The following is a 288,358-nucleotide window of genomic DNA, read 5'->3' on the forward strand; positions in this document are numbered from 1 at the left end:
CGTAACAGAGAATCTGGCTTCATGTCAGCAGAGAATCAGTCTGCATGTCATAGCAGAGAATCAGGCTTTACGTCACCCAACACTGGAACAGTCCATTGTCAGATATTTAGGCCCAGGCACCCAGGCAGAGGAGAGAGGTCCCATAACAGAGAATCTGGCTTCATGTCAGCAGAGAATCAGTCTTCATGTCATAGCAGAGAATCAGGCTTCACGTCACCCACCACTGGAACAGGCCACTGTCAGATATTTTTAGGCCCCGGCACCCAGACAGAGGAGAGAGGTCCCATAACAGAGATTCAGGATTCATGTCAGCAGAGAATCAGTCTTCATGTCATAGCAGAGAATCAGGCTTCACGTCACCCACCACTGGAACAGGCCACTGTCAGATATTTTTAGGCCCTGGCACCCAGACAGAGGAGAGGTTCATTCAACTTTGGGTTGCCCCGCAATATAATGGTAAAATGAAAATAAAAATAGGATTGAATGAGGAAGTGCCCTGGAGTACAATAATATATTGTTAGGGGAGGTAGTTAATGTCTAATCTGCACAAGGGATGGACAGGTCCTGTGGGATCCATGCCTGGTTCATTTTTATGAACGTCAGCTTGTCCACATTGGCTGTAGACAGGCGGCTGCGTTTGTCTGTAATGACGCCCCCTGCCGTGCTGAATACACGTTCAGACAAAACGCTGGCTGCCGGGCAGGCCAGCACCTCCAAGGCATAAAAGGCTAGCTCTGGCCACGTGGACAATTTGGAGACCCAGAAGTTGAATGGGGCCGAACCATCAGTCAGTACGTGGAGGGGTGTGCACAGGTACTGTTCCACCATGTTAGTGAAATGTTGCCTCCTGCTAACACGTTCCGTATCAGGTGGTGGTGCAGTTAACTGTGGCGTGGTGACAAAACTTTTCCACATCTCTGCCATGCTAACCCTGCCCTCAGAGGAGCTGGCCGTGACACAGCTGAGTTGGCGACCTCTTGCTCCTCCTCTGCCTTCGCCTTGGGCTTCCACTGGTTCCCCTGTGACATTTGGGAATGCTCTCAGTAGCGCGTCTACCAACGTGCGCTTGTACTCGCGCATCTTCCTATCACGCTCCAGTGTAGGAAGTAAGGTGGGCACATTGTCTTTGTACCGGGGATCCAGCAGGGTGGCAACCCAGTAGTCCGCACACGTTAAAATGTGGGCAACTCTGCTGTCGTTGCGCAGGCACTGCAGCATGTAGTCGCTCATGTGTGCCAGGCTGCCCAGAGGTAAGGACAAGCTGTCCTCTGTGGGAGGCGTATCGTCATCGTCCTGTGTTTTCCCCCAGCCACGCACCAGTGATGGGCCCGAGCTGCGTTGGGTGCCAGCCCGCTGTGAACCTGCTTCATCCTCATCCTCCTCCACCTCCACCTCTTCCTCATCCTCGTCCTCCAGTAGTGGTCCCTGTCTGGCCACATTTGTACCTGGCCTCTGGTGTTGCAAAAAACCTCCCTCTGAGTCACTTCGAAGAGACTGGCCTGAAAGTGCTAAAAATGACCCCTCTTCCTCCTCGGCCACCTCCTCTTCCATCATCGCCCTAAGTGTTTTCTCAAGGAGACATAGAAGTGGTATTGTAACGCTGATAACGGCGTCATCGCCACTGGCCATGTTGGTGGAGTACTCGAAACAGCGCAACAGGGCACACAGGTCTCGCATGGAGGCCCAGTCATTGGTGGTGAAGTGGTGCTGTTCCGCAGTGCGACTGACCCGTGCGTGCTGCAGCTGAAACTCCACTATGGCCTGCTGCTGCTCGCACAGTCTGTCCAGCATGTGCAAGGTGGAGTTCCACCTGGTGGGCACATCGCATATGAGGCGGTGAGCGGGAAGGCCGAAGTTACGCTGTAGCGCAGACAGGCGAGCAGCGGCAGGGTGTGAACGCCGGAAGCGCGAACAGACGGCCCGCACTTCATGCAGCAGCTCTGACATGTCGGGGTAGTTGCGAATGAACTTCTGCACCACCAAATTCAGCACATGCGCCAGGCAAGGGATGTGCGTCAAACCGGCTAGTCCCAGAGCTGCAACGAGATTTCGCCCATTATCGCACACCACCAGGCCGGGCTTGAGGCTCACCGGCAGCAACCACTCGTCGGTCTGTTGTTCTATACCCCGCCACAACTCCTGTGCGGTGTGGGGCCTGTCCCCCAAACATATGAGTTTCAGAACGGCCTGCTGACGTTTACCCCGGGCTGTGCTGAAGTTGGTGGTAAAGGTGTGTGGCTGACTGGATGAGCAGGTGGAAAAAGAGGAGGAGGAAGCTGAGTAGGAGGAGGAGGAGACAGGAGGCAAAGAATGTTGCCCTGCGATCCTTGGCGGCGGAAGGACGTGCGCCAAACAGCTCTCCGCCTGGGGCTCAGCCGCCACTACATTTACCCAGTGTGCAGTTAGGGAGATATAGTGTCCCTGGCCGTGCTTACTGGTCCACGTATCTGTGGTTAGGTGGACCTTGCCACAGATGGCGTTGCGCAGTGCACACTTGATTTTATCGGACACTTGGTTGTGCAGGGAAGGCACGGCTCTCTTGGAGAAGTAGTGCCGGCTGGGAACAACATACTGTGGGACATCAAGCGACATGAGCTGTTTGAAGCTGTCTGTGTCCACCAGCCTAAATGACGGCGGCGATGATGGGCGGCAGGTGCCAATGTTCCTCCAGAGGCGGAGGAAGAGGCCGAGGCGGCGGCAGCAGCAGAAGAGGCCGAGGCGGCAGCAGCAGAAGAGGTAGCAGGGGGAGCCTGAGTGACTTCCTTGTTTTTAAGGTGTTTACTCCACTGCAGTTCATGCTTTGCATGCAGGTGCCTGGTCATGCAGGTTGTGCTAAGGTTCAGAACGTTAATGCCTCGCTTCAGGCTCTGATGGCACAGCGTGCAAACCACTCGGGTCTTGTCGTCAGCACATTGTTTAAAGAAGTGCCATGCCAGGGAACTCCTTGAAGCTGCCTTTGGGGTGCTCGGTCCCAGATGGCGGCGGTCAGTAGCAGGCGGAGTCTCTTGGCGGCGGGTGTTCTGATTTTGCCCACTGCTCCCTCTTTGTCTTTTGCTACGCTGTTGGCTCGGTCTCACCACTGCCTCTTCCTCCGAACTGTGAAAGTCAGTGGCACGACCTTCATTCCATGTGGGGTCTAGGACTTCATCGTCCCCTGCATCGTCTTCCACCCAGTCTTGATCCCTGACCTCCTGTTCAGTCTGCACACTGCAGAAAGACGCAGCAGTTGGCACCTGTATTTCGTCATCATCAGAGACGTGCTGAGGTGGTATTCCCATATCCTCATCATCAGGAAACATAAGTGATTGTGCGTTAGTGCATTCTATCTCTTCCACCCCTGGGGAAGGGCTAGGTGGATGCCCTTGGGAAACCCTGGCAGCAGAGTCTTCAAACAGCATAAGAGACTACTGCATAACTTGAGGCTCAGACAGTTTCCCTGATATGCATGGGGGTGATGTGACAGACTGATGGGCTTGGTTTTCATGCGCCATCTGTGCGCTTTCTGCAGAAGACTGGGTGGGAGATAATGTGAACGTGCTGGATGCACTGTCGGCCACCCAATTGACTAATGCCTGTACCTGCTCAGGCCTTACCATCCTTAGAACGGCATTGGGCCCCACCAAATATCCCTGTAAATTCTGGCGGCTACTGGGACCTGAGGTAGTTGGTACACTAGGACGTGTGGCTGTGGCAGAACGGCCACGTCCTCTCCCAGCACCAGAGGGTCCACTAACACCACCACGACCATGTCCACGTCCGCGTCCCTTACTAGTTGTTTTCCTCATTGTTACCGTTCACCACAATAAGAAAAATATTATTCGGGCCAATGTATTGAATTAAAATTCAGGCCTTTTTTTACAGACACCTAACACTGTCTGGCTATCTATTTAGGTACCGTATTACACTAATACAGGCACACAAGTAATGACAGATTTGGTTGAATATAAATGTGAGGCCTATTTTTTACGCGCTGTGTGACAGATATACCTTTAATCACAGAATTAGACTTGTATCTGCACTGTAGCGTGTGTGTTAAGTTTTTCAGAATGACACTATCAGCACCTTCAATCTAAGATATCCTTTTTGGGATAGATTTAAAGTAGGCCTGATATAGCAGAAACTACTAATTTTGAGAATGGCAAATTTGGGAATAGTTTTTCAACCCAGAACAAAAACTGTGCTTTTACGGTCACTAAATATAACTTGACCAGCTAAAACTGTACTGATTTGGAGGAATAGAAATGTCAGGCCTATTTTTTACGCGCTGTGTGACAGGCTCAACTTGCCCCTGATGTAGTATATGACCAAAAAATAACCACACTATTGATGGTTAAATGCACTTGGGTGACACAGGCTCAGCCTGCACCTAATGTAGTATATGGCCAAAAAATAACCACACTATTGATGGTTAAATGCACTTGATGAAAGCTTGACCCTGATGTAGGATATAGCAAAAAATAACCACACTATTGATGGTTAAATGCACTTGGGTGACACAGGCTCAGCCTGCACCTGATGTAGTATATGGCCAAAAAATAACCACACTATTGATGGTTAAATGCACTTGATGAAAGTTTGACCCTGATGTAGGATATAGCAAAAAATAACCACACTATTGATGGTTAAATGCACTTGGGTGACACAGGCTCAGCCTGCACCTGATGTAGGATATAGCAAAAAATAACCACACTATTGATGGTTAAATGCACTTGGTGGTAGCTTGTGCTGGCGCACCACAAGCCACAAAATGGCCGCAGATCACCCCAGAAAAAAGTGATCTAAAAACGCTCTGGGCAGCCTAAAAAAAGTGAGCAATTCAATATCAGCACTTCAATGATCCACAGCTGGAGATCGATCACTGAATTAAGTCTTTTGGAGGAGTTAATCTGCCTAATCTCGCCCTAACGTCGCAGCAGCAACCTCTCCCTACGCTTGTATCAGCAGAATGACGTGCAGCGCTACGTGACGCAAGCTTATATAGAGGCTGGGTCACATGCTGCACTGGCCAATCACAGCCATGCCAATAGTAGGCAAGGCTGTGATGGCCTCTTGGGGCAAGTAGTATGACGCTTGTTGATTGGCTGCTTTGCAGCCTTTCAAAAAGCGCCAAGAAAGCGCGGAACACCGAACCCGAACCCAGACTTTTACGAAAATGTACGGGTTCGGGTCCGTGTCACGGACACCCCAAAATTCGGTACGAACCCGAACTATACAGTTCGGGTTCGCTCATCCCTAGCAGAAACCACTAATTTTGAGAATTGCAAAATTGGGAATTGTATTTCAACCCAGAACAAAAACTGTGCTTTGACGGACACTAAATAACTTGACCAGCTAAAGCAGTAATGACAGATTTGGATGAATATAAATGTGAGGCCTATTTTTTAGGCGCTGGGTGGCAGGCTCAACTTGCCCCTGATGTAGTATATGGCCAAAAAATAACCACACTATTGATGGTTAAATGCACTTGATGAAAGCTTGACCCTGATGTAGGATATAGCAAAAAATAACCACACTATTGATTGTTAAATGCACTTGATGAAAGCTTGACCCTGATGTAGGATATAGCAAAAAATAACCACACTATTGATGGTTAAATGCACTTGGGTGACAGGCTCAGCTTGCCCCTGATGTAGTATATGGCCAAAAAATAACCACACTATTGATGGTTAAATGCACTTGATGAAAGCTTGACCCTGTTGTAGGATATAGCAAAAAATAACCACACTATTGATGGTTAAATGTACTTGGTGGCAGCTTGTGCTGGCGCACCACAAGCCACAAAATGGCCGCCGATCACCCCAGAAAAAAGTGACTGAAAAACGCTCTGGGCAGCCTAAAAACACTGAGCAATTGAATAGCAGCAGTTCAATGATCCACAGCTGTAGATCGATCACTGAATGAAGTCTTTTGGAGGAGTTAATCACTGCCTAATCTCGCTCTAACGTCGCAGCTGCAACCTCTCCCTATGCTTGAATCAGCAGAGTGACGTGCAGCGCTACGTGACCCAAGCTTATATAGAGGCTGGGTCACATGCTGCACTGGCCAATCACAGCCATGCCAATAGTAGGCAAGGCTGTGATGGCCTCTTGGGGCAAGTAGTATGACGCTTGTTGATTGGCTGCTTTGCAGCCTTTCAAAAAGCGCCAAGAAAGCGCCGAACACCGAACCCGGACTTTTACGAAAATGTTCGGGTTCGGGTCCGTGTCACGGACACCCCAAAATTCGGTACGAACCCGAACTATACAGTTCGGGTTCGCTCATCCCTAGCAGAAACCACTAATTTTGAGAATTGCAAAATTGGGAATTGTATTTCAACCCAGAACAAAAACTGTGCTTTGACGGACACTAAATAACTTGACCAGCTAAAGCAGTAGTGACAGATTTGGATGAATATAAATGTGAGGCCTATTTTTTAGGCGCTGGGTGACAGGCTCAACTTGCCCCTGATGTAGTATATGGCCAAAAAATAACCACACTATTGATGGTTAAATGCACTTGGGTGACAGGCTCAGCTTGCCCCTGATGTAGTATATGGCCAAAAAATAACCACACTATTGATGGTTAAATGCACTTGATGAAAGCTTGACCCTGATGTAGGATATAGCAAAAAATAACCACACTATTGATGGTTAAATGCACTTGGGTGACAGGCTCAGCTTACCCCTGATGTAGTATATGGCCAAAAAATAACCACACTATTGATGGTTAAATGCACTTGATGAAAGCTTGACCCTGATGTAGGATATAGCAAAAAATAACCACACTACAGTATTGATGGTTAAATGTACTTGGTGGCTGCTTGTACTGGCGCACCACAAGCCACAAAATGGCCGCCGATCTCCCCAGAAAAAAGTGACTGAAAAACGCTCTGGGCAGCCTAAAAACACTGAGCAATTGAATAGCAGCAGTTCAATGATCAATAGCTGTAGATCGATCACTGAATGAAGTCTTTTGGAGGAGTTAATCACTGCCTAATCTCGCCCTAACGTCGCAGCTGCAACCTCTCTCTACACTTGTATCAGCAGAGTGACGTGCAGCGCTACGTGACCCAAGCTTATATAGAGGCTGGGTCACATGCTGCACTGGCCAATCACAGCCATGCCAATAGTAGGCAAGGCTGTGATGGCCTCTTGGGGCAAGTAGTATGACGCTTGTTGATTGGCTGCTTTGCAGCCTTTCAAAAAGCGCCAAGAAAGCGCCGAACACCGAACTCGAACTTTTATGAAAATGTTCGGGTTCGGGTCCGTGTCACGGACACCCCAAAATTCGGTACGAACCCGAACTATACAGTTCGGGTTCGCTCATCCCTAGTGGGAAGCTTGAAAAATTTTAAATGGGATGGAATTGGAAGAAAAAACAAACAAACACGCAATTCCACCATACTTGTATGGGTCTTGTTTTACAGTGTTTCCCTGTTCCCCATTCTCTGGGTCAGTACTAGAGATGAGCGAATTGAAGTTGACGAAGTGGAATTCGATCCTAATTTCAGGAAAAATTTGATTCGCACAGAATCCGAATTTCCTGACTCTTTGTGGTAACGAATCTAATTTTTTCCTAATATGGCTGCTGCACATGTTAGGAGATGGAAAAAAGAACTCTGGGAACGAGGGATCCCCCAAAATGTCATGCATGCAGCCAATTAGCAGACAGCCAGCCCTGTGATGTCACAGCCCTATAAATAGCCTCGGCCATCTTGGATTCAGCCATTTTCCAGTGTACTTAGAGCAGGGAGAGACATTAGCAGGTCCTAGAGACAGTGCTAGGAAAGACTTGAAAACTTTTATTTTACTGTATAGAAGTTCAGGGAAAGGATAGGGAGGAATTATTCCACAGTATTGAAGCAGAACAGGGTTCAGTAGGGGAGTTTATAGCCTGGGTAATAGGAACAATCCTATTACACCTTTTTTTTTTTGTAAAATCTCTTTTTATTATTTCAAGTAGTAATAAGACAATGGCATATAACAATTGAGATACACAGCATGTGAAATGATAAGATATCATTGCAACATGACACAGTATACAGCTGTATATGTATATAAGCACATCTTAATGTACAAAGGATACAAAAAATAAAAATAAAAAGGTGTAAAGAACTAGGCTCTGTAGCAGTAGGAGAGCATTAGACCTTATAAGGGGCATTTTGCTAATGAAGTGGTAAGCAGGTGTATATAACTATGCATAGATAAGTATGTGTAAGACTTTCTCATATATTTTGATAATGATGAAGGGGGTCAGCCTTTAAGTTACGAGAGTACGTGGTGGATCTTGTTTCTTAGATCGAACACACGTTCTCTTGACAGCCCTGTACTTCAACCTGTTCCAAGGTATCTGAATCTCTCACTGCCTGGGCCTCTTTCCAGGGTTGCCACACCTTAAGATATTTGAGTCTGTTACTATGGACCCAACCCAACAATTCCTCCATTCTATGAAGCTGTTGCATTTTATTAAACCACATTTTTATATTTGGGGGTGTGGTATCTCTCCACTTAGTGGGGATGAGTAATTTTGCTGTTGCGATCATATGTGTGGGAAGGTTGTCTTTAGAAGGCCGAAAGTTGGGAGTTGGGATCCAGAGCAATATTAGCTCAGGAGTAAGTTTGATAGAAGTAGAACAGATAGTGTTGATGGAATCTTCTACATCCCTGCAATATTGTGATACCATAGGGCAAGACCACCAAATGTGGAGCATGGAACCCACCTGTGATTGGCATTTCCAGCATTGGTCAGTAGGAGAGACTCCAATAGAGGCTAGGTAAACTGGTGTTTTGTACCACCTAGTGATAATTTTGTAGAAGTTTTCCTGGTAACGGATGCAGTTAGAGAAACCTTTTGCATGGGAAAGGACATAGGTTGATTCAATATCCGAGAAACATCTCCCTAATTCTTTTTCCCAGTGACCTATGTAATACGGTTTGGAGATACTGGTAAGATTCAGTAAGTTATTATAGATAACAGATAGTGATTTTTTCAATGGCGAAGGGAGGGCTGTGAGGTTTTCCAACCACGTGGGATCTTGGAATGTTGGGGTATCAGCTTTTTCGTATTTCTTACATATGTTATTAGAATCCCAAACTTGTATCAAGGTATGTGGGTCTCTTCCCAGTTTAATGTGAATATTTTCCAAGGAGGTTATGTGGTTGGTTTCTGTCATCTCACCTATCTTTGTTCCTCCCAGAGAGTGCCACCAACTCTTGTCCCTCCCCCCCATCTTGTCAAAGAGATATGGTAACACACTAAGTGGGGCCATTTTTGACACTTTACTTCTGTTTTGAGGGGAGGCTGGGGAGTTTCGATAACTATTAAGCATACTCTTTGTTAGGATGCACATCTTAGGGCAGAGAGAGAGCGGGACCTCCCGTAGCCACAATAAAGCGTGTCTATGCACTCCCAGTAAAGTTCTTTCTATGTCTAGGTAAGTTGCCTCTAATTTGTCATTTGCTAGGAGTGCCCATCTGGATAACTGGATAGCCTTGTTATATACTAATATATCAGGCAGCAAGATACCACCTTTACCCTTCTTTTGGGTTAGGAGTGAGAAGGCCATTCTAGGTCTCCTATTCCTCCACAGAAAGGATGTGAATAAGCTCTTAATTTGGGCATAGTAGGATGATGGTAGGTGTATCGGGATAGCCTGCAGGATGTATAGAAATTGAGGTAAAACAAACGTAGACAATAGGTTTTTTCTTCCAAACCATGACATGTATGGCACCTTTAAAGAGGACATAAAGGATCTAACCTTGGATAGTAATGGAGTGTAATTAAGTTTAAACAGTAGGTTCAGGTCAGCTGGGACATGCACACCCAGAAACTTGATGGCCGTTGGGGCCATTTAAAAGGAGAGGAACGTTTGAGTGGGGCTAAAATGGTGGATGAAATATTAATCAGAAGGGCCTCTGATTTGGAAAAATTGATTTTCAAATTAGAGAGCACACCGTACTGGCTAAATATGGACATGATAATGGGGAGGGCCTCCATCGGATTGGATATTATAATTAAGAGGTCATCAGCAAACGCTGCAGATCTATGGTGGTATTGACCAAGGGGGATACCATGTATTTTATCCGATTGTCTGATTTTTAGGAGGAGCATTTCTAGATATAAGATGAATAGGGAAGCGGAGAGGGGACAACCTTGCCTAGTTCCATTTCTGATGGGGAAGGCATCCGACAGGGTACCATTTACCAGCACTTGTGCCGTTGGGCAGGTATATAGTGAGAAAATAGCTGTAACAAACACAGAGGGAAAACCAAATTTCATCAATGTAGCTTTCATAAAGTCCCAGTTGACCCTGTCGAATGCCTTCTCCGCATCAGTACCCAACAGCAACATGGGTGTATTCTTTACATGGGCATTGTGAATTAGGTGTATCAGTCTCCATATGTTGTGCTTCCCCTCCCTTCCAGGGACAGACCCTACTTGTTCCGGATCAGTAAGCTTGTTTAACAGGGGGGATATTCTGTATGGCAGTAATTTAGACCACCATTTCAAGTCACAGTTGAGTAAAGAGATGGGCCTATAGCTCCCACAGTCCTCGGGGTCCTTCCCTTCTTTGTGTAGAATTGTTATATGTGCCCTTAAGGCCTGGGGAGCTAGAGACGATCCACTCAGCAGCGAATTGCAGAGGTCCGTGAAATGAGGAAGTAAATACTTTTTGAATTTCTTATAGTAAATAATCGGGAGTCCATCTGGACCCGGGCTCTTCCCTATAGGGATGGAACTGAGGACTTTTTCTACTTCAGATATGGAAAAGGGTTTAAGGAGTTGCTGTCATTCCTCTCCAGATAATGTGGGGGATTTAATTGAATCCAGGAACTCTGCTAGGAGAGATTCATAGGGTTTACCTTGTAAATTAGGATCCACAACTGATGAAGGGAGGTTATATAGATTCGTATAAAATGTCTGGAAGGCTTTAGCAATGAGAGGGGTGGAGGTGACTCTGTAAGAGGGGCCGGACCTTATTGATGAAACAAAGGTTTTGTCCCTCCTCTTTTTAATTAAGTGAGTCATCATTTTGTTCCCTTTGTCACCGTGTTCGTAAATTCTACTTTTTAGGCGTAAGAGAGATCGAGCCTCCTTAATGTTAGTGTGATCAAAGCCTCCTTATGCACGTCAGAATGCGTTAATTTATGCAGTTTTTCCTGCGTTTGGATCTGGGAGAGCAACGACATCAACTCCTTTGTGGCCTTCTTCTTGACATAAGAACCCAGAGCTATCAGTTCACCTCTTATGTAGGCCTTGTGGGCCTCCCAAAGTATTGGTGTGGAAGTTTCCAGTGAAGTATTAGTTTTGAAGTAGTTTTCTAACTTTTCTCCCAATGCCTTTAAGGGTCCATTCACACGTCCGTTTTTTCTTTCCTGATCTGTTCCGTTTTTTCTGGAACAGATCTGGACCAGATCTGGACCCATTCATTTTCAATAGGTCCTGGAAAAAAACGGACAGCACAATGTGTGCTGTCCGTTTCCATTGTTCCGTTCCGCATGTCCGTTTAAATATAAAACATGTCCTATTCTTTTCCTGAAAAATCGGATCCTGGTACAATACAAAGTCAATGGATCCGCAAAAAACGGAAGACATACGGATGTCATTCCGTATGTCATCCGTTTTATACGGAATCCGTTCCTGGAAATTACATTTTAATTTTTTATTTTTTTTTTCAAGAATTCCAAACAACTTTATTTGCTTATTGAAATTTATACATGCTTCCGTTTTTTGCGGATCCGCAAAAAACGGATGACATACGGATTACATACGGAAACATTTTCAGGAACAACGGATCCGCAAAAAACGGACAGAAAATCGGATTATAGAAAAATACTGACGTGTGAATGTAGCCTAAGTGTGTCTGCGTTTCAAGAAGTGTGGTGTTCAACCTCCACGACCATGTTTTGTGTGGGAGACATTAGAGAGAGAGTGACAACATGACAGGGGCATGATCTGATATCACCAGATTCCCAATATTTGCACTCTTCACCAATGTTATATAGGAGTCAGGCATGAGTAGATAATCAATGCGGCTGTATGAGTTGTGAACGTGTGAGAAAAAAGTGTAATCTCTGTCTGTGGGATGGATTGTCCTCCAGACATCAACCAGACGCATCTCCGCCAGTGCCATCATTAATTTCACCATTTGTTTCCTAGGAATTTTGGAGGAACCTTGAGACGGAGTGTCTAAGGAGATATTAAGGTCACCACCCACTATCAGCATGCCTTTAGTATACTCTCTAATCGTCTTGGGCGTCCTGAGTAGCCAAGAGATTTGGTGTGAATTAGGCGCGTATACATTAGCTATAGTGATTTTTAAATAATAAATCGTGCCCTGTATAATGAGCAGACGGCCACCAGGATCAATGTAAGATTTAACCAGACGAAAAGGGATGGAGGAACTGATGGCTATAGACACTCCTCTAGAAATAGATGAGTGCGTGGCATGAAACCATTGTGAATATTTAGACGTGGTTAGAGAGGGTATGTGGCTATGGCGGAAATGCGTCTCTTGCCACATGACTATGTCTGCTTTCTGTTTAAGTAGTAGGTTGAAAATCTGTTTCATCTTTTGGGGAATATTAAGCCCGTTCACATTATGAGACCATACATTTAAATTAGCCATAAATTAGCCCCCCCCATGCCCCCCTCCGCATGTAGAAGGAGAACATGGGGTCGGCCCGGAGGAACACAACACCCCCGCTGGGAAGGGAGGAAAGCCATTAACAGCAAGACTAGCTGCTTTTGTAGACAGCTGGAATTACACATAACATTGCATAACGGGTTTAAACTAGGAGGTCTCAATAGACCTTAAAAGGTGAAAAAGCAATATAAAAAGGAAACTTTCTCAAAGCTTAAGGAGAAGTGAACTATAGATGTAGCTCTAAGATCACCATCCACTGAAAGAATAATGGACTAGTGACCCAAGAGACATGAACACAATGCAGACCATAACAAGGTGGGTATACGACTTGCAGTAATACATATAACTGATCTGTTGAGAGAATCAGTTAGAGGGCCGCCTGATGACCCTTTAAAGTCGCATCTGGTGTAGAAGGAGAGAGGCAACTTTGGAGATGTCATTAGGGTGGACTCCCGTCAACCTTTAAGTGTTCTTTTTATTCTTTAGGGACTTTGGTTTCTTGACCACTTGCCACCCTGGGATCTCAGGTAAGTCCGGAATATGAAGTTCCTCTGGCACAGGCATCCATGGCTGAACTTCCACTGGTTCAATATCTAGCTTTTCCCAAGCTGCTAAGTCCTGTGGTGTTCTAATCACAAACTGCTGGCCTGCTTTAGAGGTAGCCAGGCCAAAGGGAAACAGCCATCGCACTGCCAGTTTGTGCGCCCGGAGGGCATCTGTGAAAGGCTTTAGGGCTCTGCGTTTCGCTAGCGTACTGGAGGCAAGGTCCTGGAAAAATTGTATTCTCGCCCCATTATAGGTGATGTCCTTAGTATCTCTCGCAGCGCGTAAAAGAGAGGCCGTGTCTAGATAACTTAGTAGGTCACATATTATGTCCCTAGGAGGGCCGTTGTCAGGTGGTTTCGGCCGCAGGGCTCTGTGAGCCCGTTCGATTATGATCTGTGAGGCTTTATCTTCTCCCACAAGGGAGTCAAAGATGGCGGTGACTGCGCTTGTAATCTCTCCAGGGGAAACGTCCTCAGGCACACCTCAGATGCGGACATTTTTCTGCCTGTTCCTGTTTTCCTGATCTTCCAGGTGGAGTATAGCGGAGGTAAGGTATGAATTGTGGTCTTGTAGGACCTTACGCATGGCCTTACTGTGATTAATTAGGGCCGTTTGGGTCTCTTCTAGTGCCAAGACGCATCCCCCTACTTGCTTTACCACCGTTTTGATGTCTATGTCTTTTTGCAGAGGTTGGAGAGCTTTGTATAGCGTCTTTTTGAAGAAGGCTCTTGATAATGGTAAATCGGAGGCTTCTGCTCATTCCGACATGGCGCAGGAGCTTTCTCCATCTGAGTCTTCCGGCTGCTCTGGCTCCCTCCGGCGCCATCTTGTTTCTGCATCCCGGGGAATAACCTCTCTTTTTGAGAAAACGGTCCATTTCAGACTGTGTGTGAGCCTGGGGTATTCTCACTTCTTTCTCTGTTGGTTTTCACCATGTTCGGAGGATAAATTACCCTTTATGCTGGTAAAAGCAGCAGCGTCTGTGAGGAGCTCAGAGATCAGGCGTCCATCTCGGCTCGCGGCTAGCTCCGCCCCAATCCTATTACACCTTGCTGCACTGACTGCGGTTTCAAATTGCCATTATACTGTTGCTTTCAGGTTCAAAATAGAGGATACCTCTGTAATTCCAGCAAACCTTTCTTGTTATTGGGGTGTTGCAGCCATTAACAGGGTTTATTCACAGAAAATATTTCTAAGTCTTATTAGCCCTTGTGCGGTGCAGTTATATGTTCTAAAGACTTTTGTGGCTTGTATTAGTGGGAAAAAAAAGGGCTTATTAGCCGTTGTGTGGTGAAGTGAGAAAATTACAGCCTTTTTTGGGGTGTATTAGTGGAAAACAAAAAGTATTATTTGCCGTTAAACTGTGAAGTTATATGTTCTAAAGCCTTTTTTGTCGTGTATTAGTGGGAAAAAAGGGCTTATTAGCCGTTCAGCGGTGCAGTTATATGTTCTAAAGCCTTTTTTCGGGGTGTATTAGTGGAAAAAAAAGGGGCTTATTAGCCATTGTGTGGTGAAGTGAGAAAATTACAGCCTTTTTTGGCATGTATTAGTGGAAAACAAAAAGTATTATTTGCTGTTCAGCGGTGCAGTTATATGTTCTAAAGGCTTTTTTGGGGTGTATTAGTGGAAAAAAATAAGGGCTTATTAGCCGTTGTGTGAGTGAGAAAATTACAGCCTTTTTTGGGGTGTTTTAATTTCATTTTTATTTATTTATTTGATCTAACAGTATGTCAGACAGAGAAGTGACAGGCCCTGCACAGGGAAGGGGCAGATGCCTAAATGTTTATGGCGCATGCACAGGTCGCAGCAGAGTAAGGGGGCGTGGTAGCAGGAGTCGCAGCGAGAGGGCTGAGCTCCCGGTGTCATCTAGCGGTCGTGTCTTGACTAGCAACCCAGTGGTTCTTGAATGGTTGACTCGGTCATCCACTTCCTCCCAAGTGACATCAGACACCCTGAGTCAAGAGTCGGTGGGTTTGTCAGACTCAACCCTTAGCTACTTTTACACTAGCGTTTTTTGCGGATCCATCATGGATCTGAAAAAACGCTTCTGTTACAATAATACAACCACATGCATCCGGTTGTATTATGTCTTCTATAGCTATGACGGATCCGTCATGAACATCATTGAAAGTCAATCGGGAACGGATCTGTTTTCTATTGTGTCAGAGAAAATTGATCTGTCCCCATTGACTTACATTGTGTGTCAGGACGGATCAGTCTTGCTCGGCACCACATCGCAGACTGAAAAACGCAGCTTACAGCGTTATTCTGTCCATGATAGGGACGCAATCAAACACAACAGAATGCATTTTGGTGCAGTGGTGCAAGGTTTTGGTGCATTGGTGTAGGTCCCCATTGACAATGAATGGGAACAAAACTGAAGCGTTTTCTTCTGGAATTGAGATCCTATGACGTAACTCAATAGCGGAATTGAAAACGCAGATGTGAAAGTAACCTTAGTTTGCATGGCCTTGTGCAGTCACCAGCCCTCAACCTGCCTCTGTCCTTTTCTGTTCCCTCAGCCAGAGAAGTATTATATGCTGTGGGCTCAGCTCCACTATACAGCAAGGATGAGCTACTAGAGGACAGTCAGCAGCTACTGCCCAGCCAAGATCCGGAGGAGACATCCGCCGCTTCTTCCAGTAGGCAGGCAAGTAGCGATGAGGAGAGTGGAGGGGGAGCTGGTGTTGTGAGCGGTCAGGGTCCTGTCTCAGACACCGATAAGGAGGACATCAGTGACGTGCAGACAGTACTCGATGATGATGTAGCCGTTCGCAATTGGGAGTCGGGTGATGAAGGGGCGTCATCATCATCTGGATAAGAGGGTGGCAGGTTGCGCGTGAGGCAGCGGTGGAGCTAGCAAGTCAGTAGCGTGGCCGGAAGTCATCAGGGTGGCAGCAGTGGGAGGTCGGGAGCCAAACGTTCCTGGGGTAGACCACCCGCTTCGCAGGAGCCTACCTGCCCGGAAAGTAGTGGTGCAAGGGTTTATGGAGGCAGAGGCGGTAGCAGTCAGTGCGGAGTGTTCGGATAAAATCACCTAATCGGCGGTGTGGCAATTTTTTGTTAAGCTGTCGGAGGAGGTAAACATGGCCATTTGCCAAATTTGTGGGCAGAAGGTGAATCGTGGCCAGGGTGCCAATGTTGGCACCACGGCCCTGCGTCAACCTATGCAGCATCATCCAGTGGCATGCACCCGATTACAGTCAGTCAAGGCTCCACCACCTCAGCCGAAGGAAGCAGTCTGTCCTTCCCATCATCTAACGGTCCTGATGCTCCTGCTTATCCTCGTCAGTCATTCCGTCAGCAATCGATCACCAAAAGACAACAGTATGCGTGCACTCATCCAAAAGCACAGCAGCTGAACGTGCTCCTGGCCAAGTTGCTGGTGCTGCAGTCCCACCCTTTCCAAGTGGTGGACTCTGCACTTCACAAGCCGTCATTTCTTTGCCAAAAAGGCAGTAACAGCCCTGCACACATATGTAGAACAGAAGGTGGGCCAGTCCTTGAGCCTGTCGGTGTCTGCCAAAGTGCACAGCTGTAACCATAGCTCCTAAACGTCCGGGATCCGGTGGGACAGTCCCGGATTACAGTGACTGTCCCACTGCCCCAGTACAGGGGAGGTATGTCCCGCTTTCTGGCAGCTGTCCCTGCGTCCATAGGAAGCAGAAACATTTGCCATAATGAAGCAGAGAGCCGTAGCCGGCTCCCTGCAACATCATTCGTGCCGACTCTCCACACCTCTGGTCTGTGCGGGGTGCGGGGCCGGCTGGCAGTCAGCCTCGGTTCTGTCTTCTTCACAGACTAGAGCAGCCGATGTCCTGCTGCTGCTACTAGGAACAAGGTAAGGGTGGGTTCACACTAATGTTATGGAGTCCGTTATGGCTTTCCATTATAACAGGGTTATAACGGAACATAATGGAATCCATAAAACGGAAGGACGGATCCGTTTTGCTGCCCATAGACTTGCATTATGACGGAATGCAAAACGGACGCCTTTAACAGGCATTTCGTTTTGCTCTGTCCTAATAGAAGTCTATGGGAATTAAAATGGATCCGTTTGGTTCCCGCTATGCAAGACAGAAAACAAAGTCCTGTCGACAGGACTTTGTTTTCCGTCTTGCATAACGGGACCCAGACGGATCCGTTATGTTTTCCCATAGACTTTTCCTCTTAAAGGCTTCCGTTTTGCATTCCATCCTATGGATTCCATTATGTTCCGTTATAATCCTGTTATAACGGAAATCCATAACGGACTCCATAACGCTAGTGTGAACCCACCCTAAGTATGTGGTGTTTATTTTATTTTTTACTTTCTGTCAGGGGCACAATGTGGGCATATTACTAGGGGGCACAATGTGGACATATTACTGGGGGGCACAATGTGGGCATATAACAGGTGGCACAGCTGGGCATATTACTGGGGGCACAATGTGGGCATACTACTGGGGGCACATAACTGGGCATATTACTGGGGGCATGACTGGGCATAAATCTGTGAAGGAGGCACAATGTAGGCATAAATACTGTGCGGTAGCATGAAAGGGGAATAATTACTATGTGGGGCGTTAAGGGGACTGGGTGGGATTAGGTGTAGAGTTATGTTCTGGGCAGAGAGGCGTGGCCTAGTGCAGAAAAAATTATGCGCGCTACACAGTGTGTCCCTCCTTATTAGTTTGCAAAGTTGGGAGGTATGGTTGTAACTACGGTCAAGGAAAATATATTTCCTTTATGGCCCATATAGGTGATTCTAAATTTTTTTGAATCACCGTATTCTGTCCCCCATATCCTTTTTATTGTTACATTTACAGAGCTGTGTGAGGGCTCATTTTTGCAGTGCGATCTTTTGTTTCCATTGATACCATGAAGTGTGTATGACTTTTTAGCTAAAACAAAGAAAAAAGAAAATTAGCCATTTTGGTTTTCTTACCCACACAACACTGTTCACTGTACAGGATAACTATTGTTTTTATAGTACAGGTGTTTTGGGATGTGGTGATACCCATGATGTTTTTTTAATGATTATTTTTTTATATGGGGAAAGGGGGGTGAATTGAACTTTTATATTTCATTTTTTTTAAAACACTTTTACTTTATTTTAAGTCCCCTTAGACCATCAGATTGCTTCTCCCATAGACTGCAGTGATTTAACATTGCAGCCTATGGGAAAATTGCAATGGGAACATAGCTAAAGTAGGCCTTAGATCCCTCAGAGGGTCCCAGGCAGCCATAGAAACCGAATGACTCCCTCTATCGCCGCATGGGGGAGCAGTTTGAGCCCCCAGGATTGCAGTGCTCCAAGGTAAAGGCCACTCAGATGCCATGGTCGCAACTGATCGGTGTTATCATAGACATTGCCCCTGGGTGTCTGCTGTGTAAAACATCAAGCCCCCGGTGGCTGTGGCGATCACTCGGCTTCAGAGTGGACACCATCTTTAAAGACCCGGCACGTGTTGTACATGTACAGCACATGTTGAAAAGAGGTTGTCCGAAAACAACAATTTACCCTCTAGTCACAGAATTAGGGGATAAGTCTCTGGTGGGGGTCAGACCATCAATCATGAGAATGTCCACTGCTCCATTCAATTCTATGGGATGGCGGGAATATAGCCGAATACAAGCACCTGGCTATCTCCAGCAGTCCGATACAGCTGAATGCAGTGCAACGCGCATGTGTGTATTCTGCTCCATTCAAACAGGGGAACGCAGGCCATGACCGCGATTTCACAATCGGCAGGGGATCCAGCATAAGGACCCCTGCCAATCAGACACTTATCCTCATAATAGAAGAATAGTTGTAATGGTACAGCCCCTTTACAGGTCCTCTTTTAACCAGTCTCTGCTGCCCAGTCTGCTAGAAGTACATGATAGTAGGAGAGAAGCTGTGCTCCATGATATAAAGACAGTGAGACAGAGATTTGGTGCAGGATTTCTTGCTAAATAGAGTAAATCCTGACAAGACTCCTAGGAGAGACAGTAAGAGCCCTCTCTATGCACACACTGATCCAGAGAGAGAGCTGTCAATCATTATTGGGGTAAATCAGGACTCAATGGGTGAGATACAGCTGTGTTCAAAATAATAGCAGTCAGACATCACTAACCTGATCAAACACAGATTTTGGTAGAAATGATATTTCTAAATGGCAAATAATTTACTAGCAGGTGTAGTAGAGTAATAGAAATCCAACAGACCCCTTATTGGTACCTGAGAACTGGATGAAAAGATTTTTGTCTAATCTCCATTGTCTGGTTGCTTCCAGATATTTTAGGACTGCTCTCCGAACGTCTAATGCATGGTAGGAGATTTCTTGTTCATTTTTTGGATTGTTGCAAAATGAGGGAAGTACAATGTTCTGTGACCTACGGAAGGTAGCGACCACCTTTGGGAGAAACGTAGGATCTAATTTAAGTACTAGTTTGTCATGGAACACCGAGAAAAAAGGTTCTTGAATGGACAAGGCCTGCAGCTCACAGACTCTTCTGGCCGATGTTATTGCCACTAAGAAGATAGTTTTGATGGTAAGCCATTTGATGGGGATTGCGTCTATAGGCTCAAATGGACCAGAAGTCAGGCCGACCAGCACCGTATTGAGATTCCAAGGAGCTACCATGTTTTTGATTAGGTCTGATCCTATCCGCTGCCTTGAAAAATCCAGTTACCCAGGGATGTTCTGTGAGGCTGGTGTTATATAAGGCTCCTAGCGCCGATACTTGGACCCTAAGAGTATTAGGGGATAGTCCTAAATCTAGGCCTTCCTGAAGAAATTCCAAGATTAGTGGGATATTGGCCCTGATAGGCCCTGTAGTAGATGGTGTCTTGTGCCTCCCTGGTGTTGGATGAAGGCCACTGCTGTTGCATTGTCTGAATAGACTAGGACGTGACGTCCTACTGATATCAGACTCGTGTGTTTCAATGCCTCCCAAATTGCCCTCAGTTCCCTGAAGTTTGAGGATTGATGTTTTACGTAATTTGGCCATTTTCCCTGGTAGGGGTTCCCTTGGACTAATGCTCCCCAACCCTGGAGGCTCGCGTCCGTTGTAATTACTACGGGTAGTTCTTGGGCCCAAAATACCCAATTTCTTTGAGCCACCAATTCAGGGAATTCTTCACTTTTAGATCTAAAAATATTTGTTTTTCTAGTCGTTTGGGATCTGTTCCACTTGCTTAAAATGAATTTTTGAAGTGGTCTTAGGTGAAATTGTGCCCAGGCCACTGCTGGGATACATGCGGAAAGGCTTCCTAACACCTTAATTGTCTGTCGGATGGAAGAGAATTTTACTTTCTTGAAGTATCTCAGCGTTGTTTGAAGTTTCTTTACTTTTTGAGGTGGAAAAAAGGATTTTTGGGGGACTGTATTTAGAGTTATGCCTAGGAATATCTTTTGCCTGTTCGGGATTAAATCTGACTTTTCCCAGTTGATTATCCAACCTAGGCCTTGGATATGGTTCAAAACTATCCGGAGGTCGACTTCTAGAATAGCTTTGTTGTCTGCAACTACTAACAGGTCGTCCAGATAAGGGATCACGCAAGATTGCTTTTTCTCTTAGACTTGCTATGGACTTTCGCCATTACCTTTGTAAAGGTTCTTGGAGCTGAGGAGATACCAAAAGGGAGACACTTGAATTGAAAATGTTGAATGTGTCCCTTTAACTCTATTGCAAACCTCAGGAATTTTCTTGATGACCTGTGTATCGGGACATGATAATAGGCATCCCTTAAGTCTATTGTGGCCATTACTGCGTCCTTTTTTATAAGCTTTACTGCCGACTTTAGTTTCTATTTTGAATTTTTGGTACTTGACGAATCTGTTTAGGTATTTTAAGTTTATTATCACTCTGGATTTCTCGTTCAGTTTTTTTTTATAATAAAAAGAGACAGGAATAGAATCCTAGTCCTATCTGGTCTTCTGGGACAGGTTCTATTGCGGCCAAGCTTAACAAATCTTTGATGTCGTTTTTTAAAGGTACTAATTTGTCATGTAGGAAGGGTAGTAACACATTTTTGTGGAGGGGGAGAGAGAGTAGCTCTATTCTGTAACCCTCTTCTACAATGTTTAATATCCACGCATTGTTTGTTATGTGCTCCCAAATTTTTGAAAGGAACTGAGCCTTCCCCCTACTGGTATGGCGTCATTGTTTGGTATTGGTGGAGGATGATTCTGCTCGATTCAGGTTGAAAAGGAAATTTCTTCCCCTGCCTCCCTTTGCATAGCTCCACCTTCCGGACTTCCCTTTATCTTTCTTATTTTCGTGGGTTGATAGTGTCGGTCACGAAAAAAATGCCTTTTTTGTTTGTATCTTTCTTCTGGGAATCATTTTTTTCTATTAGTAGCGTTCTCTAAGATTTTGTCAAGGTCTGCTCCAAAGACTTATTGACCGTGGAAGGAGAGCGCGATTAGTTTATTTTTGGAAGTAATATCTCCTGATCTAGCTTTAAGCCATAAAGCCTGTCTCGCCGTGTTGGATAAAACAGCTGTCCGGGCGGACAGTTTGACAGACTCTGCTGCTGCGTCTGCTAAAAAAGAGGTTGCCATCTTCAGTAAGGGCAAGCTCTCCAATATCTGGTCGTGTGGCGTTTTATTGACTAAGTGGATTTCTAGTTGCTCTAGCAATAAGTTTAATGTTCTAGCTTCGCAAGTTGAAGCTACTCCTGGTTTGAGAAGGGCCGCGGTTGTCTCCCATAGCGGATCTTTTAGTTGTGCTGAATCCTCAAAGGGTAGAGCTGTATGTTTAGCCACCTTAGCTACTGGTGCGTCTACTTTAGGGATGGTTTCCCAGTCAGTGCAGTCATCTGGGCTAAACGGGTAACGCCTTTTAATCCCCCTCGGAATAAAGGATCCTTTGTCTGGTTTCTCCCACTCAGAACGTATCAACTTCTGGACACTATCTGGTACTGGAAAGACAGCGTTTTTCCTTTCTCCTAGGCCCCCAAAAATCTCTTCTTGTGTTGACCTAGGTGTCTTTGGCATTTCCATTTGAATAGTAGCTCCGATAGCTTTGATCAGCTCGTCAATGTCGTCCGAATTGAACAAAAACCGTTTGTATTCGCTATCTTCATCTGAGGATGCAAATTGTTTTTGTACTGATCCAGAGTCCGAAACTGCCAGACCTTCGGAGTCTGAGTCAGAAATAAGTAAACGACTACTGCGGATGTCTTGAGGAGGAGTAATTTTTGGGGGTGTTGGTTCCTTAGATGTTAAAGCCAGCTGAACTACTTTTCTAATATCTTCAAGGAAGCTGGAAGATTCTGATTTAACAACATTGGATGTGCATTCCTTACAAAGGGGTTTAGACCCTGTATTGGACAGTCGTTTATAGCAGATACCACATTTTCTGGCTTTCTTAGTGGTAGTAGCTGAATCCTTTTCTCCCTGAAAGGTAAGGAGGGAAGGATGAGCAGACCAACCCAGCATTATATAAACATGTGCCTGAGAGCAGGCTACTCTCAGTCCCTGGATTTGTTACAGGCTCTGTTCCAGAGCCCGGCGTAAAGGGGGTGCTCATTTTGACTCCCAACCGCTTCCAGGGGCGCACTCCTAATAGGAAAAAGCCACGCTGTGCAGGGCACTATTCTGCAGGTCCTGTGGGTTTTTATAGTCTCCTTTGCCTACCAGGACCTGCGGCGCATGTTGATGACGTCAGGAACCTTTGCTCCGCCCCCAGCCTCTGAGGTCACCCGCCTGCCGGGACACATCCTAGTGCCGATCCGCCATAATCTTCTTTCCCCTCTGCATTAAGTCCCCCTGGACCGCCGCAGAGGGGATCTTCGCAGGGGGGCATATCGCAATGCGCCTAACCCGGAGGAGGAGGGAGAGCTGCCCTGCAGATCCGACCTCGGCCTGGAAGAAAAACAGGTGAGCCCAGCTAGAGCTCCATGCACCTCTCCGGCTTCCTATCCTGATGGGACAGGAAAAACACTGGCGATGGCGGGAGGGGGTGGGGTTTTTAACCTCTCAGGACGTGGTGTCATGGAGACGACTGGGGAAATGGGTGTTCCAACAAGAAAACGACCCCAAACACACCAGTAAACGTGCAACATCTTGGTTCCAGACCAACAAGATTGACGTTATGGAGTGGCCAGCCCAATCATCAGACCTTAATCCAATAGAAAACTTGTGGGGCGACATCAAAAATGCAGTTTGAGGCAAAACCAAGAAATAGAGAAGAACTGTGTAACGTCCAATCATCCTGGGCTGGAATGCGTGTTCACAGGGGCCAGAACTTGGTTGACTCCATGCATCACAGATGTACAGCAGTTCTCAAAGCTTTATTCACCTTTTTAAACACACTGCTATTATTTTGAACACAACTGTATATCAAGACTGGCGGATCCATTCACCAGTCTTGATTTTCCTGCGCTGGCATGAGATGTGACAGATTTTTTTGAAGCCTCCTAAATCAGGTGCATCTCTGCCCTGCGCCAGAAACGGAAGTCTACCCCAGCTACAGGCTGGCATAGACTTCAGCAATAGCTTCTGCCACTTTCTGGCAAAAGGTATAGTAAGGGCTCATGTACACGACAGTATGTATTTTGCGGTCCGCAAAATATACGGATGACGTGTGCATTCCGTATTTTGTGGAACGGAACAGCTGGCCACTAATAGAACAGTCCTATCCTTGTCCGTAATGGACATGTTCTATTTTTTTGTGGAACAGAAATACAGACATACGGAATGCACACAGAGTAACTTCCGATTTTTTAGCTGACCCATTGCAATGAATGGTTCCGCATACGGCCCGCAAAAAAAAAAAAAAAAACGGAACAGACAGAAAAAAATAAATTTGTGTGCATAAGCCCTAAATGTGATGGTGGCGCAAAGCTACGCCTTTTTCTCAGGACTTCAGAAAAGTGCCGTGAAGCTGAGAAAGTCACACATTATGGTGCATAGATGCAGTGCGTCATAATGTGCGACTTTTTTTTACTCAACAACTTTGGCGCAAAGCAATTGATAAATGTCCCCCACTGTCTCTCCTAGAAGTCCTGTCAAGTTTCACGATGCTTTTTACTCAGAAATCCTGTGTATGCTGCTCTTAGAGAAGACAACCTAGATCAGGTTACTTTCACACTAGCGGTTTTTGCGGATCTGCAAAAAAGCTTCCGTCATGGACGGATCCGGTTGTATTGGGTCTTCTATAGACATGACGGATCCGTCTTGAACAACATTGAAAGTTAATGGGGGACGGATCAGTTTTCTATTGTGCCAAAAAAAAGATCTGTCCCCAATGACTTACAATGTGTGCCAGGATGGATCCGTTTGGCTCTGCTTCGTCAGGCGGACAGCAAAACGCTGCAGGCAGCGTTTTGGTGTCCGCCTCCAAAGAGGAATGGAGACGGAACGGAGCCAAAACTGATGCATTCTGAGCGGATCCTTTCAGAATGCATTAGGGCAAAACTGATCCGTTTTGGACCGCTTGTGAGAGCCCTGAACGGATCTCACAAACGGAAAGCCAAAACGCTAGTGTGAAAGTAGCCTAACCTGACTCGCTTCAAAGATCTATGTTCTAGCTGCCTAGGTCAATTTAATTCATTGTGTGTCCAGTGTCTTCCTTCTGTTCCGAAACCCTTGACACATGAAGAGGAACAAAAATGCACAACGGCTTCTGCTAAAGTAAAAGGGTTTTTATTTGCCATTTCAGAATGAAACCAGGACCTGATTGAAACAAATCTTGTGCCTTCTGGAAAATCCAGACATGAAATGCTTTAACGTCATGGTATAAATTATAGATTATATTTTGTTCCATTGTTAAATACAAGACTAAAAGATTAATGCACTGTCATAATGCAACAGATACGGCCGGGGCACACAGCTCCAACATTACTAATGTCAAATACTAGGAGCACTTTTCCAAAAAGGATTTACAGCATCTAAGACATTGCTCGTAGACGGTCTCAAAATCTTCATCACTGCCCTGCAATTGGAAAAAAAATATATAGATTTGTTATACGGGACATTTAAAGGGGTTTTCAGAGATATTTTTTATTGATGACCTATCCTCAGGAGAGGTCCTCAATATCACATTGGCGGGGTCTGACAGCTGGCACCCACACCGATCAGCTGGTTGAAAAGGCCATGCGCCGTGTCAGCCAGCCTTCCCTTCATTGTCTAGAAATAGGACCTGCACCTATCTGACATTCTTGTAATTACACCTGCTTGCCACTGCGATGCTGACGGTGAGCAGGTGTAATTACAAGCATGTCAGATAGGTGCAGGTCCTACATCTGTAAATCACTCCCATCTCCGGAATAGAGCCTGCATGCGCGGTGTGCTCTCCATTCACCGCTATAAAAGAGTTCCGATAATAGCTGAGTGAACGAGCCAAGTTATTTTCAGAAGTCCCATATTGGTGAAGGTACAAAGAACCGCACATGCACGGCCACCTCTCCATTTACCGCTATGGGACTTCCAGATGGATGGGGTCAAGTGCATCACTGGAGGCTGGCCTCAGCAATTACGTATCCCCAGTCGGCACGTGACCCAGCAGTGAAGTGCCACTTGGGAACAAGTCACCACCAACACCAGTCATTGGCTGATGCGGTGCATGCGACACTGTCCATCAGGAAGTTTACAAACTGGGACCAGAAGACCAGCAAAGGCAACCGGAACGGAGATGTGGGGAACAGGTGAGCACTGGTACTGCAGGCAGATGTGTAAATTAAAAAAAGTTGGACAATCCCTTTTAATGTTTAAACGAATTCCTGGAAAAACTTACATAGTAAGGATCTTCAATGATGAGTCGCTTTTGTGGGTCGTAGCTTCCAAGCAGTTCGATTTTAGCTTTGAAGTTTTGCACTTGGTTACATTTACGTTTCAAGTCTCTGTAAAAAAAAAAAAAAATTAATCCACAAAGCACGTTACTCAGCCATCTAAATTCATCTCTGCCGGATCCAGCAAAAACGCAAGTGTGAAAGTAGCCTAAGGCTCCATTCACACGTCCGTTATAACACTCAGTTTCCGTTCCGTTTTAAATCGGAACGTTTTTTCGGATCCATTAATTTCAATTGCCTCAGCAAAAATGTGGACACCAATCATAGTGCTTTCCGAATCACTGAATCCGTTCTATTTTCGAGTATGCGGATCCTAAAAAAAAAAAAAAAATGAAGCTTGTCCTACTTTGTCAGTTTTTCTGGTCCGTTGTCCATTCAAGTCAATGGATCCACATAAAAACTGATGACATGCACAAAACCATCCGAATGTCATCAGTTTTTTAACTGATCAGTTGACAGGAAACAAAAAAAAACAAAAAATTAAGTCCAGCCCTCAGTGCCTGTGGGGAGAGAAGTTCAGGTCATCTTCTGCTCTCCTGCAAAATGGCATATGAAGTGGACCGATTGATCACTATGATCCAGGAACGGCCCTCTCTATGGGATACCAGACAAGAGGCCTACCAAAATAGGTCGCTAAAGGACCGGTGTTGGGAGGAAATTGCCCATGAACTTTTGCCATCCTCCTGGGACTCAGGCAACTTAGCCAAGAGGGAAAAAATAAGTGAGTAAATATATTATAAATATGTGTAATTGTACTTTTCCATCTGTCCTAGAGCAGTATACTGTACGTGCTTGTCATTTTTTTGTGCTAATTAGAAAATTGCAGCTTGCAGACATGTGGTTCACTGCATTTATCAGAAATTTAAAACCTGTATACATGCAATTGTAATAAATCTACAACTCCCATCAAGCACTTTTTATTTTTTGGTACCCTAGCAACATCTGTTTCTCCTCCTCTTTTTTCTTTTGGAAAAAAAAACCAAAAACGGAATCACGGAACGGATTCGGAAGCACTTTAGTAAAAAAAAAAATGAAGGTTGTACTGAAAAACGGATCCGCAAAAAAAAAAAAAGGAACATTTATCTGGAAAGGTAAAAATACTGACGTGTGAATGGACACTTAATGGAACGGATCCTTTTAATTCAGGTTTTGAATTCCTCTGCCGGATCTCAAAACCTGAAGTAAAAAACACAGATGTGAAAGTAACCTTAAAAGATAAATACAAAAAGTCCTGAATATCTTTAAACCATAAAACTTGATTTAAACAATAGGACACTTTCTTTATGAACCTTCACTTTAAGTTTCAATTTAGCATGTTACAATGCCTTGCAATTTACTGCCCATAAGAATAGTCCAAACTGTTGGAAATGGAATAAAAAAATACATTGTGCAAGAGCTGTGAGTGCATCAGACGACCCCAACGATGACCCTGAAGAATCCCTCCAACCTCCCAGATGCCGGGGTTACTATGGTAATCTGAGGTCCCAGCTGCTGCAGGCTGTAAACCAATGCAGACAATCTAACTTTTACCTGGAAGAATGGGCAATATCCCCATTGGCTAGATGTGGCAAGCTAAAGACGACATAACCCAAGAGACCTGCAACTGTAATGACAGCAAAGGTCGCACCACAAAGTACTGACTTTCAGGGGGTGATTACTAATGCACATTAAGGGGCAAATTTATAATTCTCCCCATGTCTTTTTATACTGTCATGAAACCACAGCTTAGTGAATTTTTAAAAGCCTTGTGACTTTTATTAGTCATCTGTGCCATTTAGCCACTTACACCGCACTTGCCAGTTTTTTTAAAAGGGGGTGTGGGCGGGGCCATTGGCCCTGGGGCACAGATCACTATTTGCGTCAGAAACCGGTGTAAATAATGACTGAACTCTGCGGCTGCTCTAAGCTTCTGGTTAACGGACTGCCGGACCGATCCCGTGTCTCATCATAAAGGACATGCCTCCTCTGGCAGTGCAGGCCCCATCAAGGCTGGTGCAGCACACGCCAGTCATGGATAAATCAGGGCTTAACACCTTAAAGGACCCTGACATTTTTCACCTTAAAAGGGATTCCGTCACACCTTTTTACCCTATAGAGATGCGGAGATGCACGGCTAGATTGCCGCTAGCATGTCCGCAATATACCTGTCTCATAGCTCTGTGTGGTTTTATTGAGTGTAAAAAATGATATATATATATATATATATATATATATATATATATGATCGACCGATATTGATTTTTTAGGGCCGATACCGATAATTTGTCAACTTTCAGGCCGATAGCCGATAATTTATACCGATATTCTGGGTAGGGTATTTTTATTTTTGAGGAAAAAAAAAAATTCCTACACAAATCTGCTGAAAATTAATGTTTTTTGTTAACGTGTATTATTATTTTATTTTTTTTGTAAATCTTTTTCATTTATACTTAATATTTTTTTATTTTATTTTTTTTTACTAACTTTTAGCCCCCTTAGGGACTAGAACCCTTGTCCCATTCACCCTGATAGATCTCTATCACAGTGAATAGGATCTCGCACTCTCCCTGCTGCCCTGTGCTCTGTGCACACAGCAGCATGGAGCTGACTATGGCAGCCAGGGCTTCAATAGCGTCCTGGCTGCCATGGTAACCGATCGGAGCCCCAGGCTTACACTGCTGGGGCTCCGATCGGAGGAGCAGGGGAGAGGGGATCCTGTGGCCACTGCCACCAATGATTAGAACTGGGGGGGGGGGGGGGGGGGGGGGGGCGCACTGCGCCACCAAGGTTTTTACTATTGGGATGGGGGTGGGGGGCGCACTGCGCCACCAATGACTAATACTAGGGGGCTTGAGGGGGGGGGGGGGGCGCACTGCGCCACCAATGTTTTTACTATTGGGGTGGGGGGCGCACTGCTTGAGGGGGGGGGGGCGCACTGCGCCACCAATGAAGATACCTCTCTTTCACATACAGGAGGCGGGAGCTGGCTGCAGAATCACATAGCCGGCTCCCGACCTCTATGAGCGGTAGCTGCGATCCGCGGCACCTAAGAGGTTAACTACCGCGGACCGCAGCTGCCGTTCATAGAGGTCGGGAGCCGGCTATGTGATTCTGCAGCCAGCTCCCGCCTCCTGTATTTGAATTAATGAAAGACTCATCTTCATTGGTGGCGCAGCGGCCACAGCCCCTCCCCTCCTCTTGTCTTCCGTCCTGTCATTGGAGGCAGCGGCAGCAGCATCACAGGGGGAGGAGACACTGCTTCCTTCTCCCCTGTGCTGCGGAGGGAACACAGAACGCGCTGAGAGCAGCGCGTTCTGTGTTCCCAATACGTTATCGGTATATCGGCAAAATAGATGCCGATACCGATAACGTTCAAAATCCTCAATATCGGCCGATAATATTGACCAAACCGATAATCGGTCGATCCCTAATATATATCTCTATATCTCCGCATCTCTATAGGGTAAAAAGAGGTGACAGAATCCCTTTAAAGGGTTTCTGTCACCAGATTTAACCCTTTTAAGCTGACATTAGCGATGTGCTAATGTCAGCTAAACCTAACTAGCCTATTCCTACTTTTATCCGTGCCCCTGTTACGCCAGAAATCTAACTTTTATAATATGCTAATTATCCTCTAGGAGCAGGGGGGGGCGTTGTTCCTGCTCCTAGAAGCTCCGTTCTCCCACCTTTGTCGCCTCCCTCCAAGTCCTGATTGACAGGGCCAGGCAGCGCTCGCATCTGTCTGCCAGCCCTGTGCTCTGGTGAAAGAAGCTGAACGGCATGAGAACAGCAAAGGGCTGGCAGACAAATGCGAGCGCTGCCTGGCCCTGTCAATCGGGACTTGGAGAGAGGCGACAAAGGTGGGAGAACAGAGCCTTTAGGAGCAGGAACAACACCCCCCTGCTCCTAGAGAATAATTAGCATATTATAAAAGTTAGATTTCTGGCGTAACAGGGGCACGGATAAAAGTAGGAATAGGCTAGTTAGGTTTAGCTGACATTAGCACATCGCACTACTTCTATAATACATAGTAATACCTCTAAAAATAGTTATTACTTTACATTCCCCATATGTCTACTTCATGTTTGGATCATTTTGGGAATGATATATTATTTTTTGGGGATGTTACAAGGCTTAGAAGTTTAGAAGCAAATCTTAAAATTTTTCTGAAATTTTCAAAAACCCAATTTGTAGGGACCAGTACAGGTCTGAAGTCACTTTGCGAGTCTTACATAATAGAAACCACCCAAAAATGACCGCATTCTATAAAACTACACCCCTCAAGGTATTCAAAACTGATTTTACAAACGTCGTTAACCCTTTAGGTGTTCCACAAGAATTAATGGAAAATAGAGATACAATTTCAAAATATCACTTTTTTGGCAGATTTTCCATTTTAATAATTTTTTTTCCAGTTACAAAGCAAGGGTTAACAGCCAAACCAAACTCAATATTTATGGCCCCGATTCTGTAGTTTACAGAAACACCCCATATGTGGTCGTAAACCGCTGTACGGGCACACGGCAGGGCACAGAAGGAAAGGAATGCCATACGGTTTTTGGAAGGCAGATTTTGCTGGACTGTTTTTTTTGACACCATGTCCCATTTGAAGCCCCCCCGATGCACCCCTAGGAGTAGAAACTCCAAAAAAGTGGCCCCATTTTAGAAACTATGGGATAGGGTGGCAGTAATGTTGGTACTAGTTTAGGGTACATATGATTTTTGGTTGCTCTATATTACACTTTTTGTGAGGCAAGATAACAAGAAATAGCTGTTTTGGCACAGTTTTTATTTTTTGTTATTTACAACATTCATCTGACAGGTTAGATCATGTGATATTTTTATAGACCAGGTTGTCACGGATGCGGCGATACATAAATAAAATAAAAAGTATACTTATTAGGCAAGTTTTACACAATGATTTCACATGTTTTAGTGTTTCCATAGTCTGAGAGCCATAATTTTTTCATTTTTTGGGCGATTACCTTGGGTAGGATATAATTTTTGCGGGATGAGAAGACGGTTTTATTGGCACTATTTTGGGGTGCGTGTGACTTTTTGATCGCTTGCTATTACACTTTTTGTGATGTAAGGTGACAAAAAACTGTTTATTTAGCACAGTTTTTATTTTACATTTTTTACGGTGTTCATCTGAGGGGTTAGGTCGTGTGATATTTTTATAGAGCCGGTCGATACGGACGCGGCGATACATAAACAAAATAAAAAGTATACATATTGGGTAAGTTTTACACAATAATATAATTTTTGAAAAAAAATAAAAATTTATATTGTGTTTTAGTGTCTCCATATTCTGAGCCATAGTTTTTTTTATTTTTTGGGCGATTGTCTCAGGTAGGGGCTCATTTTTTGCGGGATGAGGTGATGGTTAGATTGGTACTATTTTGGTGGGCAAGCGCCTTTTTGATCACTTGCCGTTGTACTTTTTGTGATGTAAGGTGACAAAAAAAATGGTTTATTTAGCACAGTTTTTATTTTTTACGGTGTTCATCTGAGGGGTTAGGTCATGTGATATGTTTATAGAGCCGGTCGATACGGACGCAGCGATACCCAATATGTATACTTTTCCCCCCCCCCTATTTTTTACCTTTTTTTTTTTTTTACTTTATTTGGGGAAAATGATGTTTTTGTTTATTTTTACTTGAAGCCAAATTTTTTTGGGGGGAAAACTTTATTTTTTCACTTTATTTTTTGTCCCACTTTGGGAGGTATATTCCTTTACAATGCATTCCAATACTTCTGTATTGGAATGCATTGGCTGTATGAGTAATACTGTGTGTATTACTCATACAGCTTCCGGGGCCTGTGAGATCCAGGGAGCTGTATCTCACAGTCTCTTCACCGGAAGGCAGCGCGATGCCTTCCTTAGACATCGTGCTGCCTTCCATGCCATCGGGTCCCCCCCACAGCCGCATGGGGACCCGATGGCACCGCCGCCGCAACCGAAGGTAAAGCCGCAAACCACAGGTCTGAATTGACCTGCAGTTTGCGGCGATCGCCCGCCCCCCCCCCCCCCCCCCCGGTGTTGTGACAGGATGCCCGCTGAATTATTTTAGCGGGCATCCTGTTCCGATTAATCCCCGCCGCAATCGCGGTTTAAACCTATGACGTACCGGTACGTCATGGGTCCTTAAGGGGTTAAGGACCAGGCTGTTTTTTGGAAACTTGACATAGGTTACTTCATGTGGTGATAACTTCGGAATGCTTTTACTTATCCAAGCCATTCTGAGATTGTTTTCTCGCGACACATTGTACTTCATGATAGAGAAAAATTTTAGTCGATATAATTCACCTTTATTTATAAAAAAAAATCCCAAATTTACAACAAAAATAAAAAAATTCAAATTTGCAATTTAACATTTTTTTATTTCTCTGCTTTTAAGGCAGATAGTGATACATAATAACGAGATTTGTGAACTCATCTGTAAAATCTCTCTCTCTCGCTTGATTTATTGGGAGAAACAGGACCGTGGGTATAGCTTGCTACTGCCACTAGGAGGCGACACTAGGCTCAAAACAGTTAGCTCCTCCCCTGCAGGCTATACCCCCTCCAGCCTGGAGAGCACCTCAGTTTGTGCTCCAGCAGTAGGAGAGACCAGAATAAAGTGAAAATCAACAGAAAACTGAACACAGCCATGAGACCGAACAAACACAAAGGTCCCAACTGGCAAAACAGAGACCCCACGTGCCTTACAACTATATGTGGGTGGGTTCTGTGTCCCCCAATGAATCAAGCGAGAAAGAGATTTTACAGGTGAGTTCACAAAAATCTCGTTTTCTCACTCATATCCTTGGGGGACACAGGACCGTGGGATGTCCTAAAGCAGTCCCCGGGGTGGGAAACAAATGCTCCCAAACCAACTCTCTAAGGAAGTCACTGTACTGCGGCCTGCAGAACCCTGCGGCCGAAAGAAGCATCCGCCAAGGCAAAGGAATGCACCCGTTAAAATTTAGTAAAAGGTGTGTAGAGAGGACCAAGTCACTGCCTTACACAACTGAGATGCCGAAGCGTGGTGGAGGTGTGCCCAAGAAGCCCCGACCGCTCTGGTAGAGTGAGCCGTGATCCCGGGCAGAGGAACCTTGTCCCTGGAACGATAAACCTCGGCAATGGCCAAGCGAATCCACCGAGCAATAGTCACCTTTGAAGCCGCCAAACCTTTACGAGGGCCTTCCGAGATAACTAACAGAGCGTCAGTGCGTCTGAAGGGAGCCACCACAGACCGATAGATCTTCAAGGCTCGTACTACGTCCAGACAATGGAGAGAGACCTCCCGCTGATGTGAAGGCTGAGGGCAAAACAATGTCCTTGTTCACATGAAAGGCAGAAACAACCTTTGGTAAGAAAGATGGCACTGGACGAAGAACCACCTTGTCTTGACCAAAAAGGGTTCCTTGTAGGAGAGAGCTGCCAGCTCCGAAACCCGTTGAATAGAAGTAATGGCCACTAAAAAGGCCACTTTCCAGGAAAGTATACGGACGGAAACTTCACTCAGAGGTTCGAACGGCGCTGCCTGGAGCGAACCGAGAACCAGGTTTAGGTCCCAAGTGTGCAACGGAGGCCGATATGGGGGTACGGTGTGAGCTACTCCTTGCAAGAAAGTCTTGACCGGACCTAGGACGGCTAGAGTACGTTAGAAAAAAAATGGACAGGGCTGAGACCTGCCCTTTGAGGGAACTGAGAGCCATGCCCAGGTCCAACCCTGACTGAAGGAACGCTAGAAAAAAACCTGGGAGGAAGAGCCCGTTCCTCGCAGAATCGTAAGAAGGATTTCCAGGTCTGGTAGTGAATCCAAGAAGAGAAAGGTTTCCTGGCCCTAATCATGGTTTGAATGACCGCTTTAGAAAAACCTCTACATTTCAGCAGAAAGGTTTCAACAGCCACGCCGTTAAACGTAGCGTATCTAAATTCTGATGGAAGACTGGGCCCTGGGAGAGCAGATTGGTTCTGAGTGGCAGAGGCCACGAAGCATCTCCTAGCAGAAGGAGTTCTGAATACCAAGCTAGTCAAGGCCAGTCTGGGCGATCAGGATTGTCTTGATGCCCTCCTTCCTGATTCTGCGTAGGATCCGAGGTAGAATTGGTAACGGTGGGAATACGTAAAGGAACGCGAAGCTGTCCCAAGGTGCCACGAGAGCGTCCACGTCGTGTGCTGTTGGATCCCTTGCGCGAGAGAGGAAGCACGGGAGCTTGTGATTGAACCTGCACGCCATCAGGTCCACTTCCAGACGTCCCCACCTGAGGCAGATGGTCTCGAACACCTCCGGATGGAGGGACCACTCCCCCGGGTCCACTGTTGTCCGGCTGAGAAAGTCTGCCGTCCAGTTGTCCACTCCCGGGATGAAGACTGCCGAAATCATCGGAACATGGGACTCTGCCCACTGTAAAATCTTTGCGGACTCCTGCATCACTGCGAGACTTGAGTCCCTCCTTGGTGGTTGATGTAGGCCATAGCTGTGGCATTGTCAGATTGTATCCTGATCGGACGACCCTGCAGAAGGAGTCCAATGGATAAGGGAGAGATAAATGGCCCGCAGTTCCAATATGTTGATGGGAAGTTTGGACTTAAATGGAGACCAAACGCCCTGGACTGTCCGTGTGGCGAGAACTCTGCCCCAACCGCGAAGACTGGCGTCGGTTGTAATGATCGTCCATATCACTGGAAGGAAGGATTTCCCCGCCAACAGATGCGGACTCTGTCCACCAACTGAGGGCTGTACGAGTGTGGAGGGACAGCCTGATCTGGCGATCCAGAGAATCCGGGGATTTGTCCCAAGATGACAAAATGGCTCGTTGAAAATACCTTGTGTGAAATTGAGCGAAGGGAATGGCTTAGAAGGAGGCCACCATCATGCCCAGCAACCGCATGCAATCGCGGATAGACGGCGTTGGAGTAATATGCGTATAGATCGCCGTACTACGGCTGCACCTGTGTCTAGCATCACTTCCAGAAACCTGATTTGTGTGGTGGGAGACAAGCAGGATTTCCGTTGATTGACTATCCAACCGAAGCGGGACAGAGTGGTCAAAGTGATCTGAAGACTCTCCTCGCATTGGGAGACCGTAGAGGCTTTGATCAAGATGTCGTCTAGATATGGGAGGAGAGTAATGCCCCTGGAGCGCAGGAGACCCAGGAGGATGGCAAGTACCTTTGTGAACACTCTCTGAGCTGTCGCTAGGCCGAATGGCAGGGCGACGAACTGGTAGTGACATTAATGAATAGCAAAACAAAGAAAACGTTGATGAACAGATGCGATGGGAACGTGTAAGTAAGCGTCTTGGATATCCATCAACGCCATGAGCTCCCCCTGCACCAATGAGGCAATCACGGAGCGGACATCGCCTTCCTGTAAGGGGACCGGAATTATCACCCCCCGTATGAGGGACTGAACTGCTTGGAAAAAAGCAGCCGCCCGAACTCGATCCTTGGGATAGATTTGAATTCTATCTTGCATCCTGATGTCACTACCTCTCATGCCCAAGCGTGCGAAATATGAGTCTGCCACATTTCCTGAAAAAGAAGGAGACGACCCCCCACCTGTAAGGGTGGGGCCGCACCTTCATGCTGAGGGCTGTTTCCCGGGAGCGGAACGAGGCTGTTGTGCTCATGGACGCCATGCTGGCTGAGGTTTGAAGGATGGGCCCCTTCGTGGATCCCGATTGGGTGGTCTGGCTGCAGGTGGGGCCGCCGGACGAGTGCCCGCAAACCTACGAAAGGACTGGTAACGCAAAGATGTGACCCTAGGACGAAAGGAACGTAAATGGGTGCTTTTTCCCCCTGTTGCTTCCGAAATAATGTCATCTAGTCGGGTACCAAAGAGTCGAGACCAGGCAAAGGGAAGTCTTGAAAGAGGACGTTTGGAGGATGAATCCGCCGACCAGACTAAGCCATAGCTCTCGGCGGATAGATACCACGAGAGCCGAGGAGCAGGCGACCATCGTCCCCGCGTCCAAAGCCGCTTCGCAGAGCTACTTTCCTGCCTGGGCAATTTGTACCTCCAAGGACTGGAGTTTCGCCGGAGGAAGATTGGTCGCAAGGTCTTGGCTCAAACGGAGGGCCCACTCCGAAACTGCCTTGGCTACCCATGCCGATGAGAAGATCGGGCGTAAGGCTGAACCACTGGCTGCAAAGACAGACTTAGATAGCAAGTCAATGCGTCGATCCACTGGGTCCTGGAGAGAGGAGCCATCTGCCACCGGAATAGTTGTATTTTTTGCGAGACGAGTAACCGGTGGGTCTACCTTCGGAAGCGAGGCCCATTTTTCCACACAATCAGTTGGAAAGGGGTAGAGCAGGTCTAACCGCTTTGGAACAATGAAGCGTAAACCTGGTTGGTCCCAAGCTTTTGCGACGACCACGTAAAAAAAATCGTCATGTACGGGGAAGGACTTAGGGGGTCTGCCTTGCACGCAAAAACGACACCCCCTGGTGGCTGGGAGTTCCTCCTGAACTTGGAAAGTATCCCTGATAGCTGAAATCAGACTATCCACCATAGATGCAATCTGGGAAGACTGCTCCTGGTCCATCTCCGTATCAGAGTCCGCAATCTCACCATCTGATAGTGCGTCACCTAAAATGGAGGACGTCTGAGACCGGGAACCGGTAGGGGGATGCAGAGGCGTCAGAAGAGGAATGGCGACCTGATCTGGGACGCTTGCTAGGAAGCCTAGTCCTGGTTTGTGTGCCTTGCGAAGGCGAGGGCTGCACTGGGGGCGATTTCTCTACCAAACGACCCAGCAACGCAAGGGTGGAATGGGAGACTTTGGAGAGGTCTTCTACTGCCCGGAACAGGGACCTTGCCCAGTCAGGGTCTCCACAGCCAGAGGGGTCTTGCACTCCTGTGGGTTGTGGCAATATGGATGGATGGCTTTGTGGGGCCGCATGACATGCAGAGCATAGTGAGAGTGACTGGCCACGAGGGAATTTTGAGAACATGAGGTGCAGGCATAATAGGTTGTCCTGCAGGGTGCCTGGGAGGGGTTTTGGCCGGGTCAGACATGGTGTGGCCTCTCTATGCTGGAGGGGGTAGCGATCTCCTGCCAGTATAAGTCCTAGGTCCTGTGTCCTTATGGCAACGGAGCGGATTGCTGCGGCGAAAAATAGGCTCGGGCAGTGAATATAGCCAGAAAAGAAGAAGCCACGCCCACCCACCCCGCTCCGGCGCTCACATGTCGGGAGCCGACATGAGTCGGGAGGGTTAATATGGGGACCGGACTGCTGGTCATACTGTGCCGAACTAATACGCCTGAGGAGCGGTGTTGTGAAGGAGGACCCGCAAGAGGGAGAGCCTTGATCGATAAAGCTCTTTCCCCCTTAGCGCCCGCGATGCTGTAGGCATTAACCCCGCAGCGGGGAAGGTATGGATCGCAGGGGAGGTATTCAGTGTACCCAGGAGGGAGGGAGATCGCTACCCCAGAAGACGGGGATGGGGCTTGGGGAGAGGAGCAGAGGGAGGGGGGAGAGGGAGTAATACTCACCTGTCTTCTGTGAACTTCGCCCTTAGATTCCGTCCCAGCAGAGCCACCCAACGACTGCTTGCAGAAGTCATCAGGGGTCCGGGCAGGATAGGGCTGGTGAGAAGGTGGCCCTATTGCTGGTGGGAAGCAGGGGAGCGAGGCTGCCCTGGTCTTCTTGGGGGGGGGGGGGGGGGGCAAAGCGGTGGGACAACCGACACCGGCTAGCCTCCCAGTAAGACAGACGCGTGCGAATCTGTGCCCCTTAACCTAAAAGAAATAAAAATAAAATAAAAACAAAACTGTAAAAAGAGCCACCCTGCTAAGCAGGGAGGTCTGCCTCCTACGACACTAAGCTAAAAACTGAGATGCTCTCTCCAGGCTGGAGGGGGTATAGCCTGCAGGGGAGTAGCTAACAGTTTTCAGCCTATTGTCGCCTCCTAGTGGCAGCAGCAAGCTATACCCACGGTCCTGTGTCCCCCAATAATATGAGCGAGAAAAGTTATTACCTTACATTCCCCATATGTCCATTTTCATGTTTGCATAATTTTGAAAATGTAATTTTATTTTTTAGGATCTTTTTTAGGATCTTATAAGGCTTAGAATTTTGAAGCAAATTTTTAAGAAAATTTCCAAAACCCACTTCAATTCTAAAGTCACTTTGTGGGGCTTACATAGTGGAAAAAACCCATAAATGACCCCATTGTAGAAACTACACTCCTCAAATTATGCAAAACTGATATTACAATTTTTTTGAACCCTTTAGGTGTTTCACAAGAATTAAAGGAAAAGGAGATGACATTTTTTAATTTCACTTTTGGCAGATTCTCCATTTTAATTCATTTTTTCCTATAACACATCAAGGGTTAACAGCCAAATAAGACTCCATATTTATTACCCCGATTCTGCAGTTTACAGAAACACCCCATATGTGGTCGTAAACTGCTGTACGGGAACACGGCACAGCGCAAAATTTTTGAAAGAAAAACAATGTTTTTAAGTCTCCATTTTCAGAAAGCCCAATTTTTTATTTTTTTTTGGGTGATTGTCTAAGGGTACTTTCACACTTGCGCTGTGAGGATCCGACAGGCAGTTCCGACACCGGAACTGCCTGCCTGATTCGGAAATCCGTGTGCAAACGGATAGCATTTATAGACTGATCCGGATGCGGGTCCGTCTAACAAATGCATTGAAACATCAGATCCGTTTGTCAGATGTCATCCGGAAAAACGGATCCGGTATTTATTTTTGCATTTTTAAAAGGTCTGCTCATGCGCAGACCAGAAAACCGGATCTCTTTTGCCAGAACACTTGGTATTAATGCATTTCAATGGAAAATAATGCCGGATCTGGCATGTGTTCCGGAATTTTGGACGGAGAAAATACTGCAGCATGCTGAGGTATTTCCTCCAGCCAAATACCGTAGTGACTGAACTGAAGACATCCTGAACGGATTGCTCTCCATTCAGAATGCATTAGGATAAAACTGATCAGTTTTTTCCCGGTATTGAGCCCCTGTGACGGAACTCAATACCGGAAAACTTTAACGCTAGTGTGAAAGTACCCTTAGTTAGGGTCTCATTTTTTTTGCGGGATGAGATGATGGTTTGATTGTTACTATTTTGGGGTACATACTAATTTTTGATCGTTTGGTATTACACTTTTTGTGATGTATGGTGACAAAATAATTTATTTTTTGGCACGTTTTTATTTTTTTTTTTTTATTTTTTTACAGTGTTCACCAGACAGGTTACCTCATGTGATATTTTTATAGAACAGGTCGTTACGGACACGGCGATACCCAATATGTATTTTATTATTTTTTAAATATATTTTGGTTATAAACAATAAAAGCATTTTTGAAACAAAAAAATATGATGTTTTTATGTCTCCATTTTCTGAAAGCAATATCTATTTTTTGGCCGATTGTAGAGACTCGTTGTTTACGAGATGAGATGACGGTTTGATTGGTATTATTTTTGGGTACATATGACTTTCTGATAGCTTGGTATTACATTTATGATAAGGACAAAAAAAATAAAAAATAAAAGTGTGTTTATTTTATTTTTCTATTTTTTACAATTTTATGTCTCTTTTTATGGAGAAGGGGCTTTTTTTTTCAATTGAAAGTTTAATTATTTTTTTATTGTTAAAAACACTTGTATCACTTTTATTTATTTTTATTTCTGTCCCACTCTGGGACTTCAACATTTCAGGGTCTGATCCCTGTTTCAATACATCTGTATTGAACTGTCAGTGCCTTACACTGTAAGACACTGACAGTTGCCTAGGAGACCCAGCCCTGAATATCTTGGGCTTCCGTAGCTGGCAGCCCCGATGCCTGTACAAGGCATCGGGGCTGCCATAGCAGGCATCGGGGCCCAATCACGGTGGAGATGGACCCGATGGAGATGTACAAGCCACAAACCCCCTGTATGCCGCAGTCAGCGTGACCACGGCATACAGGGAGTTAGTCCGCCGGCATCAGTATTTTCACCGATGCTGGCAGATACTGACATGCTGTATCAGAGGGGCCCATGCTGCTGATTGCGGCAGCGCGTATGGGGCAGCCGGTTAACCCTAGGACGAGAATGCTCGTCCTAAGGCATTAAGTACCAGCCAGTTAGGACGAGCATTCTCGTCCTAGGTCGGCAACCTGTTAAATGGCTTTGCTTGTCTTAACCCTTCGCAAACCAGAGGTTTTTTCGTTTTTGAATTTTTATTTTTCCATTCACATAGCTGGTTGAGGCCTTTTTTTTTGCGGGACAAGTTGTACTTTCTAATGCCTCCATTTAATATGGCATACTGTGTAGTTGGAAGTGGGTGAAAAAATTCCAAATAGGATGGAATTGAAAAAAAAAGTCCTCCACCGTTTTACGGCGTTCCCTCTGCAGCAAAACCAAGTACGATTACGATACCACATATGTATAGTTTTTTTAAATGTCTAAATAGTGTAAAATAAAAAATACGTAAATAACAATATAAAAATCATGGGCATCACGGAGTCTGAATACACCCATACTATTAAAATATAAAAATATTTTTCCAATACGGCGAATGGCGTAACGGAAAAAGGGTCAAAATTGCCAATTTGCTATCTCTTCTCTTACCCAGAAAAAATGTAATAAAATGTGATAAAAAAATAAAATAAAATCACACACACTTCAAAATGGTATCAATAAAAACTACAGATTGGGGGCTCATTTTTTGCGGGACAGACAGCTCAGTAGATAGATGTCAGAATATGATGGTATAAAAAAAAAGTTTTTTTCAAAGTTTAAAATTTATTTAAACTTTGAAAAAAAAAAAACTTTTTTTTACACCATCATATTCTGACATCTATCTACTGAGCTGTCTGGGGGCTCATTTTTTGCGGGACAATCTGTAATTTTTATTGATACCATTTTGGAGTGTGTGTGACTTTTTGATCACATTTTATTACATTTTTCTGGGTAAGAGAAGAGATAGCAAATTGGCAATTTTGACCCTTTTTCCGTTACGCCATTCGCCGTATTGGAAAAATATTTTAAAATTTTAATAGTATGGGTGTATTCAGACTCCATGATTTTTATATTTTTTTGTTAGTTATTTACATATTTATTTTTTCATTCTACAGAAAGGGGGAAGATTTAAAATGTCATATTTTTTTATACTTTAAAAAAAGTAAAAACAAACAAAAAAACACGTTAATGATTTTGAAGCTCGTATTTGAGCCTACAAAATCCAATTTTATTTTTTGTTTTTAAATCTGAACAATCGTGGGTCTTTTAGAACCATTATTTGTACAGAATTGCTCATTTCTTATATTGGTCTGCCATCTGCTGGCCAAAATAAGAATTGCAGCTTCAATACCCTGGGTCTCTTCAGAGAGACAAAGGGTATGAAATTCAATTATCGGCATTCTCATTGGCCACAGAGGATGCCGATAACGCTTCCGGGTTTTTCACCCTTTAGATGCAGTAATTTCACTTGATCATGGCATCCAAAGGCTTTAATGACCACGATCGGCATTACTGCCAGTCGCCGTCATTAGCCACGAGTCTCTGCTGTTTAAAACAGCAGAGACCCACCGGCCATGACGCCCACGAGCCGGAGCCATGTTTGCCCATCGCTCCAGCGCCATACATGTACAGCCATAAAGCATATAGGCACAGACCACACAGTATTCTTTTCCTTAGCATACAGAGGTTTATGCATAGAAGCAGCCGAAGGGAGGGGGAAATCACACGAGTTTTGATGTGGCTTTGCAAACGATAATTAAAGAACACTTTACGAACCTGAGGTTACTTTCATCCATGCAGAGAATATAGTCATAGGAGAGAAAATCCTCTTTTGTGATCTGCATACAAAGCAAACACTGGATTACCAGTTTGTATTGACTACATTTCTTACTCGATAATATAAGCATTGCAAATTTTTTCCCCCCAAACTTTAGATCTATACAAGGGATAAAATAAGAGATATTGTTCCCTTTGTATTGTCTACTCATCCCAAAGCTGTGCCTGGTAAACAATGCACCACCGCTGCGAGTCCATCCTCCACTGATGTAATACTGATGGCCTATCCCAAGAACCAGATAACAGAGTCCACAAGGTGGATTCTACCTGTCAAAATCCGCTAAGAGTTCCTGCCGCAGTTTTCCTTGTGAACTCTCCCTAAGGCCCCTTTCACACGAGCGAGATTTCCGCACGGGCGCAATGCGTGATGCGAACGCATTGCGCCCGCACTGAATCCGGACCCATTCATTGTTGAGCGTTGTTTTTCACGCATCACTTGTGCGTTGCGTGAAAAATCGCAGCATGTTCTATATTCTGCGTTTTTCACGCAGCCCTGGCCCCATAGAAGTGAATGGGGTTGTGTGAAAAACACACCGCATCCGCAATCAAGTGCGGGTGCGATGCGTTTTTCACTGATGGTTGCTAAGATTGTTGTTTGTAAACCTTCAGTTTTTTATCATGCGCGTGAAAAACGCATCAATGCGCATTTCACCCGTGCAAGAAAAAAACAAAAACTGAACCACTAAACGCAATCAACTGACTGAACTTGCTTGCAAAATGGTGCAAATATTCCTGAACGCACTTGGACCTAATCAGCATCGTTCGTGTGCAAGAGGCCTGAGGCCTCAAGCACATGGGGATGCAAAAATTGCAGACAGCACACCATGCTGTCCGCATCCATGTGGCCATTCCAAAAATGATAGAACATGTCCTATTCTTGTCTGTTCCGCGGAGAATAGGCATTTCTATAGGGCCTCATGCACACGACCATATATACAGTCAGGTCCATAAATATTGGGACATCAACACAATTCTAACATTTTGGGCTCTATACACCACCACAATGGATTTGAAATGAAACAAACAAGATGTGCTTTAACTGCAGACTGACAGATTTAATTTGAGGGTATTTACATCCAAATCAGATGAACGGTGTAGGAATTACAACAGTTTGCAAATGTGCCTCCCACTTGTTAAGGGACCAAAAGTAATGGGACAGAATAATAATCATAAATCAAACTTTCACTTTTTAATACTTGGTTGCAAATCCTTTGTAGTCAATTACAGCCTGAAGTCTGGAACGCATAGACATCACCAGACGCTGGGTTTCATCCCTGGTGATGCTCTGCCAGGCCTCTACTGCAACTGTCTTCAGCTCCTGCTTGTTCTTGGGGCATTTTCTCTTCAGTTTTGTCTTCAGCAAGTGAAATGCATGCTCAATCGGATTCAGGTCAGGTGATCGACTTGGCCATTGCATAACATTCCACTTCTTTCCCTTAAAAAACTCTTTGGCTGCTTTTGCAGTATGCTTTGGGTCATTGTCCATCTGCACTGTGAAGCGCCGTCCAATGAGTTCTGAAGCATTTGGCTGAATATGAGCAGATAATATTGCCCGAAATACTTCAGAATTCATCCTGCTGCTTTTTTCGGAAGTCACATCATCAATAAATACAAGAGAACCAGTTCCATTGGCAGCCATACATGCCCACGCCATGACACTACCACCACCATGCTTCACTGATGAGGTGGTATGCTTAGGATTATGAGCAGTTCCTTTTCTTCTCCATACTCTTCTCTTCCCATCACTCTGGTACAAGTTGATCTTGGTCTCATCTGTCCATAGGATGTTGTTCCAGAACTGTGAAGGCTTTTTTAGATGTCGTTTGGCAAACTCTAATCTGGCCTTCCTGTTTTTGAGGCTCACCAATGGTTTACATCTTGTGGTGAACCCTCTGTATTCACTCTGGTGAAGTCTTCTCTTGATTGTTGACTTTGACACACATACGCCTACCTCCTGGAGAGTGTTCTTGATCTGGCCAACTGTTGTGAAGGGCGTTTTCTTCACCAGGGAAAGAATTCTTCGGTCATCCACCACAGTTGTTTTCCGTGGTCTTCCGGGTCTTTTGGTGTTGCTGAGCTCACCGGTGCGTTCCTTAAGAATGTTCCAAAAAGTTGTTTTGGCCACGCCTAATGTTTTTGCTATCTCTCTGATGGGTTTGTTTTGTTTTTTCGGCCTAATGATGGTTTCCTTCACTGACAGTGACAGCTCTTTGGATCTCATCTTGAGAGTTGACAGCAACAGATTCCAAATGCAAATAGCACACTTGAAATTAACTCTGTACCTTTTATCTGCTCATTGTAATTGGGATAGTGAGGGAATAACACAAACCTGGCCATGAAACAGCTGAGAAGCCAATTGTCCCATTACTTTTGGTCCCTTAACAAGTGGGAGGCACATATGCAAACTGTTGTAATTCCTACACCGTTCACCTGATTTGGATGTAAATACCCTCAAATTAAAGCTGACAGTCTGCAGGTAAAGCACATCTTGTTCGTTTCATTTCAAATCCATTGTGGTGGTGTATAGAGCCAAAAATGTTAGAATTGTGTCGATGTCCCAATATTTATGGACCTGACTGTATGTTGCGGTCCATGAACTATGGATACTGGCCTGTGCGCATCCTGCACTTTCCTTGGAATCTATTATAGAAATGCCTATTCTTGTCTGAAAAAAAGGACAAGAATAGAACATTTTCTATAATTTGCTGAGTGGCTGCACAGATGCAGAAGGCACACGGATGATCTGTGTGCAGTCTGCCTTTTTTTTTTGTGGTCCCAAAGAAATGTGTATTGGACGTAAACCAAAATAGCCTAATAGGACCGAGGAAAGTGGGGGATGCACACAGCCGGTATCCATGGTTTGTGCATACGGTCGTGTGCATGTAGCCTTAGGCCCCATGCAAACGACCGGTGTGTGTTTTGTGGTCTGCAAACCGCGGATCCGCAAAACACGGATGGCGTCCGTATACGTTCCGCAATTTGAGGAACGAAACAGACATCCTATAATAAAACTGCCTATTCTTGTCCGCAAAGCGCGAACAAGAATAGGACAGGTTATATTTTTTTTTGCAGGGCTACGGAATGGAGCAACAGATGCGGACAGCACACAGAGTGCTGTTCGCATCTTTTGCGGCCCCATTGAAGTGAATGGGTCCGCATCCGAGCCGCCAAAACTACGGCCGTGTGCATGAGGCCTAATACTGCTGTGCTCGTTCATCGCACAATTCAGATCTTTTGACAGATTTAAAAATTATCGTTTGCAGGCGGCAGATCGTGGTGTCTAATAAAGCTCTGCTGCAGGCAAACAATGATTCAGTATAGGGAAGAGCGATGGTATAATGATCATTCCTCCCTTTACTGAGGAGGAGATCGCTGCATGTAATAGCAGAGGTCTCCTCAACTAACCAGCAGGCGATTGACAGGAAGGAACATTTCCCGACAAACGCCGTCAGAATCAGACTGTCTAATACAGCCATAAAGGCTATATAGACCCGTCTTTGTTTACGATTGCATTTTACTCATTTTTAGCTAAAAAAAAAAAAAAAATATTCAATTGGCCTTTATTAAATATATAGAGCCGTTCTGTCACAAAGTTAACCATTTTCTAGCTGTGTGCATCCTACTTTCACTTTGTACTGGTCATCTAATAGACCTTATCTCTAAACTACTAAGAGGTCATAAACACTTATTTAAGCCACATTGTTACCAGTAAGATAAGAACTTGAGCTACAATGAGTATTTATAATGTCAGAGAGCAGAGATAAGGAGCCCGTCAGCTCCTGAACTGACTGAAAAGAGAAAATCTAGAACATCTTAGCTCTGTACAGAAAAAAGGACTCTGTATTTTTTAGAAAGACCAATTGGAAAAAAAAAAAAAAAAAGATTTTTAGCTCAAAATGAGTACAATGTAATAATAAAAAAACTGCCCCAAAAGAGGCAGTAAAGAGGAACTAATGGACTGTACTCCAGTGTGAACTGGCCTGACTTTGTGGAAACCACATACAAATAGCAAGACAGCCATGCTGGAAGAATAAAGGCTCCAGGTGGCGGCCGAGCAGAAAATAATTTTGTTGGAATCTCAGAAGAAGACGGACTGTCCTATACCTGTCTTGCTTTATGCGATGTTTCGGTATCATGGCTTTTAAGGCACTTTACGGCCCTTGAATCTGGGGAGCAACCCACGTTCCAGTGAGAGGTAGCAGCGCTGTCTATGGACCACTGCAACACAAAACATAATGGATAGGATTCAATGGAGGAAGGAATGGGGATACGTTACCTGCCTGGCAGTGTGACTCATGGCAATGCCGTGCTTCCGCATACAGCTCTGGCCACGATAATCCGGGGGGTTTCCTATTTCATACGAAGAGGTGGCCGCGCTGTCTATGCTCCACTAGAATAGAAAAACACTCCATTGCAAATGAATATTTCCTTCTATCGACCTCAAGTCCCCCCCCCCACACACACACACATATATATATATACACAGTCATGTGAAAAAATTAGGACACCCTTTGAAAGCATGTGGTTTTTTGTAACATTTTTAATAAATGGTTATTTCATCTCCGTTTCAACAATACAGAGAGATTAAAGTAATCCGACTAAACAAAGAAAACTGAAGAAAAGTCTTTTCAAGATCTTCTGTAAATGTCATTCTACAAAAATGCCTATTCTAACTGAGGAAAAAGATAGGACACCCTTGCCCCTAATAGCGAGTGTTACCTCCTTTGGCTGAAATAACTGCAGTGAGACGGTTCTTGTAGCCATCTACCAGTCTTCGACATCGGTCTGAGGAAATTTTACCCCACTCCTCAATGCAGAACTTTTTCAGCTGTGAGATGTTTGAGGGGTTTCTTGCACGTACAGCCCTTTTCAAGTCACCCCACAGCATCTCAATGGGATTCAAATCTGGACTTTGACTTGGCCATTCCAGGACTCTCCATTTCTTCTTTTTCAGCCAATCTTTGGTTGATTTACTAGTATGTTTTGGGTCATTGTCATGTTGCATGGTCCAGTTCCGCTTCAGCTTTAATTTTCTAACTGATGGTCTCACATGTTCTTCAAGCACCTTCTGATACACAGTAGAATTCATCGTGGATTCTATGATGGTGAGCTGACCAGGTCCTGCTGCAGCAAAGCAGCCCCAAACCATGACACTTCCACCTCCATGCTTCACAGTTGGTATGAGGTTCTTTTCTTGGAATGCTGTGTTTGGTTTACGCCAAACATGTCCTCTGCTGTTGTGTCCAAATAATTCAATTTTGGACTCATCTGTCCAAAGAACATTATTCCAGAAGTCCTGGTCTTTGTCAACTTTATCGCTGGCAAATGTCAGTCTGGCCTCGATGTTTCTCTTGGAAAGCAAAGGTTTCCTCCTTGCACACCTCCCATGCAAGTTAAACTTGTACAGTCTCTTTCTGATTGTAGAGGCATGTACTTCTACATCAACAGTAGCCAGAGCCTGCTGTAGTTCTCGAGATGACACTTTAGGGTTTTTGGATACCTCTTTTAGCATCTTGCGGTCTGCTCTTGGGGTGAACTTGCTGGGGCGACCAGTCCTGGGCATGTTGGCAGTTGTTTTGAAAGCCCTCCACTTGTAGACTATCTTCCGGACAGTGGAATGGCTGATTTCAAAATCTTTTGAGATCTTTTTAAATCCCTTCCCAGACTCATAGGCTGCTACAATCTTTTTTCTGAAGTCCTCTGACAGCTCTTTTGCTCTCACCATGGTGCTCACTCTCACTTCAACAGTCAGGAGCACACCAAACTAAATGTCTGAGGTTTAAATAGGGCAAGCCTCATTCAACATGCAGAGTAATGATCTACTAATTATGTGCACCTGGTGTGATATACCTGTGTGAGATCTGAGCCAATTTAAGAGGGAATACATGTGAGGGTGTCCTATCTTTTTCCTCAGTTAGAATAGGCATTTTTGTAGAATGACATTTACAGAAGATCTTGAAAAGACTTTTCTTCAGTTTTCTTTGTTTAGTTGGATTACTTTAATCTCTCTGTATTGTTGAAACGGAGATGAAATAACCATTTCTTAAAAATGTTACAAAAAACCACATGCTTTCAAAGGGTGTCCTAATTTTTTCACATAACTGTATATACACACACACACACACACACACACACACACACACACACATATATATACACACACACACGTAGAGAAATATTTTCATAGAGTAAGACTTTGTGGAGTATATCTGAGGGATGAAACTGCTGTATATTCACAAACGTGTCTGGCTGACAGTTTCCAGTCATATTCAGCTATATTTAGCCATTTCAAGTTGTGATAAAATCAATAGGCTTGATTGATTTTTATTTTCACCAGTTTTTGGCGTTTTATGCGCCTTTTAAAACATAATTTACTACTAATTTGTGCCAAAAAACACACTTAAAAGACATGTGTCATCAGAAAATGACCTGCTGTTTAAGGCTACATGCACACAAACGTTGTTTGTTTCAGTGTCGTTCAGTGTTTTTTTTTTTTGCGGATAGGATGCGGACCCATTCATTTCAATGGGTCCGCAAAAAACACGGACAGCACACCGTGTGCTGTCTGCATCAGTATGTCCGTTCCGTTGCCCCGCAAAAAAAATAGTGCATGTCCTATTTTTTCTAGTTTGCGGACAAGTATAGGCATTATTACAATAGATCCGCCAAAAAAGAAAAGAAAAAAGGAATGCCATACAGACATCTTTTTTTGAACCGGCCAGCACTCACCCTATACACGCTGCACGGGATAGGAGCAATCTCCACTGGTAGTATAGAAGAAATCCCAGCAGTCGTGTCTTGATAGTATGATGTTTTTTTATTGCATCAAATCGATGTGTCCTACACCCAGGACGCGTTTCGGCAAGCATGCCTTCATCAACAGGTGAGAATATGCTCAACAAATACAGGTGTATATATAAGGAAATAATGTGCCGCCTCTCATGACGTCTCGCCCACAAGGGCGGAACTAATTAAACAACCACTTCGTGTAATTAACTCAGCAATATGTAGAAAGACAAAGAAAACAAATAAAATCGGAGTAACCTGAGTAAATATATATCCAAATACCATATTGTCAGGTGTGGGATCCTTCAATGGACCGTAGATGTCTGAAAAAAGTATAAATATAATGAGATCCTAAGTCTTATGAATGAATAAATCACATATCAAATATGCATGATCTCATAGTCCCTATTTAGGCCCCTCGGATACAAAGTGTCCAACGTATGGATCCAGTAGGCCTCTGGACGTCGCAATAGCCTCTTAATGTCTCCACCACTTCCTTGGTCTTTTAATCTGTTCAAGTATCTGGAACCTAAGTAGAGCTATAGTATGTTTGCACTGATCAAAATGGGACGGGATGGGTAACATGAGATTTTTTTGTTCTAATTGTTGATTTATGTTTTCCCAAGCGATCCCTGATCGTTTGTGTCGTCTCCCCAATATATAACAGGCCACATGGACAGTTTATCAAATAGACCACATTAGTGGATTCACAAGTGAAAAAACCTTCTAAGGGGAATGGTCGTCCATTATGAGGATGATAAAAAGTGGGACCCCTAATTATGTGGGAGCACTGAAGGCAGTGCAAACATGGAAAAGTGCCCTTGCGCTGTGTTGTCAGAACTCTTTGTTTTAATGTTACTTTCGTACTCCCTAAATCGGCGTGCACAAGTCTATCTCTATAATTGGGGTTTCTTTTATTGCATATCAGAGATGGATTTTTGAATTCCTCAATCGAGGGGTATGCCTTCCCCAACAAATGCCAATACTTGTGTATGATATTATCAAACCTATAATTATAGGGCTAATCTAGATGGTTTTATGACCACGGTTTTGTCTAATTCTTTACTCGTTTACCTCAAAAATGAGGGAGGGTATCCCCTCTCCTCAAACCTACTAGTCATCTCTTTTATCCTAATTGTTTGTACATTCGGATCAGTAACAATTCGTTGCACTCTCTGAAATTGAGATTTTGGAATTGCCCTCTTTAGGGATGGTGGATGAAAACAGGAGAAGTGAAGAATGCTATTTCTGTCCGTTTCTTTTCTGAATAAATCAGTTGATAAATTGCCAACCTGGTCCTTAATTACTACTGTATCTAGAAAGCTCACCATATGATTATCACAAATTAATGTGAACTGCAACTCATCGTATACATGATTCAAATGGAAGGCCAATAGGGTCTCACGTGGCCCTGCCCATATGCCAAAAATGTCATCAATAAATCTTTTCCATACGAGGCTATTATTTAAATACCATTCGGTATTGTATACATAGGAATCCTCAAAACTTGACATATACGCATTTGCATAGGGCGGGGCCACGTTTGACCCCATCGCGGTCCCACGTCGCTGTAGATAGAGGTTACCTTCGAACATAGAATAGTTCTCATACAACACAAGATGTAAAAGCTGTAGAAAAAATTCTTGTTCATTTTTAGTGTATTGACTTCCATCCAATAAGGATCTCACTGCTTGTATACCCCTGATGTGGTCAATCGAGGTGTACAAGCTAACCACATCAATAGTTACCAGAAGGCTGTCTGGAGGGATGGATTCTAGTCCAGCAATTGTACTGAGAAAGTGTCGTGTGTCAGACAAAAAGGATTTAGTGTCCTTAATCAAGGGCGTTAATACCTTTTGCAGCACAATTGCTAGGGACGATAAAATGGAACTCACAGAGGCCACAATGGGCCGCCCTGGGGGATCAATTAGAGTCTTGTGCACTTTAGGAAGAATATAAAACACAGGGGTAATTGGTGCATGGTTAATCAGAAATGTATACATTTTCCCATCAATTACTCCCAAGGTCAAAAATTGGTGCACTGTTTTCACAATCTTTTCTTTTATCCGAAACACTGGGTCATTTTGGAATTGTTCATATGTATTCTAGTCAGAAAGCTGTGGCATAACCTCAGCCACATATTTATCTCTGTCCATCAGGACGATCGCGCCCCCTTTATCTGCCGGTTTCAGGATTATATTCTTATCCTCCATCAAAGATCTAATAGCCATTGTTTCTTGTAATGTTACATTTAGTGCAATTTTTAAATCACCCCTTTTGACGGAATCAACCTGGTTCTGTATCTCTTTATGCACCAACTGGACATAAGTTTCAATCGGATGGTATACTTCAGTAGGCATATATTGGCTTTTATTTTTAAGCCCCAGATCCACCAGACGTAAGCCACATGTGGATCTAAACCAGTTCTTCCATAAATTAAGATTAACCCCTTAAGGACCGGGCTCATTTTCACCTTAAGGACCAGGCCATTTTTTTTGCAAATCTGACCAGTGTCACTTTAAGTGCTCATAACTTTAAAATGCTTTGACTTACCCAGGCTGTTCTGAGATTGTTTTTTCGTCACATATTGTACTTTATGTCACTGCTAAAATTGGGTCAAAAAAGTTAATTTTTTTGCATTAAAAAAAAAATAAACAATTTACCAAAAAATTTGAAAAATTAGCAAATTTCAAAGTTTCAGTTTCTCTACTTCTGTAATACATAGTAATACCCCCAAAAATTGTGATGACTTTACATTCCCCATATGTCTACTTCATGTTTGTAGCATTTTGGGAATGTTACAAGGCTTAGAAGTTTAGAAGCAAATTTAGAAATTTTCTGACATTTTTATGGACCAGTTCAGGTTTGAAGTCATATTGTGAGGCTTAGATAATAGAAACCTCCCAAAAATGACCCCATTCTAGAAACTACACCCCTCAAGGTATTCAAAACTGTTTTTTCAAACTTTATTAACCCTTTAGGTCTTCCACAAGAGTTAATGGCAGATGGAGAAACAATTTTGAAATTTCTATTTTTTGGAAAGTTTTCCAATATAATCAATTTTTTCCAGGAGTAAAACAAGGGTTAACTGCCAAACAACACTCAAAATGGGTTGCCCTGATTCTGTAGTTTGCAAAAACACCCCATATGTGGTCGTAAACTACTATTTGGCTAAACAGCAGGACATAGAAAAAGGGGAACGCCATACGGTTTTTGGAAGGCAGATTTTGCCGGACTGGTTTATTTACACCATGTACCCTTTCAAGCCCCCTGATGCACCCCTAGAGTAGAAACTCCATAAAAGTGACCCCATCTAGGAAACTACAGGATAAGGTGGTTGTTGTTTTGGGACTATTTTTGGGGTAAATTTGATTTTTGGTTGCTCTATTTTACTCTTTTTTGAGGCAATGTAACAAAAAAATTAAATTCTAAAATTGTTTCTACATTCGCGATTTAGTTTTGTGGAACACCTAAAGGGTTAACATAGTTTGTAAAGTAACTTTTGAATACCTTGAGGGGTGTAGTTTCTTAGATGGGGTCACTTTTTTGGAGTTTCTAGTCTAGGCTACATCAGGGGGGGCTTCTAATGGGACATGGTGTAAAAAAAAAAAACTGTCCATCAAAATCTGCCTTCCAGAAACCGTATGGAGTTCCCTTCGTTCTATGCCCTGCCGTGCGGCTATATAGCCATTTACGACCACATATGGGGTGTTTCTGCAAACTACAGAATCGGGGCAATAAATATTTAGTTTTGTTTGGCTGTTAACCCTTGCTTTATTACCGGCAAAATGGATTCAAATTGAAATTTTGCCCAAAAATGGGTGTTTTGGCACAGTTTTTATTTTATATTTTTAACACCGTTCATCCGAGGCGTTTGGTCAAAAGTTATTTTTATAGCGACTACTTTTACGCACGCGACGATGCCCAATATGTATGGCTCTCAGACTTTGGAAACACTAAGCAGGCATCCTAAAACTGCGGCCCTCCAGATGTTGTAAAACTACAATTCCCACCATGCCCTGCTGATAGCTGTAGGTTGTCTGGGCATGCTGGGAGTTATAGTTTTACAACATCTGGAGGGCCACAGTTTGAGGATGCCTGCACTAAAACTAATATTTTTTGGGGAAAGAAAAATTGTTTCCGTGTCTCCAAAGTCTGAGAGCCATAGTGTTTTATGTTCTCTAGTGGTCTGTTGGGGATTATAAAAATTTAGTACTCCATGGAAGTGTGATACTCCCTGAAGCAATCGATAACGCAGAGGCCCGGATGATCGGGGCAAGTGTCGCACTGAGTGGTGGTGTCCTTCCGTATCCCCCTCCTGCGACACACTCTGCACTTTTTTTGGGTTCGTCCCTTCTTTCCAGTATGGGGGACCACACCTGGAAAGTGTTGGGAAGGGACGATCCGGGCGCCTCCAGTTCCCGATGTACTCTGGCCTGCTCTTGACCGGTCCGAAAAGATCAGGGCCTTGAGGACTGCCTCATAGAACTGGAGGAATGTCCCTCTGCTGCCAGCGCTTCGGCATAGTACAAAAGAGTTGTACATGGCAACCTGTACCAAGTAGACCGCAACTTTTTTGTACCATGCCCGTGTTTTGCGCATGGCGTTATATGGCGTGAGGACTTGATCAGAGAGATCAACTCCTCCCATATACCGATTGTAGTCGACGATACAATCGGGCTTGAGGACCGTTGCCGCGGTACCTCGCACAGGGACAGGGGTGGTGCCGTTACCGTGGATTGCGGACAGCATAAGGACATCCCTCTTGTCCTTATACCTGACCAGCAACAGGTTTCCACTGGTAAGGGCACGGGTCTCACCCCTGGGGATAGGTACCTGGAGGGGGTAGGCTGGGGGGCCGCGTTGATTTTTCCCACACGGTCCCACAAGCGAACATGGATCTGGCGGCAAGGGACCTGAACAAGGGAATGCTGGTAAAAAAGTTATCCACGTACAAGTGGTAACCATTATCCAGCAGTGGGTACATAAGGTCCCACACGAGTTTCCCGCTAACACCCTGAGTGGGGGGACATTCTGGGGGTTGAATACGGGAATCCCGCCCCTCGTACACACGAAATTTGTAAGTGTACCCTGAGGTACTCTCACAAATTTTGTATAGCTTCACGCCATACCTCGCCCGCTTTGTGGGAATGTATTGGCGGAAACTGAGTCTCCCCTTGAACGCAACGAGAGACTCATCAACTGCGACCTAGCTTCCAGGTACGTAGGCCTCCATGAATTTGGCCCCAAAGTGATCGATGACCGGCCGTATCTTATACAGCCGGTCATAGGCAGGATCACCTCGGGGTGGACATGCTGCATTATCGGAATAATGCAGACATTTCCGGATGGCCTCAAACCGTGTACGTGTCATGACCATACTGTACAGTGGGGTCTGGTATAGGACGTCCACACTCCAGTATTGCCTGACACTGGGTTTTTGAACTAGACCCATATGCAGCACGATGCCCCAAAATGTCCTCATTTCGGCTGCATTGACCGGCGTCCAGCCACCGGGTCTAGCCAAAACTGAGCCTGGGTTTTGAGCGACGAACTGTTGGGCGTACAGATTCGTCTGCTCCACCATCAAATTCACCAGTGGGTTACCAAAAAAAAACAACTAAAATAGTCTATTTCAGTAAACCCCACTGTGGGAATCTTGATTCCAGGATTGCCAGCAAAATCCGGAATCTCAGGCTCAAAGTCCACTGGGGGAAACCAACTAAGTTCATCGGCAGGGGGCTCCGGTGGACTTATTTGGTGGGCCGGGAAACCAGTACGAACCCCAGGGCGGCTCGTACTAGGGTGGGCCACAGGATCCCTAGCATGTGGGGCCCCTGGCTCCGCCTGGCGGCGTCTCCGCCGCCTTGGTGGCTCATCGTCATCTGATGATGATGAGGAGGATGCGGATGATGAAAGGAATGTGGGGTCATCCTCACTGGGGCTCTCAGAGTCGGAGGCAATCTGGGCGTATGCCTCCTCAGCCGAGAACATCCGGCGGGCCATGGGTGTGTGTGTAAACCTTTATTGTGTGTGTGTGTGTGTGTGTGTGTGTGTGTGTGTGTGTGTGTGTGTGTGTGTGTGTGTGTGTGTGGGCAACGGGTGTTCGCGTACTAAAAAAGGCAAAAAAAAAAAAAAGGGCAAGTGTTAGGAAAAAAAAAAATAAAAAAAAAAGTTAAAACTTGCTGATCAGCGGTACAACGCTGATCAGCGGTCGGTGGGGTGGTGGGGCGGGTGATGCGCTAACAGTGGACGGACGCTAAAAAGTGCCGGCCAGTCAGCGCACGCAGGGGGGGTCTGGGTTAGGGTTAGATGGAAGTTTGGAATAAAAGTACTTTTTCTTTTTTTCTAACTTACTTTTCCCTTCTTTCCCTGCCTAACGGTGCCTCTCCCTCACTGACCCTAACCTACCTGGGTGGCGATGGGTGCAGGAGGGTGATGTATGCCGATTAGAGTGACGCAGGAGCTGGTGCTGGACGATGCTGCATGGTCAGGGTGCTGGACAGGAAGAAGAGGGGAGAGAGGAGCGCAGGAAGTTTGAATCTCGCGCCTCTCTCCCCTGCACCAATCAGCACCCTGGACAGCAGGCATCAGCACCAGGGCCAGCACCGCCTCTCCAAATCCTCGGACTGCGATAGGTGGTGAATAATTACGCCACCGATCGCAGTCTTTTTCCGGTTCATCGGGTCACAGGACACCCGAATGGACCGGAAACGCAGAAAACCGCAGGTCTGAATTGACCTGCGGTTTTCTGCGATCGCCGATACAGGGGGTCAAATGACCCCCCCCCCCCCCCCCTGCGTTGTTACGGGATGCCGGCTGAATGATTTCAGCCGGCGTCCCGATTAACCCCCGCGGCGCCGGAATTCCGATTTTAAGTCAGGACGTACCGGTACGTCCTTGGTCCTTAAGGGGTTAAAAGGTACATTTTGCTGCATCGGGCGAACATTCGCAAGATGGGGATGTGACAGAGGGGGGCCACTGTGGCTTACGTCTGGATCTGGGGCTTAAAAATAAAAGCAAATATATGCCTCCTGAAGTATACCATCCGATTGAAACTTATGTCCAGTTGGTGCATAAAGAGATACAGAACCAGGTTGATTCCGTCAAATGGGGCGATTAAAAAATTGCACTAAATGGAACATTACAAGATAAAATGGCTATTAGATCTTTGATGGAGGATAAGAATATAATCCTGAAACCGGCAGATAAAGGGGGCGCGATCGTCCTGATGGACAGAGATAAATATGTGGCTGAGGTTATGCCACAGCTTTCTGACTAGAATACATATGAACAATTCCAAAATGACCCAGTGTTTCGGATAAAAGAAAAGATTGTGAAAACAGTGCACCAATTTTTGACCTTGGGAGTAATTGATGGGAAAATGTATACATTTCTGATTAACCATGCACCAATTACCCCTGTGTTTTATATTCTTCCTAAAGTGCACAAGACTCTAATTGATCCCCCAGGGCGGCCCATTGTGGCCTCTGTGAGTTCCATTTTATCGTCCCTAGCAATTGTGCTGCAAAAGGTATTAACGCCCTTGATTAAGGACACTAAATCCTTTTTGTCTGACACACAACACTTTCTCAGTACAATTGCTGGACTAGAATCCATCCCTCCAGACAGCCTTCTGGTAACTATTGATGTGGTTAGCTTGTACACCTCGATTGACCACATCAGGGGTATACAAGCAGTGAGATCCTTATTGGATGGAAGTCAATACACTAAAAATGAACAAGAATTTTTTCTACAGCTTTTACATCTTGTGTTGTATGAGAACTATTCTATGTTCGAAGGTAACCTCTATCTACAGCGACGTGGGACCGCGATGGGGTCAAACGTGGCCCCGCCCTATGCAAATGCGTATATGTCAAGTTTTGAGGATTCCTATGTATACAATACCGAATGGTATCTAAATAATAGCCTCGTATGGAAAAGATTTATTGATGACATTTTTGGCATATGGGCAGGGCCACGTGAGACCCTATTGGCCTTCCTTGACCATTTGAATCATGTATACGATGAGTTGCAGTTCACATTAATTTGTGATAATCATATGGTGAGCTTTCTAGATACAGTAGTAATTAAGGACCAGGTTGGCAATTTATCAACTAATTTATTCAGAAAAGAAACGGACAGAAATAGCATTCTTCACTTCTCCTGTTTTCATCCACCATCCCTAAAGAGGGCAATTCCAAAATCTCAATTTCAGAGAGTGCAACGAATTGTTACTGATCCGAATGTACAAACAATTAAGATAAAAGAGATGACTAGTAGGTTTGAGGAGAGGGGATACCCTCTAGGGATCGACCGATATTGATTTTTTAGGGCCGATACAGATACCGATAATTTGTGAACTTTCAGGCCGATAGCCGATAATTTATACCGATATTCTGGGAATTTTCATTTTTGAAAAAAAATAATAATTCCTACACAAATCTGCTGAAAATTAATATGTTTATTGTTAATGTGTATTTTTTTTGTTTACTGTTAATGTGTATTTTTTTTTTTTCACTAACTTTTAGCCCCCTTAGGGATTAGAACCTTTGTCCTATTCACCCTGATAGAGCTCTATCAGGGTGAATAGGATCTCACACTGTCCCTGCTGCTCTGTGCATAGTGCACACAGCAGCAGGGAGCTGAACATGGCAGCCAGGGCTTCAATAGCGTCCTGGCTGCCATGGTAACCGATCGGAGCCCCAGGCTTACACTGCTGGGGCTCCGATCGGAGGAGCAGGGGAGAGGGGACCCTGTGGCCACTGCCACCAATGAGTAATACTGGGTGGGGGGCGCACTGCGCCACCAATGTTTTTACTATTGGCTGGGATTGGGGTGGGGGGCGCACTGCGCCACCAATGATTAATACTGGGGGGCTTGGGGGGGGGGGCGCACTGCGCCACCAATGAAGATAAGTCTCTCAATCATTCATATACAGGAGGCGGGAGCTGGCTGCAGAATCACATAGCCGGCTCCCGACCTCTATGAGCGGTAGCTGCGATCCGCGGCACCTGAGGAGTTAACTACCGCGGATCGCAGCTACCGCTCATAGAGGTCGGGAGCCGGCTATGTGATTCTGCAGCCAGCTCCCGCCTCCTGTATATGAATGAATGGCTTATCTTCATTGGTGGCGCAGCGGCCACAGCCCCTCCCCTCCTCTTGTCTTCTCTTCTGTCATTGGCGGCAGCAGCAGCACAGGGGGAGGAGACACTGCTTCCTTCTCCCCTGTGCTGCGGAGGGAACACAGAACGCGCTGAGAGCAGCGCGTTCTGTGTTCCCAATACGTTATCGGTATATCGGCAAAATAGATGCCGATACCGATAACGTTCAAAAACCTCAATATCGGCCAAACCGATAATCGGTCGATCCCTAATACCCTCCCTCAATTTTGAGGTAAACGAGTAAAGAATTAGACAAAACCGTGGTCATAAAACCATCTAGATTAGCATTTGTGCACAAGTATCATCCCTATAATTATAGGTTTGATAATATCATACACAAGTATTGGCATTTGTTGGGGAAGGCATACCCCTCGATTGAGGAATTCAAAAATCCATCTCTGATATGCAATAAAAGAAACCCCAATTATAGAGATAGACTTGTGCACGCCGATTTAGGGAGTACGAAAGTAACATTAAAACAAAGAGTTCTGACAACACAGCGCAAGGGCACTTTTCCATGTTTGCACTGCCTTCAGTGCTCCCACATAATTAGGGGTCCCACTTTTTATCACCCTCATAATGGACGACCATTCCCCATAGGTTTTTTCACTTGTGAATCCACTAATGTGGTCTATTTGATAAACTGTCCATGTGGCCTGTTATATATTGGGGAGACGACACAAACGATCAGGGATCGCATTGGAAAACATAAATCAACAATTAGAACAAAAAATCTCATGTTACCCATCCCGTCCAATTTTGATCAGTACAAACATACTATAGCTCTACTTAGGTTCCAGATACTTGAACAGATTAAAAGACCAAGGAAGTGGTGGAGACATTAAGAGGCTATTGCGACGTCCAGAGGCCTACTGGATCCATACGTTGGACACTTTGTATCCGAGGGGCCTAAATAGGGACTATGAGATCATGCATATTTGATATGTGATTTATTTATTCATTCATAAGACTTAGGATCTCATTATATTTATACTTTTTTCAGACATCTACGGTCCATTGAAGGATCCCACACCTGACAATATGGTATTTGGATATATATTTACTCAGGTTACTCCGATTCATTTGTTTTCTTTGTCTTTCTACATATTGCTGAGTTAATTACATGAAGTGGTTGTTTAATTAGTTCCGCCCTTTTGTGGGCGAGACGTCATGAGAGGCGGCACATTATTTCCTTATATATACCTGTATTTGTTGAGCATATTCTCACCTGTTGATGAAGGCATGCTTGCCGAAACGCGTCCTGGGTGTAGGACACATCGATTTGATGCAATAAAAAAACATCATACTATCAAGACACGACTGCTGGGATTTCTTCTATAATATCATCCTTTTTTTGGCGGATCCGCAATTTGCGGACCGCAAAACACATACGGTCGTGTGCATGTAGCCTAACTCACACTTTCATGTTTAAAGAGTAACTAAGCCTTTGCATCAACTTTAAATGATGTCCCTAATGCCCTTAGGGAAAAAAAAAAAAAAAAAAAATTCTCATATACTTTATTTATTAAATTTTTTTATTTTTATTAGACTTTTTCCTCCCTAAAGCGCACCATTCACAGTGTACAGAAAACTGTGCGGAGTGTGAAATTTATGAATGGGCTGCAGCAGCGCTGTGAGTACAGGCATGAGCGTACTTTGCTGCTCCTGCCCATGCTCCCCGGAGGGTTACTAACTCCTGGCATAGCACATGTACTAAGCCAGGATTAGCGGAGTGGGCTCCTGCCTGTGCCTGCTCCGCTAAGCTAAGAGCTGACATGCAGAAGCAGGAGACGAGTGTCTAGCACTTAAGCAAACGAGGGTGCATTCAGGATAGCCGAGAAAGAGGTCATAAAAGGTGATTCGTGTGAGTGCCGCCATCTTGTGCCCCATGAATGAGGTCTATATATGGGCAGTGGGTTTGGGATACATTTAGTAATATTTTTAGAAAGTGGCCATCCCTTTTACATTTAGAAATAGGCACGGGGAAAGTGATGTCCAAGTTAATTTTTGGAGCAGACAAGTGCTGCATTTCATGCCAACACATACTTAGTCTAAACTGAAGCCAAGTTTTGACAACATTCTGGCACAAAGGGGCTGTTGCCCCGGTGCCCTGCGTCAATTGACATCCATGCGCCAAACTAATAAATCAAACATATTTAAAGCGAACCTTTCACCTCATTTTCACCTTATAAACTAGCAACAGTACCTTATAGATTATCTTGTGTGTGTTGTTATCCATGTTAGTGCCGCTTTCCTGGGCTCTTTATACTTCAAAAAATCGTCTTATAAACTTCACATTCTGTGCTCCAACAGTCATGCAACCAGTCAAGGGGGTAGCCCTTCCATCTCCTTTGGCCGTACCGCCCCTGCTCTAACCCCTCCTCTATGCTCCTTAACTGACAGCCGGCTCAGTCGCCGGGACGGCGCTTCTGAAACCTGCGCATGCGCCGTCCTCCTGATTCGCCGCGCGATCCCGTGTTTCTTGCTGACAAAAGCGCGATCATGTAAGAGAATCGCGCATGCGCATTACGCAATGCCGGCCTGTCTCCTCTCCCTCCCTAATGTGCGCGCGCTCCACTATCTTCATGCTCAAAGTGCCCCACGTGATCACTGTAGACTTGCCGCACATTAGGGAGGGAGAGCAGACAGGAGAGCAGACAGGCCGGCATTGCGTAATGCGCATGCGCGATTCTCTTACATGATCGCGCTTTTGTCAGCAAGAAACACGGGATCGCGCGGCGAATCAGGAGGACGGCGCATGCGCAGGTTTCAGAAGCGCCGTCCCGGCGACTGAGCCGGCTGTCAGTTAAGGAGCATAGAGGAGGGGTTAGGGCAGGGGCGGTACGGCCAAAGGAGATGGAGGGGCTACCCCCTTGACTGGTTGCATGACTGTTGGAGCACAGAATGTGAAGTTTATAAGACGATTTTTTGAAGTATAAAGAGCCCAGGAAAGCGGCACTAACATGGATAACAACACACTCAAGATAATCTATAAGGTACTGTTGCTAGTTTATAAGGTGAAAGGTTCGCTTTAAGTCCAGCTTGTCACAAGCAAAGCGAGTGCAGAGTGAGGAAGACACTAGACACAAGGGGTTACATGTTCTTGTAGCAGCTGCGCAGCATGCAGAACGCAGGAGGGTGCAAGAGACGAGATGTCTGCAGTTTCCTGTGCGGCAGGGCGGTGCAGAGACAGCATGCCAGCATCGAGACCCCTTTATCCTGACCGTCGTACCTCACTCACCTGAAACATCCTAACACCCTCCCTATCTAAATCCTTCTAGTCAACTACATCATTTTAAGTTAGGCTACTTTCACACTCGCGTTTTGTGCGGATCCGTCATGGACGGATCTGTTCAGATAATACAACTGTCTGCATCCATTCAGAACGGATCCGTTTGTATTATCTGTAACATAGCCAAGAGGGATCCGCTTTGAACACCATTGAAAGTCAATGAAGGACGGATCCGTTTTCTATTGTGCCAGTGAAAACTGATCCGTCCTGGCACACAATGCAAGTCAATGGGGACGGATCAGTTTGGCTCAGTTTCATCAGGCGGACACCAAAACGCTGCAGGCGGTGTTTTGCTGTCAGTCTCCAAAGCGGAATGGAGACGGAACGGAGGCAAACTGATGCCTTCTGAGCGGATCCTTATCCATTCAGAACGCATTACAATGCAAACTGATCCGTTTTGGAGCGCTTGTCAGAGCCCTGAACGGATCTCAAACGGAAAGCCAAAACGCCAGTGTGAAAGTAGTCTTAGGCCGAGTTCACACGAACGTGTGTGACCCGTGCCTGTGCTGCGGCCCGTAAATAGCGGGCCGCAATGCACGATCGCCGGCCGTAGGTCAGCCATGGGTCCGCGATCCGGCCGTTCCGCAAAAAGATAGGACTTGTTCTATCTTTTAGCGGAACGGAAGTACGGGACGTAACCCCACGGAGGCACTGCGTAGTGCTTCCGAGGGGTCCCGTCCCGTGCGGCCGTTCCGCGATTCCGGATTTGCGGACCCATTGAAGTGAATGGGTCCACATCCGTGATGCGGAATTCACACGGAACTGTGGCCGTGTATTGCGGCCCGCGATTTGCGGGCTGAAATACGGCCACGGATCACACACGTGTGAACTTAGCCTTAAAAGGGGCTTTCCGAGATCGTATACTGAGGACAGGTCATCAGCATTAAGATTGGTGAGGGTCAAACACCCGATACACGCGCAGATCATCTGTTTGAGAAGACACGCAGCCTTCTCTCTGTTTTCCCTAGGCCAGTGACATCACATTCATCAGTCACGTGGCCAAGGAGCAGCTCAACCAGATAGAAGTGAACAGAGCGCGATACCAAGGACAGCTGCTGTACATTGTACAGCAGGGATGCTCAACCTGCGGCCCTCCAAAAAGGCTGCGGCGCTCACAGGAGTGCCAGTACCTTCTCAAACAGCTGATCGGGGGGGTCCCAGGTTACAGACACCCATCAATCAGATACTAGTGACCTATCCAGTTCTAAAGGGCTTATCCAATATCATAAACAACCCCCCCATGTGCCGGGCCCCTCAGAGGGAATATATTCACCCCACGGCGCTCCTGGTCCCTGCACCGCTGCTGCTTCTCCCTGTACAATTGTGGTTACTGAGTTATCAGCACCCTACAGAGGAGTCTTCTAACAAGCAGCGGGGAACACAGCGGCGAGCAGTGCAGACAAGTCTGCGCGGCATTCGAGATTCATGGTGGCTTATTAGGACATCCCAAAAAGTGTCTTAAGTTAGGGAAACTAAAGTGGTTCTAAACTACAGGTTTACATGGATGATGATATTCCATGAGATCGGACCATTGGTGGAACATTTCTGGTCCTTTAGAAAAGTAAACTTTTCAGCAGAGACTTTCTGCAGGATAAGGGTGCCTAGGGGACTGTGCACAGGGCTTTGTCTGCTGGGATAAATTGAGACATCAGAAACAAAAATATAAAAAAATTCAAGAAAACAAATGCATGAATATTAAAGGAGGCGCTGCTCTCATGAATAGAGTCCGCTTTATTATGTGATCGGAGGTTTGTTCTGGAGTCCTGATATTCATGAGCTCCCGACTGACGATTGGCAGTTTTCCTCCTCAAAACTGCTGACAGCACTGCAAAGGCGACGGGGAAACAGTCATGAAGGTGGAATGACTAAGAAGTTCAAATTTGAATCCTCCTAGCATTACGATGTAGATGGTGCCATGGCGCTCAGGGCCCTGGGCTCTCCTGCTGCAGGTATGCTTTCACTGCTCCCATTATCTACAAAGCGCTGTCACCAGTTCTGAGGGGTCCAAACTGCTGAAAGACCCCCTTTAACTGGGATCTGTCAACTCTCCTGAGAATTTTTCCACAATCACATCAATTCTTACCTGGTGCGATACTCCCTCATCCTGTACCAGCTTTCTAAATACGGCTTCCGCTATCGGAGAGCGGCATATGTTTCCTGCAAGAGTCAATTAGCAAATTAAGGGACTGCAACTCAATTTCACAATTTCTAACTTTTTGCTATACAGGCATTATCAAATATGTCTGTCTGTAGGCCGAGACTGAACAGACCACAGATCACTGCCCCCCTTACAGCAGGGGGGCCACACTGTCAGACTGAACCAATCCCAAGGGCCGAAAATACAACTTCAAGGGGTATTACCGAATTAAATACTGTATTTATGGCATATATTGAATATGCAGTATGTACCATAAATGTCTGGTTACACTTCCAGGACTTCCATACGTCGGTTACCGAATCATTTCTGCAACAAGCACCTACCGTATACTTCTGACTGCCCCGTTAGGAGGAATCAGGACAAAGGAAGACATTTCTGCAACAGATCTGCCGCGTGTGAATATACCGTGCGCCAAATCTGCCACAGAGGCCATCTTACTTTTAGGGCAACCTGTTACCTTTTTTTCCCCCTAAGAGTATTCTGATCAAACACATACATAGTATATGTCATGAATGTGAGGGGGGCATAACTCTGGGACCCCATGTATCGGAGTGAAAGGAAGGGGGGGGGGAAACATGGCCGGTAATTTGAAGTCCACGAAAAACATAAGAGACGACGTCAACATCACAATTCAAATCTATTGGGCAGAACACAATCATACAAAAAAGTGGTTAACATTATCCCCTATTCACAGATCGTTGGGGGTCCTACCACTGGGACCACCATCCCGGACACAAGAGCCCCGTATCCACTACGCCCCCCCTGAAATGACCGGAGTGGTCGGTCGCACATTAATTGCTGTGACCATTCTGGAGATAGCACAGTGCTGGGTCGTCTCTGGAAGGCCTCATGAACACAACCGTATGTTTTGCGGTCCGCAAAAAAAAAAAGGATGACGTTCCGTATGGCATCCGTTTTTTTTGCGGATCCATTGTAATAATGCCTATCCTTGTCCGCAAACTAGAAAAAAATAGGACATGCACTATTTTTTTTGCGGGGCTACGGAACAGACAAACTGATGCGGACAGCACATATTGTGCTGTCCGCATTTTTTTGCGGACCCATTGAAGTGAATGGGTCCGCATCCTATCCGCAAAAAAAAAAAAAACAGAACGGACACGGAAACAAACAACGTTCGTGTGCATGAGGCCGAACTCCTATAAAATGAATGGAGCAGCCACACTATTCGTTTCAGGGTAAGGCAGGGGGCACGGGCCCCCGTGTTCGTGATTGGTGGGGGTCCCAGTGGTAGGATCACCATCAATCTGATATTCTGGGGATAGCGCTAACCAACCGGAATACCCATTTAACCACTTTTGTATGATTGTGTTCTGCCCAGTCGACATGAATCGCGATATTGAGGTCATCTTAGGGCTGGGCGATATATTGCGATATTATTTGAATTATGTGTGAGATAGAGATATATATATCTCTGTTTTTAATCAGAGTAAGAATGGAGCTGGACCCTCCGTGTTAGAGTAGGTCCCACCTGATAAGAAGCGACCTTGTCGTCTGGTAGGTGGGCCCGACATATTTTTGATCAATAATATGCGCTAAGAGCTTCTTCACTGCTTTGCAGTAAATTATAGCGTCATGCATTTGACCCCGTTCACATATTCACCTGTTCGCTCAGTCTTAGCGCATTTAGTGGTGTGCTGCTACTTTATTTGCCCAACCGCCGCCCCCCCTACCGGGTAGATACGGGCCCCTGCTAATATACTTGCCTTTCCTGCAGGGTGCGCGTCAGGCCCTGGCCAGTGCAGAGTCGGGAGACCACGGAGCGGTGAGTGAGAAGCTTCTTCAAGCCACTACCGCTCCATGGTCATCTATCGCGATATAGACAATCTATATCACTGCCCACTCCTAGGTCATCTCATGTTTTTCACGGAATTCAAAATAATTCTAAATTATTGCATCATTTTCGCATTTGCTAAAAATTGTCAACAGTTTTTCCTCTACAGCAATCACTGTCAGTCTCTGCACACAGAATCCCCCTGGGCGCTGCTCTGACGGCTCGCTCTGTAACCCTTGTCTCTGTATTCCTGACAGCTCCTAAACGCTCTTCACTAAAGTTTGAAAGTAATTTAGCTATAACGAGGATATATGAGCTGTCAGGAGTTCAGGGATAAGAGCAACAGAGGAGCTCCGTGGCGGATTCAGTGTGAAAAAGAGTGCAACAGTCTGTAGATGCTCTGACCGTGAAAGATCTAGAGGAAAAACTGTCGACAATTTTTAACAAAAGACCAAAAAAAATAATATTAATGCAGTAATAAAAATGTCCCCAAATGTGAATATAGCCTTTAAAGAGAACCTGTCACATTGAACATGGTGATAGACGTGCAGGCAGCATGCTATAGATGCAGCAAAAATGTCCAAAGGGATCCAGCGAGTAAGGCTACTTTCACATTTGCGTTTGGTGTGGATCTGTCATGGATCTGCACAGACGGATCCGTTTGTATTATCTGTAACATAGCCAAGACAGATCCGTCTTGAACACCATTGAAAGTCAATGGGGGACGGATCCGTTTTCGATTCTGCCAGATTGTGTCAGTGAAAACGGATCCGTCCCCATTGACTTACATTGTGTGTCAGGACGGATCCGTTTGGCTCAGTTTCGTCAGACGGACAGCAAAACGCTGCAAGCAGTGTCCGCCTCCAAAGCGGAATGGAGATGGAACGGGGGCAAACTGATGCATTCTGAGTAGGGTTGTTGCGGGTATCGAAATTTCGATACCCAATCGATACTTTTGTCCCGGTATCGATACGATACCGGGATTTCCGTTTTTTTCGATACTGGGCTGCGCTGCTGCGCAGTCTAGTATCTCTGAACATGAGCGCGCTGCTATCGGCGCGCTCATGTTCTCTCTCAGCAGCACGGGGAGAAGGAAGCTGTCCTCCCTCCCCCTGTGCTGCTGCCGCTGCCACCAATGAGAAGAGAGGGGCGGAGGAGGGGCGGCAATGAGAAGAGAGGGGGTGGAGGAGGGGCGGCAATGAGAAGAGAGGGGCGGAGGAGGGGCGGAGGAGGGGCGGGCGCACTGCGCCACCAATGATAGGATTACTATCGGAGCGATGGGAGGAGACATCATCTTCACTAGTGGGCGTTCCTTTTCCCTGCGCTGCGATTGGACAGCGCTACAGCCAGGGAGAAGGAACGCCCACTAGTGAAGCTGATGTCTCCTCCCATCGCTCCGATAGTAATCAGCAGCATGTGGAGCAGGAGAGGAGACAGTAATGGGGCACTGCGGGCGAACGGAGCGGCGCCCAGGACTAAATGGTGAGTGCTGAGACATCGCTGGGCGCCGCTCTGTGTGGCCTAATAGTGAAAGTCTGGACTCATATACAGTAGTCAGTCTTTAACACATACAGGAGGCGGGTGCCGGCAGCAGAATCGCATTGCCGGCACCCTGCCCCTGACAGGGAGCTGCGATCAGCGGCAGTGATCTGCTAGTACCCGCCTCCTGTATAAAAGGGGTAAAATCATTGGTGGTGCAGTGTGCCCCCCCCCTCAATCCCCCCATCCCATTAAAATCATTGGTGGCACAGTGCGCCGGCCCCTCTCAACCCTCCAGTATTAAAATCATTGGTGGCAGTGGCCACAGGGACCTCTCCACTCCCCCTCATTGGTGGTGCAGTGGCAGCTTCTGATCGGAGCCCCAGCTGTGTAAGCCTGGGGCTCCGATCGGTTACCATGGCAGCCAGGACGCTACAGAAGCCCTGGTTGCCATGGTAACATCCCTGATGCTGTGTGCACAAAGCACAGAGCAGCAGGGACAGTGTGGAGTCCTATTCACCCTGATAGAGATCTATCAGGGTGAATAGGAAAAGGGATGAAAGATCCCAGGTTCTAGCCCCTAAGGGGGGAAATAGTTATTAAATAAAAAGTGAAAAAAAAAAAACCACTAAAATATGAAGTATAAATCACCCCCCTTTTCCCAATTTCACATATAAAATATATAAATAAACATATTACATCGCCACGTCAGAAAAGTCCAAACTATTAAAATATAAAAAAAAAATCTAGGTGGTGAATGCCGGAACAGAAAAAATAAAATAAAAACTGCGCGATTCGCCATTTTTAAAAATGAGGAATGCACGTGGCTTTTTTTGTTTATTTTTTTCGCGTGGTATCGAATGGTATCGAGTATCGCAATACTTTTTCATGGTATCGAAACCGAATCAAAAATTTGGTATCGCAACAACTCTAATTCTGAGCGGATCCTTATCCATTCAGAATGCATTAAGGGCAAAACGGATCCGTTTCAGACCGCCTGCGAGAGCCCTGAACGGATCTCACGAACGGAAAGCCAAAACGCCAATGTGAAAGTAGCCTAAAATCAATGATTCTTTATTTCTTCATAAAAAAAATACATTTTTCAAACAAGTACAAAAAAATTATTATTGGAGAGAGAAGCTTTCTGGATTTTTACCTTAAACACAGCTCACCCTCATGGAATGAATTATCATACAGATATTTTATTACATTATTAATATAGGATTGATTCTCATTCCTGCATTATTGTACATCGTGTCATTATATTATTTACTCAGATTTTTTAGTGCAAGTCAGTCTTCAGCCACAGGCATGTACATCAAGAGTTAAAGGGGTTCTGCAGTTTGTTTAAACTGATGATCTATCCTCTGGATAGATCGTCAGCATCTGATAGGTGGGGGTCCGACACCCGGGACCCCCGCCGATCAGCTGTTTGAGAAGGCAGCGGCGCTGGAAGTAGCGCCGCAGCCTTCTCGCTGTTTACCGCTGGCCCAGTGACGTCACGACTAGTATCAACTTGCCTGGGCGCGGCTAAGCTCTGTTCACTTGAATGGAGCTTAGCCCCGCCCTCAAGATACTAGTCGTGACGTCACTGGGCCTGCGGTAAACAGCGAGAAGGCCGCGGCGCTGCTGGTTGCTAATAGGTCTATAACTAAGGGTACTTTCACACTTGCGTTGTTGGATTCCAGCATTCTGTATGCAAACGGATACCATTTGTCAGACGGATCTGGATGCAGATCCGTCTGACAAACGCATTGCAATACCAGATCCGTCTCTCCAGTTGTCATACGGAAAAACGGATCCGGTATTTATCTTTTCCACATTTTTAAAGGTCTGCACATGCGTAGACCGCAAAACCGGATCTGTTTTTCCGGAACACTTGGTACCGGATACAGCATTAATACATTCCAATGGAAATGAATGCCGGTTCCAGCAATTGTTCTGGAATTTTGGCGTGCTGCAGTATTTTCTCCGGGACTGAACTGAAGACATCCTGAACGGATTACTCTCCATTCAGAATGCATTAGGATAAAACTGATCAGTTCTTTTCCGGTATAGAGCTCCTAGGACAGAACTCAATGCCGGAAAAGAATAACGCTAGTGTGAAAGTACCCTAAGACCCCCGGAGATTCACTGTCTGGTTCAGACTCCAATCCCCCTGGCACAATATCTGCCTCCATGCCTGTGATGGCTCACCTCCGGCACTCCACCTGTGGTAAAACTACAACTCCCAAGATGCACACTTGCTTCGCTTGTTCTCAGAACTCTATAGAAATGAATGGAGCATGCTGGGAGTTGTAGTTTCACCATAGCTAGAGTGTCTCTATGGCGTCCGACCCCGTGATGTGGAGAAGATCCTGTCGACTTCGGTCATCAGGGCCTTCGGCATAATCGGTGACTCCCTGACGCGGCGAGAGATTTCACTAAGGAGAACCCCTTTAATATCTTTATAGAAGGACGGGGACTCCACCGCCATCTCATGGAGCAGGGGGAGTAAAAAGCTCCAGAAGAAGGCACATGGATAGAAAGAAAACGAGAAGCCATACTATCCAATCCTATCACTATGTCCACGTGTTTGGCATATCTGTCTCTAGGAAAGCTGGGTGACAATAACCCTGGATCAGCACCCGGCTTAGTGCAGTAAGGGAAGAGCAGAATGACCACCAGATCTGCTAATCTCTGGTCTGGAAAATCGTCAACTAAAGGCAGGCACACTGGTAGTCACCCAGCTTTCCCACAGCCAGATATAATGAAAAAATGATGGAAGGGCAGCTCCAGGATGTGACAGACTCCCATCATCTTCATAGAGAAAGCACTAGAAAAGACAGCAGTACAGCCGCCACAAACTCACCAAGGCACACAAACAGCACGGACTTGCCCCCGGCGGCCGCCATGTCGTTCTCCGCTGTCCCCGGTGCGTTCTACCCGCACTCTCACAGCAGACGAAGTAGAAGACTCACATTACCGGAAGTGCGTCACTTTACGGCACTTAGTCCGCACATAGCGCCTGACTGGGAGCTGACGTCACTCCGCGCTGTCAGGGCTGGCACCACGTGACTTGTCAAAGCTCGCACCATGTAAATCAGGAGCTGGGGGTCACGTGGTGGCGGCAGGTGTATAAGCCCCTCCTCTCCTTGTGCTCACCTGGATGCGGGTGCGGCATAGGAGGAAGCAGCGCGGAGAGGAGCGAGGGCTGCGACCAGTGAGTACAGGCTGCACAGGAGCTCACCCATCCCATGGCATTAGCATAGCAGTCCAGGAGGTCTGGGGGAAGGGGTTTGTGTCACAGTGTCAGGTGCCAACTCCTGCGAGATCTAGGTGGTCACCCAGCTGTCATGTAGATGGATATGAAAAGACTATTCTGTCCTAATGCATACTGAGTGATGGGTCACCTGTAAGACCACGGAGGAAAAACTGGTTTTACCTTTATTTTTATTATGCATTATTGTGTAGAGTCTGTTCTTAAAGGGGTTGTCCAACAGCTAATTAAAAAATCCCATCCTGAGCCCCCTCCATTCTGGTACTCTTTCTTATTACGGAGAGCGCCTAGTATGCGTAGTAGATGTGTGGAGTATGGTAGGACAGGCAATGCTCCTCTGGGCTTCTGAGAAAGATATTAGCTTTTCTAAGCCCATCTGATGCCAGCAGACGTAAGATGTGCTAAGTTTCATATCATTTCCCCAGAAACCTAGAGGAACTCTTTTGATAGGCATATGATACTCTTTTGCTTATTCAGCGCCCTCCATAAGTAGAAACAGCACGGCAACCGAGGCCTCTCAGGCAGCCAAGCTATAACCTCTGTTAAAGGGTATTTACCCAGAAAGAGCTGGCCTCCTGGTCTGGGATCAGATAGGCTAACACGACCGTATACGTGTTTTGCGATCCACAAAACACTGATACCCGCCATATGCATTCTGCGTTTTGCAGAACAGGACGGCCGCCCCCAAATAGAACAGTCCTATCCTTCTCCATAATGCGGAATGGCCATACTGACACGGAATGCACACGAGTCATTTCCGTTTTTTTGCAGCCCCATTGACATCATGGTTCCACATACGGGCAGCAAAGAAAAGAAAAAAAGGAACGGACTCAGGGAAAAACATTTTGGTGTGCATGAGCCCTTTAGTTTAGTTCAGAATGGATTCGCTCATCCTTAGATCAGACTCTGCAGTGCCGACTGCCGATTCCGCTGTGTGTGGGTCAGACAGTACTGGATCTCTGCTCACGAGGCTGTACAGGACTTTTTTTCTGCCGGCAGATGCGCAGTGTTTTACAGTAGCAGCAAGATGGATGAGATTTTAAGAATCGCGCAGGGCAAAGTCTTTTTATGGAGAACCGGTGACGTACTGGGCTCTCCATAGGGTAAGCTAGGCTAAAGCCCACCCATCAGTGCTGTTGACATCACCGGCAACACTGCTAGGCGGAAGATATAAACAAACAAGAAATGCTTCAGTGCTCATGTGAGGGGGCCGGAGGGGTGAAGATGGGGATATGTCCAGGTAACCCCTTTAATGGCCCGTGGTTTTGTGGTTAAAACTGCAGCATTGTCTTTTTGCCCCCCCTCCCCCCACATACACACATGTGGCCTCCACAATTTGAAAACGTCACCTTTAACCACTTCCCGCAACTGTAACGCCGAAAGGCGTCATTGCGGCGGCTCCCCCAGGCTACGCTAACGCCAATAGGCGTCATCTCGCGTGAGCCGAGATTTCCTGTGAACGCGCGCACACAGGCGCGCGCGCTCACAGGAACGGAAGGTAAGAGAGTTGATCTCCAGCCTGCCAGCGGCGATCGTTCGCTGGCAGGCTGGAGATGTGTTTTTTGTAACCCCTAACAGGTATATTAGACGCTGTTTTGATAACAGCGTCTAATATACCTGCTACCTGGTCCTCTGGTGGTCCCCTTTGTTTGGATCGACCACCAGAGGACACAGGTAGCTCAGTAAAGTAGCACCAAGCACCACTACAGTACACTACCCCCCCCCCCCCCCGTCACTTATTAACCCCTTATTAGCCCCTGATCATCCCTGATCACCCCATATAGACTCCCTGATCACCCCCCTGTCATTGATCACCCCCCTGTCATTGATCACCCCCCTGTAAAGCTCCATTCAGACGTCCGCATGATTTTTACGGATCCACTGATAGATGGATCGGATCCGCAAAACGCATCCGGACGTCTGAATGAAGCCTTACAGGGGCATGATCAATGATTGTGGTGATCACCCCATATAGACTCCCTGATCACCCCCCTGTCATTGATTACACCCCTGTCATTGATCACACCCCTGTAAAGCTCCATTCAGATGTCCGCATGATTTTTACGGATGCACTGATAGATGGATCGGATCCGCAAAACGCATACGGACGTCTGAATGAAGCCTTACAGGGGCATGATCAATGACTGTGGTGATCACCCCCCTGTCATTGATTACCCCCCTGTAAAGCTCCATTCAGATGTCCGCATGATTTTTACGGATGCACTGATAGATGGATCGGATCCGCAAAACGCATCCGGACGTCTGAATGAAGCCTTACAGGGGCATGATCAATGACTGTGGTGATCACCCCCCTGTCATTGATTACCCCCCTGTAAAGCTCCATTCAGATGTCCGCATGATTTTTACGGATGCACTGATAGATGGATCGGATCCGCAAAACGCATCCGGACGTCTGAATGAAGCCTTACAGGGGCGTGATCAATGACTGTGGTGATCACCCCATATAGACTCCCTGATCACCCCCCTGTCATTGATTACCCTCCTGTCATTGATTACCCCCCTGTAAAGCTCCATTCAGACGTCCGCATGATTTTTACGGATCCACTGATAGATGGATCGGATCCGCAAAACGCATCCGGACGTCTGAATGAAGCCTTACAGGGGCATGATCAATGACTGTGGTGATCACCCCATATAGACTCCCTGATCACCCCCCTGTCAAGCTCCATTCAGATGTCCGCATGATTTTTACGGATGCACTGATAGATGGATCGGATCCGCAAAACGCATACGGACGTCTGAATGAAGCCTTACACGGGCGTGATCAATGACTGTGGTTATCACCCCATATAGACTCCCTGATCACCCCCCTGTCATTGATTACCCTCCTGTCATTGATTACCCCCCTGTAAAGCTCCATTCAGACGTCCGCATGATTTTTACGGATCCACTGATAGATGGATCGGATCCGCAAAACGCATCCGGACGTCTGAATGAAGCCTTACAGGGGCATGATCAATGACTGTGGTGATCACCCCATATAGACTCCCTGATCACCCCCCTGTCATTGATCACCCCCCCTGTCATTGATCACCCCTCTGTAAGGCTCCATTCAGACATTTTTTTGGCCCAAGTTAGCGGAATTATTATTTTTTTTTCTTACAAAGTCTCATATTCCACTAACTTGTGTCAAAAAATAAAATCTCACATGAACTCACCATACCCCTCACGGAAACCAAATGCGTAAAAATTTTTAGACATTTATATTCCAGACTTCTTCTCACGCTTTAGGGCCCCTAGAATGCCAGGGCAGTATAAATACCCCACATGTGACCCCATTTCGGAAAGAAGACACCCCCAGGTATTCCGTGAGGGGCATATTGAGTCCATGAAAGATTGAAATTTTTGTCCCAAGTTAGCGGAACGGGAGACTTTGTGAGAAAAAAATTAAAAATATCAATTTCCGCTAACTTGTGCCAAAAAAAAAAAATTTCTATGAACTCGCCATGCCCCTCATTGAATACCTTGGGGTGTCTTCTTTCCGAAATGGGGTCACATGTGGGGTATTTATACTGCCCTGGCATTCTAGGGGCCCCAAAGCGTGAGAAGAAGTCTGGTATCCAAATGTCTAAAAATGCCCTCCTAAAAGGAATTTGGGCACCTTTGCGCATCTAGGCTGCAATAAAGTGTCACACATCTGGTATCGCCGTACTCAGGAGAAGTTGGGGAATGTGTTTTGGGGTGTCGTTTTACATATACCCATGCTGGGTGAGATAAATATCTTGGTCAAATGCCAACTTTGTATAAAAAAATGGGAAAAGTTGTCTTTTGCCAAGATATTTCTCTCACCCAGCAAGGGTATATGTAAAATGACACCCCAAAACACATTCCCCAACTTCTCCTGAATACGGCGATACCACATGTGTGACACTTTTTTGCAGCCTAGGTGGGCAAAGGGGCCCATATTCCAAAGAGCACCTTTAGGATTTCACAGGTCATTTACCTACTTACCACACATTAGGGCCCCTGGAAAATGCCAGGGCAGTATAACTACCCCACAAGTGACCCCATTTTGGAAAGAAGACACCCCAAGGTATTCCGTGAGGGGCATGGCAAGTTCCTAGAATTTTTTATTTTTTGTCACAAGTTAGTGGAAAATGCAGATTTTTTTTTTTTTTTTTTTTTTCATACAAAGTCTCATATTCCACTAACTTGTGACAAAAAATAAAAACTTCCATGAACTCACTATGCCCATCAGCGAATACCTTGGGGTCTCCTTTCCAAAATGGGGTCACTTGTGGGGTAGTTATACTGCCCTGGCATTCTAGGGGCCCAAATGTGTGGTAAGGAGTTTGAAATCAAATTCTGTAAAAAATGACGAGTGAAATCCGAAAGGTGCTCTTTGGAATATGGGCCCCTTTGCCCACCTAGGCTGCAAAAAAGTGTCACACATCTGGTATCCCCGTACTCAGGAGAAGGTGGGGAATGTGTTTTGGGGTGTCATTTTACATATACCCATGCTGGGTGAGAGAAATATCTTGGCAAAAGACAACTTTTCCCATTTTTTTATACAAAGTTGGCATTTGACCAAGATATTTATCTCACCCAGCATGGGTATATGTAAAAAGACACCCCAAAACACATTCCTCAACTTCTCCTGAATACAGAGATACCAGATGTGTGACACTTTTTTGCAGCCTAGGTGGGCAAAGGGGCCCATATTCCAAAGAGCACCTTTCGGATTTCACAGGTCATTTTTTACAGAATTTGATTTCAAACTCCTTACCACACATTTGGGCCCCTAGAATGCCAGGGCAGTATAACTACCCCACAAGTGACCCCATTTTGGAAAGAAGAGACCCCAAGGTATTTCGTGATGGGCATAGTGAGTTCATAGAAGTTTTTATTTTTTGTCACAAGTTAGTGGAATATGAGACTTTGTAGGAAAAATAAATAAATAAAAAAAAATCATCATTTTCCGCTAACTTGTGACAAAAAATAAAAAGTTCTATGAACTCACTATGCCCATCAGCGAATACCTTAGGGTGTGTACTTTCCGAAATGGGGTCATTTGTGGGGTGTTTGTACTGTCTGGGCATTGTAGAACCTCAGGAAACATGACAGGTGCTCAGAAAGTCAGAGCTGCTTCAAAAAGCGGAAATTCACATTTTTGTACCATAGTTTGTAAACGCTATAACTTTTACCCAAACCATTTTTTTTTTACCCAAACATTTTTTTTTTATCAAAGACATGTAGAACTATAAATTTAGAGCAAAATTTCTATATGGATCTCGTTTTTTTTGCAAAATTTTACAACTGAAAGTGAAAAATGTCATTTTTTTGCAAAAAAATCGTTAAATTTCGATTAATAACAAAAAAAGTAAAAATGTCAGCAGCAATGAAATACCACCAAATGAAAGCTCTATTAGTGAGAAGAAAAGGAGGTAAAATTCATTTGGGTGGTAAGTTGCATGACCGAGCAATAAACGGTGAAAGTAGTGTAGTGCCGATTTGTAAAAAAGGGCCTGGTCTTTAGGGGGGTATAAACCTGTGGTCCTTAAGTGGTTAAAGGGGTTCTCCAGGAATTAAAAAAATGAAAATACTTAAATATTATTTTATAATAAATATACTCACAAATACCTTTATTAGTTATAATGGCGCGTTGTGTCTAGGGAGCAATTGTTAGGAGAAATAAAATGGCCGCCGTCCTATCAGTACACACAAAACCTGTCCTAATCACACAGCAGGTCAAGTTACTTCACCACAATGAGCCATAGTGCTACCTCATCCTCCTCTCTGCCCTGCTTGTCAGGTATCATAATCCTGAATACAGGTGAATCTCTGGATTGTGGGGTGTGGATAATAAGCAGCAGCACTTGTTTACAGTCTCCATCACCACAGCCTGTCCTGTCTGTACTTCATGTCTCCTCATGAACTAAATTCCCCAGAGATTCAGCTAAAGTTCTTATCATCTGTATTCAGGATCATGATCACTGACAAGTAGAGAGGAGGCTGAGGCCGCTCTTTACCTCAGTGTTGTAAAGTAACTTGTCCTCATGTGTGATTAGGACAGGTTTTGTGTGAACTAATAGGACGGCGGCCATTTTGTTTCCCCTGATTGCTCCCTAGACAAAACAAGCCATTATAAATAATGAAAGGTATTTGAGAAAATATGTATATTAAGTAATATTTAAGTATTTTCATAATTCCCGGAGAACCCCTTTAATGTCGAATATTAGTAACCATGGGGTTGTGCGTCGTTTGGTACTGACTTCGCTGAGGTTCTGTATTCTTCTACATGGTCTTGAATCCTGGAAAGTATCGTCTCTGATCTCCAAAATAATAGGAAGGAGCAGAATTAGATTGATGTGATAGGACGGATGCTGAGGTGACCTTTTCTAAAGTGTCATGGTGTAGACACGGCACACGTGACTTCTGCTCTTGTCCATCCAGAAGCTTGAACGGACATGTTCTAGCGTTCTGTATCTAAGACCACTTGTTAAAGCCAACCTGTCAAATGCTATCTGCGACAGTAAATCATCCCCTCAGGGCTTTCTTGTATCTACAATATAATGAATATTCTGGCTCTCAAAGTGAGGAGAAGTCAAACCTGTCCTCGGAGAACTTGCGGAGGAAATTCTCTGGAAATTCCGATATCAGCTACATCTCAGAAAAACTCCAGCTTTCTGGGGTTGATCTTCAGTGTCTTTATCATCTACAGTTGATTGTCACGTAGACATTCAAACATGTGGAAAAATTATTTTTAAAAAAGTGGGCAGGTTCTCCCACGCCTCGACAGATTGACTATAATTTACGCTAGAGATGGCTCATAGCTGGCGTAGATTTGCTGTACTGGATCACGGACAGCAAGAAGATGCTCCGACCCTGTTTAGAGGCCTGCACCTTCATTTGGTGCATCTTACTGGTGTATGAAACAACACTTTTAAAACATTTCTCCTTTTTTTTTTTTTTTTCGCTAGAGAGTATGACTGCAGGATCAGACTACACAGGGTTTGTTTGTAGTCTGTTACCATGGAGATGCATACATCTCCATAGGCTCTTGGAATTTTGAATCAAGGCGTATTGCAAAGTGGGTTTTAGATGCATTGGACAAATAATAAAGTTATTGGTTGCAAAGGTGGGACTTTATTGATTGCTAAGGTGGACCTAGCTCTTAAATATCATGAAATCCCAAAATGGTGTAGACCTCTTTAATATGCTTCATGCAGTTGTCCGTATTTCCAAATGCTCACTAGTACTTGGTTGTGATGTCTTCATCCACAACGTATCACACCCCTTACAGCTACCATACAGGATGAGCATGTTATTGTGTAGAAGATCGTGTGAACAAAAACCAGTTCACCTTGTCGAACCAAATCCTTGTGAATGTCAAGAATGCACTACACGATTGGGACTAGACTCAGATTGTCTAGACGTTAGCTGCATATCCCTAGTGTATGGAGCTCAGGTTGGTGGAGATTTTAAAGGGGTATTCCGAGAATTAAAAAAAAAAATTATTTCGTGCCCTTCCCCCTCACCCGATGCGACTAACAACTTTTCCATTGATAATTATTAAAAGTTGCTAACCAGGTCAGCGCTGAACTCCTCGGTCAAATGATTTCTGGATCACTTGCCGTACATTGTACACGTGATCCTAGCCCGGCTACAACCCACAATGATTGTCATTCATCATTGACTACATGTTAAAGGCCTGTCCCCTGCGCTCCATCACCACAGCGCATGCGCTAGCACTATCGGGGTATAGAGTACTGTCCCGCCCCCTAAGCAGTCCAATTGTGTTTGCACAGCCAGGCAGCCTCAGGCGCTGACTGCTGATATCATGCATTAGGGGAGGGGATAGTATTCTATGCTCATTCATTGTGACACATTAATTTTGGGTTGTACCCGGGCCAAGATCACATGCACGTGATCCAGGAAGTGTCAGGAGCATCATTTGACCGGGGAGTGCAGCGCTGGCTCGGTAGGCAACTTTTAATAAATATCAATGGAGAAGTTGTTATTCACATCAAGGTGGGGGAGTCGGGGCATGAGATAAAGAAAACTGCTGGTACCAGTTCAGGCTTTTCCTTCAAAACTCCTGAGGACATGTTTGAGCCTTGTTTTCTCTTTGACTCTGTATCAAAGGGCTTGTCCGCCTTTCACTCTGGAGGACCTGTCCTGCATTATGCAGAATGAGCACAGTGTAATGCTTCATTTCTCCCTGCGGGGGAGCTGCAGGGAAATTCAGGGAAATTGAATACAGGTGACAGCTGATTCCTGGGAGTCCCAGGAGGGGGGCACTTTGATCAGCAGAACCCTTCTAAGGGCTCATGCACACGAACGTTGTTGTTTTGCGGTCCACAAATTGCGTATACCGGTCGTGTGCATTCCACATTTTGCGCTACGGAACATTTGGCCCATAATAGAACAGTCCTATTCTTGTCCTGAATGCGGACATCCAGAGTCATTTCCGTTTTTTTTTTTTGCTGCCCCATTGAATTGAATGATTCCGCATACGGGCTGCTAAAAAAAAAAGTAAATGGACATGGGAAAAATACTTTTGTTTGCGTGAGCCCTAACAAGTAGAGATTATAAACAGCAAAGAACTTCTTTAAAGGGGTTCTCCTCACATGTCTGATTTTCATTTTTTACATTAGCTATACCTGTACCTCACATGGATCCAGAGATCTCCCCATTCCCCAGTCGTCTCCATGACACCAAGTCCTGAGATTGACTTCCTTCTGATTGGACAGGAAAAACACAGAGGTTAAAACCCCCACCCCCTCCTCACATCACCAGTGTTTTTCCTGTCCCATCAGGATAGGAAGCAGGAGAGGTGCACGGAGCTCGTTTGGGCTCACCTGGAGTTATTATTCATCTGCAGGCCGAGGTCGGATCTGCAGTGCAGCTCTCCCTCCTCCGTTCGGTTAGGCCTGGGCTCGGGCGCATAGGTAGTGCCCCTGCGAAGATTCCCTCTGCGGCGGTCCCGGAGGAACACGGTGGATCGGCACTGTGATGTGCCCCTTCCGGCCGGCAGGCGAATGACGTCAGACGCCGGGGGCGGAGCTAAGCGCGCTGACGTCATCCACATGCGCCACAGGTCCTGAATCCTGAGAAGCCCATGGAGACGCTATAAAAACGCTCAGGACCTGTGTAACGGCGCCCTGCATAGCGCGGCTCTCACATTTGGTGAAGCATCTCTGGAGCGGTCGGGAGTCAGGATGAGCACCCCCCTCACGCCGGGCTCTGGAACCGAGCCTGCATCAAACCCTGGGACAGTGATTAACCTGTTCTCAGGCACATGCTTTGTATGGTCGGTTCAGTCTGCTCATCCTTTCCTCCCTTACCATTTCAGGGAGAAAAGGATTCGGCTTCTGCAGCTAAAAAAACTAGAAAATGTGGTATTTGCTGCAAAAGATTGTCTAACACTGGATCCAAGCCCCTGTGTAAAGAATGTACCGCCAGTGTCATCAAGGCTGAGTCTTCTGGTTTAATTGAAGACATTAGAAAAGTGGTAAAAGAAGAGGTTCAGCTAGCCTTAACTGCCAGAGAACCTACTCCCCCCAAAGTTCCCCCCACTCAGGACTCCCGTAGTGTTAAATCACTTATCCTGGATTCCGACTCTGAGGGGCTGGCGGTCTCAGACTCCGAATCTGTGCAAAAACACCCGGTGTCTTCAGACGAAGAGGATGAATATAAGCGCTTCCTGTTCAATCCTGAAGATATTGATGAACTTATCAGGGCCACCATTCAGATGGAGATGCCTAAAGCTCCTAAGTCTACCCAGCAAGACATTTTTGGGGGTCTAGGTGAAAGGAAGAAGGCGGTTTTTCCAGTCCCTGATAGTGTCCAAAAATTAATTCGGTCAGAATGGGAAAAACCGGATAAAGGATCCTTTATCCCAAGGGGAATTAAGAGGCGCTACCCCTTTAGCCAAGAGGACTGTACGGATTGGGAGTCCATTCCAAAAGTAGATGCGCCAGTGGCCAAGGTAGCAAAACATACGGCCCTGCCGTTTGAAGACTCAGCACAGTTGAAAGATCCTCTAGACAGGAAAGCGGAGAGTCTCTTGCGAAAGACCTCTGAGACTACGGCGGCCCTTCTTAAACCAGGCGTTGCCTCTACATGTGTGGCCAGAACACTAAACCTTTGGCTAGACCAGCTGGAGATACATCTGGTCAATAAGACACCACGGGATCAAATTCTAGAGAGCTTGCCTCTATTAAAGATGGCAACCTCCTTTCTAGCAGATGCAGCAGCTGAATCAGTTAAACTATCCGCCCGTACAGCTGTTCTCTCAAATACAGCGAGAAGGGCACTATGGCTTAAAGCGTGGTCAGGAGATATCACATCTAAAAATAAATTAATCGCACTCCCCTTCCACGGTCAGTACGTTTTCGGAGAAGATTTAGACAAAATCCTAGACAACGCGACAAATAAAAAAAGGGGGTTTCCAGAGGAAAGATATAAACAAAAAAGGCAGCCCTTTCGTGACCGATTTTTTTCAGCCCGAGAATAAAAAAGATAAAGGGAAGACTGGGAGGTGGAGCTATGCGAAGGGAGGCAGGGGGAGAAGTTTCCTCTTCAACCCAAATCGGGCTGAAGCCTCCTCATCCAACAGCAAACAATGACGCCATACCAGTGGGGGGAAGACTCAGCTCCTTTCTAAGATCTTGGGAGCACGTAACAAACAGCCGGTGGATTTTAAGTATTATACAAGAGGGTTATCTGATAGATCTTCTCTCTTCCCCTCCACAGAAATATGTGATCACTACCCTTCCCCATCTCAAACTACGACATAAAAAACCTGTTAACCTTGGCCGCCATAGAGCCCGTTCCAAAAAATCAGACAGGACTGGGATTCTATTCCCGCCTCTTTATTATAAAGAAACCAAACGGGAAATCCAGGGTAATTATAAATCTGAAACATCTAAACAAATATGTAAGATATCAAAATTCAAAATGGAGACCCTGAAGTCAGCAGTGAAGCTCTTAAAGAAGGATGCAGTGATGGCCACAATAGATTTAAGCGACGCCTATTATCACGTCCCAATTCACAAGTCGTCAAGGGAGTTCCTAAGGTTCGCGATAGAATTGGAGGGAAACATTCAGCATTTCCAGTTCAGGTGTCTCCCCTTCGGGATCTCGTCTGCCCCAAGGGTTTTCACCAAAATAATGGCGGAAGCCTTGACAACCTTGAGAGAAAAGGCAATTTGTGTGATCCCCTATATGGACGACCTACTGGTAGTGGCAGACAACATAGAGACCATGGAAATCCATCTCGGGTTAGTCCTGGATCATCTACAGAACCTAGGTTGGCTCATCAATTGGGAAAAATCAGATTTAATCCCATCCAAACGGAAGGTTTTTCTGGGCATAACTTTAGACACAGTCTCCCAAAGATCCTTTTTGCCACCTCAAAAGATAGTAAAACTTCAAACAGCTTTGAGGAAGTTCAAGAAGGAGAAATTCTGTTCAATAAGACAGGCCATGAAGGTGTTAGGAAGTCGGTTTTCTTGCATTCCAGCAGTAGCCTGGGCACAGTTCCATCTAAGACCACTCCAGAAGCTCGTCTTAGACAAATGGAACAGATCGCAACTAACCCTAGAAAGAAAAATATTCTTGGATGCAGAGACCAAAAAATCACTAACTTGGTGGCTCAGCAAATCCAACCTAGAAAATGGGATTTTCTGGGCACAAGATCTCCCTCTACTCATCACAACAGACGCCAGCCTCCACGGTTGGGGAGCGGTCGTCCAGGGAAACTCCTACCAGGGAACATGGGGGAACTACGTGAGTCAGCAATCCTCAAATTTCAAGGAGCTGAGGGCAGTGTGGGAAGCACTGAAACACACGAGTCAGCTGGCAGAGGGTCGTCACGTCCTAGTCTACTCGGACAACGCTACAGCCGTGGCCTTCTTCCAACACCAGGGAGGCACAAGGCATCGCCTGCTACAGAACCTGGCAAACAAAATCTTTTCCTGGGCAGAAGGCAACATCCAATCTCTTTCAGCGGTTCATCTGAAGGGAGTTTTAAACATTCAGGCCGATTACCTAAGCCGGCACAGACTAGACCCAGGGGAATGGAGGTTAGCTCCAGAAACCTTCCACTTAATCACAAAGAAATGGGGCAGGCCGACAATAGACCTGTTTGCGTCCAGGAGAAATCATCAGCTAAACCAGTTCTTCTCCCTCAACCCCAGGGATCATCCTCGGGCAGTAGACGCCTTCAACCAGAGTTGGACTACAAACTTAGTCTACGCTTTCCCCCCATTTCCGCTTATCCCCAGAGTGTTACAGAAGTTCCTAAAACAAAATTGTACACTAATCCTGATAACCCCCTTCTGGCCCAAGAGAAGTTGGTTCTCCCTCTTGAAAGCCCTCAGCGTGGAAGCTCCTCTCCTTCTACCTCAGAGGCCGGACCTTCTAAGTCAGGGGCCCATCACTCACCCAGACCTGAAAATACTAAAGTTAACAGCCTGGATTCTGAAGAATCAAACTTATTAAACTTTGGTTTATCAAAAAAAGTAGTAAACACCTTACTTCTTAGCAGGAAGCAGAGTACCAACGACAAGTACCAAAAAATATGGAAGAAATTTGCGGACTGGTCCGGAACCTCCTTCAACCAGTTTAGAGCCAACGTCTCACTAATCCTGGATTTTCTTCAAGAAGGGCTAGTTTTAGGTCTATCCCCCAATACCCTTAGGGTCCAGGTATCGGCTTTAGGAGCCCTGTATAATACCAAGCTAACGGAACATCCCTGGATATCCAGATTCCTTAAGGCAGCAGATAGGATCAGACCTACGGTTAGAAACATGGTGCCACCATGGAACCTTAATACGGTACTAGGGGGTCTAACCTCCGATCCATTCGAACCTCTGGACTCTATTCACATCAGATGGCTTACCATTAAAACTATTTTTTTGGTGGCAATAACCTCAGCCAGAAGGGTCTGTGAGCTGCAGGCCTTGTCCATCCAAGAACCATTCCTTGCAATATTTGAGGACAAATTAATTTTCAAATTAGATCCGACTTTCCTCCCCAAGGTAGTCTCGACCTTCCATAGGTCTCAGGACATTGTTCTCCCTTCGTTCTGTGACGATCCGAAAAATGATCAGGAAACCACTTACCACACATTACATGTCCGGAGAGCGGTCTTAAAGTACCTGGAAGCTACCAGTCTTTGGAGAATAGACAAAAAATCTGTTTGTCCAATTTTCAGGTCCTAACAAAGGGAAGAAAGCGGCAAAAAGTTCCATCTCCAGATGGATTAAGATGGCAATTTCTGAAGCATATAAAGCTCAGGGAAAAGACGTCCCTGCTTCCCTAAAGGCACATTCTACGAGAGGCATGGCTGCCTCCTGGGCGGAAAAAGCCTCAGCCTCCTTACAACAGATTTGCAGGGCAGCAACATGGAAAAGAGTTCATACTTTCACTAAACACTACAGACTAGATGTAGCTGCTAATGATGACCTAAGATTTGGACGTAAGGTCCTGTCTGCAGTCGTCCCCCCCCCTAATTGTATCTTTGATATTGTCTCAGGACTTGGTGTCATGGAGACGACTGGGGAAAAGAGTATTACACTCACCGGTAATCCGGTTTCCTGGAAGTCTCCATGACACCACATATATCCCACCCTTTTTTTCTGCTATTAGCTATTATCCTTTCATCCTGGGGTTCTTCGTTAAAATACACTGGTGATGTGAGGAGGGGGGTGGGGGTTTTAACCTCTGTGTTTTTCCTGTCCAATCAGAAGGAAGTCAATCTCAGGACTTGGTGTCATGGAGACTTCCAGGAAACCGGATTACCGGTGAGTGTAATACTCTTTTCTTTGCTCTGCTAGATTTATATCAACCTGACAGCTCAAGGGGAGTGTCTTTCCTGCTGCAGCTCAGGGGGCGTGTCCATGTTCTCCCTATCACAACTCAGGAGGCAGCTGAAGGATGAAACTGAGCATGTGCGGCCATCTGTGTGGTCAAAGAAATAAGAAAAAAACAAACAGCAGGTAGCGCTATGCAGATGCATTTTATTGAATAACTCGGTGGCTATGCAAAATTTTTAATTACATGCAATTACAAAAGTATTAAGATCCAGGTGCTGGTTAGAAAACTGTAGAATATTTTTAGTTGGACAACCCCTTTAACCCCTTAGGGACGCATGACGTACCGGTACGGCATGTTTCCCGAGTCCTTAAGGACCCATGACGTACCAGTACGTCATGTGTTGTTCCGATCACTGCCACCTGGCCGGCTGTGATCGGAACAAGGTGCCTGCTCAAATCATTGAGCAGGCACCTCGGCTAAATGCGTGGGGGGGTCCCGTGACCCCCCCCCATGTTGGCGATCGCAACAAACCGCAGGTCAATTCAGACCTGCGGTTTGCTGCGCTTTCTGTAGTTTCTGATCGGATCAGAGACTTTAATATTCCGAAAATACATATGTTTCACCCCCCTTGAAGCCCTGAATGATTTTATCCCGGTGGGAGGTGCAGGGGGGGTGTTTCAGGTGGTGGGGCAGGCGGGATCGCGATCCCCAGCCCGCCTCCCCCTTGAATAATCGTTGGTGGCTAGTGGGTATACCAGGGTGTCAGCACATTGCTGACACCCTGGTATAAACGGCTGACATCTGTGATGCAATGTCAGCCGTTTAACCCTTTCCATACCGCGGTCCGTACGGACCGCTGTATGGAAAAGGTTAACAGCTCAGGGACCTCCCTCCCTCTCCCATCGGGGGGCTGCTGTGCCTTTGCAGCCCCCCCGATGGAGAGGGAGACAGTCCCCAGACAGCCCCCCTCCTTCCCCGTCTGCGCAGTTCTGGCCACTACTGAGCAGACGGGAAAGGTTCCCATGGCAACAGGATGCCTTCTCAGGCATCCTGCTGTCCATGGTGCTGAACAGATTGTGCTAAAGGCATAGATCTGTTCAGACCAAGTGTAAGAAATACTGTACAAAACACTATATATTGTACTGTATTATACAGACATCAGACCCACTGGATCTTCAAGAACCAAGTGGGTCTGGGTCAAAAAAAAAGTAAAAATCAAAAAACACATTTATCACTGATTAAAAATGAAAAAAATAATTCCCTACACATGTTTGGTAACGCCGCGTCCGTAACGACCTGATCTATAAAATGGTCATGTTACTTTACCCGAATGGTGAACGCCATAAAAATAAAAAATAAAAAACTATGATGAAATTGAAATTTTGCCCACCTTACTTCCCAAAAAAGGTAATAAAAGTGATCAAAAAAGTCGCATGTAGGCCAAAATTGTAACAATCAAACCGTCATCTCATCCCGCAAAAATCATACCCTACCCAAGATAATCGCCCAAAAACTGAAAAAACTATAGCTCTTAGACTATGGAAACACTAAAACATGATTTTTTTTTTTTTTCAAAAATGAAATCATTGTGTAAAACTTACATAAATAAAAAAAATTGTATACATATTAGGTATCTCCGTATCGACCGGCTCTATAAAAATATCACATGACCTAACCCCTCAGGTGACCACCGTAAAAAAAAAAAAAAAAAAAAGCCATTTTTTGTCATCTTGCGTCACAAAAAGTGTAATAGCAAGTGATCAAAAAGTCATATGCACCCCAAAATAGTGCCAATCAAACCGTCATCTCATCCCGCAAAAAATGAGACCCTACTTAAGATAATCGCCCAAAAACTGAAAAAACTATGGCTCTTGTAGACACTAAAACTTTTTGTTTTAAAAATGAAATCATTGTGTAAAACTTACATAAATAAAAAAAATACATATTAGGTATCACTGTCTGTGACAACCTGCTCTATAAAATTACCACATGATCTAACCTGTCAGATGAATGTTGTAAATAACAAAAAAAACGGTGCCAAAAAAGCTATTTCTTGTTACCTTGCTGCACAAAGTGTAATATAGAGCAACCAAAAATCATATGTACCCTAAACTAGTACCAACAATACTGCCACCCTATCCCGTAGTTTCTAAAATGGGGTCACTTTTTTGGAGTTTCTACTCTAGGGGTGCATCAGGGGGGCTTCAAATGGGACATGGTGTCAAAAAACCGGTCCAGCAAAATCTGCCTTCCAAAAACCGTATGGCTTTTCTTTCCTTCTGCGCCCTGCTGTGTGCCCGTACAGCAGTTTACGACCACATATGGGGTGTTTCTGTAAACTACAGAATCAGGGCCATAAATAATGAGTTTTGTTTGGCTGTTAACCCTTGCTTTGTAACTGGAAAAAATATTAAAATGGAAGATCTGCCAAAAAAGTGAAATTATAGCTCTATTTTCCATAAAATTTTGTGCAACACCTAAAGGGTTAACAAAGTTTGTAAAATCAGTTTTGAATACCTTGAGGGGTGTCGTTTCTTAAGTGGGGTCACTTTACTGGTGTTTCTACTCTAGGGGTGCATCAGGGGGGCTTCAAATGGGACATGGTGTAAATAAACCAGTCCAGGAAAATCTGCCTTCCAAAAACCAAACAGCGCACCTTTCACTCTACGCCCCGCTGTGTGGCCGTACAGCAGTTTACGGCCACATATGGGGTGTTTCTGTAAACGGCAGAGTCAGGGCAATAAAGATACAGTCTTGTTTGGCTGTTAACCTTGCTTTGTTAGTGGAAAAAATGGGTTAAAATTGAAAATTAGGCAAAAAAATGAAATTCTTAAATTTCATCCCCATTTGCCAATAACTCTTGTGCAACACCTAAAGGGTTAACAAAGTTTGTAAAATCAGTTTTGAATACCTTGAGGGGTGTAGTTTATTAAATGTGGTCATTTTTGGGTGGTTTCTATTATGTAAGACTCGCAAAGTGACTTCAGAGCTGTAGTGGTCCCTAAAAATTGGGTTTTTGTAAATTTCGGAAACATTTCAAGATTTGCTTCTAAACTTCTAAGCCTTGTAACATCCCCAAAAAATAAAATATCATTCCCAAAATAATTCAAACATGAAGTAGACATATGGGGAATGTAAAGTCATCACAATTTTTGGGGGTATTACTATGTATTACAGAAGTAGAGAAACTGAAACTTTGAAATTTTCCAATTTTTCCAAATTATTGGTAAATTAGGTATTTTTTTATGCAAAAATTTTTTTTTTTTACTTCATTTTACCAGTGTCATGAAGTACAATATGTGACGAAAAAACTATCTCAGAATGGCCTGGATAAGTCAAAGCGTTTTAAAGTTATCAGCACTTAAAGTAACACTGGTCAGATTTGCAAAAAATTGCCAAGTCCTTAAAGGGACACTGACAGGCCCAAAAAGCATATTTAGGTATATATATGACAGTACAGGTCTTATAAAGTGTATGAGAATCATCTAAGTATCCCCCCTGTCCACCTTTATAAATACAGTAAAATGACGTTTTATAACTTGCTTGAATCGTGTTCAATCTGCCCAAGGGGCGGCGTTTCATCTCAACTTGCGCCCAGCCAGCCTCGCCACAACTGCTGTTTGAAGCGCTGCCCAGCTCATCAATATTCACTTCGCTGGGCGGCTACTAGTGTCCCCGGCCATCTTCAGCGCATGCGCCCGGCACCCTCACTGGCCGGGATCGCATCGCGCCTGCGCACAGTCTGATTCTCAGAGGCCGATGCAGCCTCTGCTTTATGCGCATGCGCCGGGCACAGTTCAGAGCAGCGCTTCAGAGTAGCCGCCCAGCGAAGTGAATATTGATGAGCTGGGCGGCGCTTCAAACGGCAGTTGTGGCAGTTGTGTCCATTTTGCGGACCAGAATACGCATGTCTACAATGGGCCGCCCGTTCCGCAAATTGCGGAAGGCACACTGGTGGCTTCCATTTTTTTGCGGATCCGCGGTTTGAGGACCGCAAAAAACGGAACTGTCATGTGCATGAGGCCTTAAACCTAACACTTTTGTCTAGAAAAGCTCCTCCAGTTTTCCTACTCCACTCTACTCCTGGAGTGAGATTGCAACTTTAAAAAAAATGATAAATCTGGAGTGAAACTCGTTAACATAAATAAAAACCACACCAACTTTTCCACTCCTACTTTAAAACTGGAGTGAGTGATGTGCAACTGCAAAAAGTCACAAAATTTGTGCTCAAGCGTTTGCAAAAAGTTGCAAAAGCCCTATTTTGGGTCTTTTTGAAGGTATGGTAAATCTGCCCCTTTGTCTTATAGAAACATAGAATGTGTCGGCAGATAAGAACCATTTGGCCCATCTAGTCTGCCCAATATACTGAATACTATGGATAGCCCCCGGCCCTATCTTATAAGAATATACCATAGAGATATACAGTCAGTGTTAAATGTGCATTCAAGAATCTTTGTGACAACCAAATAATGTAGGGAATGCTAGTGAAATAGTAGAGGAACATTGAGACTGGATTTATGGATGGATGACATTTGAAGCAGGACATTTTTTTTGGGGTTGTAGATTGCTGGAGAAAGCTCCTGGTCACCATCTTTGGTTGGTTTCTTTGGGGGCATTTGTGTTATGTTGTTTTTTTTAACATGCATTTTAAAATGCTGAAAAAGTGTATGTGAATGAACCCTGCGGCCTGGGCGAGATCACTTCATGCAAAAGATGAGTCTGTAAGGCCACGTTCACATCTTTGGCAGCAGATTTCACTGAATCTGGCATTGCTGGATCCCTATTGACTGTACTGAGGTCTGGCAGTGATCCGGCCGCTTTCTGGCATCAAATATCGTCGCATGCAGCAGTTTTTGTCCAGCCAACAGACGGCGTTTATGTCGAATCGGGCAGCTGGGTTATCTCTGATGGGGATCTGAACGTAGCCTACAAATGCTCAGTAGTTTGAAGGTGAAGGGCTCTTTGGTGAACATTGAGGTCTCTTCTTCAGGCCTGTCAAGTTCGTGGATCGCTCACATGGCCTTTCTGCAGCTCAGTCCCATTCAAGTGAGCTACCTATCCACTGTACAGCGCTATGCTTGGTGTACTATGAAGAGGCCTCAGCAATTGGGCAAGCGCTACATCTTCTTCAAGCAGCTGACTGGTGGATAACTAGGGATCGACCTGAGGGGTTAACTACCGCAGATCGCAGCTACCGCTCATAGAGGTCGGGAGCCGGCTATGTGATTCTGCAGCCAGCTCCCGCCTCCTGTATGTGAATTAATGAAAGACTTATCTTCGTTGGTGGAGCGGTGGCCACAGCCCCTCCCCTCCTCTTGTCTCCTCTCCTCTCATTGGTGGCAGCACAGGGGGGAGGGAGACACTGCATCCTTCTCCCCTGTGCTGCTGAGGGAACACGGAGAGCGCTGAGAGCAGTGCAATCTGTGTTCCCAATACGTTATCAGAATATCAGCAAAATAGATGCCGATGCCGATAACGTTCAAAATCCTGAATATCAGCCGATAATATCGGTAAAACCGATAATCGGTCGATCCCTACTGCTAACCTATATTAAAAGGGTTGTTCACCTGGAGGGCCCCCCCCCCCCTCCATATGTGGCCAGACCTCCAGAGAGGAGCATACCTACCCACTCACCTCTGCTGGGTTTCGGCTCCTTTGCTCCCCACTGCATCACTTCAGGCCTGGTGTCTATATCCTGTTTGACATGGGTCATGTGACCATTACAACCAGTCATTACCGCAATCACACAGGATGTAGACCTACAGGAACTGGAGCAAGGCAGCGTTGGTGGGGAATCCAGCGGTTGGGGTGGTTATGTATGCACCCCTCCACAGGTCTGGCTGCCTGAAGTACCTGCAGGTGAACAACCCCTTTAAGGATAGGTCATCCATATTTAAGCCCCAGAAAAAATCCTTTAAGTGCTTGAACAATACATGTCTCATTACCTTTTGAGGTTCCAGATTTGCATGCAGGCATATATAGATACAGATTATTCAAACTTCAGATCTTGGACTGAAGGCCATTTTGTCATACAGTTTATAATTAGTGAAATCTGAAGATGACACCGTACAACAAGTACACTGCATCTATGGAGCCGCACAATAAATGAGGCATTGTTGGGTAATTCCCATTCATGAAGTTTATCTCTGATCACGTCAATATGAGAAGATCATACTGCTGTCATTATTCCTAAACCTTTCATGGACGGTCTAAGACGCGTGTCTCCATATCCTTTTATGTCACAGCAATAGGAGATCACAAGCTGACACCATGGTAATTTAGATTTTTCCTTGTATTATCACAGATATTAATGAGAGGAGTGGACCAGTAGACATAAGAGAACATTGGCTGATCTCCAAAAATGTGTATTAAGACAGTAGGGGAGAATTATCAAAACTGGTGTAAAGGCAAAACAAGATTTTGCACTGAATTGGGCGTATTTGCTGTGATCAAAATGATATTATGTCATTAGTCAGAGACAATTGGGGGAGACTTATCAAAACTGGTGTAAAGGAAAACAGTTTTAGCTGCCCATAGCAACCAATCAGATTCCATCTTTCATTTTCCAAGGGAGCTCTGAAAAATGAAAGGTGGAATCTGATTGGTTGCTATGAGCAGCTAAGACAGTTTTATTTTATTTTTTAGGGTTGTCCATTGTGGACATTTATGGCGTATCGGCAGTGTATGCCATAAATGTCCAATAGGTGCAGTCCCACTTCTGGGACCCCCTGCCATGTCAACTACAAGACCCCTCTGTGAATGGAGAGGATGCTGCTCATGCGCAGCTTTCTCCATTTACTGCTATAAGACATCCAAAAATAGTGCCGGCTCGGTAGGTGAGACCGGCACCCAGAGGTCGCAATAACGCCTGTACAAGCATTTTGGACGCCTGTTTAGGCAATATTACTCCCTGGAAAAAGTCTAAGGCGTAATGACTTTTCCCCCACATTCATCAGCGCTGTGAACGGCACGGACAGCGCAGCGATGCTGCCTGTGCCTGAAATGACCAATAGCAAAGTTCTATACAGTAAGGAGCTTTACTATTGGTTGGTTTGGGCAGCCGCCGGAGCGATACAGCGCCGAGCAGAAGGGGAAGCCGGCAGGAGATGATAGGAGGAGGGGCCGGCTCCCCGGAGTTTCTACTGTAATGAGAGCGGGCGTGTTGGACAAGGCCCCCGTCAAGCATGGAGGCAGAGGAGCTGAAAAGGACTCCTCAGAGGTGACGGCAGTGTGTGATCATCATACACTGCACTACATGCACCACACACTGCACCACACACACTGATGCATGTAGCGTAGTGTGTAGTAAATGCAGGCAGGCTATTATAGCCAAGTGATAAAGTACAGGGTTAATTCCACTATATTGGACTGGACTTATTTAATGATACGTTCAACGTACACAAAAAACATATACAATAATGGACGCCTCAGACAAAAGCCATACTGTGGCATCCGTCACTATGGAGTTCCATGCAGGATGGCAAAGCGTTGTGTGGCACGTTTTTCCATCCTGCAGAGTTGACAGGGAAGAAGCTGGGCAGACTCCGCCGACTATGATGGGGTCCGTTCAGTTTCCGTTCGGGATCTGTCTTTTTACCAGACAAAAAAGTGCTGCATATAAGACTTTTTTTTGTCTGGTCTTTCGACAGAATCTGCACCAGAGGCTCCACCGCAGATGTGAGCGAGTGCAGGCCTATGTATTTGAATTACTGTAACTTTCATACTCCTCCTCGGGTAAAAATACTCTTTTAGGCCTCTTTCCCACAACCGTTTTTTTTTTTTTTTTCCGTTTTGCGGGCCGTTTTTTGCGTTCCGTATACGGAACCATTCATTTCAATGGTTCCGCAAAAAAACGGAATGTGTTTCGTATGATTTCCGTTTTTCCGTTCCGTTGAAAGATAGAACATGTCCTATATTTGGCCGCAAATCACGTTCCGTGGCTCCATTAAAGTCAATGGGTCGGCAAAAAAACGGAATGCATACAGAAATGCATCCGTATGTCTTCCGTATCCGTTCTGTTTTTTGCGGAACCATCTATTGAAAATGTTATGCCCAGCCCAATTTTTTTTTTCTATGAAATTACCAGGGCTGTGGAGTCGGTAGATAAATGTTCCGACTCCGACTCCTCAGTTTTATGTACTTCCGACTCAGACTCCTCTGTATTAATATGCGAATGTATTTTATACATTCCTTGAGGGAAAGAAACGCAACCTACCACAGGACTACTGGCTGGGAAGCCAACAGTCTACTGTATTGCACAGTTTAAGCAAAAGACAAACACAATGAAAACAAAGGAGGATCCAGGAAGGGGCATTTATTCTAAAACATGATTTCCCTAGGAGAATCCCATAGTCATGTTTAAAGTTTAAGCTAACAATCAGAGTTTACAAGTTTTTATAGCCTTAGCTGAATGACAGCAGTTTTTCCAATGGTTTACAGCTTCAGTCTTGAACTATTGGCCCTCCATTCCCTTCACTTATACAAGTGTCTCTAGTCCTGCAAAAAACATATTTATTTAATCCCTTATCAGTGAGAGGCTAGGTTAACCATGGGCGTTGCGTTCCCTGTAAAAGCAGAACACAACACTATGGAAAGTATAAGTATTGCAGCTCCTAATTGTGCGTTGCGTGCCATATAGTGAAGCACATGAAAAGTATGCTTCTTCACGGTCACTTAACGTGTTAGTTTTGCGGTTACGTGAGGCACTGCATGCATTGGTCTTTATTCTTACAGTAGAGAAGTCATTAATTATAACTTTTTGTGAATTGGGACATTTAAACTTGCTTTTTTTTTTTTTTTATTCCAATCTAAATTTAGTCGGAGTCGGTGCATTGTTTGCCGACTCCGACTCCAGGTACCCAAAATTTCCCCCGACTCCGACTCCTCGACTCTGACTCCACAGCCCTGGAAATTACTGTATATGCCATACGGAAAAACGAAACGGAAACACAACTGAAACAAAAAACGGAACAACGGATCCGTTTAAAAGAGACCGCAAAACACTGAAAAAGCCATACGGTCGTGTGAAAGAGGCCTTACTCTTCTGGAAAAAACATAGTCCGACCCCTGCCGGCACCTATCAGACATCTATGGCATATTGTATCAACCTTTTAAGTGGGACAAAAACTGATTTCAAAGATTTTTGATCGGGATTCCAAAATGTTGACTCTTTTGCAAAAGTTTAGATGCCCCCAAAATGAAATGAACGTTTCCGTAGAGATCAGATTGAAGGAGCTTCCGTAATTCTAGCAGTTTTTTATACTACAGATAGTTCCCATTGGCTAATAGGGTATGTAAAACCGGCATATTCTTATGAGGTGACCCCTCTAATGCACCCCGACTGTTCAAGTTCAGAATTTATCATTGTGGAAAAAGTGTGAAAACCATGAAATATAAAATGTGACGAGGGGTACTGAAACATTTAAACAAGGCCTCATGCCCGTTTTGCAGCCTGCAAGCAGCGGGACCGCAATATATGGACACCGGCTGTGTGCACACCGTATCACGAATGCGGGCCCATTCATTTGAATGGGTCCGGAAGAAGCAATGCAGAATGGAGGCACGGAGGCACTACAGAGTGCTTCCGTGGGGTTTCTCTCCGTGCCTCCGCACCTCAAAAAAATAGAACGTGTTCTATTTTTTTTTTTTTTTTTGCGATGCGGATGGATCACAAACCCATTCAAGTTGAATGGGTCTAGATCCGTCTGCAGCAACCGCACAGATGGTGCCTCAAATTGCTGTCCCAAATGTACGGAACGGCCGGCACGCGACCGTTTGCATGAGGCCTAAGACTGTATGGAGAGATCCTGCACATTTAACTGGCATTGTACGGAATAGTGTACATTGTGGTCGAGGACAGTCTTTTGCCCCCTTTTTGGGTGACTAGGGGCCTATGGATACTCTTGTCATATACATGGGGAGCTTTCCCGGTGCAGGTGACCTAAAATATACTGCAATACATCTCATGTCAAATGCAATTTGGGGGGCCCTGGTGTGGCTTTTGTATCCATGTCCCTGGACTTCCGCTTCTCCTGTTACACTGGTGACTGGCTGAAGGATCCTGATTCTCCATGCCAAGTTCTCTTGTGTGAGATATAAGAAAATCATTAAAGATGAGTACTTGTTAGGAACTTTCCATACGACTGGTGAAGTGTTATTATTTAACCTCTGGCTATGGGTTTATAGAATAGAGTGCCGTCTTGCTGATGATTGAGCCAGCAAAATGTGTTAGTCAACATGTTAGTCGTGTTGACGCACTCGCCTTATAAGCCTCCAGATTAAACACTTAGTCAGTCTCTGATGGACCTGTCTGCTGACTCACTCATGCTCAATAGCTTCTTCTCATCAGCAGCCGACCCTGGAAATGAGAGTTGTTTCCCGGCGGAGTAGTCACTAATCACCGCAGCGGATCCTCTCGACAGAAATGAATTGTCCATTGCCTTCTACTTTGCCTCTTTCCTGAGCTTCTGCTGAATGCCTAATGCACAATTATGTATATTCAGGTTACTTTAGTAAATCCTGCTCACAGCAGATGCACGACCAGATGGCGCGCGGCATCCAGTTGTGTACCTCGAGTTGTTGATGAGGGTCTTCTGCCTCCCGTTACAAGTCCCGATCCATTGTCTGGTTTCTCAGGAGTGGGCCACGTGGCACCACGCTGGAGCAGTGTATTTTTATGGTCTATTTAAAAGGCTGTTAGCAGGCGCCACTATGGAGAGTTTGCTATGTTGACTTCAGTGGGAGCTGTAAAATGTATGGGCAGTGATCGCCTCCTTGTGGTGACAGCTGGCGTCCAGAATTTTTATCATTTGATTTTCTTGCTGTGTCTGTACGGAAACACGCCGTTGTTTATGGGGTTTACTTTGCTGACCTGATTTATAAGTTTATTGTTTTAAGGCAGGCATCCTCAAACTGCGGCCCTCCAGCTGTTGCAAAACTACAACTCCCAGCATGCCCGAACAGCCTACAGGTATCAGCCTACAGCAGGACATTGTGGGAGTTGTAGTTTTACAACCGCTGGAGGGCCGCAGTTTGAGGATGCCTGTTTTAAGGGATCATTCAGATGGTGCTGCACTTTGACATCATGGCCTGTTGAATATAAAATGCATACTTAAAGAGGTTGTCCCACAAAAAATATTTTACAGTTTTCAAACCAGCACCTGGATCTGAATACTTTTGTATTTGCATGTAATTAAAAAATTTAGCATGTCCACTAAATTTAGCATGTCCACTGAAGTGTCAGTATAGCGTCACCGTTTTTCTTACTTCTTTGACCACACTGAGATGGCCGCACATGCTCAGTTTCATCTTTCAACTGCCTCCTGAGTTGCGATAGGAAGAACATGGACACGCCCCCTGAGCTGCAGCAGAAAAGACACTCCCCTTGAGCTGTCAGCTTGATATAAATCTATCAGAGCAATGAATGCGGAGATCTCTGGATCCATGTGAGGTACAGGGCTGGTTCTAGCTTTGTTAGAGATTGTCATGTACTATATGAGGTCTGATTATCATTTTTTACATTAGTCATGGCATAACCCCTTTTAAAGGGAATTTGTCAACACTTTTGACCATGCTAAACCACTGACAGCACTGAGTACAAACATACCCTTGGTGAAGCTATTATTAAGAGTAGTGCGAGTATGAAGTTGTATTCTGCCAGGTTGTGTTAGTTAATTGTACTGGACGTGGAGCTTCATTGGGAAGTGCTCTTTGCTCACAGGCCCCCTCCTGCTAGGAGTGGGAGCTGTAATCGTCTCCTGGTTGGATGCTACAGCTGTCACTCAACAGATGAATGCTGGGAGCAATTTACAGTGAAGCTCCACCTCCTGGGCACTTAAAGGGGTTCTGCACTTTCATTTAATTGATGATCTATCCTCTGAATAGATCATCAGCTTCTGACCGGCGGGGGTCCGACACCCGGGACCCCCGCCGATCAGCTGTTTGAGAAGGCAGTGGCGCTCCAGCAGCGCCTCGGCCTTCTCACTGTTTACCGCCGGCCCACTGACGTCACGACTAGTATCAACTAGCGTGGGCGGGCTAAGCTCCATTCAAGTGAACAGAGCTTAGCCCCGCCCACGCTAGTTGATATTAGTCGTGACGTCAGTGGGCCTGCGGTAAACAGTGAGAAGGCTGCGGCGCTGCTGGAGCGCCGCTGCCTTCTCAAACAGCTGCCAGACCCCCGCCGATCAGAAGCTGATGATCTATCCAGAGGATAGATCATCAGTTAAATGAAAGTGCAGAACCCCTTTAAGGAGCAGAATCCAGCAGAATTAATGTTCATATACTCACTACTCCTGATGATAAAAACTTCACATAAGGCATATTTCTAATGTTCTTTCCAGCCCCTCACCAGTGCAGTCAACATTTTAGCCTGGTCAAAACTGCTGACAGATCCCCTTTAAAAGTGGAGTCATAATTTGCTTGTGTGAAGCCAACCGTCCATCTGAAAAATAATCTTTGCAGTGTACATGCACTGTGCTAGGGTTCTGCATTTAATATATGCATCTTTGCTACAGGAATGCTATTGACTCAGATGCCTTATGCGAGCATCCATGTACCTAAAGAGCATCTGTCAGCAGATTTGTTTCTATGAACCTGGCTGACCTGTTACATGTGCGCTTGGCAGCTGAAGGCATCTGTGTTGGTCCCATGTTCATATGTCCCCACTTTGATTGAGAGGCCAGACAGTGTAAATACGATCCTATCTCCCTGGTCCTGTCAGTCAAAGTTCAGAAAGAGAGAGAGCTGAGCCTCTTGGTGTAATGGCAACACCCCCGTTGCTCCTAGAGGGTCATTTGCATATATTAACCACCTCCCGTCCGCCCATAGGATATAAACGTCCGGGAGGTGGATCTCTATTTCTGAATGGACGTTCCAGAACGTCCGTTCAGAAACTGCAGCTGCACGCTAATCGTGCAGCTGCTGATCGGGTTGCCCGCTGTCGGTGACAGCAGGGCAACCCAGAGAAAAGGCAGGGACAGTGCCCAGGTGTCCCTGCCTTCTGGATCGCTGCATACACTGCGCTCACCGAGCAGGAGGTCATGTGACCGCCGGGACCGGAGAGTGCAGGAGCTGTGTGAGGTCTTTCACAGACCTCGATCAGCCCTGCACTGAGGCTGTACAGCGCTGTATTGCCTCTCTGGGGGGTGTATTTTTCCTGTAACTGGGGCTACTATGTCAGCCCCAGTTACAGGAGAAATCAACAGTGAAAAAAAAAAGAAAAAGTGAAGTAAATGTCCCCCAGAGGTCTTGTATGACCTTATGGGGGACGAAAAGTATAAAATAAAAAATAAATAAATAAAGGGTTGAAAAAATAAAATAAAAGTTTCACATGTAAAAAAAAAAAATTCCCGAAGTAAGGAATTAAAAAAATGTTAAAAATAGAAAAAAATAAAATAGACATATTTGACATTGCCGCGTCCGTAAAAACCAGCTCTTTAAAAATATCACATGACCTAACTCCTCGGGCGAACACCGTAAAAAAAAAACTGTCAAAACAAGCAATTTTTGTCACCTTACATCACAAAAAGTGCAACACCAAGTGATCAAAAATGAGTATGTCCCACAAAATGGTACCAATAAAACAGTCACCTCATCCCGCAAAAAATGAGCCCCTACATAAGAATCTCTCAAAAAATAAAAAAACTATAGCCCTCAGAACATGGACACATTAAAACATAATTTTTTTGTTTCAAAAATGCTATTATTGTGTAAAACTTTAATAAATATGAAAAAGTATACATATTGGGTATCGCCACGTCCGTAACAATCTGCTCTATAAAAATGTCACTTGACTGAACCCCTCAGGTGAACGCTGTAAAAATAAATAAATAAAAACTGTGCTAAAACAACCAATTTTTTTGGTCACCTTGCCCCATAAAGTGTTATAATGAATGATCAAAAAATCATATGTACCCAAAAATAGTAGCAATAAAACTGGCACCTTATCCCCTAGTTTCCAAAATGGGATCACTTCTTGAGAGTTTCTACTGTAAGGGTGCATCAGGGGGCTTCAAATGGGACATGGCATCTAAAAACCATGTGGAGTTCCTTTTCTTCTGCGCCCTGCCGTGTGCCCATACAGCAGTTTATGACCACATGTGGGGTGTTTCTGTAAACCGCAGAATCTGGGTAATAAATATTGAGTTTTGTTTGGCTGTTAACCATCGATGTGTTAAAGAAAAAATTTGATGTAAAATGGAAAATCTGCCAAAAAAGTGAAATTTGATCTTAATTTTCCTTTAATTCTTGTGGAACGCCTAAAGGGTTAACAAAGTTTGTAAAATCGGTTTTAAGTAACTTGAGGGGTGTAGTTTCTACAATGGGGTCATTTATGGGGGTATCCACTATGTAGGCCCCACAAAGTGACTTCAGACCTGAACTGGTCCTTAAAAAGTGGGTTTTGGCAATTTTCTTAAAAATTTGAAGAATTGCTTCTAAATTTCTAAGCCTTCTAACGTCCTAAAAAATAAAATGACATTTCCAAAATGATGCCAACATAAAGTAGACATATGGGGAATGTTAAGTAATAAATATTTAATGAGGTATCACTTTCTGTTTTAAAAGCAGAAAAATTGGAATTTAGAAAATTGCAAATTTTTTAATTTTTTTTGGTAAATTTGGGATTTTTTCATAAAGGTGAAATAGTTTGACTCAAATGTATGACTATCATGAAGTACAATGTGTCACGAGAAAACAATCTCTGAAGTAAAGGCGTTCCAAAGTTATTACCACATAAAGTGAGATATCTCAGTTTTGCGAAACATAGAAACATAGAATGTGTCGGCAGATAAGAACCATTTGGCCCATCTAGTCTGCCCAATATATCTGAATCCTATGAATAGTCCCTGGCCCTATCTTGTATGAAGGATAGCCTTATGCCTATCCCATGCATGCTTAAACCCCTTCACTGTATTTGCAGCTACCACTTCTGCAGGAAGGCTATTCCATGCATCCACTACTCTCTCAGTAAAGTAATACTTCCTTATATTACTTTTAAACCTTTGCCCCTCTAATTTAAAACTGTGTCCTCTTGTGGTAGTTTTTCTTCTTTTAAATATGCTCTCCTCCTTTACCGAGTTGATTCCCTTTATGTATTTAAAAGTTTCTATTATATCCCCTCTGTCTCTTCTTTCTTCCAAGCTATACATGTTAAGGTCCTTTAACCTTTCCTGGTAAGTTTTATCCTGCAATCCATGTACTAGTTTAGTAGCTCTTCTCTGAACTCTCTCTAGAGTATCTATATCCTTCTGGAGATATGGCCTCCAGTACTGCGCACAATACTCCAAGTGAGGTCTCACCAGTGTTTTGTACAGCGGCATAAGCACTTCACTCTTTCTACTGCTTATACCTCTCCCTATACATCCAAGCATTCTGCTGGCATTTCGTGCTGCTCTATTACATTGTCTTCCCACCTTTAAGTCTTCTGAAATAATTACTCCTAAATCCCTTTCCTCAGATACTGAGGTCAGGACTGTGTCAAATATTCTATATTCTGCCCTTGGGTTTTTATGCCCCAGGTGCATTATCTTGCACTTATCCACATTAAATTTCAGTTGCCAGAGTTCTGACCATTCTTCTAGTTTTCCTAAATCCTTTTCCATTTGGCGTTTCCCTCCAGGAACATCAACCCTGTTACATATCTTTGTGTCATCAGCAAAAAGACAAACCTTACCATCGAGGCCTTTTGCAATATCACTTATGAAGATATTAAACAAAATTGGTCCCAGTACAGATCCCTGTGGAACCCCACTGGTAACATGACCTTGTTTTGAATGTTCTCCATTGACTACAACCCTCTGTTGTCTGTCACTCAGCCACTGCCTAATCCACTCAACAATATGGGAGTCCATGCTCAATGACTGCAGTTTATTGATAAGTCTTCTATGTGGGACAGTGTCAAAAGCCTTACTAAAATCTAGATATGCGATGTCTACTGCACCTCCACCGTCTATTATTTTAGTCACCCAGTCAAAAAAATCTATAAGATTTGTTTGACATGATCTCCCTGAAGTAAACCCATGTTTTTCATCTTGCAATCCATGGGATTTTAGATGTTCCACAATCCTATCTTTTAATAGGGTTTCCATTAATTTGCCTACTATTGATGTCAGACTCACTGGTCTATAGTTGCTCGATTCCTCCCTACTACCTTTCTTGTGAATGGGTACGACATTTTCCAATTTCCAATCTTCCGGGACGACTCCTGTTTCTAATGATTGGTTAAATAAATCTGTTAGCGGTTTTGCCAGCTCACCACTAAGCTCTTTTAATAATTTTGGGTGTATCTCATCAGGCCCCTGTGACTTATTTGTCTTCACCTTAGACAGCAAACTTAAAACATCTTCCTCTGTAAAGATACATGCATCAAATGATTTATTAGTCATCCTTTCTAGTGGAGGTCCTTCTCCTTTTTCTTTTGTAAAAACTGAACAGAAGTATTCATTAAGGCAGTCGGCTAGCCCTTTATTCTCTTCTACATACCTTCCGTCCTTTTGTTTTTTAATTTAGTTATTCCTTGTTTTAATTTCCTTTTTTTTTTTCATTTATATATCTGAAGAATGTCTTATCCCCTTTTTTCATAGACTGAGCTAGTTTTTCTTCTGCCTGCGCTTTAGAAGTTCCTATAACTTGCTTGGCCTCTCTCTGCCTAATCTTGTAGATTTCCTTATCTTCATTGCTCTGGGTTTTTTTATAATTACAAAATGCTAGCTTTTTATTTTTAATGATTTGGGCCACTTCTGCTGAGTACCACAGTGGTCTCTTCCTTTTTTTGCTTTTACTGACAAGTCTAATGCAATTTTCTGTTGCCTTCAATAATGCACCTTTTAAGTAATCCCATTTCTCCTGGACTCCATGTAATCCGTTCCAGTCTGATAAGGACTCATTTATGACTAATTTCATTTTTGAAAAGTCTGTTTTTCTAAAATCTAAAACTTTTGTTTTTGTGTGGTGGGACTCTTTCACAGTTCTTATATTAAATCACACTGACTGGTGATCACTAGATCCCAAGGTTTCGCCTACAATGACATCATATACCGAATCCCCATTTGTGAATACCAAATCCAAAATGGCCTCCCTCCGGGTTGGCTCCTCAACCACTTGTTGTAGAGATAACCCCAGTAGGGGTCTGGTCAGGAAGGGGGCAAATGGCCCAGATGGCAAGTGGTTAAAACATCATTTTTCTAAGCAATGTGAACACATATGAACATGGGACCAACACAGATGCCTTCAGCTGCTAAGCACACATGTAACAGGTCAGCCAGGTTCATAAGTACAAAACTGCTGACGTATGCCCTTTAAAGGGGTTGGCACTTTGACTAAAATGCCATAAACTTTTGGGCACTAACAGTCATTTTATACAGTCCTTTAGCAGCTGGAGAGGGAGAAATACTGTGATGAATTCGCAGTGCAACCGGGAGACCAGGGGACCTGACTTCATATGCCTTCAATTAAGTATATGGCAGACTTGCGTAAATGAGAATTGCGGAAAAGTGTGTGAAAGTAAAAAGAATATTTGGGGGAAAAAAATGTGAAAACAATTTGAATGTCCTGATAAGATTGCAGGGAAGTGATAGCTGGTTATTTTAGAAGGAAGTCCTCACGATATAAATACTGTAGAATAATGTGAGCTTTCCAAGAATTATGGAAGCCATAAGACTAGGAGAACATTGGGAATTATTTGCTCAGTGACATGTGACTTGTCTGGAAGAGGAAAAACCTTCTGATAAATTGTCCTATTATCTTCTCGGTGCATATCAGACTAATGAATGAGTTTAGTTCTGCTTCATCACGTACCCAGGAACATAGTCCTCCCCTGTGCTAAATCATTGTGTATTATATTCACAGTGAATAACCCAATTCCTTCCAACCTCAAGTCCGAAGCCAAAAAAGCTGCCAAAATTCTACGAGAATTTACCGAAATCAGTTCTAGATCTGGACCAGACAAGATCATTCCAGGTAAGAGCTGTAAGAACAGCAGACTCCATGTGTGTGATAGATTTCCAAAACTTTATGCCAATCCTTGGTGAGAATTTTAGGGATGAGCGAATCAACTTTGGATGGTACATCCGAAGTTGATTCGCTAAAAACGTTGTTCTAATACTGTACGGAGTGAGCACCCCGTACAGTATTAGAATGCATTGGCTCCGATGAGCCAAAGTTATTACTTCGCAAAGTTGCGTGAAACTTTGTGTAATAACTTCGGGAATTTATTATTACTGTAGAAAACCTTGGTACCGAACTCTGGTTCGGTTCCTAGTGGTACCTTGGAACCGAACCCAAGTTCGGTACCAAGGTTTTTTACAGTAATAATTAATTCACGAGGTCGCAGGCGACTTTGCGAAGTAACTTCGGCTCATCTATGCCAATACATTCTAATACTGTACGGAGCTGGATCTTCATACAGTATTAGAACAAAGTTTTTAGCGAATCAACTTCGGATGTACCATCAGAAGTAGATTTGCTCATTCCGAGTGATAATAATGGTTACTCTGTGCAGCTGATAAAGTATATGCCCATACCTGCATGATATTAGAAATCCCTTTTACCCGTCCCCACCCAAAAACACAGTATCCCCTTGTCTGTGTCCTGTGTCTGGTATTGCAGCTCATGGACAAGAATGGCGCTGCTTCTGGCTGACCATGAGCCTTTAAGGCTGGAGTCACACATGCAGTTTTTTTTTTTAAAGAAAATAAATAATGTATAAGGATACATCTCCACAGGACAATTCCTGACGGAAAAATCCATATCAAATCCACAGCAAACTCCATGAGTAACATTTTTTTTTTTTTTTGCTGTGGATTTGTAATCCTGACATGCTGCAGAATTAAAACCCATATTGCAGGATTTTTTCAGCTTTGCTAGTACTACACACGCAGAGGCTTCATACACACGACCATATTCATCTTGCAGTCCGCAAAACAAGGATCCCCGAACTTTCCTGTTTTGCACGTCCCGTACTATTGTGAAAATGCCTATTCTTGTCTGTATTGTGGACAAGAATAGGACATGTTCTATCTTTGTTGCAGAGTCAAGAAAAGAACTTGGGCTACTTTCACACTAGCGTTTTAGTTTTCTGGTATTGAGATCCGTCATAGGGGCTCAGTACCGGGAAAAAAACGCTTCAAATTTGTCCCCCTTCATTGTCAATGGGGACAAAATGTAACTGAACAGAACGGAATGCTCCAAAATGCTTTCCGTCCTGGGATGGGGAGCAAGATGGATCCGTCATGACCCCCAATGCAAGTCAATGGGGACGGATCCGTTTAACTCTTGACACAATAGAAAACAGATCCGTCCCCATTGACTTTCAATGGAGTTCATGACTGATCCGTCTTGGCTATGTTAAGGGTACTTTCACACTTGCAGCAGAGGATTCTGGCAGGCAGTTCGGTCGCTGGAACTCCCTGACGGATCCGTCAAAACATATGCAAACTGAAGGCATTTGTCAGACGGATCAGGATCCTCATCCGTATGACAAATGCATTGAAATGCCGGATCCGTCTCTCCAGTGTCATCCATAAAAACAGATCCAGCATTTATTTATTTTTAACTTTTTGCCGGAACACTAGGGGCCGGATCCGGCATTAATGCATTTCTATGGGAAAAAAGTGTTCCGGAATTTTGGACCGCAGCATAAAACCGCAGCATGCTGACTGAACTGAAGACATCCTGATGCATCCTGAACGGATTGCTCTCCATTCAGAATGCATGGGGATAAAACTGATCAGTTCTTTTCCGGTATTGAGCTCCTAGGATGGAACTCAATGCCGGAAAAGAATAACGCTAGTGTGAAAGTGCCCTAAAGATAATACAACCGAATCTGTTCATAACTAATGCAGCTGGTTGTATGCAGTAACGGAAGCGTTTTTGCTGAACCCTGCAGTCCACATCTTTTGCGGCTCCATAGAAAATGATAGGTCCGCATCTTTGAATCCAGAGGAAAAAAACAGCAGTCTGGTTTGAAGTTGTTTAGGAGCAACACCTATAGAAGCAGACTAAGAACGCGAGTGTCACGACTGTGACTGATCCAGACAGGTCTGGGAGGAGAAGGTCGCAGCGACTTGCTACTCACGATAGCTTGTGAGTTTGCTCCGTGGTTCAGGGTATGTCATCTGGGTTTTGCCTTGTGAACCTTTTTGTCCTGACTGGGAGTTTGTAGGCATCCTTCTCAGGTGAGTCCTGTCTGCCACTCCCAGCTACTATATTAGTTTCAGTTTCACTTGCAGTCATTGCCAGACATAGTCCTTACTTCCAGTGCTATACTGACCTTTGAAGGAGATCGTTTGACGGTGTTGCTGTGGAGCTCTTGTCTGGCGTGGACTGTCGTGTTTGGGATCGCCTTCTCCGCTCGTGACTGGATAAGTCTATCTCTGCTATAGATTGTTTGTTTGTTGCTGTCTTCCCCTGTTGTTCTCCTAGAAGTGAGTGATGGTGACTAGTGCTCCCATCGGCCTTTCCCCAGTCTAGTCTTGTTAGGGTGACTGAGGGTTTAGGCATCCTGCTCGCCGCACGGGTTCACACCCCGTCTAGGGTATCAGGGCAGACAGGTGCCAGCTTAGGGTTAGTCAGGGGTGGCCATTCTATTTCCCATCCGTAGATAAGGGTCCCCCTTCCCCTCCGTCTGGTGCGACACGACTGCTGCTGGGATAGCGGTCGTGACAGTATATCTGGCCTTTTAAAAAAAAAAAAAGTGACATTTCTTTTTTTTTTCTTTGCTTGCTGTTTTGCTTTGTATTTTTTCTGTTTCAGTAGGGATCCGGTTACGGTTTTGGCGAAACAATTACAGGGGTTATCCCTTGAAGTGGCAGGATTAAAAGCAACAGTGCTGCAGCAGCAGCAGCAATCCTTGGGTTCCACCATTGCTACGGGAAACCAAGGTACTCCTGAGCCAAAATTGGCTTTACCTGATAGGTTCTCAGGAGGGAGAGACCAATTTGTAACCTTCAGAGAAGCTTGCAAACTGTTCTTCAGGTTACGCCCTAGATCCTCCGGCGGTGAGGAACAACGGGTGGGCATTGTAATTTCTCTCCTGCAAGGAGATCCGCAGGCTTGGGCTTTCTCCCTACCATCAGACTCTCCGGCCTTACGATCAATGGAGGAGTTTTTTGAAGCCCTGGGTCTCGTATATGATGATCCGGACAGGGTCTAAACCACGTAGACTTCGGCAAGAGAACCGGTCTGCTGAACTATATTGTTCCGAATTCCGTAGGTGGGCTACTGATACAACTCGGCCCTTAGGAGTCAGTTCTGCCAGGGGTTGTCTGAAAAATTAAGACGCGCTGGCGGTATACGAGGTCCCTGGGTCTCTTGAGGCTGCTATGTCTCTGTCCATAAGAATCGACAGACGACTCAGGGAGAGACTATTAAATTTTACGGAGGCCTCTATAGGGCACGGATCGTTTTGTTATGATCCAGTCGAACCAATGCAAATAGGGGCCGCCACTAGACGGGTGAATCCTCCTAAGTTCCGCCGTAGGTCAGAGGTTTGTTTTTGTTGTGGGGGGAGGGGTTATTTTGTAAAGGTTTGTCCCTCAGAACCCAAGAGACCACAAACAAAGGAGCCGCCGGAAAACTAGAGTCCCCAGATTGTGCGGAGGATAACAGTCTGGGCGTATTCGTTTCCTCCATACGCATGTCTCAGTTTTTGTTGTCCGCTACCGTTGAGGCGGGCAATAAGACTGAGAGCTGTTCCGTCTTTTTGGACAGCAGGGCGGGGGTCAACTTGGTAGATTCACGGTTTGCTCAGGCTCTGGGCTTTACTCCGGAACCGGTACGCAGAACTATTCCTGTTTTTGCCATCAACTCCTCCCCTCTTACTCAGAAAGAGTTAACTCAGATCATCCATAATATCCATCTGCAGGTAGGGGACCTCCATAAAGAGCATATCTCTTGTTATGTCCTGGACGGTCTTACGGCTCCTATGGTATTGGGTCTTCCCTGGCTGGTGACTCACAATCCAGTGGTGGATTGGCAGGCCGGGGAGATTGTGGAGTGGAGTGAACATTGTAAGGACAACTGCTTGAGTAGTAGGTGCTCTACACTCTCTGTAACATCTTTACCTGCCTTTCTGTCAGATTTTATGGATGTGTTCTCTGAGAAGGGTTGTCAGGGGTTACCACCTCATCGTCCATATGATTGCCCGATTAATCTATTACCTGGGGCAAAACTACCTAAAACCCGGTTATACAATCTTTCCGGCCCGGCGAGGAAGGCTATGCAAAATTATATTTCGGACAGTTTGGCTAAAGGACACATCAGACCCTCTTCTTCACTCGTGGCTGCAGGGTTCTTTTTCGTTAAAAAGAAAGATGGGGGGCCTGCATCCTTGCCTGGATTTCCGGGAATTAAACCGGATAACTATCCGAGATCCCTATCCTCTTCCTCTCATTCCTGACCTTTTTAATCAGGTTGCTGGTGCTAAATGGTTCTCCAAAATGGATCTCAGAGGAGCCTATAACCTGGTTCGCATCAAAGAGGGGGATGACTGGAAAACTGCTTTTAATACTCCGGAAGGGCATTATGAAAATCTGGTCATGCCATTTGGTCTTACTAATGCGCCTGCGGTGTTCCAACATTTTGTCAACGATATTTTTAGTCACCTTATCAGGAGATTTGTTGTGATATATCTTGATGACATCCTGGTCTATTCCCCGGATCTGGATACTCATAAGATCCATGTGAGACAAGTGCTGCAGATATTAAGGGCCAACAAATTGTTTGCTAAATTAGAGAAATGTGTGTTCGCCGTAAAAGAACTGCCATTTCTGGGGTATGTCAGATTCAGGTTTCCGCATGGATCCAGAGAAAGTCTGGGCGATTATGGACTGGGATCTGCCTGAGAACCTGAAGGCATTGCAACGCTTCCTGGGGTTTGCCAATTTTTATAGAAAGTTTATAAAGAACTATTCCTTGGTGGTCAAACCACTGACTGACATGACCCGAAAGGGATCCGATTTTTCCAAATGGTCACATGCAGCCAAAACTGCCTTTACATCTCTGAAGGAGAGATTCATCTCGGCCCCTATTCTCGTACAGCCAGATGTCTCGCTTCCTTTTATTGTAGAGGTTGACGCATCGGAGGTGGGGGTATGAGCGGTACTATCTCAGGGCCCGTCCCCTGGTGAATGGCGTCAGTGTGCTTTCTTTTTGAAGAAATTGTCTACTGCAGAAAGGAACTATGATATTGGCAACAGGGAACTTTTGGCTATTAAGTTGGCCTTTGAGGAGTGGCGTCATTTTTTGGAGGGGGCGGTTCATCCCGTCACGGTGATTACTGATCACAAAAACTTATTATATCTTGAGTCTGCTAAACTTCTCACCCCTAGACAGGCTCGGTGGTCGTTATTTTTTACTAGGTTTAATTTTTTGTCCCGAAGTTTTCCTGGAGGGGGTGATGTTGATGTACCAGAGCCCATTTTGCAAAAGAGGGTGGTGGTCTCTGCATTACACTCAGGTTTGGAGGGGAGGGTGTTGGAAGCTCAGGGGGACGCCCTGGCCTCCTGCCCCTCGGGTAAACTGTTTGTGCCAGAAAATTTACGCCTGGAGATACTAAAGAACACCATAACTCCACACTGGCAGGACACCCAGGTAGTAGGGCAACCTCTGAGTTAGTGTCTCGTCGGTTATGGTGGCCTAAGTGGCGCCAGGAGGTGTTGAATTTTGTGTCTGCATGTGCTACCTGTGCTCGTTCTAAGGTAGATCATACTCGTCCGGCAGGGCGTCTTTTACCTCTGGCCATCCCCAACAGGCCTTGGACGCACCTATCAATGGATTTCATTACGGATCTACCAGTATCAGCGGGGAAGACTGTTATTCTTGTAGTTGTTGACAGATTCAGTAAAATGGTGCACTTTATTGCTCTTACCGCATTGCCTAATGCTAACACACTGGCTCAGGTTTTTATTGACCACATCGTGAAGCTTCACGGGGTCCCTTCCGATATTGTTTCGGATCGTGGTACCCAATTTGTTTCTAAATTTTGGAAAGCTTTTTGTTCTCGTTTTAGGGGTTCTTCTGTCGTTTTCTTCATCTTTCCATCCACAGTCCAACGGTCAGACTGAACGTACCAATCAAAGCCTAGAGACATATTTGAGATGCTTTGTTTCCGAAAATCAGGAGGAATGGTCATCTTATTTACCGTTAGCCGAGTTTGCCATTAATAATCGTCGTCAAGAATCCACCGATAAGTCACCATTTTTTGGTGCGTATGGTTTCCATCCTCAGTTTTGTACGTTTAGTGAGGGGGGGCCGTCTGGGATTCCCGAGGAGGAACGATTTGCGTCTTCACTTTCTTCAGTGTGGCAGAGTGTGCAAGAAAGTTTGAAGAGAATTTGTGGTAGATACAAACGTGCGGCTGATAAGAAGCGCTCTCAAGGTCCGGACCTTGGGGTGAATGACTTGGTGTGGTTGTCTACCAGAAATATCAAGTTGAAGGTCCCCTCGTGGAAATTAGGTCTGAGATTTATTGGTCCTTATAGGGTAATTAAGATCATTAACCCGGTGGTTTTTCGTCTGGAGCTACCTCAGACTCTAAGGATCCATAATGTCTTCCACAGATCTCTGCTTAAGAGATATGTAGAACCTCCTGAACCATTGCCACTACCGCCTCCACCGGTGGTTGTTGATGGCAGTCTTGAGTTTCAGGTAGAAAAGATTGTTGATTCACGATATGTTCGCCGCTCTCTTCAGTACCTGGTGCACTGGAGAGGTTATGGTTCCGAAGAGAGAATGTGGGTTCCAGCATCAGAGATAAAAGCGGACAGACTCATTCGGGCTTTTCATGGCTCCCATCCGGAGAGGCCTAGTCTTGAGGGTCCGGGGGCCCCTCGTAGAAAGGGGGGTACTGTCACGACTGTGACTGATCCAGACAGGTCTGGGAGGAGAAGGTCGCAGCGACTTGCTACTCACGATAGCTTGTGAGTTTGCTCCGTGGTTCAGGGTATGTCATCTGGGTTTTGCCTTGTGACCCTTTTTGTCCTGACTGGGAGTTTGTAGGCATCCTTCTCAGGTGAGTCCTGTCTGCCACTCCCAGCTACTATATTAGTTTCAGTTTCACTTGCAGTCATTGCCAGATATAGTCCTTACTTCCAGTGCTATACTGACCTTTTGAAGGAGATCGTTTGACGGTGTTGCTGTGGAGCTCTTGTCTGGCGTGGACTGTCCTGTTTGGGATCGCCTTCTCTGCTCGTGACTGGATAAGTCTATCTCTGCTATAGATTGTTTGTTTGTTGCTGTCTTCCCCTGTTCTCCTAGAAGTGAGTGATGGTGACTAGTGCTCCCATCGGCCTTTCCCCAGTCTAGTCTTGTTAGGGTGACTGAGGGTTTAAGCATCCTGCTCGCCGCACGGGTTCACACCCAGTCTAGGGTATCAGGGCAGACAGGTGCCAGCTTGGGGTTAGTCAGGGGTGGCCATTCTATTTCCCATCCGTAGATAAGGGTCCCCCTTCCTCTCCGTCTGGTGCGTCACGACTGCTGCTGGGATAGCGGTCGTGACAGCGAGTTTGTGAGCGTTCGCGTGTTTAATTTCCAGTGTGTGTTTTGTATTAAGTGTGTGACTTTAGATTAAGTGACTTTAGATTCAAGGACTTTAGGAAGGGACTACGTTAAGTCAGTTGCTTTTCATTGCACTGTATTAGTGTATTTTCTTTCTCTTTTCTTGCGTAATTCCCATTAGTATTTGTTCCACTATTGACAGCGCAGTACAGTGCAAATCTTGTCAAATGCATGCAGTCCTGGAACAGTCGTTTAAGGGGGTATATCTTTGTTCAAAATGTGAGCAAATCGCCCATTTGAAATCACACATCGTGTATCTAAATGAGCAAATTTCGGCACTAAGATTTGTTGACAATTTGGAAAAGAGTTTGCTGCTCACTGAGCAGGCACTCTGTAGGGTAGATGAGGGGGAGGGTGATAGCATGGAGGTTCAGGAAAGTGAGGTAGGTACCTGGGTAACAATTAGAAAGCGAGGTAGAGGGAAGAGTGCCAGGGAGGCTAACCCTGATCTGACACACCCCCAACTAGATTGCAATGTTGGCAGATGAGGGGGATGTCAGTCCAGGGAGAGCACTGTTGCAGCCGGACACTTCCTCTGCCAGTCAAGGGAATGTCAGCTTCAGTAAGCAGGGAACCAGGAGAGCAGGGCAGCCAGACAGGTGCTGGTAGTGGGAGACTCAATTATTAGGGGTTCAGGTGAGCGGAATTTGAGCCGAATTTCAGGAGAAATTAGATTTGCACCGAATCTGAATTTCCTCACGCTTCGTGGTAACGAATCGCATTTTTTCCTAAAATGGCTGCTGCACGTGTTAGGACATGGAGCAAAGAACTCTGGGAACGAGGGATCACCCACAATGCCATGCATGCAGCCAATCAGCAGCCAGCCAAGTCCTGTGATGTCACAGCCCTATAAATAGCCTCAGCCATCTTGGATTCTGCCATTTTCCACTGTACTTAGTGCAGGGAGAGACGTCAGCAAGCACTAGGGACAGTGCTGGGAAAGACTTCATTGTGCTGAAAAAACTATTTACAAGTTCAGGGAAAGATTATTCAAGGTGTAAGGAAAGGATAGAGAGGCATCATCTACGCCATAAAAGGAGAAAAGGGTGCATCAGGAGAGTGTACAGCCTGTGTAATAGGAGCGATTACACCTTGCTGCACTAACTGGGGATCCAAATTGGTGTTATACTGCTGCTTTTAGGTTGTTTGCACTCTATAATACATCACTAATTCCAGCAGCCCTTGCTTGTGATTGGGGTGCAAGTTCTGTGTGATGCAGCCATTTAAGGGGTGTATTAGGAAAGATACGTACATCCTATTAGCCATTCTGAGTTGATTTTACATTGGTTTCCTTTTTTTGGGGGTGTATTAATAGGAAAAAAGAGGAAAAAATATGTCATAAGTGCCTTTCGGCAGTGAGGTTACATTGTACTACAGTCATTTACTGTCACGGTGTGGGTGGTAAACTCCACACCAAACACAGGAGGGAAGGGAAGAGATACTAGGCCTGGAAAGGGGAAAGGTCACCACCTAGTGAATCCCTAAACTGAGCCCTGACTATCAGTATGAACATACCTCAATGGTAGGAATGTTCATATGCAGGAACCTAGGGCCTTCTCTGACCCTTAAGGGCCCTAGAAATAGTGTCAGGACAAAATATGACCTGTTCCTTCCCAGCTGAAAGAACAGGAGACTCCCTCAGGCCTCATACCAAAAGATAGGGGAATACAACAAACTAGAAATAGGAAAAGACACTTAACTCCAAAGTACGCAGACGAGAAGGAACTCTGTGGAGAAACAAACACCAGCACTTCCAAAACCAGAAAGGAGCTATCAACCGCATAGCATGATGGATGAGACCAGACTACATAGAGGACTACATAGAGTTGGAATGACCACTATAGCTACACCTGAGACGAAAGGTGTGGTCATAACCAGCAACAACACAGAAACGAGTGAAACCAAAGACTAGCGGCAGCACGGATTCGGCAGGCTGTTAACCCGCCGAAACAGCGTGCCGGAGAAGACTGCCACAAGTGTGAAACTAGCCTTAATTGTATGTATACTAATGCCAGAAGCCTGACTAATAAAACTGGTGAACTGGAATTAGTGATGTGTGAGGAGTACTATGACATAGTGAGAATAACTGAGACATGGCTGGATGATGGCGGCTATGACTGGGCGGTTAGCGTACAAGGTTACAGTCTGTTTAGAAAGGATCGTCAAAACCGGAGAGAGGGAGGGGTCTGCCTTTATTTAAAGCCCACACTCCAAGAAGATATAAGTGAGGGACATGAACATATGGAGTCACTGTGGGTAGAAATACATGGAGCCAAAAACAATAATAAAATACTAATAGGAGTTTATTATAACCCACGTTATATATCAGAGTTCACAGAAAATCTACTTCTAAACGAGATAGATGAGGCGGCAAAATCATGATGTCGTTATTATGGGGGACTTCAACTACCCAGATATAGACTGGGAAACTAAAACCTGTAGATCTCATAAAGGACACAGGTTCTTGGCAATAACCAAAGACCATTACCTCTCCCAACTGGTTCAGGACCTGACTAGAGGGACAGCCATACTGGACTTAGTATTAACCAATAGACCTGACAGAACAACAGATGTGCAGGTTGGGGGACACCTGGGAAATAGTGTCCATAAAATAACCTTCCAATTGTCATTCAAAAGAGTGTTTCTTTAGGGAGACACAAAAAATACCAAACTTCAAAAAAAACTAAATTTGATAGAAGAAGTCATTAGCCTAACTGGGACAAACTCCTCAAAAATAAAAATGCAGCCACCAAATGGGATGTTTTTAAAACCATTCTAAATTCTAATTTTGAGGTACATACATAATGGGAATAAAAGCGTAAGGAACAAGAAAAGAACATTGCAGATAAATAGAAATGTAAAGGAAGCAATAAATGACAAAAAGACAGCATTTAAATCACTGAAACAGGGGGGTAGCCAGGAAGCATTGAAATCTATAAGGAAAAAATATATAATATGTAAAAGACAAATGAAAGCAGCCAAGCTGGAGGCAGAGAGATTCATTGCCAAAGAGAGTAAAACGAATGTCCTTAAATTACATAAATGGTAAAAAGTATAAATCTGAAGGTGTCAGCCCTTTACATAGTGATGAGGGGGGAGTTGCAAAGAGTGATGAGGAGAAAGCAAAGAAATAAAAAAAAAATCTCACTGTATTTACTGAGGAAAATAAACTGTCAGATGAAATGCAGAATGTAAAAGTAAATTTCCCATTAAAAGTGCCCTGTCTGATCCAGGAAGTACAGCAGAGTCTTAAAAAATTTAAAATAAACAATTCTCCGGGACCAGATGGCATACACCCCTGTATTTTAAGAGAATTAAGGATTGTCATAGCCAGACCCCTTTTTTCTGAAATTTAAGGACTCTATAATGACTGGGAGTGTACATCAGGATTGGCTCATAGCAAATGTGGTACCAATATTCAAAAAGGGTCCAGAAACAGAGCCTGGAAACGATAGGCCGGTAATTCTGCCATCTGTCGTGGGTAAACTGTTTGTTTGAAGGTTTTCTAAGAGATGCTATCTTGGAGTATGAAAATAAGCCAATAACGCCATATCAGCATGGCTTCATGAGGAATCGGTCATGTCAAACTAATTTAACAGTTTCTATGAGGAGGTAAGTTCTAGACTTGACTGTGGCAAATCAATGGATGTCATATATCTGGACTTCTCCAAAGCATTTTACACTGTACCGCATAAAAGGTTTAGTATATAAAATGAGAATGCTTGGACTGGGAGAAAATGTCTGTATGTGGGTAAGTAACTGGCTCCGTGATAGAAATAGAGGGTGGTTATTAATGGTACACACTCAGATTGGGTCACTGTCATTAGTGGAGTACCTCAGGGCTCAGTACTGGGCCCTATTCTCTTCAATATATTTATTAATGATCTTGTAGAAGGCTTGCACAGTAAAATATCAATTTTTGCAGATGACACTAAACTGTGTAAAGTAATTAACACTGAAGAGGACAGTATACTGCTACATATGGATAGATTGGAGGCTTGGGTAGAGAAGTGGCAGATGAGGTTTAACACTGACAAATGTAAGGTTATGCACATGGGAATGAATAATGCAAGTCACCAGTACATACTACATGGTAAAACACTGGGTAATACTGACATGGAAAAGGACCTAGGAATTTTAGTGAACAGCAAACTAAGCTGTAGAAACCAGTGTCAGGCAGCTGCTGCCAAGGTGAGTTATTCTGATTGCCTGATTGAAGTCGGGAAGGAATTTTTTTTCCCCTAAAATGAGAAAAATTGGCTTCTACCTCAGTTTTTTTTTTTGCCTTCCTCTGAATAAACTTTGCAGGATAACAAACTGAACTGGATAGACAGATGTCTTTTTTTTTTTTTAGCCTTACAAACTTCTGTTACTGTATGTTACCATGATCCGCACAAAGAATATGGTAGTGTGCATTGAGCCAAATCTGCAGAGTATCCATCCCATGTGGAGATACCCTAACAGAAAGACGTTGTTATGGACTATTGAAACAGTATGGAGACTTGCTTGTTTTATCCACTTGCGTTACACTGCTCAGACACCGCTTAGTAGAAAAATCCTGCTTCCTGGATGTACCACCAGGCATGCACACAGCTTTCCCACTATCTTGAAGATGGGAGGGGGGGAAGGAGCGCATTCCAAAGCCCTATGTACATGTCACGGATGGTGTAGCAGGAAACAATAAGTAACAAATAAAGATCCGACTGACTTGATCCCAAACTAAGGAACAAAAGGGTGAGCCCTATTAATGCCCTAGAGCTCTCCCTCACTGCTCAGCCCATGCAAAGATCTCAATGATAGAAAGTTGCATGTCCACGTACCTTAGACTGAGTGACACCTGCAAACCCTATAATAGTGAGGGGACACGACCACCGGCTCCCTGCACTCAATACGGAGGGAGTCGGGGTCACCTAGAATCAAGCCAACAGGAAGACACAAATACAGAAATAGACTTATCTTGAGGAACCAGCAGTAGCAACTTCAAGCAGTGAAACCAATCCAGGAACTAGTATAAACCGCAAACAGAAGCAGTATGGGAGGAGATATATAGGGAGGCAATCACTGCTAATAGATGACAGCTGGGAGAGGGAGAAGAGATGTCAAAGCAAAACAAAAGAACATCATGCAGGAGGTACTGAAGAACGTCTATCAGAACTTCTCAGAATCTGGCGGTGACAGTACATGTCAGTGAGAGGGGGCTGCGGAGCTGCGCTGTTAGCTAATTTCTTAAGTCAGCCTGATGGAAAGGAAGTGTAAGATTAACCCATTGAATGCTTGCTATTGTTTCTCAGTAACCAATAAAAATGCGCCACATTTAGTCACCTCCCACCGGGAGGGTATATTCTGTGTGAACACTTACAATAAACTAGAGGATTTTTACTTTGACTCCAATGGGTGTGCCAGAGTTTGATTTCTCCGTGCATGTTAAGACAATTTTCTACTAATTTGGAGCAGTACATCAACCTACCTGGTACCCTGACCAGATCCAAAACAACATATGCTTCTTTTTCCTGCTGGATCCAGTTCTAGCTTCAACAAAAAAAAAAAAAAAAAACTGCCTGTATGTTTCCAGGCTAAGGAAAATCAACAGCAGTTTGGGGCAAAACTCACACTAAAATGTCTGGATTTTGCTGCAGATGTTGGTATGTGAATAGTGCAGAGTTGCTAAAGATATCTGCCCCTGCATTGCAAAAGGTAAAGTCTGCAACATTGACATTAAAGGGAATCTCAGTGACCAGGCACCCATGGTCAGGGGGTTGGGCACGATGACAAACAAAAAAAGACAAGTGCTTTGGGTTCAGAGCTTTGGTTCCGTCTCCACCAACTGTGGTCTCCAGTGGACTGGAAAAGCAGCATGCCATCTGCATGCCATCAGTGGCCTCAGCAGTAACCTGTGCGGGAACAGCACACGACTGATGAGGTCACTGACTGGCCACCAGCAGTACGCTGCACGAAGACAGCGCATCACATTTCCAGTCCAGTGGAGACTGTGATCAGCATTGGACCCATGAACATGGATTTATGGTCATTGAAAACCCCTTTAAAATCTGTCAATTTGTGTGTGGATTTCATATATTCTCTGCTGCGTATGGCTGAGTCACTTCGCATCTGCTGTGCACACTACAGATTGTCTGCATAACGGACACCAGACGGATCTGTTATACTTGGCCATAGACTTCTATTATGACGGAATGCTTCTTGAAGGCTTCCATTATACATTCTGTCATATTATTCCATTATGGTCCATGGTAATGGAATCCATCACGGAATTGCCAGAAAACCCAAACGTCAAACTTCAAAACGCGAAGTTCACTCATCTCTAGTTTCTCTGGTAAAAGAGGTTCACCACCATTTGTTCTTGTGATTCTTTGCAGCTCATGTCATTGCCAAAGCACAGGGTCTTGCTATTTTATCCGTGATAAAAGCCGGCTTTTTGGTGACTGCTCGAGGAGGAAGTGGCATAGTAGTGGCCCGTCTTCCAGATGGAAGTAAGTAGTTCTCAAACCTGCTGATAGCGTTTTATTTTATGCTAAAGAATGCCTATGTGGTCAACCATATTATAATTCATTTTGCTATTGGAACCAGTTAAAGGGGTTTTCTTGTGCTCAGATATTGATGCCGGCGCCGGAAACTACCGTATTTTTTGCTCCAAAAGACACACCTAGGATTTAGAGGAAGAAAATAAGAAAAGAAAAACATTTTCATCAGACCTCAGATCAGACCCCCAATCTTCATCAGACCACCGATCCTCATAAGACCTCAAATCCACCCCATTCCACATCAGACTGATGCAGTTTTTTTTAGCCAAACCACTAGCGGATTCAAAAGAAATCAAACCGTGTATAAGGGTACATCTACGTGGGACAATACCTATCAGAAAAATGCACATCAGATCCGCATGAAAAATCCATGTGTGACTTTGCTGTGGATTTGCAATATTTTCACCCTCTTGCATTGCACCCCCATTCCTCATCAGACCTCAGATCAGACGCCCACTGATTCTTAGACCTCAAACCCCCATCAGAGGAAAGTTAATATAAATAAGTTAACTTTCCTCTCCAGCTCTGGACGGCACTGCCACTCTGCAGATCCCGCGGCTCTTCCTACACTCACCATTCCCTGGTCTTCTCTGGGGCCATGCTGCACTGTGACCAGATGTCGCAGAGCATAAGGTCATAGAGTGCACACTTCGTCATGACGCTAGATGCAGTCAGGACAGTGCTGTGCGGCGCCCAGAGAAGACAAGTGAGCGGTGAGTACAGCCAGAACGAGTGGAGCTGTATTTATCACTCCCTGGTCCTACTGTGTACTAGTGAGCTCTTCCATAATAGACATGCTCACTAGTATTCACTCCATAAGTTTCAGGCACCAGCGGCTGTCACAAGCAGCTGATTTGTGTCTGACACCCACCAATCTGATATAGATGACATATGCTAACGATAGGGCATTAATATATATAAGTTCCTTCAAACCACTTTAACAATCTACCATATGAACCTCTGAGGTAAACTCTGTGGGCGGAATATATTAGCAGGCAAGTGGATGAATATTTTCCACAAGGAAATTGACCTGTGGATCAGTTTATTTTGTGGATTTTCACCAGAGATCACCCCTTCCAATGGAGCAGGGTGAAATCCACAGTGGGTAATATTGAATCCTATATAATTACTGAGCTGAAGAAGACGCAGACTTAGTAAATCTTAACTTTTCCTTCCTTAGGATGGTCTGCGCCATCTGCCATTGGTGTTGCTGGACTTGGAGGTGGATTTGAAATTGGAATTGAAGTAAGTGCTGCTGGTGGCTCATGACATTTTTTTATCTGTCATTTTTCTACATAAATGCTTTACTATATGTTTATTTGTGCTCCGCCTTTATGACTTTATGAAGCGGTCAGTTGCTGTTCCATCCAGGTTTCTGTCATTTTGACGGCTGTTTGCTACTCTTGCTGTCAAAAGGGACAAAAACTTAAATTGAACCACCCAGTGGAAAAAATTAGAACAGACCAAGGGTATCAGGCCGCTTCTTCTGTATAGGTAAGAACAGGAGAGCCTGGGTTGATGACTGACAGCTGAACAACATTCATTGGACAGCTGTCAAATGCCAGTGTCCATCTTTAACCACCTCCGGACCGCCTAACGCACGGATGCGTCCGGAAGGTGTTTGATTCATTCCTCCTGGACGCATCCGTGCGTCATCTCGCGAGACGCGAGTTTTCCTGTGAACGCGCGCACACAGGCGCGCGCGTTCACAGGAACGGAAGGTAAGCGAGTAGATCTCCAGCCTGCCAGCGGCGATCGTTCGCTGGCAGGCTGGAGATGTGATTTTTTTTAACTCCTAACAGGTATATTAGACGCTGTTATGATAACAGCGTCTAATATACCTGCTACCTGGTCCTCTGGTGGTCCCTTTTGTTTGGATCGACCACCAGAGGACACAGGCAGCTCAGTAAAGTAGCACCAAACACCACTACACTACACTACACCCCCCCCATCACTTATTAACCCCTTATGAACCACTGATCACCCCATATAGACTCCCTGATCACCCCCCTGTCATTGATCACTCCCCTGTAAGGCTCCATTCAGACGTCCGTATGTTTTTTACGGATCCACGGATACATGGATCGGATCCGCAAAAGACATACGGACATCTGAATGGAGCCTTATAGGAGGTTGATCACCCCATATAGACTCCCTGATCACCCCCCTGTAAGGCTGCATTCAGATGTCCGTATGTTTTTTACGGATACATGGATCGGATCCGCAAAACACATACGGACATCTGAATGGAGCCTTATAGGGCGGTGATCAATGACAGGGGGGTGATCACCCCATATAGACACCCTGATCACCCCCCCTGTCATTGATCACCCCCCTGTAAGGCTCCATTCAGACATTTTTTTCGCCCAAGTTAGCGGAAATTATATATTTTTTCTTACAAAGTCTCATATTCCACTAACTTGTGTCAAAAAATAAAATCTCACATGAACTCACCATACCCCTCACGGAATCCAAATGCGTAAAAAATTTTAGACCTTTATATTCCAGACTTCTTCTCACGCTTTAGGGCCCCTAGAGTGCCAGGGCAGTATAAATACCCCACATGTGACCCCATTTCGGGAAGAAGACACCCCAAGGTATTCGCTGAGGGGCATATTGAGTCCATGAAAGATTGAAATTTTTGTCCCAAGTTAGCGGAAAGGGAGACTTTGTGAGAAAAAATAAATAAATAAAAAAAAAAAAAATTCCGCTAACTTGTGGCAAAAAAATTAAAATTTCTATGAACTCGCCATGCCCCTCATTGAATACCTTGGGGTGCCTTCTTTCCAAAATGGGGTCACATGTGGGGTATTTATACTGCCCTGGCATTTTAGGGGCCCTAAAGCGTGAGAAGAAGTCTGGGATCCAAATGTCTAAAAATGCCCTCATAAAAGGAATGTGGGCCCCTTTGCGCATCTAGGCTGCAAAAAAGTGTCACACATCTGGTATCGCCGTACTCAGGAGAAGTTGGGCAATGTGTTTTGTGGTGTCATTTTACATATACCCATGCTGGGTGAGATAAATATCTTGGTCAAATGCCAACTTTGTATAAAAAATGGGAAAAGTTGTCTTTTGCCAAGATATTTATCTCACCCAGCATGGGTATATGTAAAAAGACACCCCAAAACACATTGCCCAACTTCTCCTGAATACGGCAATACCACATGTGTGACACTTTTTTGCAGCCTAGGTGGGCAAAGGGGCCCACATTCCAAAGAGCACCTTTCGGATTTCACAGGTCATTTACTTACTTACCACACATTAGGGCCCCTAGAATGCCAGGGCAGTATAACTACCCCACAAGTGACCCCATTTTGGAAAGAAGACACCCCAAGGTATTCGCTGATGGGCATAGTGAGTTCATGGAAGTTTTTATTTTTTGTCACAAGTTAGTGGAATAAAATGGTTTTGGTAAAAGTTATAGCGTTTACAAACTATGGTACAAAAATGTGAATTTCCGCTTTTTGAAGCAGCTCTGACTTTCTGAGCACCTGTCATGTTTCCTGAGGTTCTACAATGCCCAGACAGTACAAACACCCCACAAATGACCCCATTTTGGAAAGTAGACACCCTAAGGTATTCGCTGATGGGCATAGTGAGTTCATAGAACTTTTTATTTTTTGTCACAAGTTAGCGGAAAATGATGATTTTTTTTTAAATTTTTTTCTTACAAAGTCTCATATTCCACTAACTTGTGACAAAAAATAAAAACTTCTATGAACTCACTATGCCCATCAGCGAATACCTTGGGGTGTCTTATTTCCAAAATGGGGTCACTTGTGGGGTAGTTATACTGCCCTGGCATTCTAGGGGCCCTAATGTGTGGTAAGTAGTTTGAAATCAAAATCTGTAAAAAAATGGCCGGTGAAATCCTAAAGGTGCTCTTTGGAATGTGGGCCCCACTTGCCCACCTAGGCTGCAAAAAAGTGTCACACATGTGGTATCTCCGGTACTCAGGAGAAGTTGGGCAATGTGTTTTGGGGTGTTATTTTACATATACCCATGCTGGGTGAGAGAAATATCTTGGCAAAAGACAACTTTTCCCATTTTTTTATACAAAGTTGGCATTTGACCAAGATATTTATCTCACCCAGCATGGGTATATGTAAAATGACACCCCAAAACACATTCCCCAACTTCTCCTGAGTACGGCGATACCAGATGTGTGACACTTTTTTGCAGCCTAGATGCGCAAAGGGGCCCACATTCCTTTTAGGAGGGCATTTTTAGACATTTGGATACCAGACTTCTTCTCACGCTTTGGGGCTCCTAAAATGCCAGGGCAGAAAAAATACCCCACATGTGACCCCATTTTGGAAAGAAGGCACCCCAAGGTATTCAATGAGGGGCATGGCGAGTTCATAGAAATTTTAATTTTTTTGCCACAAGTTAGCGGAAATTTTTTATTTTTATTTTTATTTTTTTTTCTCACAAAGTCTCCCTTTCCGCTAACTTGGGACAAAAATTTCAATCTTTCATGGATTCAATATGCCCCTCAGCGAATACCTTGGGGTGTCTTCTTTCTGAAATGGGGTCATTTGTGGGGTGTTTGTACTGCCCTGGCATTTGAGGGTCTCCGCAATCATTACATGTATGGCCAGCATTAGGAGTTTCTGCTATTCTCCTTATATTGAGCATACGGGTAATGAGATTTTATTTTATTTTTTTCGTTTAGCCTCTGGGCTGAAAGAAAAAATGAACGCCACAGATTTCTTCATTCGCATCGATCAATGTGGATGAAAAAATCTCTGCCAAAAAAAAAGAGGGGAAAGGCGTCTGCCAGGACATAGGAGCTCCGCCCAACATCCATACCCACTTACCTCGTATGCCCTGGCAAACCAGATTTCTCCATTCACATCAATCGATGTGGATGAATAAATCATTGCCGGGATTTTTTTTTTTTATATACACAAAGTGTTTGCCAAAGTATATGAACACCGCCACCTCCTCAGCTCATATGCCTCGGCAAACGTATCTTTTACTGCAGAGGAGAAATCTCGTCTTGCAGCGCCGCATACACTGACTTGTGTGTAATCTGACAGCAGCGCAATGCTTCTGTCAGAATGCACATCAGTGCTGCAGCTAGTCGATCGGTTGGTCCACCTGGAAGGTAAAAAAAAACAAAAAAGAAAAAACCAGGCCGCAACGCAATAAATTTATTAACTTTATAATAAAATTTGAACGGAACATATAAACTTTTAACTTTTTCAACTGAACGTTAACTTTTTTACTTACCGGTAATTTTTTTATTTTATTTTTTACCTTTTATAGAACAAACCTCTCCTTCCCCATGGGACAATGTGCAAAGCGCAAATCGCCCAAAGATGTGGCGAAGTACGTTATGCACTTTATCCCAGGTGAAAGGAGAGGTTTGCAGCAGCTGTGAGAGAAAGGGCCCTAATAGCCCTGTGTGCCTGTCCTGTGAGATGCAATCCCTATGCTAAGTGTACCTGTGTGTGGTACTTCCGGAAGCACTCCCCTAAGCATAGGGCAGGGTGGTCAGGGCAGTCAGGACAGAAATAGCGGGTGTCACGCCTTATTCCACTCCTGCTACAGACACAACATCTTTTTCGGGGTGACGGTTGGGTTGAGGTACCAGCAACGACATTGGGGAAATGTCGCTCGTGTAGACGGCTCACTACACTGGTAGATGGGGCCACGGAACCTTCTGGATACAGGAGGTTCTCGATGATCTCTTCCTGAAATTTGAGGAAGGATCCTGTTCTCCCAGCCTTACTGTAGAGAACAAAACTATTATAGGCAGCCAATTGAATCAAATATACAGACACCTTCTTATACCAGCGTCTGGTGCGTCGGGAAACTAAATACGGAGCCAACATCTGGTCATTGAAGTCCACCCCTCCCATGAGCGCATTATAGTCGTGGGCTGAGAGGGGCTTTTCAATGACACGGGTTTCTCGTTCTATTTGTATTGTCGTGTCTGCGTGAATGGAGGAGAGCATGTAAAAGTCACGCTTGTCTCTCCATTTCACCGCGAGCAGTTCTTCGTTACACAAGGCAGCCCTCTCCCCCCTTGCAAGACGGGTGGTAACGAGCTGTTGGGGGAAGCCCCGGCGACTAGGTCGCACGGTGCCACAGCAGCCAATCTGTTCTAGGAACAAATGCCTGAAGAGGGGCACACTTGTGTAAAAATTGTCCACATAAAGATGGTACCCCTTGCCAAATAAGGGTGACGCCAAGTCCCAGACTGTCTTCCCACTGCTCCCCAGGTAGTCAGGGCAACCGACCGGCTCCAGGGTCTGATCTTTTCCCTCATAGATCCGAAATTTGTGGGTATAGCCTGTGGCCCTTTCACAGAGCTTATACAATTTGACCCCATACCGGGCGCGCTTGCTTGGGATGTATTGTTTGAAGCCAAGGCGCCTAGTAAAATGTATAAGGGACTCGTCTATGCAGATGTTTTGCTCAGAGGTGTACAAATCTGCAAATTTCTGGTTGAAGTGGTCTATGAGGGGCCGAATTTTGTGGAGCCGGTCAAAAGCTGGGTGGCCTCTGGGATGAGAGGTGCTGTTGTCGCTAAAGTGCAGGAAACGCAGGATGGTCTCAAAACGTGTCCTGGACGTAGCAGCAGAGAACATGGGCATGTGATGAATCGGGTTCGTGGACCAATATGACCGCAATTCATGCTTTTTAGTTAGACCCATGTTGAGGAGAAAGCCCAGAAAAATTTTAATTTCGGAAACTTGGACTGGTTTCCACCGGAAAGGCTGGGCATAAAAGCTTCCCGGGTTGGCGGCTATAAATTGAGTGGCATACCGATTTGTTTCTGCGACAACTAAGTCCAAGAGCTCCGCAGTCAAGAACAGCTCAAAAAATCGCAGGGCCGAACCGATCTGAGCTGTCTCAACCCGAACTCCAGACTGGGCGGTGAAAGGGGGAAATACAGGTGCGGCTGAAGTTGGTGACTGCTAATCAGGGTTTGCCAGCACCTCAGGGACTCTAGGGGCTCTACGGGCCTCTCTTTGCGGTGGCTGCGACGGGGTAACTACTGCACGTGCCACCGTACCAGCTTCAACTGCCCTTCTGGTGCTCGCCACTTCACCATGTTGTACGGCAGTGCTGGTACTAGGTCCAGGATGGGCTGCGCTGCTGGTGTATGCCTCACCACGTGATCCGACAGCGCCAGCCCCACTCTTCTGCTCTTGACGCGGATCCTGCGCAACCTGTGGTCTAGCGACACGGGGCCGGGTACGCCTGGTGCTATCAGGGACCTCAACCTCCTCGTCCGAACTTTGGGTCAGACTGCCACTGCTTTCTACAGGTTCATATTCTGACCCGCTAGATTCGTCAGATGAGGGTTCCCATTCCTCATCCGACTGGGTCAGAATCCTGTAGGCCTCTTCAGAAGAATACCCCCTGTTTGACATTTTGGACTACTAAATTTAGGGGGTATTCCCTGAGACTACCCAAGAAAAAAAGCAAGCCTGTCTTACAAATGGGAGGCTAGCGAAGTACCGGAGGCCGCTGCGATTGATAAAAAATATCAAAACTGATTTTTTTTTTATCGCCGCAGAGCTTGGAAAGTGATTGTGCAGTGATCCAAAAAAAATAATTTTTTATCACTGCGGTGGGGCGGGCGTGGGTGAACGCACGTGTGGGCGACCGATCAGGCCTGATCGGGCAAACACTGCGTTTTGGGTGGAGGGCGAACTAAGGTAACACTAATACTATTATAGATCTGACTGTGATCAGTTTTGATCACTTACAGATACTATAAAAGTACAAATGCTGATTAGCGATACGCTAATCAGCGAATAAGTGACTGCGGTGCGGTGGGCTGGGCGCTAACTGACGCTAACTACCTAACCAAGGGACCTAAACTATTCTAAACCTAACAGTCAATACCAGTGGGGAAAAAAAAGTGACAGTTTACACTGATTACTTTTTTCTCTTTCACTAGGTGATTGACAGGGGGCGATCAAGGGGTTAATTTGGATGATGGGGGTGATGGAGGGTGATCTGGGGCTAAGTGCAGTGTTTGGTGGGTACTCGCAGTGATGTCTGCTCCTCTGCTGGAACCAACCGACGAAAAGGACCAGCAGAGGAGCAGACAAGCCATTTAACACCTTATATTTATCAATATAAAGTGTTATATGGCTTCTGATTCGATATTTTTTAAAAATCAGCAACCTGCCAGCGACGATCATTGGCTGGCAGGTTGCTGACGAAATACTCCACTAACTTTTGCCGGCCCGCGGTGTGCATGCGCGGGCCGGCTGTGACCGAAATCTTGCGTCTCGCGAGATGACGCACGGATGCGTCCAGGAGGAATGAATCAACCACCTTCCGGACGCATCCGTGCGTTAGGCGGTCGGGAGGTGGTTAAAGTGTTAATTAGGTTCTGAAGGTGCCCAGGGGTGGCGTTCAACCGGCCGGTGCCCAGGCCCCTAATCACTTTTTTCATACGAAACCCCTCCCCTTTCGCCCCTCCGGCCTGCCCTAGGTTCTTCAGAAATCCAGCGCCAGCGCCGTTCACAAGATTTGCCGCGCCTGCGCACTTCATTCCCCATTATGGACAGAGGCACAAGAGCGTTTAATGCGTATGTGCCGGCCCGTACATCTAGCCGGCCTTGTGCCTCTGCCCATAATGGGGAATAAGGTGCGCAGGCGCGGCAAATCCTGTGAACGGCGCTGGCGCTGGATTTCTGAAGAACCTAGGGCAAGCCAGAGGGGTGAAAGGGGAGGGGTTTCATATGAAAAGCGACGAGGGGCCTGGGCACCGGCCGCATGAACACCGCCCTTGGGCACCTTCAGAACCTAATTAACATATTGAATAAAAGTGTTTTTTAGCGAAAATAAGTAGCAGCTATACGGTAAGTAGCATTCAAATATGGGGACTATAATGCAGATCATGGTGTTAGTGTTCTATAATGGTTAGTTTAGGTGAAAAACTCCCTTTTAGGCCTTATTCACACGTCCGTTGTTTCTTTCCTGATCTGTTCCGTTTTTTGCGGAACAGATCTGGACCAGATCTGGACCCATTCATTTTCAATAGGTCCTGAAAAAAAACGGACAGCTCAATGTCTGATTTTTTTTTTCAGGACCCATTGAAAATGAATGGGTCCAGATCTGGTCCAGATCTGTTCCGCAAAAAACGGAACAGATCAGGAAAGAAACAACAGACGTGTGAATAAGGCCTTAAAGGGCTTTTCAAGACTTTATAGTATCTGATTGGTGGGGTCTGACACCCGGGACCCCCACTGATCAGCTGTTTAAGAAGACACTCTTCTCTCTGCTTTCCCTAGGCCAGTGACGACACGTTCATCAGTCACGTGACGACACGTTCATCAGTCACGTGGCCTAGGAACAAAGAGTGAGCTCCAGATCATGAGGGACTAGTAACCCACAATAAGCAGCAACAATATAAGTGGGGCTCATATGGCTAAAGTGCACACAGGATATTGGTTACAATGCATCACAGGCACACAGCGGTGTAAACCTGCGTGCACCCCTACAGAATTGGAACTGCTGAGGGGAAAGAAAATACAATACTGTAGAAGTGCAGTCATTGGCTGAGGTTAAACTAAAGGAGTATATAGGAGGGGACTGTGGGTGTGTGGAGTATGCCCTTAGAGGAAGCGTGAAGCGAAATGATCGTCGGGCGGCTGCTCCAGATCAGGGTCAGTAAGTTAAGTTATGTGATTTATTGTATTGTACACTGCTCAAAAAAATAAAGGGAACACTTAAACAACACAATGTAACTCCAAGTCAATTACACTTCTGTGAAATCAAACTGTCCACTTAGGAAGCAACACTGAGTGACAATCAATTTCACATGCTGTTGTGCAAATGGGATAGACAACAGGTGGAAATTATAGGCAATTAGCAAGACACCCCCAATAAAGGAGTGGTTCTGCAGGTGGTAACCACAGACCACTTCTCAGTTCCTATGCTTCCTGGCTGATGTTTTGGTCACTTTTGAATGCTGGCGGTGCTTTCACTCTAGTGGTAGCATGAGACGGAGTCTACAACCCACACAAGTGGCTCAGGTAGTGCAGCTTATCCAGGATGGCACATCAATGCGAGCTGTGGCAAGAAGGTTTGCTGTGTCTGTCAGCGTAGTGTCCAGAGCATGGAGGCGCTACCAGGAGACAGGCCAGTACATCAGGAGACTTGGAGGAGGCCGTAGGAGGGCAACAACCCAGCAGCAGGACCGCTACCTCCGCCTTTGTGCAAGGAGGAACACTGCCAGAGCCCTGCAAAATGACCTCCAGCAGGCCACAAATGTGCATGTGTCTGCTCAAACGGTCAGAAACAGACTCCATGAGGGTGATATGAGGGCCCGACGTCCACAGGTGGGGTTGGGCTTACAGCCCAACACCGTGCAGGACGTTTGGCATTTGCCAGAGAACACCAAGATTGGCAAATTCGCCACTGGCGCCCTGTGCTCTTCACAGATGAAAGCAGGTTCACGCTGAGCACGTGACAGATGTGACAGAGTCTGGAGACACCGTGGAGAACGTTCTGCTGCCTGCAACATCCTCCAGCATGACCGGTTGGCATTGGGTCAGTAATGGTGTAGGGTGGCATTTCTTTGGAGGGCCGCACAGCCCTCCATGTGCTCGCCAGAGGTAGCCTGACTGCCATTAGGTACCGAGATGAGATCCTCAGACCCCTTGTGAGACCATATGCTGGTGCGGTTGGCCCTGGGTTCCTCCTAATGCAAGGCAATGCTAGACCTCATGTGGCTGGAGTGTGTCAGCAGTTCCTGCAAGACGAAGGCATTGATGCTATGGACTGGCCCGCCCGTTCCCCAGACCTGAATCCAATTGAGCACATCTGGGACATCATGTCTCGCTCTATCCACCAACGTCACGTTGCACCACAGACTGTCCAGGAGTTGGCAGATGCTTTAGTCCAGGTCTGGGAGGAGATCCCTCAGGAGACCGTCCGCCACCTCATCAGGAGCATGCACAGGCGTTGTAGGGACGTCATACAGGCACGTGGAGGCCACACACACTACTGAGCCTCATTTTGACTTGTTTTAACCACCTCCGGACCGCCTAACGCAGGATCGCGTTCCGGAGGTGGCAGCCCTGCGCAGAGTCACGCATATATGCGTCATCTCGCGATGGCCGAGATTTCCTGTGAACGCGCGCACACAGGCGCGCGCGCTCACAGGAACGGAAGGTAAGAGAGTTGATCTCCAGCCTGCCAGCGGCGATCGTTCGCTGGCAGGCTGGAGATGTGTTTTTTTTAACCCTTAACAGGTATATTAGACGCTGTTTTGATAACAGCGTCTAATATACCTGCTACCTGGTCCTCTGGTGGTCCCCTTTGTTTGGATCGACCACCAGAGGACACAGGTAGCTCAGTAAAGTAGCACCAAGCACCACTACACTACACTACACCCCCCCCCCGTCACTTATTAACCCCTTATTAGCCCCTGATCACCCCTGATCACCCCATATAGACTCCCTGATCACCCCCCTGTCATTGATTACCCCCCTGTCATTGATTACCCCCCTGTAAAGCTCCATTCAGATGTCCGCATGATTTTTACGGATGCACTGATAGATGGATCCGATCCGCAAAACGCATCCGGACGTCTGAATGAAGCCTTACAGGGGCATGATCAATGACTGTGGTGATCACCCCATATAGACTCCCTGATCACCCCCCTGTAAAGCTCCATTCAGATGTCCGCATGATTTTTACGGATGCACTGATAGATGGATCCGATCCGCAAAACGCATCCGGACGTCTGAATGAAGCCTTACAGGGGCATGATCAATGACTGTGGTGATTACCCCCCTGTAAAGCTCCATTCAGATGTCCGCATGATTTTTACGGATGCACTGATAGATGGATCCGATCCGCAAAACGCATCCGGACGTCTGAATGAAGCCTTACAGGGGCGTGATCAATGACTGTGGTGATCACCCCATATAGACTCCCTGATCACCCCCCTGTCATTGATCACCCCCCCTGTCATTGATCACCCCCCCCTGTCATTGATCACCCCCCCTGTCATTGATCACCACCCCTGTCATTGATCACCACCCCTGTCATTGATCACCCCCCTGTCATTGATCACCCCCCTGTCATTGATCACCCCTCTGTAAGGCTCCATTCAGACATTTTTTTGGCCCAAGTTAGCGGAATTTTTTTTTTTTTTTCTTACAAAGTCTCATATTCCACTAACTTGTGTCAAAAAATAAAATCTCACATGAACTCACCATACCCCTCAAGGAAAACCAAATGCGTAAAATTTTTTAGACATTTATATTCCAGACTTCTTCTCACGCTTTAGGGCCCCTAGAATGCCAGGGCAGTATAAATACCCCACATGTGACCCCATTTCGGAAAGAAGACACCCCCAGGTATTCCGTGAGGGGCATATTGAGTCCATGAAAGATTGAAATTTTTGTCCCAAGTTAGCGGAACGGGAGACTTTGTGAGAAAAAAATTAAAAATATCAATTTCCGCTAACTTGTGCAAAAAAAAAAAAAATTCTATGAACTCGCCATGCCCCTCATTAAATACCTTGGGGTGTCTTATTTCCAAAATGGGGTCACATGTGGGGTATTTATACTGCCCTGGCATTCTAGGGGCCCCAAAGCGTGAGAAGAAGTCTGGTATCCAAATGTCTAAAAATGCCCTCCTAAAAGGAATTTGGGCACCTTTGCGCATCTAGGCTGCAAAAAAGTGTCACACATCTGGTATCGCCGTACTCAGGAGAAGTTGGGGAATGTGTTTTGGGGTGTCATTTTACATATACCCATGCTGGGTGAGAGAAATATCTTGGTCAAATGCTAACTTTGTATAAAAAAATGGGAAAAGTTGTCTTTTGCCAAGATATTTCTCTCACCCAGCAAGGGTATATGTAAAATGACACCCCAAAACACATTCCCCAACTTCTCCTGAATACGGCGATACCACATGTGTGACACTTTTTTGCAGCCTAGGTGGGCAAAGGGGCCCATATTCCAAAGAGCACCTTTAGGATTTCACAGGTCATTTACCTACTTACCACACATTAGGGCCCCTGGAAAATGCCAGGGCAGTATAACTACCCCACAAGTGACCCCATTTTGGAAAGAAGACACCCCAAGGTATTCCGTGAGGGGCATGGCGAGTTCCTAGAATTTTTTATTTTTTGTCACAAGTTAGTGGAAAATGATGATTTTTTTTTTTTTTTTTTTTTCATACAAAGTCTCATATTCCACTAACTTGTGACAAAAAATAAAAACTTCCATGAACTCACTATGCCCATCAGCGAATACCTTGGGGTCTCTTCTTTCCAAAATGTGGTCACTTGTGGGGTAGTTATACTGCCCTGGCATTCTAGGGGCCCAAATGTGTGGTAAGGAGTTTGAAATCAAATTCTGTAAAAAATGACCTGTGAAATCCGAAAGGTGCTCTTTGGAATATGGGCCCCTTTGCCCACCTAGGCTGCAAAAAAGTGTCACACATCTGGTATCTCCGTACTCAGGAGAAGGTGGTGAATGTGTTTTGGGGTGTCATTTTACATATACCCATGCTGGGTGAGAGAAATATCTTGGCAAAAGACAACTTTTCCCATTTTTTTATACAAAGTTGGCATTTGACCAAGATATTTATCTCACCCAGCATGGGTATATGTAAAAAGACACCCCAAAACACATTCCCCACCTTCTCCTGAGTACGGAGATACCAGATGTGTGACACTTTTTTGCAGCCTAGGTGGGCAAAGGGGCCCATATTCCAAAGAGCACCTTTCGGATTTCACAGGTCATTTTTTACAGAATTTGATTTCAAACTCCTTACCACACATTTGGGCCCCTAGAATGCCAGGGCAGTATAACTACCCCACAAGTGACCCCATTTTGGAAAGAAGAGACCCCAAGGTATTTCGTGATGGGCATAGTGAGTTCATAGAAGTTTTTATTTTTTGTCACAAGTTAGTGGAATATGAGACTTTGTAAGAAAAAAAAATAAAAAATCATCATTTTCCGCTAACTTGTGACAAAAAATAAAAAGTTCTATGAACTCACTATGCCCATCAGCGAATACCTTAGGGTGTGTACTTTCCGAAATGGGGTCATTTGTGGGGTGTTTGTACTGTCTGGCCATTGTAGAACCTCAGGAAACATGACAGGCGCTCAGAAAGTCAGAGCTGCTTCAAAAAGCGGAAATTCACATTTTTGTACCATAGTTTGTAAACGCTATAACTTTTACCCAAACCATTTTTTTTTTACCCAAACATTTTTTTTTTATCAAAGACATGTAGAACTATAAATTTAGAGCAAAATTTCTATATGGATGTCGTTTTTTTTGCAAAATTTTACAACTGAAAGTGAAAAATGTCATTTTTTTGCAAAAAAATCGTTAAATTTCGATTAATAACAAAAAAAGTAAAAATGTCAGCAGCAATGAAATACCACCAAATAAAAGCTCTATTAGTGAGAAGAAAAGGAGGTAAAATTCATTTGGGTGGTAAGTTGCATGACCGAGCAATAAACGGTGAAAGTAGTGTAGGTCAGAAGTGTAAAAAGTGGCCTGGTCTTTCAGGGTGTTTAAGCACTGGGGGCTGAAGTGGTTAAGGACATTACATCAAAGTTGGATCAGCCTGTAGTGTGTTTTTCCACTTTTGAGTGTGACTCCAAATCCAGACCTCCATGGGTTAAAAAATTTGATTTCCATTTTTTAATTTTTGTGTGATTTTGTTGTCCGCACATTCAACTATGTAAAGAACAAAGTATTTCAGAAAAATATTTAATTAATTCAGATCTAGGATGTGTTATTTTTGTGTTCCCTTTATTATTTTGAGCAGTGTATTTTCTTTCCCCTCAGCAGTTCCAATTCTGTAGGGGTGCACGCAGGTTTACACCGCTGTGCACGGACTGTGCCTGTGATGCATTGTAACCAATATCCTGTGTGCACTTTAGCCATATGAGCCCCACTTATATTGTTGCTGCTTATTGTGGGTTACTAGTCCCTCATGATCTGGAGCTCACTCTCTGTTTTTAATTTTCTGTAAACACTTCGGTGTTCCCATGATTGCTGCTTTTTGCAATATTTTATCAGTGTATTGTCAATGGATGTTTAATAAAGAATTGATTGATTTATAACTACTTGTGTGGTAGCTTTTTGAGCATTATAGGTGACATACGAATAACTCCACGCAAGATATTTATGATATTTATTTTTTGGTGTTTTACGTGGCCTAGGAGCAGCTCAGCCCCATTCAAGTGAAGATCAAATAAGGGCAGATCACACAGGCATTAGATAGGGAGGAAAACGCTCACAAGGCAATCTGTGGGGAAAGCAGCATCATCCTAGACACACTGATCCAGTATGTATTGCTGGTAGGGACATGTGCACATGAGAAAAATCTGAAACTAGGAGCTGGTTGTAAATTGATATCAGGGGGTCTGAAAATGAAGGAAGGTATGAAATTTACAGCCTTAAACTTAGTGCCTCAATTTCTATTCAAGGAAAGAACTAAGTAAAAAACATTTTTTACATGTCAGAGGCATCCATAGCCTTTAAATACACTCTCTTGCAGGATCCACTATTGCTTTGTAGCCAGGTGTAGTTGGCTTTTTGACAATCCCTTTATGTTAGAAGAGTCTCCACTGCTAGGAACCCCAACAATCATATCGGACATGTGAACTGCTGCTGCATTCATCCCTGTGGGAGTTCTGGAAGTAGCAGAGTGCTGTACTCGGCTGTTACCGGAACTCCCGTAGAGATGATAGGAGAGGCATTGTGCATGCTCCATTCCTTTTGGGGGGCTCCAAGCGGTATGGGGTCCCCTTTCTTGTTATCAGTGAAGGTCCCAATGGTTGGACCCCCACTGATTTAATAGTTATCCCCTAACCTGTGGCTAGGTGATAACTTGTAACAACCGGAATTCCCCTTTTAATGTTGAAATGTTTCTCGCCCCAGAAATTTGGCAGCGCTTTTTATAACCTTGGCAACCGAATGTCCGTATTGCTTGTAATGATGTAACTACACACCAGTGAACGTAATGGGCCAGAAGAAAAGAAAACGCTTTTGTTCCTTGCTCTCGCAGCGTTCCTGCTTGGACTCGCTGTACATTTTCCTCTAAATGATGGTGAACTGTACTTCAAAATTAGTGGAATCATCTCCGATATTATGACAGGACATAGGACACTGTGCTATGACATTATGTAATATTCAGGACAAACTCCGAGCGCTGACACTGACGTGAAGGCTGTCTGCAGAGCTCTGCAGGAACATCACTCATCATCCATCCGTGAATGGCGTGAAACAAAATGTTCAATGCAAATTTATTTTAAGGGGTTGTCCAGCTTTAAAAAAAATTATAATAATGTAGATAACTGCATATGGGCTGATGTGATGAAAAAAAGTCCATATTCGCCTGTTAACTCCCTAACCACTCCAGCGCAAATGATCCCATGCTCCCTGTCCAGTTTCTGGACAGGGGTTCACCTCGCACTGAATCAACATTGATCTCATGATTGGCTCTTGTCTATGAGTTAATGAAACCAAGTAAAGCTGCAGTATTAAGCAAGGGGGACAGGTCAGCAGTCTAAACTTCCTTTAGGATAAGATTAGGGTTTGTCAGGCCCCCAATAGGCAAGATGGTTTCCTAGACCATAACTGTTATAGGGTATCCAGTTGGTCAATTACTAATACTGATAATAAAAGGAGATCTGGCAAAAAAGCCACAGCATACAACTTTTTAGTATATATTTTTAAAAATTATAGTATTAACTCAATACACTTGTATAGGCATACAGCTGCATAGTTTTAGTGGCACTCTCTTAATACACACACAATCTAAATCCTTATTCACACAACTGTTTCTTAAAGGGAACCTGTCACCGGGATTTTGGGTATAGAGCTGAGGACTTGGGTTGCTAGATGGCCGCTAGCACATGCACAATACCCAGTCCCCATAGCTCTGTGTGCTTTTATTGTGTAAAAAAAAACGATTTGATACATATGCAAATTAACATAAAAGAGTCATATCTTACTTGTGTGACCAGAAAAGAGTAATATTTTCAAGCTCTGACTGATCTCAGGTTAATTTGCATATGTATCAAATCGGTTTTTTTACACAATAAAAGCACACAGAGCTATGGGGACTGGATATTGCGGATGTGCTAGCAGCCATCTAGCAACCCATGTCCTCAGCTCTATACCCAAAATCCTGGTGACAGGTTCCCTTTAAAGTGTAACTGTCATTTTGAAGAAAACCAGAGAGCGGTCAGTACAGCCAGCACCATGAGCCCTGTATTCACCGCTCCCCGGTCCTACTGTGTACTAGTCAGCGCTTCCATAATGAAAGGGCCTATTAGCATTCGCACTATAAAACACACTGCCATTTTCCCACACTTTTGGGGTAAAACAAGTGTGTCTTATGATGCGAGGAATACGATAAGTAGTTTTTCATTGACAGTGGGTAGACTAAAGATGCCCATTGAGGTCTATGGGTCCATGATAAAGGACTGACACGACACTGATAGATAATTCGCTATTTTCAAAATTAAAATTTCTCCGCTTTTAAGACAGATAATAATACTGCATAAAATAGTTATTACTTTACATTCCTCATATGTCTACTTTATGTTTGCATCATTTTGTAAATGTCGTTTATTTTTTCAAGAAGCTCGAATGCTTAGACATTAACCGCCTCAGCTCCCCTAGCTTAAACCACCTTAATGACCAGACCACTTTTTACAATTCTGCACTACACTACTTTCACGGTTTATTGCTCGGTCATACAACTTATCACCCAAATGAATTTTACCTCCTTTTCTTCTCACTAATAGAGCTTTCATTTGGTGGTATTTCATTGCTGCTAAGATTTTTCGTTTTTCCGATATTAATCAAAATAGGCCGCAATTTTTTTTTAAAAAGTGTATTTTTAACTTTCTCTGGTTAAATTGTTCAAATATAATTACATTTCTATACAAGTTTGTGTCAGAATTTATTGTGCTACATGTCTTTGATTAAAAAAAAATCCAATAAGTGTATATTTATTGGTTTGCGCAAAAGTTATAGCATTTACAAACTATGGTACAAAAATGTGAATTTCCGCATTTTGAAGCAGCTCTGACTTTCTGAGCACCTGTCATGTTTCTTGAGGTGCTAGAATGCCAGGATAGTATAAATACCCCCCAAATGACCCCATTTTAGAAAGAAGACACCCCAAAGTATTCGCGGAGGGGCATGGTGAGTTCATGTATGATTTAATTTTTTTTCACAAGTTAGCGGAAAATGACAGTTTCTGAGAAAAAAAATAAAATAAATAAGGTTTCCATTTCTGCTAACTTCTGGCAAAAAAATAAAAAATTCCCACGGACTCACTATGCCCCTCAGTGAAAACCTTTGGGTGTCTACTTTCCGAAATGGGGTCATTTGTGGGGTGTGTTTACTGTTCTGGCATTTTGGGCGGGGCTAAATTGTGAGCAACCCTGTAAAGCCTAAAGGTAATCGTTGGACTTTCGGCCCCTTTACGCACCTAGGCTGCAAAAAAGTGTCACACATGTGGTATCGCCGTACTCAGGAGAGGTAGGGCAATGTGTTTTGGGGTGTATTTTTACATATACCCATGCGGGGTGAGAGAAATATCTCTAAGTTGTCAATTTACAAAGATATTTCTCTCACCCAGCATGGGTATATGTAAAAAGACACCCCAAAACACATTGCCCTACTTCTCCTGAGTACGGCGATACCACATGTGCGACACTTTTTTGCAGCCAAGATGCGCAAAGGGGCCGAAAGTCCAACGAGTACCTTTTAGGAGGGCATTTTTAGGCATTTGGATTCCAGACTTCTTCTCACGCTTTAGGGCCCCTAAAATGCCAGGGCAGTATAAATACCCCACATGTGATCCCATTTTGGAAAGAAGACACCCAAGGTATTCCGTGAGGGGCATGGCAAGTTCATAGATTTTTTTTTTTTGGCACAAGTTAGCGGAAATTGATTTTTTTAAAGTCTCCCTTTCCGCTAACTTGTGACAAAAAGTTCAATCTTTCATGGACTCAATATGCCCCTCAGTGAATACCTTGGGGTGTCTTCTTTCCAAAATGGGGTCATTTGTGGGGTGTTTGTACTGCGGACAAGTCAACACGGGCGCCTTCTGTTTTTTGCGCATCCGCGGTTTGCGGACTGCAAAAAACGGCACGGTCGTGTGCATGAGGCCTTATATTGAGCATACGGGTAATGAGATTTTTTTTTTTTTCGTTCAGCCTCTGGGCTGAAAGAAAAAATGAACGGCACAGATTTCTTCATTCGCATCGATCAATGTGGATGAAAAAATCTCTGCCAAAAAATTTGCAAAAAAAAAAAAAAGCTGTGATCACTGCGGTGGGGCGGACTGAACGCAAGTGTGCTCACAAGATCAGGCCGGATCAGGCGAACACTGCGTTTTTTGTAGAGCCTAAGGTGACCCTAATGTACTGATATAGATCTGATTGCGATCAGTCTTGATCATTTACAGATACTATATAGTACTAGTGCTGATTAGCGACAGCGATGACTCTAATCAGCAACTAATCAGTGACTGCAGTGCGGTGGGCTGGGCGCTAACTACCTAACAAGTAGCTAACTAACTGGCGGTGATAATGGACCCTTAGGCCCCATTCACACGTCCGCAATTCTGTTCCGCATTTTGCGGAACGGAATTGCGGACCCATTCATGTCTATGGAGATAGACTTTGTCCCGCTCGGATCCGGAATTGCGGATCTGCACTTCCGGGTCCGCACTTCCGTTCCGCAAAAATATAAAACATGTCCTATTCTTGTACGCATATGCGGACAAGAAAAGGCATTTTCTATATAGTTCTGCAATGTGCGGATCTGCAAAATCCGCGGATCCGCAAAACACATACGGTCATCTGAATGGAGCCTTACAGGGGGGGGATCAATGACAGGGGGGTGATCAGGGAGTCTATATGGGGTGATCAGGGGTTAATAAGGGGTTAATAAGTGACAGGGGGGGTGTAGTGTAGTGCGGTGCTTGGTGCTACTTACAGAGCTGCCTGTGTCCTCTGGTGGTCGATTTAAGCAAAAGGGACCACCAGAGGACCAGGTAGCATGTATATCAGACGCTGTTAACAAAATGGCGTCTAATATACCTTTCTGATGTTAAAAAAATTGCATCTACAGCCTGCCAGCGAATGATTGCTGCTGGCAGGCTGTAGATCAACTCGTTTACCTCCCGATCCTGGGAAAGCGCGCTCCTGCGTGCGCGCGTTCACAGGAAGTCTCGCAAGATGACGCGCCGATGCGTGAAGGAGGAATAACCCGGCCGCCGGCAAGACTCATCCCTGCGTTAGGCGGTCGGGAGGTGGTTAAGGGTCCATTCACACGTCCGTGTGTGTTTTGCGGATCCACGGACACCAGCACTTTGCGGACCGCAAATCGCCGGCACTTAATAGAAAATGCCTATTCTTGTCCGCAATTGCGGAGAAGAATAACATAGTAACATAGTACATAAGGCCGAAAAAAGACATTTATCCATCCAGTTCGGCCTGTCATCCTGCAAGTTGATCCAGAGGAAGGCAAAAATAAAAACTGAGGTAGAAGCCAATTTTCCCCACTTTAGGGAGAAAAAAAAATTCCTTCCCGACTCCAATCAGGCAATCAGAATAACTCCCTGGATCAACGACCCCTCTCTAGTAGCTATAGCCTGTAATATTATTACGCTCTAGAAATACATCCAGGCCCCTCTTGAATTCCTTTATTGTACTCACCATCACCACCTCCTCAGGCAGAGAGTTCCATAGTCTCACTGCTCTTACCGTAAAGAATCCTTTTCTATGTTTGTGTACAAACCTTCTTTCCTCCAGACGCAGAGGATGTCCCCTCGTCACAGTCACAGTCCTGGGGATAAATAGATGATGGGATAGATCTCTGTACTGACCCCTGATATATTTATACATAGTAATTAGATCTCCCCTCAGTCGTGTTTTTTCTAAAGTGAATAATTTTGATAATCTTTCAGGGTACTGTAGTTTCCCCATTCCAGTTATTACTTTAGTTGCCCTCCTCTGGACCCTCTCCAGCTCTGCTATGTCTGCCTTGTTCACTGGAGCCCAGAACTGTACACAGTACTCCATGTGTGGTCTGACTAATGATTTGTAAAGTAGTAGGAATATGTTCTCATCACGGGCATCTATGCCCCTTTTGATGCAACCCATTATCTTATTGGCCTTGCAGCAGCTGCCTGACACTGGTTTTTGCAGCTTAGTTTGCTGTTTATTATAATTCATAGATCCTTTTCCATGTCAGTGTTACCGAGTGTTTTACCATTTAGTATGTACGGGTGACTTGCATTATTCCTTCCCATGTGCATAACTTTACATTTGTCAGTGTTAAACCTTATCTGCCCAAGACTCTAATCTATCCAGATCCCTCTGTAGTAGTATACTGTCCTCTTCAGTGTTAATTACTTTACACAATTTAGTGTAACATAGTAATATAGTACATAAGGCCGAAAAAAGACATTTGTCCATCCAGTTCGGCCTGTTATCCTGCAAGTTGATCCAGAGGAAGGCAAAAAAAAACCCTGTGAGGTAGAAGCCAATTTTCCCCACTTTAGGGGAATAAAAAATACCTTCCCGACTACAATCAGGCAATCAGAATAACTCCCTGGATCAACGACCCCTCTCTAGTAGCTATAGCCTGTAATATTATTACTCTCCAGAAATACATCCAGGCCCCTCTTGAATTCCTTTATTGTTCTCACCATCACCACCTCCTCAGGCAGAGAGTTCCATAGTCTCACTGCTCTTACCGTAAAGAATCCTTTTCTATGTTTGTGTCATCTGCGAAAATTTCTATTTTACTATGCAAGCCTTCTACAAGACCATTAATAAATATATTGAAGAGAATAGGGCCCAATACTGACCCCTGAGGTACCCCACTAGTGACAGTGACCCAATCTGAGTGTGTACCGTTAATAACCACCCTCTGTTTTCTATCACTCAGCCAGTTACTTACCCACATACAGATGTTTCCCCCCAGTCTGAGCATTCTCATTTTATATACTAACCTTTTATGTAGTACAGTGTCAAATCCTCTGGAGAAGTCCAGATACAGGACATCCGTTGATTCGCCGCTGTCAAGTCTAGAACTTACCTCCTCATAGAAACTGATTAAATTAGTTTGGCATGACCGATCCCTCACGAAGCCATGCTGATATGGCGTTATTTGCTTATTTCCGTTGAGATGCTCGAAGATAGCATCTCTCAGAAAACCTTCAAACAGTTTACCGACAACAGATGTTAAACTTACCGGCCTATAGTTTCCAGGCTCTGTTTTTGGACCCTTTTTGAATATTGGCACACATTTGCTATGCGCCAAACCTGTGGGACATTCCCTGTCAGTATAGAGTCCGCAAATATCAGAAATAAGGGTCTGGCTATGACATTACTTAAAGGGAACCTGTTACCGGGATTTTTGCTATAGAGCTGAGGACATGGGTTGCTAGATGGCCGCTAGCACATCCACAATACCCAGTCCCCATAGCTCTGTGCTTTTATTGTGTAAAAAAAACGATTTGATACACATGCAAATTAACCTGAGATGAGTCCTGTATGTGACTCATCTCAGGGACAGGACTCATCTCAGGTTAATTTGCATATGTATCAAATAGTTTTTTTGACACAATAAAAGCACACAGAGCTATGGGGACTGGGTATTGTGGATGTGCTAGCGGCCATCTAGCAACCCATGTCCTCAGCTCTATGCCCAAAATCCAGGTGACAGGTTCCCTTTAATTCTCTTAGGATACGGGGGTGTATGCCATCTGGTCCTGGTGATTTGTCTATTTTAATCTTTTTAAGTCGCTGTTGTACTTCTTCCTGGGTCAGACTGGACACTTTTAATGGGGAATTTATTTTTACATTCTGCATGTCATTTGACAGTTTATTTTCCTCAGTGAATACAGTGGAGAAAAAAATATTTAACAGCTTTGCTTTCTCCTCGTCGCTCTCTGCGACTCCCCCCTCATTACTCTTTAAAGGGCCGGAAATGTTCTATTTTTTTCGGGATCGGAATTGCGGACCCGAAAGTGTGGGTCCGCATTTCCGGATCCGGGCAGCATATCGTGCGGCCCCATAGAAATGAATGGGTCCGCAATTCCGTTCCTTTTTTAAGGAGCAGTTCAGTCACTTTGTGGGGCTAACATAGTAGAAACCACCCATGAATGACCCCATTTTAGATATTACACCCCTCTAGTTATTCAAAACTGATTTTACAAACTTTGTTAACCCTTTAGGTGTTCCACAAAAATGTAAGCAAAATGGAGGGGAAATTTTTAAATTTCATTTTTTTGGTTCAGATTTTCCATTTTATAAATTTTTTCCTGTAACACAACAAGGGTTAACAGCCAAAGAAACCTCAATATTTATTACCCTGATTCTTCAGTTTACAGGAACACCCCATATGTGGTCGTAACTGCTCCATGACAGGGATGCCCAACCTGCGGCCCTCCAGCTGTTGTAAAACTGCAACTCCCAGCATGTCCGGACTGCCTACAGCAGGGAATGGTGGGAGTTGTAGTTTTACAACAGCTGGAGGGCCGCAGGTGGAGCATCCTTGCTGTATGGGCACACGGCAGGGCGCAGAAGAAAAGGATTGGCATATTGTTAACAGAGGGCAGATTTTGCTGGAATGGTGCCATGTCACATTTGAAGAGACCCTGAGGTACCCTGAGAAATAAAACCCCAAAAAGTGACCTAATTTCGGAAACTACACTCCTCAAGGAATTAATCTAGGAGTGAAGTGAATGCTGTGACCCAACAAGTCTTTTTTAGAATTAAGAAAAGCATGGCTGTGAAAATGAAAAATTAACTTTTATTTCCAATATAATGTTGCTTTAGCCCAACATTTTTTTATTTTCAGAAGGGCTAACAGGAGATAATGCACCCCACAATTTGTTATGCATCTTTTCCGGGATACGGCAACACCATATATGTGGTCCTAAACCGCTGTTTGGGGACATGGCAGCGTTTAGAAGGGAAGGAGCGACATCAGTATTTTCTAACATGTAATTTGCTGAAATAGTTTTTAGGGGCCATAACATTTTTATTTTTTGTGTGGGGGCTTGTTTTTTGCAGGGCGGGCTGTAGTTTTTATTGGTATCATTTTGGGGTACGTCTTTTTGATCACTTTTTATAACATTTTCACAGACCTTTTCAGCCATAAAATGAGAACAGATTTTTTTGCGGATGTCAAGCTGACGTGGCAATGTGAACAAGGCCTAAATGTGATGTGAATAGAGCCTAACAATGTTAAAAAGAAACAAAGCATAAAACGTACATGACCAAGGCGACTCTATGAAATATAGCATACAATGACTATAGATGCATACTGCAGATTCTGTGATTTCCAGCTCGTCATTTCCCAATAACAATGTTTCTAAATTTACCCCATCTCTCTATAAATGCAGAATAATGAAAATGTGTCTGTAATGAAGATAGTTGATCATTTGATATCTATCTCACGAGCCTCCAATCATGTAATAGAAATCCAGGAGGGGTTGATTAGAGAAAATCAGTCTGGTCTCACATAAGACAGGCTTCTGGCTGAGTAACCAGTGACAGACATCTGCTATTGTACACGGCTCCACGTAACATTTTCCAATTTTCCATACGTGACGGTGCACAATTCTAACTTAACATTGGCCTCATTTTCACTTAATATTTGATGTCCTTCTAAGAAAAAAATGGCACCCTACAGCTTCCCATTCATTACCTACTGATCTTAGCCAGCTAGTGGAGGAAATGGTATTGATAAGTCACATTACAGCTTATCACTTTTTTTATTTACAGATTTCCTTTGGTTTAATACTTGTGTACCTCCAGTAAGACTCTTAGCACATGCACCCCAGTGTGGTAATTTGGGTTTACAAATTAAAAAGAAATAGCACTTTAAGTTTACTTCTATTACTTAAAGGCTGCACACTACAATCCTATATGTGGGATACAGTAGGAGGAGACTTGAATTACTGTATCCATTTACTGTCCCCTTGCTCAGAACGAGAGAGTGAGCGATAGCTAAATGTAGTTTCACATTTGCGTTTAACTGATTCGGCAGGCTGTTCCAGCAGAGGAGTAGCCTGCCAGAGTTCACCGTACCCGGCCTCGCCAGATACTGCCATTCACCGCCGTAACCCTTTGACTATAATGGGATCTAGTCAGTTTCTGGCATGTTTGCCACGTTTCGGCTTGACAAAAAAATGGTGCTTTAGTTAAATGTAGATGTGAATCTAGCCTAAAACAACTCGAATACCTTGCCCAAAACAGGAAAGTACACACTGCCTGTGGAGGGAACTACGTAGCTAAAAGTCCTGTGATTACGGCATCATCAGCACTGTACTCTTAGGGTCCATTCACACGTCCGTTGTTTCTTTCAAATCTGTTCCATTTTTTGCGGAACAGATCTGGACCCATTCATTTTCAATGGGTCCTGAAAAAAAAATCAGACATTGAGCTGTCCGATTTTTTTTCAGGACCCATTGAAAATGAATAGGTCCAGATCTGTTCCGCAAAAAACGGAACAGATCAGGAAAGAAACAACGGACGTGTGAATGGACCCTTACCCACATCAGCTGTTCAGCATTGTGAGCTTTGAGAACAGAATAGCAATGACCAGCACACAATAAGAAACTATGGGTCTCATTTATCAAAACTGTCTAACAGGAAAATGGTCTTAGTTGTCCATAGCAACCAATCAGAGCTCACCTTTCATTTTTTTAAAGTGTTTCTGAAATAATGGAAGGTGAGCTCTGATGGGTAGCTATTGACAAAATGCAAGTTTTTCTCTTAGACAATTTTGATAAATGAGATGCTATAGATTTTATTTTACTCCAAGCACACACTTTTTTATGCTTGGCTATATTTCAACATACACTACTCACAAAAAGTCAGGGATATTTGGCTTGTGGGAAAAATTTTAGGATGAACCTAAAATGCACTCTTTACAGGTGAACTTAATGTGACCTTTTCTAAACTTTTGAATGCACATGTCCAACTCTTCAGTGTTTCAGTACTTTTTACACAACTTGTTGTTCTCTAAGGCTACTTTCACACTAGCGTTGTTTGAATCCGGCGTTCAATTCAGTGTCCTGAACTGCCCACCGGATCCGGAAAAACGTGTGAAAACTGATTACATTTGAATCCTGATCAGGATTTTGATCACAATGAAAAAATGCATTGGAAAAAACAGAGCCGCTATTTATGGACGTTAACTTTTTTTTTCACATTTTTTGGGTTTAACATGCAATAGCTGGATCCGGTTTGACAGAACACACGGCGCCGGATCCGGCGTTAATGCAAGTCAATGGGAAAAAGGCCGGATCCGGCGTTCAGTCAAAGTGTTCCGGATTTTTGGCCAGAGGTAAAAATACAGCATGCTACGGTTTTCTGAAAAGCCTGATCAGTCAAAAAGACTGAACTGAAGACCTCCTGATGCATCCTGAACGGATTGCTCTCCATTCAGAATGCATGGGGATAAAACTGATCAGTTCTTTTCCGGATTTGAGCCCCTAGGACGGAACTCGGCGCCGGAAAAGAAAAACGCTAGTGTGAAAGTACCCTAACAAGGAGCTTAACGACACAATTCATAACAGGTGTTTGATCCATAAATAGCCCAATAAATTTCCTAGCTGAATAAGAATTGGTATTTAAACAGTCCTCCTCATCATGCTGTTCACATTTTTAAATCATGAGACCAAGACGACACCTAACAATTGATCAACAATACCTCGCCATTTGCAAAGCTTCAAGCAGGATGTTCTCAGACAGAAGTGGCCACTGAGCTTAGAGTGTCACAGAGTGTCATCAGCAGGTTGCAACAGAGAGACTGGAAGAGTCACAGAAAGGCATAGAAGTGTACGTCCTTTGGCCACATCCCACACTGATGACCGCTTAATTGTGAATAAAGCCCTGCGGAACCGGATGATGAATGCCACGCAACTCCAGGCACATTTAAAGGAGGTGAGAGGCACCAAAGTGTCATGTTGGACCATTCCAAACTGTTTATATCAGCATGGTCTGCGTGCTAGACGATCTGGGAGCATCTACGCTGGACGAGGGAACAATAGGCCTCAGTGCTGTTCAATAATGAAAGTCGATTTACACTGAGCAGAAATGATGGCCTCCAACAATGTTGGAGACGTCTAGGAAAGCGCTATGCATCAGCCACTGTTGTCACCAGACGAGCCTTTGGTGGTGGTGGTGGTGTTACAGTGTGGGCAGGTGTGTCTAGTCAATACAGAACTGCCCTACACTTTGTGAATGGTACAGTGACAAGCCCATACTACTTGAATAGCATCATTAACCCAGTCATTGTGCCTCTGCATGAACAACACAGCCCTAATTTTATCTTTATGGACGACAATGCGCCAGCTCATCGAGGTCGCATCATTAGGAAACGGCTGCTGGAGACTGGGGTACCTCAAATGGAGTGGCCTGCACTTTCTCCAGACCTGAATCCCATTGAAAACCTATGAGATCAGTCGCCGTGTTGAGGCTTGTAACTCTGTACCCCAGAACCTCAATGACCTGAGGGACGCTCTTCAAGAAGAGTGGGATGACATGCCTCATCAGACAATAAGTCGTCTTGTGAACAGCATGAGACGTCATTGTCAAGCTGTAATTGAACTCAAGGCAACATGACAAGTTATTGAGACATTGACATTTTTTGTGGGGGTATAACCAACACTATTAGTTTTGGTTTCAATACATTTTTTGAGATGCATGCTTCTACTTAAATGTACTACTTTCATGATATAATATGACTGTGTACAGACCATGTGTTCTAAAACGACCTCCATTTTCACTAACGGAGCCTATAAGGGAATGTTGAGACAAGGCAACCACTTATAATTCACTTACTTCAAAATGGGAATTCTGCATTTCATCCACTGTGTTTCTTTGACCGCAAGTGATTAGCACAGAACTTGTGGGTTTGAAATATATGAATGATGTTCTCATCACATCTATATTATTGACAATACACAGGAGATACTGTATATGAGCATAGAAAGATTCAAGAGCTAGAAATTAATCCCTGGAGCACATGATATAAAAGTCACTCATAAATCTCAAACCATAGATTTATCCAAAAATAACACCAAAAATGCATTGTCTGTGTTTAGTTAGGTGTGAATTGTTGACTGTAGAAATTAATTTAAGGAGTGTAAAGTGCGGAAGTTCAGTACACGTATCAAACAATCTGAAATAATTTGATCTCTTATTAGACTGACAGATGCTAGATGGGTGGCCAGAATTTTATTTTATTTTATGAAAACTTACAAGCAATTACACCCTCTGCTGGTCTTCTCCAGCAGAATGGTATGTGGTTTACAGATGTGGATGTTTAAAGAGCAGCTGTCACCGCTCCTGACATGTCGGTTTTAGCAGCTACTTGCATTTCCCATGTAATAACAATCCTGGAGCATGTATTCTCATGATCCCATGTTATGCCATTCCTCTATTATTCCTTTTTGAAGTTTATGAATGGTCAGTATTCTGCAATAGAGGTCCATGAGGGGGTAACCAGTTGGGGGTGCAGTAGACTGGAAAGACTGCATCTAGTTTTGCTTTATGAAGTAACCAGATTTAATTTTGGATCCAGCATCATTTAAAGCAGGGATGCTCAACCTGCGGCCCTCCAGCTGTTGTAAAACTACAACTCCCACCATGCCCTGCTGTAGACCGATAGCTGTAGGCTGTCCGGGCATGCTGAGAGTTGTAGTTTTGCAACAGCTGGAGGGCCGCAGGTTGAGCATCCCTGATTTAAAGAATCTCATCATTTTCCTACTTGGGTCAAAATCCATGTGGTAATTAAAGGGAATCTGTCAGCTCCGAAACACACCCAAACTAGCATAAGCGGTTTACAGTATAAGTGGTGCCGAGTCCAGTTATGTAATTTTTATCTCTCTACGCACTTGAATTCCAATGTTGTGCTCCGACAAACCACCTGAGCTCATGCACATAAGGGTTCATCCACATGACCGTACTGGTTCAGTGCCCGTGCTGCGGACTGCAAAACAGCAGAACTGTTGCTTTAGACACGTCTGGTAGCCCCCTGGTTCATTTTGGCAGTGAGCTTCTCTACTGTAGTGTGTCAGTCTGCCCTCAAATACCTTCGTAGCTAATGTTCACCTCTCACATCAGTGGCACGTGCCGCTCCACAGTTCCCATGTTGCTTATTCACAATGGTGCCATTAGTCCACTCATGGTGCACTTTTACCACAGCAACACATAAACCGTTCACAAACGGCACAGGTTCAGAAATACTTTAACCCTTTGCCCAAAAGCCAATAATCATCCATTTTTGGAAGTAAAATAAATCGCCTCTTTTACCCATGGCAGCCAAGAGGGATATGTGTGCAGACAGCCTATCACACACCTTATATACCCTCCAAGCCACCTCAGCACACGGGACTTCCTTCATAAGCCACAGGCTGCCAACGTTGAAAGTAGTAGGAGGTGGCCATAATAATGTGACCCGACTGTGAATCCGGCCTTCTCATCCAACTTCAGTGTCTGACCTCACATATGCTCTTCTTGATAAATGGGCCAACCTTGCCAAAGAGACATTCCCATTCTTGTAGAAATCCTTTCTAGAAGGGTGGAAGCTGTTTTAGCTGCAAATGTGGGATTAACTCCCTATTACTTCCTATGGGTTTATAATGCGATGTCATTAAAGCTCCTATAGGTGTAATGTGTATGTGTCCTGATACATTAGCCAAGAGTCTGTCATTTCCTTCCAATACCAATAAGGCTAGGGCTACACGGCGACACTTGTCACAGCCAGGATGGCTGAGTAGCGGTGATCCCATAGAAATGAATGGGATCGCTGCGGTAGTCGCAAGAAATCCTGCTGTGTTGGATTTCTTGCCACTGCTGTGGAGATCACATTCATTTCTATAGGATCATTGCTACTCAGCTATCCTGGCCACGACAGCTGTCACGGGGCCAGTGTCACCATGTAGCCCTAATCTAAATCTTTGGACGTCTTCAAAAAACATCTATCACGTCAGTCAATTCCATGGGACGTAAGAGCATAAGTCCACAAACCAGTGAGAACTATTCCAAAAAGATGTTAATATATTTAAAAATGCTATTACTAATACATAACACCAATATCCTTGTGCTATTTTTCACAATGCCCATTTGTATATTTATGCCATAACTTAATATAAAATAAAGCGTTGATATCATTTTCTTTTTTAACTATAGTGCAAAAAAAATAATCTAAAATATGATACGCCTAGAAACAAAAAATTACATTCTTGGATTGGGCTCCCTTGGCATGCCTCGATTTTAAAGGGGTTGTCCCACGAAAAATATTTTACAGTTTTCAAACCAGCACCTGGATCTAAATTCTTTTGTAATTGCATGTAATCTAACATTTTGTATAGCTACTGAGTTATACAATAAAATGTATCTGTATAGCGCCACCTGCTCTTAGTTCTTTTTCTTATTTCTTTGACCTTCTCACTGAGATGGCCGCACATGCTCTGGACCCATGTGAGGTAGAGGGCTGGTTCTAGCTTTGTTAGAAAGAGACCGTCATGTCTTATATGATGTCTGATTTTCATTTTTTACATTATTCATGGGATAACCCCTTTAAGATACTAATGAGTGCCGTGACGCCAAATTTCTCTCCGCTAAGTGCCTGGAAATTGTCCGGGCATAGACAGGGGTGTAATGAAGGTGCCACCTATGTCTGAATGGTGGACAGCAAACTGTGGGAGCTGCTCGTGCTCGTCAGTGGATCAAATGGTCCCCCGCCCCTACTGGTGGTCTGGGTTGTCTGGAGCCTGTTTTGCCACGTGTGAGTGCCCTAACGTATCAAGTGCTTCCTAACTAGGTCGGAACGGCCTAGCTGGCGGGCAATTCGTCAAGATGACCATCTTGCTTCTCTATGTCCACTGATGTGCCCCCTCTAAAGCTCTTGAGCATTGCAGAGGCATGTCTGGCAGTCACCAATCTTTCACCAAGAACATTTTTATAGGACAGTGGGGGAAGCCCTTTAACACCTCCTTGTGGCAAGACCCACTGTCTAATCAAGTTTTGCAGCAATCTGAAATTTCTGGGTGCGTTATTTATTTTAATTTCGTCAATACAGACCTTCTCGGGATCCATATGAGTGTTTTTGAAGTCAACAACATCCCAAGTAGGGTTGCATCGGGTATCAAAATCTCGATACTTTTTCAGTACTTTGATACCTGGTTCAATATGATACCAGGATTGGCACTTGAAAATAGTTTGATATTTTTATTAAGTCAGATATGGACACCATTTTTTTTAAATGATTTTTAATGTAAAATTGGGAAAAGGGGGATTGATTTGGTTTTTAATATTTTTTTTTTTTTGTTACTGTAATTTTCTGATCGCCGTACTATCGACTGTACCAGTCTGTGGCTGAGCTGTGCCTTAGACACAGCTTCATAAGCAGTTGTCTTCACAAAGCCCCAGACTGTCATAGCAACAAATTGGACCCCAACGTTTCACCATTTCGCCATCTAATTTTTGTAATTTTTTTACATTAATCATGGCATAACCACTTTAATAGTAACCAGCAGAACTGCCAAAGGCTGAAATGTTAAACTACTGCTACCAATGGTATAAGCGATCACATGATCACATGTTCAAGTCCCCGAAGGAGATGAATTTTTTTTTTTAATAAATGTAATTGTTATCGCCACATCTGAAAATATCTAAACTATTAAAATAAAAATTATTTATCCTGGGCAGTGAACACCATAATGGAAAAAAAAAAAGCTAAATGCCAGATTTACAGTTTTTTGTTGTTGTCTTGCACCCCCCTAAAAATGTAATAAAAAATATATCAAATGGTACTAATAAAATATACAGCTTGCTGATGCAATTTTTTTTTTAAATGCTACTATATATTTCTTTATCATGCTTTACTACAAAAAAAAAAAAAAAGGTATAGAAATTTAGAATAGCCATATTTGTACTAACTCGTAGAATAAACGCTTTAGAAAAATAAAACCCAAAAAATCCATGTCGGAATTTCATTTTTCTTTCACCTCACAAATCATTTTTCTCCCATTTTCAATTCAAGATATGGTAAATTAAACGGTGCCATTAAAAAAATGCAACTCTCATACTGCTACGTTAATCGAAAAGTAAAAAAGTTGGCCTGATCTTTAAGGGGTTAAAGAAATATCAGATTTGATTCTTCCAATTTTATCCACCAAGTCCTGTTCAGTGTCGCACGTTTCCTCCACCGTGGGCAGTGTCAGCCTGGGAGAGCCCTCTAACAATATTTCCCTTGAGACATTTATTAAAACTCCTTATGCCAGTTTTGGTGTAAAAAATAATGTCACATGCGACTTTTTAAATGCCTGTGCGCCTCAAGCTGTGTTTATGTGCCACCCTCGACCCAGGGGAGTGGCAGAAAAGTGTGAGGGAGTGGTGCACGTGCTGCCATTACCCCGGTAAATTCACTAACATTTGCCCCAGTGCTCCTCATCATAAATTAGGCGGGGACTATTAAAGACACCGGAATTTGTTAAATGACCCCCATTATCCTGATTGACCAATGCATAGTCAATGGGAATCCCAGGCTCCACTTTCACCATAGACAGCAGCAACACACTAGCCAAACCCCTGGTACCTGACCATTTACTGAACTCTTTGGACTCCATGCACAAACCACTTGCTATGTGGACCAGGTGCCCCACAGCAGAGAAACACTCGAGACACGAATGTCCAGGCTCTCTAAGGGCTCATTCAGACGGCCGTATGCTGTCCGCAAAAATGCAGATCCGTTTTTTTGCGGACAGTTCACCATGGATTGCATTCAGTTTTTTTGCTGATCCATAGACTTCAATAGGGCCATGTCCTGATTTTCACTGACAAGTATAGGACATGTTTCATTTTTTTGCTGAGCCGTGCAATGGAAGAAAAGGGCCCCATAGAAGTGAATAGGACAGCATCTAATCCGCAAAAAAAAACGGATCCGCATTTTTGCAGACAGCCGTCTGAATGAGCCCTAAGGAGCAGCGTCAGCTACAGGCAGAGGTCCACTCCAGAAGATGTCAGGCAGCAGCAGGACTTGCTTCCATTTCATATGCTCTTCCTCCTGAGCCCCAAGTTTGAGATAGAGTGATATAAAGCATTCTTCATCAGAGAGGTCACCATGCTGTATGGACATGCAGTAGTAAACAACACGAACATAAAAGTACAATGTATTTTTAAAAAAAAAAGGCATGATGGGAGTTGTAGTTTTACAACAGCTGGAGGACCGCAGGTTGAGCATGTCTGTTCTAGAATAACATTCACTAAAACAGACACTCAGGCCCTCTTTAAAAGGTTATTCCAGTTATATTGTTATTCCCTGTCCATGGTATAGGTGATAACTATTAGATCAGTGGGGATCCTACCTACTGAAACCCCCCCCGATCTTGAGAAAGGGGGCCCCGAACTCCGTGGAACCCCCCAAAATGGACAGAGCAGCTGGTCGGGCATGTGTTCAGCCTCTCAATTTATTTCTATGGAAGTTCCTGGAGACGGTCAAGTACAGTAGAAATGAATGGAGCGGCTGTACACATGCCCAACCAGCCACTCCATTCAGGTTGGCGGGCTTCACAGGGTACCGGGATCGGTGGGTAGGATCCCCACTGATCTAATACTTATCTCTAATCCTGTAGATAGGGGATAACTTAATATAACGGGAATACCCCTTTAAAGGGAACCTGTCATGTGGATATTTGATTATAATCTAACTAATTATATACAATCATTAACTACTAAAAAGTACCTTAGATGTATTCACTTACTGGTGTGACAGATGGCTACCTCATAATATAGATACAAAGATGCCGCATGCTGCATGCTAATGAGCTGATTCGAGTCCAGCGTGATGTCATTGAGTCCAGCGTTTATTTAATTAACAGCTATAGCCACTCCCCTGCCCACCTGCTGCTGATTCATATGGAAAATAACTGTCATTCAGCAGCAGGTGGGCGGGGAGAGTCAGGAGCTCATGAATATTCATGACTCATCATTATTAGCTGGAGCTTTTCAATACAAGATGTTGGCAGATTGACTGGGTCAATTAAAGAAAGTGACCCAGCATTGTGCTAAGAGAATCAGTCACTTATTTATGTTGCCCTTAGTTAGGACACCATAAAACTGGTGACAGGTTCCCTTTAAGTCCTGTAGTTTCTGCTTTAATTACATTCCTTTTGTTTTCATGTATCTTGGGCCGTATCAATGAGATATTACGGTGGGGGGGGGGGGGGGGGGGGTCGTTCACACTCATGGTTGTTTTAATGCCTATGGTAGTTTTGACTAAATAGTTACCTGGGTAGCAGTTGATAATATTTTTGTCATTTAATACAACAACCCTCATTTTCCAGACATGTGAAGCTGGGCTGGCTGTACACATTAGATAGAAGTTGATTGAACAAACAATTATTTGGTGAACGTTTGTCATTCCCATATCCCTCCATATTGGTCCTGCCATACATGTTCAGTGATACCGGCCGATGGACAAAAGATCTTTCTGGGAACTTTCTTTCAAAGAAATCATTCATGAACAATCTTTCTTAGAACAAAAGATTATCCGACTATCAAAGGAAAATATTCATCGCGGCTGAGTTCTCTTCAGACGATAATGGTCTGTTAAAATGATTGTCCATTGTTACAAATAAACGTTTGTTTTAGTTGAAATCGTCCATTTTGATCAACGAGCATAATGAGTATGGCCGCCTTAAGACCTGATCATTGTTTGGTGAAAGACTTTCATAACCCATTTTTGTTAAATCCTATGAATAAAAAAACTTTCTCCTCATTTTTTGTTAAAGGGCTTCTGTCACCCCACTAAACAGTTTTTTTTTTTTTTTTTTTGTGTACTTATAATCCCTATCAAGCGATATTGCTATACCTTATGTTATTAATAATTTTCGTTCAGTAGATTTTGCAAAAAACTTACTTTTTATAATATGCTAATTACCTTTCTACCAGCAAGTAGGGCGTCTACTTGCTGGTACCAGCCGCTGAAAACCGCCCCCTCCTCTTGTTGATCGCGGCTGGCCCTGTCAATCAACAAGAGGAGGGGGCGGTTTTCTGTGGCTGCTACCAGCAAGTAGACTCCCTACTTGCTGGTAGAAAGGTAATTAGCATATCTTAAAAGTAAGTTTTTTGCAAAATCTATTGAACGAAAATTATTAATAACATACGGTATAGCAATATGGCTGGATAGGGATTATAAGTACAAAAAAAATAAAAATTCAGTTTAGTGGGGTGACAGAAGCCCTTTAAACCCTTTGAGAAACTTTTGACTCCCTAAAATACAATTTCATTGCCACATACCGTATTTTTCACCTTTTTATAAGACGCACCGGCCCATAAGGTTTTAGAGGAGGACAATAAGATATATATTTTTTTTTCATTAGACCTCAGATCAGGCCAGCAATCAGACCCCCAATGTTAGGCTAAGTTCACACGAACGTGTGTGATCTGTGGCCGTATTGCGGCCCGCAAATCGCGGGCCGCAATACACGGCCACAGTTCCGTGTGAATTCCGCATCACGGATGCGGACCCATTCACTTCAATGGGTCCGCAAATCCGGAATCGCGGAACGGCCGCACGGGACGGGACCCCTCGGAAGCACTACGGAGTGCCTCCGTGGGGTTACGTCCCGTACTTCCGTTCCGCTAAAAGATAGAACAAGTCCTATCTTTTTGCGGAACGGCCGGATCGCGGACCCATTAAAGTGAATGGGTCCGCGATCCGATGCGGCTGCTCTACGGCCGGCGATCGTGCATTGCGGCCCGCTATTTACGGGCCGCAGCACAGGCACGGGTCACACACGTTCGTCTGATAGCCCCAATCAGACCCCCAATGTTAATAAGACCCCAGTAAGACCTCAGATCAGCCCTTCCATGCCTCAGATCAGCCCCCATGCCTTTTATCAGCCTCCATTATGAGCCCCCATGCCATCTATAAGCCCCAGTGCCATTTATGAGCCCCCATGTCACTTATAAGACTCCATTATGAGCCCCCATGCCATCTATAAGCCTCAGTGCCATTTATGAGCCCCCATGCTACAGATCAAATAAAAAACACTTACCTGTCCTGCTCTGGACTCCGCCGCTCCTCGCCTCCAGCGCGCTCTGTCTTCTTCCTGCTGCGGCTGTGCTGTGACCCGACGCGCACAGCATGACCTCACAGAGCGCCCTCATGCTGTGCACAGCCGAGGACCAGGAAGCGGTGAGTAGAGAGCCTTTACCGCTTCCTGGTCCTCCATAATGGAAGCGCTTATTAGTATTCCCATCATAAGACACAGGGATATTTTTCCCACACTTGGGGGGGGGGGGGGGACTGCGTCTTATGGGGCGACAAATACGGTAAATTTCTTCCACATTTACAAATCTATTTTTTGCTAAACGACTTGTGGTTTCTGGAGTGCACCTGCCCCCCCCCCCCCCCCCCCAACCCGCCGGACCTTCTTAACAACAGACTGATTTCATTTTCAAGACTATTATTCTCCAGTAAAAAACGTTTTCTATTAAAAGAAAAAACATCTCTTAAATTCGCAATGGGTGGCTCTCCGCCACAAAGGATATACATAAATTTGTTGCAACACGATTGTGTTTTAACTAACATGAACCACATATGTGGTCAGTGTTACACAATGCATTTCGAAAAATTAACTACTGTATTTTCCCACAATAATAAAGTCAGGGGCCTGTTATGTGCCGTCATTTCAGAGCCTCATAATTTTTGTCATTAGTTTTGTGAAGTTCTTTTCGTTATTGGGCTTTGTGAACTTTTACCTTTTTTATTTTTGAACCAAGACAATAAATGTTCCTGTGGTACTTGAATGCAGTTTACAAGATATTTACAGCCCTTTAGTTGTTCTTTACTAGTTGCAAACACAAGATTGTTCGTTCTTTTCTTAGAACTTTTTAACAAGTTTCTGTTCACGTGCTAGCCTCTTTTTATTATATTTTTGTGCCTGGTACCACAGTTCTGCCCTGTCCTTCTAAACAGTATGGACCCTGCAGACCACACATGGACGCCTATTCTTAGGCTTTGTTCACACGAGAGTGAAGAAAAAATTAGCAGTAAAAAAATGGTTAAACTGTCAGTTTGTCACGCCCTTTTATTCACACCCCCTTGATTTTGTATGGGTGCTGTCAGGAAAAATGAAAATTTTTTGATGGTCAGTATTCACAGTCAGACGTGTGAATGCATCCATGGACTATCACTGGTCTGAAAATGGCCGTGTGACAGATGTTAGAAAAACCTCCACTGCCCAGCCATTTTTTATTGCCATGTGAATAAGGCCTTAGTGTAGGCCATCAGGGTTTTTTGGGTTTAAAAAAATAAAACTGCATTTTGGTTCTAGTAGCGTTGATCCAGAAAAAGTCAAAACAGAAGCAAAGGGAAAATTCTCTTAATATGCTGAGTAGAACCGGAAAAGGGTGTCAGAAGTTGGGGCGAATGCCCTTGCACACTGTCCAGTCAGTGCAGACAATGCCAGTCTGTGTAGAGGCACACCCCACTTGACAAGGAGAATGGTGGCTCCCAGTTGCTAAGAGGGATAATAGAGGAAATGCAGAACACAGAGTCCTAAGAAAAGTCTATCCAGAATTGTGATGATATAGGGAAAAACAGACACGTCAGGGGTGGTGAGAGGTACTCTTTAAGCAGTGTGAGAAAATTTAACAGGGCACTTGGACCATTTAAAGAGGCCCTTTATCAGTTTGTACTTTCTAAAATCAATACCCAGCACTGTAGGCCAAGATAAGGCTACTTTCACACTTTCATTGTTGTTTTCCGATATTAAGATCCGGCAGAGAATCTCAATACCGGAAAAAAAACTCTGTTTAGTCCTCATGCATTCTGAATGAAAAGAGATCCATTCAGAATGCATCAGGATGTCTACCGTTCCGGCAGAATTTCATTTGGTGACCAGACAAAAAACGCTGCAAGCTGCGGTTTTGTGTCCCGTCATAAAAACGGAAAAAAAAACGGATCCAGCACTGAAAACAATGTGAGGCTACTTTCACACTTGCGCTTTCCCTTTCCGCTATTGAGATCGCCATAGGATCTTAATAGCGGGGGAAAACGCTTCCGATTTGTCCCCATTCATTGTCAGTGGGAACAAAACTGAACTGAACAAAACGGAATGCACCAGAAGGCATTCCGTTCCGTTTCGTTGCGTCCCCATCTCGGACAGAATAATGCTGCAAGCAGCGTTTTTCTGTCCGCTATGTGTTGCGGAGCAAGATGGATCTGTCATGACCCACAGTGTAAGTCAATGGGGACGGATCTGTTTATCTGACACAATAGAAAACGGATCTTCAATGGAGTTCATGACGGATTCGTCTTGGCTATGTTAAAGATAATAGAACAGGATCCGTTCATAAAGGATGCAGACGGTTGTATTATCATGACGGAAGCGTGTTTGCTGATCCATGACGGATCCAGAAAAAACGCTGTTGTGAAAGTAGCCTAAGTCAATAATGACGGATCCGTTTTTTATGGAGCCTAAAAAAACGGATACATCTTCCATTGACTTTCAATGTATTTAGTGACGGATCCGTTTTTTTCCGTTTTTGATTTTACACGACCGTATCCTAACGGAACACTTGCTTCCTGATGTGCAAAATCAAAAAGGATCTGTTTAATCCTTTGCAGGATTTCAATACAGGAATTAACAACGCAAGTGGGAAAGTAGTCTTAAGAGATGTATACTAATCAATAGCATTGGTACAGGGAGAAGGAGACAGTCGCATTTCTCAGGGGGTATCGCCTTCTTCCTGGCTGTGGTGCGGTCCAATCGCGTCTCAGCTATTGAGAAAAAGCAGCTCACCTTTTCCCTGCCTGTGACACAGTCCACTGTGATTGGACCGCACCACAGCTAGGGGGAAGGAGACGTCCTCTGACAAACGCAGCCGCCTCCTACTTCCTGTACCGATGCTATTGATTAGCATACAGGACGGCAAAACAAAAGGGACCACAGCGGCGCAACAGAGCAGTGTATGAGAAAAAAAATCTCTTGGCCTACAGTGTCAGGTATTGATTTTAGAAAGTACAAACTGATGAAAGGTCCTCTTGAGGATCTGTCAACTCTACTTAGATGTCTGTTTACAAAAAAAAAGTATTTAAGTATTTGTATTCACCATCAAATAACCATTCTGGAGCATCTTTTCTTGTGCTTTCCCTCTATTATTCCTTAGAAATTAGTAGATTAATTGACAACTAAGGAATGGCACCATGCAGCGTTATGAGAAAGGATGGTCATGCATTGTAATTGTTTGTGCTTTGTAATTTCATGAGGAATACAAGTATTTAGTAAAACAGACAGGTCCATTGTACGACGCATCCTCTTTAAAGGACTGTCCCTACTAGATAGCCCCACTGATAAGGGTAGCCCCAAAATGTACTATTGTCACATGCTTTCGGATGAATGGTCTTCCAGAGGAGGAACCTTTTTTTTTATTTAACGTTTCTCTACTGGCCAGTACAGGTGGTCTTGACAACGGGACCTCCCTCTATGGTGTCCTTATAGGACATAAGGACAATGGATACCTAGATGGGACCATATCTTTTAAGCTATAGACATCTACAGTCAGGTCCATAAATATTGGGACATCGACACAACTCTAACAGTTTTGGCTCTATACACCACCACAATGGATTTGAAATGAAACAAACAAGATGTGCTTTAACTGCAGACTGTCAGCTTTAATTTGAGGGGATTTACATCCAAATCAGGTGAACGGTGTAGGAAGTACAACAGTTTGCATATGTGCCTCCCACTTGTTAAGGGACCAAAAGAAATGGGACAGAATAATAATCATAAATCAAACTTTCACTTTTTAATACTTGGTTGCAAATCCTTTGCAGTTAATTACAGCCTGAAGTCTGGAACGCATAGACATCACCAGACGCTGGGTTTCATCCCTGGTGATGCTCTGCCAGGCCTCTACTGCAACTGTCTTCAGTTCCTGCTTGTTCTTTGGGCATTTTCCCTTTTAGTTTTGTCTTCAGCAAGTGAAATGCATGCTCAATCTGATTCAGGTCAGGTGACTGACTTGGCCATTGCATAACATTCCACTTCTTTCCCTTAAAAAACTCTTTGGTTGCTTTTGCAGTATGCTTTGTGTCATTGTCCATCTTCACCGTCCAATGAGATCTGAAGCATTTGGCTAAATCTGAGTAGATAATATTGTCCGAAACACTTCAGAATTCATCCTGCTGCTTTTGTCAGCAGTCACTTCATCAATAAATACAAGAGAACCAGTTCCATTGGCAGCCATACATGCCCACGCCATGACACTACCACCACCATGCTTCACTGATGAGGTGGTATGCTTAGGATCATGAGCAGTTCCTTTCCTTCTCCATGCTCTTCTCTTCCCATCACTCTGGTACAAGTTGATCTTGGTCTCATCTGTCCATAGGATGTTGTTCCAGGACTGTGAAGGCTTTTTTAGATGTCATTTAGCAAACTCTAATCTAGCCTTCCTGTTTTTGAGGCTCACCAATGGTTTACATCTTGTGGTGAACTCTCTGTGAAGTCTTCTCTTGATTGTTTACTTTGACACACATACACCTAACTCCTGGAGAGTGTTCTTGATCTGACCAACTGTTGTGAAGGGTGTTTTCTTCACCAGGGAAAGAATTCTTCGGTCATCCACCACAGTTGTTTTCTGTGGTCTTCCGGGTCTTTTGGTGTTGCTGAGCTCACCGGTGCGTTTCTTCTTTTTAAGAATGTTCCAAACAGTTGTTTTGGCCACGCCTAATGTTTTTGCTATCTCCCTGATGGGTTTGTTTTGTTTTTTTTTAGCCTAATGATGGCTTGCTTCAGCAGCTTTTCGGATCTCATCTTGAGAGTTGACAGCAACAGATTCCAAATGCAAATAGCACACTTGAAATGACCTCTGGACCTTTTACCTGCTCATTGTAATTGGGATAATGAGGGAATAACACATACCCGGCCAAGGAACAGCTAATTAGCCAATTGTCCCAATATTTCTGGTCCCTTAACCCCTTAAGGACTCGGCCCTATTTCACCTTAAGGACTTGGCCATTTTTTGCAAATCTGACCACTGTCACTTTAAGTGCTGATAACTTTAAAACGCTTTGACTTACCCAGGCCGTTCTGAGATTGTTTTTTCGTCACATATTGTACTTCATGACACTGCTAAAATTGGGTCAAAAAAGTTAATTTTTTTGCATAAAAAAATAAAATTTTTACCGAAAATTTTGAAAAATTAGCAAATTTCAAAGTTTCAGTTTCTCTACCTCTGTAATACATAGTAATACCCCCAAAAATTGTGATGACATTCCCCATATGTCTACTTCATGTTTGTAGCATTTTGGGAATGATATTTTATTTTTTGGGGATGTTACAAGGCTTACAAGTTTAGAAGCAAATTTTGAAATTTTCAGAAATCTTCAAAATCCCACTTTTTATGGACCAGTTCAAGTTTGAAGTCATATTGTGAGGCTTAGATAATAGAAACCTCCCCATTCTAGAAACTACACCCCTCAAGGTATTCAAAACTGTTTTTTCAAACTTTATTAACCCTTTAGGTCTTCCACAAGAGTTAATGGCAGATGGAGAAACAATTTTGAAATTTTATATTTTTTGGAAAATTTTCCAATATAATCAATTTTTTCCAGTAGTAAAACAAGGGTTAACTGCCTAACAAAACTCAAAATGGGTTGCCCCGATTCTGTAGTTTGCAGAAACACCCCATATGTGGTCGTAAACTACTGTTTGGCCAAACGGGAGCACATAGAAGGAGGGGAACACCATATGGGTTTTGGAAGGCAGATTTTGCAGGACTGGTTTTGTTTATACCATGTCCCATTTGAAGCCCCCCTGTTGCACCCCTAGAATAGAAATTTCAAAAAAGTGACTCCATCTAAGAAAGTACACCCCTCAAGGTATTCAAAACTGGGTTTACAAACTTTGTTAACCCTTTAGGTGTTCCACAAGAGTTGATGGCAGATGGAGAAACAATTTTGAAATTTCTATTTTTTGGAAAATTTTCCAATATAATCAATTTTTTCCAGGAGTAAAACAAGGGTTAACTGCCAAACAAAACTCAAAATGGGTTGCCCCGATTCTGTAGTTTGCAGAAACACCCCATATGTGGTCGTAAACTACTGTTTGGCCGAACGGGAGCACATAGAAGGAGGGGAACACCATATGGGTTTTGGAAGGCAGATTTTGCAGGACTGGTTTTGTTTATACCATGTCCCATTTGAAGCCACCTGTTGCACCCCTAGAATAGAAATTTCAAAAAAAGTGACTCCATCTAAGAAAGTACACCCCTCAAGGTATTCAAAACTGGGTTTACAAACTTTGTTAACCCTTTAGGTGTTCCACAAGAGTTGATGGCAGATGGAGAAACAATTTTGAAATTTCTATTTTTTGGAAAATTTTCCAATATAATCAATTTTTTCCAGGAGTAAAACAAGGGTTAACTGCCAAACAAAACTCAAAATGGGTTGCCCCGATTCTGTAGTTTGCAGAAACACCCCATATGTGGTCGTAAACTACTGTTTGGCCGAACGGGAGCACATAGAAGGAGGGGAACACCATATGGGTTTTGGAAGGCAGATTTTGCTGGACTGGTTTATTTACACCATGTACCCTTTCAAGCCCCCTGATGCACCCCTAGAGTAGAAACTCCACAAAAGTGACCCCATCTAGGAAACTACGGGATAAGGTGGTTGTTGTTTTGGGACTATTTTAGGGGTAAATATGATTTTTGGTTGCTCTATATTACTCTTTTTTGAGGCAATGTAACAAAAAAAAAATTCTAAAATTGTTTCTACATTCGCTATTTAGTTTTGTGGAACACCTAAAGGGTTAACATAGTTTGTAAAGTAACTTTTGAATACCTTGAGGGGTGTAGTTTCTTGGATGGGGTCACTTTTTTGGAGTTTCTAGTCTAGGCTACATCAGGGGGGGCTTCTAATGGGACATGGTGTCAAAAAAAAAAACTGTCCATCAAAATCTGCCTTCTAGAAACCATATGGAGTTCCCTTCGTTCTATGCCCTGCCGTGCGGCTATATAGCCATTTACGACCACATATGGGGTGTTTCTGCAAACTACAGAATCAGGGCCATAAATATTGAGTTTTGTTTGGCGGTTAACCCTTGCTTTATTACCGGCAAAAAGGATTCAAATGGAAATTTTGCCCAAAAATGGGTGTTTTGGCACCATTTTTATTTTATATTTTTAACACCGTTCATCCGAGGCGTTTGGGCAAAAGTTATTTTTATAGCGACGACTTTTACGCACGCGACGATGCCCAATATGTATGGTTCTCAGACTTTGGAGACACTAAGCAGGCATCCTAAAAACTGCGGCCCTCCAGATGTTGTAAAACTACAATTCCCACCATGCCCTGCTGATGGCTGTAGGTTGTCTGGGCATGCTGGGAGTTATAGTTTTACAACATCTGGAGGGCCGCAGTTTGAGGATGCCTGCACTAAAACTAATATTTTTTGGGGAAAAAAAAAATGTTTCCGTGTCTCCAAAGTCTGAGAGCCATAGTTTTTTATGTTCTCTAGTGGACTGTTGGGGATTATAAAAATTTAGTACTCCATGGAAGTGTGATACTCCCTGGAGCAATCGATAACGCAGAGGCCCGGATGATCGGGGCAAGTGTCGCACTGAGTGGTGGTGTCCTTCCGTATCCCCCTCCTGCGACACACTCTGCACTTTTTTTGGGTTCGTCCCTTCTTTCCAGTATGGGGGACCACACCTGGAAAGTGTTGGCCAGGGACGATCCGGGCGCCTCCAATTCCCGAGGTACTCCGGCCTGCTCTTTCCCGGTCCGAAAAGATCAGGTCCTTGAGGACTGCCTCATAGAATTGGAGGAATGTCCCTGTGCTGCCAGCGCTTCGGGATAGTACAAAAGAGTTGTACATGGCAACCTGCACCAAGTAGACCGCAACTTTTTTGTACCATGCCCGGGTTTTGCGCATGGCGTTATATGGCTTGAGGACTTGATCCGAGAGATCAACTCCTCCCATATACCGATTGTAGGCGACGATACAATCGGGCTTGAGGACTGTTGCCGCGGTACCTCGCACAGGGACAGGGGTGGTGCTGTTACCGTGGATTGTGGACAGCATAAGGACATCCCTCTTGTCCTTATACCTGACCAGCAACAGGTTTCCACTGGTAAGTGCACGGGTCTCACCCCTGGGGATAGGTACCTGGAGGGGGTAGGCAGGGAGGCCGCGTTGATTTTTCCGCACGGTCCCACAAGCGAACGTGGATCTGGCGGCAAGGGACCTGAACAAGGGAATGCTGGTATAAAAGTTGTCCACGTACAAGTGGTAACCCTTATCCAGCAGTGAGTACATAAGGTCCCACACGAGTTTCCCGGTAACACCCAGAGTGGGGGGACATTCTGGGGGTTGAATCCGGGAATCTCGCCCCTCGTACACACGAAATTTGTAAGTGTACCCTGAGGTACTCTCACAAATTTTGTATAGCTTCACGCCATACCTCGCCCGCTTTGTGGGAATATATTGGCGGAAACTGAGTCTCCCCTTGAACGCAACGAGAGACTCATCAACCGCGACCTCCCTTCCAGGTACGTAGGCCTGCTGAAATGTGGCCCCAAAGTGATCGATGACCGGCCGTATCTTGTACAGCCGGTCATAGGCAGGATCACTTCGGGGGGGACATGCTGCATTATCGGAATAATGCAGACATTTCCAGATGGCCTCAAACCGGGGACGTGTCATGACCATACTGTACAGTGGGGTCTGGTATAGGACGTCCCCACTCCAGTATTGCCTGACACTGGGTTTTTGGACTAGACCCATATGCAGCACGAGGCCCCAAAATGTCCTCATCTCGGCTGCACTGACCGGCTTCCAGCCACCGGGTCTAGCCAAAAATGAGCCTGGGTTTTGAGCGACGAACTGTTGGGCGTACAGATTCGTCTGCTCCACCATCAGATTCACCAGTGGGTTACTGAAAAAAAAACTAAAATAGTCTATTTCAGTAAACCCCACAGTGGGAATCTGGATTCCAGGATTGCCAGCAAAATCCGGAATCTCAGGCTCAAAGTCCACTGGGGGACACCAGCTAAGTTCATCGGCAGGGGGCTCCGGTGGACTTATTTGATGGGCCGGGAAACCAGTACGAACCCCAGGGCAGCTCGTACTAGGGTGGGCCACAGGATCCCTGGTGGTGGGGAAGGGGGCTGGGGTGGGGGTCTGGTGGGGGGGGGGCAAGTGGCAGGGGGGGATCTGGGGTCTGATGGATGGATCAAAGAAAGTTTGGAAATAAAAGTTTTTTTTTTTTTTTTTTCCTAACTAACTTTTCCCTTCTTTCCCTGCCTAACGGTGCCTCTCCCTCACTGACCCTAACCTACCTGGGTGGCGATGGGTGCAGGAGGGTGATGGATGCCGATTGTGGGGACACAGGAGCTCGTTCTGGACGGTGCTGCACGGTCAGGGTGCTGGACAGGAAGAGGAGGGGAGAGAGGAGCGCAGGAAGTTTGAATCTCGCGCCTCTCTCCCCTGCACCAATCAGCACCCTGGACAGCAGGCATCAGCACCAGGGCCAGCACCGCCTCTTCAAATCCTCGGACTGCGATAGGTGGTGTATAATTACGCCACCGATCGCAGTCTTTTTCCGGTTCATCGGGTCACAGGACACCCGAATGGACCGGAAACGCAGAAAACCGCAGGTCTGAATTGACCTGCGGTTTTCTGCGATCGTCGATGCGGGGGGGTCAAATGACCCCCCCCTGCATTGTTACGGGATGCCGGCTGAATGATTTCAGCCGAAATCCCGTTCCGATTAACCCCTGGGGCGCCGGAATGCCGATTTCAAGTTAGGACGTACCGGTACGCCCTGAGTCCTTAAGGACTCGGGAAATAGGGCGTACCGATACGCCCTGCGTCCTTAAGGGGTTAACAAGTGTGAGGCACATATGCAAACTGTTGTACTTCCTACACCGTTCACCTGATTTGGATGTAAATACCCTCAAATTAAAGCTGACAGTCTGCAGTTAAAGCACATCTTGTTCGTTTTATTTCAAATCCATTGTGGTGGTGTATAGAGCCAGAAATGTTAGAATTGTGTCGATGTCCCAATATTTATGGACCTGACTGTATAGCTTATTTTATTGGAGGGTATTTTCCCCCTGGGAACATACAGTGTCCCTCAAACCATGACTGTAAAGTATTGTAACCTATCAAAAATATTTGAGTCTTCAGCAGTTTTGGTTTATGAGCTTGATTGCACTTTGGCCCTCTATTTTTAAATGTGCAATACTACTTTTCACTACTAGTAGTGATCGAGACATTTCACACCTCTTTTAATAATATTTGCTGCTAACCAAATGTGCTTTATTCATTCAGAAAACCTATTGGAAAAATATTTAAGTTATTACTAATACTGTGCTTTTCTTAAAACAGGTGTCTGATTTAGTTATTATTTTGAACCACAAAAGGGCAGTCGAAGCATTTGCCAAAGGTGGTAACTTAACTCTTGGAGGAAATTTCACAGTTGCAATTGGACCCCTTGGGAGGTAAGAGCTTCAAGGAACATCTGTAACCATTATCAACCCTATTATTATTCGAATGCAAATGAGGTGCTCAGAGCACACAGTGGCTGGCCTAGTTTCTCAGAGCACTGCCTTACCTCCTCTTTTCCCCTGTTGCCATTCTCCCGCACGACCTAATAGACAGGGCCAGATGTCCTCCCTGTCTCGCACTTGGGCCGGCAAGACTACATTGGTTGATCTCAGGAGGCTTTCCCTGCTGAGATCAGCACTGCTCAAGTGCCCATGACGTCAGGCTCCTCCCAAAAGCAGATGGTTTTGAAACACTCTTGACGAAGACCTCCAACAGAAAACTTTCACGTTGTATGAACAGAGGCTGCATTGATCATGATCATCTATAATTTGTGGGTAAATCGGGCAGCAATCAATGAACTTCCCTTCAGTGCCATTTTGTGGGAAATGAAACATTGCATAGTTCCTTTTTCGAGGGGTACTGTTTCTCCTTGTGTAGAGAATCTACCAGGCTCCACGAGTCTCCTAGACTCCTAGACCATGCAGTGCTTCTCTGGGAAAAGGAGATGCAAATTAGCTAAATTTCCAAAAAACTGTATAAAAAAAGTCACCTATGCTTCTGATGATGGCAGCAACTTTTTTTTTTTTTAAAAAAAAGCTAATTTGCCTATCATAGTTTTTATTGAAATAGATGCTGAGTCCTCCAGAGTGAGACACACTTTGTGTCCCTTAACTTTATGAATGTTTAAGTTGTCAACATACACTCCTGGATAGTAAAAAAAATAACACCAGAGTTTGCAGGAGGGTTGGAGAACGTCTACTGCCATCATCCTCACAATCATCCACCAGCCTTTCATATGTCCACGACATTGTGGAACCAGTCCTACTGCCCTTTTTACCCAGATATTACAGACATTATCATTACTCATTGTCCCCGGTGGAGATCACAATCTAAGTTCCTTATACATAGGTCTGGAGTACCTGGAGGAAACCCACACAAATACGGGGAGAACATACAAACTCCATGCAGATTTTGTTCTTGGTCAAATTCGAACCTAAGACCCCAGCAGTATAAGGCACCAGTGCTAACCACTGAGCCTTATCACATCTGTTCCAACAAGATAACGCCTTGCACCACATGCTCGTTAGGGTATCCAGCAGTTCCCTTGGCTAGCCCAATTGCTCACGTTGAGAATGTCTGGGACTGGATGGGGTGACGGAACCTCCCATGTACAGCAACCAACAACCACCTTGGATGAGCTACAGATCCAGTTGAGAGAGCTTGGAATGACATAACACAGGAGAACATCCAGTATCTGTATGTCCGTTACCATGCCAAAGTGGTAGCCGATATTACAGCAAAGGGAGATACCACCCAGTATGTGACCCTGGCTTAACATATACCCTGCTGGAGGACCCCCCAAAAAAACAGGGGCCCCCACCTTCGCTGTGTGATCATTGACCAATCACTACTAGCAGTTTATATTTGTCAGTATAAAACTGTTCAGAGTTCTGAGGGAAGATATGTTGGGCAATTTTATGCTTGTTCCTTATTTTCTACCGTTCCTATAGAAATCTGGAGGGAGATGTTGCCATTAGAAGTTCAGCAGCCGTTTACACATACTGCAAGTCACGTGGATTGTTTGCTGGCATATCGTTAGAAGGGTCTGGGTTGATCGAAAGGAAAGAAACCAATCGCAAGTAAGTTAGTGCTTTATCCATGTTTATTTGCGAAATAATCAGAATTTAAAGTATATGGCTACATTGTGCCATCACTTCCGGATAGGTGGGGCGTCTAGGTGCAGAGATTCCCAGCAGAATGAAGAAGCCATGGTGCTGCTCCTTGCTGAAAAATAGTACACAGTATCATTTCCTTTTCTATCTGCAGCCACTATTGCTTGGATGGCTGAGAATCTGGGTATAATAGAGGTACACTAAAATATAATGTGAAAAAATAACATTGAAAAGAGACACAACTAACTTATCAAAAACACTAAATGAGTAACGCAGACATGTTATGATTTGATGATCTTTTTCCTGATTTCAGTAGGTTCAATCCCATTTTATAGTAGGAGGAAAACAATTGAAATGCAATGGACCCTTTTGGAGGATTAGTTTTTATTATTGCATTCGACTCATTTTGGCTTAAATAAAAAAAAAAATCCATTTGGTCTTTGTTAAAAATTTTCAACAGTTTTTACTCTATAGCTTTGACTGTGTCTGCAGACTATTGCTTCCCACTTCTCAGTGAATCGGTTGGAGAGCAGCACTGACAGCTCAATCTGTAGCCCTTATTGCTGAGCTCCTGACAGCTCATAAACACTTATTTAAGCTGAATTCTTATCAAACTGATAAGAATGTAGCTATAATGAATATTTTTAAGCTGTTAGGAAGGTATAGATAGCTTCAGATCAAGCCGTCAGAGCCACTCCCTGAGGGACTTATTGCCAAAATGATTTTTAGCCCAAAAATAAAATGCAGTGATAAAAAAAATGCCCGCAAAGGTGTGCATAGACTTTAAAGGGAATCTATCATCAAATCCATCTTATTAAAACCAGCTTACATGCCCGATGAGCACTTGCCAACCGAATCTAATGTTTTTGCTCCCATGTCGCTCCTGACCTTGCGGAGAAATCAACTTTTTAATCATATGGCCCCCAGTGAGCTTCATCCCTTGTAATGCACTCACTCCAAACACAGTGGCAATTGTGCTGCCGTGAGACTTCAGTGCCAGGTGTGAATAAGTCTCCATGCCTGGCCCTGTCCATCAAAGAGGTGGGGACTCGGCATGTAGAGAGTAAGCCGTGCAATGGCAACTCCCTCTTTGCACCCAGGGGCTAATTTAATTTATAAATGATTAAAAAGCTGTCTTCTCTGCCACAAGGTCACGGAGTGACATGGGAATGGGAGCCAGCATATTTGATTCAGGTGGCAAGAGCTCATTGGACATGTAAGCTGGTTTTAATTGGATGGATTTGATGACAGACTCCCTTTTAACCCGTAGGATACATCTACGGCGCTGGGAACTGTGCTTTAAATCCCAGCGCCGTACAGCTATGGCGTGTTGATGGTGGTGCTGGATATTACATCAAGGGACTTTTCGGACTGTGTTGGCACCTGTACGTTTACTGGAAGAGCTCTCGCCGCGTATGTGAAACAGAACCACGGGTCTCTGGACGAAGGGTCTTTCCAGATGCATTGTGTGAAAAAAACATACGAGTTAGGCTACTTTCACACTAGCGTTTAGGCTTTCCGTTTCTGAGATCCGTCATGGGCTCTCACAAGTGGTCCAAAACAGATCAGTTTTGCCCTAATGCATTCTGAATAGAAAAGGATCCGCTCAGAATGCATCAGTTTGCCTCCGATCAGTCTCCATTCCGCTCTGGAGGCGGACACCAAAACGCTGCCTGCAGTGTTTTTCAGTCCGCCTGACGAAGCGGAGCCAAACGGATCCGTCCTGGCACACAATGTAAGTCAATGGGGATGAATCTGTTTTCTCTAACACAATAGAAAACAGATCCGTCCCCCATTGACTTTCACTGGAGTTCATGACGGATCTGTCATAGCTATAGAAGACACAATCTATTCATGACGGATGCATGCAGTTGTATTATTGTAACAGAAGCGTTTTGCAGATCCATGACGGATCCACAAAAACTGCTAATGTGAAAGTAGCCTTAGATGGATATTGTAATAGTCTACGGGTGACTGATTCCGCTATTAGGCATCCATTGCAGCCTCCGCCCAACAGGTTCATTGGGAGCTTTTTCCAGCACTTATGTTGAACAGAAGGTGATAACTCAATGTGAATATCTTCAAGACAGAGCTTTACCTTAAGAATCTGTTTCCAAGATGCCAAAAGCCTCTAGGGTCACAGAGACCACAGGATGAGGATGGGATTGGCACCTAAGGTACTCCAGACTCCACTCAGTATGGTTTCCATTCCTTCTTAGACAAGTTGTGCACTTCATGCTTGTTATTCTCATAAAGCACTACACACACTATCAAGTGTCGTGTTCTCCCAAAAATATAAACGTGCTAATAATTTTCATTCATTTCACAGATCTCCTATTTCTAGCAGTACAGAAAACATCGTCCTTCAGCTTGTAGAGTTGTAATTGGGTTTTTATTACAGATTTTATTGTCAGGAGGACATCCGGGCCTATGAGATCTTGTTTGGTGAAATTCCCCGCCCTACCCTCGCTGAGGAACTTTATGTAATTCTTGATTCTTTTACTGAAAAATACGAAATTGAGGAACAGAGTATGAACAGAAGAAAAATTGTCAAAGAGCAACGAAAGGTACAACCCATGTGAATAATAAGAAAAATACAATTTTATTTATACATCTGCCATACATCTCCTTTAGGGCTCATGCCCTTTTTTTTGCTGACCGAATGCGGAACCATTCATTTTAATTAGGAATGAGCAGATCGACTTCGGATGAAACATCTGAAGTCGATTCACATAAAACTTTGTTAGAATACTGTACGGAGTGAGCGCTCCGTACAGTATTAGAATGTATTGGCTCTTATGAGCCGAAGTTATTACTTCGCAAAGTCTCGCAGGACTTCGGGTAATAACTTCAGAAATGAATTTCTAATGTTAAAAACCTTTTACCAAACTCTGTTTTGGTTCCAAGTGGTACCGAGTTCGGTAAAAGTTTTTTTACAGTAGAAATTAATTAATTAATAAAGACTTCGCGAAGAAATAACTTCGTCTCATATGAGCCAATACATTCTAATACTTACGGAGCGCTCACTCCGTACGGTATTCTAATGAAGTTTTATGCAAGTCTGCTTCGGATGTTTCATCCGAAGTCGATTCGCTCATCCCTAATTTTAATGGGTCTGCAAAAAAACTGAGGTTACTCCATGTGTATTCCGTTTCCGTATGTCTGCATGTCTGTTCCGCAAAAAAACATGTCCTATTATTGCCCGAGTAACGGACAAGGATAGGACTGTTCTATTAGGGTCCATTCACATGTCCGCAAGTGTTTTGCGGTCCACAAATTGCGGATCCGCAAAAAAACGCGGACACCGGCCATGTGCGTTCCTCATCTTTTGCGGCACCATTGAAAATGAATGGGTCAAAATTGCGGAACAGATGTGGACCCATTCTGCGGACGTGTAAATGGACCCTTAGGGGCCAGCTGTTCCGTTCCGCAAAATACAGAATGCACATGGAGGTCATTCATATTTTTAGCGGATCCGTTTTTTTTGCGGACTGCAAAATACATACAGCCGCCTCACAGAGAGAAAACATTTTTGAGATTATAGCCAATCCAGCAATCTGCAGACCCTCACTGGCTGCCTTCAGAGACCCCTGGCAATCAATGGTTATAATTTTTGGCTGGCCAGACATTTAAAAGGGTTTCCTGATACGTTACTACTGATGACCTATCCTCAGGATAGGTCATCAGTATCTGATCAGTGGGGGTCTGACACCTGGGACCGCCGACAATTAGCTGTTTGAGAAGGCATTGGCGCTCTCAGTAATGCTGCAGCCTTCTCCTTGTTCACAAAGCACAGCGCCGTCCATTTGAAAGCGGCTGTACTTCGTATCGCAGCTCAGCCTCATTCACATCAGTGGGGCCGAGCTGCTTCCAGGCCATTTGACCGATGAAAGCACCGTCACATGGCCAGGGTGTATTTACATGTGAATATTAAATATAGTCCTTGTTGCTCCTGCAACAAATGGTTCATTTTTAGTATGGCAGTGAGGTCCATGTGTCTCTGTAGGAAATGGACCTAACCACCGCTGGAGACCATTGTCTCCCATGGGCTGCAGGTACATGTTCCAGCCTAAGGTAGAACATGCTTTAAGAGTCTGTGCTGAAAAACGATGGCGTGAATAATATGGGTCCAGGTGCAGCCCGTTGAGCACACAGACAAAAATTACGGTCATGTGAATAGACCCTTAATCTTTCAGATGAATGGCTGTTTATGTAATACATGGATGGGGTTCGTTTACCCTTTGTTATTAACTCTCCGCTCCGGCTCATGGAGGGGGCTCCTGAGCTGGGGACCCCCCTCTATGATGTTTTCTATGTCCTATATGGGTGTAAGGAAAGGTTTTTGTAAGGTTCGTATTTCATTATTTTAGCATGACTGGCACTACCATCCCAATGTACCAGCAGGCCTTTAGAGAAGATTATAACTTTATCAGAAAAGATTAAGTTGTTACTGGCCTGGGATTAGACTCTTTGATGTTTGTGTGGGAACAAGCTCTGTGCCGCTTACTAGTGTGAATGATAACCAGAGCAAACAGTGCACCGTGCCTATGGGACATCCTATATCTTTAGGCTGCCCGTCCAGTCTGTAAGCTGTTACATTTCTGCACTTGTCATGTACGGCGCACAACATCCGTAAAACGGAGCAGATCTGAGAGGACGCTGGTCACTATCTCTTAAGGCTCATGCACACAAACTTATTTTCTTTGTCCGTTCCGTTTTTTGTTTTTTTGCAGACCGTATGTTTAACCATTCACTTTAATGGGTCCGCAAAAAAAACGGAAGTTACTCCGTGTTCATTCCGTTTCAGTATAGAACATGTCCTATTATTGTCCGCATTACGGACAAGGATAGTACTGTTCTATGAAGGGCCAGCTGTTCTGTTCCGCAAAATACAGAATGCACACAGATGTCATCCGTATTTTTTGCGGTCCGCAAAATACATACGGTCATGTGCTTGAGCCCTTAACTAGTGACATTTTTTCTGCTCATTATTAGTATAGATGTAGCAGAGGTGAATTTGTCAGCTTTTTACCTATTAAAGGGATTATTCCATGACTACTGTAAAAAATGAATATCAGACATCATATAATACATGACAATCTCTTTCTAACAAAGCTAGAACCAGCCCTGTACCTCACATGGATCCAGAGATCTCCCCATTCATTGCTCTGCTAGATTTATATCAAGCTGACAGCTCAAGGGGAGTGTCTTTTCTGCTGAAGCTCAGGGGCGTGTCTCAGCTCTCCCAATCACAGCTCAGGAGACAGTTGTAGGATGTAACTGAGCATGTGCGGCCTCCTCAGTGAGCAGGTCAAAGAAATAAGACAGCAACAAACAGCAGGTGGCGCTATACAGATACATTTTATTAAATAACTCGGTGGCTATGTAAAATTTTTAATTACAAGCAATTACAAATGTATTCAGATGCAGGTGCTGGTTTGAAAACTGTAGAATATTTTTTGTAGGACTAACGCAGGATCGCGTTCCGGAGGCGGCTCACTCAGGCACAGTCACGCGTCCTCTCGCGAGACGCGAGATTACGCTCACAGCCAGCCCGCGCATGCGCATCGCGGGCCGGCAAAAGTTAGAGGACAAGTTCGTCATCAGCCTGCCAGCCAATGATCGTCGCTGGCAGGCTGATGATTTTCAAAAAAATGAATCAGAAGCCATCTAACAGATTATATTTATAAATATAATGTGTTAAATGGCTTCTGTGCTCCTCTGCTGGTTCTTTTCGTCGGTTGGTCCCAGCAGAGGAGCACACATCACTAAGTACACAAGACACAACACTTAGCCCCAGATCACCCCCCATCACCCCAATTGACCCCTTGATCGCCCCTGTCAATCACCTAGTGCAGTGGTCGGCAAGCCGCGGCTCGCGAGCCAAATGCGGCTCTTTACGCACTTTAATGCGGCTCTTCTGTGTGCCGGGCGCCCGCTCCCCTCCCGCCCCAAAAGTCAGGACTCTGCATCTAGCCTCTGTCAGTGCGCGCCCTGTGTGCAGCCCCGGCGGCCGGCTCCACACAGCTCCAGTCGGGTCATGTGGTATAGGGGGGCGTGACTTTCTGTGTAGCGCCGCCGCGGCGAGGCAGCATCCTCTCTCTGTCTGCCGCCCTCAGAAGAAGACTGTGCCTCCCAAATCAGCAGCGTGTCATCCGGTAGGTGTAGCAATGGCCTGGCCTGCCTGCCTCTGGGGACTCAATTTCTGTGACAGAAAAAGGAAGGGTTGGGGGGGAATGAAGGGGGGGAGGGGATGAATATGAACTATATGCCTCTGGAACTTGGAAATGAGAGATGTGGGCAGGGCCAGGGAGAGACAAATGAAAGGGGTGACTGGTGGCCATCATGGAGGGGGGGGGGGATGATTATGAATTATGTACTCATATGAGAGATGTGAACTGTGAACAGGGCAAAAAGAAAGGGGTGACTGATGGTCATCATGGGAGGGGGGGTGGAGATTATGAATTAAGTGTGCCTAACTATGGAAATGAGAGATGTGAACAGGGCAGGGTAAAAAGAAAGGCGTGATGGCCATCATGGAGGGGGGGGGGAATGTGACATGAGGGGAGAAATGTGACATGAGGGGAGAAATGTGACATTGTGGGATTGACATAAAAAGGGTTGATGTGAAAAGGGGGGTGTGGACATAAAATTGCGGAATATCGTAATCTAGGAGCCAGCAAAATAAGTTAGTGGCCAGGTTCTGAGGTCAATATATCACAGTACCAGTGAGGACTATTTGAGTGTGTTTTCACATACTTTTATATGTACTTTTTTAGTTGTATCTTGATTTTTATTTAATTTTATGTTGTCATTTTTTACTTTTATTCAACTTGACTGCAGAGTCAGTGCAATGTGTGCATGCCTGTTTTATTACCTTTACTTCTTGCCTACTGTTTGGGTGTATCCATCAAGGTGGAGAACCCTGCTTAAAATATCCATGATGAGCCCCACTAATTTTATAATACTATTTACACACACATAAGATGCCATATATGCGTCATCCACAGATAAATACCAGATCGTCATCCACAGATCCCCCATAACAGTGCGTCTTCCACAGATAAATATCAGTGCGTCTTCCACAGATAAATACCAGTGCGTCATCCAATATTCTCAATAAAAACTTATTGAAACTAAAAACAGTGTACCATCCTATGTATTTTCGGTTTTAAAAATGTGGCTCTCAAAATAAATTTCAATCGTGGTTTTGGCGACATTTGGCTCAGTTGAAAAAAAAGGTTGCCCACCACTGACCTAGTGAAAGGGAAAAAAGTGATCAGTGTAAACTGTCACTTTTATTTTTTTTTCACTAGTATTGACGGTTAGGTTTAGGATAGTTTAGGCCCCTTTGTTAGGCAGTTAGCGTCGGTTAGCACCCAGCCCACCGCACCGCAGTCACTGATTCGCTGATTAGCGTATCGCTAATCAGCATTTGTACTTTTATAGTATCTGTAAGTGATCAAAACTGATCACAGTCAGATCTATAATTGTATTAGTGTCACCTTAGTTCGCCCTCCACCCAAAACACAGTGTTTGCCTGATCAGGCCTGACTATAATTTGCTCATGGGAGGGGTGGACTTCAATGACCAGATGTTGGCTCCCTATTTAGTGTCCCGCCTCACCAGACGCTGGTATAAGAAGGTGTCTGTATATTTGATTCAATTGGCTGCATATAATAGTTTTGTTCTCTACAGTAAGGCTGGGAGAACACAATCCTTCCTCAAATTTCAGGAAGAGATCATCGAGAACCTCCTGTATCCAGGAGGTTCCGTGGCCCCATCCACCAGTGTAGTGAGCCGTCTACACGAGCGACATTTCCCCAGTGTCGTTTCTGGTACCTCAACCCAACCGTCACCCCGAAAAAAATGTCGTGTCTGTAGCAGGAGTGGAATAAGGCGTGACACCCGCTATTTCTGTTCTGACTGCCCTGACCACCCTGCCCTATGCTTAGGGGAGTTTTTCCGGAAGTACCACACACAGGTACACTATTAGCCTAGGGATTACGTTACTCAGGACAGGCACACAGGGCTGTTAGGGCCCTTTCACACAGAGCTGCTGCAAACCTCTCCTTTCACCTGGGACAAAGTGCATAATGTACTTCACCACATCTCTGGGCGATTTGCGCTTTGCACATTGTCCCATGGAGAAGGAGAGGTTTGTCCTATAAAAAAGGTAAAAAAATAACTAAAAAAAAATCACCGGTAAGCAAAAAAGTTAATGTTCTGTTCAAAAAGTTTATAAAAGTTAATGTTCCGTTCAAATGTTGTTATAAAGTTAATGTTAATAAATTTATTGCGTTGCGGCCTGGTTTTTACATTTTTTTTTTTTTTACCTTGTAGGTGGACCAAGTGATCAACCAGCTGCAGCACTGATGTGCATTCTGACAGAAGCATTGCGCTGCTGTCAGATTACACAAAAGTCTGTGTATGCGGCGCTGCAAGACGAGATTTCTCCTCTGCAGTAAAAAAGATACGTTTGCCGAGGCATATGAGCTGAGGGGAAGGCGGTGTTCATATGCTTTGGCAAACACTTTGTATATATAAAAATTAAAAATCACGGCAATGATTTATTCATCCACATCGATGTGAATGGAGAAATCGGGTTTGCCAGGGCATACGAGCTAAGTGAGTTTGGATGTTGGGCGGAGCTCCTATGTCCTGGCAGAGTCCTTTCCCCCTCCTTCTTTTTTTTTTTTTTTTTTTGGCAGAGATTTTTTCATCCACATTGATCGATGCGAATGAAGAAATCTGTGCCGTTCATTTTTTCTTTCATCCCAGAGGCCGAACGAAAAAATAAAATCTCATTACCCGTATGCTCAATATAAGGAGAATAGCAGAAACTCCTAATGCTGGCCATACATGTAATGATTGTGGAGACCCTCAAATGCCAGGGCAGTACAAACACCCCACAAATGACCCCATTTTGGAAAGAAGACACCCCAAGGTATTCGCTGAGGGGCATATTGAGTCCATGAAAGATTGGAAGGGAGACTTTGTGAGAAAAAACAAAAAAAAATCAATTTCCGCTAACTTGTGCCAAAAAAAAATAACTTCTATGAACTCGCCATGCCCCTCATTGAATACCTTGGGGTGTCTTCTTTCCAAAATGGAGTCACATGTGGGGTATTTATACTGCCCTGGCATTTTAGGGGCCCTAAAGCGTGAGAAGTCTGGGATCCAAATGTCTAAAAATGCCTTCCTAAAAGGAATTTGGGCCCCTTTGCGCATCTAGGCTGCAAAAAAGTGTCACACATGTGGTATCGCCGTACTCAGGAGAAGTTGGGCAATGTGTTTTTGCGTGTCTTTTTACATATACCCATGCTGGGTGAGAGAAATATCTCTCTAAAATGACAACTTTGTATAAAAAAATGGGAAAAGTTGACTTTTAGACAGATATTTCTCTCACCCAGCATGGGTATATGTAAAAATACACCCCAAAACACATTGCCCTACTTCTTCCGAGTACGGCGATACCACATGTGTGACACTTTTTTGCAGCCTAGGTGGGCAAATGGGCCCACATTCTAAAGAGCACCTTTAGGATTTCACAGGGCATTTTTAACACATTTTGATTTCAAACTACTTCTCACGCATTAGGGCCCCTAAAATGCAAGGGCAGTATAACTACCCCACAAGTGACCCCATTTTGGAAAGAAGACACCCCAAGGTACTTCGTCATGGGCATAGTGAGTTCATGGAAGTTTTTATTTTTTGTCACAAGTTAGTGGTATATGAGACTTTGTAAGAAAAAATAAATAAAAAATCATCATTTTCCGCTAACTTGTGACAAAAAATAAAAAGTTCTATGAACTCACTATGCCCATCAGTGAATACCTTAGGGTGTCTACTTTCCGAAATGGGGTAATTTGTGGGGTGTTTGTACTGTCTGGCCATTGTAGAACCTCAGGAAACATGACAGGTGCTCAGAAAGTCAGAGCTGCTTCAAAAAGCGGAAATTCACATTTTTGTACCATAGTTTGTAAACGCTATAACTTTTACCGAAACCATTTTTTTTTTTTTTACCCAAACATTTTTGACCATGCAAAACTGCTGAGAGTGCCATGTAGGGGCTGGGGTGAGCAGGGCAAGCATGTTTTGTGGATCTTTTATTATCAGAAGAAGCGTGAATTTGAAGTATTATTACTGCTCCTGAAAGTACCTCGGAGGAGGAGCTTCATTGTGAAATGCACTCTGCACTGAACTGCTGCAGTGCCCCTCCCCTCTGGTCACTCAAAGGGGTTGTCCAACTCTTTTCAAGTGATAGCCTATCCCCTGGATCAGCGGTGGTCCGACACCTCACACTCCACCAATCAGCTCTAAAGCTCCAGCAGCGGAAGCACCCCTCTCCATCTTTTGTGCAGTGAACGCAGCTGGTTACTGAAACGCTGTTCCTATTGAAGTGAATGGAAGCAGCGCCACATAAACTGGCTCTTTCAAATGCACAATGGACACAGATTAATAGCTCCGGCGCCAGCGCTGCTGCAGAACACCTGATCACGGGTGTGTCAAACGTCTGCTGATCAGATATTGATTGCCTGTCCTGAGGATAGGCCCTCACTTGTAAAGTTTGGACAATCTCTTTAAGGAGCAGAATCTGGCAGAACAAAACTTCATATTAAGCTTCACAAAAGTATGTTTGTCTTCCTCTCTCCACCCCATACCTAGGGCTTCAGCAGTTTTCCACGGTCAAAAGGCATAAATGTTGGTCCCATGTTTATATGTGCCCGCATTGCTTAGAAAAATAAATGTTTAATATATGCTAATGAGCAACGGGGGCGTTGCCATTACACCTAGAGCTTAGTCCAGCTGATTGACTGGGCTAGGCAGTGAAAATGTCATCACGCCTGGAGCTCCTACAGTGCACAGGGCACAGCAGTTGCAGAGAGAGCAGAGCCTCTTGGTGTAATGACAACGCCCCTGTTGCTCCTAGAGGCTCATTTGCATATATAAAACATCATATTTCTCAGCAATTCGGGCACATAAGTAAGGCCGGACGGAAGCGAAGTTCAGGTTTTGTAGAGAAAGGGCTAGGGTTAGGTTAGGGTTAATGAATGCAGACGTGAGGCAGGGAGTGGTCTGAGAAGGGGCGGGGGGCAGAGTTTTTAAATGAGTGGGAGCCGGAAAACGGGCGCCATTTTGGGGATAAGCAGGAGCCAGCATCTCCCCCCCTCCCACCTTTGTTCTGTTACTGTTGCAGGGGGGGCTGGGCGCTACATATATCTATCTAAAAAAAAATAATAATAAATATATATATATATATATATATATATATATATATATTAGCATTATTTGTCTTATTAGCATAGTACTAAGGATGAGGAGTCAAAGGGCATTTCTGTTACCGGTTTTGCGGATAAGGGTGTCGCAAAGTTTGGTGTCTCTAAGTTTAGATTGGGTTCTAAGGGTTTTTTAGGGATTGTACTACAGACTGTAGGGAGTTGCGTTTGTCTCGGCAGTCGTGGCGGGGGGAGGTCATAGAAGCTGGGGTTACTGGATGGTACAGGTGAATGAGAGAATGAGTTGGTGTCCCCGAGCTTGTGGTACGCGGCTGGGGGCAAGATGGAATTGCCGTGGTGGTTTTGTTCGGTTAAGGTGCATTTAGGCGGCTTCTAAGACCTCCCTCGTCAGTTCTAAGTCAAATGGTTATGTCATTATTATTCCAATTATTTATGTTATTTAATAAAACGGCTGCTGTGGCCGATTTAATCCGAACAGTGGCTATGCGTGGTTAATTTGGGATGGAGAGAGGGTTGGATGGGTTCGTTTAACGGGTTGTAGAGGGCCCGAGCTTAGCCAATAACCCTACTCATGAACATGGGACCAACACAGATGCCTTCAGCTGCCAAGCGCACATGTAACAGGTCAGCCAGTTTGATGGGTAGAAAACTGCTGACAGATGCCCTTTAATTACTAGACAATTATTTGTGATTTTTTTTTTTTTCGGTAGCCATTTATATTTTTTTGTGATTGGAGTGATTTTTAAGTATTTTTTTTTTTCATGACAAATGTGTAATTTCTTTTACTATCTTTAAACACAATGACGGAGATTTATCATTTTTATTAAAGCTACTCTGTTTTTTTGTTTGCATTCATAGAGCACTTTTATCTCGTAGATGGCCGTCATAATTTCTTCATGTAATAATAATATTTCGCAGTGCTTTACTATTCAGAGTCCTAATAGATAAGTCGATTAGAGCCTGCAATATAAATGTAGACATAACCTGTGGTGCTATTTGCTTTTATTTTTGTAGAAAGAGATGGCAGTGAAGGTGAATAGACAGCGCCCCCACCAGCCAGTAAATGGCACAGAAGGTAAGGAGCAGTTTCTCTGTACAGCATATGTAATGGTTAATGTTTTTATCATGCAAATATTTTACAGGTAAATGGTCAGGAATTAGCTGGGGAATATATAAGCTGGACACGTGAATGTCTAAAACTGAAGGGGTTATCCCGGAGTTTGATATTGATGGCCTATCTCCAGGATAGATCATCTATTTCGATCGCCGGGGGTCCGGCTCCCAGCACCCCTGCCGATCAGCTGTTTGAAGAGGCCGCTGTACATTGTATAGTAGCTGTGCTTGGTATTGCAGCTCATCCCCATTCAGTTGAATGTGACTGAGCTGCGCCTAGGCCATGTGACTGATGTGCGGTGACGTCACGCACAGAGCGCCGCGGCCTGTTTGAACAGCTGATCGATGGGGGTGTCAATCTGATATTGATGACCTATCGTGAGGATAGGCCATCAGTATCAGATCTCCAGATAACCCCTTTCTGGTCTGCATCAACATCCTTAAAAATAATCATTTATGTAGGGGGCTATAATTTTGTAATTTATTTCTTCTACCTTCATAATTTCTATCTCCCGTTCTGGGCTGTGGTCACATGACCATGTCCATGCATTGGTAATTTTATGATGATGGATCATGTGACGGACCATGTGATGAACGTAGTGACGTCATCAAAGGTCCTATTCCTCACAAAAGAAGACAGAAGAGATGCCGGCTGCGCGAACAAGTGGATTAAGGTGAGTTAAATATTTTTTTATTTTTAACCCCTCCAGCCCTATTGTAATATGCATTCTGTATTCAGAATGCTATTATTTTCCCTTATAACCATGTTATAAGGGGAAATAATAATGATCGGGTCCCCATCCCGATCGTCTCCTAGCAACCGTGTGTGAAAATCGCACCGCATCTGCACTTGCTTGCGGATGCTTGCGATTTTCATGCAGCCCCATTAATTTCTATTGGGCCTGTGTTGCGTGGAAAACTCACAAAGAGGAGCATGCTGCGATTTTCACTCAACGCACAAGTGATGCGTGAAAATCACCGCTCATGTGCACAGCCCCATAGAAATGAATGGGTCCGGATTCAGTGCGGGTGCAATGCGTTCACCTCACGCATTGGACCCGCGCGGAAATCTCGTCCCTGTGAAAGGGGCCTTAGTGTAGTCTTCTTCTAAAGTTCCTGAATCTAAAGTCACTTGATCTTAAATCACACACTTAATACAAACACACTCTTGAAATGAAACACGTGAATGCTCAAAAACTCAAGTTTTAAGTCTGCTTATATAGGTGCTGCTGTTTTTTTTTTTTCTCCTCTGGATTCAAAGGAAGACTTTTGTAATTTTCTTTCTGTTACAAAAATACTCCAATTGTGAGATATTCTCTTTTGCGTCATTATAATAGCTCCCCCTGGTGTTTAATTTGTATAGTGATGTGCACGTCCACTTTAACTTCCACCAGCCATAGCTGCTGTTACGGTAGAAGTTGTAACAGTTACAGGAAATGACATGCCAGCCTGAAGAGAATGTAGCCTTAGTGTGCAATTAGTGTATGAGGGGATCTGGAGTGATGGCTGTTGGTGAACAAGCATTTGGCTGACAGCTGTCTTAAAGGGGTTTTCCAAGACTTTAGAACTGATCATACCCATGACCCCTGCCAATCGGCTGTTTGAGAAGGCAGCGGCACTCGCTGTAGCGCTGCGGACATCTCCAGCTTTTCCTAGGCCAGTGACAACGCATTCATCGGTCACATGGCCTAGATGCAGCTCAGCCCCATTGAAGAGAACACCAGGTACAGCCACTATACAATGTACGGTACTGTGCTTGATGAGCAGGGAGAGCGCCAGTGCCTTCTAAAACAACTGATCGTTCCGGGTGTCGGACCCCCACCGATCAGATATTGATTAATTATCCTGAGGATAGGTGATCAGTTCTAAAGTCTGTATGTTCGGCCTTAAATCACTAGCAAAACGTAGTCAGGTGATTCAGTAAGGTGCAGCAGTGTGGAAATCTATGCACACATTGCAGAAATAGCCACATTCCGATGTTTGGAGTGCATCTTTTTGTCAATTAAATTTCTCCTGCTAATCTGCCTCATAGAAACATGCCCATAAATGGTTACTCATGCTTCGCACAACTTTGCATAAATCAATAGTACAGGCAAATATAAGAAACTTTGTAATATTTTTGTAAAAAATGCATTGTTCTCCAGTAATCAGCCCCCTCTCACCGTGTGGCACGCCCTTGTAAAGGTGATTGACATCCTCGGTTTCCTCCGTGCCCCACAAATCCCGTGACTGCGCCGTCCATTTTAGTATTAGGCGCAGGGGCAGTGAGTGAAGGATGGCATCAGGCGAGTGGGATTTCCGGGGTACGCAGGAGACCGAGGATGTCAATCACCTTTACAAGGGTGTGCCAAACGGTGAGAAGATGGAGCCTCTAGGTGCAGCAGCAACGCCCCACTAGCACCTAGAGGCTCATTTGCATATTATAAAAGTCATTATTTAGCGCGAACGGCGGCAGGCAGGGAGATATAAGTCACACAGTTATGTTCTGCTGACATTAGCACATCGCTAAGGTCAGCCAGATACATAATGATTTTTTGGATGACAGAAACCCTTTAATTAAAGGCTATGTACACCTTTTGAGGGAATTATTTTTATTATTGCATTTTACTCATCTTGAACTAAAAATCTTTTTTTCAATTGGTCTTTATTAACAACCAGCAGAAGGACCCGGCATCGCACGGGTATATTTAATTTAATGGTTGTGTGTGTTGTTAAAGAATATCTGTCACGCTTTGGTGTGGGAGGGAAACACCACACCTAGCATAGGAGGGAAGGTGTGGGGGGGGGGGGGGGTACAGAGAATCAGGCCTGAGTACTTGGGAAGGAAAATGGACACCTGCTAGTGAAAACCCTAACCAAACTGAATAGCAGTATGAACAGACCCCAAAGGCAGGTAAGTTCATACGCAGGAATACCTAGAGTCCTATCTAGCCCTATAGGACCCTGGTACTAATGGCAGGTACGAGACTACCTGTTCCTCCAAATGGAAGGATGAACAGGAGTCTCCTTCAGGCCTAATACAAACAATAGAGAAATCCAACACACAGAACACAAACAAAATACAAAAGGGAAAGGAAAGACTTAACTTCAAAGGAGCAATGGAGGCACTAGGAACTTAGCCGAGATCCAACCACAATCTATCCAAAGGTCCAAACAGAAGCTATAAACCGCACAGCATTGTGGGAGAAGCAACTATAAATAGAGAAGGTTAAATGACCCTGGGAAAAGAAGGTGTGGCAAGCACCAGAAACAACACAGACGTCATTTGATCCAAACAGAAAACATGTCAGATCAAACCATGTGTTGCCAGTCTCACCGATCTCCTGCCATCTGTCGCGGGAACGTCCGTGACAATATCGACGGTATCCACTATAACAGTGACATCTACAGTACCCTGCCTCTTTAACAGGGACCTCCACAGCGGCCTGCCCCCTTAGAAGTAACATCCACAGCGCCCTCCCCTTTAACAGTGACCTAACACAGCGGCCGCCATTTTATTAGTGACCTCCACAGTACCCTGTCTCGTTAACAGTAATTTCCACAATAACCCGCCCCTTAATAGTGACCTCCACAGAGCTCCGTTACCTTAAAATGTGACCTCCACAACACTTCCCCCCCCCCCCCCTTAACATTGACCTCCATAGCGGACCATCCCCTTAACTGTGACCTCCACCGTTCCCTGCCCCCTTAACAGAGACCTCCACAGCGCCTGCCCCTTTAACAGTGACCTCTACAGCATCCCGCCCCTTTAACAGTGACCTCCACAGTGGGCGCCCCTTTACTTGGGACCCCCACAGTACCCCATCCCCTTAACAGTGGCCTCTACAGCAATCTGCCCCTTTAAAAGGGTTATCCAATTTCAAGAAAAACTGTGACATGTGCCGGACCCGTCACCGGTAATATACTTACCCCGCTCCCGGCCCCCACATTGCCGCTGCTGCTTCTCCCTGCTCACGGATGAAAACATCCGGTGTCGGGGGGAGCAGCCAATGGCAGACGGGGACGAACCTCCCTAGCCTCACCCGCGATGCTAGGGAGGCTTGTCCCGTTCCCTGCCTGCCTTGGCTGCTCCCCCCGACACCAGATGTTTTTCATCTATGTCCAGGGAGAAGCAGCAGTGGCGATGCGGGGACCAGGAGCCGCACCAGGAGCAGGGTAAGTATATTACGGCACATGTGGCGGGGGTTTCTTGAAATTGGATAACCCCTTTAACACTGACCTCCATAGCGAATCATCCCCTTAACTGTGACCTCCACAGCAGCCTGCCCCTAAGGCAATGGTCCGGTTTTATGCTGGACGGTCCAGCTTTCAGACTCCTTCAGACGCAGGGATGTCCATTAGAACAGCTCACTCTCAGACAGCAGCATTGTGCTATCTGAGCGTGAGCTGCATGAAAAAAAGTCACCCTCCCTCCCACCCCTGCAGCTGACAGAAGTAGATTTTTACCTTAAAATTTTTTTTAAATCCCTGTCGGCTGCGGAGTAGGAGGGGGTGTGGTTTAGCGGGACCTGGGGGCGGGGAAAGTTGCCCTCCCTCCCACCCCTGCAGCTGACAGAAGTTTTTTACCTTCATTTTTTCAATCCCTGTCGGCTGCAGAGTGCGAGGGGGTGTGGCCTAATGGGGTGTGGTTTAGCGGCACCTGGGGCAATGTTTTTAAGTCCATCTTTTGAGGGTGGCCTGAATGGCCACCCTACCTGCCCCCTTACCTGTGACCTCCACAGCGCTCTGCTCGCCCTGCCCCTTTAAAGCTGACCTATAGCAGTGAAGAAAAATGGCTGGGTTGTTATGGAAACCTGGTGTAAAACTGTGTGTATGTGGATACTGAGGGCCTGTGAGCTTCTATTGGCTGATAAGGTTCATGTGACCAGGCTTCTATTGACTAATGCATTTCATGGTACCTGCTAGAGAGCTGAGACCCAGTCTAAAACCTTCCCAGACACCTGATGTACCTGTGTGCCAAATTTCGTCATTGTAAATGTGACGGTGCAGATTCCTTTAGCGGACATACACACATACATACACTCAGCTTTACACTGCGTGCAGAATTATAGGGCAAATGAGTATTTTGACCACATCATCCTCTTTATGCATGTTGTCTTACTCCAAGCTGTATAGGCTCGAAAGCCTACTACCAATTAAACATATTAGGTGATGTGCATCTCTGTAATGAGAAGGGGTGTGGTTTAATGACATCAACACCCTATATTAGGTGTGCATAATTATTAGGCAACTTCCTTTCCTTTGGCAAAATGGGTCAAAAGAAGGACTTGACAGGCTCAGAAAAGTCAAAAAATAGTGAGATATCTTGCAGAGGGATGCAGCACTCTTAAAATTGCAAAGCTTCTGAAGCGTGATCATCGAACAATCAAGCGTTTCATTCAAAATAGTCAACAGGGTCGCAAGAAGCGTGTGGAAAAACCAAGGCGCAAAATAACTGCCCATGAACTGAGAAAAGTCAAGCGTGCAGCTGCCAAGATGCCACTTGCCACCAGTTTGGCCATATTTCAGAGCTGCAACATCACTGGAGTGCCCAAAAGCACAAGGTGTGCAATACTCAGAGACATGGCCAAGGTAAGAAAGGCTGAAAGACGACCACCACTGAAAAAGACACACAAGCTGAAACGTCAAGACTGATTTTTCTAAGGTTTTATGGACTGATGAAATGAGAGTGAGTCTTGATGAGCCAGATGGATGGGCCCGTGGCTGGATTGGTAAAGGGCAGAGAGCTCTAGTCCGACTCAGACGCCAGCAAGGTGGAGGTGGAGTACTGGTTTGGGCTGGTATCATCAAAGATGAGCTTGTGGGGCCTTTTCGGGTTGAGGATGGAGTCAAGCTCAACTCCCAGTCCTACTGCCAGTTTCTGGAAGACACCTTCTTCAAGCAGTGGTACAGGAAGAAGTCTGCATCCTTAAAGAAAAACATGATTTTCATGCAGGACAATGCTCCATCACACGCGTCCAAGTACTCCACAGCGTGGCTGGCAAGAAAGGGTATAAAAGAAGAAAATCTAATGACATGGCCTCCTTGTTCACCTGATCTGAACCCCATTGAGAACCTGTGGTCCATCATCAAATGTGAGATTTACAAGGAGGGAAAACAGTACACCTCTCTGAACAGTGTCTGGGAGGCTGTGGTTGCTGCTGCACGCAATGTTGATGGTGAACAGATCAAAACACTGACAGAATCCATGGATGGCAGGCTTTTGAGTGTCCTTGCAAAGAAAGGTGGCTATATTGGTCACTGATTTGTTTTTGTTTTGTTTTTGAATGTCAGAAATGTATATTTGTGAATGTTGAGATGTTATATTGGTTTCACTGGTAAAAATAAATAATTGAAATGGGTATATATTTGTTTTTTGTTAAGTTGCCTAATAATTATGCACAGTAATAGTCACCTGCACACACAGATATCCCCCTAAAATAGCTAAAACTAAAAACAAACTAAAAACTACTTCCAAAAATATTCAGCTTTGATATTAATGAGTTTTTTGGGTTCATTGAGAACATGGTTGTTGTTCAATAATAAAATTAATCCTCAAAAATACAACTTGCCTAATAATTCTGCACTCCCTGTATATATTAGATTTTGAGCCCCTTTCTCTGTAGAGCCTTGTGATTCTCTAGTAGCAGGCTCTGTATACTCTGTTCAGTCAGGCAGCTCAGCTGACGTCTCCTTATCTCTGACCTTATAAACACTCATTATAGCTAATTTCTTATTTCACTGATAAGAATGTGGCTTAAGTGCTTATGACTTTTTTGTAATTTAGAGATCTGGTTTATTAGATAATCGGCACAAACTGAAAGCACGATTCACCCATCTAGACAAGCAGTAAACCCCTTGTGACAGAAGGGCTGAATATCTAATATAAAAAGCTGAGTGTGTGTGTGTGTGTGTGTGTGTGTGTGTGTATGTCCGCTAAAGGAATCCACACCGTCGCATTTACAATCACGAAATTTGGCACACAGGAACATCAGGTGTCCGGAAAGGTTTTAGACCAGGTCTCCGCTCTATAGGGCGTACCGTTCCTGAGATATTCCCAAAAAATGCATTAGCCAATAGAAGCTTGGTCACATGACCCTTATCAGCCAATAGAAGCTCACAGGCCGTTAGCCTCCACATACCCAGTTTTACTCCAGATTTCCATAACAACCCAGCCATTTTTCTTCACTGCTGTAGGAGAGCTTTAAAGGAAATCTGTCACCAGGAAAATTGCTATTGAAGTAAAGCCATGGCCTAATAGCACTTAGTACCTTATTCAAGATGTGCCTTTGTTCCAGCAATAGATGTTTTCATCCTCTGAAAATCCAGTTTATTTGGTATGCAAATTAGCCAGTAAGGTGCCCAGAGGGGCGTCACTCTTGCAGGAAGGAGCCCAGACACGCCCCCTGCCACAATGTGTCCATTCTTAAAAGACTTAAAACCCCACCCCCAGGCCCCGCTAAACCACACCCCTCCCACTCCTGAGCCGACAGCGATTGAAAAAATGAAGGTAAAAATCAACTTCTGTCAGTTGCAAAGGTAGGAGGGAGGGTGACTTTCTCCCTGCAGCTTACACTCAGACAGCACAGTGCTGCTGTCTTAGAGTAAGCTGTTCGAAAGGACACGCCCCCTTTCCGGTTAGGCCATGCCCTCTCCCACTCCTGAGCCGACGGGGATTGAAAAAACGAAGGTACAAATCAACTTCTGTCAGTTGCAGAGGTGAGAAGGAGGGTGACTTTCTCCCTGCAGCTTACACTCAGACAGCACAGTGCTGCTGTCTTAGGCCTCATGCACACGACCGTTGTTGTGTTCCGTGTCCGTTGTTCCGTTTTCCGTGATTTTCTGCGGACCCATTGACTTTCAATGGGTCCGTTGAAAACTCGGAAAATGCACTGTTAGTCCTCTGCGTCCGTGATCCGTGTTTCCAGTCCGTCAAAAAAATATGACCTGTCCTATTTTTTTTCACGGACAACGGTTCGCAGACCCATTCAAGTCAATGGGTCCGTGAAAAAACACGGAGGCACACAAGATTGTCATCCGCGTCCGTGATCCGTGTCCGTTTTTTTCCTATCATTTTCAAGGCAAACTTGACTTAGATTTTTTTTTCACTTTTCATGTCTGGTGATCCTCCAAAAATCAAGGAAGACACACGGAAACAAAAATGGATCACGGAACAACGGAACTCCGTTTTGCGGACCGTGAAAAAATACTGTCGTGTGCATGAGGCCTTAGAGTGAGCTGTTCAAAAGGACACGCCCTGATCCAGTAAAGGCCACTGTTAAGGGGGCGGGCCCCTGTGGAGGTCACTATCAAGGGGGTGGTATGCTGTGAAAGTGACTGTTAAAGGGAAAGGCTGCTGTAAAGGTCAAAGTTAAGGGGGTGGGCACTGTGGGGGGGGGTCAGTGTTAAGGGGTGGGGGGCTGTGGAAGTCACTGTTTTGTGGGTGGGGTGCTGTAGATGTCACTGTTATAGTGGATAGTGTTGATATCTTTTAACGACACACACAATTATTAAATGAAATAGATTAAATATACCCGAGCAAAGCCGGATCCTTCAGCTAGTTTTTAATAAAGACCAAGTGAAATTTTTTTTATTTTAGCCCAACATGATGAAAATTAAATCATAAAAAAATTGCCTCTGAATGCGTACATAGCCTTTCAGGATTAGATTACACCATCCCATGGGTGTCTTTGGACATGGGAGCAGCAGTGATAGAGAGAAACAGAGAGCGAGAGAGACAGGCAGGACTCAGCAGCTAATAATAAGTGTTATATCTCACCCTAAGTGCTTTATTGACATCTATTTGGATCAGTACTTCTCTATAACGTACCATATGGCACTTTTGAGTGATTGTGAGTCAGGCAGAGAGAGTTAAGGAAAATAATGTGTTTGCATACTCTGAGAAATTGTCATTACAGCTTGTCTCCACCTGCCAGCTAAGGGGCAAATGACAATTAGATATGAAGTCTACAGATGGGAAAACTACTAAAAATTCCAGATACAAGTCATATAATGGCCAGGTATAGTGCTGTCACTCATGTAGACACACATGGCAGCTTATTCTGAAAAGATATTTGAAATGACAGGTACTCTTTAACATCAGATCCCCAATTTAAGTGGCAGCTCTGACACTACATTTTTAATGTTACATGTTTGTAACAAATTTTATCTCTGTATGAAACTGTAATGTAACTTTATTTTTCAGCTACAAGACCTACTCAAAGAAGCTACCCTGACCTCTCCAGCTATAATATGAATGAACGTGAGTATGAGCCAGATTAATTCTTCTGAAGGTTTGGGGGTGCCATTTCACACAATATAGGATAATTGCAAAGAGCACGGTGTGCTGCCTGCATCTTTTGCGGCCCCATTGAAGTGAATAGGTCTACATCTGATCCGCAAAAAATGCGGAGGTGGACAAAAAATGCATTTGTGTGCATGAGCCCTTAAATTGACTTCTGACTCACCAGTCTTAATAAATTCCCACCAATATGTGAAACTGCACATCTGAAACAAGTCAGGTGTCAAAGTTGCAGTTGACGTGGCGATTCCATAGACCATTACAGTCTCCAATAGAACCAGAGACGAGGGACTGACAGGGGAGTGTTTTACTCCAACGGCATCAAGCAGTATGACAGAGCTGCCATTAACACTACCACCATCTGGGTAATGTGAAATTGAAATATTTCATATTAAATGTTATTAACCACCTCCGGACCGCCTAACGCAGGATCGCGTTCCGGAGGTGGCAGCCCTGCGCACAGTCACGCATATACGCGTCATCTCGCGAGACGCGAGATTTCCTGTGAACGCGCGCACACAGGCGCGCGCGCTCACAGGAACGGAAGGTAAGAGAGTTGATCTCCAGCCTGCCAGCGGCGATCGTTCGCTGGCAGGCTGGAGATGTGTTTTTTTTAACCCCTAACAGGTATATTAGACGCTGTTTTGATAACAGCGTCTAATATACCTGCTACCTGGTCCTCTGGTGGTCCCCTTTGTTTGGATCGACCACCAGAGGACACAGGTAGCTCAGTAAAGTAGCACCAAGCACCACTACACTACACTACACCCCCCCCCGTCACTTATTAACCCCTGATCACCCCTAATCACCCCTGATCACCCCATATAGACTCCCTGATCACCCCCCTGTCATTGATTACCCCCCTGTCATTGATTACCCCCCTGTAAAGCTCCATTCAGACGTCCGCATGATTTTTACGGATCCACTGATAGATGGATCGGATCCGCAAAACGCATCCGGACGTCTGAATGAAGCCTTACAGGGGCATGATCAATGACTGTGGTGATCACCCCATATAGACTCCCTGATCACCCCCCTGTAAAGCTCCATTCAGATGTCCGCATGATTTTTACGGATGCACTGATAGATGGATCGGATCCGCAAAACGCATCCGGACGTCTGAATGAAGCCTTACAGGGGCATGATCAATGACTGTGGTGATCACCCCATATAGACTCCCTGATCACCCCCCTGTCATTGATTACCCCCCTGTCATTGATTACCCCCCTGTAAAGCTCCATTCAGACGTCCGCATGATTTTTACGGATGCACTGATAGATGGATCGGATCCGCAAAACGCATCCGGACGTCTGAATGAAGCCTTACAGGGGCGTGATCAATGACTGTGGTGATCACCCCATATAGACTCCCTGATCACCCCCCTGTCATTGATTACCCCCCTGTAAAGCTCCATTCAGACGTCCGCATGATTTTTACGGATGCACTGATAGATGGATCGGATCCGCAAAACGCATCCGGACGTCTGAATGAAGCCTTACAGGGGCGTGATCAATGACTGTGGTGATCACCCCATATAGACTCCCTGATCACCCCCCTGTCATTGATTACACCCCTGTCATTGATTACCCCCCTGTAAAGCTCCATTCAGACGTCCGCATGATTTTTACGGATGCACTGATAGATGGATCGGATCCGCAAAACGCATCCGGACGTCTGAATGAAGCCTTACAGGGGCGTGATCAATGACTGTGGTGATCACCCCATATAGACTCCCTGATCACCCCCCTGTCATTGATTACCCCCCTGTCATTGATTACCCCCCTGTAAAGCTCCATTCAGATGTCCGCATGATTTTTACGGATGCACTGATAGATGGATCGGATCCGCAAAACGCATCCGGACGTCTGAATGAAGCCTTACACGGGCGTGATCAATGACTGTGGTTATCACCCCATATAGACTCCCTGATCACCCCCCTGTCATTGATCACCCCCCTGTCATTGATCACCCCCCTGTCATTGATCACCCCCCTGTCATTGATCACCCCCCTGTCATTGATCAACCCCCCTGTCATTGATCAACCCCCCTGTCATTGATCACCCCTCTGTAAGGCTCCATTCAGATATTTTTTTGGCCCAAGTTAGCGGAATTTTTATTTTTTTTTCTTACAAAGTCTCATATTCCACTAACTTGTGTCAAAAAATAAAATCTCACATGAACTCACCATACCCCTCACGGAATCCAAATGCGTAAAATTTTTTAGACATTTATATTCCAGACTTCTTCTCACGCTTTAGGGCCCCTAGAATGCCAGGGCAGTATAAATACCCCACATGTGACCCCATTTCGGAAAGAAGACACCCCCAGGTATTCCGTGAGGGGCATATTGAGTCCATGAAAGATTGAAATTTTTGTCCCAAGTTAGTGGAACGGGAGACTTTGTGAGAAAAAAATAAAAAATATCAATTTCCGCTAACTTGTGCCAAAAAAATAAAATTTCTATGAACTCGCCATGCCCCTCATTGAATACCTTGGGGTGTCTTCTTTCCAAAATGGGGTCACATGTGGGGTATTTATACTGCCCTGGCATTCTAGGGGCCCCAAAGCGTGAGAAGAAGTCTGGTATCCAAATGTCTAAAAATGCCCTCCTAAAAGGAATTTGGGCACCTTTGCGCATCTAGGCTGCAAAAAAGTGTCACACATCTGGTATCGCCGTACTCAGGAGAAGTTGGGGAATGTGTTTTGGGGTGTCATTTTACATATACCCATGCTGGGTGAGAGAAATATCTTGGTCAAATGCCAACTTTGTATAAAAAAATGGGAAAAGTTGTCTTTTGCCAAGATATTTCTCTCACCCAGCATGGGTATATGTAAAATGACACCCCAAAACACATTCCCCAACGTCTCCTGAATACGGAGATACCACATGTGTGACACTTTTTTGCAGCCTAGGTGGGCAAAGGGGCCCATATTCCAAAGAGCACCTTTAGGATTTCACAGGTCATTTACCTACTTACCACACATTAGGGCCCCTGGAAAATGCCAGGGCAGTATAACTACCCCACAAGTGACCCCATTTTGGAAAGAAGACCCCCCAAGGTATTCCGTGAGGGGCATGGCGAGTTCCTAGAATTTTTTATTTTTTGTCACAAGTTAGTGGAAAATGCTTATTTTTTTTTTTTTTTTTTTTTCATACAAAGTCTCATATTCCACTAACTTGTGACAAAAAATAAAAAGTTCCATGAACTCACTATGCCCATCAGCGAATACCTTGGGGTCTCTTCTTTCCAAAATGGGGTCACTTGTGGGGTAGTTATACTGCCCTGGCATTCTAGGGGCCCAAATGTGTGGTAAGGAGTTTGAAATCAAATTCTGTAAAAAATGACCTTTGAAATCCGAAAGGTGCTCTTTTGAATATGGGCCCCTTTGCCCACCTAGGCTGCAAAAAAGTGTCACACATCTGGTATCTCCGTAATCGGGAGAAGTTGGGGAATGTGTTTTGGGGTGTCATTTTACATATACCCATGCTGGGTGAGAGAAATATCTTGGCAAAAGACAACTTTTCCCATTTTTTTATACAAAGTTGGCATTTGACCAAGATATTTATCTCACCCAGCATGGGTATATGTAAAAAGACACCCCAAAACACATTCCTCAACTTCTCCTGAGTACGGAGATACCAGATGTGTGACACTTTTTTGCAGCCTAGGGGGGCAAAGGGGCCCACATTCCAAAGAGCACCTTTCGGATTTCACAGGTCATTTACCTACTTACCACACATTTGGGCCCCTAGAATGCCAGGGCAGTATAACTACCCCACAAGTGACCCCATTTTGGAAAGAAGAGACCCCAAGGTATTCGCTGATGGGCATAGTGAGTTCATGGAAGTTTTTATTTTTTGTCACAAGTTTGTGGAATATGAGACTTTGTATGAAAAAAAAAAAAAAAAAAAAAAATCATCATTTTCCACTAACTTGTGACAAAAAATAAAAAATTCTAGGAACTCGCCATGCCCCTCACGGAATACCTTGGGGTGTCTTCTTTCCAAAATGGGGTCACTTGTGGGGTAGTTATACTGCCCTGGTATTCTAGGGGCCCAAATGTGTGGTAAGGAGTTTGAAATCAAATTCAGGAAAAAATGAGGAGTGAAATCCGAAAGGTGCTCTTTGGAATATGGGCCCCTTTGCCCACCTAGGCTGCAAAAAAGCGTCACACATCTGGTATCCCCGTACTCAGGAGAAGTTGAGGAATGTGTTTTGGGGTGTCTTTTTACATATACCCATACTGGGTGAGATAAATATCTTGGTCAAATGACAACTTTGTATAAAAAAATGGGAAAAGTTGTCTTTTGCCAAGATATTTCTCTCACCCAGCATGGGTATATATAAAATGACACCCCAAAACACATTCCCCACCTTCTCCTGAGTACGGAGATACCAGATGTGTGACACTTTTTTGCAGCCTAGGTGGGCAAAGGGGCCCATATTCCAAAGAGCACCTTTCGGATTTCACAGGTCATTTTTTACTGAATTTGATTTCAAACTCCTTACCACACATTTGGGCCCCTAGAATGCCAGGGCAGTATAACTACCCCACAAGTGACCCCATTTTGGAAAGAAGAGACCCCAAGGTATTCGCTGATGGGCATAGTGAGTTCATAGAACTTTTTATTTTTTGTCACAAGTTAGTGGAATATGAGACTTTGTAAGAAAAAAAAAAAAAAAAAAAAAAATCATCATTTTCCGCTAACTTGTGACAAAAAATAAAAAGTTCTATGAACTCACTATGCCCATCAGCGAATACCTTAGGGTGTGTACTTTCAGAAATGGGGTCATTTGTGGGGTGTTTGTACTGTCTGGGCATTGTAGAACCTCAGGAAACATGACAGGTGCTCAGAAAGTCAGAGCGGCTTCAAAAAGCGGAAATTCACATTTTTGTACCATAGTTTGTAAACGCTATAACTTTTACCCAAACCATTTTTTTTTTACCCAAACATTTTTTTTTTATCAAAGACATGTAGAACTATAAATTTAGAGCAAAATTTCTATATGGATCTCGTTTTTTTTTGCAAAATTTTACAACTGAAAGTGAAAAATGTCATTTTTTTGCAAAAAAATCGTTAAATTTCGATTAATAACAAAAAAAGTAAAAATGTCAGCAGCAATGAAATACCACCAAATGAAAGCTCTATTAGTGAGAAGAAAAGGAGGTAAAATTCATTTGGGTGGTAAGTTGCATGACCGAGCAATAAACGGTGAAAGTAGTGTAGGTCAGAAGTGTAAAAAGTGGCCTGGTCTTTCAGGGTGTTTAAGCACTGGGGGCTGAGGTGGTTAAAATCTGATTTAAATAATGGTCATTTTCTGATGAAACATTACCTTCACTTCTGTCTTTGTTAAATAAGTTAAAATCAGCCATGTCCCTCTTCCTTCTCCTAGTATATGTTAAGAGTCTTATAGACCACACAGTGCTCCTCTGGGCGGGAAAAGGTGTGCAAATGATCTCTCTTTCCCCCCAAAAAAGTAAGCTGTGCCTCTAATACCAGCAGATAGCTATCCTAGAAGTCAATGTTTGACCTTTTGAAACAGGACTTGTAGCGTAATTTAGGATTATAGCTAAGTCAGTACCTCATGGTCAGACAACTGTTTTTGGGGTGATTGCCCCTCATCAGTACAAAGCAGAGGGAACTGGGTGAGAGGCCTTTGTCAGGATTCGGGGGGAGGGGCACTATTTCTCCTTGTGGAGGAGTCTGATAGGCCATCCAATGCTTCTCTTGGGAAATGGGAGCTCTCCATAAGGGGACATAGTACCACCAAACCCTGACCAAGGCCTTTCACCCAGTACTGCCTGCTCTGCACTGATGAGGGGCAATGACCCTGAAACAGCTGTGTGCAGATAAGGTGCTGGCTTACTTATAATCCTACGTTATGTCTCAAGTCCTGTTTTAAAAGGTCAGACATTGACTTATCGGATAGCTACTTTATATCTGCTTTCATTAAAGCCTCCTCTTTCTTTTCTTTTTTTGAAAGATATCTAATTTGCCTACCTTCCACCTCACAGTCCTGTGACTAGGTGTATAACAACTGGCTGGAGCCGGATCCCACCTCTACCCTGTGTGCAATAGGACACTGATATTAGCAGACCTCACCCCTCAGCTGTTCACTAGCCAGACATGGAACTGGATCAGCAGTTTAACCCCTGTGTTTTGTGTGGGATTTTTACAAAACTGTTTCAGGAGCATCCAGAAACTATTGGCAAACAGTGAGGGCATCTATATTACTCTGTTTACTTTTATCATTCATGTCCATGTTTGGTGCTTCTTCACGGGCTCCTTCCTGTGGATTTCATAAAAATTGATTTATTTTTATTTTTTATTATTTTTTTTTACAAGTGTTTTGGTGGCTTTTTTTTATTGTGTAACATTTTGCACATGCATTTGTTTTCTGGAATTTTTGAAATCCTGTAGACAAGCTTATGGGAAAACCCCCAGACTAAGGCTACATGCACATGACCGTATGTGTTTTGCAGTCCGGTTGACATCCATATGCCATCCTTTTTTTTTTTTGCAGATCCAGTGTAACAATGCCTAAAACAGACAAGAATAGGACATGTTCTATTTTTTTTGCGGGGCTGCGGAACGGACATACGGATGCGGATAGCACACTGTGTGCTGTCCGCATTTTTTGCGGACCCATTGAAATGACTAGGTCTGCATCCTATCCGCAAACAAAACGGAACGGACACTGAAACAAATAAGTTCATGTGCATGAGGCCTAAGTAATATTTCTAGAGCATGCTGCGTTTTGGAAAAACCACTGACCCCAAAAACAACAAAGCATAATGTTTCACTATAAAATTTTAAGTGCATCACAGCATTTTTACTAACGAGAATGATTTACAAACTGCAGCAAAATGCTGTGTGTCAAGGAATACTCTCTAGAAATGCCTCTAAACTGCACACTGTACAGTAGATTGATGTATATGTAAATTCCTGCACATGCATCTTTATAATGTATTTGATTCAATGAATGTTATAGCATTGGAAAACTGTACAGACGAGTGGCCCCAGGGCTGGCATGTGGGTACATTGCAATTGGTTCACAAGAGATGCTAGACGGTAGGATGATAGAACCATATTTTATATAAGCCATAGCCACACATTGAGTGGACATCTAAAAGGCATCCCCGTAAATCACTTATTATTCCGGTAATCCTAGGCTGAATTATTTCCAGGCTTTTGTACCTCTAAGCAGCTGTAATCAAGTAAATATGTTAATCCAGCGGGTGGTTCCCTTCTGGCTTTTCTGTTACATCACCACCTACAAATACAAAGCACCAAATGTACCCAAATTATTTTTAGCCTAATACTTATGAGGGAATCCTTTGTGGGGATTATCCTATGCATAACATGTTTGTAGTCATTTTCCTATATGAATGAGGACAGTGGATTGTTGAATGGATGGATAAAGTGCCTCGTGGAGGGGGGATAGATAAATGCTTTCAATTCTGCTTCTTGACGTACACAGCTCTAGGTTAAGGTGCGCACCCTACAGCAAATTCCATGTAAAGTCGTTTAACCTACCAGTACTGTATGTATTAGTAGTGGGATGAAACCCAACAAACATACGGAGAACATACCAACTCCATGCAGATCTTGTCCTTGCTTGGATTTTAACCCCAGTCCTGCAAGGCAACAGGAAAACTATGGCTATCCATTTTTCTCTCTCTTTTGGATGACTGCTGTCTGAAGTAGCGGTGTAGTTCTATGGCCGTCAGATGTGACAATGCCAGCTGGGACTCAACAACATGAGGGAAGTCTACCCACTGACATATTAACGCCAGTCGATATGTGATATATAGTCATGTGTCCTACCAACAGGTGCCAGACATGAAAGAAGGGCCTTTGAAGACCCCCTTCCAACGCCACTATAAACATGATGCCTGTTTTAGATTGTAGAAACATATGTTATTTGTATGGTGAGGTAATCCTAGTTGTAGGACAACTTTGGTGCCGCTTTGGATGAAACAATAGCATAGGATGGGTGGAAATATAACCTAACCGATATCTGTTTTCCTTGTTGGCAGAAGCCAGTGCACAATCTCTTTAGACACAATCTCATGCCTAAGGTCAGCCTTATGAACTAAACTAATAACACACAAAGGGGGTCATTTATAAAGCAAGTACGCCCATATTAGGTGTATTTCTGGCGAAGATTGTGGTGCAATCTGCAACTTTTCCCCTCTTACGCCAGATCTAAAAAAGTGGGCGTGATGTGGGAAAGGGATGGGACGATAGGCCCATCTCATTTACCATTTTCTATGCCTGTTTTAGGCATAGAAAATGGTCTACATGTAAGACTGCAAGGAAGCTGTCTTACATTTAGAAGCCGCGTGGATCCGCCAAAGTTATGTAGAGGCCTGCTGCCAGTGCAGGGCTTTATTAAGCCCGGCATCTAAAATCACATTGAGTAAACGTTCACAGTGCAGGGAGAAAGAGTGTGCGAGCCCTTGATTTTAATAACCTGTAGATCACTCTTTAGCAACCATCACCTTCACCAAAAGTAGTTGCAAATAAAGTTTACACAACATTGAGGTGGAATTTGTACCATTCCTCCCTGCAAATGTGTAATGTTGATGAATATTTCTGGGATGCCTTGCATGCACAGTCCTCTTCAGGTCATGCCACAGCATCTCAATAAGGTGAAGGTTTAGTACTCTGACTTGGCTGTTCCAAAACACAAATCTTATTTTCTTCATTTTTTTATTTTTTTATTTTTTAGTTAATTTATTTGTGTCCTTTCGGCTATTGTGTTGGTTTATCATCCATTTTGTATTCAGCTTGAGATCATGGACTACTACCCTTATGTTCTTCTGTAAAATGTTTTTTTGAATTAATTGTTCGCTTGGTGATTGCAAGCGGCCCAGGAATGAGACAGCAAAGCAATCCCTACTATGGTGCTCCTTCCACCATGCTGTTGGAATTTTTACTTCCAAACATAGGGTTTGTGAATATGTGTTACAAAGTTCCACTTTTGTCTTGTATATACATAGAACGTTTTCCCAGAAGTACTGTGGAACATCCAGGTGGTTTGGGCAGACTTGAGACAGGCTACAGTGTTTTTTTTAGGACTGCAGTGGCTTTCTTCATGGTTAATCCATGAACACCACCATTCTTTTTACATGTTTCACTAATAATGGACACATAAACAGAAGCTTTAGCAGTTTGTAGACTACTTGGGTTGTTTCTCACCTTTTTCAAGATTGCCTTTTGTGCTCTTGGAGTGATCTTTACAGGAGGCCTATTCCTAGGGAGTATATTCACAGTTCTAAATGTCCTCTATTTGTAGATAATTTGCCTAACCATGGATTGATATACACCCAGGTCTTTACCAGTGCTTTTGTAGCCATCTCCAGTTGCATGCATCTTTATAGCGTTTTCTGAACATTGTTTTCTTCGAAGCATGGTCCATACTAACCAGTTGTTCTTGAGAAGAATAGATTTGTCAGTAACCAGGCTTTGTGTGCCTTTATTCAATGGGCAAAGCACTTGTGAAAGCCACACTACCAATCTCATTTCTGAAATGAAATACATTTTGACAATTAGCTCTTGAAGAGGTCATTAACACAGAGGTTTACTTCCTTTTGCTCCCTGCTCTGCGCATGTTTACTTAATGTGCCTAATAAAAGACAGGAGTGATACAACGGTTTCTATACAGTTAGTTATCCCTCAGGATACAATTATTTCAACATACGATGGCCCAGGAAAGACCATTGTATGTTGAAAATAGACTCAACATACTATGTCTCAGACTCGGATCCAACCAATCAAGGCCACTTCTGGTAAATTAGTTGCTAGTTAGCAGCTATTCCTGACTGTTATAATATGTAAGGACTTGTTTTATCTGTCTTAGTTATCTGCCTATTTTTCTTAAATTTTAATTTTCTCTTATCTTGGATGACATTTTGGAGCTTTGGAACCAATTACTCAAGTTACAATGCTTTCAACATACAATGGTCGTCCTGGAACCAATTAATATTGTTACTTGAGGGACCACTGTAGTTTAGTTACAGTGTGATTGTCTGTAATTTTGACTTCCTATAGATAACAATCAGATCATGTAATCATTAGTAATCAATGCAAAAATCCAGGTAATTTCAAAGGGCTCACCTTACTTTTTCTTGCAACTGTATGCGCTAATATTTGCACTTTCAGATGTCATAGTGACATTTTGCTTTATTGTGCTTTTTATGGTTTAAGTGACTTATGATTTTGGAAAAATGGCAAGAATCCAACTTTTTTTCTGCCTTACATGTCACTAATTGTTCTATACCTTATCATCATTGCGCTATTTTAGGTCTGTTTAATATTCACCTCTCTCTATAAATGTGACTCAGAAGATATAATAATAATAATACAAAGGGAATTATTTAAGTCTAATTAGCTATCACTTAGATTTGCTTTCTTTTAGTATCTCTATTCCCTCCATTTATAATTTGCCGTTAAGACACCCGTTCCGATTGAGAAATGAATCCATATTCTTAATGGTTTGGCTTGTAGCTAAAATTTCCATGACAAAGCCTTTCTATTTCCTTCATATATCTTTTATTATTACTCGTTTCATTTATGTGTTCATTTAGTTTAAGACATTTTACTTCAATGTAATTCCATAGAGCAACATTATCAAAGAGCAGGTTCCACCCAACAATTAAAATAATACTGCACCATTTGCATCAAACTTCATGTTGGTCCTACCAAGGTAAATGTCCCATGGGCTAGAATGACACCATAGGGATGACTTAATCCTCCCCCACAATGAAATTAATGTCCTTGGGGAAGCTCTGCCGAAAACCCAGACGAGGTAGCAATTTGGAACTTCAGAGAGTAGATTTCTTTATTTGATGCCTAAAACACATGAACATGCAAAAGTAGCCTTTGAGGTCTCAGGGATGCTGGACAAGGACCAATTTCATATGAATCCCCAAATAATTCTGCTATATGGTACTTAAAAGGGTTGTCCGACCCAGCAACTAAAATTAAGGGACTAGTGGAATGTGTTTAAATAAGCACTGCTTCTGGTCCCATATGGACATTCCGTCCATGGTCGCATATACTGCTGCAGCCATCATTAACCTCAGCAGTAATGCGTCCCTGAGTAGCATGTCATTGTGGAGGCTCAGTGGTAATTCTCAGTTGTCTCTAAGCTGATGGGTGGGCACTAGCTGCTCTCCATAGAATACACACGAAAAACAGCAGTTTCTGCTTTCTGAATCTCTCTTCCGGTCTCAAACTCACTTAGAAGCACCATATAAGACATTGTAGAGAGGTAATGTGATGTGAATAAATCACTTAGGATGAGATACTATTAGCAGCTGAATGTGCTGATCATGTCTGCCTCTCTCTGTCTGCTTGCTTGTTTCTTTCTGCCTTTCCTACCTCATCCCCTCTCCATACATACCTATGGGATGATGTAATCTGATCCTTCATTGAGCAGGCAGCTTGTTTGGGTCTCTCAATACAAAGTTCTCATTATATTTTTCTATAATAAGATATATTACAAAGTTTCTTATATTCGCCTGTTTTATTGATTTTTGCAATGTTGTGTGAAATCCTAGTAACTGTTTAAATGTATTTTAAATAGTAAGATATTCTTACTCATATTCTTAAAAGGTGCCCCCTGTCAGCACCAGTTCTGGATCCCCAACTTTACATCTGTCATTTTCTTTGACTGTGAGTTGGGGTCTTTAAACCTGCGGTCAGTACAGGATATATGTCCAGAATCTGGCCTGAGTTGTGTATCTTGCTATTTTTTAAAATATTTTTGAGCTAGGCAACCCTTTAATGGGGCCTGTTGGAGGCTATTTGAGGATAATATGGGAGAACAGTCCATGTGATACAGCTGACATAACCAGTTAGAAACAGGATATTCTGCCCAGGTCATGATCTTGTACAGATTTTGTCAAAGCTCGTTACAGATGTCTTCATCGTAATGTTTCATCCAAGGCAGCTGTTATGAAGTTAAAATTAAACAATATTAACGCAAATAGAAACCAAGTTTTACATCTTCTTCTATATTCCCCCTGCATCTAGCAGGATACAGCTCAGTGTACAGTAGCGGCATAAAATAAGGCTACCCCTGAAATAACACAGGTGCAGGCATAAACTTCTGTGTGTAATGTGATGGGAAAATTGCCTAAAAGTTGTTCTGGTCCCTGAGCATTTAGATTGTTATCAGTATGTCTTTGCTTCTTTTTATTCAGGATGTGGAAATTAGTTTTTTATTTACTTTTTTCTTTTCCATACTTTTTAAATTTTATGGTCACGGTAGATTATGTTGTGGTTATTGTTTTTACAGCTTTTATTTATCCTGGGAAACGTAGCCACAGTGTAAATAATATAAGCCTAAATTGTCTCTTTTTCCAGGTAGACCCCTAAATTATCAGGAACTCTCTAATGCAAACCATTTTCACATGAGCTAAACCAGAAGAGCATTGACCATTTCAATATACGTAAATATAGCATTAGAGACAGTTTACGGATACCAGGCTCTTAACGAAACAGTAAACTGCACGTGTACGATACAGATAGATGTAGAGATGGCCATTAGTGTTGATCGAGCACCAAAGTGCTCAGGTGCTTGAGTAGAACACTTTGGGATGCTCGGGTGCTCTACAGAGCACAATGGAAGTCAATGGGAGAACCCGAGCATTAAACCAGGCACCCCCTGCTCTGAAGAGGGGAGGGTGTCTGGTTCACAGGAAAAGGTCAGAAATTTAATGGAAACACCACTGAAATGGTTCGGGAACAGCATGGGGAGGATGTCTGGATGCATCTTGGACTCCCAGGTCGCTGCTGGGAACGATGTTCTCCGAGTAGTACGCCACTTTTACAGACTGACAATAATACGCACAAAACCGAAGATAAAATCGATTTTAGAGGAAAAATTGTTAGGAAACATTCTTTCTGTATATTTACTTGTATATAAAGTGCAAGTGCTGCCAAAAATTACAAGGAAGAGGCACTCCGATACAACCTGTATATCACATAAAGGAGGGCTTCATTCACATTGTGGGACAATTGTTCAGGTAGTGGGACTCCTACACTCATAAAGCCTATGCACGAAGTAAAAGGGCTGCCAAAAATTACAAGGAACCGGCACTCCAATACACCCTTTATTACACATAAAAGAGGGCATCATACACACCCTTGAAAAATTATGGGCGAGGGCCTGCTGCTGAGCTTACCCTCTAAAACATTAGGAGCGAGGGCAGCCTAATAAGCATGTTGATATGATGGAGGAGGAGGACGACGAGAAAAGGCAGATTGAACCATATACCCTTTTTTGTGGTGGAAGGGGTGCATGGGAATACAGTGTATTCAGTACACCATAAAAGACACATTTAAAGTGCCTTTATGTTAAGCCGCTTTCCTCTGGTGGAGTAGAGAAGTCAGGGGTAATCCAGGCCTTGTTCATTTTGATAAGAGTCAACCTGTCAGCATTTTCAATTGACAGGTGAATGCGCTTATCAGTTATTACGCACCCAGCAGCACTAAATACCCGCTTTGACAAAACGCTGGCGGCAGGGCAGGCCAGCACCTCCAAGGCGTAGAGCACCAGTTCGTGCCATGTGTCCAGCTTGGACAGCCAATAGTTGTAAGGCACTGAGGGATCACTGAGGACGCTGACACGGTCTGCTACGTACTCCACCATCTTGGAAAACTTGTCCCTCCTTGTGACACTAGGCTGCGCATCAGGGTGAGGGTGCTGGCGGGGTGTCATGAAACTGTCCCAGGTGTGTTGCCCTGCTCCTGTTGGAACTGCTGTGTGTACCCCTAGTCTACCCTTCTCAGTTGCCCAAGGAACTACGTACTCTGCTGCCAGCGTTTTCAGCTGGAAATTTTTGGAGCAATTTTTCCACAAGGACCCTCTGGTATTGCACCATTTTGCTAGTCCTCTCCACCACAGGAATTAGAGATGAGAAGTTCTCTTTGTAGCTGGGGTCGAGAAGGGTGAACAACCAGTAATCGGTGTTGGCCAAAATGTGTATAATGCCAGGGTCACAGGAAAGGCAGTATAACATAAAGTCAGCCATGTGTGCCAGAGTCCCAACAGACAAGACTTCGCTGTCCTCATCAGGATCAGGAGGATGACTCTCAATCTCCTCATCCTCTTCCTCCTCTTTGGCCCATCCACGCTGAACAGATGGAATAAACCTGCTATGGTACTACCCTCTGTAGTGGAGGCAACCATCTCCTGCTCCTCATCCAATTGGCGCTGAGAAGACAAACGGAGGGTGGTCTGGCTATCGCCCTGTGTACTGTCTTCCCCCATTTCCCCCTCTTTCACATGCAAAGCATCCGCCTTCATTGTGAGCAGCGAGCGTTTCAGTAGACACAGAAGTGGGATGGTTATGCTGATAATAGCGGCATCGCCGCTCACCATCTGTTGATTCCTCAAAGTTGCGTAAAACCTCACAGAGGTCAGACATCCATGCCCACTCTTCGCTTGTAACGAGCTGAAGCTGACTGGAAAGGCGACGACCATGTTGCAGCTGGTATTCCACAACTGCCCTCTGCTGCTCATAAAGCTTGGCCAACATGTGGAATGTTGAGTTCCAGCGTGTGCTCACGTCGCACATCAGTCGGTGAGCTGGCAATTGCTGCTGCAGCGTTGCCAGACCGGCAGCAGCTGTAGATGACTTTCGGAAATGGGCACACACGCGGCGCACCTTCATCAGTAGCTCAAGCAAATTGGGGCAGGTTTTGAGAAATCGCTGAACCACTAAGTTGAACACGTGGGCTAGGCATGGTATGTGTGTGAGCTTGGAGTAAATGTTATGAGACGCACAAGAGTGAATGAGGCCACAGATGGAGGTGCTCGCAGTAAAAAAGGATTCGCCCCTCCTTTACAAGAGAAACAATATGAAATGGTATACTGGGCACTCACACTATAGGCAGAACCATAAAATAGAAACAATGCTAATGACTGAATTAACAGATTTATTAGTATGGCTGGACGTTAATAATAATTGAGATAAAATACAATGGACTAAACTATCTAAAAGTCAATAGAATATCATTGGAATAAAATACAATACATTATAAGTACCTAAAATGAATAGAATATTGGTAAATAGACAATAATATGGAATTAATAAGGAATGGTAATATGCGGCTATAATAACATCTAATAGTAAAGTTTAAAAGACAGTCGAGTTCCTGGCCAAGGAAATGATGATTATAATGTTTAGGATATTGGGGCAAGGTCTATGAATAATCCAAAATCCAATGGAACAGTGAGAGTGAAAGAGCAATGCTTTCGTTGCAGTGAGTGTAATATGCCGCGTCCCGCTTATACTCACTGTTCGGTGATTGTTAGTGTGGATTGCACTGCTGTGGTTCCGGTTCTCTGTGTCACCCAATAGTTGTTCCCAGGTTGTCTCCGCCACCGGTTTATAGGGCTCTGGTCACCGCTCCGTACGATAAAAGAGCCGATGTCCTCCAAGTCTGTTTGCCTGCTTCCACGCTGGATTGACTTTGCGGTCGCAAAATAAGGATGTGCTTGTTCTCTGGTTTGGAGAGGTTCAAGCTCCTGATGTATCAGCGTGCCAGGTTCTCTTAGAAGATGTTCCGGTTGTATAGCGTCAGCCTGGAGAAAATTCAACACTTGGCGTAACAAAGGTTCAAATGGAGATAAGCTGGGGGTCTTGGATCAAAAACCAGAGAACAAGCACATCCTTATTTTGCGACCGCAAAGTCAATCCAGCGTGGGAGCAGGCAAACATAGACTTGGAGGACATCGGCTCTTTTATCGTACGGAGCGGTGACCAGAGCCCTATAAACCGGTGGCGGAGACAACCTGGGAACAACTATTGGGTGACACAGAGAACCGGAACCACAGCAGTGCAATCCACACTAACAATCACCGAACAGTGAGTATAAGCGGGACGCCGCATATTACACTCACTGCAACGAAAGCATTGCTCTTTCACTCTTTCACTGTTCCATTGGATTTTTGATTATTCATAGACCTTGCCCCAATATCCTAAACATTATAATCATCATTTCCTTGGCCAGGAACTCGACTGTCTTTTAAACTTTACTATTAGATGTTATTATAGCCGCATATTACCATTCCTTATTAATTCCATATTATTGTCTATTTACCAATATTCTATTCATTTTAGGTACTTATAATGTATTGTATTTTATTCCAATGATATTCTATTGACTTTTAGATAGTTTAGTCCATTGTATTTTATCTCAATTATTATTAACGTCCAGCCATACTAATAAATCTGTTAATTCAGTCATTAGCATTGTTTCTATTTTATGGTTCTGCTTATAGTGTGAGTGCCCAGTATACCATTTCATGTGTGTGAGCTTGCCAAGCTCCAAAGCCGCCACCAAGTTACGGCCATTATCAGACACAGCCATGCCTGTTTGTAGGTTGAGTGGCGAGAGCCACAGCTCAGTCTGGTCCCTTATACCCTGCCACAGCTCTTTGGCGGTGTGCTGTTTGTCACCTAAGCAAATTAGTTTTAGAGCACGGCCTGTTGCCGCTTCCGCACTGCAGTGCTACACTGCTTCCAGCTACTGACTGATGGCTGACTGGTGCTGCAAGATGAGAATTCAAAGGTGAAAGTGGAGGAGGAGAAGGAGGGGTTGCAGCCACTAATGTAGTTGGTGGCGGAAATCCTGATGGACGTAGGGCCTGCAATCCTTGGCGTCGGTAGCACCTGTGCCATCCCAGGGTACGATTCGCTCCCAGCCTCCACGGCGTTCACCCAGTGTGCCGTCAGGAAAATGTAGCGTCCCTGGCCAAAAGCACTTGTCCATGTGTCAGTCGTTCAGTGGACCTTCCCAATAACTTTGTGGGTCAGGGCACAGGTGATTTTATGAGACACATGCTGGTGTAAGGCGGGGACGGCACACCGGGAAAAATAGTGGCGGCTGGGGACTGAGTAACGAGGGACGGCCGCCACCATCAGGCTGCGGAAAGCCTCAGTGTCCACAAGCCTAAATGGCAACATTTCCCGGGCCAGCAATTTGGAAAGGTGCGCATTTAGTGCTATGGCCTGTGGGTGGGTGGCTGGGTATTTGCCCTTTCGTTCAAAGTCCGGTGGTATTGACATCTGGAAGAGGAGCCAGTGATGTGACCTGCAGACACTGATTGTGGACCCAGGCATTCGGCCCACCTATTAGGGTGCTTTGATGCCATGTGGCGGATCATGCTGGTGGTGGTGAGGTTCCTAGTGTTCACGCTCCTGCTCATTTTGGTACGGCACAGGTTGCAAATGACAATTCTTTTATCGTCCGCACTTTCCTCAAAAGAGCTCTAGACTGCGGAACACCTACCCCTTGGCAAGGGAGATTGCCGCAAGAGGGTGCTCCGGGGAACAGTTGCGGGCCTGTCTGGTGTGGCCCGCAATCTCCCTTTTTCCACCCTACTGCCTCTTCCAGCCTGTTGCGGTGCTGCGGATCCCTCCCCCTCTGTACTGCTGTCCTTGCTCGGTTTGCCACCTTCCCAGGTTGGGTCAGTGATTTCATCGTCCACCACATCCTCTTCCACTTCCTCACTCTGGTCATCCTCCTGACTTGTTGACCTAACAAGAACCTCACTTATTGACAACTGTGTCTCATCCTCATCATCAACCTCTTGAGACACTAATTGCCGTTGACTTATTGGCAACTGTGTCTCAGCATAATCATCCACCTCGTGAAACACTAATTGCCGTTCCCCACCGTCATCTTCTTTTGACTGTGGATGCTCAAGAGTTTGGGAATCAGTGCACAAGATCTCCTCATATCTCTCTTCAAGCGGGCTTGGCGAGAGGCCCAAATCAAGGAATGGCGCTGAAAAGAGCTCCTCGGAATATCCGAGTGTGGGATCACTTGTTTGCCAAGACTCTCCATGGTGGGAGGAAGGAGGATCAGGGTGAGAATTCTGTTGACCAGACTCTTGGCTACTGGGACTGGACTTTGTGGAAGACAGGATGGTGCTTAAAGGGAACCTGTCATCAACTTTATACTGACCTCACTGAGGGCAGCATAAGTAGCATAAGTTAGTGACAGAAATGCTGATTTTAGTGGTGTGTCACTCATGAGCTAAAAGTAAGTGGTTGCTGAGAACCAGCATCATAATCATTGCAGCACAGGCCTTGAAAATGGTCAAATCTACTTGAGAAGAGTCATGGTTATTCCTAATCTCCTGCTCTCCCGCCTACCTGCTGTAGATTGGCAGTTCTCTCCTAGAGAGAAAGGGAGAAAACTAGGTAGAAGACTGTCAGTCATCAGCAGGTGGGCAGGAGAGCAGGAATTCATAAATAACCATGACTCTTCTCAGGTGGCCGTGACTCTTTTCCAGGCCTAGTCTGCAATGATTGTGATGCTGGTTCTCGGCGACCACTTACTTTTAACTTATTAATGACAGACAGCTGAAATCAACTCCCCTGTCTCTACTTTACTTTATTCTGCCGTTAGTATGAGCAGCATAAATTACAGGTTCCCTTTAACCGACTGGAAGCATTATCTGCTGCAATCCAACCGACCACCTGGTTGCACTGGTCTGACTTTGAGAGTTGTGTCCTGCGCCGCACTGCAAACTGGGACATGGAGCTAGGTATCGTGGATGAGTGTGTTTCTTGCGCTCTGGCAGCAGGCACAGTTTCACCGTGCCCAGGGCCACGGCCTCTGCGTGCACCATCAGCAGCACGGCCACTTCCCCGTCCCTTACTGCTCGCCTTGAGCATATTAAATGGTATATATGCTTGCAAGTACGTCACACATACAGTAGCACAGGTTTTTTAAGTGTATGCGCAAATAAATTAGACAATGTCAGATATTTAGGATGCGCAAACGTTATACAGGAGATGTAGCGCAGGTAATGTCGCTGTCACCAGCGGCCAAACAATTGCGCTGAATGTCACAGATATTTAGGATGCGCTAATGTAACACAACAGATGTAGCAGAGGTTGTGTCACTGTCGGCAGCGGCCAAGGTTTAGCTAATAATAATAATATATATTGCAGCCAGATAAAACAATAGTCCTTAAAAGGACTTTTGGGTCTCTAACACCTTTCAACACTAAACAATTCTTGTCCCTACACTATCTGTCCCTTCTGCTGCAGCTCTCCCTGACTAAGACTGAGCCGAACCACGTGTCATTGGGTGCTATATACCACCCGATGACGCGTTCTGGCCAACCAATCACTGTAATGCCAGTAACCAACATGGCTACGGCATTACAGTGAGGGCCAGTACTTCCCCGCAAACGTGCGGGGGGAGACTCGAGCATTGCGCTCGAGCACATGGGATGCTCGAGTGAAAATGGTTTACGGCCGAGCATGCTCGCCCAACACTAATGGCCATCTTTACTCTGAAAGTGATTCTTTAAAGGGAATCTGTCATGAGGATCAACCCCATGCACAATGCTTGGTGGGGCTTCCTGAGCTAACTAAAGCAGTACCCTGACGTAACAAACCGGAACTGGAACAGTCAAGGGACCGAGCCACCTCCTGTTCCCACTGGGACAGGAAGCAGCCAGGAACAGAGCAGCGGTTGGACAATGGACAGCCAAGTTGTCTTTTTTTATGTTCTGAGACACAGGTCCACACAGGTCCATAGCATAAGGGTTGTCGGCTCCAAGGCCAGTTAACCCCTTTAAGCCCTAGTTAAGAAAAGCTTGACTGAATGCAAATTGTTAGCTGCTATGGGTATGGAAGTTCCAACTTGTGTATGCTACTCAATCAATCTAACCATTTAAGGCCCTTGTTCACATCTGTATCCGAGTCTCTGTTCAGTGCTTCCTCCACATACTCCATTATATTTATGAAAAAAATTGTGGCTCATACAGTATTACAATGGAAGACAACTCAGTAGAATGCAATGAACCCCATTATAAATCAGTGGAGTCCATAGGGTTCCCATGGTGGCCATCATGCGATGGATTCAGTAGAGCATTTGGGCTTGTGTTATAAATGAAATCTACAACACAGATGTGAATGGAGCGTGTGATTTAAACGTCCAGGGAATTTCCTCCCTCTAGACCCAGTCCTATGTCACCACTTTAGGAAATTTAATGTAGCGCTGAGCTAGTTTAATTCCTTTTTATTTATAGTGTGAACAGACGGCTGGCTTCCTGTTCCATCATGGGAAGGCCATTCTATAAAGCTAATCTGGATTATCTTTGGTCTTGTCAGGGGAAGCCCCTTTTAATGGAGCTATGCTTGAAAGCATTTTATCTAAGCATGATGTATAATACATGGCATTCAGAAAAACAAACTGAACATTCAAGGCAAGGGATTCATGTCACCATGAATGATTGAGATAGACTTACCTGTGGGATTCAAACTGCTTAAGGTCAAGGTTTGTAGTCTATTGAAACATTAATTTTTATTCAGGGTTGTAGAACCGCCAGTCACCTACACAAACAACACATGCAGATGCTGAGCTTGACTTGATAACATGTACGTTAATACTATGGATATCCAAAGTTAATTCAAGCCAGTACATATAACACCATGTACTTCTAAACGTACATACAATAGTAATGCAATGGCAGCAAAGTTATAAAATGTGTATAAGGATAGAGGGCGCCTTAGTACCTCACTACATTATATAGCATATTGTATAAATGAAAATACTATGCGGTATATGCAATTTACGATTTAAGATTTCTTAAGTTGTACAAACAATACAAATTTCCCAATCTAATAGAAGCTTTAAAGGCTATGGACATGTTGGGGGCCGAATATTAATGGCTTTTTGGAGCGTTTTCTTTTACTGGTGACCTGTCTTCCACCCTGGACCCCCGCCGATCAGCTGTTTTGAGAATGCACCGACACTCGCAGTAGATCCGTGGCCTTCACGCAACTTTTCTTAGGCCATGTGATGTCACGTTCATCAGTCACGTGGCCTAGGCGCAGCTCAGTCCCATTGAAGTGAATGGGGCTAAGGTGCGATACCAAGCACTGCCGCTATACAATGTACGATGCTGTGCTTGGTGAGCAGGGAGAAGACTTCTCACACAGCCGACAGGCAGGGGTCCCGGGTGTCAGACCTCCAACGATCAGATACTGGTGTCCCGTCCAGAGGATAGCTTATCTGGTAAAAACTCTCTGAAAATCCCTTATTAATTATTATTATTACTTGGACTAAAAATCATTTTTCCAATCGTATAAAAAAAAAAAATTCCACAGTTTGTCTTCTACAGCCTTCTGGTTTTACTGACCATTAGAAAAAATTATTTGTAGCCCAAGATAAGTAGAACTCAATAATAAAAATTATTTTTCCAAAGGTATCCATAGACTTTAAGGCTATGTGCATTTTCTTTATTTGTCACCAACAATTGTATCTGCCAGTTAAAACCAGATAGCGACACATCATTTTTTTTCTAATCTGTTTTTATTTTCTGATTGTAGATAATTTTTTTGTTCTATCTCCTGAACATTATTATGGGGGGCAGCCATCTTGCCTGAGCTGTTCTTAACACTTAGAAACCATTAGGAAAATTGCTTTATGGCAGGCCCATGGACCATAGGCACAATGGTCAGGAGGGACCTCATTGACTTCTATGGGAGAGTTTTCGGGGCAGGTTCTGTGACCTGTGCAGAGGTCATTGTACAAGGAAAGAATAGATAAGATTTGACAATCACCCATTGTGAATGGTGGATCCTGTATTATCTATACACAGAGGTGTTGTTATTACAGGCAGGATTAGAATGACAGATAAGCAGATAACTGCAGTAAAGTGACTTGTACAGACCAATAAGTGGTGCCTATTATTAGTCTTAGTGGCCAGTGAGAAAACTTAAATATAGATATTGACATGGAAAATAACATCATCAAGGTGTCATTTTCTGATGACATTTTCATTTTCTGAGGACACCTTCCCTTTAAGTGTAAAATGAAACACATTTACTATAGGTCTTGATTTAAAACAAAATTCATCTTTTGTGTCTACAGCTCCTACACAGAACTCTCTCCATGGTAACAGACTACAAGTAAGCCCATTGTAGTCTGATCCTAACCGCTATGTTCGTGCCTGCGTTGTCTGGGCCCTTCTGTGGGCAGTGACATCATCAACTTCTCTGCACAGCCATTTGGCGCATGTGCAGCTCAGTTAATGAAGACCCTGTCCATAGAAGGGCCCAGATGGCACAGGCGCAAACACAGGTTAGGTGTGCCTGCATGAGCTTTCCAGCAGTTGCTTGATGGCGCCAGGAGAGGAGGGTGAAGAGGGGTGGAGCGGGGCTCCAATTCATTTGGGAGTGGCTGGGCTCCATTGTGAATCGGTGCTAGCCCATGCATACCAACAGTGATGGTAAGTTCCCAGTGTTCGCCAGCGAACACATGCGGGTTGCCATCTTGACTCCGGCGATGCAGGTAAGCCCTTACCTGTGCCTGTGCCGGGAGCCGGTCTGAAATCAAATGTGGTCTCCGGGAGCAGGCAGTTCCGAGAACAGCCGCCGGCTCCCGGCACAGGCACAGGTAAGGGCTTACCTGTGCATCGCCGGACGGGTGAGTCAAGATGGCAGCCCGCATGTGTTCGCGGGCGAACACTGTGATCTGACCATCACTGCTTACCAATGTAAAGATGGTTCTCAGGGGATAAAGAACTAAAAAGGAACACAAAGTATGTGTGCAGTAGGGTGTATGTGAGCTACAGGGCACCAGGAAGAGTTTAAAGTGTGTATTGGTGGTGATAGACTCCCTAAGTATAATAACTCGGGAACAGGACCTAATATCAACAAAAGAAAAATGCTGTTTTAGGGCTCATTCACACGAACACGTGCTGCCCGTTGCCGTATTGCGGGCTGCATTTGCGGATCCGCAATACAAGGGCACCGTTCCGTGTGCATTCCACATCATGGATGCGGACCCATTCACTTCAATGGGTCCGCAAATCCGGAGATGCGGAACGGACGCACGGAAGCACTACAGAGTGCTTTCTAGAGTTCCGTTCCGTGCCTCCGCTCCGCAAAAAGTTAGAACGGACGGATCGCAGACCACAGCACGGGCACGGGCTTCTGTGAACAAGCCCTTACTGTAATTGGATGAACCTCAGCTATTTGTCTATGCAGAGAGTTGGATAGGGAGTCCCATCAAGGAGTTTTTGATATTGATCATCTGTCATTAGGATACATGTGGATTCTGTAGCAGAGTTGTCTGCGGTAATACTAGCCGACATGTGAACTTATAATACTTTGTGAGGAAATTTTCTCTTTTGCCAAAATGTTGTTCTTTTTCACAGTAAAATGTCCCTGGTGGTGCAGATTCCCTTCGGTATCTGTGTCTATTGAATGTGCAGGTGGTACGTAGAGGACAGTAACTATTCATAATTAGATTGTTATATATGGAATAACCTCTGAAGAATACTGTGTAACTCCTTGGTTAGTAATGCAACACAATAAATACACAATTGGCAGATTTGCAGCCTTCATATGTGTATTCTCTGCCTGTTTCACATTGCCGGCAGAGAGTGCCTGGAATCAGCCGGACATAAACTGATGCGTGCTGCAGTATTTGTCAGCCTTTCCTTGGCAAATGTATCAGATTGCAGCCGGATCACCACCTGACCCCATTATAGTTAATGGGGCAGTGTCTGACAATGCTGAATCAGCAGGCTGTTCCTGGCCGGAACAGCCTGCCAGATCGGTAAACACTAGTGTGCAGATAGCCTTAATTCTCTGGAATAAAAAAAAATGAAAATACTTAAATATTACTTTATTATAAATACAGTATGTTCCCAAATACCTTTCATTAGTTTCATTAGGAGAAATAATATGGCAGCTGTCCTATTAGTGCGCAAAAAACCTGTCCTAATCACATGGGAGGACAAGTAACTTCACAACACTGAGCTAAAGAGCTGCCTCATCCTCCTCTCCTACTTGTCAGGGAGTATGATCCTGAATACAGTTTAATATGATCTTTAGCTGAATCTTCTGTAGGAATGGAGTTCATGCGGAGACATGAAGTACAGAGAGGAGGTGGGGATGTGGCAGCATCTCTTATGTGCAGTCTCTATTACCACAGTCTGTCCTGTCCGCCCTCTTTGTACTCCGTTCCTACAGAGATTCAGCTGAAGATCTTATTAGCTGTATTCAGGATCATAACCCCTGACAGGTAGGAGAGGAATATGAGGCAGCACTTTAGCTCAGTGCTGTGAAGTAACTTGTCCTGCTGTGGAATTAGGACAGGTTCTGTGTATACTAATAGGACGACGGCCATTTTATTTCTCCTTCTGATTTCTCCCTAGACAAAATGAGCCATTATAACTAATAAAAGGTATTTGGGAATATATTTATAAGGGCTCATGCACACAAATGTAAGTGCTCCATGCCCGTAATGCGGACCGCAAACGGCTGGGTCCGCAACATGCAGGCATCAGCCTTGTGCACTCTGTGCTGCTCTGCAAATACAGACCCATTGACTTGAATGGATCTGCGATCCGCAAGATACGGCCAAAGATAGGACATGTGTTCTCTTTTGCGGAGCAGAGACACTGATCGGAAGCTCATGGAAACACAGAAGCGCTTCCATGGGCTTTCAGATCCGTGACTCCGCACCACAAAAGATAACACATGTTCTATCTTTTACCATATCTTTCGGATCGCAGACCCATTCGAGTCTGGGTTCGCATCCGCAGTATGGAGTGCACATGGCCAATGCCCGTGCATTGTGGACCACTATTTGCGGTCCGCAGAACAGGGACAGAACCCTTACATTCATGTGCATGAGCCCTAATAAAGTAATATTTAAGTAGTTTAATTTTCCTAATTCCTGGAGATCCCATTTAAAGTGCAAATCATAATTGGTTTGCTTAGAAAATCCAGCAGGAGGCAGATGCAAACAGGAAGTTCTGCATGTAGACATCCTGCCCAGGTGAAACGATACAGAAAATGGGAATTAAAGTGCTGAAATCAAAAACAAGTATATAAATATGCAGTTTTTGGGGTACTTTGGGCGAAAAAAATCATTATGAAACTGGAGAACCCCCTTAGACCGCTTCGGGTTTTGTATTTACGGCATTTATTGGGTGGTAAAAATGACTTGTTACCTTCAGACTGGGGTGACGCTGGTCATGTGACAGCTGTCACTACCAGGATTACAAAGTAGTGGTGATCCCATAGAAATAAATGGGATCTCATTGTGAGTCACAAAAACTCCAGCAGCATTGGATTTTTTTTTTAGAAAAATACCGGTAAATAAAAACTTTGGGGGGAAAACATTTTTTGCATCAACATATATTCTGACACCCATAACTTTTTTTTATATTTCAGTCTATGGAACGGTGTAAGTTTTTTTTTTTTTGCGGGGTGAGTGGTAAATTTTACTGATACTGGTGTGTATAACTTCTTGATCACTTTTTATTAAAAGTGAGGTGAAGCAACCAAAAAATTGTCGATTTGGGAATTTATTTTTATTTTTTTCTCCTTACAGCGTTCCAAATACAGGATAAATTGCATTATATTTTGATAGTTCAGGCATTTTCTTTGTAAACATCTGGTTCAGTAACGCCTGCTGCAAATCACTGGCCGTGGTGGTGACCGGATCCTCTTACGTGATGACAGGTGACTGGATGTTTACAGCTAGGGAGCTCAGCAGAGCATCGCAGGCTGAGAGGAGGAGGAGTGGGGAGCCAGCGCAGGGAAGTAAGCTTCCCATTACAGGTCTGGCCAAGTGGGGGGTTTACCAAAAAACCCTTCATTCTTGAATTGTTAAACATGTGATCACTAGATCACTTATACCATAAATAGCAATAGTTTATCATTGCAGTCTATGGTGAAATCTCTGTGTTTCTGTTGAGTCCTGCCACAAGCAGGACTCAATAGGAACTTTGCTATGGCAGGCCTGGGCACGGGCTAATTGCTCTCGCCATCTAGTCATGGTGGAGACATTTGGTCACTGGAAGCAGCCCACTCCCAGTACATGACCCCTCAGTTTCTATTGTCAAAATTGATCATGGTATCTGAGGGGTTAATTGTCCGTGATCAGACTTATCTCCTCATCATGGACTCTGCTGACACATGTGCCATTTGTAGATAGGGAATGTACATTATTACTATTGGGGAGAGGCCTGATGTGAATGGCGACAGTCTGTGCACAGTGCTGCCGAATATATTGGTGCTATACATAAAATCATCCTTTCTGTCTGTGGTTCTGTATCTGGATATTCCTGGCACACAAAGAACTCTCGAGTAGAATATTTGAAATTTTAAAGACGCTGAATTTATTATTCGGCATTGTGAGGCATCTTTTGTTTTATCCGCTCTATTCTTTGAGTCTTCCTTCCAGTCACTTCTTGAGGAATGAATCCCCTATGCAGAATGTATACAATATAAATACAGCCCATTGTAATCCAGTCCTCACTTTATTATCTTCAAGACAACAGTGTGAACGGTGCTGACTGGGGAGAAGCGGCGCTCCAGGATTAGCCGCTGATTACATCCCGTTATTGAAATCAAAGCGGATCTGAATGAGAAAAGCTCTGAAAGTTGTTCTAAGAGCTAAAATGACTTAGAATAAATCTGACTTCTACTGCAGAACACTTAGACACTGAAGTGTGCGGTTTCATCATTCTGGCGAGCTTAAATCCACGGTATTATAGACTATGAGAAGAAAATGAGGTTTAGGTTTAGAGTTAATAAGTCTGCTCTCCTACCACCCAGCTTTCCAAAGCTCCTGAAAGGCATACATATTCTTATGCAGTTATACCTCTACTCTCTCTCCGTGCCAGTCTTGACTGTACTACTGCCATTCTCTTTATGTTCCAGTAGGCGCATGATGAACATACTCAGATACATCCCAGAGAGGAGGACGTTTGGAACTGCACAATAATGTAGTTTTAGGAAGGAAAGATGAAGAATGGATTTTATATAACGAGATCAACAAGAAATGTCTCTATCATCTATAAGGGTGCAAAGGCAGCAGTCGCATGCGGGACCTGTTGTCTTAGGTGTCCTCACTCTGTAAACACAGACCAGGTTCAGATCTTACCGTTATACCCTATGTCTGCATACCTCCCAACCGTCCCGGATCCTGCGGGACAGTCCCGGATTGCAGTGGCTGTCCCGATACAGGGGAGGTATGTTCTGCTCTCCGGCAGCTGTCCCTGCGTCAGCCTCGGCTCCGCCTCCTTCACAGACTAGAGCAGCCCATGTCCTGCTAACTGTGAGGTTAGGGACAGTTTTGGGAATATTATTCGTTTAGTGTCTTTACTGCGGAGGCGGACGTAGTAAAAGTGGAAACTATTGTAGAATCTGCCGTGAATTGTTCATACTATACTGTGTATTTTGCTTGTCCTTCTTCCTGTTCTTTTACCGTTAACTTGCCTTTATTAACCTGTAGTAAATGCATTTTTCTTGAACTTGACCACCTGCCCAAACCACCTGCTTTGCTCTTGGTCCACAAAATCACTGACCAAAACACTGACGTGTGAATGAGGCTTAGGGTCCATTCACATGTCCATAGAATGGGTCCGGATCCGTTCCGCAACGTTGCGGAACGAATCCGGACCCATTCATTCTCTATGGGGCCGGAAGAGATGCGGACAGCACACAGTGTGCTGTCCGCATCCACATTTCCGGAGCGCGGCCCCGATCTTCCAGTCCACGGCTCCCAAAAAAAATAGAACATTTTCTATTCTTGTCCGCAATTGCGGACAAGAATAGGCCGTCCTATGGGGGTGCCGGCGGGGTGTATGGACCCTAAAGACAACGGTATTGTAATTGGCATACGGTAGTGGGGGCCTTGTTATTGGAGCTTCCTTCTGGTATGGCTTCTGTGAATGAAGAGAAAGAAAATGACAGTTTTGACCTATCCTAGTCTTGCTCCCAAAAAAGGGTTCCAGTCACCAGTTTATAAAATTAACGGAGTAACCTGCATGAATCCAACCAGTCCCTTGGGTATTTGGTTTATGTGGCCCCAAGATATGGCCCTCATCATTCATTGGTCTTATATGCAAGTATGTGGTTTGACAAGGGGCAGCAGCCATTTCTCTTCTCCCAAGGTGGAATTATTATCCATGCTCTGATGCTGTCCAATCATCATGGGTAGAGTGGTTTTGTTCAGTGTGATCTTGAGAGATTTACCTAGTCTTGTCCTGTCTGAAGCACGATTATACATCTCAGCCCATATGAGCATAGGGACACATCACTGTCGACCCGAGGATCCTGAAGTCTACCCAGTAGGGAAGCTTCTCACCGGTACCCTTGGTAACAAGCCATTTTTTACCACCAGAACAAGTAGTTGGATAGCTGGAATTACAAGTTTTCACCCTCTTCGTAGCCACTGTGTGTTCTTTTTGCCACAGTTTTCTGTAATTGTGGTAAAACACTGCATTTTTGCCACCGTTATGGAAAACCTGTCTTTTGCATCTGCTTGTTTGCTCTGGTGGTAATGAAATAGCTTGTTGCTCAGAGTTGTGTATTAACACTGGCCGCACCACACCACAGATTCTTTCACTTACCTTGAAGCTGTGCTGGAGGTCCTCCTTTGCCTCTTCGTTGGCAAGCTTCCTTGATTAGGCTGCAGGACATTTGGGTCCATGAAGATGTGTCCCTATCCTCAGATGGTCTTAAACAAGCCCCTCAGCAAATAGTGTGGTCTTGCTAGATAAGGTAAATCTTTCAAGATCACGCAGTCAAGGCCACTCCTACACTGTCCAAGATGGTGAAGATAACTCCACATCAAGAGACGAAATGTGGTTTTCCACCATTTTGCTAAAACCACATACTACACTGATTGACAAAACAAAATACTGCACCAAGGAGTTGTAGAAATCGAATGAAACTTGAATGTAATTATATATGTAAGTGATTACAATACTCAGCTGGGTTCAAATCACGTTTTTGTCTTAGGCCTCATGCACACGACCGTTGTTGTGTTCCGTGTCCGTTGTTCCGTTTTCCGTGATTTTCTGCGGACCCATTGACTTTCAATGGGTCAGTTGAAAACTCGGATAATGCACCGTTTGTCATCCGCGTCCATGATCCGTGTTTCCAGTCCGTCAAAAAAATATGACCTGTCCTATTTTTTTCACAGACAACAGTTCGCGGACCTATTCAAGTCAATGGGTCCGTGAAAAAACACGGAGGCACACAAGATTGTTGTCTGCGTCCGTTTTTTTTCCTATCATTTGCAAGGCAAACTTGACTTTTTTTTCACTTTACTTCATGTCTGGTGATCCTCCAAAAATCAAGGAAGACACACGGAAACGGAACCCCGTTTTGCGGACCGTGAAAAAATACGTCGTGTGCATGAGGCCTTACAAAAGTATACACAAAAATAAACGGATGCCTCACAGGTTTGCATCCGTTTTTCCTAAAGTACAGTATATGTTAAACGTAGGCCAAAAACGTGATGTGAACCCAGCCTTAGAATGAAAGAATAAGGGAAGGGAAAACTGTACAATTAAAAGGAGGCTCTAGGCCACCTCTAGCCTGGATACCAGATTAGATACAGTTGGGCATGGAGGTATAGAGGTTCTGTATAGTATCCTGCGGCACATTTGCACACAGGCGTTGCAGCTAGGCCTGTAGATCCTGCACACTCATAGGTTGCCAATCCTGGGGTCCCAGCTGGTCCCATAAATGCTTGTGTGTAAGAAATAACGAAGGCCATATATCAGGAATAGGGGGGGTGCAACCATGTCAAACAAAAAGCATTATTGTAATTGTCATACGGTAGTGGGGACCCTTGTATTGGAGCTTCAAGTTACACTTCTGGTATAGCTTCTGTGAATGGTGAAAAAGGCTAGATTAATGTAAGGTACTCACTTTGAATTTGATATACTGTTGACTGGTTCTCTTTAACAGGACATGAAATAAGCTGCTCATGAACAAAACTGTACTATTGTGTCTGAATGGATGCAGTTCTGAAGAACAAGTGGATGTCTGGGACTGAGCAAGTTATAGGAGGTTCTTGGATGCCCTAAAATAGCATCAGGAGTGCTCCAAGAATCGGGACACCTACCAATTGCAGGAACAGAGGAGCCAAGCTCTGCCCCCCTTTAGCTTTTGAATTAGAAGATTTATAAGTCTCTGATAGGAAGTCCATTGATGGGAGTTCCATAGAGTCATTCAGAATATGCTTCTCCTGCACAGCATGAAGGGTGGGTTTTCTCTACTAGGTAAAAATAGATCTTATAGAGGTGTCATATGCTGTACATCACACTTCAGGCCAGCCTTCAGACTTAGATGTATGGAGGTGTGTGTTGTTCCATAGGCAGTACCAGAGGAACCTTCATTGGGCCCAGACTCTTGCACAGTAATTGGTGGCATAGGTCAGCAGAAGACACCCTATTTGGCAGTGACTCTGGCGTCGACACACTTGGCACAGTTGAGTTCTAATGTGATGAAATGACCTATTATAGCTCATTAATGGTACATCTCGTGTGTGCTATAATACGGTATATGATACAAATGAAAGTAGACCTGAGGTTGTGTATAGATGGAGGGAGGGTCTCACAATAGTTTTTTCTGGTGGGCCCAAGGACCTATGCTACAGTACATGTGGACTCCATGTGTAAATGTGAGCATCCATATAGTTCAGTCTATGAGATTTCTTTTTCTCTAGGACAGAATGTAAAATGAGAACTTTTTAACCTGTGGAAAATCCTTTTAAGCCGAATAATTTGCTGGCAGTGAGCTGATCTGAGTGTCAGGCGCGGCGATACATTACACGTAGAGGGAGTTCTCTGCCTTCTGTTTGTGTGGCACTTTAGCACCATCTTGTGTGAGATGAGGACGTTGTCACATACCATTTGGTATATAGACACCTTAAATCATCGTGACGGAGCATGGCAGTACCAAGATGCCACTTTGTTAGTTTTACCTTGGCAGATATTTTTTGTCTGCAACATGCAGATAACTGCATACTTTCAGAGAATTATGATTGATATGTAAAGTAGTGTGCAGGTTTTTGGGTCTGATCACCTCTAGAATGGGGAGGACTAGGGTGCAGATGACAGCTTGTGTTAGTGCAGGGTTTCTCAACTCCGGTCCCCGGGACCCACCTACCAGTCATGTTTTCAGGATGTCCTTAGTATTGAGCAGGTGATATCATTAGTGTCTATTCATCAGGACTTACCACAGGTATTAATTCTGTGGGATATTCTCAAATCCTGACCGGTAGGTGGGTCTCGAGGACCGGAGTTGAGAAACTCTGTGTTATTGGGATCTGCATTGATGGGGCAGTATGCCATAGTGAGGAAAGGGTGCATTCACACGAACATGTGATGGCCGTGCTCCATGGGACATGTCCTAACTTTTGCGGAGCGGAGACAGAGACCTGGAAGCACCCAGAAACAGATGCCCTTCTGTGTCCATGCTTCCATGCCATAAAAGATAGGACATGTCCTATCTTCAGCCACATCTTGCAGACCGCGGACCTATTGAAGTCAGTGGGTCCGCACCGGGATGCAGGATGCACATGCCCGATGCCTATGTTTTGTGGATCCGCCGTTTGCGGTCGGCAAAGCAGGCACTACCATCACACGTTTGTGTGGATGCACCATTATACCGATGCTGACCAAAAATTCTGGAAAAGATGATCAGATTTGCACACCTTCATACAACCACACTTGTGGCAGGCTAGCAAAATGGCTTTTCTCGTTCATTCCATTGGGGGACACAGACCATGGGTATAGCTTAGAGATATTACTAGGAGGGACACTATGCAAAAAAGAAGCTCCTCCTCCTCGGGCTATACCCCCAGGCACCTCCAGGAGAACTTCAGTCTTTGCTTAGTGTCCGTCCAAGGAGGTTGACTCTTACTCTTCTCCTGTTTGTTATTTTCTGTTTTCAGATGGGGACGCAGGTCAGCATTGCGCTTTCCTGGCCCCTGTGGAGTGTCTGCCACTGTCTTCTGAAGGTTCCTGGCTACCTCCCATTCCCCCACAGAAGAAAAGTGGATCCAGGCTCGACATGTAAGCTCTGGCATCCCACCAGCTGCTGGGACACCTGCTGCCTACCCTCCCCAGAGCACTGCCCTCCCTTGGAGTCAGATGTCTGAAGAGGTGACTCCCTGCTGGTCTGGACATCGAGGGAGCATGCTGAGCAGATAAGTATTACCTGCTTCAATCTCCCTTCTCTCTCTCTTCCCTCCCCCCTATCTTCATGTCGTTTGTCTGGCACTCTGAGGCCGCCTGGGTGAGCTGAAAAAGGACCTGCTGGGGGCATTTTTTCCTAGGGGAAGGGGCCTTCCGGGTAGGGCTGATGATTCCCTATCTTCATTTTTCCTACCTGCCTACAGCTCAAACGGCAGCTTAAGATCGGCAGAGACAGGACGCCTCTGCATAGGATTATTTCTGTTCCTTTAGACTGCGGCCGCTGCGCTCTCTGCAGCTCCCTGCCGGACCGCTCCGTCATTCATTAACCCCCGCTGCGCCGTACGGCTATGGGGTGTAGTTTGAATCGCGCGCGCGCTTTTTTCGCGCCGCAATGACGCGCTCAGGGGGCCGGAGCTTCGGCGTCCGGCCTGTTTTCTCCTTACTCCGGAGACTCTGCTGGATTGTGGCCGAGCAGCTCCTCAGTGACCGGAGACTTCTGCTGTTTGCCTGGGTGGTAGGAATTGCAGCAACCTGGTAGGAAATCTGATTTACATTGGAATCCATCATGCCTAAACCTGGGGCCCCTAAGCCTTCCAAGGCTCCCTCTCAGGCTCCACTGGAGTCATGTAGGATATGCCTTAGGCCTTTTTCTGTCACTGGTTCTTGTGACTCATGCCCTGCTCCTATACTGGATCAGCCTCCTTCTCTTGCTCAGCCCGGTCCTCCCTCTGCCCCTGCGGAACCAGCGGTACCCGCCTGGGCCTCCGCCATGTCTAATGCGGCAGCTGATCTGGCCTTAGTTGCCAAGGCAGCTATGTCCTTCATGGAGCGCATGGCGGCTACTACCCCTGTGGCAGCCACCACTCCATCTCCTCTCAGTGACTCTCACAGAGGGCGTCTGACTTCTAAAAGGCAGCGTGAGCGGCAGCATTCCTCCTCGGATGACTCCGCTTCTCCCCCTCGCCTTGAGGCATGCCCGGTTGACTCTCCCCCCCGCAGGGAGCGCAAATCCGAAGGGGAATTGTCCGGATCGGACGAAGTCACGGAGCGGGAACCCCTGCCTAAGCTTTCCACCATGGTAACCGAGTTGGTGGCAGCCGTCCGTGACACTTTTAATATACAAGGGGATTCTCCTCCCTCCACTAGTCGGGAGTTCTCCCTTTTTCCACCTAAGAAGCAGGAGTCCGCTGTGTTCCCTATTCATGAGGAATTCACTGCGGTCATATCAAAAGCTTGGGATCGTCCTAATCAAAAGTTTTCGGCCACCAAGCGTATGGATACACTGTATCCTTTTCCAGCTGACTCAGTGGAAAAGTGGACTTCTTCCCCTAAGGTAGATCCTCCGGTGGCCAGGTTAGCTAAGAACACGGCCCTTCCCGTCCTAGACGGTTCCTCTCTGCAGGATGCGGTGGACAGACGTTTGGATTCACTTTCCAAGTCTATCTTCTCCCTGGCGGGCGCTTCCCTGCGACCGGCCTTCGCGTCAGCTTGGGTCGCCAGAGCCCTTACAATGTGGTTGCAGTGCCACCACCAGGATCTGTCAGAGCAGGACGCCTCGGCAGATACTCTGGATTTTATCATTCAGATGTCTCAAGCTTCCAAATATCTCTGTGAGGCTTCAATGGACATCGGCTCCCTCTTTGCCCGTATTTCGGCCCTCTCTGTCATTCAGCGCAGGGAGGTCTGGCTGAAGGTGTGGGATGCTGATGCCTCATCTAAGCGTTCACTCGCTAACCTTCCCTTTGAAGGGTCCAGGCTCTTTGGGGCTCAACTAGATGAATTTATTTCGGCCGCAACTGGGGGCAAGAGCACTCATCTACCTCAGCCCAGGACCAAGCGTCCCTTTCGGTCTCGGCCTTCAGGTTTCCGGGGCCAGTCCTTTCGCCGCTTCTCCACTGCCAGGACGCCGTCGTCCTCATCGGCAGGGGGGTCCCAGGACTCCCGCAAGAAGCCTTTCTTCAAGCCCCAGCCTTCTTGGCGGCCTCGGGCGCAGTCAGCCCGTCCTCCTGCTCCCAAGCAACCCTCCGCATGAAGGGGTGCCCCCACCCCTCGTGGTGGGGGGACGTCTGCTCTCCTTTCAACAAGTTTGGAGGGCTCACGTTCTGGACGCCTGGGCTCTGGAAGTGGTGACGTCCGGTTACAAGTTGGAGTTCGCGTCCAGTCCGCCGGAACGTTTTTTCCCTTCTCGCGTTCCGGGGGATCCGGCCAAGGCCTCGGATCTCTTTTTTGCGGTCTCCTCTCTTCTGGACCGTGGTGTCATTTCCCCCGTTCCCCCAGAAGAGCAAGGGACAGGTTTTTACTCAAACCTGTTCGTTGTTCCAAAGAAGGAGGGGTCAGTGCGTCCGATCTTGGATCTAAAACTTCTCAACAAGTTTCTACGGGTGCGGAAGTTTCGCATGGAGTCCCTTCGCTCCGTTATTGCTTCTCTGAGTCCAGGAGAATTCCTCGCGTCTGTGGACATTCAAGACGCCTACTTGCACGTCCCTATTGCAGAGTCCCACCATCGTTTTCTGCGCTTTGCCATAGGGGGGCGTCATTACCAGTTCGTCGCCCTACCTTTTGGGTTGGCGACCGCCCCTCGGGTTTTTACGAAGATTCTGGCGCCTCTCATGGCGCTTCTTCGCACCAGGGGCATCTCTTTGTTACCATACCTAGACGACATCTTGATAAAAGCTCAGTCTCTTCCACAGGCCGAGGACAGCGTCCAAATCACCGTTCAGTCCCTGGAACGGTTCGGGTGGCTGATCAATCTTCCCAAGTCCTCTCTTCACCCCTCCCAGAGACTCTCGTTCCTGGGGATTATCTTGGACACCTCGATTTCTCGGGTGTTTCTTCCGGATTCCAAGGTTTCCCAGATTCGACTGGCAGTGGTGTTTCTTCTACGCTCTCCACGTCCCACCATTCGGGAGTGCATGCGGGTGCTGGGCCTTATGGTCTCCTCTTTCGAGGCGATTCCGTACGCCCAATTTCACACTCGTCCGCTACAACAAATGATCCTTGCCCTCTGGAACAAGAGCCCTCGGGGTCTAGACACTCCTGTTCTTCTGTCCCGGCAAGTTCTAGCTTCTCTCCCTTGGTGGCAGTCTTCCCTCAACCTATCGTCAGGAAGGTCCTTCCTTCCGTTCTCCTGGACGGTAGTCACCACCGACGCCAGCCTCATCGGTTGGGGAGGTGTTCTCCGGAACCTCACAGTTCAGGGTGTCTGGTCGACGGAGGAGTCTCGTCTCCCGATAAACGTCTTGGAACTAAGGGCGATTTTCCACTCCCTCTCCCACTGGACTCCTCTCCTTGCAACTCGCCCGGTGCGTGTTCAGTCGGACAATGCCACGGCTGTGGCTTATGTCAACCATCAGGGCGGGACCCGCAGTCGGGCAGTAATGCAGGAAGTAGCAAGGATCCTCTTATGGGCGGAGTCGCATGTTCCAGTATTGTCGGCAGTGTATATCCCGGGAGTCGACAATTGGACGGCGGATTTTCTGAGTCGCACCAGGGTGGATCCGGGAGAATGGTCTCTCCATCCGGAGGTTTTCGAGGACATCTGCAACCGATGGGGCCGTCCGGACGTAGATTTGATGGCTTCCCGGCTCAACCACAAGGTGCCGGTGTATCTAGCCCGCGCTCGAGACCCGCGGGCGGACGGGGTAGACGCGCTGGTAGCTCCATGGCAGCGGTTCAGCCTCCTTTACGTCTTCCCTCCGATTCCTCTGTTGCCGAAGGTGCTGCGCAAGATAGAGGCGGAGGGGATACCAACCATTCTCGTCGCCCCGGATTGGCCTCGCCGCGCCTGGTTCTCCAGCGTCGCTCGTATGTTGGTCGACGTTCCGTGGCCGTTACCCGACAGAGAGGATCTCCTGTCTCAGGGGCCACTCTTCCACCAGAATTCACGGCAGCTGCGTTTAACGGCGTGGCTGTTGAGACCTCCATCCTAAGGAAGAGAGGCTTCTCTGATGCGGTGGTGAGAACCATGATCAGGGCTCGGAAGCCGGCTTCTTCACGGATCTATTATCGCACCTGGAAGGCCTTCCTGGTTTTTTGTGAGAAGTCGGGCTACCCGCCCCTACGTTTCTCTGTCCCAGTGGTGCTGTCCTTTCTCCAATCCGGCCTTGACATGGGTCTGTCGCTCAGTTCTTTGAAGGGTCAGGTTTCTGCTTTGGCTATCTTTTTTCAGAAGTCCATTGCCTTTTTGAGACCTGTGAAAACCTTCCTGCAGGGGGTGGCGCATTCTGTTCCCCCGTATGTGCCTCCCTTGCCCCCCTGGGATCTCAACTTGGTTCTGCGCGCCTTTCAGTCGGCGCCTTTTGAGCCTCTGAGGGAGATCTCTCTGGTTTTACTCACCTGGAAGGTAGTTTTTCTGGTGGCCATAACCTCCATCAGGCGAGTTTCGGAGCTGGCCGCACTTTCCTGCCGAGAACCTTTTCTGGTCTTTCACCAGGATAAGGTGGTGCTCAGACCGGTGCCTTCTTTTTTGCCCAAGGTGGTTTCTCCCTTCCACCTTAACGAAGATCTTGTCCTGCCCTCTTTTTGTCCTTCTCCGGCGAACCCCAAGGAATGCGCTCTCCACTCTCTGGACGTCGTCAGGGCTCTGAAGGTGTACCTGGGGGCTACTGCCTCCTTCCGGCGTTCAGACTCTCTCTTTGTGATTCCTGAAGGGTCTCGTAAGGGCCTGGCGGCTTCCAAGGTCACCGTGGCGCGGTGGATCCGTTCCGCTATTGCTGCGGCCTATCGCGCTCGTGGCCAGGTTCCGCCGTCACGGATTACTGCTCACTCCACAAGGGCAGTGGGAGCTTCCTGGGCTAGACGCAATCGCGCATCAGTTTCCCAGTTGTGTAAGGCGGCCACTTGGTCGTCCTTACATACTTTCACAAAGTTTTATCAGCTACACTCTCTGGCCTCGGCTGATGCTGTTTTTGGGCGCAGGGTATTGCAGGCTGTGGTTCCTGTTTAACTGCGGGACGTTTATTCCAGGCGGTGTTGGGTTTGTTTCTTGTTCCCACCCCATGGACTGCTTTGGGACGTCCCATGGTCTGTGTCCCCCAATGGAATGAACGAGAAAAGGAGATTTTTGTGAAACTCACCTGTAAAATCTTTTTCTCGTCTTTTCCATTGGGGGACACAGCTCCCGCCCCTTTTTTTATGGTTTTCGCCTTATGGTGTGCGGTGTGATGGTTTCCATTGTGTTTTATTTCCGTTCTCCTTCTCCTACTGCTTTTGCAACGACTGAAGTTCTCCTGGAGGTGCCTGGGGGTATAGCCCGAGGAGGAGGAGCTTCTTTTTTTGCATAGTGTCCCTCCTAGTAATATCTCTAAGCTATACCCATGGTCTGTGTCCCCCAATGGAAAAGACGAGAAAAAGATTTTACAGGTGAGTTTCACAAAAATCTCCTTTTCTTGCTGGTAGTATCTCTGCAGTGTGAGACGCAATTACACTGGCCATAGGTGTTAGTTCAGCTATTCCATGGCTTATCCATGCAGAATCCATGAGAAGAATGAGCATCTTCATTCTTCTTACATTTTTTTTAATTTCTTTATTCTTTCCAAAACATGTGAATTGCATATAAAATACTGCGGGCACTACATTGTATGCATGTTGTTAGTGGCAAAATCATTATCCAGTACTGAATGTCTGAACAGACACACATTTAGGCCGGGTTCACATCTTTACTTTTAAGTCCGGCACTCTGTTCTGGTGGAGGGACAGACTGCTGAAGCCCACTGTATCCCGATCACTGTAATAGGATCCAGTGGGGATCCTGCCACTTTCCAGCATGTATGGCTGCTTTCAGCCGGACAAAAAATTCTGCCTGTAGTATTTTTTTTTAATCTGTCTGAAAGCTATTGTCTGATAGGTGCGGGTCCCACCGCTGGGAACGCTGAGAACAGGGGCGGGAAAGTGGTGGCTGGAGGACCCTGGGTCCCCAATAGGAGTGAATGGGAGTACACCGCACATGTGCGGCCACCGCTCCCATTCACTTCTATGTGCCCGACGGAAATAGCCAAGCCAGCACAGCTATTTTCGGTGACCTCATAGTAATAAATGGAGGGCAGCTGCACATGTGCAGTGCTCCCTCCACTACTTTCAGGCCTCCATTTCGGGACCCGCACCTATCAGACAATGGGGGCATATGCTAGCGATATGCCCCCATTGTCTGATATGGGAAGACCCCTTTGAAATCCTAATCAGTAAAGCATGTAAACCTGTTAGTTAATTAAAATTGGCAAGAAAATGTTAATTTACCTTTTTAATGGTTTTCAGTGTCTTTTGTCACGTGATATCACTATGAAAAGTCTTACACAGTTCCTTTTAGTTACATCCGTAGATCTGAACAACTGATGTGGCCTGATGAACCTGGCTGACCTGTTACACGTGCACTCGGCAGCTGAAGGCATCTGTGTTGGTCCCATGTTCATATGTGCCTGCATTGCTGAGAAAAATGATGTTTTAATATATGCAAATGAGCCCCTAGGAGCAAAGGGGGCGTTGCCGTTACACCTAGAGGCTCTGCTCTCTCTGCAACTGCCGTGCCCTCTCCACTTGGACAGGGCCAGGCAGTGAAAATGTGATCTAAGTGCAAAGTACAAAGTCTCATTTCCATATACTAAAACATTTTTCTCAGCAATGCGGGCACATATGAACATGGGACCAACACAGATGCCTTCAGCTGCCAAGTGCACATGTTCCCCCTGTTCTGTAGATCTGTTCTACTTCCAGCTCTTAACAAGATCTTAAAGAGGTTTTCTGGGACTTGGCTATCGACTATCATTAGGATTAAATCTGTGGGTCCGACCCCCAGCACCCTCTACGATCAGCCTAATGAAAGGGCCGCAGCAACCCAGTGAACACAACGTCCCTCTGATTAGTGGGCACGCTTCTGTACATTTTATAGTGGGTGTGCCTCATACTTCATATTAGTCCTGTTTACTTGCAGGAGACTGAGCTGCATCTTTTTGCAGCACCAGACACAGTCAGTGCAGTATGCACGACACTATGCCTGGTAGGCAATGAAGGCAATGCAGTGCTTGCCATGAGAGCAACAGCCCCTTAAATCTGCTCATCAGTGGTGGTTGCCAGGAGTCAGACTCCTACCAATCTGACACTGATGGCCTATCCTAAGAATAGGCCCTGAGCATCAAGGTACTTATGTAACAGAAATGAAGAGCCTAAGACTTGCTCTGATTTACAGAAAGAACCACTTTAATGAATCATTCTAGGAAAAAGCGAATAATACAAATACCATATACTTCTTCCAAGAATAACTCTGGGCTCTTAATTGAAATAAAATCACATAGTAATATGGTGCTGATCAAACATCGCCGGCAGTGATTAATGGCATTCTCTATATCTTCATCTTCTATCTTCAGCCTATTAGAGCATAAACAATATATTCAAGCCAAAGTCACTGCTGCCAGAACAAACCTCATCAGGCTCCGAGGCCGCTAATGTGTAATTGGATCCAGCTCCTTATTAGGATATTTACAGGAGTAAAGGATCTGTACATATGATGTCTTCCTGGAAGAACTGTTGTCGCCAAGTTATCCATTCCCCATGTCGACCCACTGCCTTCACATAGTGAAGAGAACTATTCAAGATTTCAGCCCAACCGTGTTAATCCTTATGGTTGAAAACCCATATGGTACCAGAATGGGCACCTACTATATGAGCATCTAGGGGCGTTACTAAATCCACCATAGCACTTGGTATGAGGCCCATAGGTTTTGAGGGCCCTATCAGGTGCAAGAACATTGTATGTTTTTGTGGGGAATAACAATATGGTGGCTTTTTGCTATAATGTGGGTTGTCTGGTATATTATGCTATTATACATACATTTTAATTATTGCTGATTATGCTTCTGTTTTCATTTTCTTACACTAGTAGGTGGTGGCCCCATTTTATTTTACTATGGGGCCCCATGTATTATAATTACTGTCCCGTGAGCATCCTTAATTTAAAGGGCTTTATTTCATTTACAGAACCACTTTAATCTCTTAACCCCTTTAGGACCTGGCCATTTTTCATTTGTTTTTTACTCCCTACCTTCCCAAAGCCATACCTTTTTTTATTTTTCTATTCACATAGCCGTATGAGGGCTTTTGCGTGATAAGTTGTACTTTCTAATGGCACCATTTACAATTCCGCCACAGTTTTGTTTTTACAGCGTTTCCTGTGCTGTAAAACTAACCTGTTACTGTTATTCTCTGAGTCAGTATTGAAAAAAAAAAAAAAAAACTTTTTTTTTTTTCTTTGCATCTCCATATTAAGAAACCCATAACATTTTTATTTTTAGGTCTACGGAGCTATGTGAGGGCTCATTTTTTTGCAAGGCTATCTGTAATTTTTATTGATGCCATTTTGGTCACTTCTTATTCCATTTTTTCCATGACGCCTTTTGCCATACGTTAAATATTTAATGTTTTCGCAAATGGCAATGACTATGATGTTTTAAATTTTAATTATTTTTAGTTTTATTTTGGGGAAAGGGGGGTGATTTAACTTTATACTTTTTACATTTTTTTAAATTATTAAAAACTTTTTTTCTAAATTTTTACACCTTTTAATAGCTTCCCTAGGGAACTTAAACAAGCAATCATTAGATTGCTTCTCATAGACTCCAATGCATTAGCATCTCTCATAGACTCTAGTGCATTAGCATTGGAGTCTATGAATATTTTACCATGTTCCTATGGAGCCTTGCCGCAGGCAGGGCCCCCATAGGAACAGCTGCGGCAGCCTCGAATCATTCAAGAGGACAGAGACTGCTGCACACACCAACCAAGCTAGCCAGATCCCCACTAGGGGTATCTCTTGCACGGACTGGAGCATGGTCCTGATTTTTGAGCTCCCAGAGCCATGGCCACATTTACCCATTGCATCTGAGGGATTAAATGTGTGCAATAGATGTTATCGTTGATCACATACATTAGCCCCGGATGTCTGATGCCTGGCAGCTATGGTGCCTCCTGCGCTTGCGAGTGGGGGTGGTAGCAAATAAAAAATAATTCTGGACAAGTTTAAGGGCCACCCTGTGTTGAAAATTCAGGACCAAACTTTTTTTTTCAATTTTTCATCAAGACTTTCCAATTGCCATAATTTTTTAATTTTTCCATTCACAAATTTTTACATTCTTTTTGTGGGACGAGCTATAGTTTTCGTTTTAGTATATTTTTTTTTCATAGTTTTAGTATTTGATGTTTGTTTTGCGGAAAGAGTTGATTTTTATTGTGTACTATTTTGGGTACATATAATTTATTATTTAAAGGGGTTATTCCATAACTAATGTAAAAAATGAAAATCAGACTAGAGACTTGCGACAAGTAGGACTTTAAGCGGCAGAGGATCGTTGAGGTATTACTTTTTTTTTTCTAACCCCTTTAAGGCCTCTGATCTTTTTCTGGATCAGCTGAAATTTGTAAATGGGAAACGTTTAACCAGTTGAAAAAAGACATATGTCTGCCAAGGAGGGGAAGAGAACTTGGATAAAAGTGTCATCACGTTTTTTCCAGCTGGAAGCTAGGCCAATTAGCATGATAATTTCATGTTTTACAGAACATGAGAACGTTCAGCATGTTTCTACGGCCTCATTTGGCTGTTGCAATGGATTGGATCAGTCTGTCTGTACGTGTAAATGGATGTGTGTAACTGTAAATAGACATGGGATTGTGTACGTAAGTGTGAAGAGATTGGAGAAGGGATGCATAAGTGCGGACCAATGCACAACAGATTTCCTACATCACTATATATGTTTGTGTTCATTGGCCAATCAAGTACCATGAGCGTTCCTTTTAATGCTCATTGGCAAATACTTTAGAAATGGTCCTTCCCTATATCCATCATGTTGGCTGTTACTGGTCTTCCCTTGTTATCATTGTAGCTGGAAGTATTTTCTGCAGGTTTTTTTTAAACTTTGTTTTGTAATCCATTGTGAGTTCCAAGCAGACTCTCAAAAATATATTTGTCTTCGTGTGCGGCTTCCAAATTATCCGCAGCTGTTGGCAGGTGGAGAAGCAATTCTGTCCACAGAAATTAGACTATCTGTCCATCACCCGGTGTATTTCTAGACAAACGGTAATTTAGCACTTTGAGATTCTAACAAAAATAGCATTGTCTGGCTTCTTTTTAAGAAGTTTACTCTACCGTCTATGCTTACTGTTTTGTCAAAGGGGTTGCCCAGGATTTGAATAAAGGGTTCCTTTTTTTCCCAAAAACAGTGCCATTGTTGTCCATGGGCTGTGTCTGGTAATGCTGCTTAGCCCCGTCCTTTATTGTAACCCTGGACTCTTAAAAGGCACCCTTCAGCAGATTTGTACCTATGAAACTGACTGACCTTTTACATGTGCACTTGTGCCAGCTGAAGGCATCTGTGTTGGTCCCATGTTCATATGTGCCTGCATTGCTGAGAAAAATCATGTTTTTATATATGAAACGGGGAGCATTGCTATTACACCTAGAGGCTCTGCTCTCTCTGCAACTGCTGTGCCCTCTCAATGTTGATTGACAGGACCAGGCAGTGTAAACATGATCACACCTGGCCCTGTCAATCAAAGTGCAGAGCACAGCAATTGTAGATGAGCCTCTAGGAGTAATGGCAATCAAAGTGCAGAGCACAGCAATTGTAGATGAGCCTCTAGGAGTAATGGCAACACCCCCGTTGCTCCTAGAGGGTCATTTGCATATATTAAAACACAATTTTTCTCAGCAATGCGGGCACATATGAACATGGGACCAACACAGATGCCTTCAGCTGCCAAGTGCACATGTGACAGGTCAGCCAGTTTCATAGGTACATATGCCCTTTAAAATTATCTGTGATGGTAATGTAATCGAGTGCAGTCTTGCATGTCTTGTTACTTATAGATGATACCTACAAGTTTTGTAATCGCTATCATATAATTTAAACTTTTTCTCTTTGACATAAAGTCAGAGCAGCAAGAGAACAATATCATAGCGTAAAGGCCCATTTACACAGGCCGTTGGGCAGGCAACCTTATTGTTGAGCCGAGATAGATGCATTTACATGCAGCAGGCATTCCTTCCGTATAGAGATGAATGATCACTACTGTGATCATTTGTCCCCAACAGATTCATTGTTTGCTAGCAGCAGATCCCTATGTACAAAGGGCAATGTACTGATGGAAAATGATGATTTTATGTGCCACATAAAAGATGCAATCATTTGTGTTTGCTCATTCGTCAGGTGATTGGTTGCACCTTTACATGGGGCAATTATCGCGATATGTATAGCCATTGCCTCTTGCCTCTCCTTGGTATTTTACAAGTTTATTGAGTGATATCAGCTGCCTAAGTGGTCAGGTTACTACTTCCTTATAAAAGTCTATGGAGAGAGACTGGTGAGTTTAAATAGTGAGCTGTGGAAGGGACATTGCTGCTTCTAGAAAGTGTTCTATCTCACCCCAAGCCTGGATTCACAGCTACACTGCTGAGTATTGCTGTATAATATCCTTCATGCTGCTGTTGTATCTGAAAGGGTACTACAGAGAGATAGGGGAGCATGATCTCCTCTTCTCTTTATATGCTGTGTCTGAGAAACCTCATAGCAGCTAGTCTGTGGTGGAAATGACATAAGTTATATAATGGTCAGATATAGCATTACTCTTGACATACATATAAGAAGACACTTCAACAATTGGTATGCTGTAGGGTTGCTATTACACAAAACTCACCCATATGTTAATGGATTGTGATACGGTAGCTCAGTTATGGACAATTCAATAGTCCATTATCTCCTTCCCATTTATCGCCATACTATTACATTGCTATAAGAATCGGGTAATAGTATGGCATGGGCTTAGGAGCTTAGGTTGCCCCATTGCTTGCGGGTGCCAGCTGTATTACAATGAGAAGAACATCTGTAACAATGACCTCAATATGTGCTACAGAGGAGTGATTTGGTTTTGGTCTTCACCAGGGCCAACATCCAGATTCATTTTAATGCAAGAAGGATACTGTATGATCAGTTGGTAATAATCTTGTCTTCTATTTTATAGGGGGTTCAAGGGGAAACTGCGTCACTGCCACTGCCATCTATCCATTTGAAGGTTTACAACCAGGAGACCTGTCGTTCCAAATCGGCGACAAGATCATCGTCACCACAAAGACTGACTCTCAGTATGATTGGTGGGAGGGAAAATTAAAAGGAGAACTAGGTATTTTCCCTGCCAATTATGTTATGATGTAAATATTCTATCACAAAGTGCTATAAAGGGTTACACAAGTGAATATATTTATTTGGCTTCTTTTCTGTATAAATGTTGAGTCCATAAAATAAATTATCTTGTAAAATATGCGGTTCACAATTGTTGGATTATTATTTAAATAAATTGGTGATTCATATTAATGACTTTATTCATTTTCTTATAATAATATAATAACAGTAAAGGGGGGTTAGTCACTGAAGATAAGGAAAAGGTAGAGTTGCTAACTTGGATTTTTAGCTCTGTATATACAAAAAAAAAAAAAATTAGCTGATATCTGTGGTGCTAGGGCTGTTAGTACATCCAGTAATATACTCAATTGGCTAATTGTAGATATGGTCCAAGCTAAGTTAAATAAGGTAAATGTGAACAAGGCTCCCGGTCCAGATCATTGCTGTGCCCCTGTTTATAATTTTTTTAAGATTCTCTAGGTACTGGTACAGTGCCAAGTGATTGCCGCAAGGTAAATGTGGTGGGCATCAACTTGGCAAATGAGGTTCAATGTGGATAAATATGAAGTTATACATCTTGGTAGTAGTAATCTCTTTGCATCATATGTCCTAGGGGATGTAACACTGGGGGAGTCACTTATAGAGAAGGACTTGGGTGTCCTTGTAGATGGTAGACCAAATAACAGCATATAATGTCAATCAGCTGGTTCTAAGGCCACCAGGATATTGTCATGCATTAAACGAGGCATGGACTCACGGGGCAGGGATGTGATATTACCACTTTAAAAAGCATTGGTGCGGCCTCATCTGGAATATGCAGTTTAGTTCTGGGCACCAGTCCATAGAAAGGATGCTCTGCAGCTGGAAAAAGTACAGAGGAGAGCGACTAAGCTGATAAGAGGTATGGAGGGTCTTAGTTATGAAGAAATATTAAGAGAATTACATTTATTTAGTCTTGAGAAGAGACGTCTAAGGGGGGACATGATTAACCTGTACAAATATATAAATGGGCCATGCAAATATGCTGAAAAACAGTTCCATGTAAAATGCCCTCAAAAGACAAGAGGGCACTGCATCCGACTGGAGAAGAAAAAGGTCAGTCTCCAGAAGTGTCAAAGCTTCTTTACTGTAAGAACTGTGAATCTGTGGAATAACCATCCTCAGGACATGGTCAAGGCAGGAACAGTGGACAGTCTTAAAAAGAGTTTAGATAAATTCTTAAAAGTAAATGACATTAATTCTTATGAAAAACGTGTAGAAATCGGAGTCTCACTTCCCTCTGGGTTTCGCGTCCCCACCTATCCCTTGGTTGAACTTGATGGTCCTATGTCTTTTTTTCAACCGTATTAACTATAACAATACCACTTTGCAATTGCACTTTTTAAAGGGGATAAAGGCATTGTCCCACTACAACAGCTTATCCCCTCTCCACAGGACAGGGTGTAAGTGTCTGATAAACAGGGGTCTGGCTGCTGAGGCCCCCCGCCAGTAATGAGAATGGGGGCCCATGTTTCCCTCCCTTGACAGGAGTGGCAGACATACATGCCCACTGCTGGTCCATTCAACGCTATAAGGCTGCTGGTGATGAGCGCTTGTACTCGGACCCCAGCGATCAGACACTTGTCTTCTATCCCTTGTCTGGATAGTGGATAAGTTGTTGTAGTGGGACAACTACTTTAACAAGCCAGACAATTTTTAGTCATTAACAATAATTGTGTCTATGAAGCCAAAAACCGTTGATTTTGAGATGACCAATGGAAATCTGTTCCATCCCTCACTCCGATCGTTTCTGAAATAAATTTATTTTCTCAGTTGTTAGTTAAGCTGCCGCATTTTGTTCACTCTTGATTGTGAAATTGCACAAAATTTCACGATGCCAAACATCTTTTTAAAGAACAATCATGTAGTGGGAGATATACTGTATTTTTAGTTGTGCCTCTTTCTCAAACTTTATGATAAAAAAAAGTGCATTTGCTTGCCATTGAAGATTTAATTAGGTTAAACTGTATCAGAAATGTGGCAGAACACGAGCATCTCGTTGTTTTGTAAAGAAATTACGGAAAATTAAAAAAACAGATTAGTTACAAACTGGTGTAGGCAAAAAGGCAGAGTTACGCTCTATCACTTTGCATGTGATCCCATTCAATTTCAACTGCATCTATGAATAAGCAATACGTGTATCTAACATGAAGCAATTTTTGTTTAATTGACAATAATTGCTGCCACCGTTATCAAAATGGAGCAGATCATTTCATCATCAGAAGCCAAATGGTGGTGATTACATCACAGTATATACAGGAATACTGCACAGCTGTCATCATTAGAAACATAGTTTATAGGATGGCGCACAATCATGTAAATGGGATCTTCAAAAAATCATGGCTAAAAAATCATCATTGCTGAACATAACAAAGTAATAGGAAAATAGATACAGTAAACATAAAAAGGAATTTAAAATGGTTTTCCCACATGAAACATTTATTGTGCATTCACAGGACACGCCAAAAATGCCACCGTTGTCCTCCCTGACACCCATTCACAGATTCATGCCAGCACTTTCCTCATAGAAGTTAATGGGGAGGTGGTCACGAATGCTCGGCTTTCGTTTATTTCCTGTAGACCTCAAATGGTAGAGCTGTGTAGAAGTCTCATAGAAACATAGAATGTGTCGGCAGATAAGAACCATTTGGCCCATCTAGACTGCCCAATATACTACAGTCCAAATTAAGTCTCCATTGACTTCCATGGGGAAACATTCAGCAAGAATTGGTGAACTGTGGTAATGGATATAAAATATATCCTCTACGTATACCATGAGTGTTTAAAGGGATTCTGTCACCAGGTTTCACCCCCTCCAGATAAAAATAGGGTTATGTTCAGGGAGCTTTCACGATTCCTAATGTGGTCTTATAAATGTAATCTGTAGGCTCATTTTGCTAAAAAAACGCTATTACTAACCTGTCATTCAACAAAATAAGGTGCCCAAGGGGATGTAAATGGATCCAAGCTGCCGCCCGCACCCGCCACCGTTCGTGCCCAGCTCCGCCTTTCCCGACCTCAGCGCCGCCTCATAATCCTGTGTGACGCCTCCGGCTCTCACTCCCTCCCCCCTCCTTCTGCTCTAACATCTCGCGCGTGCGCACAGGGCTCTGCCTGATGCGCCCGTGCGGACTTCTCCGTTCGGCTTCATAGAGCGAAGTGCGCATGCGCCGGCACTTCGCTCAACCTCTCGATGACCTGCACACTGGCAGAGCCCTGTGCGCACGCGCGAGATGTTAGAGCAGAAGGAGGGGGGAGGGAGGGAGAACTTAAACCAGTATTATTGTAATCTCCACGTTACATTGAAAAACCTTATTTATCACCTTATTTATTGCTGCCCAAAATGGTACAATACGATTACAATTAAACCAAATATGAGCATATGTCACTGTCTCTCCACCGCACCGACCAGGAATCTCCGGATTAATCCTGTGTAGCAGAGCCAGTGTTTTCTACCACCTAGAGTTTAAGTTTGAATAGCATCTCTTGGAAATTGTATCAAATGGAGTGTGAATGAGCACATTTAATAGATGTTCTGTTTGTACCTCGTTAAATGGAGAATTTAATTCTTTAGCCCATTTATCAATAAAAGAAGGAGGTGCCAGAGATGTATTTACCAGCTTATAACATTTCGATAATAACCGTTTAGGAGTTGTACGGGAACGTAGGAGAGACAGCACTACGCCTGGCTCAGGTGATATCGAAATCTATATGCATGTTGGATACTAATACCCTTAAATCATTTTTTAGGAATATTCACTAGACCATGTAAGTTCTTAAGCTCCTTGTGGGGTATAAGAGTATTATTTTTATAGACAGCCTTCAATGGCGCAGCACCTAGTTGCCTTTTATGTCCTAGTAATTTCCTCAATACTCAATATTTACTGGGAATGATGCATATTAATGGGGTATCAGGGCCTAAGTTTGGCAAGAATCCCAGTGATTTATTAATATAATGACATTTTTTCAGAGAGCTACTGGTAATGGGGTTCTTAATCTTCTTTAGTTTCTCTGCGTAGGGGGAGGTTTTCCAAAGTAGAGTATATAAGTCAATATCTGAGATGTCATTATGTCTACCCAAAGTTTTTTTAGCTGGGGAAACTCCTCATTCCAATAATCTAGTTCAAATGGATTGTAATAGCATTGTGATACCCTTCAATGTCATGCAGGCCTACCCCTCCTCTTCTCCTACCCCTGATCATTGTGTGGTAAGCAATCCTATTATGTTTCTTTTGCCATATTAATTTCAGCATCTTTTTCTTAAATGATTTAAAAAAAACTTCTAGGGAACATCAATAGGAAGGGTTTGGAATAAGTATAAGACTTTAGGCAATATTAACATCTTGATTATGTTTATTCTCCCAAACCAAGAGAGGGCAAGTGAGTCCCAGTTGTTTAGGTCTTTCTCTATATTTTTTTTAGTAAAGGGGCATAATTAAGTTTGTACAACTCAGCTATTTCTAGGCAGATATTAAAATTGATATATTTAAACGCTTTGGGCGCAGGTTTTGACGCACTTAACTGTTTAACCCCGTCCCACTCTGAAGTGCGCAATGAAACATTAAATATTTCGGATTTATTCAGGTTCATCTTAAAATCTGAAAACTTTGTTGAAGGCCTCAAATTCACTTATTAATGCTGGTAAGGATCTCAAAGGATCTGATATTGTAAATAATGTGTCGTCAGCATATGCAGCTATTGTATGGGTCATCTAGAGGGTTCAGACCCCATGGGTCAAGACAACATATATACAGTCGTGGCCAAAAGTTTTGAGAATGACACAAATATTAGTTTTCACAAAGTTTGATGCTTAACTGCTTTTAGATCTTTGTTTCTGTGATGTAGGGAAATATAATTACACGCACTTCATACGTTTCAAAGGCTTTTATCGACAATTACATGACATTTATGCAAAGAGTCAGTATATGCAGTGTTGGCCCTTCTTTTTCAGGACCTCTGCAATTCGACTGGGCATGCTCTCAATCAACTTCTGGGCCAATTCCTGACTGGGCCAAACCCATTCTTTCATAATCACTTCTTGGAGTTTGTCAGAATTAGTGGGTTTTTGTTTGTCCACCCGCCTCTTGAGGATTGACCACAAGTTGTCAATGGGATTAAGATCTGGGGAGTTTCCAGGCCATGGACCCAAAATGTCAACGTTTTGGTCCCCGGGCCACTTAGTTATCACTTTTGCCTTATGGCACGGTGCTCCATCGTGCTGCAAAATGCATTGTTCTTCTACAAACTGTTGTTGGATTGTTGGAAGAAGTTGCTGTTGGAGGGTGTTTTGGTACCATTCTTTATTCATGGCTGTGTTTTTGAGCCCACTCCCTTGGATGAGAAGCAACCCCACACATGAATGGTCTCAGGATGCTTTACTGTTGACATGACACAGGACTGATGGTAGCGCTAACCTTTTCTTCTCCGGACAAGTCTTTTTCCAGATGCCCCAAACAATCGGAAAGAGGCTTCATCGGAGAATATGACTTTGCCCCAGTCCTCAGCAGTCCATTCACCATACTTTCTGCAGAAGATCAATCTGTCCTTGATGTTTTTTTTGGAGAGAAGTGGCTTCTTTGCTGCCCTTCTTGACACCAGGCCATCTTCCAAAAGTCTTCGCTTCACTGTGCGTGCAGATGCGCTTACACCTGCCTGCTGCCATTCCTGAGCAAGATATGTCCAGCTAAATCAATATCAATATGGTACAGAAGGATCATCAAGTCAAAAAGTGTCCAGCAGTATTGATCCCTTTAAAACATAACTTTTACTTATTCATCTTATATAAAATAATACCACCGTAGTGGTTCACCAGTGAAGATTAGTGAGACAAACGACAATAACAAACAATAATAGATGCTTCTGGGAGCCTTCCTTAGATATATCAAGTGGTGAGTGAACACAGGGCAGCTAAGGGGAGCAGTAGGTAAATCTGACCTGTCCCTTTCGCTCACCCTGTCTACTTCCTCAGCCCAGGGACGTCCCCTGATGGTGGAGACTCCCTGTCCTCGTGCCTGGGCTGACTGCCCTGCGTTTACCCTCCTCTCAAAAAATATAGATAATGAAAAATATTTAACACAGCTCCCCAGAAGCTGACGGGTGATACTCTGTGTCCTAGGTAAAAAATTACCAACATGGACACCAATAGATAAAACAAGACCAAATGGTATTTATAAATAGGTGAACAATTATATGTATTGCCTATAGAAATGAGGAACCAGACACTAGGGCATCAAAAGCTGTGTATACCCAGGCTAGTTCATATAACCCCGCACTGAGGCATCAAAGCTGTGCATTCCCAGGCTGGTTCATATAACCCCTACGCGTTTCCCCTATTACTAGGTTCATCAGGGGGCATTCACGGTCAAGGGTACAACCGTCATCAAATACAGATATATGAGATATACTTATGATATAGTGGAGGAAACAGGATCAGAGACGCAGACGGTAATGTGCATAGGGCCAAGGGACCAATTGATATGTCCCACCTGTGGAGAATAAAGGCACTATCAGATTGAGTGCTAGATATAACATATATTGCATGCCCTCCTACATCTCAGCACTTACTTCGTGTCCTAGGCAATCAGGAAGTTAAAGGGCCCAACGAGATAAGGGCCAGTACTTTACCCAGAAAACTGTAAATAAAGAAGTTTTCAAATAATGTAAGGCATACTCCATGCCAAGATGTTCATTTGCCAGTGCTAACTATACGGTCCTTACTTACATTTAGGCTGCGTCCCAGTAACGTCCTGTTCCTCCTACTACTCACACTCACTCTGGTTTCCCTAAATACCCCCTTACCAGCTGTTCAAATTCGGCGCTGATTGCCATGTCAGGTGAGTCACTACCGGAAATGAGACGCCACAGTCTGCGTCATTGCCGGTCCGTGAGCCGCATACAGATTCCTTCCGGTCCCTATGATGGTGCGTCACTTCCTGTGCCTTCTGATACGTCACTTCCTGCGCCGTCATATGGAACGCATAGAGCGGCCACATCCGGTCTCGTGAAACGCATAATCGCGTCACATCCGGTTTAGCCGTCCCATTCAGAAGGCATCAGGTACTATGTCATAGGGGGCGGCCCCATGGATCTAGCTACATCGTAAATAGATCTATAAGCAGCATAGACTTGCAGCGGCGATCCAGTGTGTGGATATCATGTTCAAAAAGGAAACAGCTAGTAGGGGGCAGGGGGGTTAGGTGTGAGAATGATATGCAAACGTCCATTTCATTAGTTTTCACTAAGGTGTATTGCCTAGTCAATAGGTGACACCTAATGCACATAAGATTTTTCACGTGCAGTTTCTGGATACAGAACGTATCCTAATCATTTCATCATGGCTAAAATAAAGTCACTGAGTAGCGCTATTTTTGATCAGAGGGATGAAGGGATAAACACATAGCCACCCCCGCAGATTACAAAAAACAAGAAAAAGTGAGTCTTTCATTAATCCCAAGTGGTGCCTGGGATTTAAAGCGGTGAATCCAGACGCACTCTTTCTGGAGGATTTTCCGATCCCAGTCCCCACCCCTAGGTGACAGTGGGATGGTTTCTAGGATCGAAAACCTCAGGCAACTGGGATCACCATCATGGATATCGATCACATGTGATGCGACTGGTGTGATCTTTTTCTTAACCACGTCGTTCACATGTTCACAAATCCGTCGCCTGACCTCTCTGATGGTCTTGCCTATATAATCCATAGGGCAAGGGCACTGGCATATATATACCGCACCCTTGCTCCTACAGTTGAAAAAATCTCTAATTTGATAGGCTTGACCAGTGACTGAGCAGGTAATGGATTTTGCAGTAGAGATAAAGGCACAGGCTTTACAAAAGCCGCATTTGAACATACCGCAAGGCTTGCGGTCCAGCCAGGTCCCCACTCCACTTGGTGTAGTGTAGTGGCTGTGGACAAGCGGTCTCTTAAACTCCTCCCCCTCCTGTATGTAACACTTGGTTGTTTAGTGAGTACACTCCTAAGGTCCGGGTCCATATGTAGGATGGGCCAGTACCTTTTCAAAACTGCCATTACCTCCGTGTTTGCTGAGTCAAACATAGATATCAGGCGTATTGGTTGTTGTCCACTCTGTGCCTTAGGTTTAGGTATGAGGAGCTCGGTACGTTCCCTACCTACGGCATTCTGGAACGCGCCCCCAAGAACTGTCTGAGGGTAGCCCCTCTCCCTAAATCTCGTCTGTAGCTTCTTGGCCTCACTGTAGAACGCTTCACCCTCAGAGCAATTTCTCCAGGTCCTCAGGTATTGGCCCCTCGGTATACCACGTTTAAGAGGTGTCGGGTGATGACTCTCCCAATGTAGCAAAGAGTTGGTTGCGGTTTCCTTTCTATACATATCTGCAATCAGTCTATCACCCTCCCTGGTTATCCGAACATCAAGGAAGGGAATTGTATAGAGGTCGAACTCAAAGGTAAACCGCAAACCAATATCGTTGCCATTGAGGGACCCGACAAACTCTCTGAGTTCCTCTGACCCACCCTTCCAAATCACAAAGATGTCATCTATATAGCGTGTCCAGAAGGTGATCTTGTCAGACCACCAAGTCACATCATCTGGAAACACGCATGTGTCCTCCCACCAGCCCAGGAAGAGGTTAGCATAGGTGGGGGCACAGGGGCTCCCCATTGCCGTCCCCCTGAGCTGGTGGTAGAACCGTGAATTGAAAAGGAAGAAGTTGTGGGTCAGAGTAAACTCGAGAAGTCTGAGGATGAAGTTGTTATGCGCTCTACAGTGGATATCTCTTGTCTTCAGAAAGTAGTCTGCGGCAAAAAGGCCCTTGTTGTGTGGAATTGAACTGTACAAAGATTCCACGTCTATACTGGCCAGTATACACCCTGATCCACATTGATCGCCTCAATCTTGCTGAGGAAGTCCATCGTGTCCCTCGTATATGAGGGTAGGGCCACGACGAACTCCCTCAGCACGCGATCAATGTAGATGCCACAGTTCTGTGTTAGGGAATTAACCCCAGAGACGATGGGACGTCCCTTTAGGGGTGTAATGCCCTTATGGACTTTAGGTAATCCATACAAAGTGGCTATGGTTGAATGGGTAAGAAGGAGAAAATCATACTCAGCCGCCGAAATCAATCCGTCCGTAAGAGCATCAGTCAGGATGATTTTTAATTCATCACGGTACGTATCCGTTGGATTCGTCAACAATACCCTATAACCCTCCCTATCTTTCAATAGGTCTAGACACATGGTCTGATAAGCTGCATGGTCAAGGATAACTAGGTTACCACCCTTATCAGATGATTTAATAATAATTGATTTATCTTTTTCAAGGGCAGTAAGCGCTGACATCTCTGCTCGAGACAGTTTGAAATGGCGGGGAGATAACCCTTCCAACTTCTCAAGATCGTTCGTTACCATCTGCATGAAGATGTCCACACACTCGTAGTTCATTGTCATGGTCTTACCTTCTTGCTGTTCTCCTTCGTTTGACATGTGCTGGCGGCCATCTTGGTTTCTGGGTTTCTTGTAGCCTCCCACCCTGCGGCTCCTCCTTCCCACCGGGAGGAGCTGGATGCCTAGCTCATATATATAGGAGGTCTGTGGCTTCAGTTCCTTGCTTGGTCCTCCTGTGTTCACATGCTTCTAGACTGCTGCTGCTTCTGGTTCCTGATCCTGGTTTCGTCCGACTACCCTGCTGGTTCCTGATCCTGGTTTCGTCCGACTACCCTGCTGGTTCCTGATCCTGGCTTCGTCTGACTACCCTGCTGGTTCCTGATCCTGGCTTCGTCTGACTACCCTTCTGGTTCTTGACCTCTGGCTTCGCAAAGACTCTGCTTCGGTTTCGCCATCCGTTTGGACTTTTGCTTTACAGCTTTATTTTCAATAAAGCCTTCTTATTTTCACTTATCCCTTGTTGTACGTCTGGTTCATGGTTCCGTGACATTAGGACCAAGCCATGAATTCTGACGGTACAGGGCCATCCTCGCTACCCACGCTGGTTGCCAGACTTGATCAGCAGGATCACCTGTTGGGTCGGTTCGCTGTGGCGTTGCAAACCCTGCTTGAACGCACGGCTCATTTCGCTCCCGTTGCCGATGGGTCGGTTGTCGCTCCTGGGCCCGCTCCTACTGCCGCTCCGGTTGTTGCGCCAGAGTCTACCCCGACACCTGTTGTTGCACCTGCGGTGTTTCGGGGTATGACCGGTTCTGCCCCCCTTCCACAGCGCTTTGGGGGAGAGCCAACTCAGTGCCGAGGTTTCCTTAACCAGGTGGGCATTTATTTCGAGTTGCTGCCACATGCCTTTCCCACTGAGAGATCAAAGGTGGGCTTCTTGATCTCGCTGCTCTCGGACAAGGCCTTGGCCTGGGCCAGCCCTTTATGGGAGAACAACAATCCGGTGGTTGCCGAGTTTTCCGGTTTTGTTGCTTCTCTTCGGAAGGTATTCGATGTGCCGGCTCGTGCTGCCTCTGCTGCGAAGCTCCTTATGTCCATCAGACAGGGTTCACGATCCGTAGCTGAATACGCCATTGAGTTTCGTACCCTGGCAGCAGAGGTGGGCTGGAATAATGAGGCTCTGGTCGCTGCTTTCTCTCATGGTCTCTCGGATGCCTTGAAGGATGAGGTTGCAGCTAAGGACCTACCAGTGGAGCTCGAGTCTCTTATTTCTTTCCTGATTTTGATTGACACCAGACTCAGGGAGAGACCTTCCTTTAAGGAGAGCCTGCGGAGGTTTTCTAACAGATTGGCGCCTACGTTTGTTGTCCCACCCGTGCCTCCCTCTCCTCCCACGCCTCCTGGGGATGACTTGTCTGGGGGTGAACCCATGCAGCTGGGGTTTGCTCGCCTGTCCGAGGGGGAGAGGGTACTCCGGAGACGCGAGGGCCGATGCATGTACTGTGGTCTCGGTGGGCATTTTCGGTTGGCATGTCCGAACCGTCCGGGAAACGCTCGCACCTGAGATCCTGTCGGGGGCAGATCTTGGGTGGAGTCTCCTCGTCCCCGGTTTCCCGTGTTGACAAACCACTGATCACTGTTGTCCTCTCCTGGGTCGGGGGCTCGGTGACGACCCAGGCGTTGGTGGACTCTGGTGCCGGTGGTTTGTTCATTGATAATGTGTTCGCTGCCGCCAATTCCATTCCTCTGCAGGCTCGAGGTTCCCCACTGGCTCTTGAGGCGATAGACGGCAGACCCCTTCTGCCGCCACACGTGACTCATGAGACCCTTCCAGTGGGGATAGCCATTGGTGCCGTTCACAGAGAGTCGGTCTGCCTCCAGGTTATTTCGTCTCCACACTACTCGGTGGTCTTGGGGTACCCCTGGCTCCGGAAGCATAATCCGACTTTCGATTGGAGATCGGCCGAGATCCTCTCGTGGTCACCGCAGTGTGGGGCTAGTTGCATCCATGGGTCTGTCAAGTTGCTGTGTACTTCCTCGGACTCTCTGTTGCCTCCTGAATACGAGGAGTACCGGGATGTATTCGATAAGGTGCGCGCGGTTGCCCTACCTCCGCACCGCCCATACGATTGTGCCATAGAGTTACAATCTGGTGCCGTTCCTCCTCGTGGCAAAGTCTATCCACTGTCGGTAGCAGAGAATGAGGCCATGGAGGAGTACGTGAGGGAGGCGCTTTCACGCGGACACATTCGCAAATCCTCGTCCCCGGCAGGGGCTGAATTTTTCTTTGTGAAAAAGAAGGGCGGTGAGTTGAGGCCTTGCATCGATTACAGGGGTCTCAATCGCATCACGATCAAGAACGCTTACCCGATACCCTTGATTTCCGAGCTGTTCGATCGCCTTAAAGGGGCCACGGTCTTTACCAAACTCGACCTGAGGGCGGCATATAACCTGGTAAGGATCAAGGCGGGCGATGAGTGGAAGACCGCGTTTAACACCGAGACCGTTCATTATGAATCCTTGGTTATGCCCTTTGGGTTGTGCAATGCGCCCGCAGTCTTTCAGGAATTCATCAACGATGTTTTCCGTGACCTGTTGCAGCAGTGTGTGGTGGTCTATTTGGATGACATCTTGGTATATTCTGAATCCATGGAGGCCCACATTCTGGATGTCAGACGAGTGTTGCAACGGTTACGAGAGAACAAGCTGTTCGGTAAGCTTGAGAAATGCGAATTTCACCGATCCCAGGTAACCTTCTTAGGTTACATCATTTCCGCTGAGGGGTTCTCCATGGATCCTGAGAAGGTTTCGGCTGTCTTACAGTGGCCCCAGCCCAGTGGTCTTCGTTCCCTGCAGCGCTTTTTGGGCTTCGCCAATTATTATCGGAAGTTCATCAGGGACTTTTCCATGCTAGCCAAGCCTCTCACGGATCTGACCAGGAAGGGCAGTAATTCCCAGGTCTGGCCGCTCGAGGCCATCCGAGCTTTTGAGGCTCTAAAGTCCGCCTTTGTGTCGGCTCCGATTCTGTCGCATCCCAACCCTGGGTTGCCCTTTGTCCTCGAGGTGGACGCGTCTGAGACGGGAGTAGGCGCCCTTCTGTCTCAGCGTAGAACACCAGAGGGTCCTCTGCTTCCTTGTGGGTTTTACTCCCGGAAACTGTCTTCCGCGGAGTGCAACTATCAGATTGGTGACAGGGAGTTATTGGCCATCGTGCAGGCCCTTAAAGAATGGAGGCACTTGCTCGGGGGTTCGGTGGTTCCGGTCCTCATCCTGACGGACCACAAGAATCTGACCTACCTTTCTGAGGCCAAGAGATTGACACCACGTCAGGCCAGATGGGCTCTGTTCTTGTCACGTTTTAATTACGTGGTCTCCTACCTACCCGGTTCCAAGAACATCAGGGCGGATGCCTTATCACGGCAGTACTCCGAGCTGTCCAGGGAGGAGTCGATTCCGACTTCGGTCATACCTCCGAATCAGATCTTGGCCGCCATTCGCACCAGCCTGACCTCTCCCCTGGGTGAGCAGATTTTGGCGGCTCAATCTGGTGCTCCCTCTGGGAGACCCAACGGCAGATGTTTTGTGCCTGAGGAGTTGCGCACTCGGTTGTTGCAAACCTACCATAACTCCAAGACCGCGGGGCATCCTGGAAAGAATCAGCTGTCCTGGGCTGTTTCACGTCTGTTCTGGTGGCCTTCCCTACGTTCCGACATCGCCGCATATGTAGCGGCATGCTCCGTTTGTGCCCAGAGTAAGTCCCCTCGGCACCTTCCGTTGGGCCTTCTGCAATCCATAGCCACCGGGGAGCGCCCATGGTCACACCTGGGGATGGATTTCATTGTGGACCTCCCTGCATCCCGAGGCCATACGGTCATTCTCATGATTGTGGATCGGTTTTCCAAAATGAGCCACTGTGTTCCTCTCAAGAAGTTACCCTCTGCACAAGAGTTGGCCACGATTTTTGCCAGGGAGGTCTTCCGGTTGCACGGTTTGCCCAAGGAGATTTTGTCGGATCGGGGGAGTCAGTTTGTGTCCAGGTTCTGGCGCGCCTTTTGCTCCCAGTTGGGGATTCATCTCTCCTTCTCCTCGGCCTACCACCCTCAGTCCAATGGGGCCGCAGAACGATCCAATCAGGCCTTGGAGCAATTCCTTCGTTGCTATGTCTCCGATCACCAAGACAATTGGGTTGACCTCCTGCCTTGGGCTGAGTTTGCCAGGAACACGGCGGTGAACTCTTCCTCTGGGACGTCTCCCTTCATGGCCAATTATGGGTTCCAACCTGCCGTGTTACCGGAGGTATTCTCTCCCCAGGATATTCCGGCTGTGGAGGATCACCTTTCCGTCCTACGTGCTTCTTGGGTACTGATCCAGAAGTCCCTTGAGGTCTCTGCGCTGCGCCAGAGACTCCAGGCTGATCGCAGACGAGCGCCTGCTCCTTCCTACCAGGTCGGAGACCGTGTATGGTTGTCCACCCGCAACCTCAACCTTCGAGTGCCCACTCCCAAGCTGGCGCCTCGCTTTGTTGGTCCCTTCCGAGTGCTTTGCAGGGTAAACTCGGTAGCCTATGCCCTTGCACTTCCTCCTGGCATGCGGATCTCCAACGTGTTTCATGTCTCCCTGTTGAAGCCACTGGTGTGTAATCGTTTCACTTCCTCGGTTCCTCGGCCTCGTCCGGTCCAAGTGGGTAATCGTGAGGAGTATGAGGTGAGCAATATCTTGGACTCACGCCTGGTCCGCGGTCGGGTGCAGTTTTTGGTCCATTGGCGTGGTTATGGTCCAGAGGAGCGTTCCTGGGTTCCCTCCGCAGATGTCCATGCTCCTGCCTTGCTCCGAGCCTTCCACGCACGCTTCCCTCAGAAACCGTTCTTTACTCCGCGGAGGAGGGGCCCTTGAGGGGGAGGTACTGTCATGGTCTTACCTTCTTGCTGTTCTCCTTCGTTTGACATGTGCTGGCGGCCATCTTGGTTTCTGGGTTTCTTGTAGCCTCCCACCCTGCGGCTCCTCCTTCCCACCGGGAGGAGCTGGATGCCTAGCTCATATATATAGGAGGTCTGTGGCTTCAGTTCCTTGCTTGGTCCTCCTGTGTTCACATGCTTCTAGACTGCTGCTGCTTCTGGTTCCTGATCCTGGTTTCGTCCGACTACCCTGCTGGTTCCTGATCCTGGTTTCGTCCGACTACCCTGCTGGTTCCTGATCCTGGCTTCGTCTGACTACCCTGCTGGTTCCTGATCCTGGCTTCGTCTGACTACCCTTCTGGTTCTTGACCTCTGGCTTCGCAAAGACTCTGCTTCGGTTTCGCCATCCGTTTGGACTTTTGCTTTACAGCTTTATTTTCAATAAAGCCTTCTTATTTTCACTTATCCCTTGTTGTACGTCTGGTTCATAGTTCCGTGACATTCATGGGTGGGGGCATCTTCCTGCTAGTCGGCTTGAGATTAGTGTACGGTCCCTGTCCTGGTCGACGGCTACCCTCCTCTCCCAATTCACATAGGGAATGCAGTGAGGTCAAGTCACCCTCACTCAGGCCAAGTCTGGTACAAGTTTGTCTGTCATTTTCCCTGAAAAACTTATGCCATTTAAGATGTCTAATGAACAGACTCAAATCCTTTGTCCATGTAAACAAGCAGAAATTGGTAGTTGGAACAAAAGATAGACCCTTGCTTAATACACCAAGCTCAAGTGTACTAAGTGTCCGCGACGTCAGATTGATAACCTGCAGACCTCCCTTCAAGCCCTGTCGGTCCTGTTCCTGTCCCGCAGGTGGTAAGAGACCTGGCTTTTCTCTAAAAAAGAGGCAGATGAGGAGGATGGGGGATGTGGTGCCGGAGGACCGTTGGATGAAACAGCAGCAGGATAGGATGATGGACCAGAGGAGTAAGATGATGTACCAGTGGAGTAGTTTACCCCCCCTGGGCGGCCCCTCCCGCCACCACCACCTTTCTGCCATCGTCGTCTACCCCTTCTCCCTGTCTGTGTAGTACCTCTACCTCTATATGTACCAACCGACAGTTCAGTGTCAGAGGAGTCCACTTCAGATGTGGACACCTCGGACACCAAAGATACGGTGTTGGTAGGTTGTTGGATATAGGCCCTGTTTTCTCTAAACTCAGAGAGGTCACGCAGAAACTGTCTATGCTTTCTTTCTTTTATGACGGTTTGGAATCTCTCAACGGACACTTGAAGGGAGGTCTCCCGTCTAGCAAAGTCGGGATCGTCCTTATATGTGAGAGCAAGTGCAATCTGCTCTTGTAGGCCAACGGATGTTTTATCAAACATCAGTTTCTCCTCCTCAAGAAGGATTTGCATAAGGTTTAAGGAACTACAGGTCAGTTGTTCCTCCCACCTAGTTGTCAGAGATGGTGACGCTATACGTTCTGCTGGCCTTACTTGGAGACGAAGTCCCTTAGGGACTATCTTGTGTTCCAGATAGCTCTCAAGGCAGTGTATCTCCCACCAGGATTTGATGTTTTCTTTGTACCTGTTATACAGGTCCCAAAAAACCTGTTTACAGGTGGCCGATGTGTTAAGTCCCGGAATCACTCTGTCAGAGAAGATATCCTGCGCTTCTTTAATCAAAGCCTCAGTAAATAACGTGCCAGATAAAAAATTTGCCATAGTATACAAAGAAATATATGTCCAGCTAAATCAATATCAATATGGTACAGAAGGATCATCAAGTCAAAAAGTGTCCAGCAGTATTGATCCCTTTAAAACATAACTTTTACTTATTCATCTTATATAAAATAATACCACCGTAGTGGTTCACCAGTGAAGATTAGTGAGACAAACGACAATAACAAACAATAATAGATGCTTCTGGGAGCCTTCCTTAGATATATCAAGTGGTGAGTGAACACAGGGCAGCTAAGGGGAGCAGTAGGTAAATCTGACCTGTCCCTTTCGCTCACCCTGTCTACTTCCTCAGCCCAGGGACGTCCCCTGATGGTGGAGACTCCCTGTCCTCGTGCCTGGGCTGACTGCCCTGCGTTTACCCTCCTCTCAAAAAATATAGATAATGAAAAATATTTAACACAGCTCCCCAGAAGCTGACGGGTGATACTCTGTGTCCTAGGTAAAAAATTACCAACATGGACACCAATAGATAAAACAAGACCAAATGGTATTTATAAATAGGTGAACAATTATATGTATTGCCTATAGAAATGAGCAAGCTCTGCACTGGTGGCACTCCGATCTAGCAGCTGAATCCTCTTTAGGAGACCATCCTGGCACTTGCTGGACTTTCTTGGACGCCCTGAAGCCTTCTTAACAAGAATTGAACCTCTTTCCTTGAAGTTCTTGATGATCCTATAAATTGTTGATTGAGGTGCGATCTTAGTAGCCACAATATCCTTGCCTGTGAAGCCATTTTTATGCAACGCAATGATGGCTGCACGCGTTTCTTTGCAGGTCACCATGGTTAACAATGAAAGAACAATGATTTCAAGTATCACCCTCCTTTTAACATGTCAAGTCATGCCATTTTAACCCAATCAGCCTGACATAATGATCTCCAGCCTTGTGCTCGTCAACATTCTCACCTGAGTTAACAAGACGATTACTGAAATGATCTCAGCAGGTCCTTTAATGACAGCAATGAAATGCAGTGGAAAGGTTTTTTTGGGATTAAGTTAATTTTCATGGCAAAGAAGGACTATGCAATTGATCTGATCACTGTTCATAACATTCTGGAGTATATGCAAATTGCTATTATAAAAACTTAAGCAGCAACTTTTCCAATTTCCAATATTTATGTAATTCTCAAAAATTTTGGCCATGACTGTACAAAATGAAATACTTCTCATCTCAGATGAACAGATAGTTTTAGTATACTTCCAGGGTTACTCATGGTTTGATGATATAGCCCAGTGTTAGTTGTTTGTCGTTTGTAGGGGACTTGTATCCCAAAAGGGCAAAGGGTGAGGGAAAAGCGTGATGAAGATATAATCGATGAATGTTCCAGGGCAACATAACATAAGGGTCAGAGATTAAACAGTTAATTATTCCTATTTCTCCCTATGTGTCCCTTACTACGCCTCAGCCCAAGGACACCCCTTGGTGGTAGGGGTTTCCTGTCCTCGTCCCTTATCTGTATGCCCCTGTAAAACCCTACTTTAGTAACAGCAAGTAACTAAAATGATGCTGAGTATATAAAAGTATCCCACTAAAGGACAACACGTACAGTACAGACCAAAAGTTTGGACACACCTTCTCATTCAAAGAGTTTTCTTTATTTTCATGACTATGAAGGCATCAAAACTATGAATTAACACATGTGGAATTATATACATAACAAACAAGTGTGAAACAACTGAAAATATGTCATATTCTAGGTTCTTCAAAGTAGACACCTTTTGCTTTGATTACTGCTTTGCACACTCTTGGCATTCTCTTGATGAGCTTCAAGAGGTAGTCACCTGAAATGGTCTTCCAACAGTCTTGAAGGAGTTCCCAGAGATGCTTAGCACTTGTTGGCCCTTTTGCCTTCACTCTGCGGTCCAGCTCACCCCAAACCATCTCGATTGGGTTCAGGTCCGGTGACGGTGGAGGCCAGGTCATCTGGCGCAGCACCCCATCACTCTCCTTCCTGGTCAAATAGCCCTTACTTTCAAAGTTTTCCCAATTTTTCGGCTGACTGACTGACCTTCATTTCTTAAAGTAATGATGGCCACTCGTTTTTCTTTACTTAGCTGCTTTTTTCTTGCCATAATACAAATTCTAACAGTCTATTCAGTAGGACTATCAGCTGTGTATCCACCTGACTTCTCCTCAACGCAACTGATGGTCCCAACCCCATTTATAAGGCAAGAAATCCCACTTATTAAACCTGACAGGGCACACCTGTGAAGTGAAAACCATTTCAGGGGACTACCTCTTGAAGCTCATCAAGAGTATGCAAAGCAGTAATCAAAGCAAAAAGCTACTTTGAAGAACCTAGAATATGACATATTTTCAGTTGTTTCACACTTGTTTGTTATGTATATAATTTCACATGTGTTAATTCATAGTTTTGATGCCTTCAGTGTGAATCTACAATTTTCATAGTCATGAAAATAAAGAAAACTCTTTGAATGAGAAGGTGTGTCCAAACTTTTGGTCTGTACTGTATATGTGTATAAGGACAATTTCCCTATAAGTGAAGACAATTTCCCGACGCAGCGTTTCCCCAATCGATCAATGTCACGACCGGTTCGTCAGGGGATAGATTATACTTAACTTAAAGTCTCACAATGGAGACTATCACTTAGTGCCCCTCAATCAGGACCCTCTTGGAGACTTGAGCCAGGATGCAGGCTTTTGGGATGTCAGGTGTCTTAACTCAAATTTTTAGGTTTTGTCAATTGCAATATGTGGGATGCACGTCCAATGCCCTCAAAGTTCGGATATGCAGACATATCTCAGATATATCTCATGCTTTTGTAAAAAATGTGTCAGCAGTCAGCCAGCATTTTGCCTCCTGCCACCAGGGCAATATTGCTGGCATGAAAGTTCAGGGCATTGAACGAGTTAATTTTCCTAAACGGGGCGGAGACCATAGGAAAGCTCTTCTCAATAGAGAAGCCTATTGGATTTTTAGATTTCAGTCCTGTATGCCTTTGGGCCTTAATCAAAGACAAGATTTAATATTGCATTATTAGATGTATCTTCTTCTCTTGTCCTTTAGGGGCGGTTCTTGCGTGGGAGGAAGAGAGGGGTGAAAATTATTATTTTTATTTTTTTTCCCTCTCTTCTTCTCATGCAGTTCTGTTCCTGTGTCTCAGTGGTATATGCTGTGGGTGGGGTGAAAGCAGTCCAATTGCCAATCAATAATCCACAGCTGAATCACTGCTTTTACTCTGTATATAAGATTTGTCAGTCTTATTCTCTGTATCATGAGGAAGGATCTGTAATATATGTTGATCCGAAACATGTTGATGATATGAGCCTGATGTTTGGTTTTTAAGCACGTTTCCTAATAAAACACGCACTGCGAGGTGAAGCTGGACAATATTTTTTTGCTACTTCTCAGCCTTGGTTCCGGTTCTGTGTCCGTGCTCCTCGGTGGTGTATGGTGAGGTGAGCTCCAACTTGGTGTTTTTACAAATTTTTAGGTTGGCGCCTTAAATAGTCTCCTCCCATACTCCCCCCCCCCCCCCCAGCACAGAATCCTCACCATACATCGATCGGCACAAACTATCCCCATTATTCGTCTCTGAGCCATGTGGATACATGGAACCTATCATTAGTTTGCCTTTTCTCTCTTTCTTAGTTAATCAAATTGTATATTAGGGGAGAGAGAGCGCCGCTCTGGAACGCAAATGCGTTACACAGAGCGGAAGTTGCGTCATCAGATATCGCCTTGGGGACTGGAACTACATCATCTGCATGTTGGAGAGGAGGGACGCCGCTCTGGAACGCACATGCGTTCCATAGAGCGGAGATTACATCACCACCTAGCACGTCGGAGACCGGAAGTTGCGTCACCTTCATGCGTTCCAGACACCAGAAGTATCATGTCCGCAGTATACTTTTGCGTTCCATCAATCAGAACTAAATCGTTGGGGACAAGTTGAAGCATTAGAATAGACAATAAGCCTAATATCAGTACCAATAACATACATCAATACTCAAAACAGGTCCCCATTTATCTACTGATGATCACAATTCAGAAATTCCAGCATTCCTACAAGATAAGATACAGTCGTGGCCAAAAGTTTTGAGAATGACACAAATATTAGTTTTCACAAAGTTTGCTGCTAAACTGCTTTTAGATCTTTGTTTCAGTTGTTTCTGTGATGTAGTGAAATATAATTACATGCACTTCATACGTTTCAAAGGCTTTTATCGACAATTACATGACATTTATGCAAAGAGTCAGTATTTGCAGTGTTGGCCCTTCTTTTTCAGGACCTCTGCAATTCGACTGGGCATGCTCTCAATCAACTTCTGGGCCAATTCCTGACTGATAGCAACCCATTCTTTCATAATCACTTCTTGGAGTTTGTCAGAATTAGTGGGTTTTTGTTTGTCCACCCGCCTCTTAAGGATTGACCACAAGTTCTCAATGGGATTAAGATCTGGGGAGTTTCCAGGCCATGGACCCAAAATGTCAACGTTTTGGTCCCCGGGCCACTTAGTTATCACTTTTGCCTGCAAAATGCATTGTTCTTCTACAAACTGTTGTTGGATTGTTGGAAGAAGTTGCTGTTGGAGGGTGTTTTGGTACCATTCTTTATTCATGGCTGTGTTTTTGGGCAAAATTGTGAGTGAGCCCACTCCATTGGATGAGAAGCAACCCTACACATGAATGGTCTCAGGATGCTTTACTGTTGGCATGACACAGGACTGATGGTAGCGCTCACCTTTTCTTCTCCGGACAAGCCTTTTTCCAGATGCCCCAAACAATCGAAAAGAGGCTTCATCAGAGAATATGACTTTGCCCCAGTCCTCAGCAGTCCATTCACCATACTTTCTGCAGAAGATCAATCTGTCCCTGATGTTTTTTTTGGAGAGAAGTGGCTTCTTTGCTGCCCTTTTTGACACCAGGCCATCTTCCAAAAGTCTTCGCCTCACTGTGGGTGCAGATGCGCTCACACCTGCCTGCTGCCATTTTTCTTAGCAATCGCTGCACTGGTGGCACTCCGATCCCGCAGCTGAATCCTCTTTAGGAGACGATCCTGGCTCTTGCTGGACTTTCTTGGACGCCCTGAAACCTTCTTAACAAGAATTGAAGTTTCCTTGAAGTTCTTGATGATTCTAGAAATTGTTGATTGAGGTGCGATCTTAGTAGCCACAATATCCTTGCCTGTGAAGCCATTTTTATGCAACGCAATGATGGCTGCACGCATTTCTTTGCAGGTCACCATGGTTAACAATGGAAGAACAATGATTTCAAGCATCACCCTCCTTTTAACATGTCAAGTCTGCCATTTTACCCCAATCAGCCTGACATAATGATCTCTAGCCTTGTGCTCGTCAACATTCTCACCTGAGTTAACAAGACGATTACTGAAATGATCTCAGCAGGTCCTTTAATGACAGCAATGAAATGCAGTGGAAAGGTTTTTTTGGGATTAAGTTAATTTTCATGGCAAAGAAGGACTATGCAATTCATCTGATCACTCTTCATAACATTCTGGAGTATATGCAAATTGCTATTATAAAAACTTAAGCAGCAATATTTATGTAATTCTCAAAACTTTTGGCCACGACTGTAGATTTAGAGCGAGGGAGGCAGGAGGGCAGTGAGGGTACCGGGAGAGGGGAAGGAAAGGCAGAATGAGTCCAGAGAATGTGTCCAAACCTGGAGGCACCTTGGTTAGCAGTATTGCCCACATTATACATCCTGATGGGGCAGCCATTTACATATGGACGATTCCATCAAGATTTTGATATCTCATCTTGGATCTATTTTGATCCGATATTAAAAAGTATGACACTAGTTTCAAATATGCAGACCTCATTTGACATGAAAATAGAGGGAGTGGGAATTGGAGACTACTCCAGAGGGAGGGGGGGGGAGTTCCTTATTACTAGAGGGAAGATCATATGTAAAGGATGTGTAGGAATCAGGAGGATAAAAGATGTTTATTCATTAAAGAAAACAACCAAATGATAGCTGTTCGTTCAGGCCATCAGGACTGGATGTCTTTAGTCTGTAAATCCATTGACATTCTTTTTGTAGTATTCTCCTGTCCCAATCACCCTTACAGGGTGAAGGTGGGATAACCTCTATGATCTGAAATTTTAGGGAATTGGCATTCCCCTTATGGAACTCATGAATATGGTTGGCCACCGGTTTGTCCCGTCTATGTATAATATCTCCTAGATGTTCATAAACCCTCCTCCTCAGTTCCCTCTTCTTCCTCCCTACATAATTAAGGGGGCATTGGCATGTGATCAAATATACCACTCCACACGTTCTACAGTTCGCAAAGTCTCTAATCTCATAAGTTCTTCCTGTCAAGACACTCCTAAAAGTTTTTGACGCAGTGATAAACGGGCAAGCCACACAACCACTGCATCTAAACATTCCCAAAGGTCTTCTTTCTAGCCATGTCCCTTCAGTCTTAGGTATTGTATATAGACTGTGTACCAAGCGGTCCCTTCTAAAGGTAATCGCTGGTCTTGGTGGAAGTTTATCGATCAGGTCCCTATCGGTTTGTAAGATACCCCAGTACCTCCTGAGAATTTCAAATACTCTCTCGTGGGCATTATCATATGTCCCGATCACTCTTACTATTCTTTCTTGTGGATTTCTCTTTTGGGGCCTCAGAAATTGATTCCTTTCCGTAGTCATGGAGTGTTTGAAGGCTTTATTAAGCGTCTCATCAGGGTATCCTCTCCTCAGAAATCTGTTCCTAAGATCCCTTGATTGTGTCACAAAGGTAGGTGTGTCCGTACAGTTTCTTCTAACCCGAATATACTGGCCCTTTGGGATACCTTTTTTCACCGGATTAGGGTGAAAACTATCCCAATGTAAAAGGCTGTCAGTGGCCGTGGGTTTCCTGAAGGTTTCTATACATAGAACAACCTCCCTTTTTGAAATTCTTATATCTAAGAAAGAAATTTATTTGTTGCTGATCTCACATGTAAAGCGTAGTCCAATGGGGTTCTGATTCAAAGATGTAACAAATCACCTGAAGGACACCTCTGCACCATCCCACAATATAAAGATATCATCGATATATCTTCCCCAGAAGATAATGTGGGTGGTCGGGGGTTCTTCCACATCAATGAAAACCAACCGGTCCTCCCACCAGCCCAGGGGAAAATTTGCGTAGGTCGGTGCACAGGGGCTACCCATCGCGGTGCCCCTGAGCTGGTGGTAGAACACGTTTTTAAACAAAAAGAAATTGTGGGTCAGGACAAGAATGAAGGAGATAGAATGAAGGAGTTATGAGCCCTGCACTGTATGCCCCTGGTTTCTAGGAAGGAAAGCACTGTCTTCATCCCCCATTTGTGTGGTATACTGCTGTAGAGAGCCTTAACATCTATGGAGGCCAAGAAGCTGCTCTCCTCCACAGCAGTATCCTGTATCTTTAACAGTAAATCAGTAGTATCCCTGATATAAGAGGGCAGCGAGGAGACAAAAGGTCTGAGGACTTTATCTACGTAAATAGTAACATTTTGGGATAGTGAGTCTATCCCGGACACTATTAGTCTTCCTTTTAGTGGATCTCTTCCGTTATGGGTTTTCGGGAGTGCATAAAATATAGGTATTTGTGGATTTTTTGGGGTCATAAATTTCAGTTCCTCAGAGGAGATCAAATTGTTCTCAAAGGCCCCGACAAGGATCCGGTTTAGTTCCTCTATAAAGGTGTCTCAGGGATCACCCTGTAGACGGTCTTAACATTTTTTATCATTGAGGAGAGGGCCACACATCCCACTATAAAGGGAATGATCCATTACTACTATATTCCCCCCTTTGTCTGAGGGCTTTATAATAATACTGTTATCCCTTTGTAGTCCGTTAAGGTCCTCCCTTTCTCCCCCCGTCAAATTTATTTCCTGGTCTCTATGTGGACGTATTCTTTCTATCTCTTGAGTCACCAGTCTTGAGAAAATATCAATTGCAGAATTTTCCTGAGGGGGGGGCATCTTTTTACTTTTGGGACTGAGGTCCGTGAAGGGGCCCAAACCATCCTGTTGGGCTGGCCCTTCACTTAGGGATACTAGGAGCCTCGTGTCTTTGAGGCAGTCCATTGGTATACCGAGTTTAGTACACTCTTCCCTATCATTATTTTTGTGGAACTTATGCCACTTAAATTTTTGTGTGAAGAGGCTTAAGCCTTTTATCCAAGAAAATGTATCAAAATTCACAGTAGGTACAAATGACAGTCCTTTAGAGAGGACCTGTAATTCATCAGATGTCAATGTCCTATTTGTGAGATTTATGATACATTTTTCGTCTACTTGCTCTTGTCCTCCTTTTGTATAGAGTCTCTGTCCCTCAGATGATAGGGTGGACCCACTTGGTCCTCCCCTCCTTTCTCTAAAAAACCCACAGACGTCCCCCCCCCCAGCAGCAACAGTATCCGATGAGAAGGAGGCATATCCCCTGCCACTCCTTTGCCATCTTCTTCCTCCCCTAGGCCGAAAAAAACACCTCTATTTCATCCTCTATTAGATACCTTTGCCCTTATGAGCCTCTCTGTATCAGAGGAGTCAATATCTGCACTAGACTCCTCAATACCTCTCTCTCCTGATTTCTCTTTTAAAAAGTCAAAAGCTTTTTTCTCCCTAAACGTAGTCAGGTCAGTAATGAACTGTCTATGTTTTCTTTCTTTTATCTGCGTTGGATAGCGTTCGACTGAGGTTTTTAGAGTGGCCTCCCTCCTATTAAAATTAGGGTCACCTTTCAATGTAAGTGCTAGTTCTATTTGTTTATTCAACTTACAACAGGTGTTACTGAGAATTTCTTTCTCCTCTTCTAATAATATTTTCATAAATCGAATCGAACTTTCAATAGATTCTTTTTCCCATTTCTCCAATAATCGTGGGGAGCTAGATCTTAGGGCAGGGACTAGTCGGATCCTCAGACCCTTTGGTACGATTCTGTTTTTAATATAATTGTCCAAAGTATGTGTCTCCCACCAAGATTTCAAATTTTCCTTGTAATCATCATACAAATCTTTAAATATTGTTTTTAATGATAGATGACCACTCTTTTCACGTATGCCTTCCTGCTCTGAAAAAAACTCCTCCTCCTCCAGCTGTCTGTATTTATAGGTCCTTTTAGAAAACCTGCCATACTAAATCACCATAAATTCATCAACACAAAAACCGCCTCAGCACTGCATATAGAGTATAGAGAAGTATAAATCAGCATAGTCCAGAACACCTTCCCATAAATCTAAAAAATACCTTTTAATGATCAATTTAAAAACATTCGCTCGGATCAAGCTCAGACCCCATGGGTCAAGACAACATATATACAAAATGAAATACTTCTCATCTCAGATTAACAGATAGTTTTAGTATACTTCCAGGGTTACTCACGGTTTGATGATATAGCCCAGTGTTAGTTGTTTGACGTTTTTAGGGGACTTGTATCCCAAAAGGGCAAAAGGTGTGGAAAAAGCTTATTGAAGATATCATTGATGAATGTTCCAGGGCAACATAACATAAGGGTCAGAGATTAAACTGTTAATTATCCCTATTTCTCCCTATGTTTCCCTTACTACGCCTCAGCCCAAGGACACCCCTTGGTGGTAGGGGTTCCCTGTCCTCGTCCCTTATCTGTATGCCCCTGTAAAACCCTACTTTAGTAACAGCAAGTAACTAAAATGATGCTGAGTATATAAAAGTATCCCACTAAAGGATAACACGTATATGTGTATAAGGACAATTTCCCTATACAGAAAGACAATTTCCCGACGCAGCATTTCCCCAGTCGATCAATGTCATGACCGGTTCGTCAGGGGATAGATTATACTTAACTTAAAGTCTCACAATGGAGACTATCACTTAATGCCCCTGGTTTGGGCCCCTTCACGGACCTACGTCCCAAAAGTAAAAAGATGCCCCCCCCATAGGAAAATTCTGCAATTGATATTTTCTCAAGGCTGGTGACTCAAGAGATAGAAAGAATACGTCCACTTAGAGACCAGGAAATAAATTTGACGGGGGGAGAAAGGGAGGACCATAACGGACTACAAAGGGATAACAGTATTATTATAAAGCCCTCAGACAAAGGGGGAATATAGTAGTAATGAATCATTCCCTTTATAGTGGGATGTGTGGCTCTCTCCTAAATGATAAAAAATGTTATGACCGTCTACAGGGTGATCCCTCAGACACCTTTATAGAGGAACTAAACCGGATCCTTGTCGGGGCCTTTGAGAACAATTTGATCTCCTCTGAGGAACTGAAATTTATGACCCCAAAAAATCCATAAATACCTAAGTTTTATGCACTCCCGAAAATCCATAAGGGAAGAGATCAACTAAAAGGAAGACTAATAGTGTCCGGGATAGACTCACTATCCCAAAACGTTAGTATTTACGTAGATAAAGTCCTCAGACCTTTTGTCTCCTCGCTGCCCTCTTATATCGGGGATACTACTGATTTACTGTTAAAGATACAGGATACTGCTGTTGAGGAGAGCACCTTCTTGGCCTCCATAGATGTTGAGGCTCTCTACAGCAGTATATCACACAAATGGGGGATGAAGGCAGTGCTTTCCTTCCTAGCAACCAGGGGCATACAGTGCAGGGCTCATAACTCCTTCATTCTATCCCTCCTGAGATTTGTCCTGACCCACAATTTCTTTTTGTTTAAAAACGTGTTCTACCACCAGCTCAGGAGCACCGCGATGGGTAGCCCCTGTGCACCGACCTACGCAAATTTGCTCCTGGGCTGGTGGGAGGACCGACTGGTCTTCAGTGACGTGGAAGAACCCTGGACCACCCACATTATCTTCTGGGGAAGATATGTCGATGATATCTTTATATTGTGGGATGGTCCAGAGGTGTCCTTCAGGTCATTTGTTACATCTTTGAATCAGAACCCCATTGGACTACGCTTTACATGTGAGATCAGCAACAAAGAAATTTCTTTCTTAGATAAAAGAATTTCAAAGAGGGAGGTTGTTCTATGTATAGAAACCTTCAGGAAACCCACGGCCACTAACAGCCTTTTACATTGGGATAGTTTTCACCCTAATCCGGTGAAAAAAGGTATCCCAAAGGGCCAGTATATTCGGGTTAGAAGAAACTGTACGGACACACCTACCTCTGTGACACAATCAAGGGATCTTAGGAACAGATTTCATTTTTTTTTTTATTATTATTTTTTTATTTAATAAATATTTTATTTTCTTCAATAATAATTACAAAAAAGCAATTAAACAGCGCTGAAAAAGCGGAAATAAGCCAAAAACACAGAAAAGTAAACAAAGCTTATAGACATATGCCATAAATAATACTATAATTTCCACATTAACATAGACGATAGCACTAAGTCCAACACTGTAGACACAAGCATAGTACCTTTAAACCCCGCTATTCCCCCTCTTACCCTTAGCTACTGTCGCTGATAGCCCGGAACCCGTACCCCCCCCGTACCCGTCCGTCTACTCCACCCTTCGAGCTGAGCTAGTCAATACACCTCACTTCTGCAGAGCAGCATAATAACGCTACCTCACCTACTTCGCCTCTCAACCTCCTCATACAGCTTTATTTGGGACATTATCCGTCTCCACTCCTCAAATACCGGGGAAATGGGGGAACCCCATCTCTTGACTATCAGAACCTTTGCTATCAAACAGCCCTTCAACCAGACTAATCGATGATCAGAAGGATTTGGATTGTCAGGTATATAATAGCCCAAAATTACAGAAATCATATCTGGTGCACAAGCTTGGGGAAAATCCCTCTGCAATGCTATAAATACCTGCTCCCAAAAGCTCTTTATCACACTGCATTCCCATAAAAGATGGATATATCCAACATTGGGTCTGCCGCACTTTCGACAGGGAAAATCACGTCCTCGGTTATTAACAAACTTAGCCTGCATTTGTGGTGTATAGTATAGCCTATGTAAAATCTTAAACTGAATCAATCTATAGCTGGCTGCCAATGCTACCTTTTTTATATTTTTAAAAATCTGTGGCCAGGGAAGGGGGGAGGTTTTTAATTCCTGTTCCCATTTAAATGTGCTTTTAAGGGGAAACACTGTGGACAGTGAATCTCGCATTTTCGAGTAAATCTGTGCCATTTTAATCTTTTTCCCTGCGTGAAAAAAACAGTAATCAAAGAATAGTTGTTCAGTAATCATATATGTTTTATTAAAGGGCTTCTGTCACCCCCCAAAACTCATTTTTCATTTTTGGGCATATTAAAATCCTCATTGGACGAATATTCCCTATATTCTTACCTTGTTCTGTGGCTTCGTTTCATAAAAAATCGAGCTTTTAAAATATGCAAATGACTTCACTACCAGCAAGTAGGGCGTCTACTTGCTGGTAGCCGCCGCATCCTCCTTTTAAAAGACCGCCCCCTCCTCCAGTTGATTGACAGGGCCAGCGAGCGCTCTCCTCCTCCGGCTGGCCCTGTCAGCATTTCAAATCCCGCGCCTGCGCCTTACGTGTCTTCATTCGGCGCAGGCGCTCTGAGAGAAGGACGCTCGCTTCCTCAGCACTCCCTCAGTGCGCCTGCGCCGATGACGTCTTCTCTTTTGGGTTTAGAGGTGAAACGAAGCCACAGGACAAGGTAAGAGCCCTATATAGGGAATAGTCGTCCAATAAGGATTTTAATATGCCCAAAAATGAAAAATTAGTTTTGGGGGGTGACAGAAGCCCTTTAAGTGTAGCGTCATAGGCATGTTTTAAACGTGCATACATAAATTGATCTAAGAAAGTGTTTGTGAAATTAAAGTCCCCTAAAACTTTGAAGCGATCTGCTACAAACAGATGGGCCACTCTAGTGATACCCCTACAACTCCAATAAGTGTAATCAGTTATTTTCGAAAATTCCCCTAAATTCCAATTCTCCCACAGCGGGGTAAAATGAAAAACGTGTCGCACCTGCAAAATCGTTTTCAATGTGTCCCAAACCCTCTGTAGTGTTCTCGCAATTAAACATCTAGAATCTAGTATACTGCCCTAGTGCATTCTCACCAGCATTACAGCATCTTTGTATCTGCGCAGAGAAAAAATAACCTTGAAAGAAAGTGAGTGATAATCCCCCATCTGACTCAGCCAGCCACAGATACCTCTGCTTTATGCGGACCCTCTTCCTCCCCCAAATTAAGTCATTTATTAAAACTTCCAATCTATAAAAAAAAGCATCTTCTATCCAGATGGGGGAAGCACAGATCGGATACAGAACCAACGGTAATATGATAATTTTAATTAATGCCAGACAATCAGTTTGCGATATTACTAATTTTTGCCAGGCTCTAATTTTCCCCTTTACTTTATCTATTACCGGGGAAAGATTTAACTCATAAAATCTACCTATGGGAACACCTATCCTTATCCCCAGATAATCCAGGGAATCATCCCTAGACAAAATCCGAACCCGGGAGCCTCCGTCGGGGGCCTTTCGATTTAGCGGGAGGAGTGAGGACTTAGCCCAGTTAATTAAATAACCGGACAGTTCACTAAACTCCTCTATCACCTGCATAACGTAGGGGACAGCCTTCCAACCCTGATCCAAAAAGAGAATGACATCGTCTGCATAGAGCCTGATTTTATCACTCTCTCCCGCTACCCCGAACCCCCGAATCTGACCATCCAGACGAATCCTGCAAGCCAGTGGCTCCATAAATAGCGCAAATAATAAGGGAGAGAGGGGGCATCCCTGTCTTGTGCCACGTTGAAGCTCAATAATGGAGGAATTGACCCCATCAATATTGACTCTGGCGATTGGTTGGGTGTATAACAGTCATTGCAATGAAGGTAGACCCCAATCGAAAGTGTGCCATAGTCTGCCACAGGAAGGACCACTCTACCCTGTCAAAAGCTTTAGCAGCGTCCAGGGACAGGATAGAGTGGTCCGGTCCCCCCGCTACCGATAGGTTCAAGTACGTCCCATACAGATTCTCCTGAATCTGTCTCCTAGGTATAAATCCTGTTTGATTAGGATGAACCAGGGCTGCAATCAGCCGTTTCAGACGATTTGCTAAAGACTTTGCAAAGATCTTATAGTCTGTATTAAGGAGTGATATGGGCCTGTAAGACCCAACCTCACTATCGTCCCTAGCTTTTTTTTAAATTAAGATGATCATTGCCTCCCTAAAAGATGGAGGGAGTGAACCATATCTGTAAGATTCACTTAACACCTGCAACAAAATAGGGAGAAGTACTTAACCACCTCCTGTCCGCCCATAGGATATAAACATCCGGGAGGTGGATCTCTATTTCTGAATGGACGTTCCAGAACGTCCGTTCAGAAACTGCAGCTGCACGCTAATCGTGCAGCTGCTGACTGGGTTGCCCGCTGTCAGGGACAGCAGGGCAACCCAGAGAGAAGGCAGGGACAGTGCCCAGGTGTCCCTGCCTTCTGGATCGCTGCATACACAGCGCTCACCGAGCGCTGGGTATACAGAGCAGGAAGCGCTATGCAGGAGCTGTGTGAGGTCCTTCAGAGACCTCGATCAGCCCTGCACTGAGGCTGTACAGCACAGTATTATGCTGTACAGCCTCTCTGGGGGGTGTATTTTAGTGTTGAGCGCGAATATTCGAATTGCGAATTTTTTTCTCGAATATCGCAATTTCGAGATTTCGCGAATATTTAGAATATCGTTCTATATATTCGCGAAATAGAATATTCGTTTTTTTTCTTTTTTTTTTTTATTATATTTTTTTCTTTCCCACTTCCCTAAAGTTGTTCTTACCTGTCCTTTGGATTCCTGGCTTCCTGGCTGCTCCAGTCAGTGGCGCTTTCAACTTACTGCTATATTCCATATTAGCTAAATTACAATCTAATCTATATGTGTATTTTACGAAATTTCGCAATAGTCGCAATTGCGATGCGAGTAATATAACACGAAATATTCGCATGAAGATTTCAACTTAGCACTGCTATACTCCATATTCTATCCCAATATGGAATATAGCTGTGCTAAGTTAGCACTGCTATATTCCATATTAGGCTAGAATATGGAGTATAGCTGTGCTAAGTTGAAATCTTCATGCGAATATTTCGTGTTATATTAGTCGCATCGCAATTTAATAGAACGCATCGAGTAATATAACACGAAATATTCGCATGAAGATTTCAACTTAGCACTGCTATACTCCATATTCTAGCCTAATATGGAATATAGCTGTGCTAACTTAGCACAGCTATATTCCATATTAGGCTAGAATATGGAGTATAGCAGTGCTAAGTTGAAATCTTCATGCGAATATTTCGTGTTATATTAGTCGCATCGCAATTTAATAGAACGCATCGAGTAATATAACACGAAATATTCGCATGAGGATTTCAACTTAGCACTGCTATACTCCATATTCTAGCCTAATATGGAATATAGCTGTGCTAAGTTAGCACTGCTATATTCCATATTAGGCTAGAATATGGAGTATAGCTGTGCTAAGTTGAAATCTTCATGCGAATATTTCGTGTTATATTAGTCGCATCGCAATTTCGACTTTTTCAAATGTTCTTAATATTGCTCTAACTTCGTCTTTTAGAAATTTCGTAATATTGCTCTAACTTCGTCTCTTAGAATATTACGAATATTCTAAAAGACGAAGTTAGAGCAATATTACGAAATTTCGTAAAATACACATATAGATTGTAATTTAGCTAATATAGTGCTATAATCCCTTTTTTTTCCTGTAATTTTTTTTGCCTCTTCTGAACTTAAGTTTTGTAAAATATGTACACTATTAAAAATTATTACTATAGCAGTATATTAGCTTAAATACAATCTATGTGTATTTTACGAAATTTCGTAATATTGCTCTAACTTCATCTTTTAGAATATTACGAATATTCTAAAAGACGAAGTTAGAGCAATATTAAGAATATTTGCAAAAGTCGAAATTGCGATGCGAGTAATATAACACGAAATAGTCGCATGAAGATTTCAATTTAGCACAGCTATATTCCATATTCTAGCCTAATATGGAATATAGCAGTGCTAACTTAACACAGCTATATTCCATATTAGGCTAGAATATGGAATATAGCAGTGCTAAGTTTAAATCTTCATGCGACTATTTCGTGTTATATTACTCGCATCGCAATTTCGACTTTTGCAAATGTTCTTAATATTGCTCTAACTTCGTCTTTTAGAATATTCGTAATATTCTAAGAGACGAAGTTAGAGCAATATTACAAAATTTCGTAATATACACATATTAGCCTAGCCATAGTCATTAGCATAGGAACGTTGCCTTATACTATCAAGATAAATTTTCGCAATATGCGAAAAATAATTTCGCGATAATTGGAATAATTGCGAATATTCGATTTCGACGAATATAACACGAATATTCATGCGAATATTCGCGAAATATCGCGAAACCGAATATGGCACCTCCCGCTCATCACTAGTGTATTTCTCCTGTAACTGGGGCTACTATGTCAGCCCCAGTTACAGGAGAAATCAACAGTGGAAAAAAAAAGAAAAAGTGAAGTAAATGTCCCCCAGAGGTCTTGTATGACCTTATGGGGGACGAAAAGTGTAAAATAAAAAAATAAAGTGTTGAAAAAATAAAATAAAAAAAAGGTTTCACATGTAAAAAAAAAAACTCCCCAAGTAAGGAATAAAAAAAAATTGAAAAAATATAATAAAATAGACATATTTGGTATTGCCGCTTCCGTAAAAACCAGCTCTATAAAAATATCACATGAACTAACCCCTCGGGTGAACACCGTAAATAAAAAAAAAAAACTGTGTCAAAACGAGCAATTATTGTCACCTTACATCACAAAAAGGGCAACACCAAGTGATCAAAAACGCGTATGTCCCACAAAATGGTACCAATAAAACCGTAACCTCATCCCGCAAAAAATAAGCCCCTACATAAGAAAATCTCTCAAAAAATAAAAAAAAATATAGCTCTTAGAACATGGAGACACTAAAACATCATTTTTTTGGTTTCAAAAATGATATTATTGTGTTAAAGTGAAATAAAAAAAAAAAGTATACATATTAGGTATTGCCGCGTCCGTAAAAACCAGCTCTATAAAAATATCACATGACCTAACCCCTCGGGTGAACACCGTAAAAAAAAAAAAAACTGTGTCAAAACGAGCAATTTTTGTCACCTTACATCACAAAAAGTGCAACACCAAGTGATCAATATTGCGTATGACCCACAAAATGGTACCAATAAAACCGTCACCTCATCCCGCAAAAAATGAGCCCCTACATAAGAAAATCTCTCAAAAAATTAAAAAACTATAGCTCTTAGAACATGGAGACACTAAAACATAATTTTTTTGGTTTCACAAATGCTATTATTGTGTTAAAGTGAAACAAATAAAAAAAAGTATACATATTAGGTATTGCCGCGTCCGTAAAAATCAGCTCTATAAAAATATCACATGACCTAACCCCTCGGATGAACACCGTAAAAAAAAAAAAAAAAAAAACTGTGTCAAAACAAGCAATTTTTGTCACCTTACATCACAAAAAGTGCAACACCAAGTGATCAAAAACGCGTATGTCCCACAAAATGGTACCAATAAAACCGTCACCTCATCCCGCAAAAAATGAGCCCCTACATAAGAAAATCTCTAAAAAAATTAAAAAAACTATAGCTCTCAGAACATGGATATATTAAAACATGATTTTTTTTGTTTCAAAAATGCTATCATTGTGTAAAACTTTAATAAATAAGAAAAAGTATACATATTAAGTATCCCCACGTCCGTAACAATCTTCTCTATAAAAATGTCACTTGACTGAACCCCTCAGGTGAACGCTGTAAAAATAAATAAATAGAAACTGTGCTAAAACAACCAATTTTTTGGTCACCTTGCCCCATAAAGTGTTATAATGAATGATCAAAAAATCATATGTACCCTAAAATAGTAGCAATTAAACTGGCACCTTATCCCCTAGTTTCAAAAATGGGATCACTTCTTGGGAGTTTCTACTGTAAGGGTGCATCAGGGGGCTTCAAATGGGACATGGCATCTAAAAACCATGTGGAGTTCCTTTTCTTCTGCGCCCTGCCGTGTGCCCATACAGCAGTTTATGACCACATGTGGGATGTTTCTGTAAACCGCAGAATCTGGGTAATAAATATTGAGTTTTGTTTGGCTGTTAACCATCGATGTGTTAAAGAAAAAATTGGATCAAATTGGAAAATCTGCCAAAAAAGTGAAATTTAAAAATTTGATCTCCATTTTCCTTTAATTCTTGTGGAACGCCTAAAGGGTTAACAAAGTTTGTAAAATCGGTTTTAAGTAACTTGAGGGGTGTAGTTTCTACAATGGGGTCATTTATGGGGGTATCCACTATGTAGGCCCCACAAAGTGACTTCAGACCTGAACTGGTCCTTTAAAAAGTGGGTTTTGGCAATTTTCTTAAAAATTTGAAGAATTGCTTCTAAACTTCTAAGCCTTCTAACGTCCTAAAAAAATAAAATGACATTTCCAAAATGATGCCAACATAAAGTAGACATATGGGGAATGTTAAGTAATAAATATTTTATGAAGTATCACTTTCTGTTTTAAAAGCAGAGAAATTGAAATTTAGAAAATTGCGAATTTTTCCAAATTTTTGGTAAATTTGGGATTTTTTCATAAAGGTGAAATATATTGACTCAAATTTATGACTATCATGAAGTACAATGTGTCACGAGAAAACATTCTCTGAATGACTTGGATAAGTAAAGGCGTTCCAAAGTTATTACCACATAAAGTGAGATATGTCAGTTTTGCAAAATTAGGCCTGGTCAGGAAGGGGGCAAATGGCCCAGATGGCAAGTGGTTAAGCGTGATATCTACACTGCGTGCAGAATTATTAGGCAAATGAGTATTTTGACCACATCATCCTCTTTATGCATGTTGTCTTACTCCAAGCTGTATAGGCTCGAAAGCCTACTACCAATTAAGCATATTAGGTGATGTGCATCTCTGTAATGAGAAGGGGTGTGGTCTAATGACATCAACACCCTATATTAGGTGTGCAGAATTATTAGGCAACTTCCTTTCCTTTGGCAAAATGGGTCAAAAGAAGGACTTGACAGGCTCAGAAAAGTCAAAAATAGTGAGATATCTTGCAGAGGGATGCAGCACTCTTAAAATTGCAAAGCTTCTGAAGCGTGATCATCGAACAATCAAGCGTTTCATTCAAAATAGTCAACAGGGTCGCAAGAAGCGTGTGGAAAAACTAAGGCGCAAAATAACTGCCCATGAACTGAGAAAAGTCAAGCGTGCAGCTGCCAAGATGCCACTTGCCACCAGTTTGGCCATATTTCAAAGCTGCAACATCACTGGAGTGCCCAAAAGCACAAGGTGTGCAATACTCACAGACATGGCCAAGGTAAGAAAGGCTGAAAGACGACCACCACTGAACAAGACACACAAGCTGAAACGTCAAGAATGGGCCAAGAAATATCTCAAGACTGATTTTTCTAAGGTTTTATGGACTGATGAAATGAGAGTGAGTCTTGATGGGCCAGATGGATGGGCCCGTGGCTGGATTGGTAAAGGGCAGAGAGCTCCAGTCCGACTGAGACGCCAGCAAGGTGGAGGTGGAGTACTGGTTTGGGCTGGTATCATCAAAGATGAGCTTGTGGGGCCTTTTCGGGTTGAGGATGGAGTCAAGCTCAACTCCCAGTCCTACTGCCAGTTTCTGGAAGACACCTTCTTCAAGCAGTGGTACAGGAAGAAGTCTGCATCCTTCAAAAAAAACATGATTTTCATGCAGGACAATGTTCCATCACACGCGTCCAAGTACTCCACAGCGTGGCTGGCAAGAAAGGGTATAAAAGAAGAAAATCTAATGACATGGCCTCCTTGTTCACCTGATCTGAACCCCATTGAGAACCTGTGGTCCATCATCAAATGTGAGATTTACAAGGAGGGAAAACAGTACACCTCTCTGAACAGTGTCTGGGAGGCTGTGGTTGCTGCTGCACGCAATGTTCATGGTGAACAGATCAAAACACTGACAGAATCCATGGATGGCAGGCTTTTGAGTGTCCTTGCAAAGAAAGGTGGCTATATTGGTCACTGATTTGTTTTTGTTTTGTTTTTGAATGTCAGAAATGTATATTTGTGAATGTTGAGATGTTATATTGGTTTCACTGGTAAAAATAAATAATTGAAATGGGTATATATTTGTTTTTTGTTAAGTTGCCTAATAATTATGCACAGTAATAGTCACCTGCACACACAGATATCCCCCTAAAATAGCTAAAACTAAAAACAAAAATACAACTTGCCTAATAATTCTGCACTCCCTGTATATAGTTCGAATGGCAAACCGTCGGCCCCAGGGGATGAGTTATGTTTAAGCGACCGAAGAGTATCTTCCAATTCTGCCTGTTGTAGAAGGTGATCAAGCACTCCAGTTTCCTGAGGTGAAAGGAAGGGCATTTCTAATTGGTCCAAATAGTCATCGATATTAGAGGAACTACATGCCGTTTTGGATCTATATAGAGTAATAGTTGACAAATTCCTGTCTAACCAGATCCGGATCCTTCACTATCTGGCACCGAGTATTTCTGATATACCTAATTTTGGTCGCACCCCTTTGGTTGGCGACCAATGAGGCTAACAATTTACCTGTTTTCCCCTCCTCCCTAAAACGTCTTTGTCCTTGAACAAAAAAAATTGTGTTGGGCCTTGTTTACCATAAAAGACCTGTATTGTAGATTAGCTTCTTTCAATTGTGTGCGAAGTGAATCCGTGCCGTGTTTAGTCAACGCACCCTGCAACCTCCTAACTGTCTCCCTCATTGCATTTTCCTGTTTATGGAATTCTGCTCGTTGTCTTTTAATTTTACTACAATAGAGGCCCCTAATATAGGCCTTCAAAGCGTCCCATACAAAATGGATATGGGTGGAGGAGCCCTCATTACGATGCCAAAATTCCAGGATCTCCTCATTGATCAAATCCCGCTCACCAATAACCTCTAGCCAATATGGATTCAGTCTAAAGGCTCTATTGGGACGCGTATTTAACCCCGCCCCCCTGAGCAGAAGCAGAACCGGAGAATGGTCAGAGATTCCGTGCAATTCATATTTCATCTTCACCACTTGATCAGACATAGCCCCATTTGCGAAGGCTAAGTCGATTCTTGACATTGACCTGTACGACCGGCCAAAGCATGAATACGCACTTTTTTTCCCATACAAATAGCGCCAAACATCAACCCAGGCGAACTCCTGAGTGATGCTGCCCAACAGAGACCGAGTCTGCCTCTGCTCAGAGGAGAGAGATACCCTATCTAACGCCGGATCCAGAACTGAATTAAAATCACCTACCAACAACATCGGGCACGGGGGTTTATTACAAATAAACATAGACAACAGGGATAGAACAGTGGATGCAAAAGGGGGAGGGACATAGACGAAAGCTAAGATAGTCTCCCGTCCATTCCACTGACCATAAAGAAAAACATATCGACCCGCCCTATCCACTCGAACATCCAACGGATGAAAATCGACCCCATGATGGATATACACACTCACACCCCTCGAGTATGATGAGAGGCATGAGTGGTATTCCAATTTCGCCCAACGCCTCTTTAATTGGGGGAGCTTCTCAACCGTTGCATGCGTCTCCAATAAAGCCACTATTGCCGCGAGGTGCCGGGCCATAACATCAAACACCACTGTCCTTTTTCTATCCCCCAACCCTCGCACATTCCAACACAAAACCCTACGCGTCATTATAAGCTATCACAGGATGAAACCTTCCACAGACCGGCAGGAGGGGAGAAAGAGGTCCCCTAGGCCCAGCGACAGCAGCTAACCCCTCCACCCCTTCCCTAGTACCCTCCCCCCACCCATTACCATTACCTAAACCCACCATTTGGCTCACAGAGAATATTATCCCCATCAACCTCTTCCACTATCGCCAACCCCACTCCCAGTCCAACCCCCGCTCCTCACTCCACCACCGTATAGCCACCGTAAGAAGGTACAAACAAATCAAAATATAAATTAATGGTCCCAGGAGGGGCTAAACCGGTCAAATCAAGCCACTGTGCGGCCTCTATAGGGGTAGAAAAGAATTGCACAGAGTCGTTATAAACAACCCTGAGTTTGGCCGGATACAATATCGCATACTATATACAGTTGGGTCCATAAATATTGGGACATTGACACAATTCTAACATTTTTGGCTCTATACACCACCACAATGAATTTGAAATGAAACTAACAAGATATGCTTTAACTGCAGACTGTCAGCTTTAATTTGAGGGTATTTACATCCAAATCAGGTGAACGGTCTAGGAATTACAACAGTTTGCATATTTGCCTCCCACTTGTTAAGGGGCCAAAAGTAATGGGACATAATAATAATCCTAAATCAAACTTTCACTTTTTAATACTTGGTTGCAAATCCTTTGCAGTCAATTACAGCCTGAAGTCTGGAACGCATAGACATCACCAGACGCTGGGTTTCATCCCTGGTGATGCTCTGCCAAGCCTCTACTGCAACTGTCTTCAGTTCCTGCTTGTTCTTGGGGCATTTTGCCTTCAGTTTTGTCTTCAGCAAGTGAAATGCATGCTCAATCTGATTCAGGTGAGGTGATTGACTTGGCCATTGCATAACATTCCACTTCTTTCCCTTAAAAAACTCTTTGCTTGCTTTTGCAGTATGCTTTGGGTCATTGTCCATCTGCACTGTGAAGCGCCGTCCAGTGAGTTCTGAAGCATTTGGCTGAATATGAGCAGATACTATTACCCGAAACACTTCAGAATTTATCCTGCTGCTTTTGTCAGCAGTCACATCATCAATAAATACAAGAGAACCAGTTCCATTGGCCACCATGCTTCACTGATGAGGTGGTATGCTTAGGATCATGAGCAGTTCCTTTCCTTCTCCATACTCTTCTCTTCCCATCACTGAGGTACAAGTTGATCTTGGTCTCATCTGTCCATAGGATGTTGTTCCAGAACTGTGAAGGCTTTTTTAGATGTCGTTTGACAAACTCTAATCTGGCCTTCCTGTTTTTGAGGTTCACCAATGGTTTACATCTTGTGGTGAACCCTCTGTATTCACTCTGTTGAAGTCTTCTCTTGATTGTTTACTTTGACACACATACACCTACCTCCTGGAGTGTGCTCTTGATCTGGCCAACTGTTGTGAAGGGTGCTTTCTTCACCAGGGAAAGAATTTTCTGGTCATCCACCACAGTTGTTTTCCGTGGTCTTTCGGGTCTTTTGGTGTTGCTGAGCTCACCGGTGCGTTCCTTCTTTTTAAGAATGTTCAAAACAGTTGTTTGGGCCAGGCCTAATGTTTTTGCTATCTCTCTGATGGGTTTGTTTTGTTTTTTTCAGCCTAATGATGGCTTGCTTCACTGATAGTGACAGCTCTTTGGATCTCATCTTGAGAGTTGACAGCAACAGATTCCAAATGCAAATAGCACACTTGAAATGAACTCTGGACCTTTTATCTGCTCATTTTAATTGGGATAATGAGGGAATAACACACACCTGGCCATGGAACAGCTGAGAAGCCAATTGTCCCATTACTTTTGGTCCCTTAACAAGTAGGAGGCACATATGCAAACTGTTGTAATTCCTACACCGTTCACCTGATTTGGATGTAAATACCCTCAAATTAAAGCTGACAGTCTGCAGTTAAAGCACATCTTGTTCGTTTCATTTCAAATCCATTGTGGTGATGTATAGAGCCAAAAATGTTAGAATTGTGTCGATGTCCCAATATTTATGGACCTGACTGTATGTGCAGAGATTAACCTTTTTTTCACATCAAGAAAAGAGCGTCTTTTATTTTGTGTCTCGCGACAGAAATCCGGGTATATTTGAATGTCATTCCCATCAAAGCTAATTTTATCGATCTCTCTTTTGCGTCTAAGTACCCAGTCCCGGTCCTTAGAGCAAACTAATCTAGCTAATAAAGCTCTGGGGGAGCACCTGGAGGCAGCTTCCTCAAAGGGATTCTATGCGCTCGCTCTACACAGAAAGAGGAAAGATCATGATCCGATCCCAATGTTAGCACCAACCACTTTTGCACAAAGTCCGCTGGATTATCTTGTTCCACCCCCTCCGGAAACTCCATCAGTCTTATATTATTCCTCCGGGATCTATCTTCCAACTCAATCAGTTAGTTTTTTTTAACCCAAGACATTCTTGCTCCACCCCCTCAAGACGATTTTTTGTTAAACCCAACTCCTTATTCACACCCGCTGTCTCCAGCTCCAAGTCTTTCATTTTTGCTCTTAATTTTGTGATTTCATCCCTAATTATAGTGATGTCCCCCTGTAGGGACGCCATTGTGATTGTTAATTGCGATACAGTGCTATTGGTCTTATTCAGCTAATTTATTATTAACACCCTCCAGTCCTTCCCTTTCAACCTCCTTAGGATCCGCGGAGACCAACATTGCAGCGGCTGTCTTGTTTCCGGCCGCCTCAAGGTGGCCTCCCGTTTTTTGGGACCCCCCTAGTTTTGCGCGTAGGTGACCGCAGAAATTTATCTAAATGTGCTTGGGGACTAGTCTCAGGACCTCCTTTCAGAGGGCTTACCCCCCCCCCCCTGATTTCCGAAACTTAGGGTGCATAGTAACCAAGTGTATTACCACCCTATCAAACAGCATGACCAGAATTTACATTTGCTGATGCACAACCTAAGGAAAAGATGGAAATTCAATTCATGCGAAATAAATCAAAAGCATACAACTGTGACCAGCTTTTCAAAACGTATTAAACAACCGAATATTACAAAGAGATAGAGGTTAAACTGGGTAAAGACATAAGTGTTTTTATAGCAGAAATATAAACACTCCATTCAATCCAGGTTATCCACAGTTAGTATCTGTTAGAGCGTATAATGGGGTCCAGGGTTAAATAGCTGAAAAAAGTAGACATACATCCCACACTAAAGCGGGGTGACCTCACCAGTCTTCAGCCCTTTTCTCTCAGTTTTAAAAGAAGGGACAGCATAGAAACTGCCAAGCGGGCCCAGTGGCGTCGCCAGGGCGGGGCCAGAGGGGGCCACAGCCCCCCCTACATCATGCTGTGCCCCCCCATGTGCCCCCCAACTAAAATGCCCCCCCCTAAGTGAGCCATTGCGCTCATCTCCATTGTAACCTGCCTGTGCCATCGGAGGTGCAGGGGAGGGAGAGGCGTGTCCCTTCCCTTCCTCTGATAGGCTGCAGGCACTAGGCCAGCAGCCTATCAGAGGCCGGCGCAGGCGGAGCGATGACGTCATCGCGCCGCCTGAGCCTTACAGCGTGGGACACAGGAAGAGTCTGCATCGCATCGCTGACACTGAGGTAAGTATAAGTGTTTGTTTCTTGTTTGTTTTTTTACAATAGTGTTACTGGCACATTGGGGGGGCTTATTACGATGAGGGGGGGCTTAAAACTGGCACATGATGATGGGGGGGACTTAATACTGGCACATGATGATGGGGGGACTTAATACTGGCACATGATGATAGGGGGGACTTAATACTGGCACATGATGATAGGGGGGACTTAATACTGGCACATGATGGGGGGGACTTAATACTGGCACATGATGATGGGGGGGACTTAATACTGGCACATGATGATGGGGGGGACTTAATACTGGCACATGATGGGGGGGACTTAATACTGGCACATGATGATGGGGGGGACTTAATACTGGCACATGATGATGGGGGGACTTAATACTGGCACATGATGATGGGGGACTTAATACTGGCACATGATGATGGGGGGGACTTAATACTGGCACGTGATGGGGGGGCTTATTACTGGCACGTGATGGGGGGCTTATTAATGGCACGTGATGGGGGTCTTATTACTGGCACGTGATGTGGGCTCTTGTTACTGGCACGTGATGGGGGCTTATTACTGGCACGTGATGGGGGGCTTATTACTGGCACGTGATGGGGGCTCTTGTTACTGGCACGTGATGGGGGCTTATTACTGGCACATTGGGGGGCTCTTGTTACTGGCAGTGGCACGTTATTGAGGGCACTTATTACTGGCACATTATTGGTGGGCACTATAGGGGCATCTACTGAGGCCACAAAGAAGGGGTGTTTTATATGGGGAGCTCTGTACAGTAGCATTTTATACTGGGACACATTATGGTGGGTACTATGGAGAAGGGGAGACAGGAGTACTATGGAGTCATCTACGGGGGGCACTAAGATGGGGTATTTTATACTTGCAAATTATGGGGGACACTGAGGGCATCTACTGGGGCACGATATATGGGGCATTTTATACTGGTACATTATGGGGGCACTAGCAGGGAGGGGGGAGAGGAGCACTATGGAGGCATTTACTGGGGCACTATATAGGGGTATTTTTTTTTATTGGCACATTATGGGGGACATTAGCTCAACTGGGGGCATAAGGGGGTATGTTTTGCACATTATAAGGAGAATTATTTCTACTGGGGGTCATTATGGTGGGCTTTATTACTCCCCCATGGTATGACCCCCTAGTAGCAGCACCAGCCTCTCCCTGCTCTACTATCCCCCCTCTGCCCCTTCTCCAAATCCTTATTATGAAATCTTTCTCATTAGCATAAAACACAACATCAGCTCCGCCGAGCCCCCGGCCAAAGTGTTGAAGTGGTGTCCGAGATCCCCAAGGGCCAAGCCAAGTAACTGTAAGTGTTCATGTGAAATATGTTTGTTTTATATATGTACACTCCTGTGAGAGGCGGGGAGGGAGATCTGTGGATGACACTGTTATGGAGGGGGAAATGGGGATGACACTGTCATGGGGTGGATCTGTGGATGACACATATAGCATAAGATGCTATATACGGTATGTGGCATCCACAGATCCCCCCCATAGCAGTGTCATCCACAGATCCCCCTCTCTATAAAAGTGTCATCCACAGACAGCTGGACTTTTCTTCCCTGTTGCGGTTTTAGGTATTGGGTAAAGTATTGCAGCATTTCTAAGCGTACTTGTGTAAATGTATTGTTGTTATAGCTGCCCCCCCTACTTTTGTCCTGGCCCCCAGTGTGCGCCCCCAAAATTTGAAACCTAGAGACGCCACTGAGCGGGCCTGAAAGATTCCAATAATATGCGTCAGTGCAGTTCAATGAAGTGCAAAAAATAATAAAATAAAAAAAGAAAAATTACAGGCGAAAACACTTAGGCATGAGGGTCTCTCCCTCTCTCACAAGGAGCCCCTCTTCATCCCCATCGGAGGTGGTGCAGGGATCGAGACGGCCTATTAATTGCGCAACTGGAGCAGAACCGAGGGCAATTAGGCGGCCGTAGCCGGGATTGGGGCACTCTTGCTCTCACGAAGTGCGCCCTTCAGCTCTTCCGCCCGTGAAACCAACACCCTCAGGGCCACAAAGGTCCCCTGCTCCGCACACCCACTGCCCAGACCGATGCTTAAAGGGACTTAGTGAATTTGTCCAATGTCTGTGTCCTTACACCGCCACAAATTAATACCGCCCTAAGGGCAAAAAGGCACTGCATTTGAATCCGGCAATATAAGCCCCCCCCTGTATCCAGACCACATCGAGATCACAACGAAAGCTCAATTCACACTGGCACACAGGCCATGTGACCAGTCCCACGTGCCTCCCAAAAAAGGGAACTCCTGTGATGCGGTAACTCCAGAAGCTCTGATGTTACATCTCCACCTCGTTTGGCTGTTGTCCACAATAAAGACAGAACGAATGAATAGCGGAAAAAATGTCACCAGATCGAAGGCGCAGCCCACACTTCACCCAGACATCCGAACATCCGGCCAACCATCTGAAGGCTCACTGACGGTAGGGCGGCATCGACGGAAGATCACCTGGTCACCCGGGCATCGACTTCAACATCCGCAGGAGCGAGGAGGCAGTTAAGAGAACCGCACCAACATCAGCTGCCCGACCGGCGTCCTGCATCCAGCATCCCTCCAGGGCAAGCAGTGGAGCGGTGAAACATGGAGGCAGCGGTTCGGCGGTGGGGCGATGGAGCGTCCAGCAAGGAGCGAGGCGAGGGGGGCGGGGCCGCTGCACGTCCTACATCATGTTGCTACGGAATCTTTTCTAGGAACAGATTTCTGAGGAGAGGATACCCTGATGAGACACTCAAAAAAGCCTTCAAACACTCCATGACTACGGAAAGGAATCTATTTCTGAGGCCCCAAAAGAGAAATCCACAAGATAGAATAGTAGGAGTGATCGGGACATATGATAACGCCCACGAGAGAGTATTTGAAATTCTCAGGAGGTACTGGGGTATCTTACAAACCGATAGGGACCTGGTCGATATACTTCCACCAAGACCAGCGATTACCTTTAGAAGGGGGAAATCCATCAGGGACCGCTTGTTACACATTCTATATACAATACCTAAGACTGAAGGGACATGGCTAGAAAGAAGACCTTTGGGAATGTTTAGATGCAGTGGTTGTGTGGCTTGCCTGTTTATCACTGCGTCAAAAACTTTTGGGAGTGTCTCGACAGGAAGAACTTATGAGATTAAAGACTTTGCGAACTGTAGAACGTGTGGAGTGGTATATTTGATCACATGCCAATGCCCCCTTAATTATGTGGGGAAGACGAAAAGGGAACTGAGGAGGAGGGTTGGTGAACATCTAGGGGATATTAAACATAGACGGGACAAACCGGTGGCCAACCATATTCATGAGTTCTATGAGGGGAATGCAAAAAAGACAAATTGAAAGCAAAGTTTTTTTGGTCACATAAACCTCAAAAAATTGGTTCTAACCCTGTAGGACTGTTTTACAATGCCTCTGTTAGTTGCTGTGCCAATTATCGCCACTTGTCACAAACTGAGAGAATCCTTGAACTGAAAGACCTTGGTTTATCACTCTAGAAGATCACTATGTGCCTAGGCCGAGATGTCAATACTGTTCAATATTGCCTGTCCTAGTGGATGGGAGAACAACTGGAATGACAGAAAAAGGTGCACAGAATCTCTGTATGGACAGATCATCTAATTACAAGAATGGCACATAGTGATCCATTCTGTAGCACAAGTGAAATTGAACATCACAAACCATCAGAACAGAAGGCATTTGCACGACATTGAGCTATGAGTCGAAGTCCAGCTATAGGTGTTCCATTGACCTCATGCCACAACTCAATGAAAGCAGAAGATTGGTCTGGAGAACACATGGGCAATGCCATTAAAAGTCCTTCACATTGGAACATCCCATTGGTCCTCCTCTTGGGATTATGGGTGGGGTGGCATAATGTACGGTAGCTGGACCCCTCGAGTCTTGATTTCAGGAACACTAACATCTTGGCATAACATTGATTTGGTCGTGGATCCAGTGGTGCGCCCATTTCTCCCGTGTTTCAGGAGCCGTTTTTCAACAGGACAACTCCAGGCTGCATGTTGCTCAAGCTATTGTGAGTAGCCTGCATGGCCTTAACGTGCTACCATGGCCTGCAGCGTCTCTGGACTTTTCCCCCATCGAGCACATCTAGGACGACTTTGGATGGCAATAACAAAAGAAGCTAGCAGCTGCAGAACTTAATAAATTGTGTGACCAAGTACATTTAAAGTGACAGAACATTCTTCATACAACCATTAATAAACCTAACTGATAGCATGTACAGGTTTGTAAGTACAGTATGTGTCTTTCTGCCATTGGCACTCATACTCAATACTGAATAAATCAATACGGTTTTAATATTTTTCTTCCATTTTCGATAATTTGTATATCATTAACATGTCTATCGATCCTGCAATTTCTATAATTCCACAGTGTTGCAGTTTCAATGTTGTCATGTATAAAGTGTAGTGCCTGTTCCAGGGTATTTCAACTTGGCTAAGCTGCAGTACGATGATGCCAGAAAGTACATTGTGGATGAAGCCTTCCATGCACTGTATAGTTTCTTATGTCAGTGGCTACCCAAAGTAGCTGATGGGTGGTGGTGTCAAGTTTCATAACCTCAAAGACCTGGTATGATGACCTTTCCAGTGGATAGGCCTTTTTTATGTATGTCCCCAAAAAAACCTTTAAGATTATTAGATGGATGTTTCTTGCTGTGTGTAAAGTTACAATCTATTTTCTCCTCCTTCTACTTTTCTTGTCTTGTCAGGGTATCAATATTTAGTTTCCTTACTGAAACTTACCATATCAACCTTTCTCGACCAAGTGCCTTCTTGAAAAATCTACTCTTGGCACCAGGATGGATGAACGAATTGATTGTAAGTGAATTTGTTTAGAATTTCCCAAAATTTCGGCTTCCAAACAAAAAGCCAAAGATTTCTTGATTTGGTTTGGACGAATTGTGCATAATGGCGTCTGCCATTTTACATATCACAGCTGTGGACAGGGAATATGAGGATGTGCATGTGAGTAATGCCTTATGGTCAGCCTCACAGCCAATCAGGAGGGATGGTATAGACTTGTGTCATAGGCACTATGTAGGGTCTCAAGCAGAGGCCCCATCCTCAGCTTGTCCACTGATGTGACAGGACACCTCTGTCGCAAACCCCATAATTAAGACACACAGTACAGTGAGTTTAGGGGACAGTGTTAGGGATTGGGAAGATATCTTTAGTTAGGTAGATTGAACTAATTGATAGACATGTTTTAGCACTAAGGATAGGTGTGTCTGCCCAAATAATATAAAATAATTAATCGACTGGCTGATGTTTTAAAGAGGTTGTGCAGCACTAAAATATTGATGACCTATCCTCAGGATAGATCATCAATGTTACATCGGCGAGGATCCAACTCCCGGCACCCCTGGTGATCAGCTGTGACCAAATGAATGGGATGGAGCAGTTGTAATTACACTGCACTGCCCCTGTAAGTGAGACAACGCACAGGTAATTTTGAAGCGAAAGCAGTGCTTCCAAGAGTGCCACTACCGCTGCAAACAGCTGATCGGCGGGGGTGTCACGAGTTGGACCCCTGGCGATCAGATATTGATGGCCTACCCTGAGGATAGGTCATCAACATTTAAGTGCTGCATAACCTCTTAAAATGGGTTTGGAGCCAGTACATACCGATGACCTATATTCATAATAGGTCACCAATAGTTTTTTCTTGAAAAAAAATTGTTGAAAATAGTCATCTTCCCAAAAAAATCTGTTTTCTCCAGTGTACATGCATACTAAACAGTTTCCATGTGTGTCTTGTCTTAATATCATTTATCAGAGTTGTGTACCTGACATCACATTAATAGTATTGGACTCTGTCCAATAGAGATTCTTCTTGTCTAAAAAAAATCCCCTCTTCATGTGAAAAAATCCAGTTGGCTAGTAACTGGATCAAAGCTGTCCTTTGTCTCACTGTCATCATTCTAGTATCCATGCCACATCCACAAGCAGTACAGTTTCATCATCATCAGCTACTGCTTCTACCACTCTGACAACTTCTCTATCATCGTCAGTCATCCATAATATAATGTGTGGACAGGAAACAGTAAGTGCCCAGTAATCTGATTTTGTGCCAATTGAACTCCCATGTAGCCAAGTTGCTGGCAGTGCAGTCACTTCCATACCACTTAGTGGATCCCACTACCTTTAGGAAACTGATTGTGTGCACTGGGCCTTGATGTTCCATTATTTCTCAAAAAAAAAACATCTCTGCCTTGTATACTGATGTGGAAGAGAACAGCGGGACACTTCTTTAAATTGTCGCTGCCATCAAGTCACAGGTATCTGGACCCATTTTGACTGCAGTGGATTCCACAGTAACTGGAGGGTGCGTGGGCGAGGATCTATAGAGTGAACATGACAAAGTAGTCCCACAGATGCTCAATTTGGTTCAAATTTGGGGACTTAGGGGGCCAGGGTCTTATTTTGAAATCTCAGTCATGCTCTTCCAACCAATGTTGGACATTTCTAGCCATGTGACATGTCGCATTGTCTTTCTGGAAGATCCCATCCGCTCCAGGGAAAACAATCCGCATGTATGGGTGTACATTAATCTGCATTCATGCCCAAATCGGTTGCAAGTGTCTTTTACATGGATGAATGGGCCCAGAGAATGCCATGAAAACGTTCCCCAGATCATAATGCCTGTGTCCTTCCAGCAATGATTGTAGGGTGTTTGTTCTCTGATGTTTCTCGTCTGACACGCCAACTTCCATCCATTCAATGAAGTAGAAAACAGGACTCATCAGAGCGAAATTCCATTTCCAATACTGCCATGAAAATAAGCTTTTTCTGCTAATGAAACTTCATTAGCAGAGGTGCAGTGACGCTCCATCTGCTTTGGAGCCCCATACACAGAAGGGTTCGCTGAACTGTTGTGTTAGATACACGTCTGGTAGCTCCTAGTTCATTTTGGCGATAAGCGCCTTCACTGAGGCTTCTCGATCCGCCCTTGCGCACCTACATAGTCGACGTTCACCTCTCACATCAATGACACATGGTGATCTGCACTTTCCATGTTGCTTATTCACAATAGTGTCATTTGTCACAATACACTTTCATCACAGCAGCAAGCCAACAGTTCACAAACTGCACAGTGTGTCTTCTACCAGAGTAGATAGTATACTAATGACAATAAAATGAATATCACTTTTGTCACAGAATTTAATTTATTATATGATAAAAATATAAAAATGCTAAATTGCGCAATTTTAATAAAAAATAGCAGTGAAAACTCCATTACCTACAACCTAAGCACAGAAGTCAAGACGCCCACATTTGTTCTGCTAACCCTTCAACTTAATGATTTCCTGAAAGATCTCCCAGTTCACATTTACATTAACCTCTAGTTCAGTAACACCTCAGTTATTGTGAAATGGACTACTGTACTGTTGATTTAATGGCACATATTTCTTTATTTTACAAGCCTTTTGTGTATATTTCCAATATAATAATTAGTTGCAGATGTTTTTCATTAGTTTTCAACACTTCATTTTAGCTCTTTGGCAGCTGTATCAGAATGAAAGATTTTTTTATTTTTTTTTGCATGTCCATTGTCCTCTGTAATTTGTCCTGTACCCAGCTATGAAATGGAATACAAATTTTGGCTACAATGTACCATACAATATACAGTATCTTTCTTTTGAAATATTAACCCCTTAAGGGTGCAGCCTATTTTGGCCTTAAAGGGATTCTGTCATCAGAATTTAGGCCTATAACCTAAACATATGGCGAGGTCCCTACTAATACACAGAATCCTAAAGTGACTTTATCAAATGCGCCTGTGGCTCTATAATCATATAAAACAGGTTTATATAACCTGTCACTCACGTCAAAATGTGTCCAAGGGGACGTCTCACGATGCAGGGTGCCCGGCTGCAGCCATCTCCTTTCGGTGCCCAGCGCCGCCTTCTGAATTGAAATCTCCACCCTCCCTTCCATTAGAGCCGCCCTCCCTTCCATTACAGCCTGTAATCGGGCGGCCAAGGCAGGTTCTAGCGAAGTGCGCCGGCCGGCGCATGCGCACTTCGCATAACGAGGCCGCTGCCAGGAGTGAACGATGAACTGAGGTAGGCGGCTCTAATGGAAGGGAGGGCGGAGATTTCAATTCAGAAGGGCACCCTGCATCGTGAGACGTCTCCTTGGACACATTTTGACGTGAGTGACAGGTTATATAAACCTGTTTTATATGATTATAGAGCCACAGGCGCATTTGATAAAGTCACTTTAGGATTCTGTGTATTAGTAGGGACCTCGCCATATGTTTAGGTTATAGGCCTAAATTCTGATGACAGAATCCCTTTAAGAACTAAGCCCCATTTTTCAAATCTGACGTGTCATTTTATGTTGTCATAACTTTGGAATGCTTTTACTTTTCCAAACGTTTTTTTCATGATGTACTTCATGTTAGTGGTAAATTTCAGTCAATATATTTTACCTTTATTTATAAACAAAAATCCAAAATGTCTCTTCTTTTAAGACAGAGTGATACCTAACTAAATAGTTAACATTCAACACGTGTCTCCTTTATGTTGGCATCCTTTTGTAACTCTAAATGTATTCTTTTAGGTTATTAGAAGGCTTCAAATTTCAGAAATAATTTTTAAAATTAAAAGAACATTTTCAAAACTGACTTTTTAAAGGACCAATTCAGTTCTGAAGTGACTTTGAGGGGCTTACATAATAAAAACCACCAATAAACCCCATTTTAGAAACCACACCACTCAAATTATTCAAAACTGAATTTAGAAGCGTTTTTAACCACAGCAAGGATTCAAAGCATAAAAAACTTTATTATTAATTACCCTAATTCTGCAGTTTACAGATAAACTCTATACATGGTCATAAACTGCCTTATGGACGCATCGCAGGGCTCAGAAGGTAAGGAGTGCCATATGGGTTTTGGAAAGTAGATTTTACTTGAATGGTTTTCAGGTGCAATGTTTTATTTGAAGTGACCCTGAGGTACCACCAACAGTAGAAACTCCCAAAAAGTGACCCCATATTGGAAACTACACCCCTCGATAAATTTTTCCAGGGGTATAATGAGCACTTTGACCCAACAGATGTTAAATAGAATTTAGAAACACTTGGGAGTAAAACTAAAAAAATCTAATATTTTTCCAATAAATTGCTGCTTTAGCGCCGAAATTTTCATTTTCACAATGGGTAACAGGAGTAAAAGCACCCCACCATTTCTTAACCATTTTCTCCTGAATACGACAACACCCCATATGTGGTCCTAAACTGTTGTATGGGCGCCATTTGACATTTGGAGCATAGATTTTTTTTTGTAGTGCCGTCATTTTGACCATGTTAGTACCCAATATATTGTGCCCAGCTTGAGTGGCCAGAGACATGTACCTCCTACATTGTTATGCTAGTTCACCCAAGGTGGTGTCACGGTCATATTGTTTTTTGACCGTGACGCGGTTGCCGTGCAGACTCGTTGCTTGTGGCAATGTGTAGTTTGCGGTTTGCACATGTACTTCCCCTTTAAGTTGTGTCTCCCTGCTGTGTGGTGTGCGTGGGGTTAATATCCTGATTGGATCAAAGTGGTGAGTTGGGTGTGGTCTTAGGCCTCTTTATATCCTTTGGCTTGGAGACTGAGATCAGTTGGTTTGTCTGCCTTGCATGTGAGATGCTTGCTCTGTGCATGGATGAGATCTGAGGGCCATCCAAGTTTGGCATAATATCACGGTGGGGAGTGAGGGAAACTCCCCACCATACAATGTCGCCAATTACTAGGCAGGGAAAAGGGGGATGGTCACCTCCTAAAGTCTCCCTCAAATAGCCCTAGTCTCCTGGCTGTATGAGCCTCCTTCAATGGTAGGGGGGCTCATACCCACGAACCCAGAAGTCTAGGAATCCCTGCATCGCCCTCAAGGACTGGGCAGACTCACCCAGGAAAGGAGCAGAGCTCCATCACCAAACAAGGCTGTAGAACAACTGCCCCCAGCCTGCAAGCCACAGGTATATAACAAGCTTGCGGCCACACCCAGGATGCACCCTAATCCCCACTAGCTAGAAGATTAACCCCTAGCACACCAAACAGCAGGAAGGCACACCTTAAAGGGGAATTTCATGTGCAAACGAAAAACTACACGTTGCCACCAGCAACGAGTCTGCACGGCAATTGCGTCACGGTCAAACAACAATATGACCGTGACAGGTGGGTAGTAACCCACATGTTGCCTTACTTTGTATAGTTGCATTGAAAAATGAGGGAGAAGCCTAAATTAAAATGCCTGACATTTTTTGCTTTCCCAAGGGGTTAGAGCCAGATTCACCGATCAAATGGCTGGAAAAGCTTATAGTCTTTTAGGTTTCAGCTCCTGCTAATAAAAAAAAATCTAAAAGTTAATAAAAATTGCCCTTTTTAGCAAGACAAGATCTTCTGTCCAACACATTGTGTCTCTCTTGGTTTTGTTTGATTGTTTTTCTCAAACTTTGTTCAGCTTTGTTATCTGCATTGATACCATTTCTTCTCATTAAGTGAGAAAACTTAAACATCTGTTCAGAAAATTTGTAAACCCCACAAGTGTGAAATCTGTCTTTTATATGGGTGTGATCTCAGGAATATTTGAGCAGTTATAAACTTAACGATGGTCTTAGCAAATGTCTCCCAAATGGACACTTGTAACGAGCAATGATTCTGTCACATGTCAGCCACGCTCATGCAACAAGGGAACTTGAGTGTTTAAGGCTCTGTAACCAAATGTATGAAGCATCTAGGGATATAATTAGGTTACTTGACTGCTATTGACAACAGGATTAGGTTTCATAATGTGAAATTGTCCTAAACCATTCAAAGCCGGCTGAGGAAATTACATCTCAGTATGGTTTCTTAGATACATGACTCACATGTTGGAACCCACCACGAGCCAAGAATAAAACAGATAATAAAGTGACACAAGTTTGGGTTGCTCGTTCAAATGATGGATATTTTACCTAAAAAGGGGAAAAAACTACCAATGATAACAGCAAGCTGATCAGTGTAAAATGGATCAATTGCTTAAAAATGTTTCCCCATACAAATTCACAAAACTGATAATCCTATTTATAATTATAAAATACAATTTAATGCATGGAACTGGAAACCAAAGAAATTGATGGTAAAGTGTCACCTAAGGTCTCATGCACATGACCGTTGTTGTGTTCCGTTCCGCAAAATGGGGTTCCATTGTTCCGTGATCCGTTTCCGTTTTTGTTTCCGTGTGTCTTCCTTTATTTTTGGAGGATCACCAGACATGAAGGAAAGTAAAAAAAAAGTCTAAGTCAAGTTTGCCATGCAAATGATAGGAAAAAAACGGACGCGGACGCGGATGACAATCTTGTGTGCCTCTGCATTTTTTCACAGTCCCATTGACTTGAATTGGTCCGCGAACCGTTTTCTGTGAAAAAAATAGGACAGGTTATATTTTTTTGACGGACTGGAACCACGGATCACGGACGCGGATGACAAACGGTGCATTAGCCGAGTTTTCAACGGACCCATTGAAAGTCAATGGGACCGCAGAAAATCACGAAAAATGGAACAACGGACACGGAACAACGATCGTGTGCATGAGGCCTAATTCAACATTTGCATTGATTTTCTGTAAGCATTTTGTGGCATTCTTAGACTTTTAAGTGGTATTATTTTTGGATATGTTCTTTATATCAATTTGTTCTTTTTTTTCTACAGTATTTATGGGGCAGTTTAGTGTTTTTCCCACAAGGGAACATTGCATGTTCATGAAGTGCAACCATGAGTAGTAAATGATAAGCTGTCCACAAGAATGTTCTTGTGCCTACATATCACAAAATGCAGGAAGCCAACACAAGTAAATTGCACCAGCATAAGTAGGCAGGGACAAAATAAGGCAGGACTAGCTATAACATAGTGTAGCACAAAATACTGCCCCAACAAAACCAAATGCCACAGTACAGTACAGACTACTACCTCAGCAGATACAAATGCCAGAATGGAGGATGGTGACAGAATTGAATTCAGAAGCGCGGGTCAGGAGCACAAGTACCTGATGCTCCTACATTAATTAATGCTTAGCGCATCAGGAAATTTCCCTGTAGGGTCTATGGCCAGTTCACCCCTGATTGATCGCTATGCCACCCTGTTAAGAACAGGGAACTGCTGACAAACCAGTCTCACTGTGGACTTAGCTGATCACCTGGGATACTTATGTAGTGTCCCACTAGGTAAATGTGGGCACTACACAAGGGTCAATTGGGCCACGTTGTTCTCCACCTCCTGTGGAACAGGGCCATTGTATTTTATATGTCCTTTTTAATGTATATTTTCATGTTATTTAATGTATCTCCAGTTTACCAGGCCTGTAGGGGTATAATTCCTCCTCCTAGACACTAGAGGGAGCTAGGGGGCGCCTAGTATATATAACCAGGTCTAGACCAGAGAGCGAGTTCAGTCAGAGTTGTGGATTCCTGAAGTCAGTGAGCACCCTAGGCAGAGGGGAGCTGGGATCCAGCCTCTGATATGCAGCTAGATAGCCCAGGCTTCTAGTTGCCACCAGGAGAAGGGTTTGCCTCCTGAGAGAAACAAGTTCCCATAACAGAGCAAAGCAGAGCCAGTATTCCAGCCAGACAAGAGAGCTGAAGGGCAGAAGGATTTTATAGGAAAGCATGGATATATACCTGAGGAAGTTTCCCTAACCAAGGTTAAAGCCAACAATAGGGCGTACGGGCCTTGGGATAAAGACAGACAGGATTTCTGAGGAAAAGTGCAGCCTGATCTGTAAGTGTGTTAATCTTGCAAGAACATTGTGCCTGCCATTATTGTATAAGCCTGCTTGTGATTGCTGCTGTCATATGGAACTGAACCAAAGACTGTAAATAGTTAATTGTTTCGAGTAAAAGGAAGTTTTGGTTCACCACAACATCGTGTTCCTCAATTATTCCTATTATCAATCGGTGTGCCACCGTTACCGGCACTGGCGTCACGAACTTAAAGGGATCTTGCCACCGGCACATTAAACCTGCAACACCCAGGGCACCTCACCTACCATCGGCCTGGTCCCTATACATTGAGAGTGCCCCAGAGGACTTCTGTGCCAGCCTCTCCATCACTGCTGTACGCCTGCCCAGGGTCTTCCATAAACTGTGAGTAACCAAGAGCAACACTCGTTTTGCCTAGTAACTGTGACCTCACCATCGCAATACCCTTCAGGGTTGCGTACTGCACTTTCACATCAGCGTTTTTCCTTTCCGGTATTGAAATCCATCATCGGATCTCAATACCAGAGGAAAACACTTCAGTTTTGTCCCCATTTATTGTCAATATGGACAATACTGAACTGAACTAAATGCACCAGAATGTGTTCCATTTGGTTGCGTTCCCATGCTGAACAGAAAAACTCTGCAAGCAGCGTTTTTGAGTGTTTCATGGGAAGTGGAGCAAAATGGATCCGACATGAAACACACTATAAGACAACGATGTCGGATCCGTTTTCTCGGACACAAAAGAAAATGGATCCGGCGCCCATTGACTTACAATAATTTTAGTGCTGCATCCGTCATGGCTATTTTAGAGATAATACAACCAGATCTGTTCAGAATGGATGCAGCCGGTTGTCTCATCTTGATGGAAAAGTTTTTGCTGTTTCATGACGGATCCAGCAAAAACGCATATGTGAAAGTATTGTTCAGACAACCGCTGATCAGATAATAATTGTGGAGGGGACTACATTCCGTGAAGGTTTTGACCTTCTTGGTAGACATCTTAAAAACTAGTTTACACAAAGCATTCATAGTTCGGATCAAAACATTTAAAAGAGTTCATAAAAATCATTGCTCTGTATAAATTAACCAAATGATGCACCATCCAATATATAAAGTGTAATAGTAGTACTACTAGGAATAACTGCTTGTTTCTACTTTGCTGGTAATTTCAACACAATTTTGCATAGATTGTAGAAAAAGGAGTGTCAAGTTCTACCTCTAAAGATCATCTTTAAATGATTTAGGCTCTTCAAGGTACACAGGGTCATTCAATGTTATAAGTCCATGATCTCTATCACTGCTACCTGATATCAATCGATATTTGTAGCCGTTGTAATTACGCATGTTCTCCTTTTCAGTGAGACCCAAGCATAGCAATGGTTGCATGATTTAAATTCAATATGCCATGATTGTTTATGGTCATAATAAGAGAATTACATGCTAAATGATTGAAAGCAATTCCAGATGTTCTTTCAACTTTTGTAACCTTCCATTCAATATATTTTATTCATTTAGGCATAAACTCCTAATTCCTTCACATTTCCTTTTTTTTTTACTTTAAGGTTTTATATATTTGACATCTGCTCTGTGTCCCTGATGGAATTTAAGTATTTCTCAATAGCAATTTAGAAAAGATCAGATTTTTTAGCTAGAAAATACTATATTTAAGTAAATGGGTTGGTGAGACAAGTTATTGAAGAGTACATGGGTTCAGAAGATGGTAAGAAATTCACAAATAGTTGAGTTATCATTCTTACCTTTTGGGTTCTTCTGCTTTGATATTGTCTAACGTGTCAAAAATTATAACATCAGGGGGTCTGGGAGCTGAAATCCATACCAGTAACCATACGCTTTAGTTTCTGACTTATGCATCTACACTCACCTAAAGAATTATTAGGAACACCTGTTCTATTTCTCATTAATGCAATTATCTAGTCAACCAATCACATAGCAGTTGCTTCAATGCATTTAGGGGTGTGGTCCTGGTCAAGACAATCTCCTGAACTCCAAACTGAATGTCAGAATGGGAAAGAAAGGTGATTTAAGCAATTTGGAGCGTGGCATGGTTGTTGGTGCTAGACGGGCCGGTCTGAGTATTTCACAATCTGCTCAGTTACTGGGATTTTCACACACAACCATTTCTAGGGTTTACAAAGAATGGTGTGAAAAGGGAAAAACATCCAGTATGCGGCAGTCCTGTGGGAAAAAATGCCTTGTGGATGCTAGAGGTCAGAGGAGAATGGGCCGACTGATTCAAGCTGATAGAAGAGCAACGTTGACTGAAATAACCACTCGTTACAACCGAGGTATGCAGCAAAGCATTTGTGAAGCCACAACACGCACAACCTTGAGGCGGATGGGCTACAACAGCAGAAGACCCCACCAGGTACCACTCATCTCCACTACAAATAGGAAAAAGAGGCTACAATTTGCACGAGCTCACCAAAATTGGACTGTTGAAGACTGGAAAAATGTTGCCTGGTCTGATGAGTCTTGATTTCTGTTGAGACATTCAAATGGTAGAGTCCGAATTTGGCGTAAACAGAATGAGAACATGTATCCATCCTCTGATGGCTACTTCCAGCAGGATAATGCACCATGTCACAAGCTCGAATCATTTCAAATTGGTTTCTTGAACATGACAATGAGTTCACTGTACTAAAATGGCCCCCACAGTCACCAGATCTCAACCCAATAGAGCATCTTTGGGATGTGGTGGAACGGGAGCTTCGTGCCCTGGATGTGCATCCCTCAAATCTCCATCAACTGCAAGATGCTATCCTATCAATATGGGCCAACATTTCTAAAGAATGCTATCAGCACCTTGTTGAATCAATGCCACGTAGAATTAAGGCAGTTCTGAAGGCAAAAGGGGGTCCAACACCGTATTAGTATGGTGTTCCTAATAATTCTTTAGGTGAGTGTATATAGGCTTCCATAAATCCAAGTTATTGCAATTGCTTTGCTTGATGTTGGTAGGTTGTCTGACCACCAACAAATTTTACTTATGGTCCTGAAATTGATTAACATAAAAAAGCCATTGACCATCACCTGTATTTGATTCTAGCCCCACGGGTCCTGTCCCCACTGCTCATAGTCAGTGTCGGACTGGGGGGTGCCTAGGGCCCACCAGTAATATTTATTTTGGGGGCCCACCATATGGATACATTAAAATTATACCTGCTCACACAGCAGCAAGATGCTACCAGATAATTGAATATGGGGGTCCCATAGACGATAGGTCCTAGGGAAAAGAGGATACTGGCTAGCTTTCCTCCATACCTAGAAGTCATCTCCGCTATCTGATTGTGTCTATAATAATAAACTGGGGAGTTTCTTTAAAAATCTATCAAGCTTTTTGTATGAACACCGGCTGGTTGAGGTGCTGTACATTAAATATATGTATGTAATGCAGAAAGTCTACTGTGTTATGTGCCACTTCTGCAGAGAGTGGGAGACTAGGGGCTCACCTTGCTCAGGGGCCCACCGGGCCAGTACGAGCTTGCTTGTGGTCATGTTGTAGAAATAATCAGTCAGCACTCTGGAAGAAGGTGGTGCTTATATCCTGGGTTGCAGGCCCATACATCCAAGTAGAAGAAGTGGATAGCACTCACATTTTGCTGCTAATAAATCTTCACTTTATTGCCATAAGCAGAATCAAAAAGTGAGTGCTGATCCACTTTTTTTACTTGCTCGTGGTCATGTGCATGTGTTTTGTGGGATGAGTTGAATTTTTCAATGGCTTGTTTTAGGGTTATGTTTCAGAATAAGATGCTATACAGGTGAAACTAGAAAAATTAGAATATCGTGCAAAAGTCCATTTATTTCAGAAATGCAAATTAAAAGGAATTGCATTAATACAGCTTAAAATTTGAATTTTGTGAAAAGGTTCCATATTCTAGGATCAAAGTGTCACACTCTAGTCAGCTAATAATCCATATCCCCTGAGCAAAGGGTACCTCAAAATTGTGACTTTGGGGTTTCATAAGCTGTAAGCCATAATCATCCAAATTATAACAAATAAAGGCTTGAAATACAGTGGGATGCGAAAGTTTGGGCAACCTTGTTAATCGTCATGATTTTCCTGTATAAATCGTTGGTTGTTACAATAAAAAATGTCAGTTAAATATATCATATAGGAGACACACACAGTGATATTTGAGAAGTGAAATGAAGTTTATTGGATTTACAGAAAGTGTGCTATAATTGTTTAAACAAAATTAGGCAGGTGCATAAATTTGGGCACTGTTGTCATTTTATTGATTCCAAAACCTTTAGAACTAATTATTGGAACTCAAATTGGCTTGGTAAGCTCAGTGACCCCTGACCTACATACACAGGGGAATACAATTATGAGAAAGAGTATTTAAGGGGGTCAATTGTAAGTTTCCCTCCTCTTTTAATTTTCTCTGAAGAGTAGCAACATGGGGGTCTCAAAACAACTCTCAAATGACCTGAAGACAAAGATTGTTCACCATCATGGTTTAGGGGAAGGATACAGAAAGCTGTCTCAGAGATTTCAGCTGTCTGTTTCCACAGTTAGGAACATATTGAGGAAATGGAAGACCACAGGCTCAGTTCAAGTTAAGGCTCGAAGTGGCAGACCAAGAAAAATCTCGGATAGACAGAAGCAACGAATAGTGAGAACAGTCAGAGTCAACCCACAGACCAGCACCAAAGACCTACAACATCATCTTGCTGCAGATGGAGTCACTGTGCATCG

At 44.4% G+C, this 288,358-nt stretch overlaps 2 protein-coding genes across 3 annotated transcripts; one reads left to right on the forward strand and one right to left on the reverse strand.

Annotated features, from left to right (window-relative positions):
* Positions 1 to 24,773: 24,773 nt before the first annotated feature.
* ACP1 (acid phosphatase 1) lies at positions 24,774 to 69,418 on the reverse strand. Of its 2 annotated transcripts, none has more exons than XM_040427592.1 (6): positions 69,242 to 69,418; positions 63,045 to 63,118; positions 45,824 to 45,937; positions 41,660 to 41,721; positions 25,880 to 25,985; positions 24,774 to 25,078 (listed from the first exon to the last, which is right to left on the reverse strand). In XM_040427592.1, the coding sequence occupies exons 1-6, from the start codon at positions 69,282 to 69,284 to the stop codon at positions 25,001 to 25,003; spliced, it is 477 nt and encodes a 158-aa protein (XP_040283526.1). In that variant the 5' UTR covers positions 69,285 to 69,418; the 3' UTR covers positions 24,774 to 25,000. The 2 variants fall into 2 exon arrangements, with proteins under 2 accessions (XP_040283526.1, XP_040283525.1); XM_040427591.1 differs by lacking the exon at positions 45,824 to 45,937 and adding an exon at positions 45,996 to 46,109.
* A 33-nt stretch (positions 69,419 to 69,451) lies between these two features.
* On the forward strand, positions 69,452 to 229,736 carry SH3YL1 (SH3 and SYLF domain containing 1). Its single transcript, XM_040427589.1, has 10 exons — positions 69,452 to 69,592; positions 101,282 to 101,392; positions 115,363 to 115,476; positions 116,708 to 116,772; positions 161,948 to 162,060; positions 163,618 to 163,746; positions 166,181 to 166,346; positions 176,034 to 176,094; positions 185,317 to 185,373; positions 229,422 to 229,736. Coding segments are annotated over exons 1-10 (1,008 nt in total). The 5' UTR covers positions 69,452 to 69,591; the 3' UTR covers positions 229,613 to 229,736.
* Positions 229,737 to 288,358: the final 58,622 nt, after the last annotated feature.

This window comes from Bufo bufo, chromosome 4 (genome assembly GCF_905171765.1).
Source record: "Bufo bufo chromosome 4, aBufBuf1.1, whole genome shotgun sequence".
In the NCBI taxonomy this organism is placed as follows: Eukaryota; Metazoa; Chordata; class Amphibia; order Anura; family Bufonidae; genus Bufo; species Bufo bufo.

Bases quoted from the DNA above. Each gene is read 5' to 3' on its own strand.
- ACP1 (XM_040427592.1), bottom strand. From the start codon at position 69,284: ATGGCGGCCGCCGGGGGCAAGTCCGTGCTGTTTGTGTGCCTTG. The intron at 45,938-63,044 runs GTAAGAATTGAT...TTTGTGTTGCAG, and splicing joins ATGAGGGAGTATCGCACCAG to TGGTCCATAGACAGCGCTGC. The intron at 25,986-41,659 runs GTTCGTAAAGTG...TTTTTTTTACAG, and splicing joins ATGGATGAAAGTAACCTCAG to AGACTTGAAACGTAAATGTA.
- SH3YL1 (XM_040427589.1), top strand. The intron at 115,477-116,707 runs GTAAGTAGTTCT...TTCCTTCCTTAG, and splicing joins GGCCCGTCTTCCAGATGGAA to GATGGTCTGCGCCATCTGCC. The intron at 166,347-176,033 runs GTACAACCCATG...TTATTTTTGTAG, and splicing joins TTGTCAAAGAGCAACGAAAG to AAAGAGATGGCAGTGAAGGT.